The sequence below is a fragment of the Rattus norvegicus genome, chromosome X (genome assembly GCF_036323735.1).
Source record: "Rattus norvegicus strain BN/NHsdMcwi chromosome X, GRCr8, whole genome shotgun sequence".
Classification (NCBI taxonomy): domain Eukaryota; kingdom Metazoa; phylum Chordata; class Mammalia; order Rodentia; family Muridae; genus Rattus; species Rattus norvegicus.
In genome coordinates, this window is record NC_086039.1 from 57,475,736 (window position 1) to 57,764,093 (window position 288,358).

General features: G+C 38.0%; 2 protein-coding genes and 1 pseudogene across 4 annotated transcripts; 1 reads left to right on the top strand and 2 right to left on the bottom strand.

The window, feature by feature from the left end:
* Positions 1-72,549: 72,549 nt before the first annotated feature.
* Rpl5-ps12 (ribosomal protein L5, pseudogene 12) lies at positions 72,550-73,443 on the bottom strand (annotated as a pseudogene).
* A 24,073-nt stretch (positions 73,444-97,516) lies between these two features.
* LOC134484102 (uncharacterized) lies at positions 97,517-99,362 on the bottom strand. The gene is made up of 2 exons (XM_063280503.1): positions 98,773-99,362; positions 97,517-98,427 (listed from the first exon to the last, which is right to left on the bottom strand). Exons 1-2 carry the CDS (start codon positions 99,225-99,227, stop codon positions 98,253-98,255), a joined length of 630 nt encoding a protein of 209 aa, XP_063136573.1. The 5' UTR covers positions 99,228-99,362; the 3' UTR covers positions 97,517-98,252.
* Positions 99,363-109,821: 10,459 nt separating this feature from the next.
* Positions 109,822-218,309, top strand: Ppp4r3c (protein phosphatase 4 regulatory subunit 3C). Of its 3 annotated transcripts, XM_063279945.1 has the most exons (3): positions 109,822-110,046; positions 214,076-214,169; positions 214,439-217,033. In XM_063279945.1, the coding sequence occupies exon 3, from the start codon at positions 214,526-214,528 to the stop codon at positions 216,977-216,979; it is 2,454 nt and encodes an 817-aa protein (XP_063136015.1). In that variant the 5' UTR covers positions 109,822-110,046; positions 214,076-214,169; positions 214,439-214,525; the 3' UTR covers positions 216,980-217,033.
* The last annotated feature ends 70,049 nt before the right edge of the window (positions 218,310-288,358 follow it).

Here is a 288,358-nt window from a genome sequence, read left to right on the forward strand (position 1 = left end):
CATACCAATACTGTCCAAACTATTCCACAAAATAGAAACAGAGCACTACCAAATTCCTTCTATGAAGCCAAAATTACTCTTATACCAAAACCACACAAAGAACCAACAAAGAAAGAGAATTTCAGATCAATTTCCCTCAAGAATATTTATGCAAATACTCAATAAAATTCTTACAAACTGAAACCAATAACACATTAAAACAATCATCCATCATCATGAAGTAGGCTTCATCTCAGGGATGCAGGGATGGTTCAATATATGAAAAATCCATCAAGGCAATCCACTATAAAAACCAACTCAAAGATAAGAATCACATGATCATTTCATTAGATGCTGAGGAAGCATTTGACAAAATTCACCACCCCTTCAAGATAAAATTCCTGGAAAGATCAGGAATTCAAGGCCTATATCTAAACATAGTAAAAGCATTATACAGCAAACCAGTAGCTAACATCAAACTAAATGGAGAGAAACTTGAAGCAATCCCACAAAAATCAGGGACTAGACAAGGCTGCCCACTCTCTCCCTACTTATTCAATATAGTATTCAAAATCCTAGCCAGAGCAATCACACAGCAAAAGGATGTCAAAGGGATCCAAATTGGAAGGGATGAAGTCACAGATAGGCTTGCATTCCTGAATAAGACTAAAGAAAAAAATTGTGCCCCTCTATAATTAGTTTTTTTTTTAAGTTCCATTAAATTCTTGGTATACCTCCACCATTTTATTTTGTATTAGGTTTGTGTGTGTGTGTGTGTGTGTGTGTGTGTGTGTGTGTGTGTGTGTGTGTGTGTGTGGTTGTATACAGACAATAGAAGATCACATGTATTTCCATGACTTTCTAGAAAGAATGAGTAAGATTGTGACACAAAACAAGAAAACAGGAGTAGATTCTGGAACTACTCAGAAACAATTTTTGAGATATATTTTCTCTGGCTTGTGTGTGAAATTTCCCATTTTTTTTATTAACTTGAGTATTTCTTATATACATTTCGAGTGTTATTCCCTTTCCCAGTATCCGGGCAAACATCACCCTCCCCCCTCCCCTTCCTTATGGGTGTTCCCCTCCCAACCCTCCCCCCATTGCCGCCCTCCCCCCAACAGTCTAGTTCACTGGGGGTTCAGTCTTAGCAGGACCCAGGGCTTCCCCTTCCACTGGTGCTCTTACTAGGATATTCATTGCTACCTATGAGGTCAGAGTCCAGGGTCAGTCCATGTATAGTCTGTAGGTAGTGGCTTAGTCCCTGGAAGCTCTGGTTGCTTGGCATTGTTGTACATATGGGGTCTTGAGCCCCTTCAAGCTCTTCCAGTTCTTTCTCTGATTCCTTCAACAGGGGTCCTATTCTCAGTTCAGTGGTTTGCTGCTGGCATTCGCCTCTGTATTTGCTGTATTCTGGCTGTGTCTCTCAGGAGCGATCTACATCCGGCTCCTGTCAGTCTGCACTTCTTTTCTTCATCCATCTTGTCTAATTAGGTGGCTGTATATGTATGGGCCACATGTGGGGCAGGCTCTGAATGGGTGTTCATTCAGTCTCTGTTTTAATCTTTGCCTCTCTCTTCCCTGCCAAGGTTATTCTTGTTCCCCTTTTAAAGAAGGAGTGAAGCATTCACATTTTGATCATCCATCTTGAGTTTCATTTGTTCTAGGCATCTAGGGTAATTCAAGCATTTGGGCTAATAGCCACTTATCAATGAGTGCATACCATGTATGTCTTTCTGTGATTGGGTTAGCTCACTCAGGATGATGTTTTCCAGGTCCAACCATTTGCCTACGAATTTCATAAAGTCGTTGTTCTTGATAGCTGAGTAATATTCCATTGTGTAGATGTACCACATTTTCTGTTTCCATTCCTCTGTTGAAGGGCATCTGGGTTCTTTCCAGCTTCTGGCTATTATAAATAAAGCTGCAATGAACATAGTGGAGCACGTGTCTTTTTTATATGTTGGGGCATCTTTTGGTATATGCCCAAGAGAGGTATAGCTGGATCCTCAGGCAGTTCAATGTCCAATTTTCTTAGGATCCTCCAGACTGATTTCCAGAATGGTTGGACCAGTATGCAATCCCACCAACAATGGAGGAGTGTTCCTCTTTCTCCACATCCTCGCCAGCATCTGTTGTCCCCTGAGTTTTTGATCTTAGCCATTCTCACTGTTTGAGAAAGGCCTTATATCTATCATCAGTTTGTAAGAGGAGGTTGTCCAAAAGTGAAATGTTAGTTAATTTTTTCTTTCTCCTATGTTTCTTCACATGTTCCAACTGGTTTTCACGAATTATTTATAACTTTTAGTTCCATTTTTCTTTAATGAAATTCAAAAAATTAAATATTATCAAGGAGTTTATTTAGAAAGCATAAAGCTTAGAGACAAGATGAAATATATGGCTGTGGAACTAAATTCTTGGTAAATTTGTGACTTGTCTCAAGATGTGTTCTAAGGACTATTTTATGAATCTTGGAGGCAAGGAGAAAACTATCTGGAGCATGTGAAAAAGAGAAATCTTTAGGGTGTAATTTTTGCTATAATTTGTTAATTGAGGACAATAAAGATGTTTCTTTATACACGTGCATGACACTGGCATTTGTCAATTTATTGCATAATAGGGCTTGGTTCATATGAATTTGTATATTATTGATAGCTACATATGACTATATACAGAATAAATTCAATAGGTATACAGATATAGGTGTATGAAAGCCAAATAAAACACTTGCGATTATTGAAGTGCTGAAGAAACTCTCCTTTGTATATATATTTTTTTCTTTTTTGTTTTTGTTTAGATATGTGTTCTTCATATGTTTTTTAAGTGGACCTCAAACTCTTTTTTTTTTAACCTTGCATTTTTTTTATTAACTTGAGTATTTCTTATATACATTTCGAGTGTTATTCCCTTTCCCGGTTTCCGGGCAAACATCCCCCTTCCCCCTTCCCTTCCTTATGGGTGTTCCCCTCCCAACCCTCCCCCCATTGCCGCCCTCCCCCCACCAGTCTAGTTCACTGGGGGTTCAGTCTTAGCAGGACCCAGGGCTTCCCCTTCCACTGGTGCTCTTACTAGGATATTCATTGCTACCTATGAGGTCAGAGTCCAGGGTCAGTCCATGTATAGTCTGTAGGTAGTGGCTTAGTCCCTGGAAGCTCTGGTTGCTTGGCATTGTTGTACATATGGGGTCTCGAGCCCCTTCAAGGTCTTCCAGTTCTTTCTCTGATTCCTTCAACGGGGGTCCTATTCTCAGTTCAGTGGTTTGCTGCTGGCATTCGCCTCTGTATTTGCTGTATTCTGGCTGTGTCTCTCAGGAGCGATCTACATCCGGCTCCTGTCGGTCTGTACTTCTTTGCTTCATCCATCTTGTCTAATTGGGTGGCTGTATATGTATGGGCCACATGTGGGGCAGGCTCTGAATGGGTGTTCCTTCAGTCTCTGTTTTAATCTTTGCCTCTCTCTTCCCTGCCAAGGGTATTCCTGTTCCCCTTTTAAAGAAGGAGTGAAGCATTCACATTTTGATCATCCATCTTGAGTTTCATTTGTTCTAGGCACCTAGGGTAATTCAAGCATTTGGGCTAATAGCCACTAATCAATGAGTGCATACCATGTATATCTTTCTGTGATTGGGTTAGCTCACTCAGGATGATATTTTCCAGTTCCAACCATTTGCCTACCAATTTCATAAAGTCATTGTTTTTGATAGCTGAGTAGTATTCCATTGTGTAGATGTACCACATTTTCTGTATCCATTCCTCTGTTGAAGGGCATCTGGTTTCTTTCCAGCTTCTGGCTATTATAAATAAGGCTGCGATGAACATAGTGGAGCACGTGTCTTTTTTATATGTTGGGGCATCTTTTGGGTATATGCACAAGAGAGGTATAGCTGGATCCTCAGGCAGTTCAATGTCCAATTTTCTGAGGAACCTCCAGACTGATTTCCAGAATGGTTGTACCAGTCTGCAACCCCACCAACAATGGAGGAGTGTTCCTCTTTCTCCGCATCCTCGCCAGCATTTGCTGTGACCTGCGTTTTTGATCTTAGCCATTCTCCCTGTTGTGAGGTGAAATCTCAGGGTTGTTTTGATTTGCATTTCCCTTATGACTAAAGATGTTGAACATTTCTTTAGGTGTTTCTCAGCCATTCGGCATTCCTCAGCTGTGAATTGTTTGTTTAGCTCTTAACCCCATTTTTTAATAGGGTTATTTGTCTCCCTGCGGTCTAACTTCTTGAGTTCTTTGTATATTTTGGATATAAGGCCTCTATCTGTTGTAGGATTGGTAAAGATCTTTTCCCAATCTGTTGGTTGCCGTTTTGTCCTAACCACAGTGTCCTTTGCCTTACAGAATCTTTACAGTTTTATGAGATCCCATTTGTCAATTCTTGATCTTAGAGCATAAGCCATTGGTGTTTTGTTCAGGAAATTTTTTCCAGTGCCTATGTGTTCCAGATGCTTCCCTAGTTTTTCTTCTATTAATTTGAGTGTGTCTGGTTTGATGTGGAGGTCCTTGATCCACTTGGACTTAAGCTTTGTACAGGGTGATAAGCACGGATCGATCTTCATTCTTCTACATGTTGACCTCCAGTTGAACCAGCACCATTTGCTGAAAATGCTATCTTTTTTCCATTGGATGGTTTTGGCTCCTTTGTCAAAAATCAAGTGAACATAGGTGTGTGGGTTGATTTCTGGGACCTCAAACTCTTGCTCTCTAATGGTTTCTTGATTCAGAACCACAAAACTACAGACATATAATATCAGTTCATAGAGATTTATAGAATATATATAAATATATATATATACACACACACACATATGTGTGTGTGTGTGTGTGTGTGTGTGTGTCTTCATGTGAATTGCTATTTTTCCTGCTTTGTGGTCTGTTTCAGGGGGTTAGAGCTTCTGGAACTAAAGATATTGAAAGTTCTGAGCTGCCATATGACTTCTGGGAATTGAACCCAACCTCTGAAGGAGCAACCAGTCTTCTTAACTGATGAACCAATGATTCACACCCCCCCACACACACATTAATTTCTTCTTTAATATATACCTACTAGGTAAGGAATTGCATTCATGTAATTCACCCATTTGGTTTGACCCTATTGATTTCCATTGTGATAAATAAAGCCTTTACTATATGCTAAATTGATCTGTGTCAATTGGTCCCATGATTCCATGTCTATAGACTTACTATATAATGCTGAAAAAGATTAGTAATATTTAGTTACAAAACCAATATTCTAACAATGAATATTTAAAAACAGAAAGACATAGCAATACTTCCAAAAATAATGAAGTTGAATAAGAATAAAGTAAGGTTTACTGGCAAGTATATTCAGTGAGTAAGCCATGATTGCTGTGGTACCCTGGAGACTGAGGAAAGAGAATTTACCTTGTGAATATCAATGCAACATTACTCAATAAAATTCTCAAAAACTGAATCCAAAAACACATCAAAATTACCATCCAACATGATCAGTTAGGCTTCATGCTAGGAATGCAGGGATGGCTCAATATACTGAAATTTATCAACATAATCCAATATATAAAACAAACTCAAAGGAAAAACTCACGATCATCTCATTAGATGTTAAGAATGCATTTGATAAAATTCAATACCCCTTTATGGTAAAGACAGGTCAAAAATTCAAGGTCCATACCTAAACATAGTAAAAGCAATAGCAATATACACTAAAGCCAATAGCCAATATCATACTAAATGGAGGGATACTTGAAGCAACCCCTAAACTAAACCCAGGGACTAGACAAGGCCAAATCTCTCCCTACTTATTCAATATAATACTCAAAGTACTAGCCAGAGGAATCAGACAACAAAAAGAGGTCAAAGTGATACAAATTGGAAAAGATAAATTCAAAATATCACTATTTGCAGACACTATGATGGTATATTAGATGACCCCAAAAAAATATACCAGAGAACCGTTAAACCTGATAAACAACTTCAGCAAAGTGGCTAGATATAGAATTAAGTGAAACAAATCAGTAGCCTTCCTTTACTTAAAGGGTAGACAGGCTGAGAAAGAAACAAGGGAAACAATGCCCTTCACAATAGTCACAAATAATAGAAAATACATCAATATGACTCTAACAAGGCAAGTGAAAGATTTGTATGATAAGCACTTCAAGTCTCTGAAGAAAGACATTGAAGATCTCAGAAGATGAAAATATTTCCCACGCTCATGGATTGGCAGGTTTAATATTGGAAAAACTGACCATACGTGTTTGGGTTCATTTCTGGGTCTTCAATTCTATTCCACTTCTCTACCTGCCAGTGTCTATATCAATACCATACAGGTTTTTTTTTTTTTAGCACTATTACTCTCCAATACAGCTTGAGTTCAGGGATGGTGATTTCCCCAGAAGATTTTTTATTGCTGAAGATAGTTTTCACTATCTGGGTTTTTTGTTATTCCAATTGAGTTGGCAAACTGCTCTTTCCAATTCTAAGAAGAATTGAGTTGGGATTTTAATGGGGATTGCATTGAATCTGTAGAATGCTTTTGGCAAAATGGCCATTTTTAATATATACACATATATACAGTCAATCCTTGAGTGTGGGAGATCTTTCCATCTTCTGATATTTCTTTCTTTAGACGTGGAGGTCTTGTCATACACATCTTTCAACATCTTTCATTTGCTTTGTTTGTGTCACATCAAGGTATTTTATATTATCTGTGACTATTGTGAAGAGTGTTGTTTCCCAAATTTCTTTCTCAGCCTGTATATCCTTTGTATAAAGGAAGTCTACCTATTTGTTGGAGTTGATTTTATATCAAGTCACTATGCTGAATTTCTTATCAGGTTTAGGGTTCTCTGATGGAATTTTTGGGGTCAATTAAATATACTATCTGCAAATGATGATATTTTTACTTCCTCCTTTTCAGTTTGTATCGCTTTCACCTCCTATTGTGGTCTGATTGCTCTGACTAGGACTTCCAGTTCTATATTGAGTAAGTAGGGAGAGAGTGGTGAGCCTTGTCTAGTCCCTGATTTTATTCAGATTGCTCCATTTAGTTTGATGTTGGGTACTGATTTATTCTATATTGCTTTTACTATGCTTAGGCATGGGCCTTGAATTCCTGACCTTTCTAAGACTTTTACAATGAAGGTGTGTTGAGTTTTGTCAAATACTTTCTCAGCAACTGCTGATATGATCATGTGATCTTTTTCCTTAGAATGTTTTTATATAGTGGACTACAATAATGGATTTCCACATATTGAACCATACCTGGAAAGCTAGGATGAAACCTATTAGATCATGGTGAATGATCATTTTGATGTGTTCTTGGACTTGGTTTGTGGTTGTTTTATTTAGTATTTTGGGGTTGATATTCATAAAGGAAATTGTTCTGAAGTTATCATTGTTGGGTCTTTGAGTGGTTTATGTATAAACATAATTGTGGTTTTATAAAACAAATTGAGTAGTGTTCCTACTGTTTCTGCTTTGTGGAATACTTTGCACAGTATTCATTGGTATTAGGTCTTCTAGGAATGTGTGATAGAATTCTCCACTAAACCTATTTGGTCCTAGGCTTTTGTTGGTTTGGAGACTTTTAATGACCGCTTCTATTTCTTTAGGAGTTATGGAACGGTTTAGATGATTTGTTTGATCCTGATTTAACTTTGGTACCTAGTATCTGTCTAGAAAATTTTCCATTTCATCCATATTTTCAGGTGTTGTTGGACATAGGCATTTGTAGTAGGATCTGATGATTTTTTTGAATTTCATCAGTTTCTGTTGTTAACTCTCCCTTTTTATTTCTAATTTTGTTAATTTGGATACTATCTTTGTGCCCTCTGCTTAAGGGTCTACATATCTTGTTGAGTTTCTCAAAGAACGAGTGCCTGGTTTTATTGATTCTTTCTATACTTCTTTTGGTTTCTACTTCATTGATTTCATGCCCAAGTTTCATTATGTCCAGCCATCTGCTCCACTTGTGTGTATTTGCTTATTTTTGATCTAGAGCTTTTAGGTGTGCTGTCAAGCTGCTAGTATATGCTAGTTCCAGTTTCTTTTCAAGGGGACTCAGACTTAGGCGTATTCCTCTTAGCACTGCTTTCATTGTGTTGCATAAGTTTGGCTATGTTGTGCCTTCATTTTCATTAAATTCAAAAAGGTCTTTAATTTCTTTCTGTATTTCTTCCTTGACCAAGTTATCATTGAGTAGAGCACTGTTTAGGTTCCATGTGTATGCGAGATTTCAGTCATACTTTTTGTAAATGAAGGACAGCCTTATTCTGTGGTAATCTGATTGGGTAGATGGGATTATTATTATATGGGGAAAAAAACTACCCCTTTATCTAATGGAACCTACAATGATTTACTGCTGTGAACAGACACAAGTACCAAGGCAAATCTTATAAGGATAATATTTAATTGAGGCTGGCTTACAGGTTTAGAGGGTCAGTCCATTATCATCAAGGTGGGAGCATGGTAGCATCTGGCAGGCTTGATTTTGGAGGAGCCGAGAGTTCTACACATTTTTCCTAGGCAAACAGGAGCAGACTGGCTTCCATGTCTTTGAGGGTTCTTTGGCTTTCCATGCTTGAGGATGGTCTCACAGCCTAACCCCACAGTGGCATACTTCCTTCAAGGCCACACCTATTCCAACAAAGTCACACTTCCTAATAGTGCCACTCCCTGAGATAAGCATATTCAAACCATCACAGTTACTTTCTATTTCGTAAATATTCTTTCATCAATTGTAAAATTAATCTTAATGGTTGTCTTTAAGAAATGTTTCTTTATCAGTTACTAGCTAAACCAGTATAATGGTTTCCTAAACATAATTTAGTGTTGTTCTTGACAATTTGGATGTATAAGAGCATAATAATAACAACAAATATAGTACCAGAATGTCATATTTCCTCTTTGTGGTGTTAGTGGAAACAATAATGTGGTTGATAGTTATTTCTAGTTATTTGGACCAATCCACCTGGCTGACAAGAAGTCAGAATTACACAATTATTTGTGCTTGGACCTACTTTTCAGAAACATGAATTACAGCTGATTATCCTGTAAAGCAGAAAATAAATATTCTATGGTTATAAAAATAATAATGGATAGTAGATTGGAAAAGAAATCCATACTATAGTGTATATATTTCCATATTACTTCATTTTCCAGATCCTACTTGATTTTTATTTATTTTTGGAATAGGTGTTTCTTTAATGTATAAAGTATGCTGAATTAATATGTTCAACTCTGAATAGAAGTAAAACTAAGTCTAATGTCTAATATATTTCTCATAAGTCAATTAAAGGTACTTGCATGGTTCAGATTATGGACTTAATCGAAGGTGATGTTTCATATTATTCTTTTGAAAACTGAATTTTAGCTGTAAGTAACAAAGTTTTTATAGTACCATAATTTCTCTCATTGTCACTGTTGATTTTCTATATTTCATAATATTTCTACTAAATTCCATTTGCTTTTTAAAAGTGAATCCACTGAAATTACAGTTTTGCATTTCTGGAGCATTTTATTTTTTCTGTCAATCAAGATGATAAGCATGGCTTATAATATGGGGATATAATGGTTTACCAAAGTTATTTCAGCCACTTTATATTGTTTAAAATTGAGAACCACAGGAAACTGTTGTTTTTCATTTGAATCAAATCTTCATTTGAAAGCTATGTTTTACACAGGAGGTAATGACAATCTAAATCTAAATCTAAATTGGAGAAAAAGCCAGTATGAGAATATGAAGATTAAAACCATGAAACTCATTCTGATGTATATGCTCAACTCTCTTCACGCTGAAAGGTAAGAAAGCATGTTTAAGGTATTCTGTCATCTGCTTTTTCCTGTTTTTCTGTGTGTTCTTCTTGGGTGATTTTAGTTAATTTTTATAAATCAAAATTCCAAAGGAATTCTGTATCCTTCCAACTCTCTGTCTGCATTGTAGGTTGATTTTATGAGGTCTAAATTCACTGGCAAGTGTCAATTGCCACTTAGAAGGTTAAACTAAATCTCAAATGCGAACCCCTCCATTATCAAATATAATCTTACTGGGGAATTTATGTTATGAAACATTAAACTCAGTGAACCATGTTAATATGCCAACTACATATACTAATAATACAAATTACATATGCTAATAATTTTCTAAAGAGTTTTTATTGGATTTAATTTATATTTCCAATGTTATCCCCTTTCCTGGTTTCCCATACATAAGCCTCCTATCTCATCACACTCCCCTTGCTTCTATGAAAGTGTCTCCAACCTACCTAAACACCCATTCCTACCTCCACTTTCTGATATTCCCCTACACAGGGGTTCCAGAACTGGCAGAACAAAGGGCTTTTCCTCCCATTGGTGCCCAACAAGGTCATCCTATGCTACATATGCATCTGGATCCATGGGTCTTTCCATGTGTACTCTTTGGGTAGTGGTTTAGTCCCTGGGAGCTCTGGTTGGTTGATATTGTTGTTCTTATGGGTTTGCAACCCCTTCAACTCCTTCAATCCTATCTCTAACTACTCCAGTCAGGACCCAGTTCTCAGTCCAATGGTGGACTGCAAGCATTCACATCTGTATTTGCCACATTCTGGCTGAGCCTCTCTGGAGATAGCTATATCATGCTCCTGTCAGCATGTACATCTTGGTTTCATCAATATTGTCTAGATTTTGTGGCTCTGTGTGTGTGTGTGTGTGTGTGTGTGTGTGTGTGTGTGTGTGTGTGTGTGTGTGTTGGATATGTAGGGATCCAACATTATATATATATATATATATATATATATATATATATATATATATATGTTGATCCCCTGGTGAGGCAGGCTCTGAATGGCCATTCATTCTTTCAGTCTCTGCTCCAAACTTTGTCTCTGTATTTCCTCCTATGAATATTTTTCCTTCCCCCTTTTAAGAAGGACTAAAGCCTCTGCACTTTGGTCATCTTTCTTCATGAGTTTCATATGATGTGTGGATTGTAACTTGGGTAATCCAAGCTTTTGAAATAATATCCACTTATCAGTGAGTGCATACCATGTGTGTTTTATGTAATTGGGTTACCTCACTCAGGATGATATTTTCTAGTTCCATCCATTTGCTTAAAATTTTCATAAAGTCATTTTTCAAAAATAGCTGTGTAGTACTTCATTGTGTAAATGTAACACATTTGCTGTATCCATTCCTCTGTTGAAGGAGAGCTGGGATTTTTCAGGTTCTGTCGTTTATAAATAAGGCTGCTGTGAACGCAGTGGATCATGTGTACTTGTTATATGTTGGAGCACCTTTTGGGTATATACCCAGGAATGGTATAGGTGTGACCTCAGGCAGTACTATGTGCACTTTTCGGAAGAAACTCAAGAGTGATTTTCAGAGTTCTTGTACCAGCTTGCAATTTTACCAACGAAGAAGGAATGTTACTCTTTATCCACATCCTAGCCAGCATCTGTTGTCACCTGAGTCTCTGAACTTAGACATTCTGACTGGTGTGAGGTGAAATCTGAGGGATGTTTTGATTTGCATTTCCTAGATGGCTAAGGATGTTGAACGTTTCTTTAGGTACTTTGCAGCCATTCAGTATTGCTCAGAGAATTCTTTGTTTAGTTCCGTATCCCATTTTTTGATAGGGTTATTTGAATCTCTGGAGCCTTAACTTCTTGAGTTCTTTGTATATATTGGATATTAGCCCTCTGTCAGATGTAGGATTTGTAAAGATATTTTTTGAATCTGTTGTTTTCTGTTTTGTCTTAATGAGAGTGTCCTTTGCCTTATAGAAAATTTGCAATTTTATGAGGTCCCATTTGTTGATTCTTGATCCTATTGCATAAGCCATGGGCATTCTGTTCAGGAAATTTTACCCAGTGCCCATGTGTTTGAGACTCTTCCCCACGTTTTCTTCTATTAGTTTGAGTGAATCTGGTTTGATGTGGAGGTCCTTGATCCACTTGGACTTGAGCTTTATATAGGGCATTAAGAATGGTTTGATTTGGAACTGAATCAGTACCACAGCTCCCTGCACCCAAATCCCGTGAGGGAGAGAGCTGGATCCTCAGAAGTGCAGACACTCCTTCAAACCCAGAGAAGACAAAAACTTTCTGCCCACATTTGTGACCCAAGAGTAAATTACCTCATGCCATCTGTGCCCCCTGTGCACAGTGTCCTAGGAGCAGTCAGGGGCAGGACACTTCAGGATTCTTCCTGCAGCAAGAGATGAAAGCTAGTTGCCAGGAGTACCTATACACCTGAGAGCAGAGGTAAGACCAACTTTTCTGCTCCAAGTGAACTTCCTGGTGTCCCCAGGACACACAAATTCAGAAGTCCTCTGGGACAGGACACTTTCAGTTTCTGGCTGCTCCCAGAACTGAATTGAACCAAAATGGTACCACAGCTCCCTACACCCAAATCCCATGGGGGAAAGAGCTGGTCCCTTAGAAGTGCGGACACTCCAGAGAACTCAGAGGAGAATACTATATTCTGCCTACATTCCTGACAGAAGAGGAAATCCCTTAGTGCCATATGTGTCTTCTGGCCTTAGAGACCTAGGAGTAGTCAGGGGCAGGACCCTTCTGATTTCTGCCTGCACCTAGAGTTGAAAGCCTGTTGCCAGGAGTGCCTACACACCTGAGAGCAGAGCACTCTGTTCCCAGATCCAGCTGAAAGAAAGCAGGCATACAGGAGTGGTGACACACAAGCCAAGTCATTGTCAGAGACAGCAAGACAAGCTAATACCAGAGACAATCTGATGGTGTGAGGCTAGCACAGGAACCTAAGCAGGAGAAACCAAGAATAAGTGGCATCATCAGAGCCCAATTCTCTCACCAAAGCAAATACTGGATATCCAAACACACAGGAAAAGCAAGATTTTGATTTAAAATTACTTTTATGCTGATGATGGAGAACTTCACAAAGAACATAAATAACTCTCCTAGAGAAATACAGAACAATACAGGTAAACAAATAGAAACCCTTAAAGAGGAAAGACAAAAATCCCTTAAAGTATCCTTCAAAGAATTACAGGAAAATACAACCAAACATGTGAAGGAAATAGACAAAAACTGTAAACAAAGGGGTCCGGGGGTACCTGGAAGAGAATGAGGGACAAGGGGCTCGAAGAAGGACGCCAAGACAAGAGTCTGATCAAGGCGACAATTTTATTTTTCCCCAAGGCTGAATTTATACCATAACATGGGTAACAGAGGGAGGGGGGAGTATGAAACATTTACGCAGGCCAAGGACACAATATTCATGTGGTCAGGGAGTAGGCTGATATTGACAGGTTGTCAGAAAGGTCACAGGTTTGTAATATCTATTAGTCAGCAGGATGTTGGTTTTAGCTTTATCATATCATTCATCCTGACCAGCAGATTTGCATTAGTCTTCTGCAGCTGATTCTAACCATAATAATAACATCAACAATGGAGGGCTTCAAGGGCGTCACTCCAAACAAAAAACATCTAGGATTTAAAAATGGAAATAGAAACAAGAAAGAAAGCACAAAGGGAGATAACACTGGAGATAGAAAACCTAGGGAAGTGATCAGGAGTCTTAGACACAAGCATCACCAGCAAAATACAAGATAGAAGAGAGAATTTCAGGGGTAGAAGATACTATAGAAAACATTGACACAACCATCAAAGATAATGTAAAATGCAGAAAGCTCCTAGCACAAAATAGTCAGAAAAGGCAGTACAAAATGAGATCAAACCTAAGGATAATAGTTATAGAAGAGAGTCAAGACTCCCAATTTTATGGGCCAGTAAATACCTTCAACAAAATTATAGAAGAAAACTTTCCAAACCTAAAGTAAGAGATGCCCATAAACATACAAGAAATCTACACAATTCCAAATAGATTGGACCAGAAAAGAAATTTCTCCCACCACAAGAATTTTAAAAGCAGTAAGGGGAAACGGTCAAATACATTCTGAAGGCAGATCTATGAGAAATCCACCAGACTTCTCAGCAGACTATGAAAGCCAGAAGATCATAGGAAGATGTCATATAGACCCTAAGAGAACACAAATGTCAGCCAGGTTACTATATTCAGCAAAACCCTCAATTAATGTAGATGGAGAAACCAAGATATTCCATGACAAAACCAAAGTTACACAATATCTCTATACAAATCCAGCCCTACAAAGGAGAATAGATGGAAAACTTCACCAGTAGGAGGGAAATTTCACACCCCCCAAAAAAATCAAGAAAGTTTCTTGCATGGAAACCAAAAAAGACATACACACAAACATAATTCCACACGTTGAACCAGCACTATTTGTTGTAAATGCTCTTTTGGATGGCTTTAGCTCCTTTGTCAAAGATCAAGTGGCCATAGGTGTGTGGGTTCATTTCTGGGTCTTCAGTTCTATTCCATCTATTTACCTGCATTTCTCTGTAACAATACCATACAGTTTTTTTTTTTTAATCACTATTGCTCTGTAATACAGCTTGAGGTCAGGGATGGTACTTCTCCCAGAAATTCTTTTATTGTTAAGGATAGTTTTTGCTTTTCTGAGTTTTATGATATTAGATATGAATTTGAAAATTGGTCTTTTTCACTCTACGAAGACTTGAGTTGGAATTTTGATGAAGATTGCATTGATTCTGTAGATTGCTTTTGGCAAGATGGTAATTTTTACAATATTAATCCTGCCAATCCATGAGCATGGGAGATCTTTCCAGCTTCTGAGAACTTCAATTTCTTTCTTCAGAAACTTGAAGTTCTTGTCATACAGATCTTTCACTGGCTTGGTTAGAGTCTCGCCAAGGTATTTTATGTTGTGATTATTATAAATGGTGCCATTTCCCTAATTTCTTTTTCAGTCTGTTTATCCTTTGAGTAGAGAAATGTTACTGATTTGTTTGAGTTAATTTTATAGTCAGCCACTTTGCTGAAGGTGTTTATCAGGCTTAGCAAAAAGTTCTCTGGTGGAACTCTTTTGGTCACCTAGTATACTATCATGTCATCTGCAAATAGTGATATCTTGACTTCTTCCTTTCCAATTTATATCCCTTTCACCTCCTTTTGTTGTCTAGCTGCTCTGGCTAGGACATTGAGAACTATATTGAATAAGAAGGAGATAGTGGGCAGATTTGCCTAGTCCCTGATTTTAGTGGGATTGCTTAAAGTTTCTCTTCATTTAGCTTGATGATACTTCTCTTCATTTAGCTTGATACTGGTTTGCTGTATATTACTTTTACTATGTTTAAGTATGGGACTTGAATTCCTGATCTTTTCAGGACTTTTACCATGAAGGGGTTTTGAATTTTGTCAAAGGATTTCTCAGCATCTAATGAAATGATCATGTGTGATTTTTTCTGAGTGTGTTTATACAGTGGATTACCCTGATGGATTGCCCTTTATTGAACCATCCCTGCAACCAAAGGTTGAAGCCAACTTGATCATGATGGGTGATCACTTTGATGTGTTCTTGGATTCACTTTGTGAGAATTTTTTTGTGCATTTTTGTATAGATATGCATAATAGAAACTGGTCCAAAGTTCTCTTTCTTTGTTGTGTCTTTGCGTGGTTTATGTATAAACATAATTGTGGTTTCATGGAAGGGTTTGTGTTGTGTTCTTTCTGTTTCAATTTTGTGGAATAGTTTGGACAGTATTGGTATTAGGTCTTCTATGAAGGTCTGATAGATTTTCCACTAAACCTATCTGGTTTTGGGCTTTTTTTTTTTTCTATATAAGATTTGGGACAGTTTGGTTGTTTTTTTCTGATCCTGACTTAAATTTGGTACTTGGTATTTGCATAAAATCTTGTCCATTTCATCCAAATTTTCTGTTTTGTTGAACATAGGATTTTGAAGAGGGATCTGATTATTTTTTGAAGTTCCTTAGATTCTGTTGTTATATCTCCCTTTTCTTTACTGATTTTGATAATTTGGATACTCTGTGCACTCTGTTTAGTATGGATAAAAGTTTATCTCTCTTGTTTTGTTTATCTCCTGGTTTTGTTCATTCTTGGTTCAGTTCTTTTTATTTCTACTTGGTTAACTTCAGGCCTGAAATTGATTAGTTTTTGCACTCTACTCATCTTCGGTATATTTGCTTCTTTTTGTTCTAAAGCTTTTAGGTGTGGTGTCAATCTCTTTCCAGTTTGCTTTTGGAGGCACTCAGAGCTATATATTTTCCTCTTAGCACTGATTTCATTGTTTCCTATAAATCTCTGTATGTTGTGCCTTCATTTTCACTAAGTTTTAAAAGTCTTTAATTTCTTTCTTTATTTCTTCTTTGACAAAGTCATCACTGTTCAGCTTCCATGTATATGCAGGCTTTCTGTTGTTTTTGTTGTTATTGAAGACCAGCCTTTGTCTGTTGTGATCTGATAGGAAGCATGGGATTATTTTAAATCTTCTTTTATCTGTTTAGGCCTCTTTTTTGTTCAATTATATGGTCAGTTTTGGAGAGGGCACCATGAGAACAAGGTATTTTCTTTTGTTTTAGGATTAAATGTTTATAGATATTTGTTAAATCCATTTGGTTTATAACTTCGGTTTTTCTGTCTCTGTTTAGCTTCTGTTTCCATGATCAGTCAATTTATGAGAGTTAGATGTTACAATATCCCACTACTATGGTATGAGGTGCAATATGTGCTTTGAGTTTTAGTAAGGTTTCTTTTATGAATGTAGGTGCCCTTTTTTTGGAGAATTAATATTTGGTTTTGAGAGTTCATCTTGGTGGATTTTTCCTTTGATGAGTATGAAATGTCCTTCCTTGTCTTTTTTAAAAGTTTTTGGTTAAAAGTCAATTTTATTTGATATCAGAATAGCTACTCCAGCTTGTTTCTTGGGACCATTTGCTTGGAAAACTGTTTTCCAGCCTTTTACTCTGAGGAAGTTTCTGTCTTTGTCACTGGGGTGTCTTTCCTGTATACAGCAAAATGCTGAGTTCTTTTTATATATTGAATCTGTTAGTCTATGTCTTTTTAAATTGATTCCATTGGAATTAGGAATATTAGGAATCAATGATTATTTCCTCCTATTATTTTTGTTTTTAGAGATGGAGTTATGCTTGTGTTTCTATATTCTTTGGGGTGTTTTGCAGGAAAATTACTTTTTTCTCCTCTTTTAGGGTATAGTATTTCGCCTTCCATTGGAGTTTTCCATCTATTATCCTTTTTAGGACTGGATTTGTGGAACAATATTGTGTAAATTTGGTTTTATCGTGGAATATTTTTGTTTCTCCATCTATGGTAATTGAGAGTTTTGCTGAACAGAGTAGTCTGGGCTGGCCTTTATGTTGTCTTTGGGTTTGTATGATATCTTTCCAGTATCTTCTGGCTTTCATAATCTGGGGTGAGAAATCTGGTGTAATTCTGATAGGTCTACCGTTATATGTTACTTGACCTTTTTTCCCTTACTGCTTTTAATATTCTTTCATTATTTTGTGCATTTGATGTTTTGAATATTTTGTGATGGGAGAATTTTCTTTTTTGGTCAAATCTATTAGGAGTTCTGTAGGCTTTGTGTATGTTTATTAGCATCACCTTCTTTAGGTTTGGGAAGTTTTCTTCTATAATTTTGTTGAAGATATTTACTGGCTCTTTATGTTGGAGATTTTGCTCTCTTGTATACTTATCATCCTTAGGTTTGATCTTCTCATTGTGTCCTTGATTTCCTGGATATTTTGGCTTATGATCCTTTTATGTTTTACATTTTCTTTAATGGTTGTATGAATGTTTTCTATTGTTTGTTCTCTTCCTGAGATTCTCTCTTCTATCTCTTATATTCTTTTAGTGATGCTTACATCTATAACTCCTGATCTCTTTCCTATGTTTTCTCTCTCCAGGGTTGTCTCCCTTTGTGATTTTTTTTTATCGTTTGTCTTTCCATTTAGATCCTAGATTGTTTTGTTCAATTCCTTCTCCTGTTTGGTTGGGTTTTCCTATAATTCTTTAAGGGATTTTTGTGTTTCCTCTTTAAGGGCCACTACTTTTTTTTTAACCAGTGTTGTCCTGTATTTCTTTAAGGGAATTATTTATGTCCCTCTTAAAGTCCTTTACCACCATAATGAGATGTGATTTTAAATCTACGTCTTGCTTTTCCAGTGTGTTGGAATATCCAGTATTTTCTTTAATGGGGAACTGGGCTCTGATGATAGAAAGTAGTCTTGGTTTTTGTTCCTTAGATTCTTCCTGTGCTTGCCTCTAGCTATCTGGTTATCTCTACTCTTAGGTGGTCAGCTGTCTCTGACAGTGGCTTGACCCTCCTGTAAGCAACAGCTTTCTTGCAGGGGATCTGGATACAAAGAGCTGTGTCACAGCATCAGTTCCTACTGCAGGCAGAACCTGGAAGTATCCTGTCCCAGATGGCTCCTAGGTTCCTGTGTCCTGAGGACTCTAGGCTCTTCCCTCAAAGTAGAAGTGGTGGTCTTACCTCTGCTCTTAGATGTGTCAGAACTCCTGGAGACTGGTTTTCTGCTCTGGAAGCCAGACCAGACCAGAAGCATCCTGTTCCTGAATTCTCCTAAGATCCTGTGTCCAGAGGACTCTAGGGGGGTTCGTCTTGGGCCAAAAATGTGAGAAGTAGTGTTGGTCTCTCTGTGTTCTCAGGATTTTTCATACTTCTGAGAGTCCAGCTCTCTCCTCTATGGGATCTGGGTACAAAGAACTGTGGGACCATGTCAGATCAGGTCACAGGCAGAAACCTGATGGATCCTGTCTCAGACTGCTTCTGGGTTCCTGTGTCCTGAGGGTTCCATGTGGTCCTTTGAAGCAGACCTAGTGGTCTTTTCTCTGCTCTCAGGTATGCCAGCACTCTTAGATCCTGGTTTTCATTTCTTTGCATAGGCAGAGACCATTTACTAAGCAATTTTATTCTCTTCTCTGGTTCTGCTGTTTTTGCTATATCTCTGTTCATGATTACTTGTCCTCTATATCACTGCTCATGACTCTAAGTTTATCTCTTCCAAATTTGGTCTCTATATTTTAACACATGCATTTTACATGGCATTTCTTGGTTTTGTGATTATTTAAAATGCAATTCCATCTAATATGTTGGGCTCTGATACAGTAATCTTGTGCAGCCAATATTGGTAACCACAGAACAAAATGAAAAATAAATGCAAAATATCCCCTTCAGAGGCTGAAATACCAGAGTGAAGCAATGTGCAGAGAGAGGATCCAATATTCTCTAGGTCCCTTTTCTTTTTCTGACACCTGCAACTTCTTAGAACTGGGAATTATGCCATGAATTTTGTCAGAGGCTTCAGTCAAGAGGCAAAGAAGGCAACCTGGAGCTTGGCAATCTCTTGGGACTTGCAAAACAAAGATTGGAGGTTGAGACTGATAAGGCAGCCAAGATGTACTCCTCTGAGATTATAGTAAAAAGGGAAACACATCTGTGATTCACACTATTTGGAAGTATTGCCCTTGGGATATTTGTCCAAATTTCATGAGCATCCATAAAACTAAGCAGAATGTTATATGCTTAAACTTCCTATTCATGAAAAATGAGCTGTCTATAAACTAATAAATCAAAGCAGCAGTAATGCTACTTTTCACATGATTCTCATTACTTGGGAAAGGTTTCCAAGGGCCATGCTCTTGATCTCCTCAGCTGAGTTATGTTATAACTTAGGGTTGGAAACATAAAGAGACTCCTGTTCTCCACTTAAATGTTTGGAGATGTTGGTTGATGCTGTTTACTAGTTTGGAACATTACATTAAATACTTTTTTCTATGGTTATTCTGTGAGAGAGTGACTGGTTACTTTGCAGCATGATAGCTTACTTCCAAGTTAAAATATCACAAAAGTGTCATATAAAAGAAGTCCTATTTCTTTTAGGTCTTAATTATAGGAATGACATATATTTGTTCCCACAATAGGAAAAGGTCAACTTAAATTTGAATGAAAGTTACACTTCTTCATGTTATTATTAAATTGTCAGGAAAATCCAGGGAGTATAATATATAGTACAACTGTCCTTTCAATCTGTACCATTTTAAGAAAAACACAACAATATTCTTATCAATATTGTAATTCCAAGAGGACAATATTCAAAAAATATACATTTTGGGTATGAGGGAGATGGCTCAGAGGCTAAAGTGCCTGCAGTTCAAGAATGGGGTTAGAGAGATGCCTTAGTAGTAAAGAGGCATTCCTGCTCTTCCAGAGGATCAGAGTTTGATTCAGCAACTACGTATTTTCTTACAACCATCTATAACTCTATTTATGGGGAATCTGATACTTCCTTCTGGTCTCTGTGGCCCCCAGGCACATACATGGTATACAGAAATAGATGCAAGCAATACAAATATATACAAAAAACAAACAAAAATATAAAAAATAACCAGAACCTGAGTATGGATATAAACATCCAGAGAAAATCAAGCTCTGGCAGTACATGCTTGAAATCCAGGTACTAGAGTGCTGGGGACTGGCAGATCATGAGTTCTTGTTTTATTGAGAGGCATCGTTGAAGAAAAATGAGGAAGAAAAGGGAGAAGAGGAGGAGTAGGAGGGGAAGAAGAAGGAGAATAATAAAAGTGAATAAGGGCACACCCGCGGATCCCGGCCTGCAGCAGCTCTCTGCTCCCAAACCCCGTGGGAGAGACCTCACCGCCTGATCAGGTGGGCACTCCTGAGGCTGCAGAGCGGAGGAGACCACCAACACTGCCCACCCCTGCCCACATCCCTGGCCCAAGAGGCAACTGTATAAGGCCTCTGGGTTCCCGTAGGGGAGGGCCCGAGAGCGGCAGGAACCCTGCCTGAGACACCGCTGGAACCTGAAGGAAACAGACCGAAAAACAATTCTCTGCACCCAAATCCCGTGGGAGGGAGAGCTGAACCTTCAGAGAGGCAGACACGCCTGTGTGACCAGAAGAGACTGCACTCTGTGCGCATCCAGACTCCAGAGGAAAACACCAAACGTCATCTGGAACCCTGGTGCACGGAGGCTCGCGGAAAGAGCAGCGCAGATCTTCCCGGTTGCTGCCACAGCTGAGAGGACTTAGGCAGTGCCCCACGAGCAAACTTGAGCCTTGGAACCACAGGTAGGACCAACATTTCCCCTGCAAGAAACCTGCCTGGTGAACTCAAGACACAGGCCCACAGGAACAGCTGAAGACCTGTAGAGAGGAAAAACTACACGCCCGAAAGCAGAACACTCTGTCCCCATAACTGGCTGAAAGAAAACAGGAAAACAGGTCTACAGCACTCCTGACACACAGGCTTATAGGACAGTCTAGCCACGGTCAGAAATAGCAGGACAAAGTAACACTAGAGATAATCTGATGGGGAGAGGCAAGCGCAGGAACCCAAGCAACAGAAACCAAGACTACATGGAATCATCGGAGCCCAATTCTCCCACCAAAGCAAACACGGAATATCCAAACACAACAGAAAAGCAAGATCTAGTTTCAAAATCATATTTGATCATGATGCTGGAGGACTTCAAGAAAGACATGAAGAACTCCCTTAGAGAACAAGTAGAAGCCTACAGAGAGGAATCGCAAAAATCCCTGAAAGAATTCCAGGAAAACACAATCAAACAGTTGAAGGAATTAAAAATGGAAATAGAAACAATCAAGAAAGAACACATGGAAACAACCTTGGACATAGAAAATCAAAAGAAAAGACAAGGAGCTGTAGATACAAGCTTCACCAACAGAATACAAGAGATGGAAGAGAGAATCTCGGGAGCAGAAGATTCCATAGAAATCATTGACTCAACTGTCAAAAATAATGTAAAGCAGAAAAAGCTACTGGTCCAAAACATACAGGAAATCCAGGACTCAATGAGAAGATCAAACTTAAGGATAATAGGTATAGAAGAGAGTGAAGACTCCCAGCTCAAAGGACCAGTAAATATCTTCAACAAAATCATAGAAGAAAACTTCCCTAACCTAAAAAAGAGATACCCATAGGCATACAAGAAGCCTACAGAACTCCAAATAGATTGGACCAGAAAAGAAACACCTCCCGTCACATAATTGTCAAAACACCAAACGCACAAAATAAAGAAAGAATAATAAAAGCCGTAAGCGAAAAAGGTCAAGTAACATATAAAGGCAGACCTATCAGAATCACACCAGACTTCTCGCCAGAAACTATGAAGGCCAGAAGATCCTGGACTGATGTCATACAGACCCTAAGAGAACACAAATGCCAGCCCAGGTTACTGTATCCTACAAAACTCTCAATTAACATAGATGGAGAAACCAAGATATTCCATGACAAAACCAAATTTACACAATATCTTTCTACAAATCCAGCACTACAAAGGATAATAAAGGGTAAAGCCCAACATAAGGAGGCAAGCTATACCCTAGAAGAAGCAAGAAACTAATTGTCTTGGCAACAAAACAAAGAGAAGAAAAGCACACAAACATAACCTCACATCCAAATATGAATATAACAGGAAGCAATAATCACTATTCCTTAATATCTCTCAACATCATTGGCCTCAACTCCCCAATAAAAAGACATAGATTAACAAACTGGATACGCAATGAGGACCCTGCATTCTGCTGCCTACAGGAAACATACCTCAGAGACAAAGACAGACACTACCTCAGAGTGAAAGGCTGGAAAACAACTTTCCAAGCAAATGGTCAGAAGAAGCAAGCTGGAGTAGCCATTCTAATATCAAATAAAATCAATTTTCAATTAAAAGTCATCAAAAAAGATAAGGAAGGACACTTCATATTCATCAAAGGAAAAATCCACCAAGATGAATTCTCAATCCTCATCTTCGGTTGGTTTATATACAAGTGTGCAGTTTCAAGGCTTGAAAGTAAAATGATGCTATCTGGTGCTGGATAGAGGAGCCTTATTTTTTATTATGGCAGCTTGCTATTTTTGTAACATGGTGATTTGGTTGAACACAATAAAATACAGTAGTAACTGATCTCCCCTTCTTCCTGGATGAGTGAGGAGATGATTAAATGTTGATGTCAGCATCCTTGAGCATATTCAGATGAGCTTCTGCTTCTGTTGAAAAGGATGCTGTGTTTGATTGTGGTCCGAAGCTTTGAAGCACTACTTGGCATCTCCTTCCTTGGAGGTCTCACTGTTTAAACATAACAGATTTGATAGCTTATTGGTAAGGTGAGGTCCAGCTTGTCTCCACTAGGTCATCTTCATGTGAATCCGGTGGTTATACGGTTTTGTTCTAGGGATATTTCATTTTTTTAATAACGGTTTTAGCTGACATTCATGGAGAGAATGAATCCTTAGAACTGTGCCACTAGTGAAAGGAAATCCTGTCTAGAGTATGTTTCTTTACAAAGCTGTGTCACACCATCCTTTGGGCCCTCTGCTGGAAAAGTAGAATCAAGTCTCAAATAATGCCTTTTAAATTGTATCCTCTAGTATTATAGATGTAGGACAGTACTGTATCATACTTCTGTGGATGTAAAATAGCTTGTACCTGCTTTATGATACGTAGTAGTGACCGTGCTTTATCAGAGCTGTTTTTAATGATGTTGCTCAGAATGTTTTCTTTCCAGATGATGATTGAGAAGCTAATTTAAAAAAAATGGTGCCAGGTACCACAAGAGTAACAGAACTGTGCTGTTTTCTCGGGTTTTGTTTTTTTACTTTTTTTTTTTAATGGAGTGTGCTGGATGTCTCTACAGTTTTGTTCAGATGACTGCAGAACCTGGAAAAGCTGTTGCTGCTGTTGATGCATAACACACTGCTATTATTGGTCTTTTTATATAAATATAAATATATATATATATATATATATATACAGATATATAATTTGAATTTTTTGAAACTTTAGCTGTGCTGTCAACTTTGGAAAAAAGTATCCCCGTTTACTGTGTTGAGTTGGCACTGTACAGAAATTAACAGCCATATTGGTCTAGAAATGTTGAACTTAAGTTTTTTCCATTTGTACAGGGGTAACACACTGTATTAAATATGTAAGGTCTTATCTACGTGGGTTTGATTACAAAAACTAATAAAAAAAAGTGAATAAGGAAGTAAGAGTAGGATGAGGAGGAAGAAGAAAAAGAGGAGGGTAAATAGAAAACACCTAATGTCAAACTCTTGCTTCTTCCATACACTCCTTGCATACATACATGCATGTATAAAACACACACACACACACACACACACACACACACACACACACACATGCACACACCAGAACTGATGACAGGAAATGCTGAAATAAAACTACGTTGAGGAGTGAAGGAGCTTAAGGAGCCTTCACTGGTATCAATGGGATGGGACACCCTTGATCCTCTGAAGGCTCTATGACACAGTGTTGGGGAATACTTGGGTACTGAGCCTGGAGTGGGTGGAGAGGGGGAATGAGATAGGGGGTTTATGGAGGGGAAACTTGGAAGGGAGGTAATATTGAAAATGTAAATAAATAAATAACTAATAAAAATTTTGAAAAAATTTGGAGAGCACTTCTAATAATTCTAGTACTTCATAATTTGGGAATCATGTAGGGTTACACATCACAAGCAACTAGAAAACACAAAGGTAGACACTAAGAAAGATTGAATCCTACTTTTGAATTACTCATACTCTGATTAGACTAATTAAATTTTGTTCTTTATCCCTGAAAATATGACTGACTTTTACAGAAAAGATACTATCTGACAGAACAATTATGTTTTAAGCATACAACATATTTGATCCCATTGTCATAAATTAATATAGTATTGAGGAATATCAAAATAAAAGTTTTATTAAATAGAACAGGATTAGGGAATTGTCATTAATATAAGCATATAGGCATATAATATAGGGAACAAAATAATGTGTTACCAATAATGTTTGATCAATTAAGAAAACAAGAAAAGAGGTAAATCATATTAAGTAAAGAGACATCAAATGAAATAGACCTAAATCCAAGAACATTAATAATTATATTATATTGAAAAGTATTTAATTCAAAAGGTCAACTTCATATTAAGAAAGCAAAAATTTAAATGCAATTTGCATAAAATTATGTGGTGAAACTTAAAAATGAAGCTGAATAAAAATAGACTGAAATATGAGAAAGATGTAGCTATATCAGAAAATAGTCAACAAAACAAGAACCATTAACAGATATAAAATGGGTCAATTCAGAATTCTAAAATGGGAAAGTTTTCAGTAAACACATACCCATCAAGATAGCCTCAAAAGGAAAACATTTTCTTGAACAGAAAAAAATAAGTAAAAATTAAAGATACTTGAATAACACTGAAAGAGGTACAGTGATCAAATGCTTTTCCTAGAAAAATATTGTTGCTTTTCCTCTTAGCTCACTTATATTTGGCTTGAGTTGAAAAGTGTTAGCTCATGGTGTAGAGGAATTTTATTCCAGCAACATGGCTCTTCTCACAAGAGATAATATCTAAAGACCTTCTAGGTCTAAGTGATCTGGCCAGAATGAAGACATTCTCTGGATTACAGTTTAATCAGGTTGGAATACAGACATGCTCTTATTACATGTCTTTAATCCCTAACAGTGAAGGTAAGGCTAGTTTGCAGAATGAAGTATCCATGTTTGAATGTGACTTCTAATGGAGGATCAGACATAATGCCAAATCAGAAAGTTCGACAAAATGAGTCAAATCCCATGGAAATGAGATATGGCCAACTCCCATAGGAAAAAGAGGCTACTTGAGAGCAGTGAGAGAGAGAGAGAGAAAGGTTGTGGTATGATGTGTGGTGTGTATGTATAGTAATTTTCCTGAGACAGTTACAGAAACAGAGAGAACAAGCTAGACACAAATTGAGAGAATGAGCCAGAGAATGAGAAGGATCCAGAAATTTTAGAACACATTGCCAGAGTTAGTATGAGGTTAGGCAAAGTAGTTCAATCAGAAGCTGAAAGAAGCCAAATTGCATTAGTCATCTTGGAACAATAAATTTTATGGAGGCTAGAAACTTCCATGCCCAGGCATATTTAGAAAAGAGAAGGGCTTTGGACTCAACCTAATCCCTGTAGTTTCATAACTTTTGTATGGCTTTCTTCACATCCCTTCATCTAAGGAACTAAAAGTGGCATACATCATGGACACCCTTAATTACGGATCTATTGAACATCATCATTTAGTTCATTAGAGTTTAGTCCTCTTAAACTACATACATGTTGTCTTAGTCAGGACTTCAATTCCTGCACAAAACATCATGACCAAGAAGCAAGTTGGGGAGGAAAGGGTTTTACTCAGCTTATTTCTCATTTCTTATTCATCTCCAAGATCTAAATAACTTGAAGAGCCCCACTGTCTTTATATCTTAAAAGTTCAATTCCTTTAAAATATCCAATATCTCTTAAAGATCAAAGTCTTTTTAAAGTTCAAAGTCTCTTAACTATGGACTCCATGAAAATATTTTCTTACTTCAAGAGGGAAAAATATCCAGGCACAGTCACAATCATGGGGGGAGGGTCGGGAGGGGAACACCCATAAGGAAGGGGAGGGGGGGAGGGGGATGTTTGCCCGGATACCGGGAAAGGGAATAACACTCGAAATGTATATAAGAAATACTCAAATTAATAAAAAAAATTCATATAAAAAAAAAACTCTAACTGTCCAATATCTGGAATCAACCAATGTGATCTTCTAGATTTCCAAGAGTTTGGGTCATTTCTTGAGCTCTGCCCTTTGTAGTACACACCTTGTCATCTAGGCTCCAGATGCTTGTACCCCACTGCTGCTGCTGCTTTTGGTGGTCATCTCATGGTACTGGTATCTCCAAAACACTAATGTCTTCTGCTGCAACTAGATATCACCAACAGCCTCTCACAAGTTCTCCTCATGGTGCCAAGTCTCAGCACTTTTGCATGAACCCTTCAGTCCTGGGACATTAATTGCAACTGACGCTGCACCTTCTTCACCAATGGCCTCCCATGGCCTCTCACAGTGCTCAGCCTCAGCTGGTCTTCATGACCCCTTCATGCCTTCAAAACCAGTACCACCTGGGTGACTCTTACATAATAACAAATCCAGCCATAGCACTAGGTACAACCTTGGCTTTCTCTGGAACACAGCCTCTTTGTGCTCTCAGAAAACACTTCCCAGCAGATTTTACATCAATGATGCTGGACTCTTTATAATCACCATTAATTTCTTAGCTCCCGCTGACCAGCATCAATAGTCCCAATAATACAAAGGTGTTGTTTTAGCCATTCTGGTATCATGTTAATCACAATTGATTCTTCATCCCTAGGTAACCAAAACCACAGAATCTCCACAATCAAAACAGCAACATCCCTGATAAGAGTCTTTAATCTTCCCTCTGAAACTTCACATGCCAGGCCTCCATCTTCTTCACTGTTCTCAACACCATCTTCCAAGCTCCTACAAAACATCCCTCAGAGCTTTAACATACCACTGGATATCCTCCTCAAAATATGGTCAGGTTGTGTCAGGAATACCCTTCTATGCTGGTACCAATTTGTCTTAGTCAGGGATTTTATTCCTGCATAAAACATCATGACCAACAGGCAAGTTGGGGAGAAAAGAGGTTATTCGGCTTACTTCCATGTAGCTGTTCATCACAAAAGGAAATCACAACTGGAACTCCAACAGGTCAGGAAGCAGGAACTGATGCAGAGGCATGGATGGATGTTACATACTGGCTTGCTTTCCCTGGCTTGCTGAGCTTGCTTTCTTATAGAACCCAAGAGTACCAGCCCAGTGATAGCACCACCTACAATGAGCTGGGTCCCCCCACCTTGAACACTAGTTGAGAAAATGCCTTACAGCTGGGTCTTGTGGAGGCATTTTCTTAACTAAGGCTCCTTTGTCTCTGATGACTTCAGCTTGTGTCAAGTGAACACACAAAACCAACCAGGACACATATTATAGAAATTTAGGATAAACTGGATTATGATTGAAATACTCTGTCTATTGTTTTTGCTCCTTTAAAATATTTACTCAAAAGGCATTTTATATTAAAGGTATATATATCACCTTTTAATATACACATTAGTTATAGAATGAATTTCTCAGTGAAATTTATTTACACATCCGTCATCACCCTTCTTATACAATGCGATATATTATGTAGCAAAAGAAGAAATCTCAAACACTGTTGATAAAAATGACTACTTTTGGAAACACATTGTAAGTATTGACTAAAACTCAGCATTTGAATTATCAGTAAGTCTAATTCTTTAGACTCTGCCCAATGGAGTAGCAAACACCATATTAAAATGAGACAAATTTCATAGCATACAATTTGTATATTTTTTCAAAATTACTCTTTATGTATGGGTGTTTTTGTCTGCAAATACATGTGTAGTATAGTATATACAAGCGGTGTCCACAGAGATGGGACACTCTATTACTAGAATTACAGATAGTGGTGAGCTGCCACAAGGAGGCTGAGAACCAAATTTGTTTCCTTTGGAAGAGCAACAAGTTCTCTTATCTGATGAGCAATCTTCCTAACCCAGTACTACTCTAAAGAAAGAAAAAACTGAAGAAATAAAAAAAAAAGTTATGAACGGTTAAGTATGGATAAATTGTGAAACATGCACGCTTTAGAAGAATAAAAGTCTTCAAAATCATAATGGAAGTTATTAAACATTGCCAGTATACTTTGCATTAGTTAACGTCCAGTTGGAACACAAAGGTAGGCTACTTACTTTAAATGAAATAGATTAAAACGAATAATCACTAACTTTCAAGCATTAAAGAAATATGAAAGACCAAAACTACATTAATATGTCAGAAAAGAGATAAGAGTAATATAAGAGAAATACTAACTTGCCATTCTTATGGATAGAATGAAAAATTCCAAAATGAACGAAGATGCAATGTTAGCATTTAGACCTTAAAGCTGTCAGGGAATTGAACAAAGCTGTGTAACAGTTAGAGATAGGGAACTAGGGATAGCAGTTGCAGATGCCAGGAAAGCAAAAGGCTCCCAAGACCCAACAAGGATGAGATTAGCTGAATTATCCAACAAAAGGGAGAGAGAACCTGTAGAGACCATATACAGAGGTTAGGCACAGTCCCCAGTTGAAGGATGGGGCCACTCAACCAATTCAAAATTATTAACCCAGAATTGCTCCTGTCTAAAGAGTGGAACAGAGACTGAAGCAAAGTCTTATCTACAGATAACTCCACCTAGGGATTCATCCAATTTGCAGACACCAAACAAAGACACTATTGCTGATGCCAAAAAGTGCTTGCTGAGAGGGGCCTGATATAACTGTCTTCTGAGAGATTCTGCCCGAGCCTGACCAATACAGATGCTGATGATTGCAGCAGACCAATAGACAGTGACCCCAATGGAGGAGTTAAGGAAATAATGAAGAAGCTGAAGGAATTCACAACTCCATAGGAAGAACAACATTATCAACCAATGAGACTACCCCAGAGCATCTAAGGACTAAACCAGCAACCAAAGAGTATACATGGAGGGAACACATACTTCCAGCTGCATATGTAGTAGAAAATGTCCTTTTCTAGCATCAATGGGAGAAGAGGCCCTTGTTTGTGTGGAAGCTTGATGCCCCACAGTAGGGGGATCCTAGGGCAGTTAAGTGGCAGTAGGTGAGTGATGAGTATCCTCAGAAGCAGGAGTGAGTGGAGATGGGGTAGGGAGTTTGCAGAGGAGAAAGTGAGAAAGGGAATAACATTTGAAATGCAAATAAATATAATAACAAACAAAATAAGTAAAAAACATAAAACAACAACAAAGAAGTTTAAAAGTGGATCCTCACAAAATAGTCCTTAGTTCAAACTCTTAACTTTTCTTCCCTTTCCATCTAATCTCTGTGTTCTGACCACACCCCTAATTTTTAAACATATTAAAAATGTATCACCTTTATTTGTCATGACCAAGGATCACAAGGCAGAGTGGCTTATGAGGTGCCTGAATCTTAATTTCAGAAGCAGAAACTTTCTTCCAAAGCAGTTAGGGGTCAAATTTTAGATGGTTCACAAATATGACTTTAATCCTCAAGAGACTGAATGATCAACATGAATGCTATCTCAGAAGTTCTGATACAATATCAAACTTCCAACACATTTCCAGTATCAGACCTAGATAAGGAGATTTATGATTATAGTGGATGACAAAAACTGGCTAAACTAAGATGAATACAGCACCTTCTACCTTATGGATTATAATGGTTACCATGGTGACTGTAACATTAATGAAGCAAATTTTATGACCCAGGATGTTTTCTATTGCTGTTGAAAATATATTTTCATTTATAGACACTAGTTCATTTAATAATAGCTGGGGGATGTAAAATAGTTTTCCAAACGAGTAATTATGGCTTAATTTAGACTATCAACATGAGGAGAAAAAAGTTTACTGTCATACACTATGATATTTTCAGCAGCATTTACTGGTAAATATAACTCATATTCATCCCCTTGCAACTTTGGTCAACTGAACTGAGACTCCAATAAAAATCTCTAAATTTTATAGAAAAAAGGAGGCCTTAGTTTTTAGGAAAGTATAATCTCCTTTCCTTTAATATTTTAGTTAAAGTACTAAAGAACCACACAATATTAAAAATGTCAATTAAAAAGCCATTGTCTATAGATCAGAAAATGTTTTTACTGTCAAAAATACTCACAACTGGAAATAATACAATTTCCTCACCTGGGGCACTTTCTGTAATAAAGGTAAGTCTTTGTGTATTTTCCATTAAAACTGAGTAAGCTATGTACATATTATTTTGATCTTTTTATTATTGGGTATTATTATTTACATTTCAAATATGACCCCTTTCCAGGTTTCCCATCCACAAAACCCATATCCCATTCCCCTCCCGTTCTTCTATGAGGGTGTTCCCTACCCGACCACCCACCACTTCCCGAATCCCCACCCTGACATTCCTCCACATTGGGGAGGAGGTACAGCCTTGACAGGACAAAGGGCTTCTCCCATTGATACCCAATAGGGCCATCCTCTGTTGTATATCTAGCTGGAGCCATAGGTCTATCTTATGGTACTTGGATTGTGGTTAAGTACATGGGAACTCAGGTTGGTTGATATGGTTGTTCCTATGGGGAGGAACAACCCTCCTTCAGCTCCTTCATTGGAACCCCCCCATATATATATTCTACTTAAAATGGAATTTCCAATGTAATTAAATATAGACTAATTTCTCTCTTCCCGCTATGCCTTCCGATATCTCATTCTTTGTTCTCTATCAAATGAAAAGTCTTCTGCTCTGATTTTATTATCATATGCATACACACATATTTATTCCCAAACATAACATGCCCAATCTATATAATATTTCTTGTATGTATGTTTTCAGGGCTGACTATTTGGTATTAATGAATCAATCAGTGTTCACTTCTGGGCACCTCTTGGTAGAAGACAATTTCTTCCATTCTCACCATCCCTTATTTTCTTGTTTTAAAGGAATTTTCAACCAGTAATGTGGCTGCTCTAGCAACTTACTTTGTAAAAAGGGGCAGTTATGTTTTATAGTGAGGTCTAATTTTGTGGCAGTCAAAGCAATGAGTTTGAGAACGATTTTCCAATTCAGAGATGGGGCATGCCCAATTCTCATGAAAACAGCACAGAAATGAGAGTCCACTTAAAAGTAATACTGGAAGTGAGATAGGTTAGTTCATTTGCATGGAGAGGAGTTCTTTTCAGTTCCATTCAGCTTCTTCAGTCAGTTGTGAGTCACTGTAGTGAGTACAGTGTAGTGGAGTTAGGGTTAGGGTTCATTCATGAGTTCATGCAGTTCAGTGCAGGTCAGCAGATGCAATTAAAGTCAGAGAATAAGAAGGAGCCAGAAGAATAGAAGAAATTGCCAGAGTTAGTTTGTGGCTGAGAAAAGAAAGTCAGTAAGAAGCCAATTGAAAGAAGTCAGACTGAATCAGTCACCTTAGAGGGGAGTTTGAGCCATAACAGCTGATTTGAAACATTCAGTGTTCAGAAACAACTAGAAAGGGTGAACTCATTCAGCCATAAGGCTTTGAGACAAATGTTTTTCCAGGAGAATAAATGTTACATTTACAACTCATAGCTCTTTGTGTAGGCTTGAGGGCTTGTGGCCTTCTACACAAGGAATATAGCTTTTCACAAAAATATATTTAAAAAATTAACTGCTGATTTTTCGCAGTGAAAGTTGTAATTCTTTTGATTTTTTGTGAAATTCAGAATAACTTCAAAACCAAGAAAAAACAGCAAATTATACTTCTAAGTTAACTTCAAACTGAAAATTTAACTTTAAAGGTAATAAAATTTTAAATGTGGGATAAGGATAGGAAAAGGATATTATATAAAATGTAAATTAAGGCATAGCTAATAGCAAGCATTTCAAAATTCAGAATGTGCTAACAAACACATGTTAATTTAAAAATGTAAAGTGGTATTAGAAAATATATTTCTCTTAGGTAATCAAGATGCAATTCATATTATGAAAAATCATAGATTGTGTGAAAAATATGTTAGACATAATATTTCATTGGGATGATCAAATGAAATGAATTCTTTTTTTTTTTTTTGGTTCTTTTTTTCGGAGTTGGGGACCAAACCCAGGGCCTTGCGCTTCCTAGGTAAGCGCTCTACCACTGAGCTAAATCCCCAGCCCCTATGAAATGAATTCTTAAGAACACGCCTAATGACTAGATTTTAAAATATTAAAGAATAGTTGTTGTGTTTTACAGAAAAGAATAATAGCCAAAGATATGTTTGATAGAGTGAGATATTGTGTAATGGTGGATTCCTCTGGTGGGCCCTTTCTGAGGCATCCCTTCCCCCTGAAATACCAGCCACAAAATGGGTATAGTATAGAATATTGTTTATTTAGGGCATGGGAAGGGGCAGGAAGTAGAGTAAGGAGAGAGAGAGAGAGAGAGAGAGAGAGAGAGAGAGAGAGAGAGAGAGAGAGAAGAGGAGAGGGAAACAGAGAGAAGGGGCAGAAAGGGCAGAAGGAGCAGAGAGAAAAGAGTAAGAGATCGAGGAGGGGAGCCCTTTTTTTTTTTTTTTTTTTTTTTTTTTTTTTTTTTTTTTTTTTTTTTTAGTAATTCAGGCATACCTGGCTATTTACAGGTAATTTTGGAGTGGATCCTAGAAGTAATGCTAACATTCTTCCATTTTGGTTTAAATAAATAAAGGAAGAACTAGAAAGAGGTGGTGGTAAAGTGGGAATAGGGTCATTGTGACTTTTAGCTAATTTTCCTACCGACTTTTGGGCAATGTGTCTCTGGGAAACCTGAGAAAATGTGAACGAGGATGTTGATCCAGTCTTAAAAGAGTTGGCTGTTTGATTGCTGCCCAGTGTCTGTGGAACCATCAGTGGGTAGGTAGGAGTAGATCCAGTAGAAGCGTCTGTGTCTGTGAAAGTAGATTGGAGCATCTGTGGGTTGCATCTGGAGCTGTACTTGATGTAGATTTTAAGTAAACACCTATACTTGGCAAGATGGTGAAATATATATACATATATATATATATACATACATACATATGCACACATAGCAGAATATCATTAATGTTATCAGGGATTGGCTATTGTGCATGGGATGTGTTTCCAGTTTGGCCAATTATTTGTTGGCCATTCCTTAGTCTCTCATCTGTCTTTATCCCTGAACTTCTTGTAAGCATGTTACCTTCTTGTAAGACATGTTTTGGTTCAAAGGTTTTGTGGGTTGTTGTCTATATCCCTTTAATGTGAGTTCTGTCTAACTATAATCAAGCTGGCTACATCAGATTGTATTTAGCCCACTGCTAAGTCTACCAGGTAGAGTCATCTTCATAGGGTCTCTGGAGCCTTTCCCACCCCAGGTCTCTGGCATATCGTAAAGATTCCTCCAGCCCCGTTCTCATTTTCATTCACTCTCCTAGTTCTCTTTTCTGGCTTTCTCTGTACCTGATCCACTCCCCCCAATTTTTTTCTTCTTTTGAGTGATATTCCAGCATCCTCCCATGCATACCTCTTATTATTTTGTTTCTTTGGGTCTGCTCATTGTAAAGTGGTTGTATTTCAAGGCTAATATCCATGCGTAACTGAGTATATACCATATCAACAAATCAAATAATCCAATTAAAAATGGGGTACAGAACTGAACAGAGAATTCTCAACACAGGACTTTATAATGACTGAGAAGCACTTAACTGTTCATAGTTTTCAGGAAAATGCAAATAAAAATGATAACAGTAAGAATGGCTAACATCACAAACTCAACTAACAGCTTATATTGGAGAGGATGCTTAGCAACAGGAAGATTCCTCCATTGCTGGTGGGAATGCAAACTTGTACAACAACTCTGGAAACCAATTTGACAGTTTCTCAGACAACTGGGAATAGTTCTATCCCATGACTCAGCTATGTCACACCAGAGCATATATTAAAAAAATTTTCAACATGCTGCAAGGATACTTTCTCAATTATGTTCATATTATCTTTTTTTGTAATAGAGAAACTGGAATAAAAACAAAATCAACTGAAAAGTGGATAAAAATAATGTAGTTCATTTATATAATGGAAACCTACTTAACTATGAAAATACAGATATCATTGAAGTTGCAGATAAATGAATGGAACTAGAAAATATCATTCTTAATGTGATAATCCAGCCCCCTCCAATTCTTAATCATACTGAATTACAATGCAGTTGTTCAAATAATTTTAAATTGACTAAATATGTAAATATGGTATCACTAGCTTACCTACAACAGATTTTTAATATATATTTCAGTCGTGTGGTAACATTAAATATGTATATAGTAAGAAGATTGTTACTATCTAACTATTTTACTGGTAGAGAACATCAGCCAGCCATTTGAAAATAGCAGATGTACGTACGTTTGAACCCAATAGTGTAATAAATCATCACCATGAATCTTATTGTATACTTATATTATTTTTCATCACTTAAGCTTAAACTCTGTACTGAGAATTATATATACATTATCCTGTTTTCAAAATAAAAAAATCTTTCTTTTTTTATTGGATGTTTTATTTACATTTCAAATATTATCCCCTTTCCCTGTTTCCTGTCCATAAACCCTTTATCCCATTCCTCCCCTCTTCCATGAGGGTGTTCTCCCACAACCAACCACCCCATCCCACATCCCCACCCTGATATTCCCCTAAACTGGGGGAGTCCAGCATTGGTAGGACCAAGGGCTTCTCCTCCCACTGGTGCCCAACAAGGCCATCCTATGCTACATAAGCAGCCAGAGCCATGGTTCTGTCCATGTGTGCTCTTTGGGTGGTGGTTTAGTCCCTGAGAGATCTGGTTGGTTGCTCATATTGGGTTATACGCCCCTTCATCTCCTTCAATCCTTTCTCTAACTCCTCCATTGACAACCCAGGTCTTAGTTCAATGGTTGGCTGCGAGGATTCACCTCGGTATTTGTCAGGCTCTGGCACAGCCTCTCAGGAGACAGCTATATCAGGCTCTTGTCAGCATGTACTTCTTGGCATCAGCAATACTGTCTGGGTTTGGTGGCTGTATGTATACAGTCTGGATCCCCAGGTGGTCAGGCTCTGAATGGCCATCCCTTCAGTCTCTGCTCTAAACTTTGTCTCTATATCTCCTACTATGGATATTTTTGTTCCCCCTTTTAAGGATGACTGAACCATCTGCACTTTGGTCGTACTTCTTCTTGAGTTTCATGTGGTCTGTAAATTGTATCTTGGGTAATTCCAGCTTTTGGGCTACTATCCAGTATCCACTTATCAGTGAGTGCATACCATGTGTTTCGTTTTTTGTTTGTTTGTTTGTTTTATGAGGGTGATACTTCAGGATGATATTTTCTAATTCCATCCATTTACCTGTGAATTTCATGAAGTCATTATTTTTAATAGCTGAGTAAATTGTGTAAATGTACCACATTTTCTGTATCCATTCCTCTTTTGAAGGACATCTAGGGTTCTGGCTTTTATAAATAAGGCTGCTATGAACATAGTAGAACATGTGTCCTTGTTATATGTTGGAGCATATGTTAGATTTCATCAAACAAAATTCAGAATAATAAAGATAAAATAAAACAAATAATAGTTCCTGACAGTAAGGATGTGGCATGAGGAAGCACTCATCCAAGCTATGGTTTCATCAGGTCTCATTTATTAACTGTTGATCTTAGTGCCTGTTCTAAGAGTATTCTATTAAATTCAGAAAGTATTCTCATGTGCCAATGGGTTCAAGGCCATTTTGCAATTTCTCTTCTATCAGGCTTCATGAATCTATTTTTTTTTAAGTATTTGCATTGAGTTTTCTACAGAGGGATAATGTGGCTCTATTTGGGTTCATTTACAGATAGACATGCAATTTGACCAGCATCATTTGTTGCAATTGCTGTCTTAATTTCTGTGTTTATTTCTGGCTTTTTAAATTAAAAACCAGTTATCCATAGATGTGTGGACCTTTGTCTGAGTCTTTATTTTGATTCCATTGTTTAATGTGTGTTTTATGACAAAACCATGCTCAGTTTATTACTATAACATGTTCAGTTTATTACTATACATCTGTAGTACAATTTGAGATCTGTGTGCATGTGTGTGCGTGTGTGTGTGTGTGGGACGTGTTACTTCCATCTATTCTGCACTGTTTAGCTAACCTGTTGTGGTGGTTTGAATATGTGTGGTCCATGGGAAGTGACATTATTAGGAGGTGTGACCTTGTTGGAGTAACTATCCCCTTGTTTGAGGAAATATGTCAATTTCTAGGAGAGCTTTGAGGTCTCCTAGTTCTCATGCTCCATCAAGTGTAGGAGAGCGCCTCCAACTGGCTGCCTGCAGAGACGGTATCCTCCTGGCTGCCTTCCAACCAAACTCTTGCCTTCTCCAGTGCCATGTGTGCCTGTACAGCACCATGCTTCTGACCATGATGAAAATGGAATAAAATTCTGAAACTGTTACCCAGGTCCAATGAAATGTTTTTGTTTATAAAATCTGCATTGGTCCTGGTGTCCCTTTACCTGAACTAAGACACTTAAGTTTGTGTGTGTGTGTGTGTGTGTGTGTGTGTGTGTGTGTGTGTGTGACTATATGTACCTGAAAAAAATGTCCTTTTAATATCTGTGAAGAATTGTGTTAGATAAAAATTTAATTCAATCTGTAAATTGCTTTTGGTAGAACAGTTTTTGTTTTTTTGTTTGTTTGTTTGTTTGTTTTTGTTTTTTTTTTACTATATCAATACTACCAATCCCTGAGAAAGAGTTCTTACCATCTTTTGTTTAATCAATGCCTTGATTTTTTTCTACATCTTTCACTTGCTTAATTAGAGATATCCCAAGGTATTTTTTATTATTTGAGGCTATTGTAAAGTGTGTTGTTTCCCTGATTTGTTTCTTAGTCTATTGTTATTTGTACATAGGAAAGCTACTAACTTTGTGAATAATTTTTATATAGTTTCTTTGCAGAATGTATTTGTCAGCTGCAGAAGTTCCCTGGTGGAATTTTAGGGCCACTAATACATATTATCCTATCGTCTGCAAATAAAAATACTTTGACTTCTTCCATTCAAATTTGTATGTGCTTGATATCCTTCAGTTGTATAATTACTCTACCTTTAAGACTTCAAGTTCTATATTGAATATGTGTAGAAAAAGTGGACAGCCTTGCCTTGTTCCTAATTTTAATGAAATTACTCTGAGTTTCTCTCCATTTAAACATTTGATGTTGACTATAGGCTTTCTGTAAATTGCCTTTAATATGTTTAGTTAAATGCCTTGTATCCCTAGTCTTTCAAGGACTTTTATTTTATAAAGGAGTGTTGGATTTTTTTCATGGGCCATTTATGCATCTAAAGAGATGATCATGGTTTTTTTTCCTTTCAGGATTTTTTGGGGGGATGGATTCCAGTTCTCAATTTACTTATGTTGAACCATCCCAACATCTTTCAGATGAAGTCTATTTGGTCACACTAGATTACCTTTTTAGTGTGTCTTGGATTTGGTTTGCAAGCATTTTATTCATTTATTATTTTTCATTTAATATTTTTAAATTTATTTATTAACTATTTATTATTATACTATCATTATATATAATGTAATATATAAATAATGTATAATACAATATATAATAATATTAATATCATCATTTCATTTATTTATTATTTATTCATTTTTGTAACTATGTTTATAAGGAAAATTGGTCCTTTAGTCTCTTTCTTTGTTGGGTCTTTATATAGTTGAAATAACAGGTTGACTGTGGCCTCATGAAATGAATTTGGCAGTGCTCCCTCTATTTCTGTTTTGTGGAATATTTGAAGTGTATTGGGTTGAACTTTTTTTGAAAGTCTGGTGTAATTCTGGGGAAAACAACATAGTTCTGGGCTTTTTGTTTGTTTGGCAGAATATTAATCACCACCTATATCTTAATAGGGCTTATAAATTGCCCTTCTGATCTTGTCATAACTTTGGGAGGTGGTATAAATTAACATTAACCATTTCTTGTATAGTTCCCAGTACGGTGGCATATACGTGTTCTAAGTATGTCTTTAGGCTTTTCTCAATTTCCTTGTTTTTTTTTTTAATTTGAAATTTTGTTAATTTGTATCTTCACTATACAGTTTTTAGTTAACTTGGCTAAAGGATTGTCAGTTGTTGATATTTTTAAAGAACCATCACGGTTATATTAATTATTTTATATTTATTTGATTGGATTTTTCTTTGTATCTTATTGATTTCAGTCCAAAGCTTGACTCTTTCTTGCTGTCTACACAAGTTGGAAGTGTAAACATGTTCATGTTGGCTTCCTTTGTTCTAGAATCTAAATCTTTCAGGTGTGCTTCTAAGTTACTAGTATGAAATATCTCCAATTGTATATTTAGTCACTTTATGTTATGAAATTTTCTCTTACAATTGCATTCATTTTATTCCTTAAGTTTGAATATGTTGTATATTCCTTTTCATTTGAAACCAGAAAAGTTTTTAATTGTTTTATTTATTTCTGTCTTGATCCACTCTTCATTACGTAGAGAATTTTTCAGTTTCTATGAGTTTGTCAACTTTCAGTTGTTTCTGTTGTTTATATCAACTTTGATCAATGGTGTTTGGGGAAGATGAAGGGTATTATTTCAATTTTTTGTTTGCTTGGGTGTTTTTTTTTAATCTATTGAGACTTGCTTTGCATCTGTGTATGTGATAAATTTTAGAGAAAGCTTTATGAGGTGCTGAGGAAAAGGTATATTCTTTTTTATTTGGGTGAAATGGTCTCTAAATATTTATTAGGTTTATTTGGTTTATAACAGAAGTCGCCTCTACTATGTTTCTGTTTAATTTTTGTCGAGATGATTTGTATATCTGTGAGAGTGAGGTATTGAAGTCATCCACTATCATTTTGTGATTTAAAGTGTTTTAGTACTTCTTTTAGGATCTGTGCACCCTTGTGTATAGTGAATAGATGTTAAGAATTGAAATGCCATCTTGGTTAATTTGCTTTGGTATGTATATAGTGTCCTTCCCTACCTCTTTTCATTAGTTTTGATTTCACGTCTATTTTTTTCAGATATTGAATTAGCTACAGTGGTTTACTTATTAGGAATATCTTTCTTTTCCAACTTATTACCCAGAGGTGATATCTATCCTTGATCTTAAAGTGTCCTTTTTAGATGCTACAGAAGAATGGAATCCTATTTTTGTCCAACACAGTACTCAAGAAGAGTTGACTACAGGTGTCTTTATCATTTTCTTCTAACCTATTGAATATTATGTTAACTGTAGGGAATTTTCACTGCCTGATCTTTGTTATGTTTAGAATGCTTCTGATATTTCTATAATGCTAAGTTTTATTGTTATCACTAGGGGTTCGTTTCTTTTACTGCATCTATAGTTATGATCATTTGATGTTTTGCTCTTGTTGATGTGAATAAGTTATATATTCTTATATAGAAGGTTTTGTTTATTTTAGAAAGACAAGGTATCACTATGTATTCTTGGCTGTGTTGGATAATGATCTAGATAATGATGTAGACCAAGCTGGCCCCAAACATACAGAGAACTGCCTGCCTCTACTTACTAAGTAGTGAGGTTAATGTCAACTGCCAGTATGCTGGGCTGAGTGTGAATATTTATCTAGACTTGTACACTTGTAGTCAATTCTACATAATTATGATTTATAATTCTTGTCACATATTGAAGGATTTGATTTACTCCTATGAGTTGTGTTTCTTGTTACATTTTTTTGAAGTGACTAAGAAGAATATCTGATTTATGGCTTCATTCAACCTTTCCCATGTTGTTGTGGCAGAAGAAAACCATCTGATCTCCTTATATTTTAAACACAGGACTAGGTTTATATATTAATTTTTATTTTATTTTAGTTGGCTGTATTTTGTCCCCCACACACATATTTGTACTAGGTGCATGACTGGTACACATGAACTTCAGAAGAGAACAACAGATACTCTAGAACTAGAGGTGTAGGTGGCTGTGAGCTACTACATGGGTGCTTAAACTAGGACCCTGGTCCTCTAGAAGGGTAGAGAATTCTCTTGACAGTTGAGTCATGTCTATAATCCCTCTATATTCATTTTTGTTAGACAACATTTCTGGTACCTCTTGATTGACAGAGTTTCTTTCCTGAAAGGAAATGTTCACTGTATTATTCTCAGAATTAATCTTATCTACATACCTTCTGCCCTTGGCAAATAATTTGTGTTTGTTCTAAAAGAGTAGGATTTGAACAATTCAGTTCTTAGTGAGTGGATTAACAGATTACCTTACCAGTTTACATCATTTTGCATTCTTTCAGCCAGGCTGTAAATTTGGCCTTTGTTATTTCCTTATGAAGCTTAGATAGTTGCAGCCACAGTTATCAGATAATTCTTCCTGAACAGAAATTATATTAAAGCTATGGTTACCTCTTTTGGCTTTTTACCTTTCCCCCCTAGGTTTTCCTGATTATCTTGCTATATATTTGATAGTTTGATAAGATTTTTTTTTAAAAAAATTTTTGAGTTATTCAGGATGAGAGAACTGGCCATTTTATGTACTTGCCACTTCTATTATTTAAAGTCTCAATGCAACTGCTTTTAATATTATAGTTTCACAATGCAAACATTCCAGATACAAACTGTTAAGGAATTCTCTTCGTCAAGACATGTAGATAACTGAGAGGGTCATGTTTTCGAGTACTTGTCTCATTACCTCTTTATATATTTATAAGAAAAAGGAATATATTTCATGTATCATTCTTGCAATTTAAGATATGAATATATTGGCCACATAAAATTAATAAAATCTAAGAAAGTAGGAGAATATTTTAAAGAAAAAATTTCAACTCCATTGAGTCCTGACATCTTCCCCTTTTCCCCCGAAACCAACTTGCTTGCCTCAGACAACAGTTTGTCTGATGTATTTCTCTTTATGCATGGCATAGGGCATACTACTCTGATTTTTTCCCAGATGGTTTTAGAAACATTAACCTGGAATTTTCTTGATCAAAGAGAGTCTTCAACTTACTTTCAGTAATTTCTAATTGAAGAATGAGTGCATGGACCAGTCATGTTATGATGAGAGGAACTAAATTAGGTCCATATGTTTTTACCCTGGGGACATGTTCAATTTCACAACTCATTCTTAAAATTCAGACATTTGAAGGAAGCAGAAAATAACAAGTAGATTTGCTGAAATTAAACTCAGTGACCTATATAATAAGCAATCAAAAATAAACAGGATTTTAATTTCTCTAAATGTTCAAGCTTATAATTTTTAAAATTTGTTTTACAATCTAGGCTGTTTGATAGCAATTGCGTTGTAATTGCACAGGAGTGTGTTCCAACACAGTTATTAAAGAAATCAATGATTGCCTGAGGTAGATAGATATAATTTAAATCTATACAAATTAGTTATCATTGATCCAGTTGACACTTACTACACTTATATATTAATATTCTTTGTTTATTAGCCAAAGGCAGTTTATATAAATTTATAAATATAACTCCTCATGTATAACAAATATATTTTAAAGAAATCATATGATTATTATTGTCTATGTATCATCACTGTACATTTATATAGGCAAGTGAACTGGTACTTTTAAAAATATTTTGAGAAAGTTACTTGAAAAATAGAACTTAGGTTTTAGCAACATGTGATGACATTTTACAAAATGTTTCATTATTTACAAAATAAAATTTTTGGTGTTAAACCTGGGTTTCTCTGTTATGCTTCTCTAGAGTAACAGAATATAAAGAAATTCTGTAGATATAGAAATGAGTTTTATTAGAATAATTTATAGGCCATGGTCCAGCTAATCCAACAATGGCTGTCTATAAACACAAAGTCCAAGAATTCAATAGTAGCTCTGTCAACAAGGTTGGATGTCATAGTTTGTGTGCTGTATACACTGGAGTCCTGAATAAGTAGGCTCTAATACTAGTAAAGGAATGGACTTTCTAGCAAAGCAAGGGCAATCAAGCAAAGGAAAAAAAAATTCCCCATTCCCATATATAGGCTTCTATTAGAAGCTTTCTGAGAATAAAGGTATGTCCTCCTGCCTCAAGAAATGAATTAAAGGCATATTCTTTTGTCACGCCCACCTCGACCAGCAAGGAAGACGCAACACCGTCAGATTCTTCTCAACAGCCTTTATTGTAGGAACACCTCATTGTTGATACGGGGACCCCGAACAACAAAGGCACTAGCCTTATATACAAAACAAGCTAATGTTGTATATTTGTCGTCTAGGGATTGGTGGAGCATGAAATACCTCATGAGCAAGAATATCACCCTGGTCTTGTAGATGTCAGAGGTATGCCAACACATGTGCTGTAAGGTTGTTTACCACAAACGACCACCAGATATCATCGCCATCTTTTTATCTATATGTGTCACTCCCTACATTCTTTTTCAGTTTAAAATATCTGGATTAAACAGATTGGGAAAAGATCTTTACCAATCCTACAACTGACAGAGGGCTTATTTCCAAAATATACAAAGAATTCAAGAAGTTAGACTGCAGGAAGATAAATAACCCTATTAAAAATGGGGATCAGAGATAAACAAAGAATTCACAGCTGAGGAATGCTGAATGGCTGAGAAACACCTAAAGAAATGTTCAACATCTTTAGTCATAAGGGAAATGCAAATCAAAACAACCCTGAGATTTCACCTCACACCAGTGAGAATGGCTAAGATCAAAAACTCAGGGGACAGCAGATGCTGGCGAGGATGTGGAGAAAGAAGAAAACTCCTCCATTCTTGGTGGGATTGCAGACTGGCACAATAATTATGGGAATCAGTCTGGAGGTTCCTCAGAAAATTGGACATTGAACTACCTGTGGACCCAGCTCTACCACTCTTGGGCATATACCCAAAAGATGCCCAAACATATAACAAATACACATGCTCCACTATGTTCAAAGCAGCCTTATTTGTAATAGCCAGAACCTGGAAAGAACCCAGATGCCCCTCAACAGAGGAATGGATACAGAAAATGTGGTACATCTACACAATGGAATATTACTCAGCTATCAAAAACAGTGACTTTATGAAATTCATAGGCAAATGGATGGAACTGGAAAATATTATCCTAAGTGAGGTAACCCAATCAAAGAAAAACACACATGGTATGCACTCATTGATAAGTGGACATTAGCCCAAATGCTCGAATTACCCTAAATGCACAGAACACATGAAACTCAAGAAGGATGACCAAAATGTGAATGCTTCACTCCTTCTTTAAAATGGGAACAAGAATACCTTTGGCAGGGAATAGGGAGGCAACGTTTAGAACAGAGGCAGAAGGAACACCCATCAGAGCCTGCCCCATGAATGGACCATACATAAACAGCCACCAAACTAGATAAGATAGATGAAGCAAAAATTGCAGGCTGACAGGAACCAGATATAGATCTCTCCTGAGAGACACAGCCAGAATACAGCAAATACATAGGTGAATGCCAGCAGCAAACCACTGAATTGAGAACGGGACCCCGTTGAAGGAATCAGAAAAAGGACTGAAAGAGCTTGAAGGGGCTTGAGACCCCATATGAACAACAATGCCAACCAACAAGAGCTTCCAGGGACTAAGCCACTACCCAAAGACTATACATGGACTGACCCTGGGCTCCAACCTCATAGGTAGCAATATAGAAGAAGGGGAGGGGGATTGGATAGTTGAGAAAGGGAATAAATAGCATTTGAAATATAAATTAAAAAATCTAGTAGCCGAAAAAAAAAAAGGAAAGAAAAAAAGGATTTTAAGTGTCAAATCTCTAACGTATTTGAATAGGATAATTTCTTCATAATCCAATTAAATATAAATAGGATATAAGAAAATAAAAGCTCATTTGTTAAGCTTATTTTCCATTTATTTGATGTCAAATGTGGTAATGATGCTCTGCTTGTAATCAACATTTTATGCTGCTTTCTTTAATCATCACTTTTAAATATCAAGTGGGTCTGAAAGACTCATAAAGTTAAATTTGGAATGAATAAATACATAAACACTCACACACACACGTGTAAGTTGGAGTGTGAAAAAAGATGTTGGATAAAGTCATAGTCAATTGTTTATGTGTATGAAACTCTCAAGAGTAAGGAAAATTATTTAAAAAAATTATAAGTAAGGATTGACATTAAAAAAAATAAGTTAAAAATTGTTATCATAGATTAATAAGGACAGTATTTACAAGTGTTATATTTTCAATACAGGTAAATTGTATTCATTGTTAAATTGTTTATATTTTAAATAAGCAGCAGAAAATGTTCAGCAGTTGTTTAAGTTTCTCCACTTCCACCTAGAAATAAGTATGAACTATTGTTGGGAAATCACCCTGTTACTGCTCACCCAGGATCTCTCTTATTAGACTTTCCCTATAAAATATATAGAGTTTTGTTTCTGGCTAGGTTTTTCTATGTTCAATTCTTTCATTAGCCATCTATAATAAAAATCATTTTTATGATTTAATATTATATATCTTCTTTTTTCTTTTTTTAATCTATATTGGATATTTTATTTATTTACATTCCAAATGTTATCCCCTTTCCCAGTTTCCCATCCTCAAACCTGTCATATCATCCTCCCTCTGCTTCTATGAGGGTATTTGAGGCCACAGAAGAATCATCCACTCCTGCCTTACCACCCAAGGTTTCTCCTATACTGGAGCACTGACCCTTCTCAGGACCAATTATACATCTTCTTAAATGTTGTTTCTTGTTTGAGTCAAAGGTAGCTTCCATATGTGACTCAGTGTATACAAATGATTTAAAATTCTGCTGATTAATATTATCAAAAAACTTTATTTCTGAATTATATATATATATATATATATATGTATATATTTCTTTTCAGAGACATGGTAGCCAGTAACTGATCCTGAGTGGCTTCGAACTTATATTAATCTACCTCCTCTCTGCCTCCTAATCTCAGGATTAAGAGCATGAATCACAATTCCTAAAAAGTATTTCAAAATCTTTACTTCATTTTCTTAAAGAGTCTTGTGTGGTGTCAGTGTCTATATAGGAGACAGAAGAGAAGTCATGAACTTTGCCTCCTTCAGAACTAGGTTAATATTTTCCCCTACCCAACTGACATATTTTAGAACCTTGATAATAAACCCTTAAAAAAACAGTGCTTCTGAACTTGCTTTACATCCAGGGATTTTCTTAGGATATGGAACTCTATCTACTTGAAAATCTTTGTATTTATCTTCTATGTTTTTCATGAAACATTTAAGCTTCTGTTCCCAATTCGTCTCTCTATTTATGTGGGTTCCTATCTTGAATGGTGTATAAAGCTCTCCTGTCACTTCATACTCATTTAAGGTTGCTAATTCCCTTCACTGTGACTTCTTATGCAATGCACAAATGAAGGAACACATGTGAACATCAGATTGCATCATGTGTTAGAGGTAACAGGTCAGTTAATTGCTGTAAATTGAGAATGAGCATCATTTTCTAGATGAGCTGTGTACTTTGTTATACTTGTAATCAATTTTATCGCAGTTGTGGTGTTCAAAATCAAGCTAATCAAGTAAGTAATGCCTGATGGTGGAGGAAAGGTGATAGACACATCAAATGCCAAGTAAGAAACAATTTTTTTGTAACTGGAAGAGGTACTGCTAGTACTCGTACATAACAAGGACATCTATGATTCATGATAATAGATATGATAACATATACTACGGGCTCTCTGTCTTCTGTGATAGTGACTGAATACCATAGTTACAAGTGTTTCTCCCTCAGTGTTATTTGTTATTATTATACTTATTCATATTTTATTGGGTTTTTAATAATATATATTTTGATCATATTCTTAAAATTTAACATTCCTTTATCCTTCGTGTTCTGATTTCAAATTTATGACTATCACAAAAATGATATTGAGAAGCAGTCACTTTGATCATGTACCAAGGCATCAATAGTCTGAAAATGGCAATTGTGGCCTTATCAACCCCAGAACTCAAGTCCACACTTTGATTTGCTTGAGTAGAATCAATAATTGATTTACACAAAAACAACTAAAAATATTATTGACACTTAGCTAAGTGTCTTCACTTATATTTATATTCATAAGTGTGAGCAGTACCTGAACTCTGTCAGCAACATGGTACATGAGGCTAGAATGCTGAAACAAACAAACTGACATCTCAGTGATTTCTGGGCAGCATCTGCATCTGAACCTTACATGTCTTCCCAAACTACTGAATACATGGAGTGATAGACATCTGCATTTAAATAGTCATCAGTGCTGAATGATATTATTCATAGCATCTGACACACTTGGCTGATATTCAATAGGTACAGATTTGAAAAAGTTTTCATCCTGAAAATATACAATGATTTCCTTATATTGAAACATCCCTGCATCCTTGGGATGAAGCCTACTTGACCACAGTGAATGATCATTTTAATGTGTTCTTAGATTCAATTTGATAGAATTTTAAGGGGAGATACAGCCTGTGAGACCACCTCCAGTAGGTAAGCATGGCCCCCAGTTGAGGGATGGGGCCATTAACACTGCTTTCCCAGAGGACCTGCATTTGATTCCTATCAATTACAAGGTAGCTCACAACCATTTATAACTTCAGTTTCAAGGAATCAGATACCCTATTCTGGTGTCTGCAGTGACAGCATGTTCATATTGCATATACATTCACGTTGGAAACACATTCTTATACATAAAATAAAAAAGCTGATAGAGTTCTTAAGATAAGTATACAGATACCTTGGACTGATCATTTTGAACCAGTTTCTGTAGTAAATATTTCAGCCTAAGAACTGAACCCCCAGTGAATGAGATTGTTGGGGGGAGGGTAGTAATGGGAGGATGGGGAGGGGAACACCCATATAGAAGGGGAGGGGAAGGAGTTAGAGGGATGTTTGCCTGGAAACTGGGAAAGGTAATAACAATAATGTATATAAAAATACCCAATTTAATAAAGATGGAGAAAAGAAAAAAAATTTAAAAAAGAACAGATGTCATCCTAATAAAATATTTTACGCTTACCTGCATAGAGTTATAAATAACCCCAAATATTCAAAAGCCTGCCAGAATTTTATTAATGTATATGAAAGGTTATTTATCCTAGGTATTCAAATAATATAAAATTCTGGGCTTCAAAGTTTGTCTAACAACAACTTTCCTTTCTCTGCTTTTCTTATACAGTCTATATCTTTATAATCTGAGATAATATGAAACATCCAGGGTTCAAATTTTTTATCATGTTTAGGAGGTTTCCTGATAGAGAACTAAAACACACAAAACAACAAAAATAATTTAATAAATAGACAAGCAGGAGCATACAGTAGGTGAGCATAATATATTTTGGAATTTATATGGAAAACAAACAGTAAACTTTTTACAAACACAAGCAATTTAGATTCTGTAGTTAGACATAAGAACTTCTACAACTGCCTTTGTTCATATTGCTGTGACATAGTTGTCCTTCACATAATCTTTATACTAACTTACTCAAGAATATGACCATATGATAACAGCATATATAAAATTATTTAGATCCTAAGAAATATAAAATAGAGATTTGTTACATGACTGACTGGGTATTTGGGAGGTGAAATACTGCATTAAATATTTATTTTTAATTTTATCCAAGGTTAAAGCCCCTTAAGCCCAGAGGATATTGTAGCAATAGTTGTATGAGGTGAGAAATATCTGACATTTTTATTCTTAAATTTTTTTCTATTATTTTATGTATAAGAATGTGTTTCCAACGTGAATGTATATGCAATATGAACATGCTGTCACTGTAGACACCAGAATAGGGTATCTGATTCCTTGAAACTGAAGTTATAAATGGTTGTGAGCTACCTTGTAATTGATAGGAATCAAATGCAGGTCCTCTGGGAAAGCAGTGTTAATGGCTGAGCCATCTATCCAGCCCTTGAATTATGTGTTCTTAGCCTATTTTTGCAATCAGATTTATTAATTAATTAAATTTTTGTTGGGTATTTTTTATTTACATTACAAATGTTATTCCCTTTTTGATTTTCCTGTTCACAAACCCATGTCCCATCCTCCTCCCACTTCTTCAATAAAGGTGTTCACCCTGCCCAAACAACCCCCTGCCTGTCTCTCCACCCTGATGTATTTCCCTACACTTTGGTGTCTAGCCTTGGCATGACCAAGGGATTCACCACCCATTGGTGCTCAACAAGGCCATCCTCCAGTATATATGCAGGTAGACACATGGGTCCGTCCATGTGTAGACTTTGAGTACTGGTTTAGTCCCTGGTAGCTCTGGTTGGTTGGTATTGTTGTATTTAAGTCCCTTCAGCATCTTCAATATCTTTTCTAACTCCAATGGGGACCCCATTCTCAGTTCAATGGCTTGTTGCTAGCATTCTACTTTGTATGTGTCACTCACTGGCTGAGCCCCTCAGGAGACAGCTACATAAGGATCCTGTCAGCATGCATTTCTTGGGTTCATCAATATAGTCTAGGTTTTATGGCTGTGTATATATGGACTGGATACCCAGGTGGAACAGGCTCTGAAAGGCCATTCCTTCTGTCTCTGCTGAAAATATATCTCCATATCCCCTCCTATGAGTATTTTTGTTCCACCTTTTAAGAAGGACTGAAACATAGGTACTTTGGACTTCCTTCTTGAGCTTCATGTGGTCTATGGATTGTGTCTTGGGTAATTCGAGCTTTTGTGCTAATATTCACTTATCAGTGAGTGCATACTGTGTTTGTGGGTTTTGTTGTTGTTGTTGTTGTTGTTGTTGTTGTTGTTGTTGTTTTCTGATTGGGATACCTCATACAGGATGATATTTTCTAGATCCATCCATTGCCTGTGAGTTTCATGAAGTCACTATTTTTGATAACTGAGTAGTACTCCATTGTGTACATGTACCATATTTTCTGTATGCATTCCTCTGTTGAAAAGCATCTGCGTTCTCTCCAGCTTCTGCCTATTATACATAAGGCTGCTATGAACATAGTGGAGTATGTGTCTTTGTTATATGTTGGAGCATCTTTAGGGTATATGCCCAGGAGTAGTATAGCTGAGTCCTCAGGTAGTACAATGTTCAAATTTCTGAGGAAGCTCCAGACTCATTTCCAAAGTGGTTGTACTAGCTTGCAATCTCATCACCAATGGAGAGTATTCTTCTTTCTCTACATCTTCAACAGCATTTGTTGTCACCTGAGTTTTTGACCCTAGCAATTCTGACTGGTTCGAGGTAGATAGAATCTCAGGATTGTTTTTATTTTCATTTCCCTCTTGACTAATGATGCTGAACATTACTTTAGTTTTTCCTCAGCCATTTGATATTCCTCAGCTGAGAATTCTGTGTTTAGCTCTCTACCCCATTTTCAATAGGGTTATTTGCCTCTCTGGAGTCTAACTTCTTGATTTCTTTGTATATTTTCGATATTAGCCCTCTATCAGATGTACAATTGGTAAAGAATTTTCCCAATCTTTTGGTTGCCAGTTTGTCCTAATGACAGTGTCCATTGCCTTACAGAAGCTGTGTAGTTTTATGAGTTCCTATTTGTTGATTCTATATGTTAGAGAATAAGCCATTGGTGTTCTATTCATGAAATTTTCCCCAGTGCCCATGTGTTTGAGGCTATTCCCCACTTTTTTTCTTTTATTTATTTCAGTGTATCTGGTTTGATATGGAAGTCCTTGATCCACTTATACTTAAGCTTTTTACAGGGCAATAGGAATGCATCAATTGGCATTTTTTTACATCTTGACATGCAGTTGAACCAGCACCATTTGTTAAAAAGGCTATATTTCTGCCACTGACTGGGTTTAGCTCCTTTGTCAAATATCAAGTAAACATCAGTGCATGGGTTCATTTCTGGTCTTCAATTCTATTCCACTGATCTATCTGCCTGTCTCTGTACCAATACAATACAGTTTTTATCACTATTGCTATGTTATACAGCTTGAGTTTAGGAAAGGCGATTCCCCCCAAAAGTTCTTTTATTGCTGTGGAGAGTTTTTGCTGTCCTGGGTTTTTTATGATCCCAAATGAATTTTCAAATTGCTCTTTCCCAGTCCACGAAGAAATGAGTAGGAATTCTGTTGGAGATTCCATTGAATACTTCGATTGATTTTGGCAAAATGGTCATTTTTACAGCATTAATTCTGACAATCCATGAGCCAGGGAGGTATTTAGATCTTCTGAGATCTTCTTCAAATTCTTTCTTCAGAGACTTGAAGTTCTTGTCCCACAGATCTTTTATATCCTTGGTCGAAGTCACACCAAGTTATTTTATGTTATTTGTGACTTTTTTTGAAGGGTCTGATTTCCCTAATTTCTTTCTCAGCCTGTTTATCCTTTGAACAGAGGAAGGTTACTGATTTGGTTGAGGTAATTTTATATCCAGCCACTTTGCTGAAGTTGTTTACCATGTTTAGGGATTCTCTGATGGAATGTTTGGGGTCAGTTAAGTATACTATCATATCTTCTGCAAATAATGATATTTTGACTTCTTACTTTCTAGTTTGTATCCCTTTGACTTCCTTTTGTTGTCTGATTGCACTGGCAAGGATTCCAGTACTATATTGAATAAGAAGGGAGAGCATGGCCAGCATTGTCTACTCCCTAATTTTAGTGGGATTGCTTCAAGTTTCTGTCCAATTAGTTTGATGTTGGCTACTTGTTTGTTGTATATTACTTTTTATATTTCTAGGTATGGGCCTTAAATTCCTGATCTTTCCAAGAGTTGTCACATGAAGGGGTATTGAATTTTTCAAATGCTTTCTCAGCATCTAAGATCATGCTTTTTTACCTTTGAGTTTGTTTATGTAGTGGATTACATTGATGGATTTCCATATATTATACCATCCCTGCATCTCTAGAATGAAGCCTGCTTGATCATGAAGGATGATTGTTTTGATGTGTTCTTGGATTCAGATTGCAAAAATTTTATGAGTATTTTTGCAGCAATATTCATAAGGGGAATTGGTATAAAGTTATCTTCCTTCGTTGGGTCTTTGTGTGGTTTAGGTGTAAGCATAATTGTGGATTCACAGAAGGAATTGGGTAGTGTTCCATTTGTTTCTCTTTCATGGAATAATTTGGACACTATTGGTATCAGGTCTTCTATAAAGGTCTGATAAAATTCTGCACTAAACCCATCCAGTCCTAGGCTTTTTTTGGTTGGGAGAATTTTAATAACTGCTTCTACTTCTTTAGGACTTATGGGACTGTATAGACAGTTTATGTGATCCTGATTTATCGTTGGTACCTTATATCTGTCTAGAAAATTGTCCATTTCCTCCAGATTTTTAGTTTTGTTGAATATAGGCTTTTGTAAAAAGATCTGATAATTCTTTGAATTTTCCCCAGATTCTGTTGTTATTTCTCCCTTTTCATTTATGATGTTTATAATTTGGATATACTCTCTGTCCCTTCTGGTTAGTCTGGCTAAGAGTGTATCTACCTTGTTGGTTTTCTCAAAGAACCAGCTCCTGGTTTTGTGAATTCTTTTTTTACCATTCTTTTTCTTTCTACTTGGTTGATTTCAGTCCTGAGATTGATTACTCCTCTTGGGTGTATTTGCTTTGTTGTTGTTGTTGTTGTTGTTGTTGTTGTTGTTGTTGTTGTTGTTCTACACCTTTTAGGTGTGCTATAAGCTGATAGTGTGTGCTCTTTCCAGTTTATTTTTTATTTATTTATTTTTCAATGGAGGCACTCAGATCAATGAGATTTACTCTTAGCACTGTTTTCATTGTGTCCCATAAGTTGAGGAATGTTGTGCCTTCATTTTCATTAAATTCTAAAAGTCTTTAATTTATTTCTTCCTTGAATAAGTTATCATTGAGTAGAGCACTGTTCATCTTCCATGTTTATGCATGCTTTCTATCATTTTTATTGTTATTGAAGACAAGACTTGATCCGTGATGACCTGATAGGATGCATAGTATTATTTCAATCTTCTAATATCTAGTGAGGCCTGCTTTGTGACTGATTATATGGTCAGTTTTGGAGAAGGTTCCATGAGTTGCTGAGAGGAAGGTATTTTCTTTTGTTTTAGGACAAAATGTTCTATAAGTATCTATTAAAACCACTTGTTTCATAACTTCTGTTAGTTTCAATATGTCTATGTTTAGTTTCTGATTCCATGATCTGTCCATTGATGAGAATGGTGTGTTAAAATCTGCCACTATTAACATGTGAGCTGCAATGTATCCTTTAACCTTTAGTAAAGTTCATTTCATGAATGTAGGTGCCCTTGTATTTGGAATATAGATATTCAGGATTAAGAGTTCATCCTGGTAGATTTTCTCTTTGATGAATATTAAGTGTCCTTCTTTATCTTTTTGATAGCTTTTGGTTGAAAGTCAATTTTATTTGATATTAGAATGGCTACCCCAGATTGATTCTTCAGACCATTTTCTTGGAAACTTGTTTTCCAGCCTTTTACTCTGAGGTAGTTTTTATCTTTGTCACTTGGGTGTGTTTCCTGTTTGCAGCAAAATGATGGCTCCTCTTTATATATCCAGTCTGTTAGTCTATGTCTTTTGGGTAGGGGGGATTGAGTGCATTGATTTTAAGTGTTAGTAAGAAATAGTGATTGTGTTTTCCTGTTATTTTTGTTTTTAGAGGTGGTGTTACGTTGTGTGGCTCTCTTCTTTTGGGTGCATTGTAAGGAAATTACTTTCCTCCTCTATCTAGGGTATAGTTTCCCTTCTTTTTTTTTTTGGAGTTTTCTATTATCCATTGAAGAGTTAGATTTGTGCAATTATATTATGTAAATTTGGTTTTGTCATGAGATACCATGATTTCTCCATCTATGGTAATTGAGAGTTCTACTGGATATAGTAACCTGGGCTCGCATTTGTGTTCTCTTAGGGTCTGTATGACACTGTCCCAGGATCTTCTAGTTTTCATAGTCTCTGGTGAAAAGTCTGATGTAATTCTGATAAGTCTGCCTTTATATTTTACTTTACCTTTTTCCCTTACTGCTTTTAATATTCTTTATTTCTTTTGTGCATTTGGACTTTTGAATATTAAGTGAGGGGAAGAGTTTCTTTTCTGGTCCAATCTACTTGTAGTTCTGTAGGTTTCTTGTATATTTATGGGCAGCTCTTTCTTTAGGTAAGGAATGTTTCCTCTATAATTTTGTGGAAGATATTTACTGGCCCTTTAATTTTCGAGTCTTTGCTCTCTTCTATACTTATTATCCTTAAGTTTGATCTTCTCAATGTTTCATCGATTTCCTGGATGTTTTGTTTCAGGACCTTTGCATTTTACATTTCATTAACTATTTCGTCAACATTTTCTATGGTATCTTGTGCCCCTTGTATTCTCTCTTCTATCTCTTGTATTCTGTTGCTGATTCTTGCATCTATGACTTCTGATCTCTTTCCTAGGTTTTCTATCTCCAGTGTTGCTTCTCTTTGTCATTTCTTTATTGTTTCTATTTCCCTTTTTAATCCTGGATGGTTTTATTCAAATCCTTCACTTGCTTGTTGTGTTTTCCTTTAATTCTGTAAGGGGTTTCTGTGTTTCCTCTTTAAGGGCTTCTACTTGTTTACCTTTATTGTCCTGTCTTTCTTTCTTAAATTCCTCCATCATCATCATGAGATGTGATTTTAAATCAAAATTTTGCTTTTTTAGTGTGTTTAAATATCCAGTATTTGCTTTGATTATAAAGCTCTGATGATGCCAAGTAGTCTTTATTTCTCTTGCTTATGTTCCCGTGTTTGCCTCTAGTCATCAGGTTGTCTCTGCTGTTAGCTTTTCTTGCTGTCTCTGACAATGGCTTGACCCTCCTGTAAGCCTGTGTGTCAGCACTCCTGGAGACCTGTATTCTTTCAGCTGGATCTGGGTACAGAGACTTGTTGGATTGGGTAAGTTCCTGGTGCAAGCAGAAACCATAAGGGTTGTGTCCCAGACAGATTCTGTGTTTGTGTGTCTGAGGCCTCCAGGCAGGTTGCACAGAGCAGAATATTTGGTGTTACCTCTATGCTTAGGTGTGTCAGCACTCCTGGAGACTTGCTTTCAGCTCTGGGAGCAGGCAGAAACGGGAAGGGTCACGGCCCTGAGTGTGCCTAGATTTCTGTGTCCAGAGGGTACATCAAATACAAGGCAGGTTCCTCTTTTGCTAGGAATGTGAGCAGAAGTAGTTTTTTTCTCTGGTTTCCCAGGATGGTCTTTATTTCTGAGATTCCAGTTCTATTCCCCAGTGGATTTGGGTACAGAGACTTATGAGACCCATTCAGCTCAGGGCGCAGGCAGAAACCAGAAGGGTCTTGTCCTTTACTGCTCCTAGGTTCCTGTATCTTGAGGGCACTAGGCAGGATCCTCTTGGTCCAGAACCTTAAGCAGAAGTTGGGGTGTCTGCTGTGAGCTCTCAGTATTTTCTATACCTCTAAGAGCCCAGCTCTCTCCCCTATAGGATTAGGGTACGGAGAGATGTGGGTCTTAGCCTTTTAAGAAATAAATGAATGTTTTTTTTTCCTTACAAGTTTATATGATGCTAATATTACCCATATGTGCTTTATATTCTTAGATTCTATATCCCATCTCAATAACTTCTTAGACTACTGAACCAAAAATAATTACAATGTATACCATAAAGGGATGATACAATTTACAAGCCAATATAATTGCCAAAGATGAGCTGAACAAAGCTGACACTAATGGACATGCCAAAGTGGACCAGGAAATTCCCAAGAAGCCTCAATCCTACGAAAAGGACTCTAGGTAAGAGAAAAGCTAGGACAACACAACTAAGGACAAATAGAGTTCATGAATTTGAAAGAGATCTGGGAGGAATGTATGGGAAGATTTAGAAAGAGTAAAAGGAAGGGGGATGCTCTAATTAAAATTTCAAACGTTAACAAAATATTAGAAAGATAATTTGAATGGAACTTTAAGAACATATAGCATTCCAGTTAATTATGCATAGCGGAGGGAAAATAATTGATGGGAACAAAATTGTACAGAGGAGACAATGAGAGGACAAAAATTCTGCAATGAGTCGAAGAATGAAATAAGAGTGCAAAAGGCAATGAAACGGGGGAAGAAAAGGAGTTAATAAGAAAGAATAAGGTGGAGATGTAGAGCAATCTGTGTGGGGGAATCAAAGAAGAATAATGTATAATGATTATTATACAGATGGGAAAAGGAAGAGGCGGAGATATAGGAAAAAAGAAATGTCACAATAAATCCATCTCTTTGTGTGGTCACAAAAAATAATAAAAGTTTAAAATTGATTTGAGGGATTCTGTTGATACTTTTTGAATTTTTGACCCATTAGCAGCTACAAATTGAATGCTTAAATGTTGGTTGAAATCTAGACTAAGGAGATAGTTTTAATCAACAATTTAAAAATAATTATTAGAATGGTGATATTTTGCCCATTTCAGGGGAATTAATCTGAACAGATACATATATTTAGGTCACAAGGAAAAAAGGTACAATAAAAGAAACCAAAGATTTTTGGAAAATAAGTTTAAATTAGAGTGACATATTACCATTACAGGTAAATAAATGTTTAATTGTCATATTAGAGTTTGGGTACATGCAGAGTTTATTGAATAAGTAAAACTGGGCAAGGCAATGTTACAAATTGCTGGGAATGTAGCAATGCTCTATAAAGCAAAATTAATGGGATATATATATATACATATATATATATATATTATGTATGATGGTTCAAAATTACTTGTGAATAAGCAAGATAATGCTTACTCTGAGGATAAGGTTCCATGCATACATGAAAGGCAGAGAAGGAAATTGAAATGGGCCCATTTCAAAAGCAAAACAGGCAAGATTCAGACAGAATCATGCGACTATGTATGTGAACCTCCAATTTATGATATTGTTTTTAAGAAAAGAAAATCCCAAAACTATAATATATACAATTGCATAACTGTAAAGTTTCAAACACCAAGAAAAAAGACATTAAGAAAGTGTTTATTACAGATAGAGTGACATGAGGTATTGAGGCAAGGATATAGCTTACTGAAACTTAATTTGTTTAATTTTATTTGTCTGTTTGTTTATTTATATATTTTTACAATCTTGATTTTATTCCCCTCCCGTCCACCTCCTCCCCAACAGTTCCACATCCTATACCTCTTTCCTAAACACCTCCCCTCATGTCTCTATAAGGATGCCACCTCCCTCCCTACCCCTCCAGACCTCTAAACTTCCTGAGGCCTCCAGTCTCTTGAGGGTTAGGTGAACTCAGCCCTGGCAGTCTTCGGCTGTATGTGTGTTGGAGGCCTCATCTTAGCTGGTGCATGCTGCCTGGTTGGTGATTCAGTGATGGAGAGATCTTATGGGATCAGGTTAATTCAAACTCCTGGTCCTCCTACAGGTTGCCATCTTCCTTAGATTTCTCTAGCTTTTTCCTAACTCAACCAGAGGGGTCAGAAGCTTCTCTTTATTGGTTGGGTGCACATATCTGCATCTGACTCAGCTGCTTGTTGGGACTTTTGGAAGGCAGTCATGTTAGGTCCTTGTTTGTGAATGCCCTGCCCCATAGACTCAGTAATGGTGTCAGGTCTCGGGGAATCCCCTTGAGCTGGAACACACTTTTAGCCTGCCACTGGACCTTATTTTCCTCAAGTTGTTCTCCATTTCCATCCCTGCATTTCTTTCTCCCAGGAAAAATTATAGCTCAGTGTTTGACTGTGGGATAGCAACCCCATCTCTCACTTGATGCACTGTATTTCTGTTGGAGATGGGTTCGATACATTCCCTTTCCCCACTGTAGGGCATTCTTCTCACACACACCCCTGAGTCCTGAGGGTCTCTCACTTTCCAGGTCTCTGGTACATTCTTAAGGGTCCTCCAAACCTCTTTCCTCCTGAGGTTGTCAGTTTCCATTCTTACTGCTCCCCCTCAGGTCTTCAGACCTTTTTCCCCACCCAATACCAGATCAAGTTCCCCTCTTACCCCACCCACTTCCCCTTTTCCTCCCCTGTGGCTCCCTCCTTCTTTGGCTGCTTTCCTCCTTTATGGTTGCTTTCTTTTCCCTCCCAAGTGGGACTGAGGCATCCTCACTTGGGCCCTTCAGCTTATTTATCTTTGTGAGTTCTATAGACTGGATCTTGAGTATTCAGTCCTTTTTTTGGGAGGGGGTTAATATGCACTTATTAGTGAGAACATACCATGCATTTCGTTTTGGGCCTGAGCAACCTCACTCAGGATGATATTCTCTAATTCCATCCACTTGCCTGCAAAACTCAGGATGTCCTCATTCTTAAACCTATTTTTCTTATCATGCACATAGACTTTGGTTAATACATAGCACTTTCAAGTGGGTATAAGTGTTATATTCCCAGAGTGTATAAACTGGCAATATACTTGCACTCTTAAAATATAAGCTTCTATTGTTTTTGTATTGTTTTGTTTTGTTTTGTTTTGTAATTTAATTCTGGTTTGTTCTGGGCCTCTTTATTTCATATTCTCCAAAGTGGTCTTCATTGCATGTGTATTGTTCTGGAAGGAGATTATGGGTTAATGATAAAAACCAAAGCTTTGAGGGGAGAAAGGACTACATTGTGTCAGTATTAACACTCATGAGCCAAATTTTGCATACTTAGAGTATTGTTGCTTTACATCATGCTGGAAAATATGAAATTCTTCATTTTTCTGTTTTATTTGGCATTTGACAACAGTTCTTTTGATGCATTGTCAATTTGACTGGCATATTCCATATTTTACAGCACTAGAATTAAGCTTTCAGGGTAATTTGTTTATTCAGTTTAGAATTCTTATTCTAAACAGAGGTCTTATAAGTACATTGCACAATAATTTCTCCTAATGTGTGGAGGTACACTTTAGCAAATTAAAGATATGATAAAAATCCATTTCATTACTTAATGATACCTTTCTGGGAACTAATTCATCCATCTTATAAAATTAGGGATTTTTTCTTTTGATTTTTTCAAAAATAGGTTGACAGAAATCAAGCATATACTCTTGAAAGGCACTGTTGGAAATAAAGTGAAGTAAAATATAAGAAGGAAAAGTAAAATATACAGTAATGTTTTGAAATATTTGGATAATTAATTTTCAGTATACAACCTTAAAAATGTTTCCATATTGGTGATAAATATCTACACAAATTCATGTGCATTCAACACTACAAACTAATGTAAATACAACCAAACAATAGCAAAAGTGTCAATTTTATCACTACATTTTTAAATTGTCAGTTACTAAAGTTTTAATTACTTGATCCCTATTTTACAACATAGAGTTGCTGCATTTTATGAATCTTCTGATTTTCTAAGACCTTTCTGATTATTACAAAGATTTTGAACAATTTTCTTTGAACAATACACAGTATTTTTTGTATTTATACTTGTGTTTTAAATATTTCAATGTTATATGACTATGCTTGAGAGACTGGCATATTTATTTGGCATGTAACTTTTTATTAGAATTTAGGAAATATGTGGGAAGGTAAATCTAGAGGAAACAATTGCTCTTCTGCATATAAAGAGTTGTAATTCTTCAAGTAGTCAGCAAGTAAGAAATAAGTTTTGTTTAATCAATTGAGGTCTAAAGTAAAATTTTCTGTTTTAAAACAAGAACAATATCATAATCAATCCATTTATCAAGAAATTGTCTTATCCACTAGACACATGCTGGAAATGGATGACATCTCTTATACATTATCGAATCAAGCATACAGGATTATTTTCCCAGTTAAATGAACAATATTCTCACTCAATTTTCTATAAGATTTTACCTAATACTATTGATGACCTGCCATGTATTTAACACTTAACTTTGTAGCAGTAGAGGATAATTAAAAATAATATACATAGTCCTGATATATAAGAACTGTCTATTTCAATAGTTGTAAGTCATGACAGTAGATAATATATCACTCTACAGGAGAAAATGATCAAACTAGGCAGTAATATAAAGAATGATCAGAAACAATGTGTGATAAGTGATTACAGAGATACATACTCTAGAAGCGTCAAGAAAGAAAATGCCGTTCTTGCTGGTATTCATTATGATTCTCTATCAACTAGTTCTAAAGCATTAGTTAAACCTATATAAAAGTATCTGGAACTATGTGTATCATTTCTGTGTTTGCAGACAATGAAGGGCTTGGTTGAAAAAGTTACAAGATCTAGTTTGATATAATAAATCAAATAACCTCTGCATTTGTTTTAGAAAAATCAGGATTAATTACTGTATGTACTTTTCCTAATTTTCCAGAGGAAATTTTGTTTAGTCTTTATCTTTGCTTGGACCACTTGTTTATCTGGAATTGGGAAATGTTATTAATGTTACTGGTCTAAAGATCCTGGGCAGCACTCTGTATGAAGGTAAGCTTATGTCTAAGCTTCTAATACTGTCAACACCATTCTAGCTATCAACAACCTCCTTATGATGGACAAAAACCTACAGTCCAAATTGAGAAGGTGAAACTTTTGTGCTTATCATCTTTCTTCAGGGTTAATAGTATGCTGTTCATCAAATATTGAATAAGCATGAAACAACAGAAGGTCTCTAAATAATTATTGACAAAATAGAAATTATTACATATGCTTCAATTGTCTGGGAACTAGATTTATAATATTGGGTTCTGATCATAATATTGAGATTTAAAGCTAATTCCAAGAGAACTTGATACAGTTGAAATATCTACTTTTGGAGAGCCCCACTATTAGGATCACAGTACCCCATATCTGGATAACTCTCCAATTGTAGGGTTCCCTTTCTCAGTAGATTTTCTCTTTCTCTGCCTTACCTTGTTCAAGGAAATCTCTGTGTACAGATGCCTGAACTAATTTGGAGGATGACTCTGCACAGTGCTTCCTGCCATGTGTTGCCTAAGTCACCACATGAGTCTTGCCACTTCTTCTAGTTCATATAATAATTAGGTACTGTATTAATACCAATCAGACCTTTGTGCATATCATCTAAAGAACATTTATATACCCCTTTGTGCACATCATTTATATCATGATAAAATGATCTGTTTCTCTGAAGTTGACTTCTGGAAATTCTTTCATCCATACTCATGGTTATCTAAACCTTGCTTGCTTCTTCTGCTCCCTTTGCCACGTGGGACAATGGCAAATAAGACAGAGCCAAGTGGAGACCCACAGCTGGTACTAGAAAAGGGACCTCTGAAATGAGTGAAATTTGTGAGTATCCCTCCAAGGTTAAAAACATTTTCCACTACTGACTTCTACTGACTTGCCTAAGTATCCTTTCCTTTCTTTGTTTTACTTTTGTTTTGCACCTTCATCAACAGACCAGATATTGATTGTGGACAACTGAAGCCTCATGGTTGGGGAAACTCCCTAATATTGGCAGAAGGTCTCCCTACCCTCATTCACAGTCCTGAAATACCAACTGGGTGTAGACAATAACCTTTTCACTTCTCATAAAAACATAGTAATGCAGCAAACAGTTAAAAGTTGTTAGAATCTTAAACATGTGGAAAGGCTTGTACTCATTTGTGTATTTTACATTCTCCACTGGCCTCAGGAACATTGAGTGCCACTGAGGATATTTCCTTGATTTTCTATTATATCTACTTTTGGGAACTCAACATCACTTCAGAAAGATTTCTATTGGATATTTTTTATTTACATTTCAAATGTTATTTCCTTTGCTGGTTTCCTAGACATAAGCCCCCTATCCTACCCCCCTCCCCTTCTTTTATAAGGGTGGTCCTCTCCCCAACCACCCCCTTTTCTGCACCCTGACATTTCTCTATACTGGGTGGTCCAGCCTTGACAGAACCTTCATTCTCCTTCCATTGGTGCCCAATAAGGCCTTCCTCAGAAGGACTTCTAAATCTATTCCCTTAGCGTCTTACTTCTCCCAAAGGAAGTCAGTGAGCAGCTCTGTGATTTTAGAGATACTAACAAATATCTCCAGCCACCTCATCGACTATGTTCTAGGGATACAGGTCCTCTAACAATAGCGATTTTCCCATTAATCTCAGGTATCAAGGAAATATCCTACCTGCTATCTTGTTAGCCCATCCTGGCAACATTTTTATTTGTCTTGCATATGACATTCACCTCTAAACAAGACTTCCCATTGTATAAACAACAGACAAGGGAAAATAGATCAGAATATGCCTCTCAGTCCTGAATTGTTAAGAGGTTGTTATTAAAACTTTGGAAAATAGATTCAGTCCATTGGGCATGAATTCTGTCCTTGCTGTCAGCAAATAGGATGACAGCAAGAACAATCCCACATCCACATTCTGTGAGCAATTAATAAATTGGAATTATGACAAACTACAAGACCCAGTGATATGGCCACAACATAGACTAATTCAAAATATATTAAATGAAGGGAGATTGGACACTGGAAAGGAGATTGCCACAAAATAATCCAATGGTCCTTAAACCTTCTAAATCAATATGTCTCCACTGTAGGGTAACTTCTCCACAGGAATTCCTCAGGCATTATTCCCTTCAAGTTGCTTCAAAAAGGTCCAGTTTGAAAAGGCCTGCACTCCAGACCTTGGAGCATTTAACCCTCTTGACCACAGGTGCTGGAGTTGGCTCTTCACTCACTTCAGACACTTTCCTGAAATAAAAACTAACTGAGAATCTTCCAGATTTTATACTAAGGGTGAAAGACCGTTTAGACCGAAAAAATGATAGATAGCACAACCAAACAATCCTATCTGGGAAGGCATGACCTCAGAACACAGACAGGCACACTGAGGACTAAAAAAACAAACATCATGAAAAAAAAAAAGATCATTGCTACCCATGGCATTGGGACTGCTACATACCAGGTGGGACTGCATCATACCAGGCCTCGTCTTTTACCCAGGGCTTTGCAGTCACAATACAGACTTTTTCACAATAATTTATTTTTTTATTAGTTACTTAATTTATTTCTATTTCAAAAATCCTGTTTCCTGGTTTCCTTTCAGTAAAGCCCCCATTCTGCACCCCCGCTGCCTGCCTCTATGAGGGTACTTGCCCAACCACCCACTCACTCTCACCTTACCACCCTAGCATTCCCCTACTCTGGGGCATCAAGCCTCCACAGGACTAGGGACCTCCCTTCCCATTGCTGCCAGGTAAGGCAATACTCTACTACATATGCAACTGGAGTCATGGGTCCATCCATGTGCATTGTTTGGTTGGTGGGTTAGCCCCTAATAGGCCCAAGGTTCTGTGTCCAGTTGTTTGATTTTGTTGTTCTTCTTATGGAGTTGAAAGCTCCTTCAATCCTTCCCCTAACTCTTCCATAGTTGTCCCTATGCTCAGTCCGATGGTTGGCTGCAAACCTAAGGATCTGTATTGGTCAGCCACGGTCAGAGTCTCTCAGGGGACAGCTACACCAAGCTCCTGTCAGCAAGTGCTTCTTGGTATCAGCAATAGTGTCTGGGTTTGATGTCTGTAGATGGGATGGACTCCCAGGCAGTACTATCTCTATGTGGCCTTTACTTCAGTCTCAGCTCCACTCTTTTTTCTTTTCTTTTTTTGTGACTTTTAAAAAATTTACATTTCAAATGTTCTTCCCTTTTCCTCTTTCCTGGATATAAGCCCCCTATCCCCTTCCCCCTACCATTCTTCTATAAGGATGCCCCCCTCCCCACCCACTCCCTTCCCACCCCCGACATTTCCCTAAACTGGGGGGTCCAACCTTGACAGGACCAAGGGCTTCTCTTTCCATTGGTGCCCAACAAGGCATTCCTCTACTACACATGCAATTGGAGCCAGGGGTCAGTCCATGTATCGTCTTTGAGTAGTGGTTTAGTCCCTGTGAGCTCTTGTTGGTTGTCACTGTTGTTCTTATGGGGTTGTAAGCCCTTTCAGCTCTTTCAATCCTTTCTCTAATTCCTCCAATGGGACTCCCATTCTCAGTTCAGTGGTTTGCTGCTAGCATTCACCTCTGTATTTGACATGCTCTGGCTGTGTCTCTCTGTTTGAGATTCTTCAGTTGAGAATTCTTTGTTCAGCACTGTACCCCACTGTTAAATAGAGTTATTTGGATCTCTGGAGTCTAACTTCTTTTGTTCTTTGTGTATATTGAATATCACTCCTCTATTTAGTGTAGCATTGGTAAAGATCTTTTCCCAATCTTCTGCTTGCCATTTTGTCCTACTGACAATGTCATTTGCCTTACAGAAGCTTTTCAGTTTTATGAGGTCCCATTTGTCTATAGTTGATCTTAGAACCTGAACCATTGATTTTCTGTTCAAGAAATTTCCCCTTGTGTGGATGGGTTCTAGCCTCTTCCCACTTTCTTTTCTATTAGATTAAGTCTATCTGGTTTATGTGTAGGTCCCTGATTCACTTGAACTTGACCTTTGCATTTTTGTACATTCTGATAACCATTTGTTGAAAATACTGTCTTTTCCCCACCATACTGCTTTGGCTTATTTTTCAAAGATAAGGTGACCATAGGTATATGGGTTTATTTCTGGATCTTTAATTCTATTCCATTGATCTGCCTGCTTGTTGCTGTACAAATACCATGTGGTTTTTAACAGTATATCTCTGCAGTACATCTTGAAGTCAGAGATGGTTATTCCTCCAGAAGTTGAGAATAGTTGGGGCTATCCTGGGTTTTTTGTTATTCCAGATGAAATTTAGTATTGCTATTTTAATTTCTGTGAAGAATTATGTTAGAATTTTGAAGAGGATTGCATTGAATCTGTAAATTGCTTGTGGTAAGATGGACATTTTTACTATGTTAATCCTGCCAATCCATGAGCATGGGAGATCTTTACACCTTTACAAAATATCTTGTGACTCTAACTGAGCACGTGAAAGATTGGTATGATAAGAACTTCAAGTCTCTGAAGAAAAAAGTCAAAATACTTTAAATGCGAAGAGGTTGGATTGTTTAAGAGGAGATTGCCCCCCCCAAATGGTCTAAGTGTCTCTAAACATCCCAAATCCATCTTCCCCCACTGGAAGTAAGGCATCACTGAGAAAATAACACAAATATAAATGTGACAAAGATGGAAAACCTCTGCCAAGTTTAAAGTCCTTGTAAGGCAATTCCCACCACTACCAGTAAGAGGGAAAAACCCACATGTATACTGGGTCAGCAACATACAGAAAAGTCTCACCCTAAACTTTCAATAAAATTTGACAATGAAAGTTTTTAATGCTTAGTAAACATAGGGGTAGAGGATATCCTAAGACTAGCTGAGGTCCCTCTGCATTACACCCTCCTACCAAGGCTTCAACTAATGGAACCAAGTCATCTTTCCCAAGAATTTATTACACCAGACATTTATAAATAGGAGGACTCAAATTGAACAAACAGGACCATTATACCCCTGGTGGCTGATGTGGCCACAAATTTGCTAGGTAGAAATATTTTAAAATATATAAATGTGACTCATGCTAGTGGAGAAGAGGAAGAAGGAAAAAATTCCTCCAAATAGAAGATTATCAAAGATATAAAGATCAATAGAATCTCCAGTTTTAAAGGCCTCCATTTTATTTTTGAATGCCTTAATTCCAGACTAGGAAAGATCACAAAGATCCCATCCATGTATAACAATGTCAATTAAACAGGAAGAAATTAACAATTTTACAACAATTATTTAAACACCAGTTATGAATGAGACATGGTCATCCCTCTAGAAGGTGCTAGAATACCCCAGTTTTTGTAATTTCCAAAAAAGGGCCAGGACCTGGAGTAACTTTTATGATCTAAGAGCATTTAACAAAACCATGAAAAATTGGGGTTCACCTAAACATGACATCTCCCATATCTATAAATATGTCACATTAGTCTTACACCTTGTAGATTGTTCCTTTTCAATACCACTTCATGAACAAGAATACAAGTGCTTCACCTTCTCAGTATTCAAGATCAGTAATTCAAGAACAGCTCATACATTTGAATGAAGAGTATTTATTCAAGACATGACTAACAGCCCTACCATTTACCACGGTAATGTAGCTGATAGATTAAAACCCTTTATTAAATTAGGTCTCCATATACATTGCAACGTGGATGCCCTGTTAATATAGAAAGATGAAAGACAAGATCAAATCTTACCTTAAAGAATTTTAAACAACAAACCATAAGAGCACTAACGGAAAGAGGCTTTAGAATAGGAGAAGATAAGATCCAACTCATTCCTCCCATCATATTCTTAAGCACAGAAATTACTGTAACCTTAGTCTGGCAAACTAAGCCTGTTAATGGCCTACCCAAACCATTAAGCTTAAATACCCTTCAAATCATTTTAGGCAATATCAATTGTCTTAGACCTTATCTCCCCATACCATGCAGCCAATTTCATCCTCTATTTAACTTTCTTAAGGGTGGCAAAGACCCCTCCTCTCCTTGCTCCCTGATACCAGGAGCCAAGGAGGCCCTGTGTTCTATTAACAACCACATTAAAAATACCTCAAAGACTTGCAATGGTCCACAACAACCAATCCAGCACCTTCTATTTAACTCCTCTGTGTAGTATCTTGAGTTTATATCAACTTCAGGAAATCCAAGAATGGATCTATACAGCAGTAGGGGAATAACTCTACTATTAATTGAGGTTGAAGCTTTTTCCACGATGCTAAGGACAAGAAGAGAGTGTAACTTATAAATTATAGGTTACGAGCTGCATGTTATTATTTTACCTTTATCCATCCAAGACATTCAATGGCTTCTGAGAAACCATGCCTCTTTTCCTAATAGTCTCATAAGCTTTTAGGAGAAATACACAACCACTACCCCAAAAATAAATTGCTAGCAATCATACTAGTCTTTAGAGGGCTCCTCCCTCGTTTATTTTTTGATCCCCATGTGCCCACACATCTTTATCAGATGAATTGTTGACAAGTAACTGCCTACATGATATACCAAGGAGACACTGAATTTGAATCACATTTTTTGCTTGATCAATATGTTTATTGTCTTTATGGGGGGAAAAGTTCTTCATAAGAAGTTGCTTTAGGGAAGTCCCACACCCGCGGATCCCGGCCCGCAGCAGCTCTCTGCTCCCAGACCCGGTGAGAGAGAGACCCAACCGCCTGGTCAGGTGGGCACTCCTGAGGCTGCAGAGCGGAAGAGACCACCAACACTGCTCACCCCTGCCCACATCCCTGGCCCAAGAGGAAACTGTATAAGGCCTCTGGGCTCCCGTGGGGGAGGGCCCAGGAGCGGCAGGACCCCTGCCAGAGACACCGCCGGACCCTGAAGGAAACAGACCGGATAAACAGTTCTCTGCACCCAAATCCCGTGGGAGGGAGAGCTAAACCTTCACAGAGGCAGACAAGCCTGGGAAACCAGAAGAGACTGCTCCCTGCACACACATCTCGGACGCCAGAGGAAAAAGCCAAAGACCATCTGGAACCCTGGTGCACTGAAGCTCCCTGAAGGGGCGGCACAGGTCTTCCTGGTTGCTGCCGCTGCAGAGAGCCCCTGGACAGCACCCCACGAGCAAACCTGAGCCTCGGGACCACAGGTAAGACCAAATTTTCTGCTGCAAGAAAGCTGCCTGGTGAACTCAAGACACAGGCCCACAGGAACAGCTGAAGACCTGTAGAGAGGAAAAACTACACGCCCGAAAGCAGAACACTCTGTCCCCATAACTGACTGAAAGAGAGGAAAACAGGTCTACAGCACTCCTGACACACAGGCTTATAGGACAGTCTAGCCACTGTCAGAAATAGCAGAACAAAGTAACACTAGAGATAATCTGATGGCGAGAGGCAAGCGCAGGAACCCAAGCAACAGAAACCAAGACTACATGCCATCATCGGAGCCCAATTCCCCCACCAAAACAAACATGGAATATCCAAACACACCAGAAAAGCAAGATCTAGTTTCAAAATCATATTTAATCATGATGCTGGAGGACTTCAGGAAAGACCTGAACACACTTAGGGAAGCACAGGAAAACATTAATAAACAAGTAAAAGCCTACAGAGAGGAATCGCAAAAATCCCTGAAAGAATTCCAGGAAAACACAATCAAACAGTTGAAGGAATTAAAAATGGAAATAGAAGCAATCAAGAAAGAACACATGGAAACAACCCTGGATATAGAAAACCAAAAGAAGAGACAAGGAGCTGAAGATACAAGCTTCACCAACAGAATACAAGAGATGGAAGAGAGAATCTCAGGAGCAGAAGATTCCATAGAAATCATTGACTCAACTGTCAAAGATAATGTAAAGCGGAAAAAGCTACTGGTCCAAAACATACAGGAAATCCAGGACTCAATGAGAAGATCAAACCTAAGGATAATAGGTATAGAAGAGAATGAAGACTCCCAGCTCAAAGGACCAGTAAATATCTTCAACAAAATCATAGAAGAAAACTTCCCTAACCTAAAAAAAGAGATACCCATAGACATACAGGAAGTCTACAGAACTCCAAATAGATTGGACCAGAAAAGAAACACCTCCCATCACATAATTGTCAAAACACCAAACGCACAAAATAAAGAAAGAATATTAAAAGCAGTAAGGGAAAAAGGTCAAGTAACATATAAAGGGAGACCTATCAGAATCACACCAGACTTCTCGCCAGAAACTATGAAGGCCAGAAGATCCTGGACTGATGTTATACAGACCCTAAGAGAAAACAAATGCCAGCCCAGATTACTGTATCCAGCAAAACTCTCAAAAACATTGATGGAGAAACCAAGATATTCCATGACAAAACCAAATTTACACAATATCTTTCTACAAATCCAGCACTACAAAGGATAATAAATGGTAAAGCCCAACATAAGGAGGCAAGCTATACCCTAGAAGAAGCAAGAAACTAATCGTCTTGGCAACAAAACAAAGAGAATGAAAGCACACAAACATAACCTCACATCAAATATGAATATAACAGGAAGCAATAATCACTATTCCTTAATATCTCTCAATATCAATGGCCTCAACTCCCCAATAAAAAGACATAGATTAACAAACTGGATACGCAACGAGGACCCTGCATTCTGCTGCCTACAGGAAACACACCTCAGAGACAAAGACAGACACTACCTCAGAGTGAAAGGCTGGAAAACAACTTTCCAAGCAAATGGTCAGAAGAAGCAAGCTGGGGTAGCCATTCTAATATCAAATAAAATCAATTTCCAACTAAAAGTCATCAAAAGAGATAAGGAAGGACACTTCATATTCATCAAAGGAAAAATCAACCAAGATGAACTCTCAATCCTAAATATCTATGCCCCAAATACAAGGGCACCTACATACGTAAAAGAAACCTTACTAAAGCTCAAAACACACATGGCACCTCACACAATAATAGTGGGAGATTTCAACACCCCACTCTCATCAATGGACAGATCATGGAAACAGAAATTAAACAGTGATGTAGACAGACTAAGAGAAGTCATGAGCCAAATGGACTTAACGGATATTTATAGAACATTCTATCCTAAAGCAAAAGGATATACCTTCTTCTCAGCTCCTCATGGTACTTTCTCCAAAATTGACCATATAATTGGTCAAAAAACGGGCCTCAACAGGTACAGAAAGATAGAAATAATCCCATGCGTGCTATCGGACCACCACGGCCTAAAACTGGTCTTCAATAACAATAAGGGAAGAATGCCCACATATACGTGGAAATTGAACAATGCTCTACTCAATGATAACCTGGTCAAGGAAGAAATAAAGAAAGAAATTAAAAACTTTTTAGAATTTAATGAAAATGAAGATACAACATACTCAAACTTATGGGACACAATGAAAGCTGTGCTAAGAGGAAAACTCATAGTGCTGAGTGCCTGCAGAAAGAAACAGGAAAGAGCATATGTCAGCAGCTTGACAGCACACCTAAAAGCTCTAGAACAAAAAGAAGCAAATACACCCAGGAGGAGTAGAAGGCAGGAAATAATCAAACTCAGAGCTGAAATCAACCAAGTAGAAACAAAAAGGACCATAGAAAGAATCAACAGAACCAAAAGTTGGTTCTTTGAGAAAATCAACAAGATAGATAAACCCTTAGCCAGACTAACGAGAGGACACAGAGAGTGTGTCCAAATTAACAAAATCAGAAATGAAAAGGGAGACATAACTACAGATTCGGAGGAAATTCAAAAAATCATCAGATCTTACTATAAAAACCTATATTCAACAAAATTTGAAAATCTTCAGGAAATGGACAATTTCCTAGACAGATACCAGGTATCGAAGTTAAATCAGGAACAGATAAACCAGTTAAACAACCCCATAACTCCTAAGGAAATAGAAGCAGTCATTAAAGGTCTCCCAACCAAAAAGAGCCCAGGTCCAGACGGGTTTAGTGCAGAATTCTATCAAACCTTCATAGAAGACCTCATACCAATATTATCCAAAATATTCCACAAAATTGAAACAGATGGAGCCCTACCGAATTCCTTCTATGAAGCCACAATTACTCTTATACCTAAACCACACAAAGACACAACAAAGAAAGAGAACTTCAGACCAATTTCCCTTATGAATATCGACGCAAAAATACTCAATAAAATTCTGGCAAACCGAATTCAAGAGCACATCAAAACAATCATCCACCATGATCAAGTAGGCTTCATCCCAGGCATGCAGGGATGGTTTAATATACGGAAAACCATCAACGTGATCCATTATATAAACAAACTGAAAGAACAGAACCACATGATCATTTCATTAGATGCTGAGAAAGCATTTGACAAAATTCAACACCCCTTCATGATAAAAGTCCTGGAAAGAATAGGAATTCAAGGCCCATACCTCAACATAGTAAAAGCCATATACAGCAAACCAGTTGCTAACATTAAACTAAATGGAGAGAAACTTGAAGCAATCCCACTAAAATCAGGGACTAGACAAGGCTGCCCACTCTCTCCCTACTTATTCAATATAGTTCTTGAAGTTCTAGCCAGAGCAATCAGATAACAAAAGGAGATCAAAGGGATACAGATCGGAAAAGAAGAGGTCAAAATATCACTATTTGCAGATGACATGATAGTATATTTAAGTGATCCCAAAAGTTCCACCAGAGAACTACTAAAGCTGATAAACAACTTCAGCAAAGTGGCTGGGTATAAAATTAACTCAAATAAATCAGTTGCCTTCCTCTATACAAAAGAGAAACAAGCCGAGAAAGAAATTAGGGAAACGACACCCTTCATAATAGACCCAAATAATATAAAGTACCTCGGTGTGACTTTAACCAAGCAAGTAAAAGATCTGTACAATAAGAACTTCAAGACACTGAGGAAAGAAATTGAAGAAGACCTCAGAAGATGGAAAGATCTCCCATGCTCATGGATTGGCAGGATTAATTTAGTAAAAATGGCCATTTTACCAAAAGCAATCTACAGATTCAATGCAATCCCCATCAAAATACCAATCCAATTCTTCAAAGAGTTAGACAGAACAATTTGCAAATTCATCTGGAATAACAAAAAACCCAGGATAGCTAAAGCTATCCTCAACAATAAAAGGACTTCAGGGGGAATCACTATCCCTGAACTCAAGCAGTATTACAGAGCAATAGTGATAGAAACTGCATGGTATTGGTACAGAGACAGACAGATAGACCAATGGAATAGAATTGAAGACCCAGAAATGAACGCACACACCTATGGTCACTTGATTTTTGACAAAGGAGCCAAAACCATCCAATGGAAAAAAGATAGCATTTTCAGCAAATGGTGCTGGTTCAACTGGAGGGCAACATGTAGAAGAATGCAGATCGATCCATCCTTATCACCCTGTACAAAGCTTAAGTCCAAGTGGATCAAGGACCTCCACATCAAACCAGACACACTCAAACTAATAGAAGAAAAACTAGGGAAGCATCTGGAACACATGGGCACTGGAAAAAATTTCCTGAACAAAACACCAATGGCTTATGCTCTAAGATCAAGAATCGACAAATGGGATCTCATAAAACTGCAAAGCTTCTGTAAGGCAAAGGACACTGTGGTTAGGACAAAACGGCAACCAACAGATTGGGAAAAGATCTTTACCAATCCTACAACAGATAGAGGCCTTATTTCCAAAATATACAAAGAACTCAAGAAGTTAGACCCCAGGGAAACAAATAACCCTATTAAAAAATGGGGTTCAGAGCTAAACAAAGAATTCACAGCTGAGGAATGCCAAATGGCTGAGAAACACCTAAAGAAATGTTCAACATCTTTAGTCATAAGGGAAATGCAAATCAAAACAACCCTGAGATTTCACCTCACACCAGTGCGATTGGCTAAGATCAAAAACTCAGGTGACAGCAGATGCTGGCGAGGATGTGGAGAAAGAGGAACACTCCTCCATTGTTGGTGGGATTGCAGACTGGTAAAACCATTCTGGAAATCAGTCTGGAGGTTCCTCAGAAAATTGGACATTGAACTGCCTGAGGATCCAGCTATACCTCTCTTGGGCATATACCCAAAAGATGCCTCAACATATAAAAGAGACACGTGCTCCACTATGTTCATCGCAGCCTTATTTATAATAGCCAGAAAATGGAAAGAACCCAGATGCCCTTCAACAGAGGAATGGATACAGAAAATGTGGTACATCTACACAATGGAATATTACTCAGCTATCAAAAACAACGAGTTTATGAAATTCGTAGGCAAATGGTTGGAACTGGAAAATATCATCCTGAGTGAGCTAACCCAATCACAGAAAGACATACATGGTATGCACTCATTGATAAGTGGCTATTAGCCCAAATGCTTGAATTACCCTAGATCCCTAGAACAAACGAAACTCAAGACGGATGATCAAAATGTGAATGCTTCACTCCTTCTTTAAATGAGGAAAAAGAATACCCTTGGCAGGGAAGGGAGAGGCAAAGATTAAAACAGAGACTGAAGGAACACCCATTCAGAGCCTGCCCCACATGTGGCCCATACATATACAGCCACCCAATTAGACAAGATGGATGAAGCAAAGAAGTGCAGACCGACAGGAGCCGGATGTAGATCGCTCCTGTGAGACACAGCCAGAATACAGCAAATATAGAGGCGAATGCCAGCAGCAAACCACTGAACTGAGAATAGGTCCCCTATTGAAGGAATCAGAGAAAGAACTGGAAGAGCTTGAAGGGGCTTGAGACCCCAAAAGTACAACAATGCCAAGCAACCAGAGCTTCCAGGGACTAAGCCACTACCTAAAGACTATACATGGACTGACCCTGGACTCTGACCCCATAGGTAGGAATGAATATCCTAGTAAGAGCACCAGTGGAAGGGGAAGCCCTGGGTCCTGCTAAGACTGAACCCCCAGTGAACTAGTCTATGGGGGGAGGGCGGCAATGGGGGGAGGGTTGGGAGGGGAACACCTATAAGGAAGGGGAGGGGGGAGGGGGATGTTTGCCCGGAAACCGGGAAAGGGAATAACACTCGAAATGTATATAAGAAATACTCAAGTTAATAAAAAAAAAAAAAAAGAAGTTGCTTTAGCTTTTAGCAGCCTGTTCCTGAGCTCTGAAGAAGCTTGCATTCTTTTGAACAACCTGGTCTTTCTTCTAGGCAAGAGACATGTTGGGATGATTCCATCTCTCCTTCTTCACTTCTCTCTTGGGCTTCTTCTCAGACTGGATTCTCTCAGATAGCAGAATGAGTTTTCTTATAAATCTCTTCCATCATGTCTGGAATTACACTGTTCTTGATGCACTGAGAAAATTATTTCTTATACACATCTTCATATTCCTCCACTAGTAGCACATATAGTCTGCCACATTCTGACCCATGATGTGTTTCCGATGTACCTCTGCATTGAACTACTTGCTTTCAGAGACATAACCAGGAAATCAATTGGTACTATGAGGGATAGATAAGCCTCCATCCACAGCTCCCTTGAGGACCACAAAAATTTTATTGCCAGTTTTAATTTGGGCAAGACCTGCATCCAAATAGCAAGTGAAGGTATAAGGCTGAATGTCAATGTTTTCCACATTGTATTTATCTTCCTTCACATCCACTTGGACTTCATAGATCTTGTCTATGCCAAATCTAAGTTTGCAGACCAGCAGCAGGCCAGTGCAATAGGCTGAAGCATAATTTGTAAGACTAAATTTCACATCATATTTTGGAAATTCATATGCATGTGCTACACAGATCATCATATTCCCTTCTATAGGAGCATATGCTGTCCAGAAGGTGATATCTCCGTTAGTTACATGAACTATCATCCTATATTTGGGTGTGTTGTTCTTATTTTTGTCATGGATCACCAATCATTTCTGTGCATAGTAGTCAGTTTTACCCTCTTATTGCCATCTAAATCTCCCTTGATATTTTTTAAAGTAGGCCTTATACTTGACAACTTTCCTGAACCTCATCCTGCAGAACAGAGACCCACAACTAGGGCTCCATGCAGACCTGCAGTGTTGGCTTCCTTAGAGGGAAAAAGATCAGTGTCTCATAACTCTGAGTCACATTTTTAACCCTTGCACATAAACCCTCTAACTTCATGGTCTTCCAATACCTAAAAGAACCACTTAGTGTATATCCAGATACCAGTCATGTGGTTAACCTATTCCCCTGGCTAATCCATTTCTATATGAAACTTTATCGTGATCTTCTATATCCCATATTAATAAAAATTTCAAAAATACTTCAAGGAAGAATATGTCCCATTTTCTTCAGCTATACACTGTCTCACTTGTAGCTCCTCAAACCCCAATAATATTGTCACAACTGGAGCCTTTACTATGTAATGCATCACTGCTAAAACCTCTATCACCTAACCCATATCAACTGAGAGAACTACAACTTAAATTTCACAATACCCCATGAAACATCTTAATCACATTCTCAAAACTTGCTACTATACATACATACTCCTACTATACAAAAAATTGGGCACTGATCCCAGAGGCCTTAGAGTCAGTGCCCTCTCACAGATTGACAGTACACATATTCACTCATTCTTTCTGCCATACTCAAGGCCCAACTGCTTACTCATGTCTGCATCATCATTTTTAATAGTTTTTAAAAACTAAAATAAATCATTTACTTTACCATGGTTGATCTCACCAAACCCAGTCACTATTGCTGATGCCAAGAAATACTTGATGACAGGAGCCTGGTACAGCTGTCCCATGAGAGACTCCGCCAAATCCTTATTGATACAGATGAGGATGCTTACAGCTAACCACCAGAATCAACATGGAGATTGGAATGGAGGAGCTGAAGGTGTTTGCAACCCCATAAGAAGAACAACCAACCAGATCCCCTAGTGCTCTTAGGGACTAAACCACCAAACAATGAGTACACATGGAAGGACCCATGTCTTCAAACTCATATGTAGCAGAAGATGACCTTGTCTGAGCCTGTGAAGGCTCATTTCCCCAGTGTAGCAGAGTGCCTGTGAGTTGAGGCAGGTGTGGGTGGGTAGGAGGGAAAGCATTCTTATAGAAGCAGAGGTAGGTGTATGGCATAGAGGGGAACTTGGAAAGGAAATAACATTTGAAATGCAAATGAATAAACTATGCAATAAAAATAAAATAAAAATAAAAAGAAACTTCAATTTTAAAAGGTAAAAGGCAGCAAATGCAATTTAATACAGCAAAATTACAATTAAATCAAGTGAACCCTGCTTACAGTTTCTCCCTTCAGTACATGGGTCAAGGACCAATGAGAGAAAGATAGATCTATGCTCTAGATTTTTACTTAAGAAATGATAAATGGTGAAATTACCAATATCACTGATTGATTCTGCAATAAACTATTACTTACATTTCTAAATAATTACAAAAATAATTTCATGACTTTTACATTTTGATCAACATTCTCAGAGTAGTTTAATTTAATTACCTTTGGAGATTATGTTTGTAAATGAACATGTGACCATTAGTCTGTACATACTCAAGACAAATAGACAAATAGGATTCCATTTCTGCACTATTAATCCATTTCCAAGGCATAATCTTACAAGTCCACTTCAATGAATAGTTATAAAATTATCTTCTTTGATCTGATTTTTAAGCAAACAACAACAAAAAAAACTGAGAAAGATAATTATTTTTGAATTATCTGTGGTTTCAATTTTAACTCATCTGTCCCTCCTGACTATTTTTATTAGTTAGCTTTATGTCTAAAATCAATTAAATTAATAATTTTACCATAACATGTTTTTAAGTGAAAATTTCAGCCGATTCAATTGTAATTTTGCTATATTCCTGTACATTGTATATTTTGAAAGACATGTAATTGTTTCTTTTAAGATAGTTATTACTATGATATCTTAAGTCCTTATGCCCTTAGTTGACTCATGAGTCACCTACATACTGCAATTTAAAACCTGTATTAAATTGTATTTGCTGCCTTCTAAAAATGAAGTTAATTAGTTTCAGTTCCCATGCTGGTGAAAGATCAGTCACCATGGTAAAGTAAAAGATTTATTTCAGTTTTTAAAAACACTGAGGCAAATGAAGTGCTCTCTTATATGCCTGCATGGAGTTTGTCCTACAACCAGCCTGGGACATGCTACACAGTAGTGGCTCTGCCTAAGAAAGACCTCACAGCTCTGGCATGCATGTTTATCCATGTAATGAAGTTCACTGTTGAGGACTGCAGCATCAACACTGGAAAAGTCAATAAAGAAGACTATGAGGATGAGTATGTGCTAGAGGATCTGTCGCTGAGCATATCCAGAAAGTCATGAAGTGACTTTGAGGAGTGAACTTTGAGGAGGCCTGGGATGAGGCTGAGAATGAGTTTGAGAAGGAGGAAACATTCACGCAGCCTTCTATCCAGACACTTAAAAAGGCTGTGGGCAATATTTTGAAGTTCTTGGAAATGTGTCCTTGTGAAAGGTCAGACAAAGTGCCAGAAAACATGAACACTCACATGCTGCTGCTAGGTGGAGTGTTCCAGCATGGTGAAGATATCCTTGTACATTCCCAGTTTTTGTTTTTGGAAATAGTGACAATGCAGGTGACAGGCAGAAGCTCAGAAGAGCTTCCAGTAGATATCATTTTGGCATCCGTGGGCTAAACCTCTGGCCACCCTATTTCTATCTTGTCCAACCCTATGTCAAAGCTATTCCTTCCCTTTGAAGCAGGTGGAAAGACCCTTCCCCAGATCTCTGTGTTAGAAAACAATCAAGAATCAATATACTTTTTTAAACACTTCCATCTTATCATTCAGGAATGCTAGGGTAGGTTTTGTTACCTTGCCTATGAAGAAATGGCACAAATGAATACAATGCTCAGACTTTTCTGGAATATTTATACCTTTCCACATTAAAAAAACAAACAAGCAAACAAACACTTAAAGTGGTGCTGTAGAGGTGACTAAGCAGCTGAAAGTAGGTACTCTTTTTGAAGAGTATTCAAGTCCAGTTCTAGCACTCATGTTAGGTGGTTACAAACACAATAATTCCAGCTTTAGGAGATCTAATGCCTTTGGCCTCCATCCATATCAACAGACATATACTTATCTCTACTTAGACACACTGAAAAAATATTTTTAAAAATTAAAACAATACTCAAAGGAATAGGATACTGAAAATTATCTTAGAATCAAGACTTTTGGAAAATAGTGAATTTAATTTTTTTTTACTATTTCCTCTTATATAACACTTAGAAATATGGTCAGAAAGAGGTTCTGATTGTCCCTGTAAGAACCTGTAGTCATGAACACATATTAACATAGAAATACACATAGTAAAAATATAAAACCCCATAAAATAGATACAATGCTTAATGGCATGGAAAAGTTGAGTTATCAATAATAGAAAATGCTATATGTTAATAAAAGTTGAACAAATATAATCTCAATTACAGCAAAACTAAGAGTAAGTCTCATGTCATAATAGTTAAAATACAAAAGCATACAATTATAAAATAAAACGAAGAAAATGAACATCATAACCATGTCTGTACTTAATTATTGCTCCCAAAATATGACAACAGATTTCAGAAAGAAAAAGAAAAAGAATGTATAAATAATGAAATCATCAAATATACCTTGATATTGTCAATACTTCAAAATAAACAAAGTAAAATTAAGTGTTACACATAGATATTTGAGCAGTAATCATATTTTAGGATATGAATAGAACTTGCTAGATATAGCGAAAACACTTTAAAAATGATAAAGCAAAATTTAGGTCATAAAGAAAACTTTCATAAATAGCAAGTGGATAATAGTAATATTACATTTCTTGACTATAATCTACCAACATTAAAAATTAAAAAGAGATTTCAATATACAAAATTTTAATTTCAAAAATCAGTCTAAGGTTATTCATATATATATATATATATATATATATATATATATATATATATATATATACATATTGAGACAGTGTTTTGCTATTTAGCTCTGATTGCTTTGAAATTTACTTTGTAGACAGTTGGCCTCAGACTCAGAGATCTGCTTGTTTCTGCCTCCCAGGTGATAGTATTGAAAGAGTGTGTCACCACCACCCTACCCTAAAGTGATTTTTAAATAGCAATGAAGATATAAAATTAGTTCAGAAACATTTCCAAATGAGTGGCATTCAAAATTACAATGCAAAGTATACAAGAACACATATATTTTATATTCAAATTTATTTAGGGAAAGGTAGATACCTACATTCATAAAGAAAAATAAAACTTAAAAATATGGAATGATAGGGGTACAGTTAATGAAACGATTAATTCATACAATCAACAAAATGAAAAACTAGTTTTAAAGGATTTACAAATGAATAAATATTGACAAGTAGATTAAGAAAAAGAAGATATGACTTCGGTTTTTAGCAGGATTCCCAAACTTGTGGATCCCGGCCTGCAGCAGCTCACGGCTCCCAAACCCCGTGGGAGAGAGAACTCACTGCCCGGACTAGTAGGCACTCCTGAGACTGCAGAGCAGAAGAGACCACCAACACTGCCCACCCCTGCCCATATCCCTGGCCCAAGAGGAAACTGTATACGACTTCTGGGTTCCTGGAGATAAGAGCACAGGAACAGCAGGTCCCCTGCATCTGAGACACCACTGGAACCTGAAGGGACCGACCAGATAAACAGTTCTCTGCACCCAAATCCTGTGGGAGGGAGAGCTAAACCTTCAGAGAGGCAGACACGCCTGGGAAACCAAAAGAGACTACACTCTGCACACATTACTGATTCGAGAGGAAAACACCAAACGCCATCTGCAACCCTGGTGCACGGAATCTCCTGGAAAGGGCAGCACAGATCTTCCTGGTGGCTGCCCCCGCGGAGAGCTCATAAGCAACACCCCACGAGCAAACTTGAGCCTCGGGACCACAGGTAAGACAAACCTTCCTGCTCCAAGTGACCTGCCTGGTGAACTCAAGACACAGGCCCACAGGAACAGCTGAAGACCTGTAAATAGGAAAAACGACAACACACCCAAAAGCAGAACTCTCTGTTGCCATAACTGGCTGATAGAAAACAGGAAAACAGGTCTACAGCATTCCTGACACACACACTTATAAGACAGTCTAGACACAGTCAGAAATAGCAGAACAAAGTAAAACCAGAGATAATCTGATGGCAAGAGGCAAGCGCAGGAACACAAGCAACAGAAACCAACACTACATGGCATCATCAGAGCACAATTCTCCCAACAAAGCAAACACTGAATATCCAAACACACCAGAAAAGCAAGATCTAGTTTCAAAATCATATTTGATCATTATGCTGAAGGACTTCAAGAAAGACATGAAGAACTCCCTTAGAAAACACAGGAAAACATAAATAAACAAGTAGAAGCCTACAGAGAGGAATCACAAAAATCCCTGAAAGAATTCCAGGAAAACACAATCAAACAGTTGAAGGAATTAAAAATGGAAATAGAAGCAATCAAGAAAGAACACATGGAAACAACCCTGGACATAGAAAACCAAACGAAGAGACAAGGAGCCGTAGATACAAGCTTCACCAACAGAATAAAAGAGATGGAAGAGAGAATCTCAGGAGCAGAAGATTCCACAGAAATCGTCAACTCAACTGTCAAAGATAATGTAAAGCGGAAAAAGCTACTGGTCCAAAACATACAGGAAATCCAGGACTCAATGAGAAGATCAAACCTAAGATTAATAGGTATACAAGAGAGTGAAGACTCCCAGCTCAAAGGACCAGTAAATATCTTCAACAAAATCATAGAAGAAAACTTCCCTAACCTAAAGAAAGAGATACCCATAAGCATACAAGAAGCATACAGAACTCCAAATAGATTGGACCAGAAAAGAAAGTCCTCCTGTCACATAATAGACAAAAAAAAATTGCACAAAATAAAGAAAGAATATTAAAAGCAGTAAGGGAAAAAGGTCAAGAACATATAAAGGCAGACCTATCAAAATCACACCAGACTTTTTGCCAGAGGCTATGAAAGCCAGAAGATCTTGGACAGATGTCATACAGACCCTAAGAGAACACAAACGCCAGCCCAGGTTACTGTATCCTGCAATACTCTCAATTAACATAGATGCAGAAACCAGGATATTCCACGACAAAACCAAATTTACACAATATCTTTCTTCAAATCCAGCACTACAAAGGATGATAAATGGTAAAGCCCAACATAAGGAGGCAAGCTACACCGTAGAAAAAGCAAGAAACTAATCGTGTTGCCAACAAAACAAAGAGAAGAAAAGCACACAAACATAACCTCACATCCAAATATGAATATAACAGGAAGCAATAATCACTATTCCTTAATATCTCTCAACATCAATGGCCTCAACTCCCCAATAAAAAGACATAGGTTAACAAACTGGATATGCAATGAGGACCTTGCATTCTGCTGCCTACAGGAAACACACCTCAGAGACAAAGACAGACACTACCTCAGAGTGGAAGGCTGGAAAACAACTTTCCAAGCAAATGGTCAGAAGAAGCAAGCTGGAGTAGCCATTCTAATATCAAATAAAATCAATTTCCAACTAAAAGTCATCAAAAGAGATAAGGAAGGACACTTCATATTCATCAAAGGAAAAATCCACCAAGATGAACTCTCAATCCTAAATATCTATGCCCCAAATACAAGGGCACCTACATATGTAAAAGAAACCTTACTAAAGCACAAAACACACATTGCACCTCAAACAATAATAGGAGGAGATTTCAACACCCCACTATCATCAATGGACAGATCATGGAAACAGAAATTAAACAGAGACGTAGACAAACTAAGAGAAGTCATGAATCAAATGGACTTAACAGATATTTATAGAACATTCTATCCTAAAGCAAAAGGATATACCTTCTTCTCAGCTCCTCATGGTACTTTCTCCAAAATTGACCATATAATAGGTCAAAAAACGGGCCTGAAAAGGTACAGAAAGATAGAAATTATCCCATGCGTGCTATCAGACGACCACGGCCTAAAGCTGGTCTTCAATAACAATAAGGGAAGAATGCCCACCTATACGTGGAAGTTGTACAATTCTCTACTCAACAATAACCTGGTCAAGGAAGAAATAAAGAAAGAAATTAAAGACTTCTTAGAATTTAAGTAAAATGAAGGTACAACATACTCAAACTTATGCGACACAATGAAAGCTGTGCTAATAGGAAAACTCATAGCTCTGAGTGCCTGCAGAAAGAAACAGGAGAGAGCATATGTCAGCAGCTTGACAGCACACCTAAAAGCTCTAAAACCAAAAGAAGCAAATACACCCAGGAAGAGTAGAAGATAGGTAATAATCAAATTCAGAGCTGAAATCAGCCAAGTAGAATCAAAAAGGACCATAGAAAGAATCAACAGAACCAAAAGTTGGTTCTTTGAGAAAATCAACAAGGTAGATAAACCCTTGGCCAGACTAATGAGAGGACACAGAGAGTTTGTACAAATTAACAAAATCAGAAATGAAAAGGGAGACATAACTACAGAATCAGAGGAAATTCAAAAAATCATCAGACCTTACTATAAAAGCCTATATTCAACAAAACTTGAAAATCTTCAGGAAATGGACAATTTCCTAGACAGATACCAGGTACCAAAGTTAAATCAGGAACAGATAAACCAGTTAAACAACCCCATATCTCCTCAGGAAATAGAAGCAGTCATTAAAGGTCTCCCAACCAAAAAGAGCCCCGGTCCAGACTGGTTTAGTGCAGAATTCTATCAGAACTTCATAAAAGACCTCATACCAATAATATCCAACCTATTCCAAAAAATTGAAACAGATGGAGCACTACCGAATTCCTTCTATGAAGCCACAATTACTCTTATACCTAAACCACACAAAGAGCCAACAAAGAAAGAGAACTTCAGACCAATTTCCCTTATGAATATCGACACAAAAATACTCAATAAAATTCTGGCAAACCGAATTCATGAGCACATCAAAACAATCATCCAACATGATCAAGTAGGCTTCATCCCAGGCATACAGGGATGGTTTAATATACGGAAAACCATCAATGTGATCCATTATATAAACAAACTGAAAGAAGAAAACCACATGATCATTTCATTAGATGCTGAGAAAGCATTTGACAAAATTCAACACCCCTTCATGATAAAAGTCCTGGAAAGAATTGGAATTCAAGGCCCATACCTAAACATAGTAAAAGCCATATACAGCAAATCAGTTGCTAACATTAAACTAAATGGAGAGAAACTTGAAACAATCCCACTAAAATCAGGGAATAAACAATGCTGCCCACTCTCTCCCTACTTATTCAATATAGTTCTTGAAGTTCTAGCCAGAGCAATCATACAACAAAAGGAGATCAAGTTGATACAGATCGGAAAAGAAGAAGTCAAAATATCACTATTTGCAGATCATATGATAGTATATTTAGGTGATCCAAAAAGTTTCACCAGAGAACTACTAAAGCTGATAAACAACTTCAGCAAAGTGGCTGGGTATAAAATTAACTCAAATAAATCAGTAGCCTTCCTATACACAAAAGAGAAAGTAGCCGAGAAAGAAATTAGGGAAATGACACCCTTCATAATAGACCCAAATAATATAAAGTACCTCGGTGTGACTTTAACCAAGCAAGTAAAAGATCTGTACAATAAGGACTTCAAGACTCTGAAGATAGAAATTGAAGAAGACCTCAGAAGATGGAAAGATCTCCCATGCTCAAGGATTGGCAGGATTAATATAGTAAAAATGGCCATTTTACCAAAAGCGATCTACAGATTCAATGCAATCCCCATCAAAATACCAATCCCTTTTTTCAAAGTGTTAGACAGAACAATTTGCAAATTCATCTGGAATAACAAAAAACCCAGGATAGCTAAAGCTATCCTCAACAATAAAAGGACTTCAGGGCGAATCACTATCCCTGAACTCAAGCAGTATTACAGAGCAATAGTGATAAAAACTGCATGGTATTGGTACAGAGACAGACATATAGGCCAACAGAACAGAATTGAAGACCCAGAAATGAACCCACATACCTATGGACCCTTGATTTTTGACAAAGGAGCCAAAAACATCCAATGGAAAAAAGATAGCTTTTTCAGCAAGTGGTGCTGGTTCAACTGGAGGTGAACATGTAGAAGAATGCAGATTGATCCATGCTTATCACCCTGTACAAAGCTTAAGTCCAAGTGGATCAAGGACCTCCACATCAAACCAGATACACTCAAACTAATAGAAGAAAAACTAGGGCAGCATCTGGAACACATGGGCACTGGAAAAAATTTCCTGAACAAAACACCATTGCCTTATGTTCTAAGATCAAGAATCAACAAATGGGATCTCATAAAACTGCAAAGCTTGTAAGGCAAAGGACAATGTGGGTAGGACAAAATGGCAACCAACAGATTGGGAAAAGATCTTTACCAATCCTACAACATATAGAGACCTTATATCCAAAATATACAAAGAACTCAAGAAGGTAGACTGCAGGGAGACAAATAACCCTATTAAAAAATGGGCTTCAGAGCTAAACAAAGAATTCACAGCTGAGGAATGCCGAATGGCTGAGAAACACCTAAAGAAATGTTCAACATCTTTAGTCATAAGGGAAATGCAAATCAAAACAACCCTGAGATTTCACCCCACACCAGTGAGAATGGCTAAGATCAAAAACTCAGGGGACAGCAAATGCTGGCGAGGATGTGGAGAAAGAGGAACACTCCTCCATTGTTGGTGGGATTGCAGACTGGTACAACCATTCTGGAAATCAGTCTGGAGGTTCCTCAGAAAATTGGACCTTGAATTGCCTGAGGATCCAGCTATACCTCTCTTGGGCATATAGCCAAAAGATGCCCCAACATGTAAAAAAGACAGGTGCTCCACTATGTTCATAGCAACCCTATTTATAATAGCCAGAAAATGGAAAGAACCCAGATGCCCTTCAACAGAGGAATGGATACAGAAAATGTGGTACATCTACACAATGGAATATTACTCAGCTATCAAAAACAATGACTTTACGAAATTCATAGGCAAATGGTTGAAACTGGAAAATATCCTGAGTGAGGTAACCCAATCACAGAGAAACACACATGGTATGCACTCATTGATAAGTGGCTATTAGCCCAAATGCTTGAATTGCCCTAGATGCCTAGAACACATGAAACTCAAGACAGATGATCAAAATGTGAATGCTTCACTCCTTCTTTAAAAGGGGAACAAGAATACCCTTGGCAGGGAATAGAGATGCAAAGATTAAAACAGACACAGAAGGAACACCCATTCAGAGCCTGCCCCACATGTGGCCCATACGTATACAGCCACCCAATTAGACAAGATGCATGAAGCAAACAAGTGCAGGCAGACAGGAACCAGATGTAGATCTGTCCTGAGAGACACAGCCAGAATACAGCAAATTCATAGGCAAATGCCAGCAGCAAACCACTAATCTGAGAACAGGACCCCCGTTGAAGGGATCAGAGAAAGAACTGGAAGAGCTTGAAGGGGCTCGAGACCCCATATGAACAACAATGCCAATCATCCAGAGCTTCCAGGGACTAAGCCACTACCTAAAGACTATACATGGACTGACCCTGGACTCTGACCTCATAGGTAGCATTGAATATCCTAGTAAGATCATCAGTGTAAGAGGAATCCCTGGGTCCTGCTAAGACGTGATTGTGTGTCAGAGGCCTTGGTCCAGGCCATGTATGCTTTTTGGTTGGTGTCTCAGTCTCTGAGAGTTTCCAAGGGTCCAGATACCTTATTTTGGGCTAAGTGATCCAAAGTCTCTCACTCTGTACATTGTTCCATTGTGAATATTTTTGATAATTACTATCTTCTGCAAAAATAAGCTTTTCTGATGAGGGTTGTGTGATGTAGTGAACTATGAGGCATACCAATATGTCATTTGGTGTGATTTTATTGTTATATTCCTTTAGTGGTTTGACAAGCACCATTTGTGGAAATGTCTTTATCAAACTCCTCCCCTCAAGACTCAGGGTTCTTTATACAAGTGGACGTTGAAAGATTTTGAGAAAGATAGTGGATGTCTCCAAGGGAAAAAAAACGTCCATATACAGCAGGACATAAACAAGTATTAACTCACAGAGACTACAACAGCATGCAAAACAACTGCATCTGTCCAAGTACTAGATTTGAGAGGGGAAAGTGAACACAAAGTCACAATTCTGCCAAGAAGCTCTTTGCAATTAATGTCTCAGGGAAAAGGTGGTGGTGGTGGTGGTGGTGGTGGTGTGTGTGTGTGTGGGTGTGTGTGTATCTTATTAGGTATTATTATTATACCTTTAAGTTTCTTTCTCTGTTTTTTGTTTTTATTTTTCTTTATGAAAGAGAAGATATAAAGTTGAGTGAGTGAGGCAGTTAGGGAGAGTTTGGGAGGAAATAGAATAAAAAGAACATAATCAAAATACACTGAATAAAAAATGAAAATATTTTTAAGAAAAAGAAAGTAAGAAGGAATTTTGGGCTAATCAAAAATTTGACAAAAACGCATAATAGTCTTTCCATCTCTGCTCATTTAGTTCTTTCACACAAGCTGTATTTGAGCAGGAAGAACTGCTTCTGAAAACTATGTACTCCACTGATTATGTCCTTTTGAATAAATTATCTATGTTTGAAAACATGAGCCCAAGATTCAAATGCCTGAAATAAATCTAAATACAATTACCACAAAAACATTAATTTTCATATATATATATATATATATATATATATATATATATATATATATATACCTTATTCATTTTTCTGTTTGTGTAATAACACACAAGGGCTAAAAGAACTTATGGAAGAGTTTATTTCGGCTATGGGATTATGGGATCAGAGGGAAAACCCATAATAGTTAGAGCTGGAAGCTAAGAGCTTACAAGTCCAATGTAGACATCGAGGGAGAATTAGAAGTAAAGTGAGGCTGTAAGTTCTCAGAGACTACCTCCAGTGATGTGCTTCCTCCAATAAGGGTCGATTACAGAACTTCCCCAAATAGCACCACCAGCTGTTGTCTAAGTGTTCAAATACTACCTGAGTGTAAGAAGCTCATTTTTTATTCAAACTACTATATTTCACTCCATAACACTCATAGAATCAAGGTCATATCATAATGTAAAATGTGTTGTCCTACAGTATTTTACAGTATTGATCGTTTCACAGTCAATGTCCAATTTTTCTTCTGAGAATTAAGGCAGTTTCTCAACTATACGCCTATAAAAAATTTTAAAAAATAGAAAGACAAGTAAGAGAAAAAATTGTAAACTTCTAATATAAAATGGCTTAGAATTTGCATATATATTCCAAAGTGAAAGAATAAGGCACAAGGAAGAAATACAGAAACAAGAAAGTCTCAAACTGAGAAGGGCAAACAGCAAATTCTATAGTTTTATGTCCAATATCTGGAACGTGAAGTGTCTGAGGTGACTCATTTCAGATTTTGCCCTCTGTACCATACATATTTCATTTGAGCAGGCTCCATTTCCTCTATGTGACTCATCTTTGTGGATACCTCACGATGCGGGCACCAACACCTTAATGACTCCACTTACTCCAGGCATTACATTCATAGCTTAATACAATGGCCTCCCAGAACCTCCTGGTCTCTTGGAACTTTTGCACAAGGACTACATTTCCACAGTGACTTTTTGAAGCATCAGAAGAAGAAAAAGTATTACCCCTTCACATTATATCATTCATAACTTCTAAGGCTGAACTATATAGCAGCAGCTTTCATTTACAATTGCTTTCTATAAGCACTGTATAATAAGTTGGAAGCTTACCTAGATAGAATAATACCCCATGACACATTTTATTGCTCTAATACAGAGCACGAAGCAACTCTTTACTGGCGTTAATATTAAAAATTACATCCAAATTTTCAGCTGTTTTGTACATTTTGACTGTTTGTTAAATTAAGTTCCATGGTGCTGTTTTTCATTGTAACTTGCATCAGATTGTCAATAATAATAATGCCAAAAGCTTATTCTTATGCTTTCTGAAAATTCCCTATATCATACAAATTAGTTCATTACACCTTTTAATTTTTTCATAAGATATATATTTTTTACACCCACCTGTTAATTTTTTCATAAAATATACAATTTTCTACACTCCTCCTGTATTCTCTTCATTTTCCTCCCCACCAACATTACCAACTTACCCCTCTCAATTTCTTGGAACATGAGGAATTAGAAGCCAGATTCCTTCCCAAAATACCACAAGAATGGACTGTAGCCCAGTTGCTGTGTAAGTCCTTGCTTCCCTTTGAAATGTCACAAGCCAAATCTCTGTAGTCTGCTTTACATTTAGAACTTTTATCTTCAGAACTCTGACTAGAACAGTTTGCTAAGCTCTGTTTACAGCATCCAAATGCTTTTCTATTACACGGTTCCAAAATCTCCCACATTCCTCCAAAAACATAGGTTCTTCACAGCAGCAGCCCAATATATGGTATCAACTTCTGTATTAGTTACTTTTCTATTACTGTGATAAAACATCATGACGAAATGAAATTTATGGAGGAAAAATGTATTTGAACTTAAGGCTCCAGACAGAAAAAGTCCATAATGGCAGGGCAGTCATAATGGCAGATGGTCAGAAAAAGAAGCTGAAATATTTTACTTTAACTACAAACAAAAAGCAGAGTCAATAAGGAGGAAGATAGGTAAAGTTATGGACTGTCAAAGCCTGCACTTAGTGATGCACTTCCTTCATCAAGAAACTACCACATAAAACTCAGAAAAACACAATCAACTAGAGAACAATTTCTGAGATACATGAGTCTTCCAGGACATTCCCCATTCAAACAACAACAAACACATTGTTTCTCAGTTATTGTTTGAGAAATTTTATGTACATATAATTTTTTGATAAAATTTAACCCCCATTCCCCTTCCCTCCAATTCCTTCAGATACTGTCCACCAGTATTTCTTCCCAAATTAATGTGTCTTAAAAAATATCAACATGGGCTCATTTAGTGTCTCTGTATGTTTATGAATGGGGGGAACATGTACTGCAGCACAGGTAGCCTTTTATGTGCTATATCCTTGAAGAAAACTGACTTTTCTTCTCCCAGTGACTATCAAATTGCCATTAACTATAAATAAAGATCATTTTCCATAGCAATGTGCTGAGTTCCATGTTCTTATAAGTATAGATAACAATATTCAGAAGTATGACTTAGTAATATAAAACTATTTCTTAAATGTAAAAAGGTTTAAATATTATAAAACATACCAATGTTAATTTTCATTTAAATAGTGATTGAGGTGTTATAAGTTATTTCAACTAATTAAATATACAAATTTGTTATTTAACAATTCAAAATTAAGAATGCTGTTATTATAATTTCTCCCTGATCAGAAATCTAAAATGATTTTCTTATGGTAAATATGCTTTTTGCACTTTACAGCAAATATTTTTATTAGAATACACCTACTGTAGACTGTTCTCTCTGCCATATCAATCACATATTACTTATGATCTAGGAATCATTTTAACCAAGAACAAGTCAGATATTTGTAAAGCAGCTCTATTTTCCTCCTGTTGTTAATTTTTAAGTTAATACACAATAATCAATTGGTCTCACTTTGTTGTTTTCATATATACATTGTTCTTATTGGTTCTCCTTCCTCATGAACTTTCCCTCCTCTCTTGCCTACTCTTCCTTCCCTAATAGTCCTTCCTTTTGTTTCATGCCCATCTTACATAGGATTTTACTTATTTATTTTATATATGTGAGCACACTGTAGCTGTCTTCAGACACACCAGAAGAGGGCAACAGATCTCATTACAGATGGTTGTGAGCCACCATGTGGTTGCTGGGAATTGAACTCAGGACCTCTGGAAGAGCAGTCAGGGCTCTTAACCACTGAGTCATCTCTCCAGACTCCTTCCATAGGATTTTAATATTGTGAACAGGCACTGTGACCAAGGCAAATCTCATAAGTACAAATTTTAATTGGGGCCAACTTACAGGTTCAGAGGTTCTATTTATTAACATCAAGGCAGGAGCACGGCAATGTCCAGGTAGGCATGGTGCAAGAGGGGCTGAGAGCTCAACATCTTCATCTGAATAACACTAGGCAAATACTGGCTCCCTTATGGTCAGGAGGAAGGTCTTAAAGCCCACTCCCATAGTGACATACTTCATCCAGCAAGGCCACACCTACCCCAGCAAGTCCACAACTCCAAAAAGTACCACACCTTGGGCTCAGCATATACAAACGAACACATTTCACTCCCCGGTCCCTATAGGGTTATTAGATATGAGTCTAAGGGAGCCATACATAACATAGCATAATGCAAAATACGTTTAATCGAACTTCAAAAGTTTCCACAGTCTAGAGCAGTCTCAACACTGTTAAAAGTCTAAAGATCAAAGTCTCTTCTGAGATTCATTCAACCTCTTAACTGTATACTCTCCAAAGCAAGGCAGGAAACCAGCTGGGCAAACTCCAAAATTCTGTATCTCCATGTCTGTTGTTTAAGCAGTCTTTTCACCTTTGTTGACTGCAACAAACTTCTTTCTCCTGTGCTTCTTCCATTCCCGGTTAGCAGTTTTCCTCAGCAGATATCCCATGGCTCTGGCATCTCAAACATCATGGAGTCTCCAAGGCAACTTCAACAGTACAGCTTCTTATTTCAATGTCTGGGATGCATACATGATCTTCTGGGCTCCTCCAAAAAGCTTGGGTCATATCTCCAGCTCTGCCCTCTGTAGAACTCTAGACACTGGTTGATTTCACCCCACTGCTGCTGTGGTTGAGCTTTGTGATAATCCTATGGTACTGGCATCTCCAATAAACTGGGGTCTTCCGATGCAACTATGTTTCACTAATAGACTCTCACAGGCTCTCTTCATGGTCCCATACCTCAACTACTTTGCACTATCTCTTCTGTCCTGTGCCATCGACTTCAACTGAGGCTGCACCTGAACCAGTAGCCCTCACTAACCTCTCACCATGCTGATCCCCAGGTGCTCCTCATGACCCCTTCATGCCTTCAAAATCAGTACCACCTGAGTGTTACCAAGTCCAGCTACAGCATGAGGTACAACCTTGGCTATCTCTGAAACACAGCTTTGCTGTGCTCTCAAAAAACACTTCCCGGAAGATTTTACCTCATTGATGCTGGTCTCTTCCTAATTACCATAAATTTCTTAACTCCAGCAAACCAACATCAATTGTCCCAGTAGTATCCTTCTCCTCTTAATTATGAAGCCAGAAAAACACATGGCCAAAGCTGCTGAGTTCTGCTGCTTGCTGGTGCTGGAACATGCCCCCCTCCTTGTTCTATTATCTTATCACTAGCTTCCTCTTTTTCAAAACCTTTATTGCCTAAGTTTGGTTGTCAAGGACTCTTACAATGTGTATTTACCTTGAATAAGAGAGTTGCTTGCTTATCTCCTGGAATTAAAGGTGTGTACAACCATGCTCGGATTTAAGCTTTTCTTCACCTACAAATTGCTTTGTCTCAGGCTGGCCTTGAACTCAGAGATGTGCGTAGCTTTATCTCTTGGGACTAAAGTTCTAAACCACCTAGCCTGGAGCTAAACTTAGTTGGGTAGAATCATGCCTCAAAATCCCACTCCCTTAGATTTTATCTCTTTGAATACTTACATCTATGACTTTACAAATAAACAAACAAACAAAAAAGGAGGCAGTGCAGTGTACTCAACACTATATAAGAATAATTATTAAACATATGTAGTATTAATAAATATCATATGAAATATGACAGTCTGAATATCACAGTCTGCATATGAAAATACTGTTGGATTCCCAGTATAGGACATTTACTTTTAGCTTGACTGTGAAAGGAGTATTATATTTTACTTGATACTTCAATAATTTATAGGATATTAGCAGAAACTGAGAATTTGTGATATGGACATTAGTAAAGGGATTGTAGAACACAGGAATGCCATAATCAACCTTTACTAGGTATGAAAGCATAGATATGCCATACCCAGGAATTTTGATGAAAAGAAAAAGGGCTTCCTGACATTGAGTTTGGAGAGGCCCTGAAGTTTAAGCCTACCTTTCAACTATGTTTAGATAGCACATGTGAAGACTTTTTGCATTAAAACAAAATAAAAATATACTTAAGCAAATTAGATGGAGTTAGCACATTAAATTTCTGTTTGTTCTACTTTTCTTTAGTTAGTTTTAACAATCAAAAGGAAAGATAACTCATCAATTCTCAATTTTATAAGAATGAGTATGCTGATGTTGTCCTCTTCCCCACTGATCTCATCTCTCCCGATGCTGTCCCCACGCATTCATAATCCACCCACAAAATGTATTCTATTTCCATTTCTCAGGGAGGGTCATGCGTTCTTCTTATTTGTGATGAGAAACATTATTAGGGACATGATATAAATTAAATATATTAAGAATATACATCCTCTCACTACAGTACCCTGTTGGAATATGTAACCTTCTATATTTTCATTGTGTCCCATAAGTTTGGGTATGTTGTACCTTCATTTTCATTAAATTCTAAAAAGTCTTTAACTTCTTGCTTTATTTCTTCCTTGACCAGGTTATTGTTGAGTAGAGCATTGTTCAACTTCCACGTATATGTGGGCATTCTTCCCTTATTGTTATTGAATACCATATTTGAACAAATATGATTTTGAAACTAGATCTTGCTTTTCTGGTGTGTTGGATCTTCTGAGTTTGCTTTGTTGGGAGAATTGTGCTCTGATTGAAAAGCTCTCAGGGAGTGAAAAGCTCTCAGGGAGAACTTTCCCTCGGGATGGAGACCCTCCAACTCCAAAGACCAGACCGAGACACCACAGGATGCAATCAGCAAGAGGATTTGGTTTATTGTCGGGATACACAGGCACAGGCACCTGCGGGCGCTTCAGTCACTCGGGGGACTGGCGCGCCCCACAGAACCAAGGATGGGCTTTTTTATAGGATTTTGGGGAGCAGAAGCAAGCATACAGAAGCAGATGCATGGTTACAGGGATATCATTGGTGGATTCTAATGTTTCTTAGCTACCTTCCTGAAACATAACGGCTGACTCGGCCCCCAAAGGGTTTAGCCCGGGGGCAAGTTTCCTAGCTATCTTCTTGAAACATAACAACTGACTCGGCCCCCCAAGGGTTCAGCCCGGGGGCAAGTTTCTTAGCTACCTTCTTGGAACATAACTACTGACTCGGCCCCCCACCAGGGTGTGGGACCTCTCCCGGGGCTTTTTTTCATTGTCAGGTGCTCAACCGAAGTCATCCTGTTGCCAGGCCTTCAACCAAACACATCTTGCTTGGCAGCCGCTGTGTACTCAGTGTTCTAACCTTTCCCTGAACCAGTCATCTTAAGTACAGCCTTGCAAAATGGCGTTACTGCTGCTAAGCTGGGGTCTTTCATTCCCCCATTTTTCTTGCTAACTTTGAGTGAAATCTTTCACTCGACTTGGTCAAGAAATTTCTGTCTGGTGGGGGCTTATTCCCCCACTGACTCTAGGCCACAAAAGGGCTAGGAGGAGCCACGTAGGTGTTTTAACTTTAAGGGGTTTGGAGTGTGCTGAACTCTCCATGTCTGGGGTGTAGTGTTGTGATTAGTCAATTCCTCAGACCGGACTGTCTTGACGTGTGGTGTGTGGATCTAAGCCGAGACTCCGTCTACCTTTAGGGCGGTCGGGGTAGTCAGGAGGACGTTGTAGGGTCCTTTCTACCGTGGCTCGAGATTCTTGGTCTGGTGTCTGTGCACCCACACGGTGTCTCTAATCTGGAACAGGTGTGGCACCACCGGATGTTCAAGCTTGTCCTGGTAAGCAGCGGCCAAAGGTCTCCAGACGTCTCTCTGCACAATCTGTAGGGCCTGTAAATGGGCCCTCAGAGAAGGGCTGTCAGCAAAATCAGCAATGTTTGAATCAAAGAAATGGACAAATGGGGGTGGTGTTCTATATATTATTTTAAAAGGAGTTAGACCATGGGGGCCCGGGGTATTCCGGGCCCGATATAGAACTAGGGGAAGGAGGGCCACCCAATCCTTTGAGCCAGTTGCAAGCGTAAGTTTGGATAAAGTCTCCTTAATTGTTCTATTCATGTGTTCTACCTGACCTGAACTCTGGGGTCTATAGGCACAATGTAATTTCCAATCAATCCCCAGCAATTTGGCCACCAACTGACTTACTTGGGAGACGAAAGCGCGCCCGTTGTCCGACCCCAACGCTTGAGGCATGCCATACCTGGGAAAGATTTCCTCGAGGAGCTTCTTGGTGACCATTTTTGTAGTCTCGTGCTTTGTGGGGAAGGCTTCGACCCATCCTGAGAAGGTGTCTACAAACACTAGGAGATACTTGTATCCATATATACCTGGTTTAATTTCAGTAAAACCAATTTCTCAATGGATGTCGGGACGGTGTCCCCTAGGATGAACTCCTTGTCCAATCATGGTCCTTCTCGGGTTAACCTGAGCGCACGCTTTGTAACTCTCAGTCACCTTTTGTATCGCTTTGTCCCGATTTAAAAAACACAGATTTATCTCTTCTCGATCTAGTCATCTTCTTAAACCCCAAATGGGTTAATTTATGTAAAAAGGAGATCAATTTAAAAGTCATTTTTATTGGCATCCTTTGTAGACCCACTGTTTTAGTTGAGGGTGGTAGATGGCCCCCATTTTTTTTAGGAGCTCTATGTCCTCATGGGCATAAACCCAACTGGTTTGTCCCATTGGTGGGGGCGTGGGTTGGTCTGGGCTATTTAAGGGCAAGATTTGTTTGCTCATGGCCGCTTCTCGAGCCGTGGCATCGGCCAGCCGGTTTCTTCGTGCCTCTGGGTTGTGCCCTTTTTGGTGTCCTGGACAATGTATAATACTCAGTCTTTTGGGCAAGAATAGGGCTTCTAAGAGGGCCAGAATTTTAGCCATATCTTTACCCTCAGATGTGAGCAGCCCCCGCCTCCGGTAGATCTCCCTGTGGATGTGTGCCGTGGCAAAGGCATAAAGGCTGTCTGTATATATATTTAGCCTCTTACCTTTTGCCATCTTGAGCGCCTGAGTCAAGGCGATGAGTTCAGCCCGTTGTGCGGAGGTACCAGCAGGCAGGGCTTTCGCCCAAATCACTTTGTCCTCCGTAGTGACCGCAGCTCCAGCCTTTTGCTCTCCCTCTGCCAAGAAGCTGTTGTCATCCGTGTACCATGTGTGGTCAGCATTCTGAAGAGGCTGGTCCGATAGGTCCGGCCTGGTTCCATGTACTTCTGCGAGGATTTGTAGGCAGTCATGTTGTTCTGCCTCCTCTGGTAGAGGAAGCAAGGTGGCAGGATTGAGGGCGACTACGGGCCCAAACTGAACCCGTTCTGCATCCAGTAACAAGGCTTGGTGCGAGAATTAGAGAGCAGCGGTCTGGGGGCTGCTTTACCAAGGCCTCCACTGCGTGGGGTGCTAGGATGGTGAGTGGCTGTCCCAAAGTCAATTTTCCAGCGTCCTTGATCAGGACAGCAATAGCAGCCACCATCCTTAGGCACGGTGGCCAGCCAGAGGCCACAGGGTCCAATTTCTTAGACAGGTAGGCCACAGGGCGTTTCTAGGGTCCCAACCTTTGTGTTAGGACCCCTTTAGCATACCCCTGTTTCTCATCGATGAACAGTTACTGAGCAAATTGTAAGGGTTTGGAACAGTTGGATGAATATCTTTTATCCTCTTGTTGACCTTTCTCAAGTCTTGTATTGGCCTATAATCTCCAGTGCCGGGTTTCTTAACAGGCAGAAGAGGCGTATTCCAAGGCGACCGGCAGGGGACTAGGATGCCTTGATCTAGAAGCCTCGTAATGTGAGGCCTTATACCTTGATAAGCTTCATGTGACAGGGGGTATTGTTTTATGGAGACTGGAGTTGTAATTAAGGGGGCTGTTGGAGCGCCAACCCCATCCCACCAGTCTCTGCCCAAGCCAGTGTCCTGTCCCGGTTCATATAGTCTATATTCATCCTCTAATTGTAGGGTTAGAACTTGAAGGGGAGTTCCCTGGGGGCCAGTTATTTGGGCCCCTCCTTCCTCAAAATGAATTTAGTTTGGTGAGCAGGTCACGGCCCAGCAGAGGGTACGGGCAGTCCGGAACATGTAAGAAGGAATGGGTCACCTTACCAGTAGCCAGCTGAACCCGGCGGTCCGTAGTCCATCGGTATTGTTTCTCACCAGTAGCTCTTTGTACCCAGGCCGTCCGGTCGCTGAGTTGTCCTGAAGCTTGAGTGAGGACTGAATGCTGGGCTCCTGTGTCTATCAGGAAAGTAACCGGCTGCCCCCCAACTTTAAGCGTTAGCCTGGGCTCAGGGGGGGCTCCTGGCCCTGACCTCCCTAATCTTTATCTAGAGCCAAGAGGGAGGTTCGTGGTCGAGGCTTTCGGGGTCCGCCAGGCTTCTTGGGGCACTCTCTGGCCCGGTGCCCTTTCTCTTTGTAATAGGCACATTGATCTTTATCCAGCTTCAGCCCCTTTCGAGCTCCCCCCTATCTCCCTTCCTTTCTTGGCCCTGAACTACGGCGGCCAAGATTCGACTCAATTCTCTCTCTTATTAAAAATCTTTTCAGCTTCTTTAAGTAAATCCTGTAATGTATAGCCCTGCAAATTTTCTAACCTCTGTAACTTAGTCCTGATATCTGGAGCAGCCTGCCAGATGAAGGACATAGAGACACTCGTCATTTGTCCTGGGTCATCTGGGTCATAGGGAGTGTACATACGGTAGGCCTCCTTAAGTCTCTCTAGAAAGGCGGAGGGAGTTTCCCCTGCTTCGTGTAATACCTGTTTTACCTGAGCCAAATTAGTAGGGCGTCGTATAGCCCCTCGGAGACCCGCTAGAAGCAACTGGCGATAAAGGCGTAGGTGTCCCTTACCTTCAGCTGTATTAAAATCCCAGTTTGGTCCTCAGGCAGCTGGGTGGGACGCCCATCATCTCCCAGAACATGCTTTCTGGCCTCTAGGAACACTCTTTGTTTTTATTTTTCTGAGGTTAAGAGGGCCTGTAAGAGCTGTTGGCAGTCATCCCAAGTAGGCTGGTGGGTAAGTAAAACAGATTCTATTAGGTCGGTGAGTGCCACCGGATCTTTGGAGAAAGAAGGGTTGTGTTGTTTCCAATTGTAAATGTCAGCTGCTGAAAACGGCCAGTATTGGGTCTGGCCACCGGTTCCCTGTCTAAGTGGGAAAGCCTGGGAGGTTGTATCTGGCACCACCTCGTGCTTATTGCGCGATCTCCCTGCGACAGGGGAGAAACCCTTATCAGACTGTGGCCCGGCAACTGATCTGGCCAGCGGCTCTGCCTCCTCCGTTTCAGCCGGGCCTGTCAGAGAGAAGATCTATGAGAGGGGAGTTTGGGTCTGCCGGGAGGACAGGTTTCTTAAGACGTGGCCGGCAGACCGGGCGGGGCCGAGGGGACAGGCTGGGGGTTGAGGGGAGGCCAATTCGGGTTCACGAAGGGTTCCGCCCGGGGGGGGGGGTTAAGGCGAGACTCTCTCAAGTGATAATATAAGGAACCTGGTCAGGATGTCCGTGGACGACCCGATCTTTAACCTGTAAAATAATGATCTTATTAAATGTGTCATTCACTGGCCATCCCGCTCCGAAAGTGGGCCACTCGGATGTGTAGAGAGTCTGTCATTTTTCTTTTTTTTTTAACCTCGACGGACTGGTTGTGTGCCCGGTCGTGGACGTCTTTCCAATGATCAAGAGTGAGACTTAGGGGCGTTGTTAGGGACTGTCCATGTTAGTTCTAAGGAAGATTAGGACACAGAGAAAACAAACAACACCAACAGTCAAACAAACAACAGACAGGCGTGCTGCACGGCTTTGGTACCAAACTGAAAGCAAAAAGTCAGATGGAGGTGGCAAAGGTCCGGGGCCCTCTGAAAGCCAAAAATACAGACAGAGGTGCCGTTAGTCCGGATCTTTCTCCTCTCCCAGATTGGGCCCCGAAAAGTCGGGCCCCTAACACCCTTGGAACGTCTTCCAGGGCTGCGGGGCGAGAAGTCCGAGCTCGTCAGCTCCTTCTTCGTCCCGCCCAAATTCTAAACAACCTGGCTGAGCGCTCACAGAACAGACCTGGCTGAGCGCTCACAGAACAGACCTGGCTGAGCGCTCACAGAACCTGGCTGAGCGCTCACAGAACAGACCTGGCTGAGCGCCCACAGAACAGACCCGGCTGAGCGCTCACAGAACAGACAGAATAGGGCAGAACGAGACAGAATCAGACAGAGGCCGGCCGGCTTACCTCCCAGTGGGTGGTCGGTGGTCCCTGGGTGGAGGATCTCCTTTCCCGGCCAATGCACCAAATGAAAAGCTCTCAGGGAGAACTTTCCCTCGGGATGGAGACCCTCCAACTCCAAAGACCAGACCGAGACACCACAGGATGCAATCAGCAAGAGGATTTGGTTTATTGTCGGGATACACAGGCACAGGCACCTGCGGGCGCTTCAGTCACTCGGGGGACTGGCGCGCCCCACAGAACCAAGGATGGGCTTTTTTATAGGATTTTGGGGAGCAGAAGCAAGCATACAGAAGCAGATGCATGGTTACAGGGATATCATTGGTGGATTCTAATGTTTCTTAGCTACCTTCCTGAAACATAACGGCTGACTCGGCCCCCAAAGGGTTTAGCCCGGGGGCAAGTTTCCTAGCTACCTTCTTGAAACATAACAACTGACTCGGCCCCCAAGGGTTCAGCCCGGGGGCAAGTTTCTTAGCTAGCTTCTTGGAACATAACTACTGACTCGGCCCCCCACCAGGGTGTGGGACCTCTCCCGGGGTTTTTTTCATTGTCAGGTGCTCAACCGAAGTCATCCTGTTGCCAGGCCTTCAACCAAACACATCTTGCTTGGCAGCCGCTATGTACTCAGTGTTCTAACCTTTCCCTGAACCAGTCATCTTAAGTACAGCCTTGCAAAATGGCGTTACTGCTGCTAAGCTGGGGTCTTTCAGGAGAACTTTCCCTCGGGATGGAGACCATCCAACTCCAAAGACCAGACCGAGACACCACAGGATGCAATCAGCAAGAGGATTTGGTTTATTGTCGGGATACACAGGCACAGGCACCTGCGGGCGCTTCAGTCACTCGGGGGACTGGCGCGCCCCACGGAACCAAGGATAGGCTTTTATAGGATTTTGGGGAGCAGAAGCAAGCATACAGAAGCAGATGCATGGTTACAGGGATATAATTGGTGGATTCTAATATGGCAAGGGTTTAGCCCGGGGGGCAAGTTTCCTAGCTACCTTCCTGAAACATAACGGCTGACTCGGCCCCCCAAGGGTTCAGCCCGGGGGCAAGTTTCTTAGCTACCTTCTTGGAACATAACGACTGACTCGGCCCCCCACCAGGGTGTGGGACCTCTCCTGGGGCTTTTTTTCATTGTCAGGTGCTCAACCGAAGTTGTCCTGTTGCCAGGCCTTCAACCAAACATATCTTGCTTGGCAGCCGCTGTGTACTCAGTGTTCTAACCTTTCCCTGAACCAGTCATCTTAAGTACAGCCTTGCAAAATGGCGTTACTGCTGCTAAGCTGGGGTCTTTCATTCCCCCATTTTTTTGCTAACTTTGAGTGAAATCTTTCACTCGACTTGGTCAAGAAATTTCTGTCTGGTGGGGGCTTATTCCCCCACTGACTCTAGGCCACAAAAGGGCTAGAAGGAGCCACGTAGGAGTTTTAACTTTAAGGGGTTTGGAGTGCGCTGAACTCTCCATGTCTGGGGTGTAGTGTTGTGATTAGTCAATTCCTCAGACCGGACTGCCTTGACGTGTGGTGTGTGGATCTAAGCCGAGACTCCGTCTACCTTTAGGGCGGTCGGGGTAGTCAGGAGGACGTTGTAGGGTCCTTTTCACCGTGGCTCGAGATTCTTGGTCTGGTGTCTGTGCACCCACACGGTGTCTCCAATCTGGAACGGGTGTGGCACCACCGGATGCTCAAGCTTGTCCTGGTAAGCAGCGGCCAAAGGTCTCCAGACGTCTCTCTGCACAATCTGTAGGGCCTGTAAATGGGCCCTCAGAGAAGGGCTGTCAGCAAAATCAGCAATGTTTGAATCAAAGAAATGGACAAATGGGGGTGGTGCTCCATACATTATTTCAAAAGGAGTTAGACCATGGGGGCCCGGGGTATTCTGGGCCCGATATAGAACTAGGGGAAGGAGGGCCACCCAATCCTTTGAGCCAGTTGCAAGCGTAAGTTTGGATAAAGTCTCCTTAATTGTTCTATTCATGTGTTCTACCTGACCTGAACTCTGGGGTCTATAGGCACAATGTAATTTCCAATCAATCCCCAGCAATTTGGCCACCAACTGACTTACTTGGGAGACGAAAGCGGGCCCGTTGTCTGACCCCAACGCTTGAGGCATGTCATACCTGGGAAAGATTTCCTCGAGGAGCTTCTTGGTGACCATTTTTGTAGTCTCGTGCTTCGTGGGGAAGGCTTTGACCCATCCTGAGAAGGTGTCTATAAACACTAGGAGATACTTGTATCCATATATACCTGGTTTAATTTCAGTAAAATCAATTTCCCAATGGATGTCGGGACGGTGTCCCCTAGGACGAACTCCTTGTCCAATCATGGTCCTTCCCAGGTTAACCTGAGCGCACGCTTTGTAACTCTCAGTCACCTTTTGTATCGCTTTGTCCCAATTAAAAAAAAAAAAACACAGATTTATCTCTTCCCGATCTAGTAAGGTTTTTATCTTCTTAAACCCCAAATGGGTTAATTTATGTAAAAAGGAGATCAATTCAAAAGTCATTTTTATTGGCATAACTGTCTTTCCTTTGTAGACCCACTGTTTTAGTTGAGGGTGGTAGATGGCCCCCATTTTTTTAGGAGCTCTATGTCCTCATGGGCATAAACCCAACTGGTTTGTCCCACTGGTGGGGGCGTGGGTTGGTCTGGGCTATTTAAGGGCAAGATTTGTTTGTTCATGGCCGCTTCTCGAGCCGTGGTATTGGCCAGCCGGTTTCTTCGTGCCTCTGGGTTGTGCCCTTTTGGTGTCCTGGACAATGTATAATACTCAGTCTTTTGGGCAAGAATAGGGCTTCTAAGAGGGCCAGAATTTCAGCATTATTTTTAATATCTTTACCCTCAGATGTGAGCAGCTCCCGCCTCTGGTAGATCTCCCCGTGGATGTGTGCCGTGGCAAAGGCATAACGACTGTCTGTATATATATTTAGCCTCTTACCTTTTGCCATCTTGAGCGCCTGAGTCAAGGCGATGAGTTCAGCCCGTTGTGCGGAGGTACCAGCAGGCAGGGCTTTCGCCCAAATCACTTTGTCCTCCGTAGTGACCGCAGCTCCAGCCTTTCGCTCTCCCTCTGCCAAGAAGCTGTTGTCATCCGTGTACCATGTGTGGTCAGCATTCTGAAGAGGCTGGTCCGATAGGTCCGGCCTGGTTCTATGTACTTCTGTGAGGATTTGTAGGCAGTCATGCTGTTCTGCCTCCTCTGGTAGGGGAAGCAAGGTGGCAGGATTGAGGGTGACTACGGGTCCAAACTGAACCTGTTCTGCATCCAGTAACAAGGCTTGGTAGTGGTCATGTGGGAATTAGAGAGCCAGCGGTCTGGGGGCTGCTTTACCAAGGCCTCCACTGTGTGGGGTGCTAGGATGGTGAATGGCTGTCCCAAAGTCAATTTTCTAGCATCCTTGATCAGGACAGCAATAGCAGCCACCATCCTTAGGCACGGTGGCCAGCCGGAGGCCACAGGGTCCAATTTCTTAGACAGGTAGGCCACAGGGCGTTTCTAGGGTCCCAACCTTTGTGTTAGGACCCTTTAGCATACCCCTGTTTCTCATCAATGAACAGTTACTGAGCAAATTGTAAGGGTTTGGAACAGTCGGATGAATAACTTCTATCCTCTTGTTGACCTCTCTCAAGTCTTGTACTGGCCTATAATCTCTAGTGTCGGGTTTCTTAACAGGCAGAAGAGGCGTATTCCAAGGCGACCGGCAGGGGACTAGGATGCCTTGATCCAGAAGTCTCGTAATGTGAGGCCTTATACCTTGATAAGCTTCATGTGACAGGGGGTATTGTTTTATGGAGACTGGAGTTGTAATTAAGGGGGGCTGTTGGAGCGCCAACCCCATCCCACCAGTCTCTGTCCAAGCCAGTGTCCTGTCCCGGTTCATAGGGTTAGAACTTGAAGGGGAGTTCCGTGGGGGCCAGTTATTTGGGCCCCTCCTTCCTCAAAATGAATTTGTGCTTTTAGTTTGGTGAGCAGGTCACGGCCCAGCAGAGGGTACGGGCAGTCCGGAACATGTAAGAAGGAATGGGTCACCTTACCAGTAGCTCCTTGTACCCAGGCCGTCCGGTCGCTGAGTTGTCCTGAAGCTTGAGTGAGGACTGAATGCTGGGCTCCTGTGTCTATCAGGAAAGCAACCGGCTGCCCCCCAACTTTAAGCGTTACCCTGGGCTCAGGGGGGGGCTCCTGGCCCTGACCTCCCTAATCTTTATCTAGAGCCAAGAGGGAGGTTCGTGGTCGAGGCTTTCGGGGTCCGCCAGGCTTCTTGGGGCACTCTCTGGCCCAATGCCCTTTCTCTTTGTAATAGGCACATTGATCTTTATCCAGCTTCAGCCCCTTTCGAGCTCCCCCCTATCTCCCTTCCTTTCTTGGCCCTGAACTACGGCGGCCAAGATTCGACTCAATTCTCTCTCTTATTAAAAATCTTTTTAGCTTCTTTAAGTAAATCCTGTAATGTATAGCCCTGTAAATTTTCTAACCTCTGTAACTTAATCCTGATATCTGGAGCAGCCTGCCAGATGAAGGACATAGAGACACTCGTCATTTGTCCTGGGTCATCTGGGTCATAGGGAGTGTATATACGGTAGGCCTCCTTAAGTCTCTCTAGAAAGGCGGAGGGAGTTTCCCCTGCTTCCTGTAATACCTGTTTTACCTGAGCCAAATTAGTAGGGCGTCGTATAGCCCCTCGGAGACCCGCTAGAAGCAACTGGCGATAAAGGCGTAGGTGTCCCTTACCTTCGGCTATATTAAAATCCCAGTTTGGTCTCTTAAGTGGGAATGTAGCATCAATTTTTTCAGGCAGCTGGGTGGGACGCCCATCATCTCCCAAAACATGCTTTCTGGCCTCTAGGAACACTCTTTGTTTTTTTTCTGAGGTTAAGAGGGCCTGTAAGAGCTGTTGGCAGTCATCCCAAGTAGGCTGGTGGGTAAGTAAAACAGATTCTATTAGGTCGGTGAGTGCCACCGGATCTTTGGAGAAAGAAGGGTTGTGTTGTTTCCAATTGTAAATGTCAGCTGCTGAAAATGGCCAGTATTGGGTCTGGCCACCGGTTCCCTGTCTAAGTGGGAAAGCCTGGGAGGTTGAATCTGGCATCACCTCGCGCTTATTGCGCAACCTCCCTGCGACAGGGGAGAAACCCTTATCAGACTGTGGCCCGGCAACTGATCTGGCCGGCGGCTCTGCCTCCTCCGTTTCAGCCGGGCCTGTCAGAGAGAAGATCTATGAGAGGGGAGTTTGGGTCTGCCGGGAGGACAGGTTTCTTAAGACGTGGCCGGCAGACCGGGCGGGGCCGAGGGGACAGGCTGGGGGTTGAGGGGAGGCCAATTCGGGTCCACGAAGGGTTCTGCCCAGGGGGAGGGTTTTAATGCGAGACTCTCTCAAGTGATAATATAAGAAACCTGGTCAGGATGTCTGTGGACGACCCGATCTTTAACCTGTAAAATAATGATCTTATTAAATGTGTCATTCACTGGCCATCCCGCTCCGAAAGTGGGCCACTCGGATGTGTAGAGAGTCTGTCATTTTCCTTTTTTTTTAACCTCGACGGACTGGTTGTGTGTCCGGTCGTGGACGTCTTTCTAATGATCAAGAGTGAGACTTAGGGGCATTGTTAGGGACTGTCCCATGTTAGTTCTAAGGAAGATTAGAACACAGAGAAAACAAACAACACCAACAGTCAAACAAACAACAGACAGGCATGCTGCATGGCTTTGGTAGCAAACTGAAAGCAAAAAGTCAGATGGAGGTGGCAAAGGTCCGGGGCCCTCTGAAAGCCAAAAATACAGACAGAGGTGCCGTTAGTCCGGAACTTTCTCCTCTCCCAGATTGGGCCCCGAAAAGTCGGGCCCCTAACACCCTTGGAACGTCTTCCAGGGCTGCGGGGCGAGAAGTCCGAGCTTGTCAGCTCCTTCTTTGTCCCGCCCAAATTCCAAACAACCTGGCTGAGCGCTCACAGAACAGACCTGGCTGAGCGCTCACAGAACAGACCTGGCTGAGCGCTCACAGAACAGACCTGGCTGAGCGCTCACAGAACAGACAGAATAAGGCAGAACGAGACAAAATCAGACAGACAGACAGACGCCGGCCGGCTTACCTCCCAGTGGGTGGTCGGTGGTCCCTTGGTGGAGGATCTCCTTTCCCGGCCAATGCACCAAATGAAAAGCTCTCAGGGAGAACTTTCCCTCGGGATGGAGACCCTCCAACTCCAAAGACCAGACCGAGACACCACAGGATGCAATCAGCAAGAGGATTTGGTTTATTGTCGGGATACACAGGCACAGGCACCTGCGGGCGCTTCAGTCACTCGGGGGACTGGCGCGCCCCACGGAACCAAGGATGGGCTTTTATAGGATTTTGGGGAGCAGAAGCAAGCATACAGAAGCAGATGCATGGTTACAGGGATATAATTGGTGGATTCTAATATGGCAAGGGTTTAGCCCGGGGGGCAAGTTTCCTAGCTACCTTCCTGAAACATAACGGCTGACTCGGCCCCCCAAGGGTTCAGCCCGGGGGCAAGTTTCTTAGCTACCTTCTTGGAACATAACGACTGACTCGGCCCCCCACCAGGGTGTGGGACCTCTCCTGGGGCTTTTTTTCATTGTCAGGTGCTCAACCGAAGTCGTCCTGTTGCCAGGCCTTCAACCAAACATATCTTGCTTGGCAGCCGCTGTGTACTCAGTGTTCTAACCTTTCCCTGAACCAGTCATCTTAAGTACAGCCTTGCAAAATGGCGTTACTGCTGCTAAGCTGGGGTCTTTCATGATGATGCCATGTAGTCTTGGTTTCTGTTGCTTGGGTACCTGCGCTTGCCTCTCGCCATCAGATTATCTCTAGTGTTACTTTGTTCTTCTATTTCTGACAGTGGCTAGACTGTCCTATAAGCCTGTGTGTCAGGGGTGCTGTAGACCTGTTTTCCTGTTTTCTTTCAGCCAGTTATGGGAACAGAGTGTTCTGCTTTCGGGCGTGTAGTTTTTCCTATCTACTGTTCTTCAGCTGTTCCTGTGTGCCTGTGTCTTGAGTACACCAGGCAGGGGGCTTGGAGCTGGAATGTTTGTCTTACCTGTGGTCCCAAGGCTCAAGTTTGCTCCTGCGGTGTTGCTTATGAGCTCTCCGAGGTGGCAGCAACCAGGATGATCTGCACCGCCCTTTCTGGGAGCTTCTGTGCACCAGGGTTACAGATGGCATTTGGTGTTTTCCTCTGGAGTCAGAGATGTGGGCTGAGTGTAGACTCTTCTGGTTTCCCAGGCATGTCTGCCTCTCTGAATGTTTAGCTCTCCCTCCCTCAGGATTTTGGTGCAGAGAACTGTTTATCTGGTCGGTCCCTTCAGGTTCCGGCAGTGTCTCAAATGCAGCAGTTTTCCTGCTCCTGTGCCCTTACCCAAGGGAACCCAGAGGCTGTATACAGTTTCCTCTTGGGCCAGGGATGTGGGCAGGGGTGGGCAGTGTTGGTGGTCTCTTCCACTCTGCAGTCTCAGGAGTGCCCACCTGTCTCGGCGATGAGCTCTCTCTCTCACGGGGTTTGGGAGCAGGGAGCTGCTGTGGGCAGGGATCTGCAGGTTTGGGACTCCTGCTAGAAACCACGATATATGTTTTGAGCAACAATATTGTTCAGTATTCTTATGTTATTATCTTAGTTTTAAAAATAAGATTATATTCTAAAGTATGTTTTGTCATTTACATATTTTTTACCTTTTTGTGTTTTAAAACAGTAAATATTTTATCCATCACAATTCCCCTTCCAATCTACTCCAACTCCTCTCATATATTCTTATCACTATTCCCTCCTAATTTCGTGTACTTATTCTTTTGTTTTATCATTCGTCGTCTACTTTGTATCGACAGTATGTGCTTGGATATAATGTTATCTGCTGTAACATGCACAGACTATCACTAATGCCTCCTCAGCTAAGGGTGTAATATATATTCCACCCCAATGTATTTTTGAATGTTGTCTGGCTTGATCTATGTAGATCTTGTATGGGCACTGACAAGCCCTGAAAATTTGTGTGTGCATTGACTCTCTTATGTCCAAATAACACTATTTTTCTGCAGTCATCAATTAACTCAACACTTACCATCCCTCCTCCCAAAACATACTCTTCTCTGATGATCACTGTGTCCTAGGAGGAAAGTCTATATATGTTCCATTTAGGGTTGAGATCTTCTCAGTCTCTTATAGTCTGCACATTGACTAGGTAGTTTTGCGTCTCTCTGTTAATAGTCATCAATTGCAAACAGAAAATTCTCTAATGAGATTTGAGAAATAACTAATCTATATGTATAAAGATAAGTACGCAAGGGTCAATTTTATAGTAAATTAATTTAGCATACCACAGTAGGCTCTCCGGTAGTGTTTATGGTACTTGGATCAGTTAATAGTATAAGCGATGTGTAGACCATGACTTAAATATAATTATAAAATAATTGCTGACTCACATTAACATTTATAACACTCATACTAGGCTTTATTATTGCTCACAAGATTCATAGCTAGGTACTTCAAGGTGGGTTTAAGCTTGATTTCTCCATGTTATATGACTCAAGTATATGCAATCTTAAGCAATTTTACCATCAAGTTTTAGAAGACCTACAAGAACAATGACAAAAACTGTTAATGTTTGAAGGAGAGTATGAGATGGGAACTCATTGAGTAAATAATGGGACACTGGGATCTCTTTCTCCCTCTGTCCCTCCCTCCCTCTTTCCTCCCCTCTCTGCCTTTCTCTGTCTCCCTCACCCTCTCCCTCTCCTTCTCCCCCTCCCCCTCCCTCTCCCTCTCCCTCTCCCTCTCCCTCTCCCTCTCCCTCTCCCTCTCTCCTCTGGCTTCATACCGACACACCTGGGCCACACCTGGGTGGTGGTCAATTCATTCCTGCCTTTTGTCTTCTCAGCCTTTGTCCTTGAGATTTAGGGTGGTCTTCCCGGATTTCTCCCTAGTTAATTCAGGTCACAAAGTCGGTCTTTTGTTACCGAAGTCACGAGCCAGGGTTTCCCACTATGCGTCCCAGATATTTTCTACCTGGTGAAATTGGGTATATAAGTGGTGAATAAAGCTACAGGAGCCTCTTCCTCTTCTGGCTTGACACGAATAACCTGTGTGTGTGTGTGCGTTTCTTTAATCCCGCAGGCTTTTGCCCAATTCTCGGTACCATGTCGGTGCAGGCATGGGGCACCGACAAATGGAGGTTCCACCGAGATTTGAACTTTGAATCCAGTGATCGGAGATCAGGAAAGACACGGTCTCCTGACAGGACGTCCCAGGAAGCCAGTGCAGGGACGTATTGGGGTAAGATGGGCTAGAAAAAGCCTTGATGATTTGGGCTAGCATGAGTAAAACTTGTAATAAAAAAGGGACAAGGTAATGGTAAAGTGTTTTTGTGTATGCATTCTTTTAGAGTTATGTTTTAGTCTTTAGACCCTGAGTAGAGATAGTTTATGCCCTAGATATGAGAGAGAATGAATGGGTTTAAGAGAAACAGTCCTCCCGGACTCTCTGCAGATGCTTTGGAAATTTTTCAGAGCTCTCCTAGGAACAGAAGGAAGGCAGGAGACGTCCTGCCTCTCTGCTGGCTCCTACTGGAGAAATGTTTATTTCTGGTTCGTGGTTCCATAGGTAGGATATGTGGGTCCCTTTGGTGGGACACCATCTAGTTTTTTCCCTCTATGTGTATTGTCTGTCCTTGGTGCACCAAGCTGTCCATGTCTGTCAGTTTATGCCTGTGGTTTTTGTTTCTTGTTGCTTAAATGTTTTATGTTTCATGTTCAAAAGAAAAAAATGATAAAAACTTTATCTGCTGGTCGTTCATAGCTTGATTTGGTTTTAACTCATTTCAAAACAGAAACCAATGAATAAAAAGCAGTTTCAGTTGGCCTTTGGAGCCCTGCACCTGTAGCTAGGAGCCTAGGTCAGCTGGAGAAGCTGCCCAGGGACCAAGCGTCTACATGAGCTGATCTTAAAGGCGCCAGCAGCTCCTCAGCTTCTATGGTACGGGAGCTGATGGCTGTTTCTCTTAGAAAAATCCCTGACTTATTATTAGACTTAGCAGGTGACAAGATGCTTCTCTTAAAACCACAGCTAGAAAAGTAAAAATGGTGCTTGGTCTAAATATTAAAGATATGTGTAGCCACTTCAATTTTGTTTCTGATTGGTTTTAAATGTATAAATATGCTGTACATGCCTTGGTTATGGACTATTGGCCTTTAAGTTATTGGATATGGTTAAAAAAAAGTAACATTGGTAACAGAAAATTGACATAAAACTTGTAATTTGGATGGAGTCATTCTAGACAACATGCGGCATGAGCCAACCTAGGGAAACAGGTCTCAATTGAGATAATATTTTTATGGAACTCTTATCCTAGAAACCAGGCTTCTAAAAGATTTTAGGGCAATGTCTCTTTGTTGAGGTATTGGAGACCTCACCATCATGTGTTCATATGTAGGAATTGGCAGTCAAACTTTGTAGCATGAAGGACAGACTTGGTGTTTTGGAGACTGGATTTTGGAGACTAGATTGTTTGTTGGAGGTTGAGTTTTGCTTTCCAAAATTGTGGTTTGTCCTAAAGTTATCTGTATTTTGATGCTAATTCCACTGCCCCAAGGACAGCTGCATAGTCACTTACTCAGAACTCAGGTGACCTCCCAAAGTTGTGGTTGTGCTCTGGTGTTACATGGAGAACTTAAGGATTGTGATTAAGGATTGCCAGTGTTACATTGACTAACTCAAAATTATTTGTAATTAAGAAAAAATCAAACAGGTAGAGATTGTTACAGGATTTACGAGGGATTGATGAGGTTTTGGAACTTGTGAGAGCATTACAGACTGTTTGCTTACTCCAACTGCCATTTTAAGATAGATTTAGAAGATTGTTTTTATACAGTTTGTTTATGTCCTGGCGATCATGAGGAATTTTCATTTCGTGAGCTTGCTTATAATTTTACAGAACCCATGAAGTGATATCATTAAACAATTTGCAAAAGAATGGCTAATAGCCTTATATTATGTAATTTTGTCACTTCTTCAATATAAGAAGTTAGAACTTTGAATCTTTCAGTGAATATGGAAATTTTTACTACAAACCTTCGGTCTCAAAATGAGCTTCAATATTTGGGGAGTAACTGTTGCTCCAGAAAAGATTCAATATTCCTTTTTAATATTTGAAACTAATTTTAAGCTTCTAAGGATATGTTAATTGGCTAAGTACCTCACCTTACCAGAGGACTTAAGCCTTTGTTTGTTATCCTCATTGGACATACAGCTTCAGTTGTGTTAATACAGAATTGTAGGCTAGAGTCTTGAAAGTATTTTAAAAAATAAACCTGGTAAAACATATATTATTCCAAACAGCAATTAAATTGGTTATTACAAAATACTGATATTTGCCCTATCTCATATACAAATTTTTCAGGCAAAATTGATCATTTTACTCTTTGCATGCTTTTGTATTTACTGTAAATTTTGTGCATGCAACCCATAGAAAATGCACTTACTGTATTTATAGGTGTTTCATCTAATGAAAATGCTACATATATCATTGAACCACTTGTTTATTCTCTAGAGTTTCCCCTTTTTCAGCACTGATTATTGAATTATGTGCTGTAGCCGCTGTTTTTTAAATGTTGAAAAATCAAGCTTTTAATTCATATACTGATAGCCAATGTGTGGCTTGTGGTTTACAATTGATTAAAAAGTTTTCCTTTTTATAGATACTACTAACCCTCAATTTGTATAACTACGTAATGCTTTATTAGAGACAAGTTTTCTACATGAAATCAGTGAGTGATGTTTTCAGTGTGAATGTCTGACAACTCACTGTCCTTTCAGTGCTCTGTCTCAGACAACTAAACAAAACCATTGACTCACACCCAGCTCTTTGAAAATGGTAATGGAGTTGATAGCACACCCTCACAAAAAGAGGAAGACTCCATTTGCTTACTCTTAACTCCCAGCCTTGCTCTGCCAGCTCAGGGATTTCTTAGTATGGCTGAATCTAGACAATATTTACAGGATTTTGCATTTCTAATTAATGCTTATGTTTAGATAAATAAAGTTTGTGAGGGGCTGGAGAGATGGCTTAGTGGTTAAGAGCACTAAATACTGTTCCTTTATAGGCCATTTAAGAACTCAAACTGGATTGCCTGAACTCCTTAGCAAGGGAGGGCAATGATACCAGGCAGATTATAGGCCTTACAAAGGAACAGTTAGTCAAAAAATCTCATTCTTTATATATCCAAAACAATAATTCTGGAGACAATAATTTGGTATACAATCAATTTATAAATACAAGTGCTCAGTGTCCTCAATTTAAACCTCGAGGACTTAGCTTAATAAACAATATTTTAACAATCTCTTAATAAATAAAAAGGGGGAGTTATCACTGTATGCTAAATGATGCTCTTTTTATTTCAATTTTAAAATGTGGATGCCAAGGAACACTCTGAGTGTTTATGGCACCCTACAACTAGGCATACTTCTGCCTAGGTGAAATAGAAAGATCCACATATTGGCATGATCCTGTTCAGGTATTTTATATGGGGAAGGGGGAATGTTTGTGTTTTTCCTACACGATGCTGCAGGAGTATGCCAGCTGCCAGAGGTGGCTGGTGAGACTTGCTGATCCTGGGAGCATGAAGATTCAGCTCTCATGGTTCGGGTCCCTGGAGTCATTTCTGTGCCCTTAGAGGAAGATGGAGGATTCCCCCTAATCTTTTGTCATCACAGAAATTCTGGCATTGCTGCAGTCATTGTTACTGCCACTGCATGTCCTGTCCCACCGAGACCTGATCTCCAACCCTCTTTGCACTGCTGCTTGCCAGAGAAGACTGGTCTCCAGCTGTTACCCCTGCTACCCTCATTCCCCTGGTGACTGGTGTTGTCATTTTGCCGTCTGTAGCTTCACAAGAATGCCATCTGTGTGAAGCTGCTGTGGACCGGGGAACTCTGCCCTGGTTGTTCGGATCTCAGACATGGTTCCATTGCCTGCCGGTTGTTCCAGAGAAGAATGGCTGATCCTGAACTGTCCTGGGAAAGACCTTGGCATTTTATCTGCTATTATAGCAGCCATTGCCTCTGGAGCCATTGTGTCTGCAGTGTCTGGAATTACCCTCCCCCAATCTATTGTTAGGTAAGCACAGTGGGTGAACGTTCTGGAGTAGTTGCTGATGATTGGGAATTCTAAATTTTACTACAGGAGCGACTTGACAATGGCCCTTGGTGTTATGGCTCTAGGGTCCTTGTGCTTCTTATCACATGCGCAAACAGCACTTCCAGTCCTGGGCAGCAACTAAGAAGGTGTTGTTCTCCTTGATAGGAGACAAACCTTCTGCCCAAATTGGGCTCAGCCTTCACAAGAAGCAGTTAGCTAATGACGGGAAACTCTTTGGGACCAGGCTTCGCCTAAGGTAGGAAATTCTGAGGATGGCAGAATATTCCAATAATGGGAAAGAAGCTTGTTATCTCAAAGTGACCTAAGACAGGCTGCTGCTTGAAATTATTATAGGGGGGTTGCTTAATAAATAAAATAAAATAAAATAAAATAGAGGGACTTGTCAGACCCTCCTGGGTCCACTGCAATGTTTCACCCCCCTTGTCAGACCCTTCTGGGTCTCTTGCAGGGTTTGACCCCTGCTGAGCCCTGCTGATGCATGTGGAAGCCTTTTGTTCCTAACAAAGAAACAGTCTGGTCTGGTACCGACACACCTGGGCCACACCTGGGTGGCAGTCAATTTGTTCCTGCCTTTTGTCTTCTTGGCCTTTGTCCTTGAGATTTAGGCTCATCTTCTCAGATTTCTCCCTAGTTAATTCAGGTTAAGTAGTCAGACTTTTGTTACTGAAGTCACAAGCCAGGGTTTCCCACTGTGCTTCCCAGATATTTTCTACCTGGTGAACTTGGGTATATAAGTAGTGAATAAAGCTACAGTAGCCTCTTCCTCTTCTGGCTTAACAAGAATAAACTGTGAGTGTGTGTGTTTCTTTAATCCTGCAGGCTTTCGCCCGATTCTCGGTACCGTGTCGGTGTGGGCATGGGGCACCGACACTCTCCCTCTCCCTCTCTCCCTCTCTCCCTCTCTCCCTCTCTCCCTCTCTCCCTCTCTCCCTCTCTCCCTCTCTCCCTCTCTCCCTCTCCCCTTCCCCCTTCCCCTCCCCTCCTCTCTCTGTGTGGTGTGATATGGTGTGTGTGTGTGTGTGTGTGTGTGTGTGTGTGTGTGTGCGCGTGTGTTTAGACAATGTATGTTATATTGAAGAGTAATCATTTCCCTGCTATGGAGTAAATACATTTTAACTCTATACATGTATATATTTTGGAAAGCTTACACAGCACTATGTTTACCTATAGCTTTTCCAAAAAAAAAAAAATAGTGTTATTTGTCTCTACCATTCCTCCTCACTTCTACCCACTAAATCCTTCCTATTTTTAACTCATTTTTTTCTCCTTTGTAGCATCCATATTCTATCCATCCCTGGTGTATATCCTTAGTGGTGGTTTGAATTATAAATGTCCCAGAAAGACTCAGTTATTTGAAAATTTTGTCTGCAGTTAGAAGCATTATTTTGGGGGTGGGGGTTGTTCCAGCCTTCATGCAGTTTCACCCTGAGAGTTTAACACCTTGCTTGACTTCCAGTTTGCTTTCTCTGGTTCAGGTTTGTGGATCATGATATGGGCTCTCAAATTTCTGCTCCTGCCATCATGCCTAAAAACTACAGCAATGCTTGCCCACCATAATCTTTTCTCTTTGGAACCTTAAGACAAAATAATCTCTTCTAAAAATTTTCCTTGGTGTGATATATTTTTTCATAGTAACAGTATAAGAAATAATGAAATTTTTATGGCTTTTTACCAATTTTTGTCTTCTAGTACACTCTAATTTTAATATTGATATATTTGTATTCCAAACTATAATACATATGCCAGAATACATTCTTAACATATTTAAATGTATAATTTGTAATGTTCTTCTTCCTTTGTGAAATTCCTAATTTACATTTATAAAGAGTTATTCAACTTAATACTTTAACATTTTTAGGTATATATACTGATAATGAATTGTTTTAGTTTGTTAGTATAAACATGTATTTTTTCTTCAATATATTGTCTTTGACATAGAATTCCATATGCACAGTACTTGCTAACATTTTAATTATCTTCAAGATCCTGTTTCAGTGTTATTTCACTTGTATTTATTCCAGTGAGAATTCTACTGTTTGATTCTTTTCATAAAATGTCAATTTTTCTGTTTCCTTTTAAATGTTTTTCCTTAGTTACTAAATATACCCAGTTTGATTGTGATATTTTTTTACCTTGATTCTATCATAATTTATTTACATGAAGATTGTTAAGCTTCGGCGTCTAGGGCTTTAAAGTTTGTGTCAACAGTAGAAAATGTTTAGTCAATATTTTTAAAATAGTTTAAATGTTTATTAATTTGATATATTTTGGAACATATTTATCCTATATCTTCTCTACCCTACTTCTCTACCTTCACAACATTGTGCTTTCCTTTTAAAAGTACTTGTCTAGTTTAAGTGTTAGTAGTTTAAGTGTTAGTACAAATGTAGAAGAATGGAAATTGATCCATTTTTATCTCCTTGTACAAAGTTCAAGTCAAAGTGCATCACAGACCTCCACATAAAACCATATACCTTCTAAGAGAAGAGACAGTGAGAAAAAGCCTTGAGTACATTGGCACAGGGCTAATTTTCCTGAATTAACACAAAAGGCACAGGCTTTAAGATCAATTAGAGACAAACGGCATCTCATAAAATTGAAAGGGTTCTGTAAGGCAAAGGAAACTGTCAATAGGACAAAATGGCAACTGAAAAATTGGGAAAAAATCTTTACCATTCCTACATTCAATAGAGGGCTAAAATCCAATATACACAAAGAGCTCAAAAAGGTAGACTCCAGAGAATCAAATAACCCCATTAAAAATGGGGTACGGAACTATACAAAGAATTTTTAACTTTGAATGCCTGAGAAGCACCAAAAGAAATGTTCAACATCTTTAGTCATTGGGTAAATGCAAATCAAAACAACCCTGAGAATCCACCTCAACCAGTCAGAATGGCTAAGATCAAAAACTCATATGACAGCAGATTCTGTCAAGGATATGGAGAAATAGGAACATTCTTCCATTGTTGATGGGATTACAAGCTGATACAACCACTCAGAAAATCACTCTGGCAGTTCCTCAGAAAAATGGACAAAGAACTACCTGAGGACCCAGTTAATACCACTCCTGTGCATACACCCAGATGATGCTCTAACATATGATATGGACACATGCTCCACTACATTCGCAGCAGTTTTATTTATAATAGCAAGAAGCTCTAAACAACCAATATAAACAATATGGTACATTTACACAAAGGAGTACTACTCATCTATTAAAAACAATGACTTCATAAAATTTTCAGGCAAATGAATGGAACTACATACAACATATCATCTGGAGTGAGGTAACACATTCACAAAAGAGCACACATGGTATGTATTCACTGATAAGTGGATATTAACCCAAAAGTTCCAAATATCCATGATACAAATCACATGGAAATATGAAGCTCAAGAAGTAGGAAGACCAAAGTTTGGATGCTTCAGTCAGGCTTAGGAGGGAGAACAAAATAATCAAGGGAGGTAGAGAGAGGTAGAGACCTGGGAGGAAGATAGGAGGTAGAGAGAAAAGGGGGGAAGAATCAAGCATGGCAGGAGACAGGAGAGAAGTACAGAGTGTCAGGAAATTGAATTGAGGTAAATAGAAGTGGGGAATGGGAAACTGGGGGTAGCTACTACAAAGACCCAGATGCCACTGAAGCAAGCGTTTTCTAGGACCCAACAGGGATGACATTAGAAGAAATATCCAACAAAGGAGATATAGAATCTGTAGAGACAATAACCAGGGTTGGTTGAGGGATAGAGACAACCACCCATATCAAAAAGATTAGCCCAGAATTGCTCCTCTCTAAAGGAAATGTGGGGACAATGAGTTGAATAGAGGCTGAAGGAAAACCATCCAGAGACTACCCCACCTAGGTATCCATTCAATCTTCAGACACCAAACTCAGACTCTCTTGCTGTTGCCAAGAAATGATTGCTGACAGGAGACTTATACAGCTGTACCCTGAGAGGTGATGACAGAGCCTGACCAAAACAGATGTGGATGCTCACAGACAACTATTGCAGTGAGCACAGGGACCTCAATGAAGGAGTTAGTGGAAGGACTGTAGTAGATGAAGGGGTTTGCAACCCCATAGCAAAAACAATACCAACCACACAGATACCTGAGAACTCCAGGGACAAAACCACCAACCAAACGGTACAGATGGAGCCACCCATGACTCCAGTTGCATATATAGTAGAGGATTGTCTTATCTGGCATCAATGGGAGGGGAGGGCTTTTTCTCTGTAGAGGCTTGATGTCCCAGCATAGGGAGATGCTAGGGTGATGAGGCAGGTGTGGGTGGTGGGAGATAGGATAGGGGTTTTTAAGAGGAGAAACTGTAAAGAAGAACAACATTTGCAATGTAAATAAATAAAATAAACAATAAAACATGTGTCCAGTTCAATTATGATTTTGTATTTATAGCATATGTTGTATATCAATCTACACAAAATAAGTTTAGAGAAATTAAGCATAATTTTTTCCAGTAAGCAAATTTAATATTTTATTAAATATTTATTTAATATTTATTTTTGCTTTTTTTGCAAATTGTTTATTTTAAATCTTTTTAAAAATTTTTTATCATATATTTCTTTACATTTCAAAGGTTATTCCCCTTCCTGGTTTCCTGTCCATAAGCCCTCATTCCCTCCCCTCCCCCTCCCCCACACGGGTATTCCCCCTATACATCCCCCTTAGTGTACTCCCCCATATTCCCCTGCACTGAGGGTCCAACCTTGGCAACACCAAAGGCTTTCCCTTCCAGTGGTGCCCCAACAAGGCTATTTTCTGCTACATATGCAGTTAGAGATCTGGGTCAGTAAAACATTTTAATGCTAACATAACTCAAGGATTATATCATTAAATTTTACCACATAGCCTTTGTATAAAAAGAATGATTAACAGTATAGGTATTTTTTCCTTTATTTTTTTTTTCGGAGCTGGGGACCGAACACAGGGCCTTGTGCTTGCTAGGCAAGCGCTCTACCACTGAGCTAAATCCCCAACCCAGTATAGGTATTTTAATGATTACATTATATAATACCAAAATAAATTACATGAAATAACTCAAAGCTTTCATAGAGGGAATTAGAAAGAAATATCAAACTTTATATAGTATTTATTAAGTTTTGAGAATCTTATACAATATGTGTTTTCTTCATGGCTTATGAAAATATTTTTATAGGAAAGAAATTTTGAATCTACTGAATACTGATCTTTTATATTATATATAATTTAATTTAATATGATTATAGCCTTGTAAAATATATAAATATCAAATGTAGTGATTGATTATGAAAAACATGGTGAACACAGTACTCAGTATGGACCGAACTATATCCTTTCCAAAACTTTATGTGTAATCCAATTCTTCAATGTCATTATATTTGTAAATAAGGCCTTCAGAGCATAGGTGCTTAAATTGTAGGGCATGTAATTAAAGGCAGTGTTCTGAAAATCTTTGGCCACTTTGAAAAGTTTTCTGAAAAATGCAATAATCAGAGATGAATTTAAAAGAAAATTAAAAATGAATCCAAAGTGTTTCTGATAGCACACTCTTATAATGCATTCATTGTCAATCAAAGAAACATTAGCTCTGAACATGCAACAAACATAAATACTGTCACATGCTACAATTGCAGCAAATGGTGCTCCAAACAACAAATTCAAGGTTAGAAAATGTAGTGTATCACAGAACATTTTACTGTAATTCAAACAAACCTTAATTTCCATGTATGTATTTCCCAGGGTCCTAGTTTCATCCCTTCCACTCAAGAATGACCTCCGTATTGTGCTTGATCTTAGAACTAAGAACATATTTAGAAACTATTAAAGTATAGTAAACTGAAGGTATATTAGGCATGCACCACTTGTTTTCCTTCTTCTAGAAACTGATATTTTAGTCAGACTGCTGCTCAATGTCTATAAATCATTGGCAACACTATTTTTCTTTAGCTGTTTAGACAGAAAAATAAAAAAGACCTAGAAACAAAAGAAAGATTCTTTCCCTAAAGTATAAATACATATTTGTAAAAGCTGAATTTATAATTAGTTTGGAACTAAAGGGATTCACCACAATTTGGATTCAGACACTTCTCAGGCTTAGGAATGCCTGTCAAATATCCCGAGTATTTATGCCCCATTTTCCTATTTTTAGCTCTAGGAAGCAAATAAATAACAAAGTTTTCTGAGTGGAATATTTTCATTAGAGGTAATATATCCATCAAAGGTTGAATTCACTAAAGGAAGTTTATATACAAATAATAGGAGACTTTTACATTATTAATCAGACCTAGAAAGTTACAATTACATTATAATTTTATTTATTTATTATAATTATTCTTTAATATCATTTTTTCGGTTCAGTCATTATCCCCCTCCCCGTTCACCTCACTGTTCCTCATCCTGTTCCTCCTCCTCTCCAAGAGGAAGTCCATCCCCCACCCCAACAGACCTGCCCACTGCCTGGAGTCTCAAGCATTTTAAGCGTTAGGTGCATCTTTCTCGCTGAGGCCAGACCAGGCAGTCCTCTGCTGTGTATGTGTCAGGAGCTTTATATCAGCTAGTACATGTTGGCTGGCTGGTGACTCAGTGTCTGAGAGATCTAGGAGGGTCCAGGTCAATTGAAACTGCTGATCTTCTCCTACGGTTGCCCTGCCCTTCTTCCAATTTTTCCCTAATTCAACCACAGAGGTCCCTCTCTTCTGTCTATTGACTGAATATAAGTATCTGACTTGTTCTATCTATTGACTGAATATAAGCCTCTGACCTGTTCAGCTGCGTGTTAGGTCTCTCAGAGGTGAAACATACTAGGCTCCTTTCTGTAAGCATACCATAGCGTCAGTAACCTTGGAGCCTCCCCTTGAGCTGGACTCTAAAATGGGCTTATCACTGAACCTCCTTTCCCTCCATAATTTCTTTATTTTTGCCCTAGCAGTTCTTTTAGATAGGAACAATTCTGGGTCAGTTTTGGCTGTTCAATTGGCAACCCCATGCCTACTCTTGATACCCTTTCTACTGGAGATGGGATCTGCATGTTCCCTTTCCCCACAGTTGGGTATTTCATCTAAGATCCCTCCTTTTGAGTACTGTCTTTCACCTCTCAGGTCTCTGGAATATTCTAGAGACTTCTTCCCTACTTCTACATGCCGCGGTTGCCTGTTTCTATTCTTTCTAATGGCTCTCAGGGATTTACTTCTGTCTGTCCACCCAATTCCTAATCATTTTCCCTCTTCCCCCTTTCTCCTATTCCACCCTGGTCCTTCCCTCCCTCTGCCCCCTACACACGTGATTGCTTTCATCTCCGTCCCAAGTGGGAAAGAGGCATTTTCATTAGGACTTTTCTATTTGTTAACCTTGAGTTGAATTATATCCTTGATATTATGCAATTTTGGGGAATAATATCTACTGATTGGTGAGCACATACTATGCATGTACTTTTTGGTATGAGTTACCTCACTCAGGATGATATTTAATAATTATATCCATTTTCCTGCCAAACTGGGAATGCCCTCATTCTTAATAGCTGAGTGTATTCCATTGTGTAAATGAACCACATTGTTGTATCCATTCTTCATGGGACAACGGGATTTCCAGTTTCTAGCTATCATAAATAAGGCTGCTATGAACATAGTGGAATCTATGTCCCTGTGGTTGGGTGGGGCATTTTTGGGTGTATGCCCAAAAGTGGTATAGCTGGCTTTTCAGGTATATCAATTTTCTGAGGAAACTTCAGATTGATTTCTACAGTAGATGTACCAGTTTGCAATCCCACTAGTGTTCCTCTTTCTTTACATCCTTGCCAACCTGTGCTGTCACCTGAGTTTTTGATCTTAGTCATTCTGATTTGTGTTGGGTGGTATCTTAGGATCATTTTCATTTATTTCCCTGATTACCAAGGACTTTGAATATATTTTAAGTGTTTTTTTTTTTTTTTTTTTTTGGCTATTCAAGTTTCCTCTCTTGGGAATTCACAGGTTATTATATAAATGGTTTATTCTATACCCAATTTTTGATTGGGTTCTTTGGGTTTTTTGGAGGTTAGCTTCCTGAATTCTTTATATATTTTGATTATTAGCTCTCTACCAGAAGTGGGGTTAGTGAATATTTCTTCCCAATCAGTAGGTAGCTGATTTGTCCAATTGACTATGTCCTTTGCCTTAGAGAAGCTTTTAGGTTTCATGAGGTCCTATTTATCAATTCCTTATCTTAGAGCCTGATCCATTGGGGTTCTGTTTAGGAAATTCCCCCCTGAGCCCATGAGGTCAAGGATCTTTCCCACTTTCTCTTCCATTATATTCAGTATATCTTGTTTTGAGTTGAGGTCCTTCATCCATATGAGATTGAGCTTTGTGCAAGGTGACAAATGTAGATATATTTTCATTTTCCTACATACAGACTGCATGTTAGCCTGGCACTATTTATTGAAGATGCTTTCTAATTTCCATTGTATATTTTTGCTTTCTTTTTCAAACTTCAATTGACCATAAGTGTTTGGTTTTATTTTTGTGTTTTCAATTCTATTCTATTGATCAATATGTCTGTCTCTGTTTCAATACTTTGCAGCTTTTTTCACTATTGTTCTGAGGTAGAAATTGAGATCAGAGAAATTAGGATGTTGATTCTCCCAGAAGTTCTATAATTGTTAATAAATGTTTTCAGTATCCTGGGTTTTTTGTTTTTACATATAAAATTGAGAATTGCTCATTCCTTGTCTTCGAAGAATTATTCTGGAATTTTCATAAGGATTCTGTTGAATCTGTAGATTATTTTTGGTAGAATGGCCATTTTTACTATGTTAATTCTATTTATCCATATGCATGGGAGATCTCTCCATTTTCTGAGGTCTTCTATTTCCTTCTTGGTAGACTTGAAGTAATTGTCATACATATGTTGCGATTTTTTGGTTAGAGTTACCCGAAGATATTTTATATTAATTGTGACTTTTGTGAAGGATATAGTTTCACTAATTACTCAGCATATTCAATATATGTATACATGAATGCTACTAATTTATTTGAGTTAATTTTTTCCAGCCACTTTGTTGAAGGTGGTTATCATCTTTAGAAGTTCTCAATAGAATTTTTGGGGTCGGTTATATATACTATTATATTACCTGGAAATAGTTATACCTTGACTTCTCTATAAATTTGTATCTCATTACAATCGTCTATTGCTATCTTATTCCTGTAGCTAGAAATTCAAGTACTATATTGAATAGATATGTGGAGAGAGGTCATCTTTGTCTTGTTTCTGATTTCAGTGAGATTATTTCCAGTATCTCTCCATTTAATTTTATATTGGCTGTTCATTTTCGGTATATTGCTTTTATTATGCTTAAGTATGGGTCTTGAATTCATGATATCTTCAATACCTTTAACATGAAGAGGTATCATATCTTGTTAATTGCTTTCTCAGAGAGGAAAGAGATGTTCATGTGATTTTTTTTTCTTCGAGTTTGTTTAAATGGTGTATTACATTATGGATTTTCATATACTTAATCAACCTGGTATTTCTGGGATGAAGCCTATTTAATTGTGGGGAATGAGATTTTGACTTGTTCTAGCATTTGGTTTTGGGGGATGGTTTGTATATGTTTGACCTAGGGAGTGGCACTATTAGGAGGTGTGGCCTTGTTGGAGTAGGTGTGTCTCTGTGGGTGTGGGCTTTAAGACTCTATCCAACATCTTAGAAGTCAGCAATTTGCTAGTAGCCTTCAGATGAAAATGTAGAACTCTCAGCTCCTGCACCAGGCCTGCATGGATGCTGCCATGTGCCTGCCTTGATGATAGTGGATTGAATCTCTGAACCTATAATCCAGACCCAATTAAACGTTTTTCTTACAAGACTTGTCTTACTCATGATGTCTGCTCACAGCACTAAATAACCCTAAGACAGTTTGCTAAAATTTTATTTAGTATTTTTGCATTGATATGCATGAGAGAAATTGGTCTAAAGATTTTTTGATATTGTTGTTGAAGTTGTTAAGTCCTTTTGTGGTTTGGTATCAGAGTAATCATGGTTTCATAGAATGAATTAAGTAGTATCCCTTCTGTTTCTATTTTATGGAATATTTTGAGGGGTGTTGGTAATACCTCTTCATTATAGGTCTGGTAAAATTCTGCATTGGAACCATCTGACCATGAGCTTTTTTTGGCTGGGAGGTTTTTAATGATTTCTTCTATTTCCTTAAGGGGTATGTACCTATTTAGATAGTTTACCTGCTCTTGATTTGAATTTGGTATGTGGTATATGTCTAGAAAATCATCCATTTCATCTAGATTTTCCAGGTTTCATTGAGTATAGTCTTTTGTAGTAGGATCTGAAGATATTTTTGAACATCCTCAGTTTCTGTTGTTATATATTCCATTTCATATCTCATTTTGGTAATTTGGATAATATCTCTGTGTACTTTAGATAGTATGACTAATGCTTTATCTGTATTGTTGACTTTTTCAAAGAACCTGCTTTTTCCTTTATCGATTCTTTGTATAGTTCTCTTGGTTTCCATTTGGTTGTCTTAGGATCTGTGTTTGACTATTTCCTGCCTTCTAATACTCTTGGGTATGCTTGCGTCTTCTTGTTCTAGAGCTTTCAGGGGTGCTGTTAAGTTGCTATTGTAGGATCTCTTAAATTTCTCTACCAAGGCACTTAGTACTGTGAATTTTCCACTTAGCATTGCTTTCAATGTGTCCCATAGGTTTGTTGTGTCATCATTTTAAGTGAATTCCAGAAAGCCATCAATTGCTTTTGCTATTTCTTCCCTGACCAAGTTATCATTGATTAGAGAGTTGTTCAGTTTCCATTTGTATGTGGGTTTTCAGGTTGATTTTGTTGTTATTGAAGTCTAGCCTTAGTCCATAGTGATCTGACAAGATACATGGAATTATTTCAATCTTCTTGTATCAGTTGACAGTTGTTTACGGATTGTTTTTTTATGATCAGTTTTGGAGAAGGTATCATGAGGTGCTTAGAAGAATGTGTATTCTTTTGTTTTAAGGTGAAATGTTTTGTAGATATCTCTTAAATCTAGTGAGTTCATAACCTCTATTAGTTTCACTTTGTCTCTGATTAATTTGTGTTTCAATGACCTGTCTATTGTTGAGAATGGGGTGTTGAATTCTACTACTATTATTGTGTGAGGTTCGATGTGTGCTTTGATCATTAGTAAAGTTTCTTTTTTGAATGAGCTGCCCTTACATTTGGGGCACAGATGTTAAGAATTGAGGATTTCTCTTGGTGGATTTTTATTTTGATGACTATGAAATGTCCTTTTCCATTTCACTTGGTAACTTTTTACTGAAAGTCTATTTTACTGAATATTAGAGTATCATTCCCAGCATGTTTCTTGGGACCATTTGCTTTGAAAAGCTTTTTCCAGCCTTTTACTCTGAAGTAGTGTAATGTCTTTGTTACTGAGGTTTGTTTCTTGAATTCATCAATATTTCAGACTATGTTTGACTATTCAGTATGTTAGCTTATGTTCTTTCATTGGGGAATTGAGTCCATTGATATTGAGAAGTATTAATGACAGATGTTTGTTAGTTCCTGTTAGGTTTGTTCATGTAGGTGGCATCAGGTGCATATGATTCGCTCCTTTTGGTTTTGTTGTGAGATGATTAATATGTTCTTTTTAATTTTTTTGTACTTACTTTCTTTGTGTTGCAGTCTTCCTTCTAGAATCCTCTGTATTGGTGGATAGGTAGATAGACCTTGCTTAAATTTGGTTTTGTCCTGTAATATTTTGGTTTCTCCATCTCTGTGGATTGAATGTTTTGCTGGGTATAGCACCCTACGCTGGTATTTGTGTTCTCTTGGAATCTGTATGGCATCTGCCCAGGCTCTTTTGGCTTTTAGTGTCTCTTTTGAGAAGTCTGATATAATTCTGATAGGTCTGCCTTTATATGTTACTTGGGTTTATTTTTTTGCTTACAACTTTTAATAATATTTATTTGTTCATTAATATGTTGATTATTATGTGACAAGAGGATTTTCTTTTATGGTTCAATCTATTTGGTGTTCTAAAGGCTTCTTGTCTATCTATGGCCATCTCTTTTATTTAAGTTGGGGAAGTTTTCTTCTAGGATTTTTTGAAAACATTTTCAGGTCCTTTGAACTGAGAATCTTAGCTCTCTTCTATTCCTGATATTCTTAGATTTGTTCTTTTCATTGTGTACTAGATTTCCTGGATGCTTTGGGTTAGGAGGTTTTATGTTTTGAATTTTCTTTGACAGCTTGTTCAATATCTTCTTAGCTATCTTCTTTTATACCTGTGATTCTCTCTTCAATCTCCTGTATTCTGTTGGTAATGCTTACATCTGAATTTCCTATCCTCTTTTCTAGATTTTCCATTTCAATGGTGGCCTGCATTTTAATGGATTTATTTGTTTCTGCTTTAAAGACTTCCACATGTTTACCTGTGTTTCCATGTATTTCTTTCAGTGAGTTATTTTTATCATACTTTAAGCACACCATTATAATCACAAGATAGAATTTTAGGTCAACTTCTTGATTTTCAGGTGTGTTGGTGTATCAAGTGCTTGCTGTGGTGGGAGAACTGGGTTCTGATGATGTTAAAGTATATTGGCTTCTGCAGCTTATCCTCTTGCTATCTGGCTATCTCTGGTGTTGGCTCTTCTGGGTATCTCTGTCTGGAGACTGCCTCCTGTGTCCCTGGGTTGCTGTAGATCTCTTGGGAGGCCTGTGGCCCTGGATGTAGCAAACCTCCTGTGGGGCATGCAAACTGTGTTGTTTTCAGAGTGGCAGATGAGCTGTAAATCATTTGCCCTGCATGCCACAGAAGTCCTACTAGACCTTCACACTGAGGGGTCTGTTGTTCTGTGTGCATTAAAACTCCTTGGAGGCCTTCAGACTGTTGGTTCTTCAGAGGAATTGTCAACCTGTTGCCCTGATTATTTGTGTTCTCCAAGGAGGCTTTCGTACTGTGGGGTCTCTTTCGCTGTGTGTAACAGAACTCTTGGGAGACATTCAGATTGTAGGGTCTTCATCTATGTTATAAAATTTTTAAAACATGTAAATATAAATCTCTCCTGCTACTACTATCATTTCTGCAGTCAAACTCTGGCAGTGGACTGGAATAGATAGATAGAAAGAAAGAAAGAAAGATAGATAGATAGATAGATAGATAGATAGATAGATAGATACCAATATATAAAGACACTATACTTGAACAAAGGAAACAATGGCATTTAGGAAGAGAACACTATGAGTCTGTGTTTAAATGCTGTTTACTATCTATGTTCTGGACAATTTCTGTACACACACACACACATATATGATTTTGAGAGAATTTTTTTTCAATTTTGTATTGTGACTGGAGTGTTAATAACTATGTAACACAAGGCAGCTATGAACTCATGATGATTCTTTTGACTGATTCTCTTTGGGTGCTGAAATAATAGGTATGAAACACCATGCTTGGCTCTTATTTTTGTTGCCGTTTAATTTGTGAGATTTTTATTAATTTTTTAAATTATTGAACACCTAGAAAACTCTTCCTATGTATATTTACCATCTGTTAGATTGAAGTTTATGATATTTGTTTTGGCTGAGGTAATTAAGACATGTGATGAAAATAAGAACCTGAATCTAGCAGACTACAATGTATAGCTGTGATTCATAAGTAAATTGCAATAAAAATAAATTATTTCATTTGAAAACATATAACAATATGTTGGAAAATTATATTGGAAGTGATGAGAAATTCAAGAAGTTTACAAAGGTAAAGGGGGAAGAAGCTGAAACAGAGATTAGGCAATGATACCCACCTTGAGGAAAACACATGTTTAAATCTCTGTCTCTGTCTTTGTCTCTGTCTCTCTCTGTCTCTCTGTCTCTGTCTCTGGCTATCTCTCTCTCTCTCTGTATGTGTGTGTGTTTGTGTATGCTTGTGTGTGTGTGTGCCCCTATTTGAATTAATCACTTCTCAAAAGAATTATTCCTCTATCAAAGAAAATTTGTCTTCTAGGAGAGTACACTATGAAACTGTGTTTAAATGCTTTTTCAAAATCTGCATCTGGAAATATATCATGTAGATGTATTTTAGAAAAATAGCTCTTCTTCCCACACATTCATAATTGAAAAAGAAAAGCTAAGTAAGAAATTGGTTGAAAGTAACTTAAATTTGATTTTTAAACAAAAAGATTACTTTTAATAAAAACAGAAATAGCAGATATTTTTAGTGTGCTTTTTCTACATGCTTGTATGATCTGATTCCATAGTTTGATGTGCCGAAGAGGCAGTTTTCAGAATGTGCAGAAGTTTTGGGGTAAAACCAAGCCTGCCTGTATCTTGATCTCAGTCTTCCAAATCAGCATGAAAATAAATTTCTGATCTTGAAAGGTCCCAGTTTGTGGTATTTTCTTATAGTTGCCCTGGATAACAAAAACAGAAAAAAATTCTACTTCTTTTAATGGGAAAATAGTTCAATCTTAGAATAATAATTCAGTTGTATTATTGAAATAAAAGAAAAGTCAGAGGGGAACATTTCATCACAGGAGTAGCAAGCTGTAGGCTACTTGATGACTTTCTAAACAAAATCATGTAAGGATGTATTATTTTCCAAGTTATTTTTCAACTCCTCAACATACTTACTCATTACATCAGTGCTTATTTTGAATAAAGTCAATGCCCTGTCAAAGCTCTAAGTTTGAGAAATAAAAACTCTTAAATCAATTATGTTGGTTCATATTGCTTCCATTAACATAATTGTCTGAAATATTATAGGATTTTATTAGATTAGAATTGCTATACATAAAATGGACCTCAAACGCTAGAGGCAGTGGGACTGGAAGAATAGAAGAGATAAATGATATGGATTAAAGAGTTATTTAATAGCCAATTTTATTCAGATCATCAATTTATACTCTGATGTTTCAGAACAGTCATATGAATAAAGTGTACAGTCATATGGGCAAGTCACATGTGATGGGGCTGCATGGGGCAGAAACAAGTCTTCCCTTAGTGGCATATAAAAAGTCCAGTTGTAATGAATAATCTAAAGTCTTTCTCCTACACTTAGAGGGGCACAAAAACATTTCAAAAACAATTCTGTGTTTTGGAGAAACTCAGGTCACAAGATTTGATTTCTTGGAGTTTTCTCAAAAGCAGTCTCAAATCTCATAATGATGTAATTCTTGATAAGTGTTCAAAAATCCTCATTTTAGTATGTTTTTATTCATGATAAGTACAAATATGATGAAGAACTGATACTTTGTTTTTACTACATTTTGTCTTTCTTCAATAAGTATATCTAATTTTATTGACTAGATGTAAAAAAAATGCAGTGCTTTAGGTTTCTTTTTGTTGCTGTAAAACTATAATAATTTTTTTTTACCCCACACTGGGTCTGGCAACTTGGTGCCCCATGACATCTGTTAGCTATTTACATCTCAGCCAGGAAAGCATCTCACTCGATTTGCTCCATTCCATATCATGCTGTCGATGTCTACACTCTGAGCCTGGCAGCAATCTCTCTACCCATCTAGTTCCCAAAGCAGGTTGCCACTATTCCAGACATAAACATCCCAATTCCATGGTAGCCCAGTATCTCCAGTCAATACACACTCTCTTGAATTCAGTTAAATCACACATGAAAGAACACACAACACAATAACCTCTGATCAAATTGAAAATATATAATTGCCCATCTAGACATACAAAGCCCTGTACACATCCATCCCTTAAGAATATTAATAATAACCTGTAAAATGTGCACAGAGGAATCTTAACATTCACTTACATGTTTTCTCAGATGCTTTTTCTTTCCATCACTCCTGTCTCCTCCCTCACTCTAAAACTTTTCTCCCGCCCATTCTTCCTTCCCTTCCAATTACAGGCCTCATTCTATCCTATACCTGCCTTCACTTGTACAATTTCCTCACCCCAAATGTCACCCTTTCTGTCTAATTAAAAAAAAAACTTTTCTCTCAGATATAAGCTGAGCACAAGTGTTATCATTTGTAATTAAAAGCATAAAATATACCTAACACCCAGTCCAACATTTTGTCAGTTAAACAGAACATTTAGTTATCTACTCCAGTTAAGAAAGGCTTAAAATCTATACTATACCCTAGCTAGCTTGTATAATACCTGAAAACAAATTAAATATGTATTTTCAAAGTTAAACAGCCTGACTAGGCTATGAGACTATAATCAGTCTTCAACCCTGTCAGAAATCTGAGAATGATTTATATATAAATATAGAAAGCCTAATACAGCTTCCAGAACTGAGACATTGTAGAGACAAATCTCCACTAGCACAGTGTTCTGTTAGCAACTTGTGAGCGTACATCTTCAGCCTTCTGGCCCAAAATCAACTGATAGACTCTTCAAATGCATAAACCATGAAGAGCTGATAATTCTGTCTCGGCAGAGACTATCAGTCTACTATTCTGCAAAAGGAGTCCGTTTTTGGACAGTATTAGTCTATAGATGAAATAGACAGTTCCTGGCCAGTGGCTGCCTAGTCCCAAGGTATTACTTCACCTGGAGGTAGAGATGCTCAATTTCTTCCCTAAATCTGCCAAAAGGGAACTGTTAGGAGCAGATATGTCTCAACAAAAGATAGATGACTTTAAATCTCATATTTTGTGGACTTTTGACTTTTTAAAAAACCATCTATGGTAATCTGGACTATTGTCTGTTAACTATCTTAGCATATTATCTTGAAAACACCCTAACAAATGCAGAGCCATAAATTTGCTTTTTGGCCCCTAACTCACATGTGTAATCAACTCAGAAGTGTGTAATTGCATCAATAGAAGGACTGGTTCTAAATCTTGTACTTTTAAATCTTTTTAACACATAAGTTCTATACCAAAGTAAAGCTATGATTTTGCTAGTTACCAAATGAGATTGTGGCTGTACAAATCAATCTAGCTAATTCCTCTCTGTTAAATTATGACCAGTTCTAAACTCCCCATAAAAACAACCTAAGAATAAGCACTTTCAGCCCCTTAAGAGTCAAGGGAATTTGGGCAATGACTCTTCAATAATTTATTCAAGCTGTATGTGGGTGTTGAGATATCCTTGGGGATTAGGGAGTAGGAAAAAATGGAACAAATGTTGTAGCCTGATGTGCCTGTCTTGATTAGACCCAGCTGAAAGTCCTTGAGATCAGGAATCCAAGCAGGTACATTCTACAAAATATAATTCTCAAGACAAAAGTTTAGAATCAAGATATCTTTCTGTTGGCTTCTCTTGAATTAAGTTCTTCAGGCAGTCTCCTTCTATCAAATCTGGTCCACATGACTCTGGAAAGTTTCTAGAGCCTGACCACCCTTCTTAAAAACATAAAGATAAAAACTTTCTCCCAAAATACCATTTTCCTTAGTCTGTAATCAGTAAAGCTTGTATCTTGTACTCTTTCCCAGAGGTATAATATAACCATAAACCCCAAAGTCACATCCATTATGAAGATTAAACAATTTTAAAAATGGAAATAAGCTAAACAATAGTATATGATCCTGTTCAGGCTTTTATAATTAGTCATATCATGAAATTAATCCAATACTCCTGGGGAGCCCACATTAAGAGAACCTGAGCTTCCTTTTGTGGTAAATATCAAAAATGACCACAAACTATAGCTAGTCGGCATCATCGAGCCATATGGCCTTTAGTGGGGTAATTCATAAAACAAATTAAACACTTTCTATCAATTCTACTACCAATAAGAAAACAACTTATCAAACCATGACTTTAGCCCAAAATATATCAATCTGTCAAGCTCTCTACCTGGAGGCTCAGATTTTTTATTTATTAATAACTTCCTAATATATGTCTGTATTCACTCTGCCTGGTGTAAAGACTTCTATTACAACTCTACTTGAAGTCAGAGACTAATTTCCCCTAAGTTCTGAACCATGGGTGAAAATCTCTATGTGATTAGGATAATCTTTGTACTCACTTCTTCTAAGTACGAACATAATCACCTTCTAATAATACCTATTATTAAGAAACAGGCAGCTTGTCTAACTAGAATTTTAACCAAAAATTCCCATGGAGCCCATGGTAGAAGGAATATAAGTATCCTGAAGTAGTTTCAAAACAAACTTAGTTTAAAAAGCTGCTTTTAATCTCTCTCTGAGCTGCCACTACTTATCACAAAAGGGGACTTGTAGCCTACAAACCTAGGGTGCATCTTTGTTTCTTTTTTTAAGGTTTCCGTGCTTGATACATCACGTGACTCAACATGGCACTGATGCTTCACCCTCTCTCCCTTCCTCCAGTCTCCCCCAGCCCCTTCCTAAAACTTTTCTCTTGCTCATCCTTCCTTCTTGTTCAGTGATTGGTCTAGTTCTATCTTATACCTGCCTTCACCTGTATAAATATATCATCCTACATCTTTTCATTTGTATTTGGTTGGTTTGCAAAAGAACCATGTTAATATTTGTGAAAAGCTTGATATTTCTAATATGCATTATAACTGTATTTCAGATATCTGAAACTCTTACTCAAACTACCACAATGATACTTGGACTTTCTTTTGTAAACAAAATTTATATTTTTTTCTTTTTTTTTCTCCATCTTTATTAACTTGGGTATTTCTTATTTACATTTCAATTGTTATTCCTTTTCCAAGTTTTCGGGCCAACATCCCCCTAGCCTCGCCCCTCCCCTTCTATATGGGTGTTCCCCTCCCCATCCTCCCCCCATTACCGCCCACCCCCAACAATTTAGTTCACTGAGGGGTCAGTCTTAGCAGGACCCAGGGCTACCCCTTCCACTGGTGCTCTTACTAGGATATTCATTGCTTTCTATGAGGTCAGAGTCCAGGATCAGTCCATGTATAGGCTTTAGGTAGTGGCTTAGTCCCTGGAAGCTCTGGTTGCTTAGCATTGTTGTTCATAAGGGGTCTCGAGCCCCTTCAAGCTTTTCCAGTTCTTTCTCTGATTGCTTCAATGGGGGTCCTGTTCTCAATTCAGTGGTTTGCTGCTGGCATTCGCCTCTGTATTTGCTGTATTCTGGCTGTGTCTCTCAGGAGAGATCTACATCCGTCTCCTGTCTGCCTGTACTTCTTTGCTTCATCCACCTTGTCTAATTGGATGGCTGTATATGTATGGGCCACACGTGGTGCAGGCTCTGAATGGGTGTTCCTTCTGTGTCTGTTTTAATCTTTGCATCTCTATTCCCTGCCAAGGGTACTCTTCTTCCCCTTTTAAAGAAGGAGTGAAGCATTCACATTTTGATTATCTGTCTTGAGTTTCATATGTTCTAGGGATCTAGGATAATTCAAGAGTTTGGACTGTTAGCAACTCATCAATGAGTGCATACCATGTGTGTTTTTCTGTGATTGTATTACCTCACTCAGGATGATATTTCCAGTTCTAACCATTTGCCTATGAATTTCATAAAGTCATTGTTTTTGATAGCTGAGTAATATTCCATTGTGTAGATGTACCACATTTTCTGTATCCATTCCTCTGTTGAAGGGCATCTGGGTTCCTTCCAGCTTCTGGCTATTATAAATAAGGCTGCTATGAACATAGTAGAGCACGTGTCTTTGTTTTATGTTGGGGCATCTTTTGGGTATATGCCCAAGAGAGGTATAGCTGGATCCTCAGGCAGTTCAATGTCCAATTTTCTGAGGAAACTCCAGACTGATTTCCAGAATGGTTTTACCAGTCTGCAATCCCACCAACAATGGAGGAGTGTTCCTCTTTCTCCACATCCTCGCCAGCATTTGCTGTCCCCTGAGTTTTTGATCTTAGCCATTCTCACTGGTGTGAGGTGAAATCTCAGGGTTGTTTTGATTTGCATTTTCTTTATGAATAAAGATGTTGAACATTTCTTTAGGTGTTTCTCAGCCATTTGGCATTCCTCAGCTGTGAATTCTTTGTTTAGCTCTGAACCCCATTTTTTAATAGGGTTATTTGCCTCCCTGCGGTCTAACTTCTTGAATTCTTTGTATATTTTGGATATAAGGCCTCTATATGTTGTAGGTTTGGTAAAGATCTTTTCCTAATCTGTTGGTTGCTGTTTTGTCCTAACCAGAGTGTCCTTTGCCTTACAGAAGCTTTGCTGTTTTATGAGAACCCATTTGTCGATTCTTGATCTTAGAGCATAAGCCATTGGTGTTTTGTTCGGTATATTTTTTCCAGTGCCCATGTGTTCGAGATGCTGCCCTAGTATTTCTTCTACTAGTTTGAGTGTATCTGGTTTGCTGTGAAGGTCCTAGATCCACTTGGAGTTAAGCTATGTACAGGGTGATAAGCATGGATCGATCTGCATTCTTTTACATGTTGACCTCCAGTTGAACTAGCACCATTTGCTGAAAATGCTATTTTTTTTTTCCATTCGATGGTTTTGGCTCCTTAGTCAAAAAGAAGTGCCCATAGGTGTGTGGGTTCATTTCTGGGTCTTCCATTCTGTTCCATCGATCTATCTGTCTGTCTCTGTACCAATACCATGAAGTTTTTATCACTATTGCTCTGTAATACTGCTTGAGTTCAGGGATAGTGATTCCCCCTGAAGTCCTTTTATTGTTGAGGATAGTTTTAGTTATCCTGTTTTTTTTTTTTTTTTTTTTTTTTTGTTATTCCAGATGAATTTGCAAATTGTTCTGTCTAACTCTTTGAAGAAATGGATTGGTATTTTGATGGGGATTACATTGAATCTGTAGATCGCTTTTGGTAAAATGGCCATTTTTACTATATTAGTCCTGCCAATCCATGAGCATGGGAGATCTTTCCATCTTCTGAGGTCTTCTTCAATTTCTTTCTTCAGAGTGTTAAAGTCTTTATTGTACAGATCTTTTACTTGCTTGGTTAAAGTCACACCGAGGTACTTTTTATTATTAGGGTCTATTATGAAGGGTGTCGTTTCCCTAATTTCTTTCTCGGCTTGTTTCTCTTTTGTGTAGAGGAAGGCTACTGGTTTATTTGAGTTAATTTTATACCCAGCCACTTTGCTGAAGTTGTTTATCAGTTTTAGTAGTTCTCTGGTGGAACTTTTGGGATTACTATCATATCATCTGCAAATAGCGATATTTTGACTTCTTCTTTTCCGATCTGTATCACCTTGACCTCCTTTTGTTGTCTGATTGCTCTGGCTAGAACTTCAAGAACTATATTGAATAAGTAGGGAGAGTGGGCAGTCTTGTCTAGTCCCTGATTTTAGTGGGATTGCTTCAAGTTTCTCTCCATTTAGTTTAATGTTAGCAACTGGTTTGCTGTATATGGCTTTTACTATGTTTAGGTATGGGCCTTGAATTCCTATTATTTCCAGGACTTTTATTTTGAAGGAGTGTTGAATTTTGTCAAATGCTTTCTCAGCATCTAATGAAATGATAACGTGGATTTGTTCCTTCACTTTGTTTATATAATGGATCATGTTGACGGCTTTCCATATATAAAACCATCCCTGCATGCCTGGGATGAAACCTACTTGATCATGGTGGATGATTGTTTTTATGTGCTCTTGGATTTGGTTTGCCAGAATTTTACTGAGTATTTTTGCGTCAATATTAATAAGGGAAATTGGTCTGAAGTTCTCTTTCTTTGTTGGGTCTTTGTGTGGTTTAGGAAAACGAGTAATTGTGGCTTCATAGAAGAAATTCAGTAGTGCTCCCTCTGTTTCAATTTTGTGGAATAGTTTGGATAATATTGGTATGAGGTCTTCTATGAAGATCTAATAGAATTCTGCACTAAACCCATCTGGACCAGGGCTCTTTTTGGTTGGGAGACCTTTAATGACTGCTTCTATTTCCTTAGAACTTATGGGGTTGTTTAACTGGTTTATTTGTTCCTGATTTAACTTCAGTACCTGGTATCAGTCTACAAATTGTCCAGTTCCTGCAGATTTTCAAGTTTTCTTGAATATAGTCTTTTATAGTAAGATCTGATGATTTTTTGAATTTCTTCTGAATCTGAGGTTATGTCTCCCTTTTCTTTTTTTTCTTCTTTTTTTTTTAATCTTTTTTTTTTTTTTTATTAACTTGAGTATTTCTTATATACATTTCGAGTGTTATTCCCTTTCCCGGTTTCCGGGCAAACATCACCCTCCCCCCTCCCCTTCCTTATGGGTGTTCCCCTCCCAACCCTCCCCCCATTGCCGCCCTCCCCCCATAGACTAGTTCACTGTGGGTTCAGTCTTAGCAGGACCCAGGGCTTCCCCTTCCACTGGTGCTCTTACTAGGATATTCATTGCTACCTATGGGGTCAGAGTCCAGGGTCAGTCCATGTATAGTCTTTAGGTAGTGGCTTAGTCCCTGGAAGCTCTGGTTGCTTGGCATTGTTGTACTTTTGGGGTCTCGAGCCCCTTCAAGCTCTTCCAGTTCTTTCTCTGATTCCTTCAATAGGGGACCTATTCTCAGTTCAGTGGTTTGCTGCTGGCATTCGCCTCTGTATTTGCTGTATTCTGGCTGTGTCTCTCAGGAGCGATCTACATCCGGCTCCTGTCGGTCTGCACTTCTTTGCTTCATCCATCTTGTCTAATTGGGTGGCTGTATATGTATGGGCCACATGTGGGGCAGGCTCTGAATGGGTGTTCCTTCAGTCTCTGTTTTAATCTTTGCCTCTCCCTTCCCTGCCAAGGGTATTCTTTTTCCTCATTTAAAGAAGGAGTGAAGCATTCACATTTTGATCATCCGTCTTGAGTTTCGTTTGTTCTAGGGATCTAGGGTAATTCAAGCATTTGGGCTAATAGCCACTTATCAATGAGTGCATACCATGTATGTCTTTCTGTGATTGGGTTAGCTCACTCAGGATGATATTTTCCAGTTCCAACCATTTGCCTACGAATTTCATAAACTCGTTGTTTTTGATAGCTGAGTAATATTCCATTGTGTAGATGTACCACATTTTCTGTATCCATTCCTCTGTTGAAGGGCATCTGGGTTCTTTCCAGCTTCTGGCTATTATAAATAAGGCTGCGATGAACATAGTGGAGCACGTGTCTCTTTTATATGTTGAAGCATCTTTTGGGTATATGCCCAAGAGAGGTATAGCTGGATCATCAGGCAGTTCAATGTCCAATTTTCTGAGGAACCTCCAGACTGATTTCCAGAATGGTTTTACCAGTCTGCAATCCCACCAACAATGGAGGAGTGTTCCTCTTTCTCCACATCCTCGCCAGCATCTGCTGTCACCTGAGTTTTTGATCTTAGCCAATCGCACTGGTGTGAGGTGAAATCTCAGGGTTGTTTTGATTTGCATTTCTCTTATGACTAAAGATGTTGAACATTTCTTTAGGTGTTTCTCAGCCATTCGGCATTCCTCAGCTGTGAATTCTTTGTTTAGCTCTGAACCCCATTTTTTAATAGGGTTATTTGTTTCCCTGCGGTCTAACTTCTTGAGTTCTTTGTATATTTTGGAAATAAGGCCTCTATCTGTTGTAGGATTGGTAAAGATCTTTTCCCAATCTGTTGGTTGCCGTTTTGTCCTAACCACAGTGTCCTTTGCCTTACAGAAGCTTTGCAGTTTTATGAGATCCCATTTGTCGATTCTTGATCTTAGAGCATAAGCCATTGGTGTTTTGTTCAGGAAATTTTTTCCAGTGCCCATGTGTTCCAGATGCTTCCCTAGTTTTTCTTCTATTAGTTTGAGTGTGTCTGGTTTGATGTGGAGGTCCTTGATCCACTTGGACTTAAGCTTTGTACAGGGTGATAAAGATGGATCGATCTGCATTCTTCTACATGTTGACCTCCAGTTGAACCAGCACCATTTGCTGAAAATACTATCTTTTTTCCATTGGATGGTTTTGGCTCCTTTGTCAAAAATCAAGTGACCATAGGTGTGTGGGTTCATTTCTGGGTCTTCAATTCTATTCCATTGGTCTATCTGTCTGTCTCTGTACCAATACCATGCAGTTTTTATCACTATTGCTCTGTAATACTGCTTGAGTTCAGGGATAGTGATTCCCCCTGAAGTCCTTTTATTGTTGAGGATAGCTTTAGCTATCCTGGGTTTTTTGTTATTCCAGATGAATTTGCAAATTGTTCTGTCTAACTCTTTGAAGAATTGGATTGGTATTTTGATGGGGATTGCATTGAATCTGTAGATTGCTTTTGGTAAAATGGCCATTTTTACCATATTAATCCTGCCAATCCATGAGCATGGGAGATCTTTCCATCTTCTGAGGTCTTCTTCAATTTCTTTCCTCAGTGTCTTGAAGTTCTTATTGTACAGATCTTTTACTTGCTTGGTTAAAGTCACACCGAGGTACTTTATATTATTTGGGTCTATTATGAAGGGTGTCGTTTCCCTAATTTCTTTCTCGGCTTGTTTCTCTTTTGTATAGAGGAAGGCAACTGATTTATTTGAGTTAATTTTATACCCAGCCACTTTGCTGAAGTTGTTTATCAGCTTTAGTAGTTCTCTGGTGGAACTTTTGGGATCACTTAAATATACTATCATGTCATCTGCAAATAGTGATATTTTGACCTCTTCTTTTCCGATCTGTATCAACTTGATCTCATTTGTTGTCTGATTGCTCTGGCTAGAACTTCAAGAACTATATTGAATAAGTAGGGAGAGAGTGGGCAGCCTTGTCTAGTCCCGGATTTTAGTGGGATTGCTTCAAGTTTCTCTCCATTTAGTTTAATGTTAGCAACTGGTTTGCTGTATATGGCTTTTACTATGTTTAGGTATGGGCCTTGAATTCCTATTCTTTCCAGGACTTTTATCATGAAGGGGTGTTGAATTTTGTCAAATGCTTTCTCAGCATCTAATGAAATGATCATGTGGTTCTGTTCTTTCAGTTTGTTTATATAATGGATCACGTTGATGGTTTTCCGTATATTAAACCATCCCTGCATGCCTGGGATGAAGCCTACTTGATCATGGTGGATGATTGTTTTGATGTGCTCTTGAATTCGGTTTGCCAGAATTTTATTGAGTATTTTTGCGTCGATATTCATAAGGGAAATTGGTCTGAAGTTCTCTTTCTTTGTTGTGTCTTTGTGTGGTTTAGGTATAAGAGTAATTGTGGCTTCATAGAAGGAATTCGGTAGGGCTCCATCTGTTTCAATTTTGTGGAATAGTTTGGATAATATTGGTATGAGGTCTTCTATGAAGGTTTGATAGAATTCTGCACTAAACCCGTCTGGACCTGGGCTCTTTTTGGTTGGGAGACCTTTAATGACTGCTTCTATTTCCTTAGGAGTTATGGGGTTGTTTAACTGGTTTATCTGTTCCTGATTTAACTTCGATACCTGGTATCTGTCTAGGAAATTGTCCATTTCCTGAAGATTTTCAAATTTTGTTGAATATAGGTTTTTATAGTAAGATCTGATGATTTTTTGAATTTCCTCCGAATCTGTAGTTATGTCTCCCTTTTCATTTCTGATTTTGTTAATTTGGACACACTCTCTGTGTCCTCTCGTTAGTCTGGCTAAGGGTTTATCTATCTTGTTGATTTTCTCAAAGAACCAACTTTTGGTTCTGTTGATTCTTTCTATGGTCCTTTTTGTTTCTACTTGGGTGATTTCAGCTCTGAGTTTGATTATTTCCTGCCTTCTACTCCTCCTGGGTGTATTTGCTTCTTTTTGTTCTAGAGCTTTTAGGTGTGCTGTCAAGCTGCTGACATATGCTCTTTCCTGTTTCTTTCTGCATGCACTCAGCGCTATGAGTTTTCCTCTTAGCACAGCTTTCATTGTGTCCCATAAGTTTGAGTATGTTGTATCTTCATTTTCATTAAATTCTAAAAAGTTTTTAATTTCTATCTTTATTTCTTCCTTGACCAGGTTATCATTGAGTAGAGCATTTTTCAATTTCCACGTATATGTGGGCATTCTTCCCTTATTATGTCTCCCTTTTCATTTCTGATTTTGTTAATTTGGACACACTCTCTGTGTCCTCTCGTTAGTCTGGATAAGGTTGATTTTCTCAAAGAACGAACTTTTGGTTCTGTTCATTAATTCTATGGCCCTTTTTCTTTCTAGTTGGTTGATTTCAGCTCTGGGTTTGATTATTTCTGCCTTCTACTCCTCCTGGGTGTATTTGCTTCTTATTGTTCTAGAGCTTTTAGGTGTGCGGTCAAGGTGCTGACATATGCTCTCTCCTGTTTCTTTCTGCAGGCACTCAGCGCTATGAGTTTTCCTCTTAGCACAGCTTTCATTGTGTCCCATAAGTTTGGTTATGTTGTACCTTCATTTTCCTTAAATTCTAAGAAGTCTTTAAATTCTTTCTTTATTTCTTCCTTGACCAGGTTATCATTGAGTAGAGCATTATTCAACTTCCACGTATATGTGGGCATTCTTCCCTTATTGTTATTGAAGACCAGCTTTAGGCCGTGGTGGTCTGATAGCACGCATGGGATTATTTCTATATTTCTGTACCTGTTGAGGCCCGTTTTTTGACCAATTATATGGTCAATTTTGGAGAAAGTACCATGAGGAGCAGAGAAGAATTTATATCCTTTTGCTTTAGGATAGAATGTTCTATAAATATCTGTTAAGTCCATTTGGTTCATAACTCCTCTTAGTCTATCTCCGTCTCTTTTTAATTTCTGTTTCCATGATCTGTCCATTGATGAGAGTGGGGTGTTGAAATCTCCTACTATTATTGTGTGAGGTGAAGTGTTTGCTTTGAACTTTAGTAAGGTTTATTTTACGTATGTAGGTGCCCTTGTATTTGGGGCATAGATATTTAGGATTGAGAGTTCATCTTGGTGGATTTTTCCTTTGCGGAATATGATGTGTCCTTCCTTAACTTTTTTGATAACATTTAGTTGAAAATTGATTTTATTTGATATTGGAATGGCTACTCCAGCTTGCTTCTTCTGACCATTTGCTTGGAAAGTTGTTTTCCAGCCTTTCATTCTGAGGTAGTGTCTGCCTATGTCTCTGAGGTGTGTTTCCTGTAGGCAGCAGAATGCAGTGTCCTCGTTGCGTATCCACTTTGTTAATCTATGTCTTTTTATTGGGGAGTTGAGACCATTGATGTTGAGAGATATTAAGGAATAGTGATTATTGCTTCCTGTTATATTCATATTTGGATGTGAGGTTATGTTTGTGTGCTTTTCTTCTCTTTGTTTAGTTGCCAACACGATTAGTTTCTTGCTTTTTTCTAGGTTGTAGCTTGCCTCCTTTGTTGGGCTTTACCATTTATTATCCTTTGTAACTGGATTTGTAGAAAGATATTGTGTAAATTTGGTTTTGTCATAGAATATATCTTGGTTTCTCCATCTATGTTAATTGAGAGTTTTGCAGGATACAGTAACCTGGGCTGGCATTTGTGTTCTCTTAGGGTCTGTATGACATCTGTCCAGGATCTTCTGGCTTTCATAGTCTCTGGCGAAAAGTCTGGTGTGATTCTGATAGGTCTGCCTTTATATGTTACTTGACCATTTTCCCTTACTGCTTTTAATATTCTTTCTTTATTTTGTGCATTTGGTGTTTTGACTATTATATGTCGGGAGGTGTTTCCTTTCTGGTCCAATCTATTTGGAGTTCTGTAGGCTTCTTGTATCTCTTTTTTTAGGTTAGGGAAGTTTTCTTCCATGAGTTTGTTGAAGATATTTACTGGTCCTTTGAGCTGGGAGTCTTCACTCTCTTCTATGCCTATTATCCTTCGGTTTGATCTTCTCATTGAGTCCTGGATTTCCTGTATGTTCTGGACCAGTAGCTTTTTCTGCTTTACATTACCTTTGACTGTTGAGTCGATGATTTCTATGGAATCTTCTGCTGCCAAGATTCTCTCTTCCATCTCTTGTATTCTGTTGGTGAAGTTCCTATCTACGGCTCCTTGTCTCTTCTTTTGGTTTTCTATAGCCAGGGTTGTTTCCATATGTTCTTTCTTGATTGCTTCTATTTCCATTTTTAATTCCTTCAATTGTTTGATTGTGTTTCCTGGAATTCTTTCAGGGATTTTTGTGACTCCTCTCTATGGGCTTCTGCTTGTTTATTTATGTTTTCCTGGAATTCTTTCAGGGATTTTTGTGACTCCTCTCTATGGGCTTCTGCTTGTTTATTTATGTTTTCCTGGAATTCTTTCAGGGATTTTTGTGATTCCTCTCTGTAGGCTTCTACTTTTTAATTAATGTTTTCCTGTGTTTCTCTAAGGGAGTTCTTCACGTCTTTCTTTAAGTCCTCCAGCATCATGATCAAATATGATTTTGAAACTAGATCTTGCATTTCTGGTGTGTTTGGATATTCCATGTTTGCTTTGGTGGGAGAATTGGGCTTTGATGATGCCATGTAGTCTTGGTTTCTGTTGCTTGGATTCCTGCGTTTGCCTCTCGCCATCAGATTATCTCTAGTGTTACTTTGTTCTTCTATTTCTGACAGTGGCTAGACTATCTTATAAGCCTGTGTATCAGGGGTGCTGTAGACCTGTTTTCCTGTTTTCTTTCAGCCAGTTATGGGAACAGAGTGTTCTGCTTTCAGGAGTGTAGTTTTTCCTATCTACAGTTCTTCAGCTGTTCCTGTGGGCCTGTGTCTTGAGTTCACTAGGCAGGTCGCTTGGAGCAGAAAAGTTGGTCTTACCTGTGGTCCAAGGCTCAAGTTTGCTCGTGGGGTGTTGCTTTCGAGCTCTCCACGGCGGCAGCAACCAGGAAGATCTGCGCCGTCCTTTCCGGGAGCTTCCGTGCACCAGGGTTCCAGATAGCATTTCGTGTTTTCCTCTGGAATCAGTAATGTGTACAGAGTGCAGTCTCTTCTGGTTTCCCAGGCGTGTCTGCCTCTCTGAAGGTGTAGCTCTCCCTCCCATGGGATTTGGGTGCAGAGAACTGTTTATCTGGTCAGTCCCTTCAGGTTCCGGAGGTGTCTCAGACACAGGGGACCTGCTGCTGCTGTGCCCTTATCCAAGGGAACTCAGAGGCTGTGTACAGTTTTCTCTTGGTCCAGGGATGTGGGCAGGGGTGGGCAGCGTTGGTGGTCTCTTCCGCTCTGCAGTCTCAGGAGTGCCCAAAGTCCAGGTGGTGAGGGCTCTCTCCCTTGGGGTTTGGGAGCAGAGAGCTCGCGTTCCTTGCTCTTTTTTTTTTTTTTTAATTAACTTGAGTATTTCTTATATACATTTCAAGTGTTATTCCCTTTCCCGGTTTCCGGGCAAACATCACCCTCCCCCCTCCCTTTCCTTATGGGTGTTCCCCTCCCAACCCTCCCCCCATTGCCGCCCTCCCCCCATAGTCTAGTTCACTGGGGGTTCATCTTAGCAGGACCCAGGGCTTCCCCTTCCACTGGTGCTCTTACTAGGATATTCATTGCTACCTATGGGGTCAGAGTCCAGGGTCAGTCCATGTATAGTCTTTAGGCATTGGCTTAGTCCCTGGAAGCTCTGGTTGCTTGACATTGTTGTACTTTTGGGGTCTCGAGCCCCTTCAAGCTCTTCCAGTTCTTTCTCTGATTCCTTCAACGGGGGCCTATTTTCAGTTCAGTGGTTTGCTGCTGGCATTCGCCTCTGTATTTGCTGTATTCTGGCTGTGTCTCTCAGGAGCGATCTACATCCGGTTCCTGTAGGCCTGCACTTCTTTGCTTCGTCCATCTTCTCTAATTGGGTGGCTGTATATGTATGGGCCACATGTGGGGCAGGCTCTGAATGGTAGTTCCTTCAGTCTCTGTTTTAATCTTTGCCTCTCTCTTCCCTGCCAAGGGTATTCTTTTTCCTCATTTAAAGAAGGAGTGAAGCATTCACATTTTGATCATCCGTCTTGAGTTTCGTTTGTTCTAGGGATCTAGGGTAATTCAAGCATTTGGGCTAATAGCCACTTATCAATGAGCATACCATGTATGTCTTTCTGTGAATGGGTTAGCTCACTCAGGATGATATTTTCCAGTTCCAACCATTTGCCTACGAATTTCATAAACTCGTTGTTTTTGATAGCTGAGTAATATTCCATTGTGTAGATGTACCACATTTTCTGAATCCATTCCTCTGTTGAAGGGCATCTGGGTTCTTTCCAGTTTCTGGCTATTATAAATAAGGCTGCGATGAACATAGTGGAGCACGTGTCTCCTTTGTATGTTAAGGAATCTTTTGGTTATATGCCCAAGAGAGGTATAGCTGGATCCTCAGGCAGTTCAATGTCCAATTATCTGAGGAACCTCCAGACTGATTTCCAGAATGGTTGTACCAGTCTGCAATCCCACCACCAATGGAGGAGTGTTCCTCTTTCTCCACATCCTCGCCAGCATCTGCTGTCACCTGAGTTTTTGATCTTAGCCATTCTCACTGGTGTGAGGTGAAATCTCAGGGTTGTTTTGATTTGCATTTCCATTATGACTAAAGATGTTGAACATTTCTTTAGGTGTTTCTCAGCCATTCGGCATTCCTCAGCTGTGAATTCTTTGTATAGCTCTGAACCCCATTTTTTAATAGGGTTATTTGTTTCCCTGCGGTCTAACTTCTTGAGTTCTTTGTATATTTTGGATATAAGGCCTCTATCTGTTGTAGGATTGGTAAAGATCTTTTCCCAATCTGTTGGTTGCCGTTTTGTCCTAACCACAGTGTCCTTTGCCTTACAGAAGCTTTGCAGTTTTATGAGATCCCATTTGTCGATTCTTGATCTTAGAGCGTAAGCCATTGGTGTTTTGTTCAGGAAATTTTTTCCAGTGCCCATGTGTTCCAGATGCTTCCCTAGTTTTTCTTCTATTAGTTTGAGTGTGTCTGGTTTGATGTGGAGGTCCTTGATCCACTTGGACTTAAGCTTGTACAGGGTGATAAGGATGGATCGATCTGTATTCTTCTACATGTTGCCCTCCAGTTGAACCAGCACCATTTGCTGAAAATGCTATCTTTTTTCCATTGGATGGTTTTGGCTCCTTTGTCAAAAATCAAGTGACCATAGGTGTTTGGGTTCATTTCTGGGTCTTCAATTCTATTCCATTGGTCTATCTGTCTGTCTCTGTACCAATACCATGCAGTTTTTATCACTATTGCTCTGTAATACTGCTTGAGTTCAGGGATAGTGATTCCCCCTGAAGTCCTTTTATTGTTGAGGATAGCTTTAGCTATCCTGGGTTTTTTGTTATTCCAGATGAATTTGCAAATTGTTCTGTCTAACTCTTTGAAGAATTTGATTGGTATTTTGATGGGGATTGCATTGAATCTGTAGATTGCTTTTGGTAAAATGGCCATTTTTACTATATTAATCCTGCCAATCCATGAGCATGTGAGATCTTTCCATCTTCTGAGGTCTTCTTCAATTTCTTTCCTCAGTGTCTTGAAGTTCTTATTGTACAGATCTTTTCTTGCTTGGTTAAAGTCACACCGAGGTACTTTATATTATTTGGGACTATTATGAAGGGTGTCGTTTCCCTAATTTCTTTATCGGCTTCTTTCTCTTTTGTATAGAGGAGGGCAACTGATTTAATTGAGTTAATTTTATACCCAGCCACTTTGCTTAAGTTGTTTATCAGCTTTAGTTGTTCTCTGGTGGAACTTTTGGGATCACTTAAATATACTATCATGTCATCTGCAAATAGTGATATTTTGACCTCTTCTTTTCCGATCTGTATCAACTTGATCTCCTTTTGTTGTCTGATTGCTCTGGCTAGAACTTCAAGAACTATATTGAATAAGTAGGGAGATAGTGGGCAGCCTTGTCTAGTCCCGGATTTTAGTGGGATTGCTTCAAGTTTCTCTCCATTTAGTTTAATGTTAGCAACTGGTTTTCTGTATATGGCTTTTACTATGTTTAGGTATGGGCCTTGAATTCCTATTCTTTCCAGGACTTTTATCATGAAGGGGTGTTGAATTTTGTCAAATGCTTTCTCAGCATCTAATTAAATGATCATGTGGTTCTGTTCTTTCAGTTTGTTTATATAATGGATCACGTTGATGGTTTTCCGTATATTAAACCATCCCTGCATGCCTGGGATGAAGCCTACTTGATCATGGTGGATGATTGTTTTGATGTGCTCTTGATTTCGGTTTGCCAGAATTTTATTGAGTATTTTTGCATCGATATTCATAAGGGAAATTGGTCTGAAGTTCTCTTTCTTTGTTGTGTCTTTGTGTGGTTTAGGTATAAGAGTAATTGTGGCTTCGTAGAAGGAATTCGGTAGGGCTCCATCTGTTTCAATTTTGTGGAATAGTTTGGATAATATTGGTATGAGGTCTTCTATGAAGGTTTGATAGAATTCTGCACTAAACCCGTCTGGACCTGGGCTCTTTTTGGTTGGGAGACCTTTAATGACTGCTTCTATTTCCTTAGGAGTTATGGGGTTGTTTAACTGGTTTATCTGTTCCTGATTTAACTTCTATAACTGGTATCTGTCTAGGAAATTTTCCATTTCCTGAATATTTTCAAGTTTTGTTGAATATAGGTTTTTATAGTAAGATCTGATGATTTTTTTGAATTTCCTCTGAATCTGTAGTTATGTCTCCCTTTTCATTTCTGATTTTGTTAATTTGGACGCACTCTCTGTGTCCTCTCGTTAGTCTGGCTAAGGGTTTATCTATCTTGTTGATTTTCTCAAAGAACAAGCTTTTGGTTCTGTTGATTCTTTCTATGGTCCTTTTTGTTTCTACTTGGTTGATTTCAGATCTGAGTTTGATTATTTCCTGCCTTCTACTCCTCCTGGGTGTATTTGCTTCTATTTGTTCTAGAGCTTTTAGGTGTGCTGTCAAGCTGCTGACATATGCTCTTTCCTGTTTCTTTCTGCAGGCACTCAGCGCTATGAGTTTTCCTCTTAGCACAGCTTTCATTGTGTCACATAAGTTTGGGTATGTTGTACCTTCATTTTCATTAAATTCTAAAAAGTTTTTAATTTCTTTCTTTATTTCTTCCTTGACCAGGTTATCATTGAGTAGAGCCTTGTTCAATTTCCACGTATATGTGGGCATTCTTCCCTTATTGTTATTGAAGACCAGTTTTAGGCCGTGGTGGTCCGATAGCACGCATGGGATTATTTCTATCTTTCTGTACCTGTTGAGGCCCGTTTTTTGACCAATTATATGGTCAATTTTGGAGAAAGTGCCATGAGGAGCTGAGAAGAAGGTATATCCTTTTGCTTTAGGATAGAATGTTCTATAAATATCTGTTAAGTCCATTTGGCTCATGACTTCTCTTAGTCTGTCGACATCACTGTTTAATTTCTGTTTCCATGATCTGTCCTTTGATGAGAGTGGGGTGTTGAACTCTCCCACTATTATTGTGTGAGGTGCAATGTGTGTTTTGAGCTTTAGTAAGGTTTCTTTTATGTATGTAGGTGCCCTTGTATTTGGGGCATAGATATTTAGGACTGAGAGTTCATCTTGGTGGATTTTTCCTTTGATGAATATGAAGTGTCCTTCCTTATCTTTTTTGATGACTTTTAGTTAGAAATTGATTTTATTTGATATTAGAATGGCTACTCCAGCTTGTTTCTTCTGACCATTTGCTTGGAAAGTTGTTTTCCAGCCTTTCACTCTGAGGTAGTGTCTGTCTTTGTCTCTGAGGTGTGTTTCCTGTAGGCAGCAGAATGCAGGGTCCTCATTGCGTATCCAGTTTGTTAATCTATGTCTTTTTATTGGGGAGTTGAGGCCATTGATATTGAGAGATATTAAGGAATCGTGATTATTGCTTCCCGTTATATTCATATTTGGATGTGAGGTTATGTTTGTGTGCTTTCATTCTCTTTGTTTTGTTGCCAAGACGATTAGTTTCTTGCTTCTTCTAGGGTATAGCTTGCCTCCTTATGTTGGGCTTTACCATTTATTATCCTTTGTAGTGCTGGATTTGTAGAAAGATATTGTGTAAATTTGGTTTTGTCATGGAATATCTTGGTTTCTCCATCAATGTTAATTGAGAGTTTTGCTGGATACAGTAACCTGGGCTGGCATATGTGTTCTCTTAGTGTCTGTATGACATCAGTCCAGGATCTTCTGGCCTTCATAGTTTCTGGCGAGAAGTCTGGTGTGATTCTGATAGGTCTGCCTTTATATGTTACTTGACCTTTTTCCCTTACTGCTTTAATATTCTTTCTTTATTTTGTGCGTTTGGTGTTTTGACAATTATGTGACGGGAGGTGTTTCTTTTCTGGTCCAATCTATTTGGAGTTCTGTAGGCTTCTTGTATGTCTATGGGTATCTCTTTTTTTTAGGTTAGGGAAGTTTTCTTCTATGATTTTGTTGAAGATATTTACTGGTCCTTTGAGCTGGGAGTCTTCACTCTCTTCTATACCTATTATCCTTAGGTTTGATCTTCTCATTGAGTCCTGGATTTCCTGTATGTTTTGGACCAGTAGCTTTTTCCGCTTTACATTATCCTTGACAGTTGAGTCAATGATCTCTATGGAATCTTCTGCTCCTGAGATTCTCTCTTCCATCTCTTGTATTCTGTTGGTGAAGCTTGTATCTACAGCTCCTTGTCTCTTCTTTTGGTTTTCTATATCCAGGGCTGTTTCCCTGTGATCTTTCTTGATTGCTTCTATTTCCATTTTTAATTCCTTCAACTGTTTGATTGTGTTTTCCTGGAATTCTTTCAGGGATTTTTGTGTCTCCTCTCTGTGGGCTTCTGCTTGTTTATTTATGTTTTCCTGGAATTCTTTCAGGCATTTTTGCGATTCCTCTCTGTAGGCTTCTACTTGTTCTCTAAGGGAGTTCTTCACGTCTTTCTTGAAGTCCTCCAGCATCATGATCAAAAATGATTTTGAATCTAGATCTTGCTTTTCTGGTGTATTTGGATATTCCATGTTTGTTTTGATGGGAGAATTGGGCTCCGATGGTGCCATGTAGTCTTGGTTTCTGTTGCTTGGGTTCCTGCGCTTGCCTCTCGCCATCAGATTATCTCTAGTGTTACTTTGTTCTGCTATTTCTGACAGTGGCTAGACTGTCCTATAAGCCTGTGAGTCAGGAGTGCTGTAGGCCTGTTTTCCTCTCTTTCAGTCAGTTATGGGGACAGAGTGTTCTGCTTTCAGGCGTGTAGTTTTTCCTCTCTACAGGTCTTCAGCTGTTCCTGTGGGCCTGTGTCTTGAGTTCACCAGGCAGCTTTCTTGCAGCAGAAAATTTGGTCTTACCTGTGTTCCCGAGGCTCAAGTTCGCTCGTGGGGTGCTGCCCACGGGCTCTCTGCAGCGGCAGCAACCAGGAAGACCTGTGCTGCCCCTTCCGGGAGCTTCAGTGCTCCAGAGTTCCAGATGGTCTTTGGCTTTTTCCTCTGGCGTCCTAGATGTGTGTACAGGGAGCAGTCTCTTCTGCTTTCCCAGGCTTGTCTGCCTCTCTGAAGGTTTAGCTCTCCCTCCCACGGGATTTGGGTGCAGAGAACTGTTTATCCGGTCTGTTTCTTTCAGGTTCTGGCGGTGTCTCATGCAGGGGTCCTGCCGCTCCTGGGCCCTCCCCCACGGGAGCCCAGAGGCCTTATAATGTTTCCTCTTGGGCCAGGGACGTGGGCAGGAGTGAGCAGTGTTGGTGGTCTCTTCCGCTCTGCAGCCTCAGGAGTGCCCACCTGACCAGGCGGTTGGGTCTCTCTCTCACCGGGTCTGGGAGTAGAGAGCTGCTGCGGGCCGGGATCCGCGGGTGTGGGACTTCCGGTAAACACAGAACGTGCCTGGTCCTAGAGGAATTCTGCTTCCGTGTGTCCCAAGCTCACCATGCAGCTTTCTTGCAGCAGAAAATTTGGTCTTACCTGTGGTCCCGAGGCTCAGGTTCGCTCGTGGGGTGCTGCCCAGGGGCTCTCTGCAGCGGCAGCAACCAGGAAGACCTGTGCCGCCCCTTCCGGGAGCTTCAGTGCACCAGGGTTCCAGATGGTCTTTGGCTTTTTCCTCTGTCGGCGTCCGAGATGTGTGTGCAGGGAGCAGTCGCTTCTGGTTTCCCAGGCTTGTCTGCCTCTCTGAAGGTTTAGCTCTCCCTCCCATGAGATTTGGGTCGCGTTACTTATTCTTAATAGCACAGGTAGAAGGTTAATTTTCTATGGGACATTTTCATGGATGGGTTCGATATATTTTTCTTATGCAAGTAGTAAGTGTTGAATTTCTTTTGATGATATTACAGATTTAATTACCAGACAGCATCTGTACCAGTCATTTTAATTTTTTATGATACAGTGATTCAAATCTCATTGTTTTAAGCAACAAAAATGTACCTCCTTACATTTCTAGCCGTCAGAAGTCTGACAGGGCCCTCCTTGGACTATTTTCCTTCTTTACATTCTAGCAAAATCTATTTTCCAGCTTCCAGGGTCCATTCTTGTTGGATCATGGCCTTCAAAGCCAGAAATTTCAAAATAAAGTTTTTTCCAACAGAGTCACATTTTCCAACTTTTAATCATTCTGAGAATGATATAGAGTTCATACACACAATCTAGAATATTATCTCTAATTTTTCAGTCAAATATTTAACAGGCTCAATTTTACCAGAATCATTACGCATTTCAACAAGGTAACAAAGCATATCAGAAATTTGAGGGATAAGAAATGAACCAATCCTATAGCTCCCTGTACCCGAATTTGGAAGGGAAGAGAGTTTAACTTCCAGAAGTGTAGACAATCCTGAGACCTCAAGACAGACTTCCACTTCTTCCCACTTTTGCTCACTTCTGTCCACATTACCAGCCCAAGAAGAAACTGCATAGTGCCTCTGGATACAGGAAGATAGGAGCAGTCACGGGCAGGAACCAGCTGGTTTCTGTCTGCCTGAAACTGAACTGATATGAACAGTACCACAGCTCCATGCACACAAATGCTGTTGGGAAAGAGCTGGGCCCTCAGAAGTGCAAACACTCCTGAGAACCCAGAGGGAATAACAATATTGTGCCCACATTCCTGACCCAAGAGGAAATCACGTTGTTCCACCTGTGCCCCTTGGGCACAGGGTCCTAGGAGCAGTCAGGAGCAGGATCCTTCATGTTTCTGCCTATGCCAAAAGTTGAAAGCAAGACAGCTGGAGTGCCTAAAGACCAGAGAAAAGAGTTCTCTGTTCCCAAAACAGGCTGAAAGAAAACAGATGTATAGGAGTGCTGACACACAGGCTTACAGGAGGGCCAAGTCACTTTCAGAGACAGCAAGACAAGCTAATATCAGAGAAAAACCTGATGGTTAGAGCCAAGGACAGGAACCTAAGAAACAGAAACCAAGAATATGAGCCATCATCAGAAACCAGTTCTCCCACCAAAGCAGATACTGGATATTACACTGGAACCAAACACACTGGAAAAGCAAGATTTGGATTTAAAATCAGATTTTATGATGATGATGGAGGACTTTAAGAAGGACATAAATAACTCACTTAAAGAAATACAGGACAACATGAGTAAAATTTAGAAGTCCTTAAAGAGGAAGCACAAAAATCCAATAAAGAGTAGCTTAAAGAATTACAGGAAAACACAAAAAAGTGAAGGAAATGGACAAAACCATCCAGGACTTAAAAATGGAAACAGAAACAATAAAGAAAGCACAAAGGGAGACAACCCTAGAGATAGAAAACTTAAGGAAGAGATCAGGAGTCTTAGATGCAAGCATCCCCAACAGAATACATGAGATAGAAGAGAAAAACACAGGGGAAGAAGATACCATAGGAACCATCGAAGATAATGTAAAATGCAAAAAAGGACCTAGCACAAAACATTCAGGAAATCCAGGACACAATAAGAAGATCAAACCTAAGGATAATAGGTATAGAAGAGAGTGAAGGCTTCCAAAGTAAAGGCCAGTAAATACCTTCAACAAAATTATAGAAGAAAACTTCCCTAACCTAAAAAGAGATGCCAAGAATCATACAAGAAGCCTAGAGAACCCCAAATAGATGGGACCAGAAAAGAAATTCCTCCCATCACATAATAGTCAAAACGGCAAAATGCACAAAACAAAGAAAGAATTTTAAAAGCAGTAAGGGAAAAATATCAAGTAACATATAAAGGCAGACCTATTAGAATTACACCAGAGTTCTCAAAAGAGACTATGAAAGCCAGAAGATCCTGAAAACATGTCATACAGACCCAAAGAGAGCAAAAGTGCCAGGCCAGGCTATTATATCCAGCAAAACTCTCAATTAACATAGATGGAGAAACCAAGATACTCCATGACAAAACTAAATTTGCACAAAGTCTTTCTACAAATCCAGTCCTATAAAAGATAATAGATGAAAAACTCCAATACAAGGACAGAAACTGCACCCTTGAAAAAGCAATAAAGTATTCTCTTTGCAACAACAAAAGAAGAAGAAGAAGAAGAAGAAGAAGAAGAAGAAGAAGAAGAAGAAGAAGAAGAAGAAGAAGAAGAAGAAGAAGAAGAAGAAGAAGAAGAAGAAGAAGAAGAAAAATGGCACACAAACACAATTCCAACTCTAACAACAAAAATAACAGGAAGCAACAATTACTATTCCTTAATATTTCTGAACATCAATGGACTCAATTCCCCAATTAAAATATGTAGACTAACAAACTGGATACTTAAAGACGTCCCAGCATTTTGCTGCATATAAGAAACATACCTCAGGACAAAGACAGACACTACCTGAAAGTAAAATGCCAAAAAGCAACTTTCCAAACAAATGGAAAAACAAACTGGAATAGCCGTTCTAATATAGAATAAAATTGACTTTATCAAAAAATGAAAAGGAAGGACACTTCGTATTCATCAAAGGAAAAATTCACCAAGATGAACCCTCAATCCTATATATCCAGACTCCAATTGCAAGGGAACCTACATTCATAAATAAAACCTTATTAAAGCTCAAAATACACATTGTTCCTAACAAAATAATAGGAGATTTCAACACACCATTGTCATCATTGCACAGATCATGGACACAGAAATTAAACAGAGAAATAGAGAAACTAACAGATGTTATGAACCAAATAGACATAACAGATATTTATAGCAATATCCTCCTAAAAGAAAAGAATATAATTCTTCTCATAACCTCATGGTATCATCACCAAAATTGAACAATTAATAGGTCACAAAGCAGGCCTGAAGAGATACAAGACATTTGAAATAACCCCATGCATCCTTTCAGGGCACCACAGACTAAGGCTGGTCCTCAATAACAACAATAGTGACAAAAAGCCCACATATACATGGAAGTTGAACAACGCTCTACTCCATGATAACTTGGGTAAGGAAGAAATAAAGAAAGAAATTGAAGACTTCTTAGAATTTAACAAAAATATACAATATTCCCAAAGTTATGGGACACAATGAAAGTAGTGTTAAGAGGAAAACCATAGCTCTGAGTGCCTACAAATAGAAACTGAATAGAGCTTCCATTAGCAGCTTGACAGCACACCTAAAAGCTCTAGGTCAAAAAGAAGGAAATACAGCCAAGAGGATTAGAAGGCAGGAAAATAATCAAACTCAGGTCTGAAATAAAGCAAGGAGAAACAAAAAGGACTATACAAAAAATCAACAAACTAGGATCTGATACTTTGAGAAAATCAACAGAATAGATAAACCCTTAGCCGGGCTATCCAGAGGGCACAGAGACAGTATCCAAACTAACAAAATCAGAAATGAAAATGGAGACATAACAACAGAATCTGAGAAAATTAAAAAAAAAACATTAGATCCTACTACAAAAGACTATATTCAACTGGAAAATCTGGAGGAAATGGACAATTTTCTAGACAAATACTAGTTACCAAAGTTAAATCATGATCAGATAAACCGTATAAACAACCCTATAACTCCTAAAGAAATAGAAGCAGTCATTAAAAGTCTCCTAAACAAAAAGAGCTGGGACCAGATAGGTTTAGGCAGAATTCTATCAGAGCTTCGTAGAAGACCTCATACCTATACTGTCCAAACTGTTCCGCAAAATAGAAACAGATGGAACAATACTCAATTTCTTCTATGAAGCCACAATTAAGCTTACACTTAACCATGCAAAGACCCAACAAAGATAGAGTATTTCAGACCAATTTCCCTCATGAATATCGTCGCAAAAATACTCAATAAAATTCTTGGAAACTTAATCCAAGAACACATCAAAATGATCATCCATTATGACTAAATAGGCTTCATCCCAGGCATGCAGAAATGGTTCAATATATGGAAATCCATCAACATAATACACTATAAAAAGCAAACTCAAAGGAAAAGCAAAACACAAGATCATTTCATTACATGCTAGGAAAGCATTTGACAAAATTCAATACCTCTTCATTGTGAAAGTCCTGAAAGATCAGGAATTTAAGGACACACCTAAAATAGTAAAAGCAATATATAGCAAACAAGTAGCTAACATTAAACTAAATGGAGAGATACTTCAAGCAATCACTATAAATTCAGGGACTAGACAAGACTGCCCACTCTCTCCCTACTTATTCAATATAGTACTTGAAATCTTAGCCAGAGCAATCAGACAATGACCAGATTTCAAATTGTTACAAATTGGAAAGAAAAAGTCAAAATACCACTATTTGCAGATGATATGATAGTATATATAATTTAGTGATTCCAAATGTTCCACCAGAGAACTACTAAGCCTGATAAACAACTTTAGCAAAGTGACTGGATATAAATTAACACAAACAAATCAGTAGCCTTCCTCTACTCAAAGGTTAAACAGGATGAGAAAAAATAGTGAAAGTATACCCTTCACAATAATCACAAATAATATAAAATACCTTGGTATGACTCTAACCAGTCATGTGAAATATCTCTATGACAAAAACTTCGAGTCTCTGAAGAAAGCAATCAAAGAAGTTCTCAAAAGATGAAAAGACCTCATAGTCTCATCATTAGGCAGGATTAGTATAGTGAAAATGGCCATCTTGCCAAAAGCAAACTACAGATTCAATGCAATTGTCATCCAAATTCCAACTTAATAGCCTTAGAAGGAACAATTTGCACATTCATTTGCAATAACAAAAAATCCAGGATAAGAAAACTGTTCTCATCAATAAAAGAACTTCTGGTGGAATGACCATCCCTGATCTCAAACTGTATTACAGAGCAATATTGATAAAAACTGTATGGAATTGATACAGAGACAGGCAGGTCGATCAGTGGAATAAAATTGAAAACCCAGAAATGAACTTATACAGCTATGGTCACTTGATCTTTCACAAAGCATCTAAAATCATGCAGTGGAAAAAAGAAAGCATTTCAACAAATTGTGCTGTTTCAACTGGTAGTCAACATGTACAAAAATGCAAATTGGACCATTGGCTCAAGGCCAAGTTGACAAGGTCCTCCATATAAAAAAAGTTAAACTGAAACTAATAGAAATGAAAGTAGGAAAGTTCCTTGAACACATGGGAACAGGGGTAAATTTCCTAAACTGAATATCAATGGCTTATGCTCTAAGACAGAAGACATTCTCAATAGGACAAAATAACAACCAAGAGATTGAAAAAAATCTTTACATATCCTATATCAGATAGAGGACCAACATACAGTATATTCAATAAACTCAAGTATGTAGACTCCAGAGAATCACGTAACTGTATTTTAAATGGGCTACAGTACTAAACAAAGAATTCTCAATTGAGGAATAGCAAATGGCCAAGAAGCACCTAAAGAAATGATCAATATCCTTAGTCATCAGGGAAATACAAGTCAAAACAACCCTGAGTTTCTACCTCATACTAGTCACAATGGCTAAGATTAAATTCCCAGGTGACAACAGATGCTGGAGAGGATGTGGAGAAGGAGGAACACTCCTCCATTGTTGGTGGGATTACAAAAACTTATAAACACTCTGTAAATAATTTTGGAGGTTCCTCAGGAAATTGGACATAATACTACCTGAGTACTCATCTATACCACTCATTGGCATAGATGCAAAATATTCTCCAACAAGTAACATGGACACATGGCTCCACTATGTGCATAGAAACCGTATTTATTATAGCCAGATTCTGGAAAGAACACAGATGTCCTTAAAAAGAGGAATGAATAAAGAAATAATGTGGTACATTTACATAGTATAGTACTACTCAGCTATTAAAAACAATGACTTCATGAAGTTCTTCAACTAATGGAACTAGAAACTATCTTGAGTGAAGTAACCCAATGATAGAAGAACGCACATGAGATATGTTCTCACTGTTAAGTGTAAATTAGTGCAAAAGCTCAGAATACCCAAGATACAATTTCCAGACCATATGAAGCTTAAGAAGAAGAAAGACAAAAGTGTGGATACCTCAGTACTTCTTAGAGGGAGGAACAAAATACTCACAGGAAGAAATACAGAGAAAAAGTTGGAGCAAAGACTGAAGAAAAGGCCATCCAGAGACTGTCACATGTGGGGATCTGTCCCACATATATTCACCAAACACAGTCACTATTGGGGATGCCAAAAAAGTGCATGCTGACTGGAGGCTGATATAGCTGTCACCTGAGAGGCTCTGCCAGAGCCTGAAAAATACAGAGGCAGATGCTCACAGCCAACCACTGGACAGAGAACGGGGTCCTCAATGGGGGAGTTAGAGAAAGGACTGAGATAACTGAGGAGGTTTGCAACCCCTTAGGAAGTAAATCAATATCAACCAACCAGATACCCCAAATCTCCCAGGACCTAAACTATGAGTCATAGAATACACATAGAGAATCTCATTGCTCCAGCTGCGTACATAGCAGAGGATGGCGCTTGTTGGGCATCATTGGGAGTCGAGGCCCTTGGTCCTGTGAGGGTTAGAAGCCTCAGTGTAGGGGAATGCCAGGGCTGGTAGTTGGGGGGAAGTGGGTGGGTTGGTTGGTGGCAGAGCACCCACAATCAAAATTCCTGACCCAGATTTTGTTTTTGTCTATAAGAAATTCAGAGAATAAATGGCAAAGAGACCGAAGACAAAGCCATCAAATAACCAACTCAAATTTGGCATCCATATCACAGGTGCCACCAAGGCCTGACACTACTATGTGATGGAGCCAAGCACAAATGTTCTCTGAAATGCCTTATCATCAGCTGACTGACACAGACGAAGATACCAACTATAATTTGGACTGAAGTCGGGGCCCCCTATGGTTTAATTAGGAGAAGGTTTTGAGAAGCTGAAAGGGAGAGTGACCATACAGGAAGCCACCAATCAGGAGCATAGGACAGCTGGTCTGAAGCCCCTGGGCATGTATGTACCAGGGGTCTGCCTGTTCTAACCCAGGTGGGTAAAGATGCACTTAATCCTTGAAAGACTTGAGGCCCTAGGGTAAGGGAAAATCTAGTGGGGGGGCACCCTCTCTTAGGCAAAAGGGTGGAAAAAAGTTATGAGTAAGTGTAAGAGGGGGGAACTGACTGGGGGAAATTATTGGAATGGAAATAAATTAAATTAATTAAATTAAAAAAAAGAATAATAGATATAGGAGGGAGTAACAGTTTCCAACTTAAAGGACCAGGAAACATCTTCATCAAAATTATAAAAGAAAACTTCCCTAACCTAAAGAAAATGATGCCAATGAATATACCAGAATCCTAGAAAAAAGCAAACAGATTGGACCTGAAAAGAAAGTCCTCCCTTCACATAATAATCAAAAGACCAAATGCACAAACAAGAATAGAATCTTGAAAGTAGTAAAGGAAAAAGATCAAGTAACAGATACAGGCAGAATTATGAGAATTATACCAAACTTCTCACCAGAGACTATGAAATCTAGAAGACATACTGGGCAGATGTCATACAGACCCTAAGAGAACACAAATGCCAGCCCAGGCTACTATACTCAGCAAAGCTCTCAATTATCATAGATGAGAAACCAAGATATTCCATGACAAAGCCAAATTTAAACAATACCTTTGCACTAACCAGCTTTACAGAGGATAATAGAAGGAAAACTCCAAGACAAGGAGGGGAATGACACCCAAGAAAAGGCCACAAATTAATAATCTCACAACAAACCACCAAAATGAGAACTACATAAACATAATTTTCCTTCTAATAACAAAAATAACAGTAGTCAACAATTTTGGTCCTTAATATCTCTTAACATTAATAGACTCAATCCCCCAGTAAAATGACATAGGGTAACAGACTATATACATAACAGGACCTAGCATTTTGCTGCATATAAGAAATACACCTCGGGGAGAGAGACCTCACCGCCTGATCAGGTGGGCACTCCTGAGGCTGCAGAGCAGAGGAGACCACCAACACTGCCCACCCCTGCCCACATCGCTGGCCCAAGAGGCAACTGTATAAGGCCTCTGGGTTCCCGTAGGGGAGGGCCCAGGAGCGGCAGGACCCCTGCGCCTGAGACACCGCCGGAACCTGAAGGAAAAAGACCGGATAAACAGTTCTCTGCACCCAAATCCCGTGGGAGGGAGAGCTGAACCTTCAGAGAGGCAGACAAGCCTGGGAAACCAGAAGAGACTGCACTCTGTGCACATCCAGACGCCAGAGGAAAACACCAAACGTCATCTGGAACCCTGGTGCACGGAGGCTCCCGGAAAGAGCAGCGCAGATCTTCCCGGTTGCTGCCGCCTGGGAGAGGACTTAGGCAGTACCCCACGAGCAAACTTGAGCCTTGGAACCACAGGTAGGACCAACTTTTCCCCTGCAAGAAACCTGCCTGGTGAACTCAAGACACAGGCCCACAGGAAGAGCTGAAGACCTGTAGAGAGGAAAAACTACATGCCTGAAAGCAGAACACTCTGTCCCCATAACTGGCTGAAAGAAAACAGGAAAACAGGTCTACAGCACTCCTGACACACAGGCTTATAGGGACAGTCTAGCCACGGTCAGAAATAGCAGAACAAAGTAACACTAGAGATAATCTGATGGCGAGAGGCAAGCGCAGGAACCCAAGCAACAGAAACCAAGACTACATGGCATCATCAGAGCCCAATTCTCCCACCAAAGCAAACACGGAATATCCAAACACACCAGAAAAGCAAGATCTAGTTTCAAAATCATATTTGATCATGATGCTGGAGGACTTCAAGAAAGACATAAAGAACTCCCTTAGAGAACAAGTAGAAGCCTACAGAGAGGAATCACAAAAATCCCTGAAAGAATTCCAGGAAAACACAATCAAACAGTTGAAGGAATTAAAAATGGAAATAGAAGCAATCAAGAAAGAACACATGGAAACAACCCTGGACATAGAAAATCAAAAGAAAAGACAAGGAGCTGTAGATACAAGCTTCACCAACAGAATACAAGAGATGGAAGAGAGAATCTCGGGAGCAGAAGATTCCATAGAAATCATTGACTGAACTGTCAAAGATAATGTAAAGCAGAAAAAGCTACTGGTCCAAAACATACAGGAAATCCAGGACTCAATGAGAAGATCAAACCTAAGGATAATAGGTATAGAAGAGAGTGAAGACTCCCAGCTCAAAGGACCAGTAAATATCTTCAACAAAATCATAGAAGAAAACTTCCCTAACCTAAAAAAAGAGATACCCATAGGCATACGAGAAGCCTACAGAACTCCAAATAGATTGGACCAGAAAAGAAACACCTCCTGTCACATAATAGTCAAAACACCAAACGCACAAAATAAAGAAAGAATATTAAAAGCAGCAAGAGAAAAAGGTCAAGTAACATATAAAGGCAGACCTATCAGAATCACACCAGACTTTTCGCCAGAAACTATGAAGGCCAGAAGATCCTGGACAGATGTCATACAGACCCTAAGAGAACACAAATGCCAGCCCAGGTTACTGTATCCTGCAAAACTCTCAATTAACATAGATGGAGAAACCAAGATATTCCATGACAAAACCAAATTTACACAATATCTTTCTATAAATCCAGCACTACAAAGGATAATAAAGGGTAAAGCCCAACATCAGGAGGCAAGCTATACCCTAGAAGAAGCAAGAAACTAATCATCTTGGCAACAAATCAAAGAGAAGAAAAGCACACAAACATAACCTCACATCCAAATATGAATGTAACAGGAAGCAATAATCACTATTCCTTAATATCTCTCAACATCAATGGCCTCAACTCCCCAATAAAAAGACATAGATTAACAAACTGGATACGCAATGAGGACCCTGCATTCTGCTGCCTACAGGAAACACACCTCAGAGACAAAGACAGACACTATCTCAGAGTGAAAGGCTGGAAAACAACTTTCCAAGCAAATGGTCAGAAGAAGCAAGCTGGAGTAGCCATTCTAATATCAAATAAAATCAATTTTCAACTAAAAGTCATCAAAAAAGATAAGAAAGGACACTTCATATTCATCAAAGGAAAAATCCACCAAGATGAACTCTCAATCCTCATCTTCGGTTGGTTTATATACAAGTGTGCAATTTCTAGGCTTGAAAGTAAAATGATGCTATCTGGTGCTGGATAGAGGAGCCTTATTTTTTATTATGGCAGCTTGCTATTTTTGTAACATGGTGATTTGGTTGAACACAATAAAGTACAGTAGTAACTGAAAAAAAAAAACAAAAAAACAAAAAAAAATTGTCCTTATAAGACTTGCTTCAGTCATGGTGTCTGCTCATAGCAATAAAACCCTAACTAAAAACATTAATCTCTAAAACATTGAATATAGAAAACAACAAATGACATGCCAAATATTAATACGTACTACAGAACTATAGTGATAAAAACCTCATGGTGGGTTGGGGATTTAGCTGTGGTAGAGCACTTGCCTAGGAAGCACAGGGCCCTGGGTTCGGTCCCCAGCTCCGAAAAAAAAAAAGAACCAAAAAAAAAAAAACCCTCATCGCATTGGTACAGAGACCCAGCAATAAACCCACACACCTACAGACACTTGATCTTTGACAAAGAAGCCAAAACCATACAGTGAACAAAAGAAAGCATCTTCAACAAATGGTGCTAGTCTAGCTGGTCATATGCATGTAGAAGAACCCCAATTGATCTCTATTTATCACTTTGTACAAAGCTCAAGTACAAGTGGATCAAGGAGCTTCTCATAAAGCCAAATACACTGGATCTAGAAGAAGAGAAATTGGGAAATATCCTTGAAAGCATTATCACAGGGGGAAATTTCCTGAACAGAACACCAATGGCTCCAGCTCTAAGATCAACAATTGACAAATGGGACCTCTTTAAACTGAGAAACTTTTGTAAGGCAAAACAAAGAGATCTTCACTAACCCTACATCTAATAGAGGACTAATATCCAAAATATATAAAGAGTTCCCATATATATTTCTAAAAATAATAATAAAAATTTGAAAACCCTATAAATTAAGAGAGCTGAACACCTACATTGTCTAGGGATCTTCATCAAACACATGAACAGAGAAGTAAATACAAAATGATTAACCTCACTTCCAACTATCATAATGTAAATACACACAATACTAAGCACAAACCTGTACCTGTTAAGTTATGCATTCATGGTTAATGTTGAAAGTGTTTTCACATGATGTTGGTGGTATTGTAAAACCATTTAATATTTTGAGACTCATTTTTGGCATTTCAGACTTTGTGATGAACATAATTTTTGAATGTTGCATGTTTAGAAAGTATTCAATAATACTTTCAAAGATACAGACACATTGAATTTAATAACATTTATTATTATAGAAGAAAATCAAACTATTCTAGGCATATTTCATTAGAACACCGACTACTTTGAGGTGTGCACATTGGAGAGTGTTCTATGGATATTTTTGGGAAATGAATTAACTCTAGAGAGGTAAGACTGGCCTTCCTGAATAATTAAAACTTTAAAAATGTATGTAACAGTTTTTCTCTTAGTAATGTTGGTAAAATTATGACAGTTAGACCTTTTCTGCCTAGATTTCATTGTAACTATACTTTGATACATTTAGATATAACAAAATTTGCACTAAAATATGTGTGTATGTGGAAAAAATCATTTATTTATAAGAAAATGTTACCACAATACAATATTTATAAAATATTAATGTGTTTATAAATTTAAAAAAAAAAGAAATACACCTCAGTGACAAAGACAAACACTACCTCAAAGTAAAATGCTGGAAAAAATTTCCAGACAAATGAGTGAAAGAAACAAGCTGGAGTAGACATTCTAATATTGAATAAAATTGACTTTCAACCAAATGTTATCAAAAAAGATAGAGAAGGACACTACTTACTAATCAAAGAAACAGATACACCTAGATGAACTCTCATTTCAGAACATCAATGCCCCAAATACAAGTGCTCCTCCATTTCTAAAAGACATGTTACTAAACTGAAAGCACACATTGCACTTCACTCAATAATAGTACGAGATTTAACTCCCCACTCTAACCAATGTACATGTCAGTTAAACAGAATCTAAACAGGGACACAGTGAAAGTAATAGAAGTAATGAACCAAATGGATTTAAACAATATCTACACAATATTTCACCCTAAAAAATAGAAGATATCTTCTTCTTGGTACTTCATCATACCTTCTCCAAAATTGACCATATAATCGTACACCAAACAAGTCTCAACAGATACAGGGACATTGAATTAATCACATGTATTCTATTGGATCTCCACCATCTAAGGCTGTCTTCAATCAGAACAAAAAGTACAGAAATCCCACATACACATGGAAGCTGAACAACTCTCTACTCAATGATAACTTGGTCAGGAAAGAAAGAAAGGAAGAAGGAAAGAAAGAAAGAAAGAAAGAAAGAAAGAAAGAAAGAAAGAGAAAGAAACCCCCTCTCTACTCAAAGATAACTTGATCAGGAAAGAAAGAAAGGAAGAGAGAAAGAAAGAAAGAAAGAAAGAAAGAAAGAAAGAAAGAAAGAAAGAAAGAAAGAAAGAAAGAAAAAAAGAAAGAAAGGAAGGAAGAAGGAAAGAAAGAAAGAAAGAAAGAAAGAAAGAGAAAGAAAGAGAAAGAAATCCCCTCTCTACTCAAAGATAACTTGGTCAGGAAAGAAAGAAAGGAAGAAAGAAAGAAAGAAAGAAAGAAAGAAAGAAAGAAAGAAAGAAAGAAAGAAAGAAAGAAAGGAAGAAAGAAAGAAAGAAAATAAATACTTTCTAGAATTTAACAAATATGAAGGCAAAACATATGCAAGCTAATGGGACACAATGAAAGGAGTGCCGAGAGGAAAACTGAGTGGTTCCATAATGAAATTGGAGAGAGCATACACTAGAAGCTTAACAGCAAATATTGATGCTGTAGAACAAAAAGCAGCAAATATACCCAAGATAAATAGATAACAGGAAATGATCAAACTGAGGGCTGAAGTCAACTCAGTAGAAACAAATGAAACTATACACAAAGAATCAACAAAACTATTAGCTGTTTTTTGAGAAAATCAAAACAGATAGATAAACCCTTAGCCAAACTAACTAGAGGTCACTGAAAAAATATCGAAATTAAAAAAAAATAGAAATGAAAAGTGAGACATAGCAACAGAATCTAAGGAAATTCAAAAAAATCCTCAGATCCTACTACAAAAGTCTATACTCAACAAAACTGGAAAATCTAGATGAAATGGGTGATTTTTAGACAGAATACTACATACCAAAATTAAATCAAATTCAGACAAAGCATTTAAACTGTCCTATAACCTCTAAGGAATCTATAACTTCTAAGTAGTCATTCAAAGTCTCACATGCATAAAAAATCCAGAGCCAGATATTTTATTAGACTTTCAAAGAAGACGTAACAATACTTCTCAAACTCTTTTAGAAACAAAAGGAACACTAATCAATTCATTCTATGAAGCAACAGTTACAGTGGTACCTAAACTACACAAAGACCCAACAAATTAAAAGAATGTCAGACCAATTTTCCTTATGAATATCCCTGCAAAATACAGATTAAAACTCTGGGATACTGAATCCAAGGAAACATCAAAATGCTCATTCATCAAGGTTAACTAGGCTTCAGCCTAGGGATGGTTTAATATATGGGAATCCATAAACATAATCCACTATATAAACAAATTCAATGGAAAAAAACACATAATTATCTCATTAGATCATGAAAAAGCCTTTGAAAAATACAACACCCTTCATATTAAAAGTATTGGAGAAATCAGGAATTCAAGGTCCACACTTAAACAGAATAAAAGCAATGTACAGCAAAGCAATAGCCAACATCAAATTAAATGGAGAGATACTTGAAACATTCCCTCTAAAATCAGGGACAGACAAGGTTACCCATCCTTTCCCTACCTATTCAATATAGTACTCTGGGGAATCTAAGATGGCTGAGAATCACTGAAAAAAATTTCAACATACTTAGAAATCAGAGATCTGCAGATTAACATGACCCTGAGGTTCCATCTCCCACCATTCAGAATGGTCAAGATAAAAAACCCAGGTGAAAACACATGTTGGCAAGGCTATGGAGAAAATAGAGGAATACTAATTAATTGCCGTGGTATTGAAAACTAAACTGGTACAACCACTCTGGAAATCAATCTGGAAGTTCCTCAGAAAATTAGAAATTGTTTTACCTGAAAACACAGTTATACCACTACTGAGCATTCACTAAAATGATGCTCCAATATATAGCAAATGTTCCACTGTGTTTATAGTAGCCTTATTCATAATACCCAAATGCTGTAAACAACCAGATGTCTCTCAAGAGAAGAATGGATACAGAAAATGTGATATATTTACATAATGGAGTACTACTCAGCTATCAAGAATAGTAACTTCTTAAAATTCTCAGGCAAATGGATGGAACTACAAAATATCATGCTCAGTGAGGTTAGCCAGACACAAAAGAATACACATGGAATTTATTCACTCATAAGTAGATATTAGTCCAAAAGCTCAGTATGCTCATAGTAAAACTTACAAGCCATACAGAGCTTATGAAGAAGGAAGATCAAAGTGTGGATTCTTCAGTCCTACTTAGAAAGGGGAACAAAATAATTGCCATAGGATGTAGAGGGAGGGAGGGACCTAGGAGGGAGAGAGGTTGAGGAGGGAAAAGGGGGCCAGGGTCATATATTGGAAGGGGAAGCAGAGAAGTAGAGAGGGTCAGGAAATCAAATAGAAATATGTAGCAGTGGGGAATGGGGAACTAGGCATAGCCAGTAAAAATTTCCATACTCCAGGGAAGCAAGAGGCTCCCACGACCCAATACAGTTGATTGTAGCTGAAATATGCAGTAATCAGGAAATAGAACCTGTAGATACCACCTCTAGTAAAGATTCACGACCCAGAGTTGAGGGATGGGGAAAACCACCCATCTCAAAATTTTTGACTTACAAATGTTCTTGTCCCACTGTATGACAGGAACAAAAAGTGGAATAGAGACTCAAGAAAAGGCTATGCAGAGACTGTCCTATGTAGAAATCCATCCCATCTGCAGGAATCAAACATGGACAGTATTGCTGATGGCAAGAAGTGCTTGCTAACAGGAGCCTGGTATGGCTGTGTCCTGAGATATTTTACTAGCACCTGACTAATATGGATAAAGAAACTCAGAGCCAACCATCAGACTGAGACAGGGGATCTGAATGGAAGAGATAGGGGAAGGAATGAAGGAGGTGAAGGGTATTGAAACGCCATAAGAAGAACAACATCAACTAACTGGAGCACTCAGAGCTCCTAGAGATTAAACCACGAACCAAAGAGTGTACAGAAAGATATCCATGACTCCAGATGTATATGTAGTAGAGGATGACAATATCTCACATCAAATTGAGGGGAAGCCCTTGGTCCTGTGGAGATTTGATGACACCCGCTTAGAGGGATGCTAGAGCAGTGAGGTGGGAGTGAGTAAATAGGTGGAGTAGCACCCTCACAGAGGGAAAGGGGAGGACAGAGAGGGTAATCGGATGGGAGGGTTGTGGAGAGGTAACCAGAAAGGGGGATATCTTTTGAAATGTAGACAAATAAAATAATTAACAAAAAAGAAAGCATAAAGAACCAACCAAACAAACAGAACAAAACAAATCCAAGAAAAATCATGAAAAATATACACAGACTGCCAGACACACACACACACACACACACACACACACACACACACACACACACACACACAAACACACACACACACAGAAATTGCATAGAAATTAAAAACCATAATATTTAAGCATAATCTGCAAGGTTTAAAAAACATGTCCAGATAAAATTTTGTGAGACCAAAAAAAGAAAAAAAAAAGAAAGAAAAAACAAAAACAAAAACAAACAAAAACAAAAACAAAAACAAAAAACAAACAAATAAAACCAAACAGCAACAACAAAAACACCTCCGAAAATGTAATATTGAATTCATTTTGTTTTGTTTCCCACTACTGCCATGTTTAATGTCTTTACTTATATGTAGTTTGTATACCCAGTGAAATTCTATTGTAAAAATAATTAATTTTTTCTTAGTCACAGACTATCAATCAAAAATTCCTTCTGTGTTAGAGATGAAGGTTTGCCTACATCCTTCATGGAATTGTTAGTGCATCTGAGTGAGACCTGTGGCAGGCCATGTGAATGGTGCTATAGTCTTTGTAGGTTTGTATGTGTGTCAGTCCTATTGTCTATAGAAGGCCTTGTTATCTTGGTGTGTTCCATCCCCATTGGCTTTTTTTTTTAGTTTTTTTTGTTATTGATTTTTTTAATTTACATTTCATGCTTCTGGTTCTTCTGTTGCAGAGTTCCCTGAGTCTTTAGAGGCCAAACATTATTTGATGGAGACATCCAATTAAGAATGGAGTATTCCAAAGTCTTTTACTCTTTGTACACTGTAGAGTTGTGGAGATATATGTATATATCTATACATATAAAATTTGTTCCTGTCTACTTAGTAAGATGCTTCCCTAAATGATGACTGAGCATGATATTAGTTTATGGTTATGGCGGAATGTTATTAAAAGTGATTTTCTTGCTATATTTCTTTAGTTGAATAGTAACATCAGTTTTCTTCTAGGTCCATGATCTATCTATTCTCAGGTTCTTGCCTATCTGAACAGTGTTTTTCATGGGTTCCATCTCACAAGATGGGCTTTAATTAATTCAAGTTAAATAATAGTTACCCCACAAATTTTGTGTCACTATTGCAACAGCATATCATGAAGATTGATCACTGTTGCAGATAACATATTTATAGTTGGCTTGATGTTTACATTTCTTTTCTAGTATTGTGTAGAATAACTGCCAGTATTATGATCACTAGTCAATAGGGATGAATTTTCTAAGAATTCAGTTAAGTTACATAGGTGATATCTTCAACAATATAGTCTTATCAGTTTGTCCAGAGCAGTCAATAGCTGTGGCATTTGTCCAGGATATTCAGGGGTTTCCATGTAGCCTCCTAAGCCAACAACTCAATTACGTATAACCTAGTCCTGACACTGGAGGTTTCATTTGATGGCCAGAGATGTCTGCTTTGGGTTTTACCTTCCCTGTTATATGGTGAGTTCATACATGTATATATTTTCCTAATATTCTAGTACTTTAGATTTCCATATGACCTCACAGTAGCTCTTTATTTTATATGCCCCTGCCCCATATTCTCTCCCTCACCTCCTTCTTCCCTTTCTCTCCCTGTTTGATCTTCCTATTCCAGTTACCCTCACCTTCTGTTAACCCATTAATATCTATTCCCATCTTGTTACTACAGAAATCATTCCTTCGCCCAGCTCCTAAATCTGTCTCTAATCTCTCTGCTTATACAGTCTGTAGTCTCCTTATGAAAGTCATATAGCTAACATCCACACATGAAAAAATATATACCACATTTGTCTTTTGGTGTCTAGGATACTTCACTCAGGACAACTTTTCCTGGTTCCACATATTTACCTGTGAGTTGCATAAATTTTTTAAAGAGTGGAGTAATATTCAATTGTTTAAATGTGTCTAATTTTCTCTATTCATCTGTAACTTCTAGTTGTGCTAAGTATTTAAAGAAAGATCAAAAATTCATCCATTATACTTGACTGTGACCCTGGTAGCCCACCTGTATTGTATTTCCTTTCGTCTATTTTGGTCTCTGCAGACTATACTTAAACCTGCTACTGCCTTCCCTCAATCTCTGAGCCAATTTTCTTAATTCAACTCCATTCACCTTGGATCCTTGATGTGAAGCCATGTTGTTCTTCAGTATTCTGTGTCAAACATTTCAGCTTTTTCTTCTACCCCATCTCCATTCCTTTGTAACTATCAAATGACTTGAATAACAGCTCTCTATTAGAATCCCATAGCCAACACAGTTGACCTGGACCCAGAAAGACTGAATATGACTTCCCTCCTCTTATTATTTCCATTCTCTTCAGACTCCTCTTAGGACTGCTGCTACCTATGTGGCTGCATCCTTCCTCCCAGCAAATCTGCATTACATTGGGATTTAAAGTACTCCCTTCAGCTTTTCTTTCCATTTCCTGAGTTGTCTTTAAGATACTGACATCCAAAGTAACAGTATATCAGGGGTCTCACAGCCATCAGGCTGAGCTAGGAAAAAGAGTAGGGTAATAATCAAAGAATGGAACACACATTCAACCAAAGTGAGACTAGATATTTACATGAACAAAGACCTCAAACACCAAAACTCAAGATGTTGAGATACTAGCGTGGGAAAATGAAACTTAAAAATACAAATGAGCAAGACAACACATTCCATTCAGAAGGCATCAAGTACATTGTAATAGGCCCCGAGTAAAGTATTTTAGCTGAAGCACAAGACTGGCACTTCAAAATAGCCATTATAAATATTCTCAAGGACATTTAAAAGAATGTGAATAATGAATGTCTTCATGAGTACTGTGAAAATACAAATTTAATGAAAAAATAAGAAAATTCAAGACATGAAAGTAGATTTCAGCAAAAAAAAATAGCTAATAAAAAACTCAAACTGAAATAAATTTCAGGAATATCTCAGGAAGACAAATAAAAACATCAGAGTTAAACCCTCATCAGCTAACTATAAAAAGAAAAGAAAGAGACCATTTCAGGTCTTGAAGGCAAGGTGAAAAATGTTCCATGATGTTCCATCATAAAACATCCATGAAATCTGTAACACTTTGAAAAATAAACTATGAAAAATAAGTTGAGAGAAAGGGTAAAAAAGTCTGGACAAGCAAAGGAAATATTCTTGAACAACATTATAGAAGAAACCATCACTCATCTAAACAAAGAGGTACCTATCAAGGTACAGGAGGCACAAAGAACAGCAAATAAATTAAGTGACCAGAAATTAAATACCACATTACTCATAATAATATGAACACTAAATGAGCATAATAAAGAAAGGATTTTAAAAGCTGTAAGGAAATAGGACCAAATAACATATAAAGGCAGACCTATTAGAATAACGCTTGATATATTTTCAATATAGACTTTCAGATACAAAAGGGAGCACAGAAATGCTCTAACATACCAATACTCCTCCAGTAAACTACTAGACCTAGCAAATCAAGTAATCACAATTGATCGAGAATGAACAACATTTTAAAATAAAAACACATTTAAAGAATTTTTGTCTACCACACATCTATAGAAAGCAGTAGACAAAAAAAATTGAATTTGAATAGAAAGTTAACTGCTGATAAAAGACACATGAAATTAATAGTCCTGAATCAGTTATTTAAAAAGGGAAGAACACAAGACAACATCATAATATCAGGAATTAATAAATACAGCCCCCAAATAATTCAATATTACTGGTCTCAATTTCCCCCCACCCAAAAAAGAAATAGATTATTAGATTGGATTTGATAACATAATCCATCATACTGTTGCATCAAAGAAACATACCGTCCATCAAGAATATAGAATGCCTTAGGACAAAAGGATAGAAAAGGGTATTTTGACAAAAGAAAAGAACCAAGAAGCAAAAATGTATAGCTATACTTTTGGTTTTTCTGTTGATTTTTTTAAAGATTTATTTATTTTTATTAATATGGGTACACTGCAGTTTTCTTCAAACATAAACCAGAAGAGTGCATCAGATCCTGTTCCAGATGCTTGTGAGCCACCATGGGGTTGCTGGGGATTTGAACTCAGGACCTCTGGAAGAACAGGCAGTGCTCTTAACCGCTGAGTCATCACTCCAGCCCTTCTGTTGATTTTTATTTATTATTTATTTTTTTTTATTAACTTGAGTATTTCTTATATACATTTCGAGTGTTATTCCCTTTCCCGGTTTCCGGGCAAACATCCCCCTCCCCCCTCCCCTTCCTTATGGGTGTTCCCCTCCCAACCCTCCCCCCATTGCTGCCCTCCCCCCATAGACTAGTTCACTGGGGGTTCAGTCTTAGCAGGACCCAGGGCTTCCCCTTCCACTGGTGCTCTTACTAGGATATTCATTGCTACCTATGGGGTCAGAGTCCAGGGTCAGTCCATGTATAGTCTTTAGGTAGTGGCTTAGTCCCTGGAAGCTCTGGTTGCTTGGCATTGTTCTACTTTTGGGATCTCGAGCCCCTTCAAGCTCTTCCAGTTCTTTCTCTGATTCCTTCAACGGGGGTCCTATTCTCAGTTCAGTGGTTTGCTGCTGGCATTCGCCTCTGTATTTGCTGTATTCTGGCTGTGTCTCTCAGGAGCGATCTACATCCGGCTCCTGTCGGTCTGCACTTCTTTGCTTCATCCATCTTGTCTGATTGGGTGGCTGTATATGTATGGGCCACATGTGGGGCAGGCTCTGAATGGGTGTTCCTTCAGTCTCTGTTTTAATCTTTGCCTCTCCCTTCCCTGCCAAGGGTATTCTTTTTCCTCATTTAAAGAAGGAGTGAAGCATTCACATTTTGATCATCCGTCTTGAGTTTCGTTTGTTCTAGGGATCTAGGGTAATTCAAGCATTTGGGCTAATAGCCACTTATCAATGAGTGCATGCCATGTATGTCTTTCTGTGATTGGGTTAGCTCACTCAGGATGATATTTTCCAGTTCCAACCATTTGCCTACGAATTTCATAAACTCGTTGTTTTTGATAGCTGAGTAATATTCCATTGTGTAGATGTACCACATTTTCTGTATCCATTCCTCTGTTGAAGGGCATCTGGGTTCTTTCCAGTTTCTGGGTATTATAAATAAGGCTGCGATGAACATAATGGAGCACGTGTCTCTTTTATATGTTGGGGCATCTTTTGGGTATATGCCCAAGAGAGGTATAGCTGGATCCTCAGGCAGTTCAATGTCCAATTTTCTGAGGAACCTCCAGACTGATTTCCAGAATGGTTTTACCAGTCTGCAATCCCACCAACAATGGAGGAGTGTTCCTCTTTCTCCACATCCTCGCCAGCATCTGCTGTCCCCTGAGTTTTTGATCTTAGCCATTCTCACTGGTGTGAGGTGAGATCTCAGGGTTGTTTTGATTTGCATTTCCCTTATGACTAAAGATGTTGAACATTTCTTTAGGTGTTTCTCAGCCATTTGGCATTCCTCAGCTGTGAATTCTTTGTTTAGCTCTGAACCCCATTTTTTAATAGGGTTATTTGTTTCCCTGCGGTCTAACTTCTTGAGTTCTTTGTATATTTTGGAAATAAGGCCTCTATCTGTTGTAGGATTGGTAAAGATCTTTTCCCAATCTGTTGGTTGCCGTTTTGTCCTAACCACAGTGTCCTTTGCCTTACAGAAGCTTTGCAGTTTTATGAGATCCCATTTGTCGATTCTTGATCTTAGAGCATAAGCCATTGGTGTTTTGTTCAGGAAATTTTTTCCAGTGCCTATGTATTCCAGATGCTTCCCTAGTTTTTCTTCTATTAGTTTGAGTGTGTCTGGTTTGATGTGGAGGTCCTTGATCCACTTGGACTTAAGCTTTGTACAGGGTGATAAGCATGGATCAATCTGCATTCTTCTACATGTTGCCCTCCAGTTGAACCAGCACCATTTGCTGAAAATGCTATCTTTTTTCCATTGGATGGTTTTGGCTCCTTTGTCAAAAATCAAGTGACCATAGGTGTGTGGGTTCATTTCTGGGTCTTCAATTCTATTCCATTGGTCTATCTGTCTGTCTCTGTACCAATACCATGCAGTTTTTATCACTATTGCTCTGTAATACTGCTTGAGTTCAGGGATAGTGATTCCCCCTGAAGTCCTTTTATTGTTGAGGATAGCTTTAGCTATCCTGGGTTTTTTGTTATTCCAGATGAATTTGCAAATTGTTCTGTCTAACTCTTTGAAGAATTGGATTGGTATTTTGATGGGGATTGCATTGAATCTGTAGATTGCTTTTGGTAAAATGGCCATTTTTACTATATTAATCCTGCCAATCCATGAGCATGGGATATCTTTCCATCTTCTGAGGTCTTCTTCAATTTCTTTACTCAGTGTCTTGAAGTTCTTATTGTACAGATCTTTTACTTGCTTGGTTAAAGTCACACCGAGGTACTTTATATTATTTGGGTCTATTATGAAGGGTGTCGTTTCCCTAATTTCTTTCTCGGCTTGTTTCTCTTTTGTATAGAGGAAGGCAACTGATTTATTTGAGTTAATTTTATACCCAGCCACTTTGCTGAAGTTGTTTATCAGCTTTAGTAGTTCTCTGGTGGAACTTTTGGGATCACTTAAATATACTATCATGTCATCTGCAAATAGTGATATTTTGACCTCTTCTTTTCTGATCTGTATCCCCTTGATCTACTTTTGTTGTCTGATTGCTCTGGCTAGAACTTCAAGAACTATATTGAATAAGTAGGTAGAGAGTGGGCAGCCTTGTCCAGTCCCGGATTTTAGTGGGATTGCTTCATGTTTCTCTCCATTTAGTTTAATGTTAGCAACTGGTTTGCTGTATATGGCTTTTACTATGTTTAGGTATGGGCCTTGAATTCCTATTCTTTCCAGGACTTTTATCATGAAGGGGTGTTGAATTTTGTCAAATGCTTTCTCAGCATCTAATGAAATGATCATGTGGTTCTGTTCTTTCAGTTTGTTTATCTAATGGGTCACGTTGATGTTTTTCCGTATATTAAACCATCCCTGCATGCCTGGGATGAAGCCTACTTGATCATGGTGGATGATTGTTTTGATGTGCTCTTGAATTCGGTTTGCCAGAATTTTATTGAGTATTTTTGCGTCGATATTCATAAGGGAAATTGGTCTGAAGTTCTCTTTCTTTGTTGTGTCTTTGTGTGGTTTAGGTATAAGAGTAATTGTGGCTTCGTAGAAGGAATTCGGTAGGGCTCCATCTGTTTCAATTTTGTGGAATAGTTTGGATAATATTGGTATGAGGTCTTCTATGAAGGTTTGATAGAATTCTGCACTAAACCCGTCTGGACCTGGGCCCTTTTTGGTTGGGAGACCTTTAATGACTGCTTCTATTTCCTTAGGAGTCATGGGGTTGTTTAACTGGTTTATCTGTTCCTGATTTAACTTCGATACCTGGTATCTGTCTAGGAAATTGTCCATTTCCTGAAGATTTTCAAATTTTGTTGAATATAGGTTTTTATAGTAAGATCTGATGATTTTTTGAATTTCCTCTGAATCTGTAGTTATGTCTCCCTTTTCATTTCTGATTTCGTTAATTTGGACGCACTCTCTGTGTCCTCTCATTAGTCTGGCTAAGGGTTTATCTATCTTGTTGATTTTCTCAAAGAACCAACTTTTGGTTCTATTGATTCTTTCTATGGTCCTTTTTGTTTCTACTTGGTTGATTTCAGCTCTGAGTTTGATTATTTCCTGCCTTCTACTCCTCCTGGGTGTATTTGCTTCTATTTGTTCTAGAGCTTTTAGGTGTGCTGTCAAGCTGCTGACATATGCTCTTTCCTGTTTCTTTCTGCAGGCACTCAGCGCTATGAGTTTTCCTCTTAGCAAAGCTTTCATTGTGTCCCATAAGTTTGGGTATGTTGTATCTTCATTTTCATTAAATTCTAAAAAGTTTTTAATTTCTTTCTTTATTTCTTCCTTGACCAGGTTATCATTGAGTAGAGCCTTGTTCAATTTCCACGTATATGTGGGCATTCTTCCCTTATTGTTATTGAAGACCAGTTTTAGGCCGTGGTGGTACGATAGCACGCATGGGATTATTTCTATCTTTCTGTACCTGTTGAGGCCCGTTTTTTGACCAATTATATGGTCAATTTTGGAGAAAGTACCATGAGGAGCTGAGAAGAAGGTATATCCTTTTGCTTGAGGATAGAATGTTCTATAAATATCCGTTAAGTCCATTTGGCTCATGACTTCTCTTAGTCTGTCGACATCACTGTTTAATTTCTGTTTCCATGATCTGTCCATTGATGAGAGTGGGGTGTTGAAATCTCCCACTATTATTGTGTGAGGTGCAATGTGTCTTTTGAGCTTTAGTAAGGTTTCTTTTACATATGTAGGTGCCCTTGTATTTGGGGCATAGATATTTAGGACTGAGAGTTCATCTTGGTGGATTTTTCCTTTGATGAATAAGAAGTGTCCTTCCTTATCTTTTTTGATAACTTTTAGTTGGAAATTGATTTTATTTGATATTAGAATGGCTACTCCAGCTTGCTTCTTCTGTCCATTTGCTTGGAAAGTTGTTTTCCAGCCTTTCACTCTGAGGTAGTGTCTGTCTTTGTCTCTGAGGTGTGTTTCCTGTAGGCAGCAGAATGCAGGGTCCTCGTTGCGTATCCAGTTTGTTAATCTATGTCTTTTTATTGGGGAGTTGAGGCCATTGATATTGAGAGATATTAAGGAATAGTGATTATTGTTTCCCTTTATATTCATATTTGGATGTGAGGTTATGTTTGTGTGCTTTCATTCTCTTTGTTTTGTTGCCAAGATGATTAGTTTCTTGCTTCTTCTAGGGTATAGCTTGCCTCCTTATGTTGGGCTTTACCATTTATTATCCTTTGTAGTGCTGGATTTGTAGAAAGATATTGTGTAAATTTGGTTTTGTCATGGAATATCTTGGTTTCTCCATCAATGTTAATTGAGAGTTTTGCTGGATACAGTAACCTGGGCTGGCATTTGTGTTCTCTTAGGGTCTGTATGACATCAGTCCAGGATCTTCTGGCCTTCATAGTTTCTGGCGAGAAGTCTGGTGTGATTCTGATAGGTCTGCCTTTATATGTTACTTGACCTTTTTCCCTTACTGCTTTAATATTCTTTCTTTATTTTGTGCGTTTGGTGTTTTGACAATTATGTGACGGGAGGTGTTTCTTTTCTGGTCCAATCTATTTGGAGTTCTGTAGGCTTCTTGTATGTCTATGGGTATCTCTTTTTTTAGGTTAGGGAAGTTTTCTTCTATGATTTTGTTGAAGATATTTACTGGTCCTGTGAGCTGGGAGTCTTCACTCTCTTCTATACCTATTATCCTTAGGTTTGATCTTCTCATTGAGTCCTGGATTTCCTGTATGTTTTGGACCAGTAGCTTTTTCTGCTTTACATTATCTTTGACAGTTGAGTCAATGATTTCTATGGAATCTTCTGCTCCTGAGATTCTCTCTTCCATCTCTTGTATTCTGTTGGTGAAGCTTGTATCTACAGCTCCTTGTCTCTTCTTTTGGTTTTCTATATCCAGGGTTGTTTCCATCTGTTCTTTCTTGATTGCTTCTATTTCCATTTTTAATTCCTTCAACTCTTTGATTGTGTTTTCCTGGAATTCTTTCAGGGATTTTTGTGTCTCCTCTCTATGGGCTTCTACTTGTTTATTTATGTTTTCCTGGAATTCTTTCAGGGATTTTTGTGTCTCCTCTCTATGGGCTTCTACTTGTTTATTTATGTTTTCCTGGAATTCTTTCAGGGATTTTTGCGATTCTTTCAGGCATTTTTGTGATTCCTCTCTGTAGGCTTCTACTTGTTCTCTAAGGGAGTTTTTCATGTCTTTCTTGAAGTCCTCCAGCATCATGATCAAAAATGATTTTGAAACTAGATCTTGCTTTTCTGGTGTGTTTGGATATTCCATGTTTGTTTTGATGGGAGAATTTGCCTCCCATGGTGCCATGTAGTCTTGGTTTCTGTTGCTTGGGTTCCTGTGCTTGCCTCTCGCCATCAGATTATCTCTAGTGTTACTTTGTTCTGCTATTTCTGACAGTGGCTAGACTGTCCTATAAGCCTGTGTGTCAGGAGTGCTGTAGACCTGTTTTCCTCTCTTTCAGTCAGTTATGGGGACAGAGTGTTCTGCTTTCGGGCGTGTAGTTTTTCCTCTCTACAGGTCTTCAGCTGTTCCTGTGGGCCTGTGTCTTGAGTTCACCAGGCAGCTTTCTTGCAGCAGAAAATTTGGTCTTACCTGTGGTCCTGAGGCTCAAGTTCACTCGTGTGGTGCTGCCCAGGGGCTCTCTGCAGCGGCAGCAACCAGGAAGACCTGTGCCGCCCCTTCCGGGAGCTTCAGTGCACCAGGGTTCCAGATGGTCTTTGGCTTTTTCCTCTGGCGTCCTAGATGTGTGTGCAGGGAACAGTCTCTTCTGGTTTCCCAGGCTTGTCTGCCTCTCTGAAGGTTTAGCTTTCCCTCCCACGGGATTTGGGTGCAGAGAACTGTTTATCCGGTCTGTTTCTTTCAGGTTCAGGTGGTGTCTCAGGCAGGGGTCCTGCCGCTCCTGGGCCCTCCCCCACGGGAGCCCAGAGGCCTTATACAGTTTCCTCTTGGGCCAGGGATGTGGGCAGGGGTGAGCAGTGTTGGTGGTCTCTTCCGCTCTGCAGCCTCAGGAGTGCCCACCTGACCAGGCCGTTGGGTCTCTCTCTCACCGGGTCTGGGAGCAGAGAGCTGCTGAGGGCCGGGATCCGTGGGTGTGGGACTTCCGGTAAACACAGAATGTGCCCGGTCCTAGAGAAATTCTGCTTTCGTGTGTCCCAAGCTCACCAGGCAGCTTTCTTGCAGCAGAAAATTTGGTCTTACCTGTGGTCCTGAGGCTCAAGTTCGCTTGTGGGGTGCTTCCCAGGGGCTCTCTGCAGTGGCAGCAACCAGGAAGCTGTTGATTTTTTTAGATTATAATATGATTACATAATTTCTTCTTCTCGTTCCCCACTCCAAACTTTCCAGTATATCCCTTTTTGCTCCATTTTAAATTTTTTATTAATTGTTGTTGCATATATTTACATCCATATCAATAAATATGTAAGTAAAATCTGCTGAATTTGTATGATGTTTCTAGTTACTTATCTTTTATATATATGTAATTAAGACTGACCATTTGATGTTGGATAATATATTGATGTTCTTTAGAAAGAATATTTCTCCAATTCTCAGCATTCCTTACCTGTTGGTAGTTTTCTGTGTAGGGTTGAGAATGTCTTGATTTCACCTGTCTACCTCATTGCAACTATTATGTTGTACTGTACAGTTAATGTTCACATAGTCATGTTATAAGACTTTAGGGGGTGGACTTTCAGACATTCCTAGAAGACACTAAATCACAGGAGTCTTCCTATTCCTCTACCTCATACAATTTTTTGCCCCCTTTTCTGTAATGATCCCTGAGTCTTAGATATGAGATTTATGTTGTAGATGTTTATACTTTGAAAGTGAGTCCTACAACGCTGCATGTTTATTAGTTGTAGATTTCTGTAATGGCCTCTTTTAGCTGAAAAGAAGAATTTTCTTGATCCTGAGTGATGACTACACTTATGTGTCAGTACAAGGACAAATATTTAAAATGTAGTTATAGATTTTGTTGTTTTAGTAAACTGGAAACTATAAGTTCTGTAAGATTCATGACTTCACTAGTCCTGGGTACTTGGCTAGCTTTACAGTACAAGATATTATTTCCTTCTAGTTGAGCTGATCTTAAAGCCAATTAGACAGTTGATGGCTACCACCAATGTATGATATCCATTACTGTACCTAAAGAGTTTTGCCAGGTTAGTCATTGTTGTGTTTCCTAGGTATCACATTAGGGTAGGATAGTTGGTTGTTTCCCTTTATTAGAAGTTTATATTGGTGTCTCCTGGTCCCATGAAACTAGTCTTTGGAGAGCAGTCTATCAAGCAGTTTTCAGATCAGAAGACACTGTTTCTGAAATGCATGGTATTTTCAGCAAGGTTTTTATGTTCTAACCAAAAGCAATAGCTTAGCAATACCCTATAACATTTTGGAGGTCTCTTGGAAAACCCTGAACAACAACTCAAGAAATGGTTTCCAGTTTCCCTTTTGCAGTTTTTACTCATGGCCTTTGCAATTTTAGGTAACATTATCTGCTTTGAAGATAAAATGTGATAGAAAAATATAATTATCTACCTAAAATAGTTGTTATACTTGTAAGTCTCTGTATGAATTTTTCAGACATTTGTATTGCTATTTTACACTTCTTCCTACTGATTGTAATCCATTCTCCTTCCTCTTTAGAGCCCTCTGTTCTTTCCATTTCCCATATCAAAATACTTGCATCCTTATATTCTCCTTTTTATTCCTCCCCAACCCACTTCACATATTAGAAATGATCCAGGTTTACTTTATTGGTTTTTGCAGTTACTGAAGAATATGTACTTATATCTAAATATTAGAAATACAATGTCAAGTTCTACTTTCTGGATCTTAGTTACTTTACAATATGATCTTTTCTAATTTTATCAATTTTCTTGCAAATATTATGTTTTCAATTTTTTCTGCAATGGTAATAATATTCTGTAGAGTCTCTGTATAATATTTTCATCCATTGAAGAAAATTTAGGTTGTTTTTATTTCCTAGCTATTGTGAATATTTTGGCAATGACTGAACAGAGGTATGAGGTGAAATTCATTCTGCATTGTAGGAGAAACATAGCCAAGCAAGCCCAGCAAAAATGCTAGCTCAAGCACTCCTGATATTTTCTTTGCAAGCCAACCTACAGTCTACTGGCATGGCTAGAGACACTTGATGCTGAATCCGGTGATGGAGTGAGCCAATGAGATAAGATACCACACCACATTTGACTACTTGAGAGTCGATGAGATTCTGGGAGTAATAAAGGTTTCCTCAGTTCTCGCAATAAATGAGTTTGTTTTGCCACTTACCTGACTCATGGAGTGTCATTTACTGTGCCTTCTTATCCATGCCCTCAAGGGTCTTGTCAGTCACAAGCAATACAGCAAGTGTCGAGGAATAGAACAGCTAGCCGGTATCATAGAGATTCAATTCTAGCTTTCTGAGAATTTTCTGGAGCAGTTTGCAAATATGATCATTATAAATGATGATGCCTTTTTCCTATTTTGTTTCTCATTCTGATACTGATTGGAGAAAGATAAAATCTCAACCTATTTCTGATTTGCATTTTTTTAATTTCTAGAGGAAATATATACTTATTGAGATATTTCTTATCCAGTTTTGAATAGGTTGTATATTTCCTTTACTCTTCATTTTGTATGTTTTTTTTATCTATTTTGAATATTATTTTTGCCAATATGTGTCTTGTAAGATTTTCTCCCATTTTATGGGCTTTCTCTTCACTGGATCTATTGTTTCTTCACAATTGTCCAGAAAGGAATCTACTGATTCAAGGCAATACCCATTAAAATTCAAACTCAATTCTTCATAGAGTTAGAAAGAAAAATTTGCAAATTCACTTGAGATAAAACAAACAAACAAACAAACAGGATAGCAAAAAACTATTCTCAACAATGAAAAGAACTTCAGAGGAAATTATCACCCCTGACCTCAAGCTGTATTGCAGAGCATTCATGACAAAACCTGTATGGTATTGGTACAGAGTCAGGCAGGTAGATCAATGGAATATAACTGAAGACCCAGAAATGAACCCACACACCTGTGGTCATTTAATCTTTGTCAAAGGAGCTAAAATCATCCAGTGGAAAATAAAGGCAGCATTTTCAACTAGTGGTGCTGGTTCAACTGGCACTCAGCATGTACAAGAATGCAAATCAAAACATTCTTATCTCCTTGTACAAAGCTTAAGTCCAAGTAGATCAAGGACCTCTACATAAAATCAGATACAATGAGAAAAATAGGAGAGTAAGTGGGCAGGGAGTCTCAAACACATGGGCACAGGGAAATTTTCCTGAACAGAACACCAATGGCTTTTTCTCTAAGATCAAGAATCTACAAATGGGACTTCATAAAATTGCAAAGTTTCTGTAAGGCAAAGGACACTCTTAATAGGACAAAATATTAACCCACAGAATGGAAAAAGATCTTTCCAAATCCTACATCTTATAGAGGGCTAATATCCAATATCAATATATACAAAGGACTCAAGAAGTTAGAATCCAGAGAATCAAATAACCATATTTAAAATGGGCTACAGATCTAAACAAGGACTTCTCAATTGAGGAATATGGAATGGCCAAGAAGCAACTAAAGAAATGTTCAAGATCTTTAGTTATCAGTGAAATGCAAATCAAAACAAACCTGAGAGTCTCCCAGTAAGAATGGCTAAGATCAAAACTCATGTGACAGTAGATGATAGCAAGGATGTGGAGAAAGTGGAACACTCCTCCCTTGTTGATGAGATTGCAAGATGATACAACCACTCTGGAAATCAGTCTGGCAGTTTCTCAGACTATTGGACATAGTCCTACCTGAGAACCCAGTTATATCACTTCTGGGTATATACACAAAAGGTGTTCGAACATATAACGAGGACACATGCTCCACTATGTTGATATCAGCCTTATTTATTATAGGCAGGAGCTGGAAGGTACCAAGATATCCTTCAGCAGAGGAATGCATATAGAAAATGTGTTACATTTATAAAATGGAATACTACTGAGCTACTTTAAACAATGACTTCACAGAATTCTTAGCAAATTGGTGGAACTAGAAAGTATCTCCCTGAGTGAAGTAACTCAGTCACAAAAGAACACACTGATATGCACTCACTGATAAGTGGATATTAGCTCCAAATCTTGGATTACCCAAGATACAATTTACAGACCATAAGAAACTCAAGAAAAAGGAAGACCAAAGTGTGGATGAATCAGTCCTTCTTTGAACGGGGAACAAAATTCTCCCCGGAGGAAATATGGAGACAAAATGTGGAACAAAGTCTGAAGGAAAGTCCATCCAGAGACTGCTCCACTTCGGGATCCATCCCATATATATTCACCAAACCCAGACACTTTTGTTAATGGGAAGAAATGCATGCTGACAGGACCCTGATAAAGCTGTCTCCTGACAGGCTGTACCAGAGCTTGACAAATACAGAAGCAGATGCCTACAGCCCACCATTAGTCTGAGAATGTGGTCCCAAGTGGAGAAGTTAGAGAAAGGACTGAAGGAGCTGAAAGGGTTTGCAACCTCATTGGAAGAACAACAATATAAACTGATCAGATACTCCAGAGCTCCCAGGGACTAAACCATCAACCAAAGAGTACACACGGAGTGACACATGTCTCCAGCCAGATATACAACAGAAGATGGCCTTCTTGGCCATCAATGGGATGAGAGGCCCTTTGTCCTTCCTGTGAAGGGTCGATGCCCCAGTGTAGGGTAGTGCTAGGGTGGGGAGAAGGGAGGGAGTGGGTAGATGGTTAGCGGGGACACACTCATAGACTTGGGAGAAAGGACAAGGATGGGATATAGGGTTTCCAGAGGGGAAACCTGGAAAGGGGATAATATTTGAAATGTAAATAAAGAAAATGTCCAATAAAAATTGTCAATTGTTGACCCCAATTCTTTTGCAAATGGATTCTGACAAAGTACTTTGCTAAACCTATACTACATAGGATGTTGTGCATGTTTCTTCTAGTATTTTTAATGTTTTGTGTTGACTGATTAGGTAATTTCAAGCTAATTTTTATAAACAAATGATTGATAAATATCCAATCTTATTCTTCATAGAAGCGTCCCAGTTTCTCTTAGCCTTTACTTAAAGATGTTCTCTTCACCACATGTTTTTGAAATCTTTGTCAAATACTAAATGGTTTAAAGTATGGGTACTCATGTGCAGATGGTTTATTTTGTTCCTTTTTTAAAAGAGAGAGGGGAGAGAGAGAGAGAGGGGGGAGAGAGAGAGAGAGAGAGAGAGAGAGAGAGAGAGAGAGAGAGAGAGAGAGAGAAAGAGGGTGATGGGAAAGTATATGGAATAAATATATTTGGTATGAAGATATTTCTAGATAAAAACTTATTTTATTCATTTTAAGTGTAACGGGGACTTTCATTTGGGAAGAGGTGTCTACTTGATACAACCTAGACTTATTTTCAATGAAGGAGTCTAAATGGAGAAAATGTCTTCATAAGACTTGTCGGGGTACAGCCTGAACACGGGATCATAGTTCTCCAGGGGAAAAAGGGATATCTGGAAGCTGCATAATAAATATACACAGACTATTCTTTGGGTACAATCTGACAGGCAATATCAAGGCTAAAGATCTCTCTCTCTCTCTCTCTCTCTCTCTCTCTCTCTCTCTCTCTCTCTCTCTCTGTTCTTTTTCTCTTTTGTTTGCTCATCTGCAGCTTGAGGTTGCACACACTCTGTATTATCTTGTGCACTTTTTTTCCCCTTTGTGCTTTTCTTTTCTCAAACTCCCACACTCATGCATACTTCTTCATACACACCTCAAACACACCATATGTACTCTCCTTACACTCACAAACACGATCTTCATAGACACCTCACACTCTCTCTTCACTCACTCTTCACATGTTCTCATGTACGCTTCGCATGCTCTCTTGCCTTACTCTTTACCAGTCTTTCATTGGTAATTCAAAAACAGGTAAAAAAAAAAAAGACATTGTATAATCATTGCCAAATCAAATTCAAAAGAATAACCACATCCCAAAAAGAATTAAGGATTACAATTTTTCTCCAAAGTTTCAAGCTTCCCCTATTAGTAGGTTTGTAGCCAAAATAATAATAATTGCAAACTTATCATTATTTAACCTTTAACTTTTGACTCATTATACTTCAGAGCTCAGAGCTCTAAGGTCAGCTACTTGGCATTTTTCATTGAAGCTCTAATGATAAATGACATGGACAAAGCTGCCAGGCAGTGACCAGAAAAAATCAAGTTAACCCTTAACTCAGTAGTTCCACTAGCTTTCTCTTCCTTTACATTGCACACAATGACTCTCATAAGAGTCCCAATAATTTGACTTAGTTTTACTAATATATAATTTTATGCATTCTATACTTTCTTTTGAGGAACCACTCTCAAATGTTATGCAAAATTTATTTCCTAAGTTCAATACCTTTCATTTCTTGGGGTCCCAATATTGGCTCTAATTCATTTTCTAATAATTTCTTCAAAGTTTCTTTGCAAGTCAAGCATTAATCTTGAACTGCCATTGTGCAATTATTGCATTGTTTCCAAGATGAGAACACATAGCAGGTAGCTGGGCCATTAGGGCTATGTTGTGCTGTGTCCCTATGCCTCAATTTCCAATTGTTTAAGAATCATTACATCAAGGAACATCTAGTTTCACAGAATTTACCAGAGCAGAAGGAGAAAGAAGTAAGAATAAAATACATAATAGAATAATTATGCAGATCAAGGCCAACTGAAAAGCAATCATGCACAAATGAAATCTATACAGCCATTCTCTAGGGCAAAGGTTAGGAGAAATGGGAACAACCTTTTTCTACAAAGAGCTGCTGCTGGCTACTGAGATGTGTCCATCCTGCCCTACTGCAGGCAGCCTCTTATTTCAGATGGCAGGTCCTCTGGAAGGATGTGTCTCCTGCTTCTCATGGTCCCATATGCTACCCTTATTTACAAGGAGCTGCTGCAGGCTTCTGAGATATCTCCATCCCTGCCTACTGCTGGCAGTTCCTGTCCTGGTATGCTGTACCTAGCATAAGACTTACTTGCATGCAAGTCTGTTTGTCATTTTCTTGATTCATGACTGACATTGTAGGCTCTATCCTATTATGGATACTGCAACCATTTAGTATGTGGTTCTGAATTGTATAAGGAAGCAGATTGTGAAATACATGGGGGAGAAAGCCAGTAAACATCAAAACTCCATGGATTCAGCTTTAGTCTGTCTCCAGATTTTTGGCTTGAGTTCCTGCTTTGACTTCCTTCACTATAGACTGTGGTCTAAAAATGTAAACTGAAATAAACTCTTTCCTGTAACCATTTGGATTTTTCTATATCTGTTCTAATTCCTGAGTAAAGACAAGTGGGCTTATTTTTATTTGCAGTGCTTATGGCCTTAGTTTAGGCTTGCTTCCGAACTAGTTCTTATCTTGACTAAGTTTATTTTAATTAGTATAAATTAACTTCTTTATACTAACTTAAATTCTGTCACATGGCTGTTTACTTCTTAGTTTCATATGTCCAATTTCTTCCATGCCTCAGTGGTGAATCTTTCCCAGATTTCCTATCTCTTACTGGAAATACTTTCTAGTCTCTCTTGCTTTGTTATTGGAATTCAGTTCTTTATTGACAGGTGATGCTTTCACACTATGCACCAGAGATCATCATCCTTATATTTTCTTCCTTAAATTGCTCTTAGTCTTGTACTATTGTTGTACTAGAAATTAGACTAAGATAGACATTGATAGCAGTTTCATGGCATGATTTCATAGATTGCTAAAGAGTTTTGGGACCTTAGTTTAGAAAATTCAAACAATGTTTTGCATTTAGTGAGTTGTTTGGGGAATTTAGAAGAAAATACTCAGAATAATGCAGATGATAGGTACTTGGCTTGTGACATTTCAGAAAGAAGTTTGGGCGTATATAAAGATGCTATTAGGGATAATTCAATTATTTTGCATTCAGAATCCGTGGTTCTCATCAGCAGAGGCTGAAGAATAATTGATTGTGGTGATAAAGAATCAGATGCAATAAAGAAGAGATCAGCATAATTGTGACAGAATCTTGAGGGATGTTTTTTCTATAGTTAGCATATAGAAACTATGGTCCATATGTGGCCAAGGCTATAACTTTTGCTTGCTGCTAAACTTGGTAATGTGTATGATTCTCCCAAGTGACACTAGTTTGCAGGCATAGGTCAGTCATGGAGAGCAGACTGAGACTTAGAATTGTGGGAGGACAGAATAAGCCATTGGTAAGAATGCAGTTTCTCTTACAGTAGAACCCCAGGGTTGAAGAGGTAATGGAGAGAAGCTGAGGCTTGGCACTATGTACTAGGTTTTAAAGTTCCTGAGGAGAGCCAAAGAGAATCTATTAATGAATATGCAGCCGAGTTACAGCAGAAGTCTCAGTATTTTGGTGATGACAGTATTGTGATGTAATCACCAAGTACAACAGCAGGTATAAGATAGAGTCAGGTTGATCCTACAAGAAAAACTACATCTACTGTGGAAGACAGAGCAAGATAAGAGGAACTGTCTAGTTCCTTTGTAGTCCAGAAAATTGAGACTAAATTCCCAATGTCTGACACCAAGTTTTTTTTTTACCCTGTTGGACTTTGTTTTTGTTTGCTTGCTTTTTGTTTGTTTGTTTGTTATTTGATTGTTACTTTGGCCTACCTCCTACCATTTGAAAGAACTAGTCTGTAACTTTTTTTTGCAGAAGCCAATGGGACATTTTAGAATTTTAGAGAGATTATGAAATTTTAGAGAGACTTTGAATATTAAGAGACACCCTGAAATTTGGGAGAGGTCTTAGACATGTTTAAAGACAATGGATTTCGAAATGTTGAAAATGTAAACTGTTAAGACTGTAGAACAATACTTTTTTTTCTGTGATATTTATATGATATCTTGGGAATGGAAAGGAAAGAAAAGATTAGAGTTGAATAATGATGTATTTTTTTGTCAAGTTGAAAAGTGGTCAATTTTCCTGGTTGACAGAGTGTCAACTTGACATAAGTTAGAATTATTTGGGAAAAGAGCCTCCATTGAGAAAATACCTCCAAAAGATTGGCTTATAGGTAATCTTGTGGGACATTTTATTAATTAGTGATTGATATGCAAGTGACAATCCCATTTTGACTAGTGACATCCTTGGACAGGTGGAACCAGAGCATAGAAAAATATGTCTACATTGACGAACCCATGGGAGCTGATAACCTAGCATTGTTCCTCCATAGCTTCTACTTTAGTTCCTTTTTCCAAGTTTCTCTCTTTATTTTCTGCTCTGATTTCCTTCCATAATGGACTGAGATATAGAGGCATAAGTTAAACAAAAATTCTTTTATGCCCAAGGTTCTTTTTGTCATGGTGAATTAACACAGCAATAGAACAAAGTCTGATACAGAAGGAAAGGGGAAAAGGAAGAACAAATAACACTAAGGTTGTTTTCGAAATCCATAGTAACCATATTGTTTTATATCTACCTAAAATCAATATATGTCTTAAATGGTATTATGCCACTTAGGATGAAAATGCTTCTTACAAGAACCATAGACTAAAAACCTCCCCAGTACCAGATGTGATATATCTCCTTTCTAGTTGTTGATTAGGGTAATTTGAGGTATTTTCAAGTCAGTATACACTACTGCTCTTGCCTTTGGTTGCCTCTCAGAAGATGAAGATGAATTTCTACTGCTGAAAAAAGGATACAAATGAGACACATGATGCAGAATATTCAATCTGGTTCTGAAAAACCTTCATTCTGAGGTCTGACATTCATACCATAAATTTCTATATAGCCACCAAGAGGTAAAATCAATCAATAGTACTATCAAGCTGTGACACTTATAAGCAAAAGATTTACCATCCTGATAAGAAATTCCCAATGGCACAAAAGTGGCACACATATCTTGGAATAACCAACAACTGTAAACTGAACATGAGACCCACTCTACAGGAGTAACATTATGCTTACTAATAGAAAGTTAGCTGAGTACACAGTACTAGTGAAACAGTGGATCTGAGTAAAATACTCCATATTTCCACTTTATCAGACCAGCAAAATTTTTAATTAAACTCTGAATATATGTCATTATATCCACAGATAAGTATATTTCTGGCTTCTCATCAAAGCTTCTCTTTGAAGCTGATAAAAGCCATTACAGAAAACTGCAACTAGTTGAAGGCAGATACCAACTGATCTTTTGGGTTTCCAGCCCAAGAATATCTACTTATAGTACAACATATGCACTTAAGACTGAGGGAACATTCTGCATGACTAAGTAGAAATATTGATGAGCCAGAAGATCAGAAAGTTGACTGTCAGATTTAGTTTCCTAGAAATCACAGAAAAAAACAAACTACACCATGATAGTTCAACGGTATTGCTGCCTAAATAAAACCTGACCTGTGACAAACCAACAAGCAGGTTAATGTGGAAGGGTGTATTGTATGAAGGAGACACCTAGACGAAGAAGTACAGGCAACAAAAGACAGCTGAAAGTGGGAGAAGTAGTTTCTTGGAAAGGTCCCCTAATTGTTTAGCCAATATCAAATGCTCAGCCATGAAATTATATACAGAAGTAATACTAAATAGAAATTAGTCATTTGTATTTATTATGTCTGTGTTTACACAGACATGTATGTAACAATAGTAATAACAGAATAAAGAGACAATGAATTTTGGAAGGAGTTAGGGAGCATGGTGGGTATTTGGGGAGAAGAAATGGCAGGGACTGGAAGGAGGAAACAGAATGGGAGGGATGATTTCATTGCATGTTAATGAGAATAAAAAACATTAAAAATAAAAGCATAGTATAAAAGCAGAACTTCAAACTTCAGCATGCTCTAAAATATTCTGCAGAGCTTATTAAGGCATATTCTGATGCTCATCACTGGCACTAGCTAAGTCAGTAGGCCTGTTCTAAAGTTCATAAATTTGTGTTTTCAAGAAATTTCAAAATTGGGTTGATGCTACTGATCTACGGACCACATTTTATAGTAACTTTTATAATAGAGAAAAAAAATGCTTGGTTTTTTTTTCAGTCTAAATCTTCTGGGCTTAAATGTTTGTTTAATCATTTTATTATTTGTATAACTTTGTAGAGAGTGATTTAGCCTATCCTTATTTGAGTGTATGCAGCACAACACATATTGAAAGAAATACTTTGCAAGGCTATAAAGTATCATAGCTATAAACATTATACTTCATTAAACATATGTAAATGTGCTGTTTTCCGGAAGACACTCAACAGATATGAATATTTAGTTTCATGCTGAAATCACTACTTTTTTTTAATGCAATGGAATTATAAAGCCAAGTGAGAATAGTGAAATGGGGCAACATATTTTCCTTCGGAATAGCATTAAAACTTAAGATTAGCAAATGCATAAAGACTCTAGATCCTACGTTAGACAATACTGAAAGAAGACATGTGAGAGAGAAGAGGAAACTGCTAAGAGTTAAAGGTCCTCTATTAAAAAAAAAAAAAAAAAAAAAAAAAAAAAACCTGGGCAGCAGCTGGGGTCTTACCTAGCTCTTAAGCTCTTGATTTGTTTTAGACTAATTGAAGCCAATTATGATAATCAGTGTTCTCTTCTTCCCATAAGTGATCATAAAACCCATTAACATTAGGTTTTCTAAAATGGTTTCTGATTTAAGGAGTTTGAGAAATGCTGGCTTTGCCTTATTTTTGATGGAAAAATCTGTATTTTGCGTTCTAGAGTTCTTAAGGGAAATATATGTCTATGATTTTTTTTTTTTTTGGTTTGTGGTCAGATAAATGTAATTTACTTTTATTTTGTACATATAACAACTTACAAATTATATAAAAATTTTGAATATACTTTAAATTTATGACATTAAATATTTCAACATATTGCCATATGTAGTCATGTGACTTCTGTCAATGGAAATTCACCAACAGCTATTCACAGTCTTTCTTGGTGAAATAAGAGTAGTAATTGTGCTGTAAAATTATAGGTATTATGGATTTAAATTGAAATTATTCTATATCAACTATTCTGTGTTATATACATTTCAACATCAGGAAATTTGTATTGTGTCAGGTCTATATTATCAAAATGCTGGAAATGTTTTCAGGCTATCTCTCTGATCTTCTATTAGACCTATTTATTAGCTAAAATTCTTTGGTAAGTAAGAAGTCTTACATTCTTTAATAAGAGTGGATTATGAACATTAGATAATATTTGTCATGTCATTATAAATAAAGGGAAGGTCATAATGAAAGAAAGAGGATAGGAGAGGGTAACTAGAAAACAAATAGGGCCAAAGTTCCTAACATACTTGAATAAAAATGATGCAATTAAGCCAATTACTACGTATAATTAATACTAGTAAATTTTTTAAGAGAAAGGGGGCTCTCAAGATAGCTCATGGTATAAAGGAATATGCCATCAAACCTAGTAACTTGAGTTGAAACATTTCAGGACTCATAAAGCAAAAGGCAGTAATTGATTCTTTACAAGTTTTCCTCAGACCTCTACATACATACCATGGCTTACGCTCAATTTCTCTTTACCCACTCTTCTCTCTCTCTCTCTCTCTCTCTCTCTCTCTCTCTCTCTCTCTCACACACACACACACACACACACACACACACACACACACACACACACACACCTTAAATGTAATTTTTAAAGTGATAAATAAATACAAGGATGAAATGTTTTCATATCTTCCTTGAGACATATTGTCATTCCCACCACTTCTCCCTCCACCATTCCCATTCCCAATGGGGAACATTGGGCAATGGTGGAATAATACAGATGGTCAAAGTCTACTCTTTCCTTCAGTGGATTTTTTTACTCTTATTTTACTCTTTTTTTTTTTTTTTTTTTTTTGAGCTGGGGACCGAACCCAGAGCCTTGCGCTTGCTAGGCAAGCGCTCTACCACTGAGCCAAATCCTCAACCCCTGGATTTTTTGTTTATGGGAGAGTTCAAATTTCACAGAGAGGTGTAGGATAAGTCTTCATCTAGGCACAAGGTTGAACTCCATTATTTTAAAACTGCTTACACATGTACTTGCTTCTATCACTTGCTTTCTCTGTCTTTGCTTATAAGTACTTCAACTAAACACTCTTGAAATTAGATAACAAGTGATTTTAGTCAATTTTATCTTGCACTTTTCAATGTTTTAACAAAAATATGAAGATATTGACTTACTATACATCTATGACCCTCATAAAATAAAGATCATAGAAGATGTTGAATATTGTTGTACCATTTGATGCAACTAACGTCAAGTTGCAAAATGTGCTAAAGCTTATTATATTTGGGTTAAAGAATAAGATGAAAACCAAGGCAGTATAGGAAATAATGCCATCTGTCACACACAGTGATGAAAAGATAACTTCAGTTAGGGCTGCAAAGCATGAACAGAAGTGCAGCCTAGTAACCTAACAGCCAGTGCTTGATTGTCTCAGTATTTCTTTTGCTGATATAACATTACAAACATTGAGGGCAAGTTATTAACAATGTAAATTTGATTAATTGTTCTAAAATGTTTGCTATTCAAGATCAATGAATTATACTTGGGAAGGGCTTTCTTGCTACCTCAGAAAATGTAAGAAGGTGTCAAACAGAAAGATAATATGACAATAGAACATGTGAGAAATAACTCTTCTATGACTAATAAATCCAAAGACAATAACCTTACTACACTCATGAAGACAAATCTCTCAAGATGTTATCACTGCCTAAGGGCTTCAATTCGGAATGCTTTCCAGATGCTATTCAAATTTCAACCTGAGTTTTGGAGAGGAAAGTCAAATGTCAATATTGGGAAACATTTTTGATACTCTGTAGATCTATGACTCCTGGTAGAAAGTAACAAATCAATCTGAATTTTAAATTGTTAGTTTCTCATGTGAACAGCAACATGAATCTTTGAGAAGCTATTTTGTTGCACTGGGACAGTTTTCTATTTAGTTATATGATCAATTATTGTGCAGTTTCCTTGCTCTTCTTTTTTACTGATCACAGAGTTAATTGTCCAAAGAGCAAAAAGGAACTAAAAAATATTTTCTAATTTGTAAATCGATCAAAGTGTACCTAACTCTCCTTGTCACAACTTTGCAAATGTATTTAGTCGATATTAATTTTATAAGCTCATTCAAATTACCCAGTGTTGTTTGGAAAATATAATGAAACATTCGTAGTAGTAAAAACAGGACTATCCTATTAATAATTTAAGCTTTTCCATTCTAAAATATGTTTGTATGTTCTGTCCGATGTTTACTGTCTTCAGAGATATTACTCTTCTATTTGGGGGGGGGGATATATTCTTTATTTACATTTCAAATGTTATCCCCTATCCAGGATTCCACACCAGAAATGCTATATCCAAACCACTTTTCCCCTGCTTCTATGAGGGGGCTCTCCAATTTACCCATTCCTTCATGACTCCCTGCAATGGCAATCTCCTACACAGGGGCAACAAGCCTTCAGAGGACCTCAACTTGCATTCATGTCCAACAAGGCCATCCTCTGTAAAATATCTGGTTGGAGCTATGACTCTTTCGGCGTGTACTCTTTGGTTGGTGGTTTAGTACTAGGAAGACCTGGAGTTTCTGGTTGGTAGATATTGTTATTCTTCTGGTGTTGCAAACCCCTTCAGCTAATTCTGTCCTTTCTCTAACTCCTCCATTGCGGAACCCATGCTAACTGCAATATGTGGCAACATGCATCTGCCTATAAATTGGTCAGTCTCTGAGAGAGCCTTCCAGAAGTCAGCTATATCAGGCTCCTGTCAGCAAGCAATCTTTGGCATCAGCAATATTGTCTGGGTTTGGTGACTGTATGTATAGGGGCTGGATCGCCAGCTTGGGGTAATCTTGGACGGCTTTAACTTCAGTCTCTGCTCTACACTTTGGCTCTGTATTTCCTTCTGTGAGTATTTTGTTTCCCCTTCTAAGAAGGAGTGATTCATCCACACTTTGATTTTCCTTGTTGAGATTCATATGGTCAGTAATTGTATATTGGCTATTCTGAGGTTTGGGGATAATATTCACATATCAGTGAGTGCATACCATGTGTGTTCTTTTGTGAATGGGTTACCTCACTCATGAAGATATTTTCTAGTTCGATCATTTTGCCTGAGAAAAACAGGAAGTCGTTGTTTTTAATAGCTAAGTAGTGGGGCTGGGGATTTAGCTCAGTGGTAGAGCCCTTACCTAGGAAGCACAAGGCCCTGGGTTCGGTCCCCAGCTCCGAAAAAAAGAACCAAAAAAAAAAAAATAGCTAAGTAGTAATCCATTGTGTAAATGTACCACATTTTCTATATTTTTATATTTTTATTACAAACCTTTGCTCTCAAAATGAGCTTTAATATTTGGGGAGTAGCTGTTACACTACTCTGGATAAGAATATTTGAAGCTAATTTTAAGCTTCTGAAGATATGTTAATTGGCTAAGTACCTCACCTTACCAGAGGACTTAGGTCTTTGTTATGCACATTGGAGATAAAGCTTCAGCTGTGTTAGTACAGAGTTGTGGACTGGAGTCGTGGAAGTATTTTGAATAGAAACCTGGTAAAACATATCTTATTCCAAGCAACAGTTAATTGGTTACTACTAAATACTGATATTTGGCCTATTACATATACAAATTTTTCAGACAAAATTGATAATTTTACTCTTTACATGCTTTTGTACTTCCTATATATTTGTACACACAACCCATAGGAAATGTGCTTACTGTATTTATAGGTGGTTCATCTAATGAAAAGGCTACAGGTATGATTGGATCACTTGTTTATTCTCTGGAGTTTCTATTGCTTCAACACAGATTATTAAATTCCATGCTTTAGCCGCTGTTTTTAATATGTTAAAAAATCAAGCTTTCTATTCATATACTGATAGCCAATGTGTGGCTTGTGGTTTACAATTGATTTCAATTACTTAATGCCTTATTAGAGACAAGTTTTCTACTTAAAATCAGTGAGTGATTTCAGTATAAATGTCTGACAACTCACTGTCCTTTCAGTGCTCTGGCTCAGACAACTAAACAAAACCATAGACCCAGCTCTTTGAAAATGTTAATGGAGTTGATAACACACCCTCAGGAAAAGAGGAAGACTCCATTTGTTTACTTTCAACTCCCTGCTTCACCCTGCCAGCTCAGAGATTTCTAGTAAGACTGAATCTGGACAATATTTACAAGATTTGACATTTCTAATTAATGCTTATGTTTAGGTAAATAAAGTTTGTGAGGTGCTAGAGAAATGGCTTAGTGGTTAAGAGCACTAAATACTGTTCCTTTATAGGACATTTAAAAACTCAAACTGGATTGCCTGGGCTCCTTAACAAGGGAGGACAAGATTCCAGACAGATTATAGGCCTTACATAAGAACAATTAGTCAAAAAATCTCATTCTTTATATATCCAAAACAATAATGCTGGAAACGATAATTTGGTATACAAGTCAATTTATAAATACAAGTGCTCAGTGTCCTCAACTTAATCCTCGAGGACTTACCTTAATAAATAATATTTTTACTATATCTTAATAAATAAAAAGGGGGAGTTATCCCTGTATGCTAAATAATGCTCCTTTTATTTCAATTTTAAAAATTTGGATGCCAAAGTTTATGGCACCCTACAACTAGACATACTTCTGCCTAGGTGAAATAGAGAGATCCACTTATTGACATGTTCCTGTCCAGATATTTTATATGGGGAAGAGGGAATGTTTGTGTTTTTTCTACAGGATGCTACAGGAGTGTGCCAGCTGCCTGGGTGGTTGCTGAGACTTGCTGATCCTGGTTATTCAGCTCTCCTGGTTCGGGTCCCTGGAGTCATTCCTCTGCCCTGAGAGGAAGATAGAAGATGCCCCTTCATCCTTTGTCATCACAGAGATTTTGCCATTGCTGCAGTCAGTGTTACCGCTGCGTGTGTTCCCGTCCCATTGTGGCCTACACTCAGACTCTGTACACTGCTGCTTCCTGGAGAAGACTGGACTCCAGCTGTTACCCCTGTCCTTCATTTCCCTGGTGACTCTTGCTGCCTTAACTGGTAACTGGTGTTGTCATTTTACAGACTATAGCTTCACAGAAAGCCACCTGTGTAAAGCTACAGTGACTGGAGAACTCTGTCCTGGTTATACAGATCTCAGAAATGGTTCCATTGCCTGCTGGTTGTTTCAGAGAAGAATGACTGATCCTGAACTGTCCTGGAAAAGACCTTGACACTTTCGCTGCTATTGTAGCAGCCATTACTGCTGCAGACATTGTGTCTGCAGTGTCTGGAATTATCCTCCCCCAATCTATTGTTAGACAAGTACAGTGGGTGAACTTTCTGGAGTAGTTACTAACAATTGGGAATTCAAAATTTTATTATAAGAGCAGCTTGACTACGGTCCTTGGTGGTAACAGCTGAGGAGGACCATATGAGGTGCCCACTACTTATCGGGAGTGGCTCTGTTTGATGCAGCCCTATGCTGTGGATCAGTATTCATACCATGGTTGGTTTACAAACTCAGATCTCAACAGTAACGTGATAAGGCCGTTATCACTCAAGCACTTGTGGCCATTGTACAAAGGGCCTCACCTGGAATTTGGTTATCTTGTTCAGGATTTACTCTGTATCTGAGTTCCCTGCTCCTGCACCCCATGGATCTGTGGATCCATTGCACTGGGAGGAGAGGGATACTCTCTGTATCTGAGTTCTCTGCTCCTGCACCCCATGGATCTGTGGATCCATTGCACTGGGATTGAGAGAGACTCAGTGTTCCTTTGATCAGCCCTTGCACATCGCTGAGGTTTCCTCATTGCACGCGATAGGGTGATCATTTTTGCTATAAAATTATATAAATTATAAGGGTGAGATGTAGAGGGCCGCAATATGTGCGCCACCACTAGATGGCGCTGTCTTCCACTGTGCCCCACGTGGTAGGTCAGGATAGACTCCGCCATTACAAGATGGCACCAACCTTCGCCGCGCCAGCCGGGCCCCCCTTTCAGGTAGTTAACTGTGCTCATGTGCAAGAGTGCCTTCGTGCCAGGTCTTTGCCCACTCCGGGGCGTGCCTTATGAGATCATGGGTAACAACCAATCAGGTGTGGGTGCGCTGCACGAGGGTTTTATAAGCGCCCCATGTTGGCGCGGCGTAGCTTTTCCTCTTCTAAGATTAATAAAGTGGTCACAGTAAGGATTTCTAATGTCCGCGTGCTCCTTGCCGGCGAAAAGTCGCGCGCGGGACACAGAAGTTCATTTTTTGTTGAGGGTAGTTTTTGCTCTCCTGTGTTTTTTGTTATTCCAAATGAATTTGCAAATTGCTCTTTCTAATTCTATGAAAAAATGAGCTGTCATTTTGATGGGGATGGCATTGTATCTGTAGATTGCTTTCAGCAAGATGGCCATTTTTACTATAATAATCATGCCAATTCATGAGCATGGGAAACTTTTCTTTTTATTTTCTGAGGTCTTCTGCAATCTCTTTCTTCAGAAACTCGAGGTTTTTGTCATACAGATCTTTCACTTGCTTGGTTATAGTCACACCAATGTATTTTATAATATTTATGGCTTTTCTGAAGGGTATCAATTCCCTATTTTCTTTCTCAGCTTGTTTGTCCATTGAATAGAGGAAGACTACATATTTGTTTGAGTTAATTTAATATCCAGCCATTGTGCTGAAGATGTTTATCATGCTTAGGAGTTCTCTGTTGAAAGTTTTGGGGTCACTTAAGTGTCCTGTCATATCAACTGCAAATAGTGATATTTTGACTTATTCCTTTTCAATCTGTATCCATTTGAAATTCTTTTGTTGTCTATTTCTTCTGGGTAGTTCAAGTACTATACGGAATAGGTAGGAAGATAATGGGAAGCATTGTTTAGTCCCTGGTTTCAGTGGGATTGCTTCAAGTTTCTCTCCACTTAGATTGATATTGGGTACTGGTATGCTGTATATTGCTTTTACTGTGTTTAGGTATGGGCCTTGAATTTCTAATCTTTTGAAGACTTTTTACCATGGAGGAATGTTGAATTTTGTCAAATGCTTTCTCAGTGTCTAATGAAATGATCCTGTTTTTATTTCTTTTACTTTGTTTATATAATGGATTAAACTGAAGGATTTCCATATATTAAACCATACCTGCATCCTGAGATGAAGTCTTCTTGATCATGGTGGATGATAGTTTAATGTTTTCTTAGATTCCATTAGAGAGAATTTTATTGAGTATTTTTGCATCAATATTCATAAGGGTCTTAAGTTTGTTGGTCTTAAATTCTCTTTCTTTGTTAGGTCTTTCTGTTGTTCACATATAAGGGTAATTGTGGCTTCAGAGAAAAACTCACGTAGTGTTCCTTCTGTTTCTATTTGGTGGAATAGTTTGAAGACTATTGGTATAAGTTTTCTTTGAAGTTCTGATAGAATTCTGCACTAAATCCATCTGGTCCTTGGCTTTTTTTTTTTTTTTTTTTTTTTTTTTTTGGAGATGATTGCTTCTATTTCTTTTGGGGCTATGGGGTTGTTTATATGGTTTATCTGATTCTGATTTAACTTTGGTAGCTGGTATCTGTATTGAAAATTGTCCATTTCCTCGAGATTTTAGTTTTGTTTAAGTTAGGTTTTGTAGTAGCATCTGATGATATTTTGAATTGTATCAGTTTCTGTTATGTCTCCCTTTTCATTTCTGATTTTCTTAATTTGTATACTCTCCCTGTGGCCTCTGGCTTAGAGTCCATCTATCTTGTTCATTTTCTTAAAGAATCAGCTCCTGCATTTGATGATTCTTTCTGTAGTTCTTTTTGTTTCCTCTTGGTTGATTTCAGCCCTGAGTTTGATTATTTCTTACAATCTACTCCTCTTGGGTGTATTTGATTACAATTTTAAGAGCTTTCATGTGTTCTGTCAAACTGCTAATGTATGCACTTTCCAGTTTATTTTTAGAGGCACTCTGACCTATGAGTTTTCCTCTTAGCACTGATTTCATTCACTGTGTCCAAAAAGTTTTGGTATGTTGCAATTTCATTTTAATTAAATTCTAAACATTCTTTAGTTTCTTTCCCTGTTTCTTTCTTCACCAAGTTATCATTGAGTAAAGCATTCTTTCATGTTTATTTGGGCTTTCTGGTTTTTCTCTTTGTTTGCTTTGGGATTCTCTCTCTCTCCTCTCTCTCTCTCCCTCTCTCTCTCTGTATTGAAGACCAGCTTTATTCTGTGGTGCTCTAACAGGATGTATGGGATTATTTCTATTTTTTCTATTTCTATTTTCTTCTGTCTCCTGAGGCCTGTTTTGTGACCGATTATATGGTTAGCTTTAGAGAAGGTACCCTGAGGTGCTGAGAATAAGGTATGTTCTTTTGTTTTAGGATGAAATTATATATATATATATATATATATATATATATATATATATATATATGTTAAATACATTTGGTTCATAACTTCTGCTAGCTTCACTGTATCTCTGTTTATTTTCTGTTTCCCTGATCTGACTATTGATGAGAGTGGGCTATTGGAATCTCCCACTATTATTGCGAGAGGTACAATTTGACCTTTAGTAATGTTTCTTTTATGAAATGGGTGCCCTTGCATTTGGAGCATAGATGTTCAGTAATGAGAGTTCATCTTGAATTCTCAGATATTGCACCTCAATTGCCAATCCATGTTCAGCATTCCTCTTTGCTCAGGTTTGGACTTTGTTTTTTTTTTTTTTTGTATTTTAACAGAGATATTTACAACTTGTGTTCCTAACGTACCTATTTCTGGATAAATTATCATACTTGTACCATTGGAAAATTACTTTTAAAAATCCTAACACAACCTTGAAACACGATCTTCCCCCTTTTGATAATAATAAAAATGAGAAATTACACAAAATAGCGTATACACAAAGCATTCTAAATCATTCTTAATTGAATATTATTTAGTTTTTATCCAAATTTCTTGTTTTTTTTTAATGTTCCTGTTTATCTGTATTCACTTGTTTGCAATGGATAACACCGATTCCTCACCTGGCAAAAAGATTACTAATTCATTTGACAAAGTACATGAGAGCCAAAAATGCATGTAAATTTTATTCACCCTGAGCATTTTTTACCCTAATTTATCAATATCTGTATAGTATTGCATAGAATTTTATATTTTCATTAATACACTACATTTTCAATTATGATATTGAAACATATAAGTGGTTTTATTTTTTTCTAGGAAAATCTGCTAAGAATTTTTTAATTCATATATTCTTATTATATAAGATGAGTTTTTCTGGGTTGCATGACTGAGAGACACATTTATAAGAAACCAAAATATTTATTTCCTATTGCATTTTGTAAAGCCACTTTATAGTCCAAAGACATTCATTCAAATTTATTCCCAATACAGTATGTAAGGTTCTAGTTACATCCCCATTATATCCTTGATGTTTAAATTTTCCCACTATGCTGTGAACAAAATAATATTTAATTGTGACATTAATTTCAATTTTTCTTTTTAAATTTTTCTTTTTTGGGGTGTGTGTATGTGTGTGTATTTGTGTGTGTCTGTGTGTGTGTGTGTGCGCACGCGTGTGTGCTTGTGTGTATATGCTACATATATTCAAATGCCAGATGAACCTATAAGAGTGTGACAGATGTCTGAAGCTAAATTCACAGGTGATTATTAGCCACCTGATATGTGTGCTGGGAAACAGTGGTTTGCTAGAAACAGCAAGCATTCTTAAAAACAGATCCATCTATCCAGCATAATTTGTATTTTTTAATCAGTAATGAGACTGGGTATTACAATTTTTAAATTAACTATTTTATTTATTTATATTCCAGATGCTGTCCCCCATCCCACAGTTCTTTAACTCATTTCCTTTTTTCTTAGAATCTGAGCAGGTAATTCCACCCCATCCCTGTAACCCCCCTTCCCTGGTGACCTCAAGTCTTTACAGAATTCGGTACACCCTCTACAACTGAGGCCAGACAAGGCTCCATATGTTCTGGGGGCCTCAGACCACTCTATGTATGCTATTTGGTTGGCAACTTAGTCTCTAGCAACTCCAAGGGGTGAAGGTTACTTGTCAGTGTTGTTCTTCCTATGGTGTTGCTATCTCCTTCAGCTCCTTCATTCCTTCCCATAACTCCTCCATAGGGGACCCCAACCTCCATCTAGTGTATAGTTCTAGTTATCTGAGTCTGTCTTAGCTACTGGTAGAGCTTGTCATAGGTGAGCCATTCAAGACTCCTGTCATTAAGCACAACATTACATTAGTAATAATATCAGGCTTTGGTGCCCACTTACGAGATGGATTCCAAGTTGGGCTAGTCACTTGACAGCCTTTCCTTCTGTCTCTGCTCCATTTTTGTCCCTTTCTTTTAGAAAGGGACAAATCTGGGTCAGAAAATATGACTACAGGTTGATAACCCCAGCCATCCACTTTGGGCCCTATCTGTTTACTAGCGGTAATCACTTCAGCTTCTGTCTCCCCACTGTTGGTCATTTTGTCTAACGTCACCCCCGTTGAGTCCTGGGAGGCTCTCACATCCCAAGTCTCTGGGACATTCTAACGGGTACTCCACCACCCAGAAGCTGCAGATTGACATTCATTCTCCTGGAGCATCTCTCCTGTTTTTTCTCCCCATACCTGATCCTAGCCCCCTTTTGTCCTCCTCCTACCCTCTCCAACACAAGTTCCTTGCTCCCTCTCCCTCCCATGATATTTTTGTTCCCCCTTCTAGTTTGAATTGAAGCATCCTCACTAGGGGTTTCCTTCTTGTTAAACTTTTTATAGTCTGTGGGTGGTATACTAAGTATTCTGTACTTTTTAGCTAATATTCACTTATCAGTGAGTACATATTAAGTATTTCCTTTAGGTCTTGGTTACCACACTCGATATAATATTTTTAGCTACATCCATTTGCCTGCAAAACTAATGATGGCCTTGTATCTAATAGCTGAAAAGTATTTCATTGTGTAAATGAACCATATTTTCTGTATCCATTCTTCAGTTGAAGGACATCTGGATTACATCCAGCTTCTGACTATTACCAATAATGTTGGTATGAACATAGTGAAGCATGTGTCCTTGTGGTATGTTGGAGCATCTTCTGGGTATATGCCCAGAAACAATATAGCTAGATATTTAGGTAGAACTTTTGACAATTTCTTTCTTCAGGGACTTGATGTTCTTATCCTACAAATCTTTAACTTGCTTGGTTAGAGTTACACCAACATATTTTGCATTATTTGTGGCCATTTTGAGGGGTATTCTTCCTCTCATTTCTTCTCATCTTGTTTATCATTTGTATAAAGGAAAGCTCTTAGTATGCTTGAGATAATTTTATATCCAGCCCCTTTGCTGAAGTTGTTTATGTGCTGTAGGAGTTCTCTGGTGGAATATTGGGGATCAACTATGTATAATATCATACCATACACAATGATGATACTTTGAATTCTTCCTTTCCAATTTGTATCCTCTTGATCTCCTTTTATTTTTGAATTTCTCTGGCTAGAAATTCAAGTACTATATTGAATAGATAAAGAGAGAGTGGGCAGGCTTGTCTTGTCCCTGATTTTAGTGGAACTGCTTCATGTTTCTCTCCATTTACTTAGATAATGGATGTCAGCTTACTGTATATTGCCTTTATTGTGTTTAGGTATGTGACATGAATTCCTGATCTCTCTGAAGGGTTTTTGTAATTTGTCAGAGGATTTTTCAGCATCTATGAGATGATAATGTGACTTTTTTCTTTGAGTATCTTTAAATAGAGGATTATATTGATGGATTTTAATATATTGAGCCTATTTCATCATGGTGAATGATGGTTTTGATGTGTTCTTGTATTTGGCTTGTGAGAGATTTATAGAGTATATTTATATCTATATTCATAAGTGAAATTTAGTTGAGTGTTTTTGTGGTATAGGTTTCAGGGTTTGTGGCCTCAGAGAAATGAGTTTGAAAGTGTTACTTCTGTTTCTATTTTGTGGAATATTTTGAGAAGTAATAGAATTACCTATTCTTTGAATGTCTTGAAAAAATATGTACCAAAACTCTCTGGTCCTGGGCTTTTGTGCTGGGAGAATTTTAACGACTGCTTCCATTTCTTTTGAGATTAATCTCGATTCAAGTTTCATAATTGGTAACTGTCAAGCAAATCATGTTTCTTTAAGGGTTTCCAACTTTATGGAGTAGAGGCTCTTGAGAACCTAATGATTCTTTGAATTTCTTCAGTGTCTGTCTTTACGTCTCCCTTTTCATTTCTGATTTTGTTTTATTTGGACATTGTCTCTGTCTTTTGGCAAGTCTGGTCATATGCTTGTGTATCTTCTTGGTTTTGTCTAAGAACAAGTGTGAGATGATGCCACAGGTGTGGCAGATACAAGATAGAATGAGGCCTGTCATTGGAAAAGAAGGAAGGATGGGCAGGAAAAAAGTTTGAAGGAAGAGGAGGAGACTGGAACAGAAGAGACGGGAGAAGGTGAAAGGTAGAAAAGAGAGAACGTGAAGCTGAAGTTAAGATTCCATTCTGTACCTTTACAGGTTGTTAAGAATGTTCTTAAGGGATGGATGTGTACTGGGCTTTGTTATGTTTAGGAGGGCAATTATGTCTTTTCAATTGGATCAGAGGTTATTGTGCTGTGTGATATTTTTGTGGCAATTTAAGTGTAAGAAAGTGTGTGGTGGTTAGAAGACACTGGGCTGCCAGGGAATTGGGATTTGTGCTTCTGGCAAGATATTTAGCAGATATCTTAGTACACTGCAGTGTCAGAACTAGTGGGGGATAAAAGATAATTTTTATAATTTTACAAGAAAACATGATGAACCAGCTTGATGGGCAAAAAACCACGTGTAATCCTCAGAGTTCAGAGAAAGTTATTTCTTCTAAGTAAGAGGAGATCTGCGCCATGTTGAATCACATGATGGTCCAAGTGTGGAAACTTTAAACAAAGATACACAAAAGCAGCCTGGGTTGGTAGGCTGTAGGTCCCCTGCTGTGTAATTAGTGGCAGCTCAGAGAGTTAAAGATTACAAGCTGCTTTTTTTTTTGTTTAGAAAGTATTTCAGGATACTCATATTCTATTGGGTTGAAATCCTAGTTAGACAAGCTTCTTTTTTTTCCATGTATATTAACTTGAGTATTTCTTATTTACATTTTGAAATACCATTCCCCTTCCAGGTTTCCAGACAAACATCCCCCAACCCCTCCAACTCCCGTTCTATATGAGTATTCCCCTCTGCATCCTCCCCCCATTACCACCCTCCTCCCAAAAATCACGTTCACTGGGGGTTCAGTCTTGGCAGGACCAAGGGCTTCCCCTTCCACTGGTCCTATTTCTAGGCTATTCATTGTTACCTATGAGGTTGGAGCCCAGGGTCAGTCCATGTATAGTCTTTGGGTAGTTGCTTGGACCCTGGAAGCTCTGGTGGGTTGGCATTGTTGTTAATTTGGGGTCTCGAGCCCCTTCAGCTGTTCCAGTCCTTTCTCTGATACCTTCAACCGGGGTCCCGTTCTCAGTTCAGTGGTTTGCTGCTGGCATTCGCCTATGTATCTGCTATATTATGGCTTTGTCTCTCAGGAGAGATCTACAACCAGTTCCTGTCGGCCTGCAATTCTTTGCTTCATCCATCTTACCAAATTGGGTGGCAGTATACATATGGGCCACATATGGGACAGGCTCTGAATGGGTGTTCCTTCTGCCTCTGTTCTAAACTTTGCCTCCCCATTCCCTCCCAAGGGCATTCTTGTTCACTTTTAAAGAAGGAGTGAAGCATTCACATTTTGGTCATCCATCTTGAGTTTCATGTGTTCTATACATCTAGGGTAATTCGAGCACTTGGGCTAAAATCCACTTATCAATGAGTGCATACCATGTGTGTTTTTCTGTGTTGGGTTACCTCACTCAGGATGATATTTTCCAGTTCCCTCCATTTGCCTATGAATTTCATAAAGTCGTTGTTTTTGATAGCAGAGTAATATTCCATTGTGTAGATGTACAACATTTTCTGTATCCATTCCTCTGTTGAAGGGCATCTGGGTTCTTTCCAGCTTCTGGCTATTATAAATAAGGCTGCGATGAACACAGTGAAGTATGTGTCTTTGTTATATGTTGGGGTATCTTTTGGGTATATGACCAGGAGAGGTATAGCTGGGTCCTCAGGTAGTTCAATGTCCACTTTTCTGAGGAACCTCCAGACTGATTTCCAGAATGGTTGTACCAGTCTGCAATCCCACCAACAATGGAGGACTGTTCCTCTTTCTCCACATTCTTGCCAGCATTTGCTGTCACCTGAGTTTTTGATCTTAGCCATTCTCACTGGTGTGAGGTAAAATCTCAGGGTTGTGTGATTTGCATTTCCCTTATGACTAAAGATGTTGAACATTTCTTTAGGTATTTCTCAGCCATTCGGCATTCCTCAGCTATGGATTCGTTGTTTAGCTCTGAACCCCATTTTTAATAGGCTTATTTGTCTCCCTGTGGCCTAACTTCTTGAGTTCTTTGTATATTTTGGATGTAAGGCCTCTATAAACTCTATGATTGGTAAAGATCTTTTCCCGATATGTTGGTTGCCATTTTGTCTTAACAACAGTGTCCTTTGCCTTACAGAAGCTTTGCAGTTTTATGAGATCCCATTTGCTGATTCTTGATCTTAGAGCATAAGCCATTGGTGTTTTTTTCAGGAAATTTTCTCCACTGCCCATGTGTTCGAGATGCTTCCCCACTTTTTCTTCTATTAGTTTGACTGTATCTGATTTGATGTGGATGTGGAGGTCGTTGATCAACATGGACTTAAGCTTTGCACGGGGTGATAAGCATGGATTGATCTGTATTCTTCTACATGCTTACCTAGAGTTGAAATAGCACCATTGGCTGAAAATGCTATCTTTTTTCCATTTGACGGTTTTTGGCTCCTTTGTCAAATATTAAGTGACCATAGGTGTGTGGGTTCATTTCTGGGTCTTCAATTCTATTCCACTTGTCTATCTGTCTGTCTCTGTACCAATACCATGCAACTTTTATCACGATTGCTGTGTAATACTGCTTGAGTGTAGGGCTAGTGATTGCCCCAGAAGTCCTTTTATTGTTGAGGATAGTTTTAGCTATTCTGTTTTTGTTTTTTTTTTTTTTGTTTTTTTTTTGTTTTTTTTTTGTTATTCCAGATGAATTTGCAAATTTTTCTGTCTAGCTCTTTGAAGAATTGGATTGGTAGTTTGATGGGGATTGCATTGAATCTGTAGATGGCTTTTGGTAAAATGGCCATTTTTACTATATCAATCCTGCCAATCCATGAGCATGGGAGATCTTTCCATCTTCTGAGGTCTTTTTCAATTTCTTTCTTCAGAGTCTTGAAGTTCTTATTGTACAGATCTTTTACTTGCTTGGTTAAGTCACACCGAGGTACTTTTATTATTTGGGTCTATTATGAAGGGTGTCATTTCCCTAATTTCTTTCTCGGCTTGTTCTCTTTTGTGTAGAGGAAGGCTACTGATTTATTTGACTTAATTTTATAACCAGCCACTTTGCTGAAGGTCTTTATCAGTTTTAGTAGGTCTCTGGTGGAACTTTTGGGATCATTTAAATATACTATTATATCATCTGCAAATAGTGATATTTTGACTTCTTCTTTTCCATTCTATATCCCCTTGTTGTATGTTCTATATCCTTTGGTTGTATGATTGCTCTGGCTACAACTTCAAGAACTATATTGAATAAGTACAGAGAGAGTGGGCAGCCTTGTCTAGTCCCTGATTTTAGTGGGATTGCTTCAAGTTTCTCTCCATTTAGTTTATTGTTAGCCAGTGGTTTGCTGTATATGGCTTTTACTATGTTTAGGTATGGGCCTTGAATTCAAATTCTTTCCAGGACTTTTATCATGAAGGGGTGTTGAATTTTGTCAAATGCTTTCTCAACGTCTAATGAAATGATCATGTGGTTTAGTTATTTCAGTTTGTTTATATAATGGATTACGTTGATGGTTTTCCGTATATTAAACCATCCCTGCATGCCTGGGATGAAGCCTACTTGAAAATGATGGGTGATTGTTTTGATGTGCTCTCGGATTCGGTTTGCCAGAATTTTATTGAGTATTATTGCGTTGATATTCATAAGGGAAATTGGTCTGAAGTTCTCTTTCTTTGTCGGGTCTTTGTGTGGTTTAGATATAAGAGAAATTTTGGCTTCATAGAAGGAATTCGATAGTGCTCCATGTGTTTCAATTTTGTGGAATAGTTTGGATAGTATTGGTATGAGGTCTTCTATGAAAGTCTGATAGAATTCTGCACTGAACCCATCTGGACCTGAGCTCTTTTTGGTTAGGAGACCTTTAATGACTGCTTCTATTTGACAAGGTTCTTCTTCTTGACAGATATCATTAGAAAGTGATTAAGTTTCATTTTAAAAGGAAGAGAATACTCGAATCATGTGGGGATTTTCATCCATGTTTCAGGACTTATATAGGCAAAATTATTCACTGACTCTAAGTAGAGTATTGTGATATTTACAAGTTATTAAGGTTAAATAAAAACCTGTGGCTCTGGTAGAAAGCTTACCAGATGGATATATTTGGGCTAAAGTACTAGTTTCATAAGTGTCTTATTGATATTAGAGTTGATAGAAGGTGTTTAGTTTGTTCTATTAATTACCCTGCTAAAGGCTGTATGGCTCATTGATGCCAGCTAGCAAGGGTTTCTGGTTATTTTTTATATTTGCCCCAATAGCAAACTCAGATTCTCTTAACGTGGGCTCCATGGGAATTTTGAGTTTATTTTCTGATGTCACAGAGTATAAAAGCCTATCGGGCTCATTGTGTAAAACTATTGTTTAGCTTACTTCCTTTTTTTAAAATTGTTTAATATTCATAATGGGTGTGATTTTGAATGTCATGGTTATATTATTACTCTGAGAGAGAGTGCAAGAGACAAGCTTTTCTGGTTACAGACTATGGAACGCAGTATTTTGGGAGAAAGATTTTGTCTTTTTGTTTTTAAAAAATGTGATTAGGCTCTGGAAACTTCTCAGAATCATATTGATCAGATTTGAGAGAGGGAGACCACCTGAAAAATCAGATTCAGGAGAATCAAACAAAAAGATATCTCGATTCGAAACTTTTGTCTTGAGACTTGTATTTTGCAGAGTGTGCCTACATGGATTACTGGTTTCAAGGACTTTCAGCTGGGTCCAAACAGGACACATCCAGCTACAGCATTTGCTTCATTCTTCCTAACCCCTACCCCCAAGGATATCTCAAAGCAAATGTACAGCTTGAAGAAGTTATTGAGGAGTCATCGCCCCAATTCCCTGGACTTTTGGGAGGCTGAAAGTGGTTATTTTAAAGTTGTTTTTATGAGGAATTTAGAAATGGTGGTAATTTAACAGGGAGGAATTAGCTAGATTGAGTTAAAAAATCATAATCTCATTTGGTAGCTAGGCTGGGATCATATCTTTGCTTTGGTATAGAATTTATTTGTAAGCAGATTTAAGAGTATAAGGTTTAGAGTCAGTCCTTCTATTGATGTCATTACAAACTACTGAGTTGATTGCACCTGTGAGTAGAGGGCCAAATGGCAAATTCATGGCTCTGAGTTTGTGAGAGTACTTTTAAGATAGTATTTAGGATATGGAGACCACAGTCCAGATTCCCTTATATAGATGGATGGTTTTCAAAAATGTCATGAATTCACAAAATATGAGATTAAAAGTTATTTATCTTTTGTTGAGAAATATTTGCTCCTAAAAGTTCCCCTTTGGTGGATTTAATGAAAAATTTGAACATCTCTACCTCCAGGTGAGGCAATACTTTGTGGCTAGGCAGCCACTGGACAAAACTGCCTGTTTCACCTGCAGACTAATACTGTCCAGGAAAGGACAAATTATGAAGAATAGTTGACTGATAAGCTCTGCCAAGACAGGGTGGTCAGCCCTTCAAAAATCTGCATTTCAAGAGTCTGTAAGTTGATTTTGGGCCAGAAGGCTGAAGACTTGTGCTCAGATGTTGCTAACAGAGGACTGTGCTAGTAGAGATTTGTCTACACAACCTCTCAGTTCTGGAAGCTGTGTTAGGCTCCTGATGTGTACAGATATTTGGTCATTCTCAGATTTCTGACAGGGTTGAAAAGTGATTATAGTTTCATAGACTATCAGGCTGTTTAACTCTGAAAATACATATTTTATTAGATAGTTATTAGATACTGTACAAGCTAGCCAGGATATAACATAGATTTTAAGCCTTTTTTAAGCTTGAATGGATAAATAAATGTTTTGTTTAACTGATAAAGTGTTGGAGTGGGTGTTAGATATATTTTATGCTTTTAATTACAAAATGATAATAGTTATACTCAGCTTATATTTGAGAGAAAAGTTCTTTTTTTTAATTAGACAAAAAGGGTAAAATGTGAGATGATGTCACAGGTGAGGCAGGTACAAGATAGAATGAGGTCTGTCCTTTGACAAGAAGGAAGGATGAGGAAGAGAAAAGTATGAAGGAAGAGGAGGAGACTGGAATGGAAGAGACAGGAGAACGCGAGAGGTAGCTGAGAGAGAACATGGAGGCTGACATTAAGAGTCCATGCTGTACCTTCACAGGTTGTTATGAATGTTCTTAAGGGATGGATGTGTACCGGGCTTTGTATGTTTAGTTAGGAAATTATATCTTATCAATTGTATCTAAGGTTATTGTGTTGTATGGTCTTTCATGTAGCAATTTAAGTGTAAGAGAGTATGTGGTGGCTAGTCTGTGCCTCCCTGGAATTGAGATGTGTGCTTCTGGCAAGATATCTACCAGATATTTTGGGGCACCACAATGCCAGATCTAGAGGGAGTAAAAGACAACATTTATATTTTTTTTTATAATTTTACAACAACAGAACCAGCTCTTGGTTTCATTGATTCTTTGTATTGTTTTCCTTGTTTCCAAATTACTGATTTCAGCACCAAGTTAATTTATTTCCTGAATATTCTACTCCTCTTTGGCTTGTTTGCTCCTTTTGATTCTAGAGAATTCATATATATATATATATATATATATATATATATATATTTACTTTTTATTACTTTTATTTTTTATAGTCCAGTCATAACACCCTTCCAGTCTTCCCTCCCATAGTTCCACATCCCAATAATCCTCCACACTGTCTCCAAGAGGATGTTCCCACCATCATCCCAGCATCTGTCAGTCCTCCCCACTCCCTGGGGCCTCAAATCTCTCAAACGTTAGGTGCCTTTTCCCTCACTGTGGCTAGACCAGGCAGTCTTCTGCTCGAAATGTGTTGGGGGCCTCATATCAGCTGTTGTATACTTCCTGTTTGGTGGCTCAGGGTCTGAGGCACCTTAGCAGTCTAGGTTAATTGAGGCCGATGATGTTCCCAAGTGGTTGCTCTCTTCCTCAACTTCTTCTAGCCTTTCCCTAATTCAATCAGAGTGGTAAATGGCTGCTGTCTTTGTATTGGGTAAAATAACTGCATCTGTCTCCATCAGCTGCTTGTTTGTCCTCTCGGAGGATAGTCATGCTAGGCTCCTGTCTGTAAGCACACCTTAGCTTCAGTGATAATGTCAGGCCTTGGAGCCTCCCTTTGATATGGATCCCAAGTTTCTGGACCTCCTTTTCCTCAGTCTTCTCTCCATTTGTATCTCTGCAGTTCTTTTAGACAGAGACAATTCTTAGTAAAAGTTTTTGACTCAGTCTTTTCCTCAGTCTTCTCTCCATTTGTATCTCTGCAGTTCTTTTAGACAGAGACAATTCTTAGTAAAAGTTTTTCCGCAGTCTTCTCTCCATTTGTATCAGTCCTCAGTCTTCTCTCCATTTGTATCTCTGCAGTTCTTTTAGACAGAGACAATTCTTAGTAAAAGTTTTTGACTATGCAATGGAAACCACATCCCTCCAATTAATTCCCTGTCTTTCTACTGGAGTGGGACACTACAAGTTCCTTCTCCCCGCTGTTGAGCATTTCATCTAATGTCTGACCCTTTGAATCCCAGGTCTCTGATATATTCCTGTGGGTCCCCTCACCTCTGAAACCCTACAGATTGCACATTTCCTTTCTTTCTGCCGGACTCAGGGCTTCTTTTCTCACCCCTCCCATAACTGACCATGTTGCCCTTTTTCAATCCCCATCCTGTCTCCCACCCATTTCCCTCTCTCCTGCAGGACTCTGGTTCCTTCTCTCTTCCTAGGGGGATTAAAGCATCCTCACTTGGACCCTATGGCTTGTTAATCTTTTCGAGTTGACTTTAACAATCTATTCTCACCAATTTACTGGTCATTGAAACTGAAACTAAACAGAGACACAGTGAAACTTATAGAGGTTATGAACCAAAGATTTTTAACATATATCTACAAAATATTTCACTCTAAAACAAAAGAATATACTTTCTTCTCAGACTCTTATGGTACATTCTCCAAAATTGACCATATAGTTGGACATAAAACAAGCCTCAACTGACACAAGAAAATTGAAATAATCCCATGCATCACATCAGATCACCACAGACAGAGGCTAAATTTCAAGAAGAACAAAAACAACAGAAACTCACATGCTCATAGAAACTGAACAACTCCCTACTCAGTGATAATTTGCTCAGGGAAGAAATAAGGAAAGAAATTAAAGACATTTTAGAATTCATCAGAAATGAAGGTACAACACACCCAAATTTATGGAACATAACGAAAGTAGTGCTACAAGGAAAATTGATATCCCTATGTGCACTTGTAAAGAAATTGGAATGATCCTATTAACATCTAACAACTTAATAGTCCACCTGAAAGCCCTAGAAGGAAAAGAAGCAAACACACCCAAAGGGAGTAGTATGTAGGAAATATTGGAACTCAGAGCAGAAATCAACCAAATAGAAACAAAAGGAATAATAAAAGAATTAGCAAAGTCAAAAGCTTGTTTTTGAGAAAATCAATAAAGATAGATAAACCCTTAGCCAGACTAACCAGAGGCCATAGGGATGGTATCCAAATAAACATAATCAGAAATGAAAAGGGAAACATAACAACAGAAACTGTGGACATTCAGAAAAATGATCAGATCCTACTACAAAAGTCTATATTCAAGAAAACTAGAAAATCTAGATTACATAGATACATAGATTACTTTCTGGACAGATATCACATGGAAATTAAATCCAGAGCAGGTGAACTATTTAAACAGGCCCCATATTCTAAGGGAATAAAGGAAGTATTAAAAACTTTCCAGCCGGGGGCTGGAGAGATGGCTCAGTGGTTAAGAGCACCGACTGCTCTTCCCAAGGTCCTGAGTTCAAATCCCAGTAACCACATGGCGGCTCACAACCATCTGTAATGAAATCTGATGCCCTCTTCTGGTGTGTCTGAAGACAGCTACAGTGCACTCATATATAATAATAATAATAAAAAAACTTTCCAGCCTTAAAAAGCCCAGGGCCACATGGATGTAGTGCAGAATTCTACCAGGTGAACTTTTAAACTGCTGATATGGTAACTTTTTAATTACTTTATGAAGGCATTTATTGCTATTACTTTATCTCTTAGATTTCATCATGTCTCATAATTTTGGGTATGTTGTTTCTTCATTTTCATTGAATTCAAAAAAATCTTTAATTACTTTATTTATCTCCTGACCCAGAGATCATTGAGTAGAAAGCTGTCCAGTTTCCATAAGTTTGTGTTCTTTCTGTTGTTGTTTAAATTGTCAGCTTTAACTTTTGTGGTCTGATAAGATACAATGCATTATTTCATTTTTTGTGCATGCTTTGATACTTATTCTGTGACAGACTATATGATCAACTTTGGAGAAGGAATCATGAGGTATTAAGAATATATATTCTTTTATGTTTGGGTGAAATATTCTACACATGTCTGTTAGCTGCATTTTATGCATAATATCTGTTAGTTTCATTATTTTTCTGTTTAGTTTTCATCTAGATATCCTGTGAATGGGTGAGAGTGGGGTGTTTAATTGTCTAACATTGTATGGGGCTTGGTATGAAGTTTATGCTTTAGCAATGATTCTCTTAAAAATATGGGTGCTCTTGTCTTCGGGTTATTGATGTTCAAAACGGAGATATCATAATTTAAATTTTTCTATTGATGAGGAAAAACTGCCCTTCCTTGTACCTTTTGATTAATTTTAGATGAAGGTCTATTACATCAGCCATTAGAATTGCTATGCCAGCTTGCTTCTTAGGTATGTTGCCAGGAAAACCCCCTTTCCTGACCTTTACTCTGAAGTAACGTCTATCTTTATTGTTTAGATGTGTTTCTTGTAGGAAGCAGAATGATGGATCTTGTGTTTGAATTTATATTTTTAGCCTGTTTCTTTGTATTTAGAAACTTAGTCTCTTGATGTGTGAGATATTAATGACCAGCGATCATTATTCCCTGTTATTTTGATGTTGATTCTCTCTCTCTCTCTCTCTCTCTCTCTCTCTCTCTCTCTCTCTCTCTCTCTGTGTGTGTGTGTGTGTGTATGTGTGTATGTGTGTATGTCTCTATGTATGTAGTATGTATGTATGTATATATGTATATATGTGTGTGTGTGTGTGCTTTAGTTGTTTTTGCTGATGTGGAATTACATATGTCCATGTCTATTTGGATGTACTTATCCTTTGCTATCTCATTTGATAAATTTTGTTTTTTAAGTCTATTTTGTTAGATATTAGAAAGTCTATACCAACTTGTTTCTTAGATCCATTTAGAAAATCTCTTTTGAACCCTCTACTCTAAATTGATGTTGATCTTTGAGGTTAAGGTACAATTCTTATATGAAGCAGATGACAGATAATGTTTTTTTGTAAAATTTTTTATTAATCACTGTCTTTTTGTAGTAGAATTGAGTCCATTGATATTCTCAGATATCAATGAACATTTATTGCAATTTTTTGTTAATTGTTGTTATTTTGGGGAGTAGTTATTGTGTCTGTGAATATGTGTGTGTGTGTTTGTGTATTGTGTGCCCCCTTCTGTGTGTGTGTGTGTGTGTGTGTGTGTGTGTGTGTGTAGATTGTGTTTAGGGGCTTTCTCATTTCCTCTTTAAAAACCTCCCTCTTCACAGAGTTGATTTTAATGATACATTCTTGTTCTTTCTTTGTGGTGGAATATTCAGTGTTTCCTAGACTAGGATAATTAGGCTCTGCTACTGAGAAAATACCTTGACCATTATTGATTGCTTTCTTACACTTATGTATAGGAGCCTGGATTTGTGTGGTCTGAGTGTCAACTTCTGAGTTTTGTTTCAGCTCATTTTGTCGTTGTTGTTGTTGTTGTTGTTGTTGTTACTGTTGTTGTTGTTGGTGGTGGTGGTGGTGTGTGCGCGTGTGTGTGTGTTTGTGTTTGTGCATATTCATGTTTCGTTTCTCTTAGTTTTGCTAATGTGAGATTATTTATGGTCTATGTTTTCTTGTATGTAGTTAACCTCCTTACATTGGAGTTTTCCTTCTTGGAACTTCTGTAGGACTGGGTTTGTAGATAGATATTGTTTAAATTTTACTTTTAGAGTAAGTATCTTATTTTCTCAATAAGTTCTGATTAAAATTTTTCTGGGTAGAGTAGTCTGGGGTGATATCTGTAATCTCTTAGAGTCTGAAATACATCTTTCCACATCCTTATGACTTTTGGATTTTCTTCATACGGAGACTGGTGAAATTATAATGGATCTCCCTTTATATGTTAGTTGCTTTTTGTCTTGTATCATTTATTAATATTTCCTTACTGTGTGTTTAATGTTTTGCTTATTATGTGATGAAGAGACTTTCCATTTTGGTCCAATTATTTGGTGTTCTGTAAGATTCTTATACTTTTATAGCCATGACCTTCTTATGTTAGCAAAACTTCTTCTATGTCTTCATCAAAAATATTTTCTGTGCCTTGAACTGAGGAATTTTTTCCTTCCATTATTCCTATCATTCTTAGGCTTCATAACATTCCAGATTTATTGGATGGTTCGTGTCAATTATTTTTTAGATTCAACATTTTCTTTGAAATATCTATTTGTTCTATCACTTCCTCAGTGACTATGGTTCTCTCTTCTGTCTTCTGTCTCGTGTGTTCTGTTGTTGATGCTTGCATCTGTAGGTCCTGTCCATTTTTGTAGATTTTTTTTTTTTTTGCTTTCCAGAATTCCCTGTTTGTGTTTTTTCTTTATTGCTTCAATTTCCACATTTAGGTCTTGAAATATTTTACTTATTTCCTTCTATTTTTAGCTGCTTTATTGGATTTCTTTAAGAAATTTATTTATATACTACAACTTTTTATGTTTTCCTGGCTTTCTTTGTGTAGTTTATTCATTTCCTCCAATTATTTGTGTTTTCCCTTGATTGCGTTTAGGGGCTTTTTCATTTCTTCTTTAAAAACCTCCCTCTTCACAGAGTTGGTTTTATTGATACATTCTTGTTCTTTCTCTGTGGTGGAATATTTAGCGTTTGCTAGACTAGGATAACTAGGTTCTGCTATTGAGAAAATACCTTGACCATTATTGATTGCTTTCTTACACTGGAGTATAGGAACCTGGATTTGTGTGGTCTAAGTATCAACTTTTGAGTTTTGTTTCAGCTCATTTTGTTGTTGTTGTTATGGTTGTTGTTGTTGTTGTTTTTGCTGTTTGTTTTTAATTTCTGTTTTTTTTTTATTTGTTTTGATGGATTTTTGTTCTTGGTTTCCATTTCTTCTCTGGTGTTCTAGCAAGAGTGGCCTGTGGTTGAGGAGATAGTTTATGCTTGAGTTGGATATTGGATGGGACACAGAAATGGCTTTAGCATATTCAAGGCATCATAGAGCCATAATTTAAAATATATCTTATCATAATTTCACTCACCTCCTCTTTGACTCAATTGTTTACAGTAACAAAGGTCATGATTAGAAAAAGGAAAACATTTGAGGACATATTTTATCCACAGGAAGACAAAATTTCATGTTGAACAGAATGGAATGTGAGAGCTAACAATTTCCCTGTCATAAAAAGATTGTCCATGCTTCTGGTTTCTGCCTGCATGCCAAGCTGACCCATTCCCACAACTCTCTGTGCCCAGATCCCAAGAGGAGAGAGCAGAGTCTCAGAAATTTGGACAATCCTTAGAGCATAGAGGAGACCACCAATTCTGCTCACATTCCTGGTCCAAGGGGAGCCTGCCTGGAGCCCTCGGGACAAAGGAACATATGAGCAGTATGGGACAGGAGTCTTCTGGTATCTGCCTGAGCCCTGAGCTGAAAGCCAGTCTCCAGAAACACTGACACACCTGAGACCACCACTTCTGCTCTGAGGGTACCATTGGGAGCCCTCAGGATACAGGAATCAAAGAGCAGTCAGGGACAGGATCCTTGCAGTTTCTGCCTGCATCCAGAGCTGACCCAGTCCCATAGCTCTCTGTATGTGGGAGAGAGCTGGGCTCTCAGAAGTGCACAGGGGAGACCACCACTTCTGTTCAATATCCTGGCCTAATAGGAACCTGCCTGGAGCCCAATGGACACAAGAACCAATGATCCTGTGGAAATGGATCCTTCTGGGTTCCATGTACATCCAAGCTGATGCTGTGACAAAGCACTCTGTAGCCAGATCACTCTGAGAGAAAGCTGATCTCCAGGAATATTGACATACAGGCTTACAGGAGGGTCAAAGCACTGTCAGAGACTGTAAGACCAGATAACACCAGAGATAACCAGATGGCAGGTGCCAAGCACAAGAAACTAAGCAACAGAAATCAAGACTACTTGGTATCAGCAGAATCTAGTTCTCCCACCAAAGCAAATACTAGATATCCCAATACACTGGATTTGGATTTAAAAACACATCTTATGTTGATTATACAGGATTTTAAGAATGACATAAATAATCCCTTTAAAGAAATGCAGGACAACACAGGTAAACAAGTAGAAGCCCTTATGGAGGAAACACAAAAATCCCTTAAAAATAATAGGAAAACGCAACTAAACAATTGAGGGAATTGAACAAAACTATCCAGGACCTAAAACTGGAAACAGAAACAATAAAGAAATCAGAAAGAGAGAAAAACCTAGAGATTTGAAAATCTAGAAAAGACATCAAGTGTCATAGACACAAGCTAACAGAATACAAGAGATAGAAGAGAAAATCTCAGGGGTAGAAGATACCATAGAAAATATTGACACAACTGTCAGAGAAATTATGAAACAGAAAACAGTCAGGAAATTCAGGACACATGAGACGATCAAACCTAAGGATAGAAGAAAGCAAAGATTCCCAACTTAAAGGCCAGTAAATATCTTCAAAAAAATTATATAAGAAAACTTCACTAATCTAAAGAAAGAGATGCCCATAAATATAAAATGATCTTACAGAACTCCCAATAGGACCAGAAAAGAAAAATCTCCCATCATTTAATAGTCAAAACAACAAATGCAGAAAACAAAGAAACAATGTTAAAAACAGTAAGGGAAAAATGTCAAGTAACATACGAAGGCACACCTATCAATATTATACCAGACTTCACACCAGAGACCATGAAAGCCAGAAGATCTTGGGAAAATGTTATACAGACCCTTAGAGAAGGCAAATGCCTACAAAAGTCTCAATTAGCATAGATGGAGAAACCAAGCTATTCCATGACAAAACCATATTTACACAATATCTTTGTACAAATCCAATCCTACAAAGGGTAATAGAGAGTAATCTCCAACCCAAGGAGGAAAACTACACCCTAGAAAAAGCAGTAGTCTCTTTGCTACAAACCCAAAAGTTAGAGAGCCACACAAAGATAATTATACCTCTAACAACAAAAATAATAGGGAACAATACTCACTGTTCCTTAATATCTCTTTACATCAATGGACTTAATTCCCCAATAAAAGATATAAACTAATAGATTGGATATATAAAGAAGACCCAGTAGTTTGCTGCATATAGGAAACATCCCTCAGTGACGATGACAGAAACTTCCTCAGATTAAAAGCCTGGGAAAATATTTTCTAAGCAAATGGTCCCAGGAAACAAACTGAAGTAGCCATTCTAACATCAAATAAAATCGACTTTCAACCAAAAGTTATCAAAAAGGTAAGGATGGACACTTCATTTTCATCAAAGGTAAAATCCACTAAGATGATCTCACAAACCTAAATATCTATGCTCCAAATGCAAGGGCACCTACATTCATAAAAGAAACCTTACTAAAGCTCAAAGCACATACTGGATCTCACACAATAATACTGGGGAGACTTCAACACCACACTGTCAGCAATGGACATATCCTGGAAACAGAATCTAATCAGAGAAACAAAGAAACTAACAGAAGTTATGAAACAAATGGATTTAACAGATATTTATAGAACGTTTCATCTGAAAATAAAAGAACATACCTTCTTCTCGGCACATCATGGTGCCTTCTCCAAAACTGACCTTAAATTTGGTAACTAAACAGGTCTGAACAGATACAAGAATATTGAAATAATCCCATACATCCTGTCAGATCAAAACGGACTGAGGCTGGTCTTCAATAACAACAAAAATGACAGAAAGCCCACATAAACATAGAAGCTGAACAACTCTCTACTCAATGATAACTTGGACAAGGAAGAAATAAAGAAATTAAAGAATTTTAAGAACTCAATGGAAATTAAGGCACAACATAGTTAAAATTATGGGATATGACAAAAGCAATGCTAAAGGAAAAGTCATAGATCTAAGTGCTTCTAAGAAGAAACAGGAGAGAGCATACACCAGCAGCTTGATAGTACACCCAAAAGTTTTAGGAAAAAAGCAATAAATATACCCAAGAGGAGTAGATGACAGAAAATAATCAGAATCAGGGCTGAAATCAATGAGGCAGAAACAAAATGAAATATAAAAAGAATCAACAAAACCAGGAGCTGGTTTTTTGAGAAAATCAAAAAGATAGATAAACCCTTAGACAGACTAACCAGAGGGCACAGAGTGGAAGTATTCAATTAACAAAATTGGAAATGAAAAGGGAGAGATAACAACAGAAAAATCATCAGATTCTACTGCAAAAGCCTATGCTCAACAAAACTGGAAAAATTGGATGAAATGGAAAATTTTATTGACAGATACCAGGTGCCAAAATTAAAACAGGATCTGATAAACCATCTAAACAATCCAAAAAAAGAAATAGAAGGATTTAACAAATTCTCCCCACCAAAAAAAAAATCCCAAGACAAGATGGGTTTAGTGCTGAATTCTATCAGACATTCATAGAAGACCTAATACCAATATTCTCCGAAATAATCCACAAAATAGAAACAGAAGGAATACTGACCCATTCCATCTATGAAGCCACAATTATGTTTATATCTAAACCACACAAAGATCTACAAAAAGAAAGAACTTCAGAACAATTTCCTTTATGAATATCAGTGCAGAAATATTCAAAAAAAATTGGCCAAACCAATTACAATAACACATTATCTCATTAGATGCTGAGAAAGTATTTGTCAAAATTCAGTACCACTTCATAGTAAAAGTCTTAGTTCAGGAATTCACGACCCATATCTAAACATAGTAACACAATATAGAGCAAACCAGTAGCCAACATCAAACTAAATGAAGAGAAACTTTAAGTAATCACACTAAAATCAGGGACTAGAAAATGTCCATTCTCTCCCTACCTATTCTATATAGACTTGAAGTCCTAGACAGAGCAATCAGACAACAAAAGGAGGTCAAAGGGATACAAACTGGAAAGGAAGAAGTCAAAATATCACTATTTGCAGACGATATGATAGAATACTTAAGTGATCCCAAAAGTTCCACCAGAGAACTACTAAGCCTGATAAACGAGTGCAGCAAAGTGGTTGGGTAAAACGTTATCTCAAACAAATCAGTAGCCTTCCTCTACTCAAAGAAAAAACAGGCTGAGAATTAAATTAGGGAAATGAAGCCCTTCAAAATAGTAACAAATAATATAAATAATATATTATACCCTGGTGTGACTCTAACCAAGCAATCTGGATGTTCCTCAGAAAATTGAACATAGTATGACCTAGGACCAAGATATACCTCTCCTGGACATATGTCCAAAATATGCTCCAACATATATCGAGAACACTGTGTTCATAACAACCTTATTAATAATAGCCAGAATCTGGAATCAACCCAAATGTCTTTTAAAACTGGAATGGATACAGAAAATATGGTACATTTACACAACAGCGTACTACTCAGCTATTAAGAACAATGACTTCACGAATTCTTAGGCAAATGGATGGACCTAGAAAAACTCACCCTGTGTGAGGTAACTCAATCACAAATAACCATACATGGTATGTTCTCACTGACAAGTAGATATTAGCCCACAACCTCAGATTTACCAAGATACAAACCACAGACCACATGAAGCTCAAGAAGAAGGACAACCATAGTGCAAATGCTTCAGTCCTTAGAATGCTGAACAAAAATATTCATAGGAGGAGATATGGAGAAAAAGTTTGCAGCAGAGACTGAAGGAATGGCCATTTAGATCCTGCTCCACATGACGATCCAGTCCATATACATATAGTCATCAACCTCAGACATGATTTTGGATGCCAAGAAGTGCATGCTGATAGATTCCTCTCCTGCTAGGCTCTGCCATAGCATGGCAAATACAGAGGCGAATCTCTGCAGCCAACCATTCGATTGAGAACAGGGTTCCCACTGGAGAAGTTAGAGAAAGGATTGAAGGAACTGAATGGGCTTGCAACCCCATAAGAATACTAACCACCCAGAGCTCCCAGGGACTAAACTACCCTCCAAAGAGTATGCATAGATAGATCTATGGCTCCAGCTGCATATGTAACAGAGGATGGCCTTGTTGGGCACCAATTGGAGAAGAGCCTTGGTCCTGCAAAAGCTGGACCCTCCCCCATTGTAGGGGAATGTCAGGGTGCAGAGTCAAGAAGGTGTGGGTGGATGGGTGGGGGAACACCCTCATAGAAGAAGGGGGACAGAGTAGGGCGTTTATGGACAGGAAACTGGGAAAGGGAATAACATGTAAAATGTAAGTAAAAAAATCTAATAAAAATGAAAGATCGTCCCTGAATATATTGGCATGTGATACAGAGTTCATGATGTACTGGAGTAAGCCTTGTACTGAAACAAAATTTTATTTTTCTGGTTCTGGGGATGGCATCTTATTTTTAGATGATATATTTTTTTTATTTGCCCCAGCATTTCATTGGCATATACCGTGAAGGTTAGCATATACCAAAATGTTGGTAATGAAATTTCCTTTTGCTTACAGGCCCAAGCATCACACTTATGAGTGAAAATACTTCTGAGAAATAAAATCCAATATAGAAAGAATATATAATATTTTCCAGGCTTTCATTTTTAAGGTAAGGAGACAGATCCCTTTAAGAGTATCTGTTACATAAGAACATTCTTTTTAGAAAGATTCTTGGATGCATCACTAGATTCTGCCAGAACAAAGGCAAGCTCATAGACTCAAGTGCTCCTGAGAGAGGTTTGTTGGTAATAGTTCAGTAAGAGAGGATTGGGAAGTGTCAGTGCTTTCTCCTGCAAGTAATTCTAATGACTTTGGACCCTTTTGTGGCCTCTGCTATACATTTATCCCTCAGTAATCTGCTCTCTTATGATTTTTCAGAATTGTGACCACAGCAAACTTTCTGGCCAAGAACGTGAGGAACAGTGACTTCTGGACAGAGTGCAAAAAGCTGACATATGCACAAAGATGTGGCCTAGCAAGGTAAGGCCAGAGATGAACATGAAAGACAAACTTCATAGAGTGAAAGTCTATGCCATGTTAGAAGACAAGCAGTGGAAAGACATAGGTACAGGACAAATTTCATCAAAATTCATCAAACTCCAGGGTATGTGCCTGTTTGTTCACTCAGAATCAGATGGCTCACCAATTATGGAGTGTAAGATACATCCTAACGTGCCCTTTAAGAAACAACAAGGAGAGGTAATCATTTGGTTTGAAGCTAAGAACCGAGGAATGGCAATACATTTCCAGGACCCAAATGGTTGTGAAGAGATCTGGAAAGATATCTGCCAAGTTCAAGGAAAAGATCCAAATGTAGAAATCACACAAGAACTTACTGATGATGTAGAAAATTTTGAAAATCTGCCACTGAACTGGGATCAGATTGAGATGTTAAATTATAAATTCCCTACACTCAAAAACATGGCAAATTTACTTACTATTATTGGTGAAATGCCAAGGCTCAAGGAAAGACTGGTGCTGGTCTTAGAAAATGAAAGTTACATTAAAAAATTGCTACAGCTGTTCAACACTTGTGAAACAAAGTTGAACATAGAAGGCTTGCACTATTTGAATAGTGTCATTAAAGGAATACTATTTCTAAATGATACACGGTTGTTTAAAATCATGTGTTCTGATGAATTTTTTATGGATGTGGTAGGATGCCTCGAATATGGCCCTGATTTGAATCAGCCAAAACGGCACAGGGAATTCTTGACTCAAAATGTGAAATTTAAGGAAGTTATTCCAATAACCCAAACCCAACTTAGGCAAAAAATACAACAGACCTACAGATTGCAATATGTTCATGATATTATGTTGCCTACCCCATCCATGTTTCAAGCAAATCTTCTTTCCGATCTTACCACTATGATTTTTTTCAATAAAATTGAAATAATTACCATGCTGCAAGAAGATGAAAAATTTTTGCTCGAAGTTTTTACTCAGTTAAAAGATAACACTGTAGGTGATGATAGAAGGTATGAGTTGTTATTATTCTTCAAGGAATTTTGTGTATTTGCTAAGACATTACAGTCTCAAGACAAAAATGCATTGCTAAAAACACTGATAAGGTTAGGAATCATGAATACTCTGAAAGTTGTAGTGCACATGAATGATAATCAAATACAAATAGCTGCTCTAGATATATTTGCTTATCTAGTAGAATATAATCCTCGCATAGTACAAGCTTATGCAATGGAAGAAGCTCAGAACAGTGAAAATAATGATGATCTTCTCATTAATATAATGATCAAAAGAATGATCTGTGATTCTGATCCTGAATTTTCACGAGGCATCATTTTGCCAGCAGTTCTTCATGCTCTTCTTGATCCAGAAAATATGCATGTCACAGCTAATGGATGTGAAAGAAAGGGATTTTTGAATTTCTTCTATACACATTGCATGAATACTCTCATAGCACCAATTTTGTCTACCACAGTACAAAATTACAGTGATGAAAATAGGGCTAATATCTGCCCTGATAATTATCAAAATGCACAATTACTTGAAGTAATTTTAGAAATACTAACATTTTGTGTACAATGCCACTCAATGTACATAAAAAATTATATTTTAACCAACAATTTACTCAGCAGAATTTTGGTGCTCATGAGTTCAAAGCATACTTTTCTGATTTTGTGTGCTCTCCGGTTTATGAGAAAGATGATTGGCCTTAAAGATGAAATGTATAATCTTTACATAATTAAGCAAAACCTGTTTGAACCAGTTGTACGTACTTTTATGCATAATGGACCTCAGTACAATATGTTAAATTCAGCTATTATTGAGCTATTTGAATTTATAAGACAAGAAAATATCAAGTCTCTCATTGCAAACATTGTGGAAAATTTTTTTACTGCTTTTGAATCAGTTGAGTATGTTCAGACCTTTAAAGGTTTGAAGACTAAATATGAAGAAGAGAAGAAGAGAGAAAGTCGAATACAAAGGTATTTACATAATATGATATACCAGAAAATATGTTGTAGACATATCCAAGTTATGGAGGTAAAAGTCAAGGCAGACATATGTTGTAGAGGAATAACAGAAGAAAAAGAAGAAGAAAAAGAAGAAGGAGGAGGAGGAGGAGGAGGAGGAGGAGGAGGAGGAGGAGGAGGAGCTATTGTACCAATGGGAACTGACTTTCCAAATCATTATGAATTATTTATGAAAATTAAAGAGACAAATGAAAGAGAAAATGAAATAGAATGCCCAAAGAGAAAATTATCTGAAGTCTCCAAATGTTCTTCATATGAAAGTGATGATTCTGACAACGGAATGAGTAGAGTTCACTGTAGTAGCCTTGTTCCTTTAGTGGATTACCCATATGATACTGATGGTGACAATGATGATGACCCTTATGATAAGGATGAAAATGAAGATGAAGAACCCCCCCAAAAAAGACCGAACCTAAGATCATAAATCATGTGAGGCCATTATCTCTTGGTTCAAATAAAATTCTATAAACATCACAAATATGAAAAATCTAATTAAATTCTTTCTTCCATGGAGTTTTAGATATGGTAGAATATGGAGCAAAATAATGAACAAGAGGCCTCAATTTTATATAAAGAAAACCTCCCATATATGCATAGGATAAAGTAAACAGCAAATGAGTCATAACTTCTTATTGAGAACCTCTTACTTCAGCATGATTGGGAGGAGGAAGTTTGATAAAATAATACATATTAGAAGCAACTACAAAGGTTTTATTGTAAAGCCTACTTTCAAATAAAGGGTCTAGCATGGGCATTTTTTAATAAATTGAAGTTTATTTCAAGTGTCTTTTGTTTCTATGGAAGACAAAGTCATATTAAAGTAAAAATAAAGTGAGACTTTTCAATATTTCCGTGAAAATTCAACAGAACGTCAGCATTATGAATGATAATAGGGAAATAGCATTGAGTGCAATTCAGTACAATTTTTGTGAATAAATTGCTAAGAATACTAAAGAAACTGTTGATATATATATATGTCAAGAAGTGTGTCTCATAAGTGTAGATTGTGTTAATTATTGACTATCACTAATTAACCAACCCTTTTACTCATTAGCACCCAAGTATATAATTATTTAGGCATAACCTTCTACCATCTCATACAGAATTACAAAAAGTACTTAGTCTAATTGTAAAACACCCTATAGCATTTAATGATTTCAACACTGCTCAAAATTGTAAGGACAGAGTTTTTTCAGAATATGTCTCTTAACTGTCAGGTATCATACCATAAAACAAAACACATCAGTAACTTTTTGTGGTTAAAAACACGAGAAAAATTGTATATGAAGGCTAGAGAGATGGTACAACAGTTAGGAGCACTTCCATAAGTTTGCATGTATAAGTCCAGTCCATGAGGAATGTTTACATCTTTTGCCTGTACTGACTCTTCATTCATGTGAAATACAGAACATACATACAGGCAACACACAGACACACACACACGCACACACACACATGCACACACACACACGCACACACATACACACACACACACACACACACACACAAACGTGTGTGTAAAAATTAACTCATGCTTTTGGCTTATGGCTCTAGAAGGATAAACCCATAAATGGAAGGGGAGGCATAACAACAGATAGACAAATAGAAAGCTCGTATTCACATTTTATCCATATAAAGAATGAGAAAGAGAGAGAGAGAGAATGTTCTTTCTTTAGCAAAGCTTTACTTTCTGATGTTTCCATACCCTACCCAAACAGTATCAACAACCATAGACCAATTGTTCAAATACTTGGACCAATGATGTGAAGGCAATTTTCATGTAAACCACCATATATTGCCCCATTTCTCCCATAGGTCTCTAGTTATGTCAAAATGATCTTATATGACAAAACTTTTCCTGGGGAGATGAAATATATATGTTTATTCACCCCAGATATGTAACCCAGGACAAAACAAAGTACAGATACCACCAAAGTCCAATTTGGTGAACCAATGAGATTTACTGGGGTTATTTACAGAAATATGATTAAGCAGAAATGACACAAGGTCAGCTGCATCACCAAAGCCCAACCCAGCAAGAGTAACAGATCATATAACCTGAAAACCTGGGGCATATTGTACAGCTTTCAGGCAATACAATGGATTGAGGACTGTCCTTTCAATATAACTCAGTTGGTCCAAAACTCAGACAGTTAGGCTGGATTTTTTTTTTCTTGCATGCAGCTGGCCTGGTGTCACAGTCTTCTGTGCAGCTTTGCTTGTTTTAGAATGACTCTTAACAGTATCTTATGGTTTATTGCTTTTTATTCTTTATATGGATGATATACTGACCAGAGTATTCCCTACCTCCACTCCTTACATCACCCTTCACCGTCTCCCCTCTGTCCTAAATTCACCTCTTCTTCATTTCCATTCAAAAAAGAGTAAGTATCCAAGGGATATCAACTGAACATCACAATTTACAACAAAACAAGACCTACACCCTCATGTCAAGGTTGAAAAAGGGAAGGGTCCCAAACACAAGCTAAAGAGACAACAATATCTACACAGCCTTCTGTGTAGATATACTTGGATGGGAATCCACATGGTCTCTAGAAGAAACACAGATCAAGAAAAACCAAACATCCATGAGCTACAGCACAGTCCAGAGAAATCAAGATCTATTTAGGTCAGCACAGACCACTGAAATTACCCTGGCCACCCATGGTAACACTGACTACAGACATCAACATAACCCTCAGGCACAAAACAGACCACGGACACCACCATGCTTCTCAAAGAGTTGTCTTGTGATGCAACCTGAGGCCATGTTGATGTATCATGGTCCATTTGTTAACCTGAGGTTCATGTTGGGGCCCTTGATCCTGTTGCAGCTGGAGGTGATACATATGTTTTTGGCTCATATTATGACTGAAAGCTATGTGAATAGACATCATCTATGCTGCCAGCTGAAGACATGTTGAGGACAGAGGGCCAAGCTGCACTCTTTGGGTCTATGAAGCCCAGTGTGGACATCCTGTACATTATGGCTAATATCCATTTATAAGTGGTCCATACCATAAATGTCATTTGGGGTCTGGGTTACCTCACTCAGGATGATATTCTCAAGTTCTGTCCATTTGCCTGCACAATACATGATACATTTGTTTATAATACCTGAATAGTATTCCATTGTGTAGATGTACCACATTTTGTTTCTCTATTAGGCAGTTGAGGGACATGTATAGTCCAGTTTCTGGCTATTAAGAATAAACATGCTTTGAACAAAGAATGGCAAATATTCTTGTCAGATGGTAGAGCATCTTTTAGGTATAGTCCCCGGAGTTTTATAGCTGACTCATGAGGGAGAACTATTCCTAGTTTTCTGAGAAACTGCCAAACTGATTTCATAGTAGTTATACAAGTTGACATTCTGTCCAGCAATGGAGAAGTTTTCCCCTTGTTCCACATCCTGACATGCATATGCTGTCTCTTGAGTTTTTAATCTTAGCCATTTTGATGGAAACAAAGAGTTGTTTTGATTTGCATTTCTCTAATGACTAAGGAGTTTGAACACTTCTTTAAGTGTTTCTTGGCCACTCTAGATTCCACTGTTGAGAATTATCTGTTTAGCACTGTACCACATTTTTCCCTCCATCTTTATTAAATTGGGTATTTCTTATTTATATTACAATTGTTATTCCTTTTCCCAGTTTCCAGGCCAACATCCCTCTAACCCCTCCCACTCTCCTTTCAGTATGGGTGTTCCCCTCCCCATCATCTCTCAATTACTGCCTTCCCCCCAACAATCCCGATCACTGGGGGTTCAATTGGCTTGACCAAGGGCTTCCCCTACCACTGGTGCCCTTACTAGGCGATTCATTGCTACCTATGCAGTTGGAGCCAAAAGTCAGACCCTGTATAGTCTTTGGGTAGTGAATTAGTCCCTGAAAGACCTGGTTGGTTGGCATTGTTGTTCATATCGGGTCTCAAGCCCCTTCAAGCTCTTTCAGCCCTTTCTCTGACTCCTTCAACGGGGTCCCATACTCAGGTCAGTGGTTTGCTGCTGGCATTCGCCTATGTATTTGCGGTATTTTGGCTGTGTTTCTCAGGAGAGATTTATATCCAGTTCCTATCAGCATGCACTTCTTTGCTTCATCCATCTTATCCAGTTCGATGGCTGTATATGTATGGGCGTCTTGTGGGGCAGGCACTGAATTGGCATTCCTTCAGTCTCTGTTCTAAACTTTGCCTCCCTATCCCCTCCCAATGGTATTCTTCTTCCCCTTTTAAAGAAGGGGTGAAGCATCCACATTTTGGTCATCCTTGAGTTTCATGTATTCTGTACATTTAAGTTAATTTGAGCATTTGGGCTAGTATTCACTTATCAATGAGTGCATGCCATGTGTGTTTTTCCGTGATGGGGTTACCTCACTCAGGATGATATTTTCCAGTTCCATCCATTTGCCTACGAATTTCATAAAGTCATTGTTTTTGATAGCTGAGTAATATTCCATTGTGCAGATGTACCATATTTTTTTTATCCATTCCTCTGTTGAAGGGCATCTGGGTTCTTTCCAGCTTCTGGCTATTATAAATAAGGCTGCTATGAACATAGTGGATCATGTGTCTTTGTTATATGTTGGGGCATATTTGGGTATATGCCCAAGAGAGGTATAGCTGGGTCCTCAGGTAGTTCAATGTCTAATTTTCTGAGGAACCTCCAGACTGATTTCCAGAATGGTTGTACCAGTCTGCAATCCCACCAACAATGGAGGAGTGTTCCTCTTTCGCCACATCCTCGCTAGCATCTGCTGTCACAAGAGTTTTTGATCTTAGTCTATCTGACTGATGTGAGGTGAAATCTCATGGTTGTTTGATTTGCATTTCCCTTATGACTAAGGATTTTGAACATTTCTTTCAGTGCTTCTCAGGCATTCGGTATTCCTCAGCTATGAATTCTTTGTTTAGGTCTGACCTACAATTTTTTTTTCTTTTTTCTTTTTTTTTTTTTTTCGGAGCTGGGGACCGAACCCAGGGCCTTGCGCTTGTTAGGCAAGCGCTCTACCACTGAGCTAAATCCCCAACCCCCTGACCTACAATTTTTAATAGTGTTATTTGTCTCCCTGGACTCTATCTTCATGAGTTCTTTGTATATTTTGGATATGAGACCGCTATCTGTTGTAGGATTGGTAAAGATCTTTTCCCAATCTGTTGGTTGCTGTTTTTTTTCCTAACAACGGTGTCCTTTACCTTACAGAAGCTTTGTAGTTTTATGAGATCCCATGTGTCAATTCTTGATCTTAGAGAATATTCTATTGGTGTTTTGTACAGGTAATTTTCTCCAGTGCCCATGTGTTCGAGATGCTTCCTCACTTTTTCTTCTATTAGTTTGAGTGTATCCGGTTTGATGTGGAGGTCCTCAATCCATTTGCAATTAAGCTTTGTACAGGGTGATAAGAATGGATCTATCTGCATTCTACATGCTGAGCTCCAATTGAACCAGTGCCATTTTTTGAAAATACTATCTTTTTTCCATTCGATGCTTTTGGCTCCTTTGTTAAAAATCAAGTAACCATAGGTGTGTGGGTTCATTTCTTGGTCTTCAGTTCTGCTCCACTGGTCTATCTTCCTGTCTGTGTACCAATACCATACATTTTTTATCACTATTTCTGTGTAATACTGCTTAATATCAGGGATAGCGATTCCCCTAAAAGTTCATTTATTGTTGAGAATAGTTTAAGCTATCCTGGGTTTTTTGTTATTCCAGATGATTTTGCAAATTGTTCTGTCTAACTCTCTGAAGAATTGGATTAGAATTTTGATGGAGATTGCATTGAATCTGTAGATCACTTTCTGTAAAATTTTTACTATATTAATCCTGCCAATCCATGAGCATAAGAGTTCTTTCCATCTTCTGAGATCTTTTTCAATTTCTTTCTTCAGAGGCTTGAAGTTCTTCTCATACAGATCTTTCACTTGCTTGGTTAAAGTCACACCGAGGTTTTTTATATTATTTGGGACTATTATGAAGGGTGTTATTTCCCTAATTTCTTCCTCGGCTTGTTTCTCTTTTCTGTAGAAGAAGGCTACAGATTTTCAGGAACAGATAAACCATTTAAACAACCCCATAACTCCTGAAGAAATAGAAGCAGTCATTAAAAGTCTCGCAACCATAAAGAGCTCAGTCTATCTGGGTTCAGTGCAGAATGCTATCAGACTTTCTTATAAGACCTCATACCAATACTATCCAAATTATTCCACAAAATTGAAACAGATGGAGCACTACCAAATTCCTTATATGAAGCCACAATTACTCTTATACCTAACCCACACAAAGACCCAACAAAGAAAGAGAACTTCAGACCAATTTCCCTTATGAATATCGACGTAAAAATACTCAATAAAATTCTGGCAAACCGAATCCAAGAGCACATCAAAACAATCATCCATCATGATCAAGTAGGCTTCATCCCAGGCATACAGGGATGGTTTAATATACGGAAAACCATCAATGTGATCCATTATATAAACAAACTGAAAGAACAAAACCACATGATCATTTCATTAGATGCTGAGAAAGCATTTGACAAAATTCAACACCCCTTCATGATAAAAGTCCTGGAAAGAATTTGAATTCAAGGCCCATACCTAAACATAGTAAAAGCCATTTACAGCAAATCAGTAGCTATTATTAAACTAAATGGAGAGAAACTTGAAGTAATCCCACTAAAATCAGGGACTAGACAAGGCTGCCCACTCTCTCCCTACTTATTCAATATAGTTCTAGAAGTCATAGCCAGAGCAATCAGTCAACAAAAGGAGATCAAGAGGATACAGATTGGAAAGGAAGAAGTCAAAATATTACTATTTTCAGATGATATGATAGTATATTTAAGTGATCCCAAAAGTTTCACCAGAGAACTACTAAACCTCACAAACACCTTCAGCAAAGTGACTGGGTATAAAATTAACTCAAATGTACTACATTTTTAACTGTGTTATTTAGGTTGTTGGTGTCTAGCTTCTTGAGTTCTTTCTAAATTTTGGATGTTAGCCCATTCTCAGATGGAGGTTTTGTGAATATCCTTTGCCAGTCTGTAGGATTACATTTTGTTCTAGTGACAGTGTCCTTTGCCATAAAAAGTTTACAATTTCCATGAAGTTCCGTTTATCAATTGTTGATCTTAGAGCCTGAGCCATTGGTATTTTATTTAAGAAATTGTTTCCTTTAACAGTGCTTTCAAGAATATTTCCCAGTTTCTATTCTTTGAGATTCAATATGTTTTGTTTAATGTTGGAGTCCTTAAACCACCTGGACTTGAGTTTTCTGCAGGGTGATAAGTATGGATCTATTTACATTCTTCTACATGTAAAAAACTAATTTCACTAGTACCATTTATCGAATTTATTTTCTTTTTTCCATTGTATGATTTCATGTTTTTTTTCATCAAAAATCAAGTGTCCATAGGTGTGTGTTTTTATTTCTGACTCTTTGATTCCATTGCATTAATTGACCCGTGTATTTCTGTACCGATACCAGGCAAAGTTTATCACTAATGCCCTGTATCAGAGCTTCAGATGAGGAATGGTGATTTCTCTGGAAGTTAGTTTAATTTTCAGGATTCTTTTGGTTATTCTGGGATTTTTGTTTTTACATATGAAGTTGAAATTTACTCTTTCATTGTCTATGAATGTTTTGTTGGTATTTGGATGGGTATTACATTGAATCTGTAGATTGCTTTTGGTAAGATGAGCATTTTCACTACATTAATTCTATGGATTCATGATGATGGGAGATCTTTTCATCTTCTGATATCTTCTTCAATTTCTTTCTTCAGGGAATTGAAGTTATTGTCATACAGACCATTGACTTGCATGGATAGAATTATAGCAAGATATTTGATAGTATTTGTGGCTGTTGCAAAGAGTGTTGTTTCTCTAGTTTCTTTCTCAGCCTATTTATCATTTGTATGAAGGAGGACTACTGAATTCCATGAATTATTTTCTTTGTAATCTAGCCACTTTGCTGAAGGTGTTTATCAGCTACCGGTTTTCTCTTGTAGAATTTTTAGGATGGAGATATATATATATATATATCAATGTCAATATGTTGACTTCTTCCTTTCCAATTTGTATCCACTTGATCTCCTTTAGTTGTCTTATTGCTGTGACTAGAACTCAGGTTATAGAATAGATAGGTGGTGAGTAGTAAGCAGCCTTGTCTTGCCCCTGATTTTAGTGGACATGTTTTACGTTTCTCTCCTTTTAGTTTGTTGTTGGTTACTGGTTTGCTGATTATAGCACTAAATGCATTCATAAAGAAATTAGAGAGTTCTCATAGCAGCAATTAAAAAGTACACCTGACAGCTCTAGAAAACAAAACAAAACAGCAAAAACCACCACAACAACAGGAGCAACAACAACAGCAAAGAACCCCAAGCACACCAAAGAGTAGTAGGAGGCAATAATTAATCAAAATCAGGGTTGAAATCACTCAGCTAGAAATAAAGTAAACAATAGAAGGAACCAATGAAACAAAAACTGTTTTTTTTTGAGAAAATCAACAAGATGTTTTCTTTTTTCCATTGTATGATTTCAGTTTTTTTTTTTTTCATCAAAAATCAACTGTCGATAGGTGTGTGTGTTTATTTCTAACTCTTTGATTCCATTGCATCGATTGACCCAGGACTTTCTGTACTGATACCAGGCAAAGTTTATCACTAATGCCCTGTATCACAGATACACAGATAGGTAAACCCTTAGCCAAACTAAGAGACAGAGAGATGGTATTCAAATCAAGAAACCAGCAATGAAAAAGGACACATTACAACTGACAATGAGAATATTCAAAGAATCATTAGATCTTACTTCAAAAACCTGTACTTCACAAAACTGGAAATTCTAAATGAAACTGATAATTTTCCAAACAGATACTACTTACCAAAGTTAAATTGAGTTCAGGTAAACTACTTAAAGAGGGCCAGATGGATTTAATGCAGAATTCTACCAGCCTTTCAAAGAAGAGCCAATTCAAATAGTTCTCAAACAATTCCACAAAATAAAAAGAGAAGGAACACTACCAAACTCATTCTATGTGGCAACGTTCACCATGGTACCTAAACCACACAAACACTCAACGATGAAAACAAATTTCAGAGTGATTTTTTAAATGAATTTGATACAAAAATACTCATAAACTGAATCCAGGTATACATCAAATACATTATTGATGAATATCAGGTAGGATTCATCCCAGGGATACCAGGATGCTCCTATATACATAAATCTATTAATATAATCTATAATGTAAACAAAACAAAAGAAAAAAATCACATGATTATCACATTGGATATGCCTTTGATAAAATCTAGACCCCCCTCTATATTAAAAGTATTAGAGAAATCAGGAATACAGGGCACATGCCTAAACATCATCAAAGCAATATACAGCAAGCCAATAGCCAACATCAAACTATACTGGTTCTTATTACAAGCCCAGTTGAAAATTTCCATATATTCTTCTGGACATGGGAAGGAAATAAGATTTGTTTCTAGCATTTTCTTACTTTCGAGGTATGGCTCTTTTGGACTTCAACTCATGTTTAGGGTCTTTCTGATTAGAATATTTCTCTCTGTCTATTCTCTCTGTGGTCTTGAGATAATGTTAAACCCACAGTTGAAGTTCCTGTTTGTCCAATATTGTTTACTTGAAAGATAAATATCAATTTATTTGTTTCTCTTGGTTCCACTTCACATTTGTTTTTATTCGGCTTTTGAATCACTTATTACAAGTTTTTCTTGTGTTGATTTTGACCTGTGTGTTTCAAATTATTTCCATCATTTTTATTTGTTTTCACTGAAAGTGTTCAAATTACTTTGTTTGTTAAGATTCGAGAAGCAATAACTTAAGCTGTATGACTTCTGACCTCACTTTCAACTTTGTGGTTAATGCTGTGTTCACTATATTAAAGATTTGTTGTTACTAAGTGCCATATTTTTGCAAGCAGGCAGTATACTTGCCCACTTGTGATAGGTTTGTGAGCCCATGTTTCCATAGTTTATGATTCAGTGCCCTTGATCTAGGCAGTTCCATTTGACAGGTAAGAAAACAACAACAAGAACAAAAAAAAAACCTTTTTAGTTAAATAATAGGCTCAGTTTAACTCAGTCTCCATTGTATCAATCATTTCCTAGGCTTTATTTACAACTTGATAATTACTGAATATTGCTTCTTTTAATGAATGACATATCTCTAATATAATAGACAAGCTGCTACATAATGAGATGAATCAACTATGGACTATGTTAGCCACTTTTAGACATTTATTTAAGTATGCATTGTTTCTAAGCATGCATTTGGTCTTGTAATTGTATACATGTGCAATAAATCATGTTTTTGGTTTTCTAAAATTAAAATTTATGCAATTTCAAAACTACTAATATATAGTTCTAGGATCTTAGATGTTATGTGAAAGTTTTTGTATACACAAAGGACTAGTGCATACATTTTATGAAATTAAATGTTATACACACTGAGATGTTATATTACTTTAAAGTATAATAAATAGGTAGATGCTTACTTTTGTTCTAACTATGATTCTAATGATGGAACAAATGATGTATGATTTTAATTACTTTAAATTTCTAAAATTTACCACTATCTGATATAAAATAAGCACCAATCACAAGCCATCCTTATTTATGTGATAATAAATGACAACTATATACCTATGTAATATCTAATGTCACTGAAATACTTATTTGAAAAAAACAGTAATTTGGACTAGGGATTTTTCTTACCTTTTGTTTTAGTTTTCCTTTACAAATAATATTTATTAAGTTATAACTGTAACAATTTCACAATAAGATAAGTAGATAAGAGAAATATTAAGATTTCCACCAGTATTAATAAAGAGACATTCATTGTTTAATTAATTTCTCATAGTATTAAATGAAGTGCATACTTAAATTTCTTTTCTTTTCTTTTTTTTGCATCTACAAGAGATAACCTGTATTCTGAAGTAACTTTGATCATTCCATTGAATTGTGCCAACAATGCCGAGATTGTTGGCGTACTTAAATTTCTAATGGTGTGTTACCATGGTCACCTTTCAGGCTAGAAAATACTTATGAGAAGGCTTAACAAAAATATACAAAAATCAATATTTCTAAGTATGGAAAAATTAGTAGTACCCAGAGAATGTACTTTCTGAAGCTGATAATGCCTAGAATATCTCAGTGTAATCAGAGTGCTTGAGTTGTGCAGAATATAAACATCATCAGTTTGCAAATTTCTTCCAGCCTTTTAGGTTTATGGTGGATTTTTAAGGGAAAAATTATGATAACCATACCTGGTTGATACATTATTTTTGTATGTTAGCATTTATAATTTCTATCAAATGGTATTAGTAACATTATCTGTACTTAATAAATGGCTGTGAAACATGATTGAGTTTTAGCTATATTTCAAAGTAGACATTATATCTGAAAAAAATCAAAGAGAAGTTTAATTTAACCTGTCCTTAATAAATATATCCTTACATAAGACATATGTCCCACTAATGTTTAACATGAAATTTATGAACATTATCAACTAAACTTCTAATAAATCTTTTTGAGAAATAGAGATGCTCTTTTCAAGATTTCTCCATTTTCTGTAGCTATACATTGAAAGTCAGGAAGAAAAACTAATACCATATGTATGAATATGTTGGAAAAGGGATTATATTTTGCTCTCAGTTTAGATTTTGGAAAAAGAGGATAGAAATGAAAATGTGCTTACACGATGTGGTCTTTGAGATGTGGCTAGAAGTCATAAGAAGTTCACAGGTTATCTATGACAAGTATGTGTTAATGTTAATCCAAAGATCTCACTTGCTATCATATTTCCTCACACAGTGAATCAAAAGAATATAAACTATAAAACCTACAGATAATGGTCTGTTGTGGTATAATAAATAATTCACTCCCATCCATTATGACATTAAAATGGCAATATACTGATCTATGGGTATGCTATGCTTTTTTTCTGTTCATGTCAAATTCTCAGTTTCTAATTAGTTTTCTTTTCTCACTTAGATATTTCAAAAGTAATAGTAGAAGAAAGTAACAGTTTAACAAAGTATTTCATTTTAGAAGCAATCATGTGGAAGCAACTAACATATTTTTTGAAGCCAAAGAGATTAGTGGTAGAACAAAATAGCATGATTAGACTGAATTATAAATAATATGGGAGCTGTATTTACAAAGTAGAACTTTTATTATAACAAAATGTAATTGAGCCCTATATGATAACAATTTTTCAATGTTTTTCTTCCTTCTCTATTGTCCATTACATTTGAATTCAGTGACAAAAAATATAGCAAAAAGGGAATCAATATAGTTGGGGATATCTGATTTATTAGCATATACATGTAAATAAATATGAAATCAGATGCCAGTATCACTTTACAATAATCCAGTCATATAATTATTACATTAATCTCTTCAAGAGAAAAGAATTCAAATCATTAATTAGAGTTTTACTTCCATAACATGTATCTACAACAGGAATGAAATCATAATATGAATTTGGTAGAAATAAACCACATTGAAAATGAACATACTTCCAAGAAATTAATCATTTAAATAATGTGGAAGGTATTACAGGAATACACAGAAAGAACAAAAAATGTCTTATTGCTACCAAAGTTATCCAAAGAAGCATTATACTGAGACGGTAATACATTTGATACAACTTTGAAAGATGTATGATAAAAGGGACTGGAAAGATGGGTAAGGAGAATAATACTGCAGCCATGTGGGCCTTTTCTATGGCCATACCAGCTCCAGAATAATGCCACATAAACTTATATTTATTTAATAGCTTTTAGACTTATACCAGGCACGGTTCCCATGAGATCATATTCCAATTATCCACTTTATACTAATCTAAGTTTTGCTATTTGGTTGTATCATAACCTCTCCTCAGTTTCACTCTTCTGATTTCCCCTGCAACTCTGTCCTTTCCCAACTTTCTTTCTCGGCAGGATGTCCCACTTAAATTATACTATCGGCCATAGTCATTTTTATTTTAACCAGTCAGATGGTTACTTAGGCAAGAAAGGATGGATAGAGATACTTCTCACTGTATACAAAAATATTACTTTCACACTCATCAGAGGGCAAAAAATAATAACGGTAACATTATGATTAAGTATATTTTTATTCAAAGAATGAATAATCTCTTGATACTTCATCACTGCAAATAAGAATATGTTATCATAGACTGAAAAAAAACTTGAATAAGACTTTTATTTTCAATAATGAAAACCAAGATTTTAAGCAAAGAGCATTATTTGATAACTAATTTAACACTGTAGAAAATAAACTTTATAAAAAATGATGTTTTAAACTTTTATTATTTTATTTTTCATTTTAATTGACATAATAATTACACATCTTTATGAAGATAGATAACAGATATCAAAGTGCATTGAGGTAGACGCAATTATTTCAAATTTCCCATAGCTTGCAACATTTACATTTTTAAAAAAGATTTATGTTTTCTTCTCAGAAGCATCAGTTTTAATAGTAAACTCAAGGTGCTATAATGTTAACTTATGAAACTAATCCTTAACTAACTTAGAATAAAACACTAGAACATTTACTTTTATTAAAAATGAATAAGATGTGACTGGAAAACTGGTTCAGTGCTTACTTAACAGTTCATGCTACTCTTGTAAACATTTAGGTTCCCAACAACTATTCCTTGGTTACAAGATAAGGATATGGAAATAGATGATGAAAATCTTAAAGAATAATTACTTTCTGTGTATGAAGTAAGCATGAAACAAATTGGGTCAATAATATAAGGTAGTCCTACACTACATAGACATATTTCACTTAACTAACAAATATATGTGTTACAGAGATACCATAATATTGAACTGCTCAATGATAGTACAGTAATATTAGTTCATATAAAGACATGATGTTGGTTGCATAATGACAAAATCAACATCATTTGAAGTTGGGTTTCTCAGAACATAAAACTCTAATTAAGTAATACAAAATGGGAAATTAGTCTTAACAAAAACACTCGAAAAAACATACACCAACTAACTATATTTAAGCCAGGAATAAAAAAAATATAAATGTGTAACTTACAAACAACTCTGAGGTTACACCATGAAAAATATAGACTGAAAACATTTGCTGTTATGCTTTAAATATTGCATAGAATGTAGCAAGCAAAAAATAGCCTTCTAGTTTTAACCATAGAAAGAAGGGAAAAATTTTCTCTGAGAAAACACATCTGTAGTGTTATGTAGTCAGCTCATAGTGCTGATATATTATGACATAATTGCAGTCCCTGTTTTATAAGTTTTGAACATTGATAAGAATCAGTAACTGTCATTTGTATTAAGCCTGTTCTCTTTTTAAACAAAAGATTACCTTTTACTGCTCTCTATATTTCCTATCATTTAATATCAAGTAAGCAGAAGTCAAATAGTGTGCTGGAAATAACAAATGTACGATTCTGGGGGAGATGATGACCCATAATATATTATGCTTAGATTTTGACATGTAGTAATTTTGGTATATTGATATATAACTTTATATTGATGAGTATTTGGATCATTCCTCAAATTTATAAATGTCCAATTTCTAATATGCTTATGAAAGCTTTTCCATTTAATATAGCAGATAGCTACTCATAAACAAATAATCTCAGCATTAAAATTATTTTAAACATACTAAGTGCTTTCATTCATTTAATATGTGTAAAATACAAGGGGATTTTGGTCATAATTTTTCAGAAGCCTCACACTGGAATAGTCATATCCTAAGTTGCTTTACATCTCTTGAGGGTATATCATTGTATTCTATTATTCTTATTTAAAGAAAAAGTGTTCCTTAAAAATTCATAGAATATACTTTTATCGTAACATTCCACAACCCCAAGTTCCTCCCAGATATTGTTATTCTCCCTACGTATTCGACTTTATGCAATGTCTCTTAAAAGAACGCCCAGAGAAAATATGAAGTCCAAGTTGGTTTGGCCAATTACTTTTGAGCTTGGATACTGTACAGAAATGTGGTTGGTATTTCCAGTGTCACTTCAGTGAGGAAAACTGGTTTTCTTTGTCCTAGCAGCTATCTGTAGCAAATAACTACTTGGTTAGGAGTGTGATTTTGTGTTGCCCTTCTCTCCTTTGTGCTTTGATTTTGTCTTTCTTGAGCTTATTTATTCTCTCACAATCTTGGTGAGTTCATGTAGGATGATATCATCATGCAGGTGTAGACAGGTACAAGATGTAGTGAGGCCTCTCATTAGATAAGAAGGAAGGATGGGTGGGAGAAAAGTTTTAGATGGAGGAAGAGACAGAGCAAGCAAAGAAGCCACTGGGAGAACATGGGGGTTGATGTTAAGATTCATCTCTGTACATTTACAGGCTGTTATGAATATTCATAAGGGATGGATGTGTACAGTGTTTTGTATGTCTAGATGAGCAAATTATTTTTTATCAATTGGATCAGGGGTATTGTGTTTTGTGTTCTTTCATATTGTGATTTAGGTTTAAAAGAGTTTGTGTTGGTGGAGACACTGGGCTGCCACAGAATTGAGATATATATTTCAGGCATGGCGATAACCTGCCTTGGGAACTAGATGGGTAGAGAGATTGCTGCCAGGCTCAGAGAGAAGCCTTCGGCAGTGTGATATGGGATGCAGCAGAACGGGTGAGACAGGGTGAGACACTTTGCTGACTGAGATGAAGATATCTACCAGATATCTTGGGGCACTACACTGTCGGATCTAGTATGGATAGAAGACTACAATTTTACAACAAGTTCACATGTGATGTGCATCTGCCCTGTTATATCTGAAAAATGAAAATGACATGTACTTAAATTTGTTCACCACTTCTGGCTCTTAAAATCTTCTTCAAAGATCCCTGAATGTTAGGGGGAGAGGTGTGATAAAGATTTGAATATAATACTGAGGCATAAGCACTCAAAAATCTCCCATGGTCTGCACCATTTTACCAATTTATAAGTGTCTGTGTTATAAATATAATTGCGAAAAGTTTTCATGAAGAAGTTTGAAAAATGCACTGATATATGTGTATAGAAATATATTAAGTTTCTTTATATTACTGCGCTCATTTATTAAAATGATATTAAAAGATTTCTCCAATGTTCATAAAACTATTCTACCTGTGGGAATTAAATGGTTTTTTTTTGTTGTTGTTGTTGCTTCCTTTTATTTTCTTTCTTTCCTTGTACTGGTATCTATATAATCAAATTTTATTGAACAATATAGAGGTGAAAATGATTTTTTTCCATTTAGGTTAAGATAGTACTCTGTTTTAAGCAAGAACAGGGAGAGGCAAGTTTATTTATTTATTTATTTATTTATTTATTTATTTATTATTTATTTATTTATATGCACATGGTCATTCATGTGTGGGCTTGAGTAAGTGCCACACTGGAGGTATAGAATATTTTGCAAGCTAGAAAGCTGTGTTCTTTCCTCTTGGATGGAATATTCTTTTGCTAGTAAATAAGTTAATTTTCAAAGTGTTTCTGAAATATTGCTTATCATAGGACAGAAAGATACAGGGAACCTGTTTACAGAGTTACATATAAGTTTTGGAGTGTTTGTTTTATTATACTTTTAATATAACATCACTGAAAATCATTCTAAATATTACATTATGTTGCTTTCCAAAATACTTTATTCTTCCTTATTATTGTACTTCCATTTGGAATTTCTTTCTTCCTGAAGAATACTACTTAACATTTAGTTTAATGTCAGCCTCTGAAATCATCTTCCCCTTAATATCTTATATTGCCTCTGAAAATTATTTTGTTTACATACTTTAAATTATTGTAACTGCAAACAATTTAACTGTATTTGCTATAAATCTTCAGAATTTTAAATAGCTCTTTCTATTTTCTTTCCATTATTGTTCTGTTTCTTTAAGAAAGAAAGCAATCAGCCTTATTAATGTTTTATTTAAGTAACTATTTTCAGTGTTATTCTCTAAGCATACTGTATTGTGTAAGTGGTATAATTTGTATTTACTTCATTTGGATACATAAATATTTGAAACTTACAGTATCACTTTGGGAACATTTTCCCCAGTAACTTTAAATATTCTTCTTATACTATTTTATCAAACATTTCAATGAGATTTTAAAGATGTTCCCTCATTACACAGAATGTATACACATGAGGAAAAGCCTACCACTTCCCAGTTTGTCTTCTCTGTTTTCTATGATAAAATGCTTGACAGAGGTAAATAAATGTCTTCAAAACCTTGCCTCCTGTGCTCTGCCTATTTCATTTTTTTTTTATTTCTGTAAGAATAGTTGTATTAGTTTGGAAATCTTCTTTTTTATTATAATTCTATTTGTCTTGGATATTTTATGTTTTTACATTTCAAATTTTATTCTCTTTTCCCCCCTCACATACCTCCTCCCCTACCCCTGCTTCTATGAGGATGCTCCCATTTCTACCTACCCACTCCCACATCAATGCATTTGCTACACTGGGAAAATAAGCCTTCACAGGTAGAAGGCCTTTTCCTCTTCCTGATGCTGGACAAGGTCATCCTCTGCTACATATGCAGCTGGAGCCATCGTCCATCATTGTGTACTCATTGGTTGGTAGGTTAGTCCCTGGGATCTCTGGTGTGGTTTGGTTGTTTGATATGGATGTTTTTTTCCTATGTTGTTACAAACCCCTACAGCTCCTTCAGTCTTTTCTCTAACTGCTACTTTGGAATCCCCTTGTTCAGTCCAATGGTTAGCTGCAACCATCTTCATCTACATCAGCAGGGCTCTGGAAGAAACTCTCAGAAGACACCAATATCTGGCTCATGTATGCAAGCATTTCTTGGAATAAGCGATGGTGACTGGGTTTGGCGACAGCATACGGAATGGATCCTCAGGCTGGGGAGCCTCTGGATGACCTTTTGTTCAGTCCCTGCCTCACTTTTTCTCCATGTTTTTTTTTCTCCTGTGAGTATTTTGTTCTCCAGTCTAAGAAGAAATGAAGCATCCACATTTTAGTCTTCCTTCATGGGCTTCAAATGATCTGAAAACTTTTTCTTTAGGTATTCCAAGGTTTAGGGCTATTATCCACTTATCAGGGAGTGCTTACCATTTGTGTTCCTTTGTGACTGGGTTACCTCACTCAAGATGCTATTTTCTAGTTCCATCTATTTCTCTAAGAATTTCATGTAGTCATTGTTTTTAATAGCAGAGTAGTAGTCCATTGTGTAAATGTATCACATTTTTTGTATCCATTCCACTGTTGAAGGACATCTCAGTTCTTTCTAGCTTCAAGCTATTATAAATAAAGCAGTTATGAACATAGTGGAGCATGTGTCCTTGTTTTATGTTGGGGAATCAGTTTGGTTTATGCTCAGAAGTGATACAGCTGAGTCGTCAGGTAGTACTATGTCCAATTTTCTGAAGAACCTCCAGACTGATTTCCAGAATAGTTGTACCAGCTTGCAATCTCACCAACAATGGAGAAATGTTTCTCTTTCTCCACATCCCTGCCAACATCTGTTGTCACCTGAGGCTTTTTTTTTTAACTTAGCCATTCTGACAGGTATGAGGTGGAATCTCAGGGTTGTTTGGATTTGCATTTCCTTGATGACTAAAGATGTTGAATATTTCTTTAGGGGCTTCTCAGCCATTTTATATTCTTCAGTTGAGAATTCTTTGTTTATCTCTGTACCCCATTTTTAATAGGGGTATTTGGCTCTCTGGGAACTAACTTCTTTAGTTCTTTGCATTTATTAGATATTAGTCCTCTATCTGACATACAATTGGTAAAGATCTTTTCCCAGTCTGTTGGTTGCCATTTTGTCCTAAAGGCAGTGTGCTTTGTCTTACAGAAGCTTTGTTGTTTTATGAGGTCTCATTTTTTGATTCTTGATCTTAGAACACAAACCTTTGATGTTCTGTTTCAGAAATTTTCCCCAGTGTCCAGGTGTTTGAGGATTTTCCCCAGTTTTTCTTCTATTAGTTTCAGTGTATCGGGTTTTACACATAGACCTTTTATCCACTTGGATTTGAGCCTTGTATAAGCCAACAAGAATGGTTAAATTTTCCTTCTTCTCCATGCTATCCTACAGTTCAAACAGCACTATTTGTTGAAAATGTTCTCCTTTTACATTGTAGAGCTTTATATCCTTTGTCAAAGATTAAGTGAAAATAGGTATGTATGTACATTTCTGGGTACACAATTCTATTCTGTTGATCTACCTGCTTATCTTTGTATCAATACCATGCAGGGTTTTTATTTTTGTTGTCCGTTTGTTTCGGTTTTGTCTTGTTTTGTTTTGTTTTATCACGATTGCTCTGTAATATAGCTTGAGGTCAGGGATGGTGAACCCCCAGAAGTTCTTTTATTCTTGACGATAGTTTCCACTGTCCTTGGGTTTTTGCATTTGCAAATGAATTTGCAAATTGTTTTTTCCACTCTATGAAGAATTGTGTTGGAATTTTGATGGGAATAGCATTGAATATGTAGATTGTTTCCAGTAAATTGGCCATTTTTACTATATTTATCCTGCCAATCGAGGAGCAGGGAGATCTTTCCATCTTCTGAGATCTTCAATTTCTTTTTTCAGAGACTTGAAGTTCTTGTCATACAGATTTTTCACTTGCTTGGTTAGAGCCACTACAAGGAATTTTATATTATTTGTAACTGTTGTGAAGGGTGTTGGTTCCATAATTTCTTTCTCAGTCTGTTTATCCTTTGAGTAGAGGAAGATCATTGATTTGTTGGACTTAATTTTATATCCAGGCATTTTGCTGATGTTGTTTATCAGTTTAGGAGTTCTCTGGTATAATTTTTGGGATCACTTAAGTATACTATCATATGATCTGCAAAGTCCAAAGTTCAAAATCTCTTCCAAGATCCATCTAATCACTTAACTGTAATCCCCAAATTAAGACAGGCAACCAGCTGGGCAAACTTCAAATTCTGCCTTCTCCATGTTGGAGGTCCAAGCAGTCTTCAGATCTTTAACTCCTTTTTCTCTTTGTTGACTGCAACGAACTCCTTTCTCCTGGGCTGGTTTTAGTCCCTGTTAGTAGCTATCTTCAGCAGATAGCCCATGACTCTTACATCTTTAACATTTTTGGGTCTCTAAGACAGGTTCAATGTTACTGCTTGTTTCAATGTCTGGGATCCACACATAATCGTCCAAAGGGCTGGCTTCACTTCTCCAGCTCTGCCCTCTGTAGCAGTTTAACTTCAGGTTGATCCACACTACACTGTTGCTGTTGTTCTTGGTGATCATCCCATGGTACTGGCATCTCTAATACACTGAGGACTTCCATTGCATCTAGGCTTCACCAATAGCCTCTCCTAGGCTCTCTTCATGGTGCCAAGCCTCAACTCCTTTGCCTGACCCCTTCAGTCCTGGGCCATCAATTGCAATTGAAGGTGTACCTTCAAAAATGGCCCCTCACAGTGTTCAGCCTCAGCTGCTCTTCATGACCCCTTCATGCCTTCAAAACCAGTACCACCTGAGTGACTCTTTCACATTACCAAGTCCAGCCGCAGCACGAGCTACAGCCTTGGCATTTCTGCAACAGAGCTCTCAAAAAACACTTCCCAGAAGATTTCACCTCAGTGATGCTGATCTCTTTCTTAGCTCCAGCTAACCAGCATCAATCATTTCCTTCTTCTCTTGAATATAAAGCGGGAGACACATGGGTGAGGCTGCTGAGTTCTGCTGCTTAAGGGAGCTGGAACATGGCCCTCTTGTTGTATTATACTTCTAACTCCTTCACTGCCTAAAAGCTTGACTGTCCTGGATCTTGCTCTGTAGATTGACCTTGAATTTAGAGGTATGCAAGTTTGCCTCGTGGGATTAAAGGTGTGTAACACCACACCCAGATTTAAGTTTTTCTTCACCTAAAACTTGGCCTGCTCAAGGCTGGCCTTGAACTCAGAGATATGCTTATCTTTGACTACAATTAAAGGCTTGTATTAAGTTGCCTGTAGCTAATTTAGCTGGCTGGGATCTTGCCCCAAGGTCATTACTCCCTTAATTCAATTTAATATCATTGAACACAGGATTCAGATCCATTTCACTTCTGGGTGTCCCTTTAATACTCAAACCATATATTTTGTATTTTTCCTTTCTCAACTTCATTTTTTCATTAACATACTCTTCATAAGAGTGAATTTTAGTAACCACACAACAGGATTTATACCAGGGTGCTTTGAGACTGCCTTTTTCAAAGCAATTAATCTAAATCTCTTCACCTTAATCTCAGGCACATTCTTTGGACCATGGCAAAAAGCAATCACATTTTTCGCCAAAATAACACAAGAACAGTCTCTAAGCCACATATTGAAATAATTCTTCACTGAACCATCTTGAGCCAGGTCTGAGTAAATTGCTCTCATTAACAAAGTCTTCCGTATTCCTCCTAAGATAGCCCATTAAGCCACATTTAAAGCATTCCACTGCTTTCCAAATCCAAAGTTGAAAAATCCACATTCTTCCAAACAAAAGCGTGGTCAGGAATGTCACAGGAATACCCAAGTCCTTCATACCTGCTTCTGTCTTATTGCTGTGAAGAGACACCATGACCAACATGACTTTTATAAAGGACAACATTTTTTTCCATTTTCATTAAATTGGGTATATTATTTACATTTGAAATGTTATTCCCATTCCTAGTTCCCTGTCCATCAGCTCCCTAACCCCTCATCCTCCCCTTCTATAGGAGGGTTCCCCTCCCCATCCAGCCCCCTTACCACCCGCCAAAACAATCACGTAAACTGGGGGTCCAACTTTGGCGGGACCAAGGACTTCCTCTCTCACTGGTGCCCCAACAAGGCTATGCACTGCAACATATGCAGTTGGAACCCAGGGTTAGTCCATGTATAGTCTTTGGCAAGTGGTTTACCCTCTGGTAGCTCTGGTGTGTTGGCATTGTTTTTCTTAGGGGGTTGCAAGGCCCTTCAGCTCTTCCAGTACTTCTCTAATTCCTCCAAAGATGGTCCCCGTTCTCGGTTCAGTGATTTGCTGCTAACATTCGACTATGTATTTGACATGTCCTGGTTGTGTCCCACTGGAGAGATCTATAACCAGTTCCTGTCAGCATGCACTTCTTAACTTCTTAGCTTCATCCATCTTATCTAGTTTTGGTTGAGATTATATATATATATATATATATATATATATATATATATATATATATATATATATATAATCTCACATGTGAGACAGGTTCTGAATGGCCATTCCCTAAACTTTGTTTCCATATCCCTTCCTATGGACATTTTTGTTCCTCTTTTAAAGAAGTGAAGCACCCACACTATTTTGGTCATCCTCCTTGACATGCAACTGGTCCATGTATCACATCTTGGGTAATTCGAGCATTTGGGCTAATGTCCACTTATCAATGAGTGCACACCATGTGTGTCTTTCTGTGATTGGGTTACCTCACACAGGATGATATTTTTTAGTTCTGTCCATTTGCTTATGAATTTCATGAAGCCATTGTTTTTGATTGCTGAGTAATACAGCAATTGTGTAGATGTACCACATTTTCTGTATCCATTCCTCTTTTAAAAGGCATCTGGGTTCTTTCCAGCTTCTGGCAATTATAAATAATTATAAATGAGGCTGTCATGAACATAGGGTAGCATGTGTCTTTATTGTATGTTGGAGCATCTTTTGAGTATATGTCCAGGAGAGGTATAGCTGGGTGCTCAGGTAATACACTGTCCAATTTTCTGAGGAACCTCCAGAATGATTTCCAGAGAGGTTGTACCAGTTTGCAATCCCACCAAAAATGGAGGAGTGTTCCTCTTTCTCTGCATCCTCACCAGCATCTGCTACCTCCGGAGTTTTTGATCTTAGCCATTCTGACTGGTGTGAGGTGGAATGTCAGGGTTGTTTTCCCTGATGACTAAGGATCTTGAACATTTCTTTAGGTGTTTTTCAACCATTAGATATTCCTGAGCTGTGAATTCTATGTTTAGCTCTGTACCCCATTTTTAATAGGGTTATTTGGTTCTCTGGAGTCTAACTTATTGAGTTCTTTGTATATTTTGGATATTAGCCCGCTTTCAGATGTAGGATTGGTAAAGATATTTTCCCAATTAGTTAGTTGCTGTTTTGTCCTAATGACAGTGTCCTTTGCCTTACAGAATCTTTGCAGTTTTATGAAATCCCATTTGTCAATTCTTGATCTTAGAGCATAAGCCATTGGTATGCTGTTCAGGAAATTTTCCCCAGTTCCTATATGTTAAGCAGCTCTTCCCCCTTTTTCTTCTATTAATTTGAGTGTATCTGGTTTGATGTGGAGGTCCTTAATCCCTTTGGACTTAAACTTTGTACAGGATAATAAAAATGGATCAATCTCCATTCTTCTACATACTGACCTCCTGTTGAAACAACACCATTTGTTGAAAATGCTATCTTTTTTCCATTGGATGGTTTTGGCTCCTTTGTCAAAAATCAAGTGATGATAGGTGTGTGAGTTCATTTCTTGGTCTTTCATTCTATTCCACTGGTCTATCTGCCTGTCTATTTACCAATACCATAGAGTTTTATCACTACTGCTCTGTAATACATCCTGAGATCAGATATGGTAATTCCCCCAGAATTTCTTTCATTATGAGGATAGTTTTAGCTATCCTGTTTTTTTTTGTTATTCCAAATGAATTTGCAAAATTTTCTTCCTAGCTCTTTGAAGAAATGAATTGGAATTTTGATGGGGATTGCGTTGAATCTGTAGATTGCTTTTTGCAAAATAGCCATCTTTACTATATTAATCCTACCAATCCATGAGCATGGGAGATCTTTCCATCTTCTGAAATCTTCTTCAATTTCTTTCTTCAGAGACTTGAAGTTCTTATCATACAGACCTTTCCTTGCTTGGTTAGAGTCACACCGAGGTATTTTTTATTATTTGGGACTCTTATGACAGGTGTCATTTCCCTAATTTCTTTCTCAACTTGTTTATCCTTTGAGTACAGGAAGGCTACTGATTTGTTTGAATTAATTATATACCCAGCCACTTTGGTTAAATTGTTTATCAGGTTTAGTAGTTCTCTGGTAAAACTATTGGGAATAGTGATATTTTGACATTTTCCTTTCTGATTTGTATCCCTTTAATCTCCTTTTGTTGTCTGATTGCTCTGGCTAGGACTTCAATTACTATATTGAATAAGTAGGAAGAGAGTGGGCAACTTTGTCTAGTCCTGGATTTTAGTGAGATTGCTTCAATTTTCTCTTCATTAAGTTTAATGTTAGCTACTTGTTTGCTGTTTATGGCTTTTTCTATGTTTAGGTATGGGCCTTGAATTCCTGTTTTTTCCAGGAATTTTACCATGGAGGGGTGTTGAATTTTGTCAAATGCTTTCTTAGTATCTAGTGAAATGACCGTGTGGTTTTTAATCTTTGAGTTTGTGTTTGTAGTGGGTTACGTTGATGGTTTTCCATAAATTGAACCACCCTTGCATACCTGGGATGAAGCCTAGTTGATAATGATAGATGATTATTTTGTTGTATTCTTGGATTCGGTTTCCAAGAATTTTATTGAGTATTTTTGCATCGATATTCATAAGGGAAATTGTTCTGAAGTTCTCTTTCTTTATTGGGTATTTGTGTTTCAGGTATAAGAATAATTGTGGCTTCATAGAAGGAAATTGGTAGTGCTCTGTCTGTTTCAACTTTGTGGAATAGTTTGGACAGGATTGGTATGAGGTCTTCTATGAAGGTCTGATAGAATTCTGCACTAAACGCATGTGGTCCTGGGCTCTTTTTGGTTGTGAGACATTCAATGACTGCTTCTATTTCTTTAGGAGTTATGGGGTTGTTTAAATGCTTTATCTGTTCCTGATTTAAATTTGGTGCCTGGTATTTGTCTTAAAAATTGTCCATTTCCTCCAGATTTTCAAGTTTTGTTTAATATAGGCTTTTGTAGTAGGATCTTATGATGTGTTTTAATTTCCTCAGATTCTGTTGTTATATCTCCCTTTTCATTTCTGATTTTGTTAATTTGGACACACTCTCTGTGCCCTCTGGTTAGTCTGGCCAAGGGTTTATCTATCTTGTTGATTTTCTCAAAGAAGCAGCTATCAGTTCTGTCGATTCTTTCTATTTCTTTTCATTTTGTTTCTACATGCTTGATTTCAGCCATGAGTTTGATGATTTCCTGCCTTCTACTCCTCTTGGGTATATTTTTCTTTGTTCTAGAGCTTTTATGTGTGCTGTTAAGCTGCGGATACGTGCTCTCACCTGTTTCTACAGGCACTCAGAGCTATGAGTTTTCCTTTTATCACAGCTTTCGTTGTGTCCCATAAGTTTGGGTATGTTTGACCTTCATGTTCATTAAATTCTAAGAAGTCTTTAATTGCTTTCTTTATGTTTTCCATGAACAAGTTGTCTTTGAGTAGAGCATTGTTGAACTTCCATATATATGTGGACTTTCATTCATTATTTCTGTTATTGAAGACCAGCCTTAGACATTGGTGATCTGATAGGATGCAGGGGATTATTTCTATCTTTCTGTACCTGTTGAGGCCTGTTTTATGACCAATTATATGGTCAATTTTTGGAAAAGCTACCATTAAGTGGTGAGAAGAAGGTACATCCTTTTGTTTTAGGATGGAATGTTCTATAAATACCTGTTAAATCCATTTGGTTATTAACTTTTGTTAGTCGCTCTACATCTCTGCTTAATTTCTGTTTCCATCTGTCCATTGATGAGAGTGGGGTGTTGAAATCTCCTACTATTATTGTATGAGGTGAAATGTGTACTTTGAGATAACTGATGCCTTTTCACTGAAGTGTGTTTTCTCTATACCAAAAAATGCTGGGTCCTGTTTCCATATCCAGTCTATTAGTCTATGACTTTCAATTGATGAATTGAGTATATTGATTGTAAGAGATATTAATGAGTATTGATTGCTGCTTCCTGTAGTTTTTCTACAAAATACCTTAAAGAACTACAGTTAAACACAACCAAAAAGGAGAAGGAAATGAACAAAAGCATACAGGATTGAAAATGGAAATCAAAACAATAAAGAAGTCACAAAGGGAGACAATCCTGGAGATAGAAAACCTAGGGAAGAGATCACGAGTTATAGATGCGAGCATCACCAACAGAATACAAGAGATAGAATATGAATGTGGATAGAATCTCATAGCAGAAGATACCATATAAAACATCAACACAACTGCCAATGATAATGTAAAACAGAAAGAGCTCCTATCCCAAAACATACCAGCATCTGTTGTCACCTGAGATTTTGATCTAAGCCATTCTGAATGGCTTAAGGTGGAATCTCAGGTCATTTATATTGGCATTTTCCTGATATCTAAGGATTTTGAACATTTCTTTAAGTGCTTCCAAGCCATTCGAGATTTCTCTGTTGAGAATATATTATCTCTGTAAACAATTCTTAATAAGGTTATTTGGTTCTCTGAAGTCTATCTTCTTAAGTTCTTTGATTATGTATAGTATACATTAGCCCCCAGGAAACAAGATGCAGTAGTCACTCTAATATAAAATAAAACCAACTCCCAACCAAAATTTATTTAAAAATGAAGAAGGACACTTCATACTCATCAAAAGAAAAACCTCCCAAAGTGAACTCTCAATTCTTTTTTTTTTTTATTTTTTTTATTTTTTTTGAACTCTCAATTCTTAACATCTATGCTATCAATGCAAGGATATCCACATTCATAAAAACATTTACTGAATCTATAGAGCACATTGAAAGTCATATGGTATTAGTGGAAAATTTCAATACCCAACTCTCAGCAGTAGACAAACAATAGAAACAGAAACTAAATAGAGACTCAGTGAAACTTACAGCAGTTATGAACCAAATGGGTCTATCATATATCAAGATAAAATTTCATCTTAAAACAATATACCTGATTCTTAGCACTTCATGGTACTTTCTCCAAAACTGACCATATAATCAGTGAACAAATAAGTCTCGACAAATATAAGAAGATTGAAATAATCTCATGAATCCTATCAGATAAAAATGGACAAAGCTGATATTCAATAACAACAAAAACTACAGAAAGCCCACATAAACCTGGAAGCCAAACAACTTTCTACTTAATGATAACTTGGTCAGGGAATAAATAAAAAAAGTAATGAAATACATTTTAGATTTTAATGAAAATGAAGGCATAACATATCAAACTTATGGGACATAACAAAAGATATGCTAAGAGTAAAACTCATAGTTCTGAGTGCCTCCATAAAGAAATTGGGGAAAACATACACTCGTAGTTTAAAAGCACATCTGGAAACTCTGGAACACAAAGAAGGAAATACAACAAAAAAGATTAGATGGCTGGAAATTATCAAACTCAGAACTGAAATCAACCAAGTAAAAATGAATAGAACTGAACAAAGAATCAACAAACCAAGGAGATGGTTCTTTCACAAAATCACCATAATAGATAAAACCTTAGCCCAATTAAGCAGGGGGCACAGAAACATTATTCAAATTAACAAAATCAAATATGAAAAGGAAGACATAACAACAGAAACTGAGAAAATTAAAAAAAATCAGATCCTACAATGAAAGCCAATACACAACAAAATTGAAAAATCTAGAAGAAACAAATACTTTTCTAGACAATACCAGGTACCAACAAATCAGGATGAGCTAAATCATCTCAAGTGTGCCATAACCACTAAAAAAATAGAAGCAGTCATTAATAGTTTCCAAAACAATAATAGCCCAGGACCAGAGAGTTTTAGTGCAGAATTCTATCAGACATTCAAAGAAGAGCAAATGCCAATAATTCTCAAACTATTCCATAAAATAGAAACAGAAGGAACACTATCTAATTAACTCTATGAAGTCACAGGTATGTTAAGGACTAAATCACACAAAGACCCAACAAAGAAAGAGAACATCAGACAAATTTCCCTAATGAATATTGAGGCAAAATATTCAATAAAATTCCCTCAAACTGAATCCAAGAATGCTTCAAAAGATCATTTGCAATAATGTTAAGTGGAAAAAGCTACTGGTCCAAAACATACAGGAAATCCGGGACTCAATGAGAAGATCAAACCTAAGGATAATAGGTGTCCCGCGCTATTGTCTCGCCAGCAAGAATGGACGCGGACACCAGGATCCTTCTGCAGCAAAGCGTTTATTGCATATTGAAGAGGAAGACACCCGGGGCCCAGAAAGGCGCTGCTTATAAAACCCTAGCATGGCGCGTCCACGCCTGATTGGTCGCTTACCCATGATCTCACTGGCACACCCCGGGGTGGGCAAAGACTTGGCGTGAACACACCCTTGTGCATGTGCACACAGTTTGTTTACAGGGAGGAGCCGGGCTGCCGCAACGGAAGTCAGTGCCATCTTGTAACGGCCGAAGCTATTACGGCTTTCCACATCTCCCCCTTTCTGTTTTACTAGAACAAGGCTGGTCTAGGCTTCTGCAGTTATGTCTATCTGCTGTGGCTCCTGTCTTAGGTCGTTCCTCTAAAGTCACAGCCTTATCCGTCATAGGGTAACCCTATCGCCACCGGGCCCTGTGTCTTAGATTGGACTATGCATGAGGAAAGTTGCCGTTTCTGGATACTGCAGTACTGTGTGACAATAACTGTTAAATGGCCTAGGGCGAACTCTACAAAAGAAGCCAGCCAAAAATGAATTACTGGGGAAGTGATGATCACCCTATCACGTGCAATGAGGAGACCTCGGTGATGTGCAAGGGCTGATCAATGATCGTTGAGTCTCTCTCATCCCAGTACAATGGATCCACAAATCCATGGGGTGCAAGGGCAGAGAACTCAGATGTCGACTAATTTTTGAGGATAGATAACCATATTTCAGGGGAGGCCCCTTGTTCAATGGCCACAAGAGCTTGAGTGATAATTATCTTGTCACGTTTCTGTTGAGATCTGAGTTTGCAGACCAACCATAGCATGAACACTAATCCACAGCATAGGGCTGCACCAACCAGAGCCACTCCCACCCATTCTTTGAAGTAAGGAAAGGCTGAAGAAATCCAGGAAGAGTGTCCCTCCGTGGGCTATACATGTGGTTTTTTGGGGAGAAACTGGGCAGAGGAGCATTTGACCGGCCCATACATTTAAACGGGGTGTAGCCACCTCTGTCTTAGGATCGCCCTGTGGAACCCCAGCCTAATCTGTCATAGGATCACCTTGTCACCCCCAAGGTTCCATGTCTTAGATTGGTCAAGGGTCAGAGGAAGTTGCCTGTCGCTGAGGAAACTACATCGGGTCATCTTCTCATTCCACTTACTTGAGCCCAGGAGCGAAAGAGTAATAATTTAGGAGACTGTGGAGGTTGAGCCTCTCCCGATGATAAGTAGTGGGCACCTCATCTGGTTCTCCTCAGCTGCTACGGCCATACTACCAAAGGCCATAGTCAGGCCACTCCTATAATAAAATTTAGAATTCCCAATTGTTAGCAACTACTCCAGAAAGTTCACCCACTGTGCTTGCCTAACAATAGATTGGGTGAGGGTAACTCCAGACACTGCAGACACAATGGCTGCAGCAGTAATGGCTGCTACAATAGCAGCAAAAATGCCAAGGTCTTTCCCAGGACAGTTCAGGATCAGTCATTCTTCTCTGGAACAACCAGCAGGCAAGGGAACCATGTCTGAGATCTGCAGAACCAGGGCAGAGTTCCCCAGTCCACAGCAGCTTCACACAGATGGCATTCCTGTGAAGCTACAGACTGCAAAATGACAGCACCAGTCAAGGCAGCAAGAGTCGCCAGGGGAATGAGGGGGGCAAGGGTAACTGGAGTCCAGTCTTCTCCAGCAAGCAGCAGTGCACATGGGGTCGGAGCGCAGGCCTCGGTGGGACAGGACACAATGACTGCAGCAATGCCAAAATCTCTGTGATGACAAAAGATGAGGGGGAATCCTCCATTTTCCTCTAAGGGCACAGGAATGACTCCAGGGACCCAAACCACGAGAGCTGAATCTTCATGCTCCCAGGATCAGCAAGTCTCACCAGCCACTCAGGCAGCTGGCACATTCCTGTAGCATCCTGTAGAAAAAACACAAACATTCCCTCTTCCCCATATAAAATACCTGGACAGGATCATGCCAATATGTGGATCTTTCTATTTCACCTAGGCAGAAGTATGCCTAGTTGTAGGGTGCCATAAACCTTGGCATCCAAATTTTAAAATTGAAATAAAAAGAGTATTATTTTGCATACAGGGATAACTCCCCCTTTTTATTTATTGAAATTTTGTTAAAATATTATTTATGAAGATAAATCCTCGAGGATTAAGTTGAGGACACTGAGCACTTGTATTTATAAATTGACTTGTATACCAAATTGTTGTTTCTAGCACTATTGTTTTGGTGATATAAAGAGTGAGATTTTTTTGACTAATTGTTTCTATGTAAGGCCTAAAATCTGCCTGGTATCATTGTCCTCCCTTGCTAAGGGGTCCAGGCAATCCAGTTGAGTTCTTAAATGGCCTATAAAGGAACAGTACTTAGTGCTCTTAACCACTAAGCCATCTCTCCAGCCCCTCACCAGCTTTATTTACCTAAACATAAGCATTAATTAGAAATGCCAAATCCTGTAAACAAGGTCCAGATTTAACCTTATTTAGAAATCCCTGAGTTGGCAGGGTGAGGCTGGGCGTTGAAAGTAAGCAAATGGAGTCTTCCTCTTTTCGTGAGGGTGTGTTATCCACTCCATTACCATTTTCAAAGAGCTGGGTCTATGGTTTTGTTTAGTTGTCTGAGCCAGAGCACTGAAAGGACAGTGAGTTGTCAGACATTCACACTGAAATCATCACTCACTGATTTCAAGTAGAAAACCTGCCTCTAATAAAGCATTAAGTAATTGTAAAATTTGAGGGCTAGTAGTATCTAAAAAAAAAAAAGAAAGAAAACTTTTTAATCAATTGTAAAACCACAAGCCACACATTGGCTATCAGTATATGAATTGAAAGCTTGATTTTTAACATTTAAAAACAGTGGCTAAAGCACGTAATTTAATAGTCTGTGTTGAAGCAGGGGAAACTCAAGAGAATAAACAAGTGATCCAATCATACATGTAGCCTTTTCATTAGATGAACCACCTATAAATACACTAAGTGCATTTTCTATGGGTTGCATGCACAAATTTACAGTAAATCCAAAAGCATGCAAAGAGTAAAATTATCAATTTTGCCTGAAATTTGTATATGTAATAGGCCAAATATCAGTATTTTGTAATAACCAATTTGATTGCTGTTTGGAATAAGGTATGTTTCACCAGGTTTCTTTGTAAAGTACTTCCATGACTCTAGCCTACAATTTTGTACTAATACGACAAAAGCGTTATCTCCAATGAGGATAACAAAGGCTTAAGTCCTCTGGTAAGGTGAGGTATTTTGGAAATTAACATATCCTTGGAAGCTTAAAATTAGTTTCAAATATTCTTTTCTGGAGTAGTATAACAGCTACTCCCCAAATATTAAAGCTCATTTTGAGAGCAAAGGTTTGTAGTAAAAATTTCCATATACACTGAAAGATTCAAAGTTCTAACTTCTTACATTGAAGAAGCAACAAAATTACATAATACAAGGCTATTAGCCATTCTTTTGTAAAATTTTTAATGACATCACTTCATGGGCTCTCTAAAATTATAAGCAAGCTCACAAAATGAAAACTTACAGTCGCCAGGACGTAAACAAACTGCATAAAAACAATCCTCTAAATCTATCTTGAAATGGCAGTTGGAGTAAGCAAACAGGCTATAATGCTCTCACAAGTTCTAAAACCTCATCAGCCTTTGTAAATCTTGTAACAGTCTCTACCTGTTCGATTTTTTCTCAATAATAAATAAGTTTGAGTTAGTCAATGAAACACTGGCAATCCTTAATCACAATCCTTAAATTCTCCTTGTAACACCAGATCACAACCACAAGGTCACCTGAGTTCTGAGTAGTGACTAGGCAGCTGTCCTTGGGGCAGTGGAATTAGCATTAAAATACAGATAACTTCAGGGCAAACCACAATTATGGAAAGCAAAACTCAACCTCCAACAACCTAGTCTCCAAAATCCAGTCTCCAAAACGCCGAGTTTGTCCTTCATGCTACAAAGTTTGACTGACAATTCCTACATATGAATGCACGATGGTGTGGTCTCTGATACGTCAAAGAGACATTTCCCTAAATTCTTTTAGAAGCCTGGTTTCTAGAGTAAGAATTCCATAAAAAATATTATCTCAATTTAGACCTGTTTCCCTAGGTTGGCTTATGCCACATGTTGTCTAGAATGACTCTATCCAAATTACCAGCTTTATGTCAACTTTCTGTTACCAATATTATACCTTTTTTCTCAACTTTCTGTTACCAATATTACATTTTTTAACCATATCCAATAACATAAAAGCCAATAGTCCATTACCAAGACATGTAGAGCATATTTATACATTTAAAACCAATCAGAAACAAAATTGAATTGGCTGCACAAATCTTTAATATTTACACCAAGCACCATTTTTACTTTTCTAGCTATGATTTTAAGAGAAGCACCTTGTCACCTGCTAAGTCTAATAATAAGTCAGGGATTTTTCTAAGAGAAACAGCCATCAGCTCCTGTACCAAAGAAGCTGAGGAGCTGCTGGCACCTTTAAGATCAGCTCGTGCGGACGCGCAGCTCCCTGGGCAGCTTCTCCAGCTGACCTAGACTCCTGGCTACAGGTACAGGGCTCCAAGGACTGATTGAAACTGCCTTTTATTCATTTGTTCCTTTTTTGAAACGAGTTAAAACCAAATCAAGGTGTGAACGACTGACAGATAATGTTTTTACCATTTTTTCTTTTGAACATGAAACATAAAACTTTTTAACAACGAGAAACAAAAACCACAGACATAAACTGACATACATGGGCAGCTTGGTGTACCAAGGACAGACAATAGACATAGAGGGAAAAAACTAGATGGTGCCCCACCGAAGGGACCCAGATTCCAATAGGAGTCAGCAGAGAGGTAGGATTTCCCCTTTCCCACCACTTCCACAGTGATCATCCACTCGAGTGGATTTGATATGGACGATGGATTGTCTCAATTCCTGGACTAGTCCATCAACATGTTGAAACCAAATTCCTGTAAGATACTGAGATATATTACGGGATATCTGAGCAGCACGACTGACATTCACAAATGGTATGGAAGTGAAACACAATCCTGAATATTTCCACTCACAACCCAATTATATTAACTCCATCAAGCTGTGCATGGGCGTTGAGATGTCCTTGGGGGTAGGGGCTAGGAAAAATGAAACTAATGCTGTAGCTGATGTGTCCTGACTGGTCCCACCTGAAAGTCCTTGAGACCAGGAATCCAAGTAGGCACACTCTGTACAATTCTCAAGACAAAAGTTTAGAATCGAGATATGTTTTTGTTTGATTCTCCTGAATAAATTTTCAGGTGGTATACCTCTATCAAATCTAATCAGTATGACTCTGTGAAGTTTCCAGAGCCTAATCACACCTTTTACAAGCACAAAGACAAAATTTTTCTCCCAAAATGCTGTGTTCCTTTTATCTCCTTCCTGTTTCTCTCCCAGGGCGTCCTTTCCCTTATCTCTCGCTTCCTCTGATCCAAGGTCCTTGGAAGGGCCTCTTTTCTTAGGTGCACCTTTCCTTCTTAAAGCTTCTAATCTTTCACCTCGCTCTGTTTCTGACATGCTGTCCTGTAACTCCTCTAACACCCCTTGTCCTGCTATTACTGTTGGGAGACATTTATCATCTTCTAGGCACGACTTCTGACTGTGCCTAGCAGCAGCCGCAAAATCAAAAACCAAAAGAAAAAGAATGAGCACCGCCAAAACAATAACAAAAGCTTCCACCGCATCTTCTAATGGGGGAGAGAGATGAGAGAGATCAAGACCAAACATGCCTCTCAGAGCCTACCTTCGTCCTGCAGTTCTGAATCCTCTCCTCAAGCGGAGGGTCTCCTCAGCGCCAGAGATGGTGAGGCCTTTGTTCTGGGTTTCGGCACCAAATGTCCTGTGCTATCATCTCGCCAGCAAGAACACACACTGACACCAGGATCCTTCTGCAGCAAAGTGTTTATTGCATATTGAAGAGGAAGACACCCATGGCCCAGAAAGGCGCTGCTTATAAAACCCTATCACGGCGCGTCCACGCCTGATTGGTCGCTTACCCATGATCTCACTGGCACGCCCCGGGGTGGGCAAAGACTTGGCACGAACACACCCTTGTGCATGTGCACACAGTTTGTTTACAGGGAGGAGCCGGGCTGCCGCAACAAAAGCCAGCGCCATCTTGTAACAGCAGAAGCTATTACGGCTTTCCACAAATAGGTATAGAAGAGAGTGAAGACACCCAGCTCAAAGGACCAGTAAATATCTTCAACAAAATCATAGAAGAAAACTTCCCTAACCTAAAGAAAGAGATGCCCATAAGCATACAAGAAACCCACAGAACTCCAAATAGATTGGACCAGAAAAGAAACACCTCCTGTCACGTAATAGTCAAAACACCAAATGCACAAAATAAAGAAAGAATATTAAAAGCGGTAAGGGAAAAAGGTCAAGTAACATATAAAGGCAGACCTATCAGAATCACACCAGACTTTTCACCAGAGACTACGAAAACCAGAAGATCCTGGACAGATGTCATACAGACCCTAAGAGAATACAAATGCCAGCCCTGGTTACTCTATCCTGCAAAACTCTCAATTAACATAGATGGAGAAACCAAGATATTCCATGACAAAACCAAATTTACACAATATCTTTCTACATATCCAGCACTACAAATGATAATAAATGGTAAAGCCCAAAATAAGGAGGCAAGCTACACCCTAGAAAAAGCAAGAAACTAATTGTCTTGGCAACAAAACAAAGAGAAGAAAAGCACACAAACATAACCTCATATCCAAATATGAATATAACAGGAAGCAATAATCACTATTCCTTAATATCTCTCAACATCAATGGCCTCAACTCCCCAATAAAAGACATAGAATAACAAACTGGATACGCAACGAGGACCTGCATTCTGCTGCCTACAGGAAACACACCTCAAAGACAAAGACAGACACTACCTCAGAGTGAAAGGCTGGAAAACAACTTTCCAAGCAAATGGTCAGAAGAAGCAAGCTGGAGTAGCCATTCTAATATCAAATAAAATCAATTTTCAACTAAAAGTCATCAAAAAAGATAAGGAAGGACACTTCATATTCATCAAAGGAAAAATCCACCAAGATGAACTCTCAGTCCTAAATATCTATGCCCCAAATACAAGGGCACCTACATATGTAAAAGAAACCTTACTAAAGGTCAAAACACACATTGCACCTCAAACAATAATAGGATGAGATTTCAGCACCCCACTCTCATCAATGGACAGATCATGGAAACAGAAATTAAAAAGAGACATAGACAGATTAAGAGAAGTCACGTACCAAATGGACTTAACAGATATTTATAGAACATTCTATCCTAAAGCAAAAGGATATAACTTCTTCTCAGCTCCTCATGGTACTTTCTCCAAAATTGACCATATAATTGGTCAAAAAAAAAAAGGGGGGGGGGCTGGGGATTTAGCTCAGTGGTAGAGCGCTTACCTAGGAAGCTCAAGGCCCTGGGTTCGGTCCCCAACTCCGAAAAAAAGAACCAAAAAAAAAAAAAAAACGGGCCTCAACAGGTACAGAAAGATAGAAATAATCCCATGCGTGCTATCTGACCACCATGGCCTAAAACTGGTCTTCAATAACAATAAGGGAAGAATGCCCACATATACGTGGAAGTTGAACAATGCTCTACTCAATGGTAACCTGGTCAAGGAAGAAATAAAGAAAGAAATTAAAGACTTCTGAGAATTTAATGAAAATGAAGGTACAACATACCCAAACTTATGGGACACAATGAAAGCTGTGCTAAGAGGAAAACTCATAGCTCTGAGTGCCTGCAGAAAGAAACAGGAGAGAGCATATGTCAGCAACTTGACAGCACACCTAAAAGCTCTAGAACAAAAAGAAGCAAATACACCCAGGAGGATTAGAAAACAGGTAGTAATCAAACTCTGAGCTGAAATCAGCCAAGTAGAAACAAAAAGGTCCATAGAAAGAATCAACAGAACCAAAATTGGTTCTTTGAGAAAATCAACAAGATAAATAAACCCTTAGCCAGACTAACGAGAGGACACAGAGAGTGTGTCCAAATTAACAAAATCAGAAATGAAAAGGGAGAGATAACTACAGATTCAGAGGAAATTCAAAAAATCATCAGATCTTACTATAAAAGCCTATATTCAACAAAACTTGAAAATCTGCAGGAAATGGACAATTTCCTAGACAGATACCAGGTACCGAAGTTAAATCAGGAACAGATAAACCACTTAAACAACCCCATAACTCCTAAGGAAATAGAAGCAGTCATTAAAGTTCTCCCAACCAAAAAGAGCCATGGTCCAGACGGGTTTAGTGTAGTATTCTATCAGACCTTCATAGAATACCTCATACCAATACTATCCAAATTATTCCACAAAATTGAAACAGATGGAGCACTATCGAATTCCTTCTACGAAGCCACAATTACTCTTATACCTAAACCACACAAAGACACAACAAAGAAAGAGTACTTCAGACCAATTTCCCTTATGAATATAAACGCAAAAAAACTCAATAAAATTCTGGCAAACCGAATCCAAGAGCACATCAAAACAAACATACACCATGATCAAGGAGGCATCATCCCAGGCATGCAGGGATGGTTTAATATACGGAAAACCATCAACGTGATCCATTATATAAACAAACCGAAAGAACAAAACCACATGATCATTTCATTAGATGCTGAGAAAGCATTTGACAAAATTCAACACCACTTCATGATAAAAGTCCTGGAAAGAATAGGAATTCAAGGTCCATACCTAAAGATAATAAAAGGTATATACAGCAAACCAATTGCTAACATTAAACTAAAAGGAGAGAAATTTGAAGCAATCCCACTAAAATCAGAGACTAGACAAGGCTGCACACTCTCTCCCTACTTATTCATTATAGTTCTTGAAGTTCTAGCCAGAGCAGTCAAACAACAAAAGGAGATCAAGGGGATACAGATTGGAAAAGAAGAGGTCAAAATATCACTATTTGCAGTTGATATGATAGTATATTTAAGAGATTCCAAAAGTTCCACCAAAGAACTTCTAAAGATTATAAACAACTTCAGCATAGTGGCTGGTAATAAAATTAACTCAAATAAATCAGTAGCCTTCCTCTACACAAAAGAGAAACAAGTCGAGAAAGAAATTAGGGAAATGACACCCTTCATAATAGACCCAAATAATATAAAGTGACTTTAACCAAGCAAGTAAAAGATCTGTACAATAAGAACTTCAAAACTCTGAAGAAAGAAATTGAAGAAGACCTCAGAAGATGGAAATATCTCCCATGCTCATGGATTGGCAGGATTAATATAGTGAAAAAAGCCGTTTTACTAAAAGCGTTCTACAGAATCAATGCAATCCCCATCAAAATACCAATCCAATTCTTCAAAGAGTTAGACAGAACAATTTGCAAATTCATGTGGAATAACAAAAAACCCAGGATAGCTAAAACTATCCTCAACAGTAAAAGGACTTCAGGGGGAATCACTATCCCTGAACTCAAGCAATATTACAGAGCAATAGTGATAAAAACTGCATGGTATTGGTACAGAGACAGACAGATAGACCAATGAAACAGAATTGAGGACCCAGAAATGAACCCTCACACCCATGGGCACTCGATTTTTGACAAAGGAGCCAAAACCATCAAATGGAAAAAAGATAGCATTTTCAGCAAATGGTGCTGGTTCAACTGGAGGTCAACATGTAGAAGAATGCAAATCGATCCATGCTTATCACCCTGTACAAAGCTTAAGTCCAAGTTTATCAAGGACCTCCACAACAAACCAGATGCACACAAACTAATAGAAGAAAAACTAGGGCAGCATCTCAAACACATGGGCTCTGGAAAAATATTCTGAACAAAACACCAATGGCTTATGCTCTAAGATGAAGAATCGACAAATGGGATCTCATAAAACTGCAAAGCTTTTGTAAGGCAAAGGACACTGTGGTTAGGACAAAATGGCAACCAACAGATTGGGAAAACATGTTTACCAATCCCAAGACAGATAGAGGGCTTATATTCAAAATACACAAAGAACTCAGGAAATTAGACCGCAGGGAGACAAATAACCGTATTAAAAAATGGAGTTCAGAGCTAAACAAAGAATTCACAGCTGAGGAATGCCGAATGGCTGAGAAACGCCCAAAGAAATGTTCAACATCTTTAATCATAAGGGAAATGCAAATCAAAACAACCCTAAAATTTCACCTCACACCAGTGAGAATGGCTCAGATCAAAAACTCAGGTGACAACAAATACTGGCATGGATGTGGAGAAAAAGGAACACTCCTCCATTGTTGGTGTGATTGCAGACTGGTACAACTATTCTGGAAATCAGTCTGGAGGTTCCTCAGAAAATTGGACATTGAACTACCTGAGGATCCAGCTATACCTCTCTTGGGCATGTACCCACAAGATGTCCCAACATATAAAAAAGACATGTGCTCCAATATGGTCATAGCAGCCTTATTTATAATAGCCCAAAGCTGGAAAGAACCCAGATGCCCTTCAACAGAGGAATGGATACAGAAAATGTCGTACATCTACACAATGGAATATTACTCAGCTATCAAAAACAATTCCTTAATGAAATTCATAGGCAAATGGTTGGAACTGGAAAATATCATCCTGAGTGAGGAAACCCAATCACGGAAAAACACACATGGTATTCACTCATTGATAAGTGGCTATTCGCCCAAATGCTTGAATTACCCTAGATGCCTAGAACAAATGAAACTCAAGACGGATGATCAAAATGTGAATGCTTCACTCCTTCTTTAAAAGGGGAACAAGAATACCCTTGGCAGGGAATAAAGAGGCAAGGATTAAAACAGAGACAGAAAGAACACCCATTCAGAGCTTGCCCCACATGTGGCCCATACATATACAGCCACCCAATTAGACAAGGTGGATGAAGGAAAGAAGTGCAGGCAGACAGGAGCAGGATGTATATCTCTCCTGAGAGACACAGTCAGAATACAGCAAATACAGAGCCGAATGCCAGCAGCAAACCACTGAACTGAGAATAGTACCCCTGCTGAAGGAATCAGAGAAAGAACTGGAAGAGCTTGAAGGGGCTCGAGAAACCATGTGAATAACAATGCCAGGCAACCCGAGCTTCCAGGGCCTAAACCACTACCTAAGACTATCCATGGACTGACCCTGGACTCTGACCTCATAGGTAGCAATGAATATCCTAGTAAGATCACCAGTGGAAGGGGAAGCCAAGGGTCCTTCTAAGACTGAACCCCCAGTGAACTAGATTATTGGGGGGAGGGCGGCAATGGGGGGAGGTTGGGGAGGGGAACACCCATACAGAACGGGAGGGGGAGGGGTTAGGGGGATGTTGGCCCGGAAACCGGGGAAGGGAATAACATTCGAAATGTAAATAAGAAATTCTTAAGTTAATTAAAAAAGTAATTAAAAATGATCATTTCCATGATCATATAGGCTTCATCACAAGGATTCAAGGATATTTCAATATAAGGAAAGGCATCAAAGTAAACCACTGTATAAAAATACTCAAAGAAAAAAACCTACATGTTCTTTTTATTAGAAGAAAAAAAAGGTTTTGACAAAATTGAACATCCCTTCATGTAAAATATCTTGGAACGGTCAGAAATTCAAGGCACATACACATCATAGTAAAAGAAATATACAGCAAACCAGTAGCCAACATAAATCTGAATGGAAAGAAATTTGAAGCAATCCCCCTAAAATCTGGGACTAGAAAAGGTTGCCCACTCTCTCCATATCCATTCAATATAGTACTCAAATTTCTAGCCAAAGCAATTAGACCACAATAGGATATTAAAGAGATACAAGTTGTAAAGGAAGAATTCAAAACATAACTATTTGCTGATGATATAACAGTATACTGAAGTGACCCCAAAAATTCCATCAGAAAACTCAAACCTGAGAAATCACTTCAGCCAAGTGGCTGGATATAAGATTAATCCAAACAAATCGATAGCCTTCTTCCACTCAAAGGATAAACATGCTAAGAAAGAAATAAGAGAAATGACATCCTTCACAGTAGTCATAAATCATAAAATATATCTTGGTGTGACTCTCACCAAACAAGTGAAATTTGTATGACAAAAAAGTCAAGTCTTTGATGAAAGAAATTGAAAAAGACCTCAGAAAAAGAGAATTATTTCTGATGCTCATGGATTTGTAAGATTAACATAGTGAAATGGCTATTTAACCAAAGGTAATCTGCAAATTCATTGTAATCCCCATCCACATTCTAACTCAATTCTTCACAGAGATAGAAAGAGCAATTATCAAATTCTTTTGGAGCACCAAAATTGTTAGAGATTGAAAAATATTTTCAAAAACAAGAGAATTTCTGAGGGAATCATCATCCTCCCTCCCCTCAAGGTGAACTACAGACTAGTAGAGAAAAACAGCATGGCATTGACACAGAGACAAGAGGATCAATGGAATAGATTTGAAGATTTAGAATTAAACCTACACAACTATGGTCACCCAATCTTTGACGAATAAGCTAAAACCATCCAATGGGAAATAAAAGCATTTTCTACAAATGGTTGTGGTTCAAGTGGTGGTCACCATGTAGAAGAATGCAAATATATCTATTCTTATCACCTTCTACAAATCTCAAGTCCACGTGGATTTACGATCTCCACATAAAACCAGATATACTGAATCTATTAGAAGAGAAAGTGGAAAAGAGCCTTGAACGCATGAGCACAAGGGAAAGTACCCTGATAAGAATACCAATGGCCCAGACTCTAAGAGCAACTATAGATAAATGTGATCTCATAAAATTGAAAATCTTCTGTAAGGAAAAGGACAATGTCACTTGAAATTTTGTCCATGAACAAAATGGCAACCTACAGTTTGGGAAAAGTCTTTTACCAATTCTGTATCTGATAGGGGGCTAACATACACTATATATATTGAAAGAACTTAAGAAGATAGACTTCTGAGAACCAAATAAACCTATTAGGAATTGTGTACAGAGATAATATATTCTCAATGGAGAATACTCAAATGGCTTAGAAGCACCTAAAGAAATGTTCAAAATCCTTAGTCATCAAAAAAATGCCAATATAAATGACCTGAGATTCCACCTTAAGCCATTCAGAATGGCTAAGATAAAAAAACTCAGATGACAGAAGATGTTGGCAAGGATATGGACAAAGAGGATCATTCTTCCATTGCTGGTGAGATTACAAGCTGGTGCAACCACTCTGGAAATCAGATTGGCGGTTCCTCAGAAAATTGAACATAGTACTACTTGAGGACCCAGCTACAGCATTCCTGGGCATATACCCACAAGATGTTCCAATATATAACAAACACACAGGTTCTACAATGTTCATAGCAGCCTTATTTTTAATAGATAGAAGCTAGAAACAACTGAAATACCCCTTCAACAGAGAAATGGATACTGAAAATATTTTACACGTACACAATGGAGTATTACTCAGCTATTAAAACGATGACTTCATGAAGTTCTTAGGCAAATGAATGGAACTAAAAAACACCATCCTGAGCAAGGTAACCCAGCCACAAAAGAACACACATGGTAGCAACTCTGTGGTAAGTGTATAATAGGAAAAAATGTCAGAATACCCACAATACAACTCATAGTCCATATGGAGCTCAAGAAAAGGGAAGAATGAAGTGTTTCTGCTTCAGTCCTACTTAGAAGGGGGAAAATAATCATGGGAGGTAGTGGGTAGGGGGCATTTGTGAGGAAGAGTGGAGGGAGAGGAAGAAAAAGTTGACCAGGTCCAGATATGGGAGGAGACAAGGGAAATGTACAGAAGGTGAGGAAATTGAGCAGAGGTGTATAGCAAGGGGGAATGAGGAACTGGGTGTACTCAGCAGAAAGTCCCAGATGGCAAATAAGCAACAGGCTACCAGGACCCAAGGGAGATGACATTAACTGAAACTCTGAACAAAGAGGAGAGAGAACCTGGTTGAAGGAGGGGCCCACACACCCAATTCAAAATTTTAACCCAAAATTGCTCCTCTCTAAAGGAAATATAGGGGAAAAGATTGGAGCAGAAACTCAAGGAAAGGCTTTCCAGAGACTACCCCACCTGTGGATCCATCCCATATATATTACCAAACCCAGACACTATTGCTGGTGCCAAGAAGTGCTTGCTGACAGGAACTTGATATAGCTATTGCCTGAGAGACTCTGCCAGAGTCTTACCAATACAGAGGTAGATGCTCTTAGACAACCATTGGACTGAGCAGGAGGACCTCAAGGGAAGAGTTAGAGAAAGGACCAAAGGAGCTAAAGGTCTTTGTAACCCCATAAGAAGAACAAGAATATCAACCGACCAGAGCCCCCAGAGCTTCCAGAAACTAAACCACCAACCAAAGAGTACACATTGAAGGACCTATGGCTACAGCTGCATGTGTAGCAGAGGATGACCTTGTTGGACATTAGTGGGAGGAGAGGCACTTGGTCCTAGGAAGGCTTGATTCTCCAGCATAGGAGAATGCTAGGGTGGTGAGCCAGGAGTGGTTGGGTGGTGGATCACCCTCATAGAAATAGGGGCAGGATGATTGCATAGGGTGTTTGTGGAGTGGAAAACAGGAGGGGGAATAACATTTGAAATGTAAATAAATAAAATAACCAATAAAAATTAAAATGAAAAAGAAAACGGAAAAGCAAACAAAGCTAGCAAAAAGCAAGAAGAGGTAGGGAGGAAGGGGTAATTTGGTTTATATTTTAGGGGTATACATTCTATCATTGAACAAATGCATGACATTAAGTGTCAGTAAATGAGAAAGAAGTAAGATTGAATTACAAAACATTATGGGCCAACTCCATTGACCTTCGTGCTCAAGTGGTACTGCATCTATCAAAGGCCCCACATCATTCCAAATAATGCAACCTGTTAGAGATCAAGCATTTAAGCACATGGGCCTACTAATAACATGTCAAAATCAAGTCAAAAATAGCCCCGAGTTTGTTTGTCCTTCTATGACTGGCCGTGTGTGTGTGTGTGTGTGTGTGTGTGTGTGTGTGTGTGTGTGTGTGTGTGCTATGAGAATAATTTAGCGAGCCCTTCATTTAGAGAGAAACATGGGAAAAGGTAGGAGGTAATTCATATAATATTTTAAGTAAAATAATGTAAAAAAGAAAACAATTCCTGAGTCATCTCTATATCTACTTGAAAGAAAGCATGTCTGCTACATTGAACAAATAAAAATAATTATAAAATGTTACAGAGAACTAGTATCAATTTTAAAAATCAATTTATTTGACTATTTTATACCTAACAAAATTATAAAATGATTAAATCAGCTGTAAATGAAAACATTGAAGTTTATTTAGGAAAAACGTGTTAAAAGGAACACTTGCCACTGGTTATTTCTCATAAGAAGGTTTAACTTAGAAGATAGTGGCTGTTGAATCCAAAGCAAATATTCCCTATATTTAGGAGTTCAGGGTAATTGAAACAGTCAACAAAATTAAAAGGAATAGATTTAAAACAAAGTAAGAAAATGAATGTTCAAATATAAGAGCCATGAAGAAGTAGTTTATTACTTAAAATCTATGAAGTTTATTCAAAAATATAAAATAATTCTATATATTCAAAAACAGATTAAAGTTTAAATTCAGAGAACATATAAATTTTAAATGCAGAAAACATAAATTTGACAAAATACTTAGCATATTCCTAAAAGTCAACAAAATAAGATAAAAGTATCAGAATATCAGTAGCTAGAATGACACAGGATCCTAAAGATTTGAATATGTGCCAATGCTTATTTACTTCACTGTATCATGTAAATACATACATTTATATCAATATAATATTTGTTAGCAACAAAATACCATTGTCTAATGGAAACAAATTGGTCCTTTCACATAAAAACATACAGATGATTACTCATTGGATCCTAAAATTCCAGATGATTTCAAAAAGATGAATTGAGGTTGGAGAGGTAACTCAACAGCTAAGAGTACGCATAGGTCTTCCAGAGGACCCAGACTTTGTTTCCTGCACCTACATATCATCTGTAATTCCTATCCCATGGGCTCCAATATACTCTTCTAGTCTCTATGAACCCAAAGCATACAAGTGATACTCACATACATACAATCAGAAAAACATACTCATATACATTAAATCACTCTTAAAGGACAATAATTTACAAGAATATATTTGTAGGGCTGGATAGAGGTATTGGAGATTAAGACTATTGGCAGCTCTTCGAGAATTCCTGTGTTCAATTCCCATCAACCACATGATGGCTAATAACCATCTATAATAAGCTCATTTTTTCAAACCAGATAAAATGCTATATTCAAAGAAAACATTTTAAAAATTGAGGGAATGATGGACCATCTTAATTATCTTGAGTAGATATAGTAGGAATTAAAAAGATAATTTTGTTTGTGAGAAAAGAGGTTTTGAACTATAAGAAGTTTTAGAAACCATAAAGAGAATATTGAGATAATTGATTACATACATTAGAGCCCTAGTTCAGTACTGATTTATTCTAGTACAAAAATTGCCTGAAATAGAAATAAAGCACCACACAGCAATGTTTCTATACCATCCTCAAAAGAATTTACCAAATCAATTGAACTCAGGTCATCTTGCTTTGCAAAAAGGACATTGAGATATCTCATTGACAGTTTGTTGTGATTTCTAGGATTGTAGGAGTTATGGATATGTTTGTGAACTTTGATAACAATTGATGTTCTTCATATTGTTATTCAGTAATTTATGGTATTATGTGCAATTAAGTTAATCTGTTTGATTCGCCCATTGAAATAAATGTTGTATTTGATAATAATAGGACTTTCAATAACAGGTGTTACCTGTTAAGTGTTTCCATTTATGAAATGCAACTTTCTTTAGAACTTGTGATATCCAAGTCTATTTTAAAGCTTATAGCACCCAAAACTGTTGTGAACTCATGGTATAAGTATGTTATGAATCATATTGCTACAAAGTACTCTCAGTACTAAGGAGTAAGAACTAATTCAAAGTTGGTGTCATTGGCTAAATAAATGAATCCAAAGATGTCATTTCCTTTCTCTGGAAGCTGTATTTGTAAAAAATAAGGAGTCTGCATATAAAGTTAAGTTAAATACGATGGGATGTGGAGATGCTCTTGGATTATCCTGATCAGACATGGATATAGTCACAATTATCCTCTCATGAAAAGTCAAGAGGAGACTTAATATAGGGAGAAAATGGTGTGGTAACTGTGGAGAAATGATACAACTAAAAACTTAGAAAAAAATATTGGCAGCCACCAAAAGCTTTAGGAAGCAAAAATTGGGCTGTTCCTAAGAAATCATACGGGGTGTAACAATCAGTATTTTGTTATACGATTAATAATTCTAACTTTAGGCTTCTAGACAGTAAAACTATGAGAGAATACATTCTTAATTGTTTTAAGCCGTCGAGTCTGTGGTGAATTTATTAGGCCCACCATAGAATATGAATACAGTTGATTTTGTAAATTTTCACAAGTCCACTCAAGGTCTAAGTGGGTACATTTACTCTAGAAAATAGATGATACTTTTCAAAACATAGTTATTTTTATTTAATACAGGTAATTTTTATAGAAACCAAATATTTTAAGCAGACTTTTAAAATTCTAAGTTTACATCCAGCTCATAATTTTCTGGTAAGTTGATTTCCAGTGCAAGGTGTTATACCTCTCTATGCAAACTGAAATTCACACCACCTTTATTTTCTGATATTCATTAAGTAGGGATCTGAGGTATCTGGGAGTGCATTGTAGCATAGGTAAGTCCTCTGAGCTTTGGCTCAGGTTTTCCTGCTCATTCCTAAGTCTGATATACTACCTCTTAGACCAGTCAAATAAATACAACAGGCTTCACTTCACTAGCTGAATTTCTGACCATTGCTTGACAATACACCTGACTTCAGGAATTGCAGTGCAAGCTACTTATTTCATCTCTCTTCTGTGTCACATTATTTTAACAAATAAATACAGCTATAAAGTTGGTTTTCTTTATCTCTTAGTCTACTGAATATGAGTTAGTGAAACTGAATAGCATTAATAAGAATCACCATAACTTGGGATATAAGGAATAGAGAATACTGAGAAATCAGTCATTAAGTGAAAGTAGTAGATGGAATCATAGATTACATGGAAAAATTTACAGGATAGAACGTGGAGTCCGAAATGAAAGAATGACAATGAATCTTTTAAATACTTTGTGCAAAAACTCAACTTTTTACCTAACCCTGATAATAGACATAGTGATAAGACAGATGGCTCAAAGGATAGAAGCACTGGGCCCTCTTCCAGAGGTCCTAAGTTCAATTCCCTGCAATCACATGGTGGCTCATAACAATCTATAATGAGATCCGGTGCCCTTTTCTGGCCTGCAGGAATATGCACGGGCAGAATGATATATACATAATAAATACATCTTTAAAAAACAGAAAAAAAAACCCGAAGAATTCTTGAATTAAGAATGCTGAACAGGAGAAATAGCTTCACAAATACAAGATGATGGCATTCATTGAATATTAATCAATATCAAACAGGTGCCTAAAATGTTTGTGGTCTGTAAGAAGATCTTTTCTGGACATGGCCACAAAAAAGACAAGGCCATTATTAGTAAGGTATAACTTTTATCGTTGCCCTCTATTTTGTGAAGCTAGGAGAAAATTGAACATTGTCACTCATGCATATGAAATGAAGTAATTCTAGCTAAAGATTTCATTTCATAGTCAAGTGGAATATAACTTGTGAGTTTCAGACAAGTGGAATCTAAAATCAGGGAAATCTTTTTTTTTTTTTTTAATTAACGAGTATTTCTTACATACATTTCGAGTGTTATTCCCTCTCCCGGTTTCCGGGCAAACATCCCCCTAACCCCTCCCCCTCCCCTTCTTTGTGGGTGTTCCCCTCCCCATCCTCCCCCCATTGCCGCCCTCCCCCCAACAATCACGTTCACTGGGGGTTCAGTCTTAGCAGGACCAAGGGCTTCCAAAGGGATGAATTCTTAAGTGGGGCAGTCTTTGGATGGCCTTTCAGTCCGTTCTCTACTCTTTGTCCCTACGTTTTCTTAGACAGGTACAATTCCGAGATAAAATTTTTGAGATGGGTGGGTGGTGCCATCCCTCAACCTGGGGCTATGAATAATCTCTGAAACAGGTCTCTACAGGATTTCTCTACCGTTTTGTTTTGTTTTGTTTTGTTTTGTTTTGTTTTGTTTTGGTATTTCGGCTAATGTCTCCCTGTTGGTCTTGGGAAGCCCTTGCTTTTCTGGCATCTAGGAGTTTCTAATCCCTAGACCTAGATTTCCATCCTCCACTCTTTCCACCTCCATTCAATTTCTCAACCCTCTGGACTTCCCCACTCTCTCTTCCCACACCTGATCCTTCCCCCAATATTCTCTCCTTTCCTTACCTTTACAGGTCCCTTCCTCCCTCTATCCACTATTATTTTGTTTCACCTTTTTTTCATGTTATTTTTTATCTTTTTTTAATTGGATATATTTCTTTATTTACATTTTAAATGTTATACCCTTTCCCGGTTTCCTCTCCATAAGAACCCTATTCCCTCCCCCTCTTCCATCAGGGTGCTCCTCCCATTCACCCCACTTACGACCCGCTACCCCCCACATTTCGCTGCACTGGTCCAACCTTGGCAGAACCAAGCGCTTTCCTTTCCACTGGTGCCCCAACAAGGTTATTCTCTGCTACATATGCAGTTGGAGCCATGGGTGAGTCCATGTATAGTCTTTAGTTAGTGGTTTAGTTCCTGGAAGCTCTGGTTTGTTGGCATTGTTCTTCTTATGGGGTTGAAAGCCCTTTCACCTCTTTCAATCCTTCCTCTAATTCCCCAAAAGGAGGTCCCAATCTCAGTTCAGTAGTTTGCTGCTAGCATTTACTTCTGTATTTGACATGCTCTGGTTTTGTCTCTCATGAGACATCTATCCGGTCCCTTTCAGCATGTACTTCTTAGCTTCATCAATCTTATCTAGTTTTGGTGGTTGTATATATATGGGCCACATGTGGGGCAGGTTCTGAATGGATGTTCCTTCAGTCTCTGCCCTAACCTTTGCCTCCATGTCCCCGTCTATGGTTATTTTTGTTCCCACTTTTAAGGAGTAGTAGAAGCATCCCCATTTTGTTCATCCTTCTTCTTGAGCTTACTGTGGTCTATGGATTGCATCTTGGGTAATTCGAGTTTTTGGGCTAATATCCACTTATCAATGAGTGCATACCATGGGTATTTTTCTGTGATTGGGTTATCTCACCCAGGATGATATTTTCTAGTTCATTCCATTTGCCTATGAATTTCATGGAGTCATTGTTTTTGATTGCTGAGTACTTCTCCATTGTGTAGATTACCACAGTTTTCAATCCAATCCTCTGTTGAAGGGCATCTGGGTTCTTACCAGCTTCTGGCTATTATAAATAAGGCTGCTATAAACATAGTGGAGCATGTCTCTTTGTTTTATTTTGGAGCATCTTTTGAATATATGCCCAGGAGAGGTATAGCTTGGTACTCAGGTAGTGGAATTTCCAATTTTCTGAGGAACCTCCAGACTGATTTCCAGAGTGGTTGTATCAGTTTGCAGTCAAACCAACAATGGAGGAGTGTTCCTTTTTCTCCACATCCTTGTCAACAACTGCTGTCACCTGAGTTTTTTAACTTAGCCATTGTGACAGGTGTAGGTGGACTCTCTGGATTGTTTTGATATGCATTTCCCTGATGACTAAGGATGTTGAACATTTCTTTAGGTGTTTCTCAGACATTCGATATTCCTCAGCGGAGAATTTTTTGTTTAGATCTGTACCCCATTTTTAATAGGGTTATTTTGCTCTCTGAAGTCTAAGTTCTTGGGTTCTTTGTATGGTTTGGATATTAGCCCTCTATCAGATGTAGGACAGTTAAAGATCTTTTCCCAATCTGTTGGTGATGTTTTGTCCTAATGACAGTGTCCTTTGCCTCACAGGAGCTTTGCAGTTTTATGAGGTTCCAATTGTCGATTCTTGATCTTAGAGGATAAGCCATTGGTGTTCTGTTCAGGAAATTTTCCCCAGTTCCCATGTATTGGAGACTCTTCCCACTTTTTTTCTATTAGTTTGAGGGTATCTTGTTTGATGTGGAAGTACTTTATCCACTTGTACTTAAGCTTTGTACATGGTGATAAGAATGGATCGATTTGAATCTTTCTACATGCTGACCTCCAGTTGAACCAGCACCATTTGCTGAAAATGCTATCTTTCTTCCATTGGATGGTTTTAGCACCTTTGGCAAAGATCAAGTGACCATAGATGTGTGAGGTCATTTCTGGGTCTTTAATTCTATTCCACTGATCTATCTGCCTGTCTTTGTACCAATACCATAGAGTATTTATGATGGTTGCTTTGTAATAGCACTTAAAGTCAGGGATCATGATTCCCCCAAAAGCTCTTCTATGGTTGAGTATAGTTTTTGTTATCCTGGATATTTTTGTTATTCCAAATGAATTTTCAAATTGTTCTTTCAATATTTGTAAAGAATTGAGAAGGAAATTTGATGGGGGTTGCATTGAATTTGTGGATGTCTTTTGGCAATATGGCCATTTTTCCTGTATGAATCCTGCCAATCCATGAGCATGGGAGGCCTTTCCATTGTCTGAGATCTTCAATTTCTTTCTTCAGAGACTTGATGTTCTTGTCAGACATACAGATCTTTCACTTGCTTGGTCAACGTCACAACAAGTTATATTTTATTATTTGTGACTATTATGAAGGGTGTCTTTTCCTTAATTTCTTTCTCAGTCTGTTTATCCTTTGAGTAGAAGAAGGCTAGTAATTTATTTGAGTTAATCTTATACCCAGACACATTGGAGAAGTTGTTTATCAGGTTTAGTGGTTCTCTGGTGGAACTTTTGGGGTCATGTAAGTATACTATCATATCATCTGCAAATAGTGATATTTTAACTTCTTGTCTTCCAATTTGTATGCCTTTGACCTCCTTGTGTTGTCTGATTGCTATGAGTCGGATTTTGAGTACTGTATTGAATAGATAGGGAGAGAGTGGGCAGCCTTGTCTAGTCCCTTATTTTAGTGGGATTGCTTCAATTTTCTCTCCATTTAGTTTGATGTTAGCTACTTGTTTTCTGTATATTGCTTTTACTATGCTTAGGTATGGGCCTTGAATTCCTGATATTTCCAGTGCTTGTATCATGAAGGGATGTTGAATTTTGTCAAATGCTTTCTGAGCATCTAATGAAATGATCATGTGGTTTTTATCTTTAAGTTGGTTTATATAGTGGATTATGTTGATGGATTTCAGTATATTGAACCATCTCTGCATCCTGGAGATGAAGCCTTCTTGATCATGATGGATGATGGTTTTGATGTGTTCTTGGATTCGGTTTACAAGAATTTTATTGAGTATTTTGGCATCAATATTCATAAGAGAAATTGTTCTGAAGTTCTTTTTCTTTTTTGGATCTTTGTGTGGTTTAGGTATAAGAGTAATTGTGGCTTCATAGAAGGAATTTGGTAGTGCTTCATCTCTTTTTATTTTGTGGAATAGTTTGGACAGTATTGTTTTGAAGTCTTCTATGCAGGTCTGATAGAATTCTGCACTAAACCCATCAGGTCCTACACCCTGTTTGGTTGGGAGACATTTAATACGTGCTTCTATATCTTTAGGAGTTATCAGGTTGTTTAGATAATTTTTCTGATGCTGATTTAAGGTTGGTATCTTGTATCTGTCTAGAAATTTTTCCATTTCTTCCAGATTTTCCTGTTTTGTTGAATATTGGCTTTTGTAGTAGGATCTGGTGATTTCTTCAATATCCTCAGATTCTGTTGTTATGTCTTCCTTTTCCTTTCTTAATTTGTTAATTTGGAAACTCTCTCTGTGACCTCTCATTTTTCTGGCTAATGATTTAGTTATCTTGTTGATTCTCTCAAAGAACCATTTCCTAGTTTCTTGATTCTTTGTATAGTCCTTTCTGTTTCTACTTGGTTGACTTCAGCCCTGAGTTTGATTATTTACTCCTCTTATATGTATTTGTTTCTTTTTTTCTATAGCTTTTAGGTCTACTTTGAAGCTGCTGACCTATATTCGCTCCTGTTTATTTTGTGCAGGCACTCAGAGCTATGTATTTTCCTCTTAGCACTGCTTTCATTGCATCCCATATGTTTCAGTATATTGTATCTTCATTTTTATTAAATTCTAAGAAATCTTTAATTTTTTCTTTATTTTTTCCTTGACCAAGTTTTCATTGAGTAGAGCATTGTTCAACTTCCATGGATATGTGGACTTTCATTCCTTATTTTTGTTATTGAAGACCAGCCTTATTCTGTGGTGATCTGATAGGATGCATGGGAGTATTTCTATCTTCTTGTATCTGTTGAGGTCTGTTTTGTGACCAGTTATATGTTCACTTTTGGAGAAAGTACCATGCTGTGCTGAGAAAAAGGTATATCCTTTTGTTTTTGGATGGAATGTTCTATAACCATCTGTTGCATCCATTTGGTTCATAACTTCTGTTATTTTCTCTGTGTCTACTTTTAATTTCTGTTTCCATAATCTGTCCTTTGATGATAGTGGGGTGCTGAAATCTCCTACCAATATTGTGTGAGGTACAATATGTGATTTGAGCTTTTGTAAGTTTTCTTTTATGAATGTAGGTGCCCTTGCATTTGGAACATAGATATTTAGGATTGAGAGACCATCTTGGTGGATTTTTCCTTTGATGAATATGAAATGTCCTTCCCTGTCTTTTTTGATTACTTTTGGTTGAAAGTCAATTTTATTCACTATTAGAATAGAAACTCCAGCATGATTCTTCAGGCCATTTGCTTGGAAAATTGTTTTCCTGCCATTTACTCTGCAGTAGTGTCTGTCTTTGTATCTGAGGTGTGCTTCCTGCATGCTGCGAAATGTTGGGTCCGCTTTATATTTTCAGTCTGTTAGTCTATGCCTTTTTATTGGGAAATTGAGTCTGTTGATGTTGAGAGATATTAAGGAAGAGTGATTACCACTTCCTCTTATTTTCATTGTTAGAGGTTGAATTATGTTTGTGTGTCTCTCTTGATTTGGTTTCATTGCAAGTAATTACATTCTTGCTTTTTGTATGGTATAGTTTCTCTCCTTGTGCTGGAGTTTTCCATGTATTATCCTTTGTAGGGCTGGATATGTAGAAATATATTGTGTAAATATGGTTTTGTCATAGAATGTCTTGGTTTTGCCATCTATGTTAATTGGGAGTTTTGCTGGATATAGTAACTTGGGCTGGCATTTTTCTTCTCTTAGGTTCTGTATGAGATCTGTCCAGGATATTCTGGCCTTCATAATCTCTGGTGAGAAATCTGGTGTAATTCTTATATGTCTGCCTTTATATGTTATTTGACATTTTCCCCTTAATGCTTTTCATATTCTTTCTTTATTTGGTGTTTTGACTATTATGTGATGGGAGGAATTTCTCTTCTGGTCCAATCTATTTGGAGCTCTGTAGGCTTCTTGTGTGTTTATGGGCTACTCTTTCTTTAGGTTAAGGGAGTTTTCTTCTAAAATTTTGTTGAATATTTTTACTGGCCCTTTAATTTGGAAGTCTTTACAATTTTCTATACCTATTATCCTTAGGTTTGAACTTTTCATTGTATCCTGGATTTCCTGAATGCTTTGGGCTAGAAGCTTTATGTGTTTTACATTATCTTTGATGGTTGTGTCGATATTTTCTATGGTATCTTCTGCCCCTGAGATTCCCTCTTCTATCTCTTGTATTCTGTTGGTGATGATTGCATCTATGACTCCTGATCTCTTCCTTAGGTTTTCTATCTGCAGCATTGTCTCCCTTTGTACTTTCTTTATTGTTTCTATTTCCATTTTTAAATCCCTTATGGTTTTGTTCAATTCCTTCACCTGTTTGTGTTTTCCTGTATTTCTTTCAGGGATTTTGGTGTTTCCTCTTTAAAGTCTTCTACTTGTTTACTTTCGTTGTCCTGCATTTCTTTAGGGAGTTATTTACGTCCTTCTTAAAGTCCCCCATCATTATTACAAGCTGTGATTTTAAAAGGTTCTTTTTTTTTTTTTTTTCGGAGCTGGGGACCGAACCCAGGGCCTTGCGCTTCCTAGGCAAGCGCTCTACCACTGAGCTAAATCCCCAACCCCAAGCTGTGATTTTAAATCTAAATCTTTCTTATCCAGTGTGTTTGAATATCCAGTATTTTCTTTGGTGGGAGAACTAGGCTCTGATGATGCTATGTAGTCTTTGTTTCTGTTACTTAGGTTGCTGCACTTGCTTCTCGCCCTCAGCTTGTTTCTGGTGTTAACTTTTTTGCTGTTTCTGACAGTGGCTTGACCCTCTTTTAGACCGCTGTGTCAGCACTCCTGTATAACTGTTTTTCTGTTTTCTTTCGGCCATATCTGGGAACATGTACTCTGCTCACAGGTGTATAGGCTCTCGTGTTGACTGTCTTTCAGATCTTGACACAGGCAGTAATTAGAAGGGTCTTGCCCCTGATTGCTCTTAAGTCCTTTTGGCTGGGGCAGGCAGCTGGCAGTAGGTGATTCCCTCTTTTGTCTGGAATGTAGGCAGAGGGTAGTTGCCTCTGATTTCTCAGGGGTGTCTGCAATTATGAGCGTCTAGCTCTCTCCTCCAGAGGATTTGTTTGCAGGGTGCTATTTGACCAGTTCAGTTACGTTCTGGGCACAGGGCAGAACTTCAGGTACTGTCAGCTGATTCTTGCTTTATTCCTGTGTCCAGAGGCACTATGAAGTTTCTTCTTGGACCTGGGATGTGGACATAGGTGGGCAGAACTTACCCTCTGTCCTGCAGTCTCAGGATGGTCTTCACTTCTGGGTGTTCAGTTCTCTTCCCCCAAGAGATTTGGGTGCAGGGAACTGTGGGATGCAATCCTTGTTTCCCCTTCTAAATAAGACTGAAGCATCTACACTTTGATCTTGTATATTCATGGGCATCTCTGTCTTTAATTTAGGGAAGTTTTCTTCTATGATTTTGGTGTAATTATTTCCTGGCTCTTTGAATTGGGAAATTTCACTCTCTTCTACTCTGCATATTATTAGGCTTGGTATTCTCATTATGTCCTACATTTCCTAGATATTTTGGGCAAGGAGCTTTTGGCCCTTTGTATTTTCATTGACTGTAGTGTTAATATCTTCTATGGTATCCTCTATGCCAGAAATTCTCTCTTCTATCTCTTGTATTCTGTTGGTGGTGCTTGCAACTGCAATTTCTGATCTCTTTCCTAGATTTTTCATCTCCAACAATGTCTCACTTTGCAATTTATTTATCGTTTCTATTTCTAGGTTTAGATCCTGGACCTTTATGTTCAATACCTTCACCAGTTCTGGTTTTCCTGTATTTCTTTAAGGGAGTTTATTTCTGTACTTCTTAAGGTCCCTATCAATTCCATGAGATGGGATTTTAAGCCAGAATCCAGATTTTTAGGTGTTTTGGCATATCTAGGGCTTGCTTTGGTGGTAGAATTGGGTTCTGATGGTGCCAAGCAGCATTGCTTTCTCTTCCTTCTGTTCTTGTGCTTGCCTCTTACCATCTGGTTATCTCTAGTGTTAACTGGTCTTGCTGTCTTAACGGAGCCTATCCCTCCTATTAGGCTGGTTATGGTGGACCTCATGAGAGTCAAGCAGTCTCTCAGAATGGAAGGGTTTTGTAACGCAGGATTGTTCCAGGGCAGAGTTGCAGGTAGGAAGAGTGATGTGTCTTCTGAAGGATAGATAGGTCCTACCTTTGCTCAATCTTATGAGAGTCCCAGTTAGGCAAGATATTGGGGCTAGGGGATTATCTCACCTATGAGCTTGTCTTATGATACACATCATGGAATCCAAGGTGTCTCTTTGTATGGGAGGAAGATTAATATCTGTACATCTATTTCCCCAATGCGAAGGCACCCATGTTCATAAAAGAAACTTTACTAAAGTTCAAATAGCACTTCACACAATAATAATGGGAGATTTCAACACCCCACTCTCAGCAATGGACAGACAACTGAAACAGAAACTAAACATAGTCACAGAGAAACTAACAGAAGTTATGAAACAAATGGATTTAACAGATATCTACAGAACATTTCACCCTAAAACAAAAGAGTATTCCTTGTTCTCAGCCCCTCATGGCACCTTCTCTAAAATTGAGCATATAAATGGACACAAAACCAGCCTCAAGCAATATATGAAGATTGAAATAATTCCATGCATTCTATCAGATTGCCAAAGACTTATACTATAAATAAAAAGAAAAAAAAAGAAAAAGAAAGAAGAAAGAAGAAAGAAAACTAAACAAGCAAGACCACATACTCATACAAACTGAATAAATCTCTACTCAGTAATAACTTGGTCAGGGAAGGAATAAATAAAGAAATTAAAGACTTTCTAGATTTAAAAAAAATGAAGGTACAGCATACCCAAACTTATGAGACACAATGAAATCAGTGCTAAGAGCTAAGACTTCACAGCATTGAGGGCCTTCATAAAAAAATTGAAGAGATCCAACACAAGCATCTCAAAAGCACATCAGAAAGCACTAGAACATAGAGAATCAAACACACAGAAGAGGAGTAGATGGCAGGGCATAATCAAATTCAAGGCTGAATTCAACTAACAGGAAAAAAAGGGAAGTATGCAAAGAATCACCAAAACTAAGAAATGTTTCTTTGAGAAAATCAACAGGATAGAAAAACCCTTAGCCAAACTTATTAGAGGCCATGGAAACAGTATCCAAATTAATAAAATCAGAAATGCAAAGGGAGACATAACAACAGACACTGAGGAAATTAAAAAAAAAATCATATGCTACTACAAAACTTATAATTAACAAGACTTGAAAATATAGAAAAATGGATAATTTTCTAGACAGATTTCTTGTGGCAAAATTAAGATTTGTTAAATTATCTAAACAGTTCAATAACTCCTAAAAGAATAGAAGCAGTCATCAAAAGTCTACCAACTTCCCCAAATAATAAATAAATAAATAAATAAATAAATAAATAAATAAAACAACCAAAACAAACAAACAAACAAAAAACCCAGGACCAGATGGTGTAAGTGCAGAATTCTAACAGACCTTCAAAGAAGACTAATACCAGTACTTCTCAAACTATTTCATGAAATAGTAACAGAAGGAACAGTACCTAATTCATTGTATAAAGCTTTATTACACCCACACCTAAACCATATAAAGACTCAACAAAGAAAGAAAACTTCAGACCAAGTTTGCTTAAGAATATCAATGAAAAATGCTCCATATAATTCTTATGAAGTGAGACTAAGAACACATCAAAATGATCATTCAACATGATCTAGTAGGCTACATCTCAAAGATGCAGGGATGGCTCAATATATACAAATACATCAATGTAATATACAATATAATCAGACTCACAGGAAAAAAAACCCTCCATGATCTTGTCAATACAGGTTGAAAAATTATTTGACAAAATACAGCACCCCTTCAAGTTTAATGTCTTAGAAAGATCAGGCATTCAAAGCATATCCTTAAACATACTAAAAGCAATATGCAGCAAACCAACAGCTAACATCAAATTAAACGGTAAGAAACTTGAATCAATCCCACTAAAACTAGGGACAAAACAACACGTTCCACTCTCCTAATTTTTTCAATATAGTACTTGAAGTTATATAACTAGAGGAAATATATAACAGTAGGTCAAAGTGATGCAAATTGTAAAGGAAGAACTCAAGTTATGATTTTTTGATGATATGATAGTATATATAAGCCAGTCCAAAAATTCTACCAGAGAACTCCTACAGCTGAAAAACACCTTTAGCAAAGTGGATGAATATAAAATTAACACAAACAAATCAGTAATGTTCCTCTACTGAAGGGATAAATGGGATTAGAAAGATATTAGGAAAAGAACACCTTTCAGAATAGTCATAAATAATATAAAATATCTTGGTGGAACTCTAACCAAGTAAGTGATAGATCTTTAGGACAAGAATATTAAGTCTCTGAAGAAAGAAATCAATGAAGTCTTCAAATGATGGAAAGATCTCCCATGCTCATGGATCAGTAGGATGAACATAGTAAAATTTGTACTTACCAAAATCAATCTACAGATTCAATGCAATTCCCAAAAAAATTCTGTCCCAATCCATCACATAGATAAAAGAGTAATTCTCAACTTCAATCCTAGTATAGAGAAAAAAATCGCAACAATTAGAGAACTTCTAGTGGAATGACAATCCCTGAGCACAAGCTGTACCATAGAGCAATAGTGATAAGAACTGCAAGGTATTGGTATAGAGACAGACAAGTAGATCAATGGAATAGAATTGAAGACCCATAAATAAACCTATGCTTGGTCTTTGACAAATAATCCAAAACCATAGAGTAGAAAAAAGAAATCCTTTTTGACAAATGTTGCTGTTCTAACTGATGGTCTGCATATAGAAGAACTCAAATAGATCCATCCTTATCTCCTTGTACAAAGCTCAACTTCAAGTGGATCAAAGAGCTCCACATAAAATGTGATATGCTAAATGCAATAGAAGAGAATGTGGGAAAGAAGAGCCTTAAACACATAGCCACAGGAGGATATTTCTTGAACAGAACACCAATGGCCCAGGCTCTAAGATCATCAGTTACCAAATTGGATCTCTGGAAAAGAAAAGCTTCTTATGGCAAAGGACACTATCAATAGGACAAAACAGTCTACACATTGGGGAAATACTTTCATAAAACCTACATTCGATAGAGGTTTAATATCTAAAATATAGAAAAAATCTTAAGAAGTTAGACTCAAGAAAACCAAATGACTCAAATGAAAAGTACAGTACAAAACTAAACAAAGGATACTCAACTGAGTAATGTCAAGTGATCGAGAAGCACCTAAAGAAATGTTCAAAGTCCTTAGTCATCAGGTAAATGCAAACCAAAATGACCCTGAGATGCTACTCCAATCAAAATGGGTAAGATCAAAAACTCAGGTGAAAGCAGATGCTGATAAGGATGTGGAGAAAGAGGAGCACTCCTCCATTGCTGGTGGGATTACAAACTGGTACAACAATTTTGCAAATCAATCTGGCTGTTCCTCAGAAATTCAGAAATAGTTCTACTTGATGACCCAGCTATAGCACTACTGGGCATATACCCATAAGATGCTCCACTATATCACAAGGTCATGTGCTCCTCTATGTACATAGCAGCCTTATTTATAATACATAGAAGCTGGAAACAACCCAGATGTCCCTGAATGGAACAATGAATATATGGATACAGAAAATCTGGTACATTCACACAATGGAACATTATTCAGCTATTAAAAATGATGATTTCACAAATTTTGTGGGCAAATGAATGGAACTAGAAAATATCCTGAGTGAGGTAACCCAGACCCAATGGTGCATTCATGGTATGTACTCACTGATAAGTGACTATTAGTCCAAAATCTCAGAATACCTAAAATAAAACTCACAGATCATATGAAGCTTAACGAGAAGGAAGGCCAAAGTATGGATTCTTTAATCCTACTTAGAAGGGGGAACAAAATAATGGAAATAGAGGGAGAATTAGACCAGGGTGCCATAGGGCAGGGAGTGGGCAAAAGGGGTGTCTAGAGGAGTTATGGAAGGAGATAGGAGAGATATTCAGAGGATCAGGAGAATTAATAGAAAGAAATAGCAGTGAGAGGTAGGGAATGTGTGGGGAACCACTAGAAGGTCCCAGAAGCCAAAAATGTGAGAGGTTTCCAGGAGCCAATAGGGATGGCATTAGCTGAAATACACAACAGTGGAGAGATAAATCCTGAAGAGACCACCTCCAATAAATAGACATGGTACCCAGTGGAGGGATAGAGTCACCCACCCATCTCAACATTTTTGACCCAGAATTGTTCCTATCTAAAGGAAATGCAGGGACAAAAAAATGTAGCAGAGACTGAAGACAAGGTTATCCAGAGATTTTCCCATCAAGGGATCCATCCCATCAACAGACACTAAACCCCTACACTATTGCTAAGGCCAAGAACTTGCAAACAGGAGCCTGGTATGCTGTCTTCTGAGAGATTCTACCAGCATTTGAGTAAGACAGACACAGATACTCAAAGCCAACCATTAGACTGAGACCAAGATTTGTCATTTGTATAATAAGGAATGTGATTATAGTTGCCTATTTATGAACCTATGAGTTATAGAAAGATATGTTAAAGAGATTTTCTGTTATTATACATCTTGTATATATACCAGAAAAGCTGTTTAAGACATTTTTTACATAAAATAAACCCATAAACAAATACAGGTTATTGTTTCATTATATCTAAATATATGTTTAAGAAGTTTTTATATGAGACAAATCCTTACAGAAATATGTATATAACTAATTGGCTTTAATTATGATTTAAAATAAATTTATCCTGGGGATATAACTGTATTGTTAGAATGCTTGCTTAGCATCAACAAAGTCAATGCTTTTAACCCCAGAATCACATAAAATGTGTACAATACCAAATGGTATTTATTTCAGCCTTCTATAGGTGAAAGTATGATATCTGAAGTTCAAATTCCACCTCAGTTCATAGTAATGTCAGTGTCAGTCTGAACATCAAATATAAAAATGAGAAAAAAATAAAGGAATCCCCTTTGACTCTCACTGAATTACTCAGAATTACTGCTTGGGAATGAGTTTCTTTTTCTTACTCGTCCAATTTTTTCATTGCTATCACCAAAAATCTTCCCTATAGACTGGCTTTTATGTTCAGAGATTTTATGCCAGACAATACAGGGGTGAGCATTCTAGTATTATGCTTACATTGGATGCTGTGCCACTCAAACCTATTATTATCTCATGCCCTCACTTTAGCATTTTGATTTGTAAACTTCAGGGTTACTTTCCTTATATTCACCAAATGGCTAATGTTCTACTCTATTTTGTAATACAATAGCATATAAAGTAAAAGTGGATGTAAAAAACAATTATTGTAGATTTCTGATATTAGGTTAATATCCATAAAGAAATCAAATTGTCAAATTTGTCTAAAAAGTCAAGATAATGTATTTTACTGCCTGCACATTAAACTACAATAGAGGACAAAATGACTGACACTGAAATTTTTATAAGCCAATACATAATGAAAACTAGATTCTACTTATACAAAATTAAGTAGCTAGATAGTTTCATTTAGGCAATGTATTTACGCGTAAAATAACACATTATGCAATACTGTCAGGTGAACTTTTGTCCAAATTTTATTAGATATCATTTCTTATGAAACATTTGTAGATGTTCTTCATACTTTGTAAGAGGCGAACAACATATTTATATAAAAATTATTTGGATCATATCTCAATTGATGAATATTTTAATACTTACATCTTACTTTTAAATTAAAATATAGTACAGTGAACATCACATCATATGGCAAATGTCCTTTACTATTCATGTAGATTTTTCTTCAAAATAAATTACTTGAATTATAATTGCCTGATTAAAACTGATGTGCATTTAAAATTTTAATGCTGCTTTAAAATATAAATTTGGTTTTATACTTGTAACATGTCTAATTGCACACTAGATATAAAAGATCATTTCCAGTTTCCAGTAGGAAAGCTCCATAGATTTTAGGATAAACTTGTGTTGTTAAACCAGAAACATAGGCCAGCAAAGCTGGTAGACTGACTTAAGTTATTTACCTCTTCCTCTGTTCCTCCACACAAAATCTGCCAGTCTCACTGCAGCACTGCAACCTAGACTTCCCTGTCCCTCTACATCCATCTCCTGTGGAATCTATAGAACTTTTTGTCATTAACCTCCTCCCTCCATTTATTCTTCTATCCCAGCCCCCAACTACCTAGGCAATCCCTGCTAACCTAAAGGCCACTCCTGCCAGAGAATCAGGTAGGTTGACAGCAGATATTTACCTCTCCTGATTCCCAGATCTAATACCTCAGTCTCTTAACTAACTCTACAGCAGAACACCTGCATCAGCCTCTTTCAGCCCCATCTCTAGCAGTTTCCACAAATATTCCCCTCCTAAACTCCCTCATCCATTCATTTTTTTTTAATTTTTTTTTTATTAACTTGAGTATTTCTTATATACATTTCGAATGTTATTCCCTTCCCGGTTTCCGGGCAAACATCCCCCTCCCCCCTCCCCTTCCTTATGGGTGTTCCCCTCCCAACCCTCCCCCCATTGCCGCCCTCCCCCCATAGACTAGTTCACTGGGGGTTCAGTCTTAGCAGGACCCAGGGCTTCCCCTTCCACTGGTGCTCTTACTAGGATATTCATTGCTACATATGGGGTCAGAGTCCAGGGTCAGTCCATGTATAGTCTTTAGGTAGTGGCTTAGTCCCTGGAAGCTCTGGTTGCTTGGCATTGTTGTACTTTTGGGGTCTCGAGCCCCTTCAAGCTCTTCCAGTTCTTTATCTGATTCCTTCAACAGGGGACCTATTTTAAATCCCAGCCCCCAACTCCAAGCAGCACTCTTTCCTAGTCCACAAGCTATTCCTGCCAGGACAGCAGGTAGGCTAACTGCCTAGTTTCACTGTTAGTGGCTGGCTCCTCCATTTCTGTCTTTATTATTGATCTTTAATATGGGTTCAAAAAATTTACTTCATTTTCTAAAGCTATCAAGGCCTCCATTCTTCCTTTGACATTTTTTTCTGTGATCTTGATATTTGATTTTCTTAGGTAACATGGTATTTATGTTCTCATTGTTTAAATTGCTTTTCAAATCAACAGGCCACAAATATCCTCAGAGAACTGGGCTGATGTGACAGGAGACATGGCACTTTTGACTTTAGAATAGGGTTTTTCTGAAACTGGATAACCACAATGACTTTAAGAAATTTTCACAAGGTGTTTATGCTAAATGGTAACAGATAATAGTTCTGCTTTTTTTAAATGAGCTTTGCTTGCTCATGAAGGTCATGAAGGCCCTATAAAAGATTATCCACACAGCAACTGAAGGCCATTTCTTCCTGACACACCAGAAGTGTATATTGGATTCTATTACAGACGGTATGAGCCAACATGTAGTTGCTGGCAACTGAACTCAGGACCTCTGGAAGAGTAGTCAGTAGACCAATAAAGAGCAAGTTGGGATGGCTCTAATAAACTTGTTTGCCTTGCACCATTTCTGTCTGAGTGATTGGATTTCAACTCAGACATTTTAATAGTCATCTCTTTTCTATGTTACTCAAGACACCTCCATCACACTAGCTCTGCAAGAGAACATCTACTCTAGATTTCTCTGACCCCTGTGTTGTTGCATTTTATTTATTAACTCTATTATTTTTTTATTATGACCCAGCCAGGCCCCCAATAATCGAGTCAGAGTCCTTAGGACAATTATTGGCAATTACCTCTGAAGTTCATTTCTACACTAGACTGGCTAATTCCTAGCTGTGCACTCCAAATTACTTGCTGTGTGCATCTTACCAGGGTTATTTTCACTGCATCAGTCTGCATTGGGATTGGGAGAGACTTCTCGGGCCATTTTTTCAGTCCATCCTATCTATTGGAAAACTCCTTCTCTTTCTGTCTTCTCCTTTTTTTCTCCTCTCCTCTCTTCTCCCTCCCTTCCTCCCTCCCTCACCCAACTCCCTGCCATCCACAGCTCAGTAAATGAAGACTCCTTTACCTCTAATCTCCTCAGTCATTGACTATAGCCACTTTTATTTGACCAATAGCTCTTAATTCAGGAGCAAAGTCTGCCCAACAAAGGCCGTGAACATGAGAATTCACTGTTCTTGGGGCAACCAGATCAGAACTCACCATTTAGATACATAGCACCAGACCAATCCCAATGCCTCTGCCCAAACCTTATGTGAATGCTATAGACGTACTCCTCCTAATCTCTATTTACTTTATCCTAGGCATCAAGCACCTGATTAGCCACAGGCCATTTCTGAGAGGGAAGTAGTTAGGATGACTACAGATATTTCCCTCGCCTTCTCTTTCTCCAAACACAGTCCGCCAGTCTCATTGTGAGCTCTATAGCAGGCTTTTTGGGTGACATTTCTTCATCTTTTACCCTCAGAACAAGAACACTAAATAAGTAAATCCTGATGGAATACTCCTTTCCTATCTCTTTCAAACTTCATCAGAAACCTAGATCCCAATATCCAGTAACACATTTTACCTGAAGCCTCCAATAGTCACATCATCAGATTCACAGAAAATTCCCGATGAGGTGATACACAGCTATCACACTCTCTTAAAATCCAGAGAGGAAACAGAATGCAAGCAAATGTACCCTCCCACAACAAAGACCAAACTAGATATCAACACCTAGAGCTAAAATCTTCCCAATCACTGATGCATAGATGTCATCCTAAATACACAATATATAATGGTCAGAATAATATGTCTCCACTGAGCCCAACAAACCTACCACAGCAGGCTCTTAACTATTCCAACATTGCTGAGGTGCACATGCATGTGTCCACATGTATGTATGCGTTGTGTGCATACGCGCACGTGCGCGCACGCGCACACACACACACACACACACACACACATACACACACACACACAATAAAACAACCTTCTTAAATTTTATAGAGGACACTAGCAAGGAAATGAATAAATCGTGTAAAAGAATCTAGGAAATTTCAGAAAGTGGTAGGAAACAAATAAATCCATTTAAGAAATTCAGGAAAACACACACTAAAATCAGTCGGAACAAATGAATAAATGCGTTAAACCCAGGAAAAGGAAGAGAGGGATGAAATGAATAAAACTATTTAAGGCCCCAAAGGGGAAATAGAATCAATAAAGAAAACCAAAACTTTGGGAATTTTTTGGGAAAAAGAATTTGAAAAAGAGCTACAGGGGCAATCTTTACAAAGAGAATATAGGAAATAAAAAATAGGGAAGAAAGAAAAAAATAAAGATGTATGAAAGGGTATCCTCAGAACATGGGATACTCTCAATGTATATATTTCTAGGTACATGACCTGGGCTGTTGGGTCAGACAAAACTGAAATGAAGGCTGTTGTCTTCTTCAAGAAAGCCCACCATGCGTGACCTTCCTGGTTTCTCCAGCACTATCATGAGCCAGGAAATACTTTCTGCTGCTGAGCCCAGGGTGAAGATCACAATTCCTTTGTCTCCATTTATCCTGCATTGGGTACCTGCCCCCCTGCCACCCAATCCACAACATTTTTAACGTTAGAAAGCCACAAGGACCCCAGGGAAAGAAGAAAAATAAATAGATCCTGGAAAGCAAAACTATGCTGGAGGCTTTGTGTACCAGGTGGAGGCATCCCTTGAGAAGGAGCTGGCTCTGGTTTACACCTGCTGTTCTTACCTTTCAACTAATTTGGTGGTAATTGTATCAAGGGGCCTTCAAATCAGTGAGAGATAGATTTCAAACTTATATCTTCACTTCCTAGATGTTGCTTTTCCCTAAATATATAATTAGTGCTTCTTTGCCTGCCTTACCATAAAAAAATGGGAATGGTAACTGCCAGATTATAGGTTAGGGATGCAACACAGTGGGTTGATTGTTTGCCTAACAACCACAATGTGATATCTCTGTTTGATAATTTTTGTAGTAGCAATAAAATCTCCGACCAACAATCCTAGCATGTCTTGTTCTGAAAGTTTGCCTGGTATATGGTACTTGGGTGCTATGTCTGGGAAACTGCCATACTGGCCTCAGTTGATCACACTAGCTGTCTGTCACACAGAGCCCTGGCGTTTGAAAATGCTTCTTTCCTAGAGAGAAGCAATGCTATTCTTACAAAAATGCATGCAAATATGGGCTTCCATTACCTCCTCCTGTCTCAGGTTATCCTGTGTTCACCATAGATTTCAATATTTTCCAAGGAAACGAGGTAAGCCATGCTTTACAACCAAGTTGAATATAATCACTCTGCTGTGGCCATTTTTGAATGCTCTCCATCTTAGTATTGTATCTGCATAGGTGAATGTCTTGTTCTGAGAATATAAGTGAGCTTTCTAGGTCCACAAGAAACAGATTCCCACACTGTTAAATTTAACCCAATTTCACTTCATTCTTCACACCAGACTGGCAATTCCTAAGCACAGACAAAAGCCTCAACTTGATAGAACTCAGAAAATAACTAAAACATTGCAAGAATAATGGGAGGGGAACTTTCAGACTCGTGAGTATTTCACAAGAAGGATATTAGATGGCAGAGACTCATTCTCCCATCAGGACAGCTTCCTTGATCAGTGTGTCCTGAAAATGTGGTCAATAGATGTGGTACTTGACACAAAGAAAACCTTCCATAAGCAGACTTTTAAATCTAAATATTGATGGTTGTTCATGATCTTATTTTAAATGTATACACTCAGGTATGTGTCAGCATGTAGTTCAAGGGATGTTTGAGCTCTGTAGAAGACTTTATTGTAAAAGTTATAATATCTCTACTCAAGTCCTTTGCCATCTTCATGCTACTAGCAAGACTGTGGACTACTGACTTCTCTGTCTGAACCTTGTTTATAGAACAATGGAGTGACAACAATCATCTTTTTCTATAACATTATACTTCTACATTAGCATTAGTAGACATGTTCCTTGGGAAAATGGTAAACACTCATGTACTAATATCTATCATGCTAAGTTAGTAAGAACCTTTTATTGTTGATATTGGTCACTGCCCATAGCAATAGCTTCATCAACTGTCCATTTTTAACTTTAACTTTATAATATGCACTTTATCTTCCAATAACAAAGCATAGGAATTACTAATCATATTATCTAGAATACAATCCAAGTTTGAGAATTTACTGCCCCCTTCTCTCTCTCTCTCTCTCTCTCTCTCTCTCTCTCTCTCTCTCTCTCTCTTTTCATCTTTATTAACTTGGGTATTTCTTATTTACATTTCAATTCTTATTCCCTTTCCCGGTTTCCGGACCAGCATCCCCCTAACTCCTCCCCCTCCCCTTCTCTATGGGTGTTCCTCTCCCCATCCCCCCCATTTCTGCCCTTCCCCCAACAATCACATTCACTGGGGGTTCAGTCTTAGCAGGACCAAGGGCTTCCCCTTCCACTGGTGCTCTTACTAGACTATTCATTGCTATCTATGAGGTTGGAGCCCAGGGTCAGTCCATGTATATTCTTTGGGTAGTGGCTTAGTCCCTGGAAACTCTGGTTGGTTGGCATTGTTGTTCATATGGGGTCTCAAGGCCCTTCAAGCTCTTCAGTCCTTTCTCTGATTCCTTCAACAGGGGTCCCGTTCTCAGTTCAGTGGTTTGCTGCTGGCATTTGCCTCTGTATTTGATGTATTCTGGCTGTGTCTCTCAGGAGAGATCTACATCCGGTCCCTGTCAGCCAGCACTTCTTTGCTTCATCCATCTTATCTAGTTTGCTGGCTGTATATGTATGGGCCATGTGTGGGGCAGGCTCTGAATGGGTGCTCCTTCTGTCTCTGTTGTAAACTTTGCCTCCCTATTTCTTCCCAAGGGTATTCTTGTTCCCCTTTTAAAGAAGGAGTGAGGCATTCACATTTTGGTCATCCTTCTTGAGTTTCATGCATTCTGTGGATCTAGGGTAATTCGAGCATCTGTGCTAATATCAACTTATCAATGAGTGCTTAATCCAAGTCTGTTCATTTGTAAACTAGACATTATGATACACGATTGCCATATATAGCTCTAGTCACAATCAAATTGTCATACATAGCTCTATTCACAATCAAATGGCATGTCATAGGTTCTATGAAAGCCACTCCAGAAAAGAAATTCACAATAAAACCAAAATGTGAACTCAGGACCTTTGACTCTTCAACAAGACAAAAGCATGAGCAATGGGAATAACCAAGGGTCAGCTTCCCTATCAATCTGAAGGTAAGTTCCTAGCGACTTACTATGGGTATGAAATGGCTAGGGTTACGTAAGAAGAATCTAAAGAACTTCAACACCAGAAGCCCCACACATGAGGATATCTAGAGTTGGGTAGCTCCTGCATTCCCAACCTATCCCCATAAAGCCAGCTCCCCCTTCAAGAACCCAAGGAAAAATCTATTGCCCTGATTATTATCAGTCTTCACTCATCATTTGACATTATAATGTTCTCCAACAAAAACCATAAAAACACTGAGTATACATATGAAGAATCTTCCAATACAACTACCCTGACCTATAATATTTATTGAAATAGAAGCATTCATTAAAAATTGCCTATAGTCAGAACTGAAAGTCAATTGCTAGGAGCACGAACCCAGGGCAGACTGGGGTAGGATCATTCCAGTTACAGCCTGCCTCATAAGCTGACCCAGTCCCACAGCTCTCTGGATCCAGATCCCACTGGGAGAAAGCAGGTCTCCAGGGGTGCTTACACACAGGCTTACAAGAGGGTCAAACCACTGTCATACAGCAAGACGAGCTAACACAAGATACAATCAGGTGGCAAGAGATAAATGAAGGAACCTAAGGAACAGAAACCAAGATTACTTGGCATCATCAGAGCCCAGTTCTCCCACCACAGTAAATACTGGATATCCCAGTGCACTGGCAGAGCAAGATTTGGATTTAAAATCACATCTCATGATGATGATAGAGGGCTTTAAGAAGGACACAAATAACTTCCTTAAAGAAATACAGGACAGCACAGGTAAACAAGTAGAAGCCCTTAAAGAGGAAAAACAAAAATCCCTTAAAGAATTAAAGGAAAACGCAATGAAACAGATGAAGGAATTGAACAAAAAAAAAATCTAGGATCTAAAGATTGAAATAGAAACAATAAAGAAATCACAAAAGAAGACAACCCAGGTGATAGAAAACCTAGGAAAGAGAGGAAAGAGATCACCAACAAATACAGGAGATAGAGGAGAGAATCTCAGGAGCAGAAAATACCATAGAAAACATTGACACAACTGTCAAAGAAAATATAAACTGCAAAAAGCTCCTAGCCCAAAACATCCAGGAAATCCAGGACACAATGAGAAGATCAAACCTAAGGACAATATGTATAGAAGGGAGCTAAGATTCCCAACTTAAAGGGCCAGTAAATATCTTCAACAAAATCATAGAAGAGAACTTGCTGAACCTAAGGAAAGAGATGCCAATAAACATACAAGAAGCCTACAGAACTCCAAATATATTGAACCAGAAAAGAAATTCCTCCCATCATATAATATTCAAACACCAAATGCATAAAACAAAGAAAGAATATTAAAACGCAATAAGGGAAAATGGTCAAGTAGCATATAAGACAGATTTATCAGAATTGCATCAGGCTTCTCACCAGAGAATGTGAAAGCCAGAAGATCCTAGACATATGTCATACAGACCCTAAGAGAACACAAATGCCTGCCCAAGCAACCATATCCAGCAAAACTCTCAGTTAATGTAGATGAAGAAACCAAGCTCTTCCATAGCAGAACCAAATTTACACAATATCTTTCCACAAATCCAGCCCTACAAAGAATAATAGATGGAAAACTCCAAAACAAGGAGGGAAACTATATAGTAGAAAAACCAGGAAACTGAATTTCTTGCAAAAATCCCAAAGGAAGAAAGCCACACAAACATAATTCCTCCTCTAACAACAAAAATAACAGGAAACCAATCACTATTCTGTAATAAGTCTTAACATCAAAGGACTCAATTTCCCCAATAAAAAGAACTAGACTAATGGACTAGATACATAAAGAGGACCTAGAATTTTACTTCACACAGGAAACAGACCTCAGTGACAAAGACTAGTACTACCACAGAGTAAATGTCTGGAAAATAATTCTCCAAGCAAATGGTCACAAGAAACAAGCTGTAGTAGCCATTCTAATATTGAATACAATTGACTTTCCACCAAAAGATATCAAAAAGTTTAGGGAAAGACACTTCATATTTATCAAAGGAAAAATCTTCCAAGATGAACTCTCAATCCTGAATATCTATGCTCCAAATGCAAGGCATCTATATTCATAAAAGAAACCTTACTAATGCTCAAAGTACAGATTGCACCTCAACACCCCACTCTCATCAATGGACAGATCATGGAAACAGAAACTAAACAGAGACATAGATAAACTAAGAGAAGTTAGCACCAAATGGAATTTAGAGATATCTACAGAACATTTCACCTTAAAACAAACGAATACACCTTCTTCTCAGCTCCTTATAGAAACAACTCCAAATTAGACTGTGTAATTGGTCACAAAACACCCATCAACTGATACAAGAAGATTGAAATAATCCCATGAATTCTATCACATCATCATGGCCTAAGGCTGGTCTTTAATAACAACAAAAACAACAGAAAGCCCACGAACATGTGGAATGTTGACAATTCTGTACTCAATGATATGTTGATCAGAAGAAATATAAAGAAATTAAAGCAGAATTTAGAATTTAATGAAAATGTTGACACATCCTACCCAACTTATGGTACACAATGAAAGCAGTGTTAAAAGAAAATTCACAGAACTAAGTGCCCCGGTAAAGAAACTGGAGAGATCTTACGCTAGCAATGTAACAGCAAAACTGTGAGCTCTAGAACCAAAAGAAGTAAACACATCAAAAAGGAATAAGTGGCATGAAATAGTCAAACTGAGCACCAAAATCAACCAAATAGAAACAAAGAGAACAATAGAAAGAAACCAGAAAACCAATAGCTGGTACTTTGAGAGGATCAACAAAGTAGATAAACCTTTAAACAAACTAAATGAAGGATCCAGAGGCAGTGTCCAAATTAACAATATCAGAAGTGAAAAATGAAACATTACAACAAAAACAGAGGAAATTAAAAAATCATCAGATCCTCCTACAAAAGTCTATACAAAACTGGAAAATCTAGACTAAATTAATGGTTTTCTAGAGAGAAACCACAAACCAAAATTAAATCAAGAGCAGGCCCAAATCCCATAAGAAATAGAAAAAGTCATTAAAAACCTCCCAACCGGAAAAAAAAAAAAAGCCCAGGGCCAGATGGATTTAGAGCAGAATTCTACCAGACCTTCAAAGAAGACCTAATAACAATATTCCTCAAACTATTCCAAAAAATAGAAACAGAAGGAACAGTACCTAAGTCTTTCAATGAATCCACAATTATTCTGATACCTAAATCACACAAGGACGCAAAGAAAGATGGGAACTGGAGACCAATTTCCTTCATGAATATTGATGCAAAAATATTCAATAAAGTTCTTGCAAACTGAATCCAAGAATACATCAAAATCATCATTCAATACAATGAAGTAGGTTTCATCCCAGTGATGCAAGGTTGCTTCAATATACAAAATCTATTAAAGCAATCCAGTATATAAACAAACTCAAAGAAAAATATCTTTTGATCATGTTGTTAGATTAAGAGAAGGCATTTCATAAAATTCAATATCTCTTCATGGTAAAAGTATTGGAAAGATCAGGAAGACAATACCCATAACTAAATGTAATAAAGCACTTTACTGCAAACCAACAGCAAATATCAAATTAAATGGAGATATACTTGAACCAGTCACATTAAAATTTGGAATAAGACAAGGATGACCACTCTCCCCATATCTATTCAGTATAGTACTCAAAGTGCTAGCAAGAACAATAGCATGACAGAAAGATATCAAGGGGACACAAATTGGCAAAGAAGAAATAAAGGTATCAGTATTAGCAGATGATATAATAGAAAATTTCTGCGAGGGAAATTCTTCATCTGATAAACAACTTCAGCAAAGTGGGCAGATATAACATCAACTCAAATAAAGCATTAGGCTTCCATAAATGATAAACAGGTTGAGAAAAAAATTAGAGAAACCACTTTTTTCATAATAGCCACAAATAATATAAAATATCTTGGGGCAACTGTAGCCAAACAAGTCAAAGGTCTGCATGACAGTAGCTTCAAGTCTCTGAAGAAAGAAATTCAAGAAGATCTCAGAAAATGGAGAGATCTTCTGTGCTCATGGATTGGCATAATTGACATAATAAGAATGGCCATTCTACTAAAGGTAATCTACATATTCAATGCAATTCCCATCAAAACCCAATCCAATTTTTCAAAGACATGGAAAGAGCAATTCACAAATTCATCCGGAAAGAAAAAAAAAAACAGTATAGTGAAAACAATTCTTAACAATAAGTGAACTGCTGGGAGAATCAGCATCCCTGACCTCAAGCTCTATTACAGAGCAATAGTGATAAAAAACTGCACAATATCGGTACAGAGACAGACATATTAATATGTGGAATAGAATTGAAGGCTCAGAAATAAAACCACACACTAACTCACACTTGATCTTTGACAAAGAAGCCAAGTACACACCATAAAAAAGAAAGCTTCTTCAATGAATGGTTCTGGTCTAACTGGCAGTCAGTATGTAGAAAAATTAAAATAGATCCATATTTGTCACCTCACACAAAGCTTACATCCAAGTGGACAAAAGAGCTCAATATAAAACCAGATACACTGAATCTAATAGCAGAGAAAGTGGGAAAGAGCATTGAAATCTTTGACACGGGTAATTCCCTAAACAGCACTCCAGTAGCATGGTCTTTAAGATCAAGAGTTGATAAATGGTGCCTCATGAAACTAGAAAGCTTCTGTAAGGGAAAGAATGTATTCAATAAGAAAAATTGGCAACTTACACATTTGGGAAAAAAGAAAACAAAAACTTCACATTGAGGAAAAAATCTTCACTAAGCCCACATCTGATAGAGTGCTAAAATCCAAAATATAAAAACATCAAGAAGCTACCCATCAAAAACCAAAACAAACAAAAACTCTAATCAATAAGTGGGGAATAGAAGTAAACAGAATTCACAACACAGGAATCTTAAATGACTGAGA

Bases quoted from the DNA above. Each gene is read 5' to 3' on its own strand.
- Ppp4r3c (XM_063279945.1), top strand. From the start codon at position 214,526: ATGTGGCCTAGCAAGGTAAGGCCAGAGATGAACATGAAAGACAAACTT.
- LOC134484102 (XM_063280503.1), bottom strand. From the start codon at position 99,227: ATGGGGGCCATCTACCACCCTCAACTAAAACAGTGGGTCTACAAAGGA. The intron at 98,428-98,772 runs GTATGACATGCC...TTTTGCTGACAG, and splicing joins CTCGAGGAAATCTTTCCCAG to CCCTTCTCTGAGGGCCCATT.